General features: G+C 33.9%; 11 protein-coding genes and 1 long non-coding RNA gene across 18 annotated transcripts; 5 read left to right on the plus strand and 7 right to left on the minus strand.

The window, feature by feature from the left end:
• Nucleotides 1–26,036: 26,036 nt before the first annotated feature.
• LOC132303737 (thioredoxin O2, mitochondrial-like) lies at nucleotides 26,037–37,564 on the plus strand. Of its 2 annotated transcripts, none has more exons than XM_059801131.1 (6): nucleotides 26,037–26,346; nucleotides 28,324–28,395; nucleotides 28,505–28,555; nucleotides 28,679–28,758; nucleotides 31,798–31,842; nucleotides 37,103–37,564. In XM_059801131.1, the coding sequence occupies exons 1-6, from the start codon at nucleotides 26,106–26,108 to the stop codon at nucleotides 37,211–37,213; spliced, it is 600 nt and encodes a 199-aa protein (XP_059657114.1). In that variant the 5' UTR covers nucleotides 26,037–26,105; the 3' UTR covers nucleotides 37,214–37,564. The 2 variants fall into 2 exon arrangements, with proteins under 2 accessions (XP_059657114.1, XP_059657121.1); XM_059801138.1 differs by having other exon boundaries at nucleotides 28,330–28,395.
• A 9,790-nt stretch (nucleotides 37,565–47,354) lies between these two features.
• Nucleotides 47,355–50,186, minus strand: LOC132304605 (protein RGF1 INDUCIBLE TRANSCRIPTION FACTOR 1). The gene is made up of 4 exons (XM_059802377.1): nucleotides 49,816–50,186; nucleotides 48,337–48,411; nucleotides 48,116–48,256; nucleotides 47,355–47,763 (listed from the first exon to the last, which is right to left on the minus strand). The coding sequence occupies exons 1-4, from the start codon at nucleotides 50,005–50,007 to the stop codon at nucleotides 47,434–47,436; spliced, it is 738 nt and encodes a 245-aa protein (XP_059658360.1). The 5' UTR covers nucleotides 50,008–50,186; the 3' UTR covers nucleotides 47,355–47,433.
• A 7,897-nt stretch (nucleotides 50,187–58,083) lies between these two features.
• LOC132304694 (uncharacterized) lies at nucleotides 58,084–59,672 on the minus strand. The gene is made up of 3 exons (XR_009481607.1): nucleotides 59,373–59,672; nucleotides 58,424–59,146; nucleotides 58,084–58,329 (listed from the first exon to the last, which is right to left on the minus strand). It is a non-coding gene; the product is annotated as an uncharacterized LOC132304694 (long non-coding RNA).
• Nucleotides 59,673–66,186: 6,514 nt separating this feature from the next.
• On the minus strand, nucleotides 66,187–66,636 carry LOC132276519 (pollen-specific leucine-rich repeat extensin-like protein 4). The gene has a single exon (XM_059777977.1). The coding sequence runs from the start codon at nucleotides 66,634–66,636 to the stop codon at nucleotides 66,187–66,189; it is 450 nt and encodes a 149-aa protein (XP_059633960.1).
• Nucleotides 66,637–68,482: 1,846 nt separating this feature from the next.
• On the plus strand, nucleotides 68,483–72,912 carry LOC132303763 (E3 ubiquitin-protein ligase SPL2-like). Its single transcript, XM_059801173.1, has 6 exons — nucleotides 68,483–68,871; nucleotides 69,265–69,369; nucleotides 71,842–72,009; nucleotides 72,127–72,248; nucleotides 72,399–72,521; nucleotides 72,685–72,912. Exons 1-6 carry the CDS (start codon nucleotides 68,542–68,544, stop codon nucleotides 72,713–72,715), a joined length of 879 nt encoding a protein of 292 aa, XP_059657156.1. The 5' UTR covers nucleotides 68,483–68,541; the 3' UTR covers nucleotides 72,716–72,912.
• A 59-nt stretch (nucleotides 72,913–72,971) lies between these two features.
• Nucleotides 72,972–82,233, minus strand: LOC132303753 (urease accessory protein D). 3 transcript variants are annotated; one of them, XM_059801159.1, is made up of 10 exons: nucleotides 82,051–82,233; nucleotides 81,751–81,880; nucleotides 81,549–81,614; nucleotides 81,373–81,447; nucleotides 81,086–81,130; nucleotides 80,277–80,510; nucleotides 75,494–75,576; nucleotides 75,162–75,330; nucleotides 74,628–74,703; nucleotides 72,972–73,608 (listed from the first exon to the last, which is right to left on the minus strand). In XM_059801159.1, exons 2-10 carry the CDS (start codon nucleotides 81,847–81,849, stop codon nucleotides 73,595–73,597), a joined length of 861 nt encoding a protein of 286 aa, XP_059657142.1. In that variant the 5' UTR covers nucleotides 81,850–81,880; nucleotides 82,051–82,233; the 3' UTR covers nucleotides 72,972–73,594. The 3 variants fall into 3 exon arrangements, 1 of the variants encoding a protein (XP_059657142.1); XR_009481319.1 differs by having other exon boundaries at nucleotides 73,023–73,608; nucleotides 74,538–74,703; nucleotides 82,060–82,232; XR_009481318.1 differs by having other exon boundaries at nucleotides 73,023–73,608; nucleotides 74,538–74,703; nucleotides 82,051–82,232.
• A 10,673-nt stretch (nucleotides 82,234–92,906) lies between these two features.
• LOC132303768 (uncharacterized) lies at nucleotides 92,907–103,301 on the minus strand. Its single transcript, XM_059801185.1, has 12 exons — nucleotides 103,077–103,301; nucleotides 102,815–102,941; nucleotides 101,281–101,356; nucleotides 100,074–100,170; nucleotides 99,412–99,514; nucleotides 98,337–98,470; nucleotides 97,140–97,317; nucleotides 96,530–96,684; nucleotides 95,367–95,576; nucleotides 93,872–94,219; nucleotides 93,644–93,770; nucleotides 92,907–93,341 (listed from the first exon to the last, which is right to left on the minus strand). Exons 1-12 carry the CDS (start codon nucleotides 103,206–103,208, stop codon nucleotides 93,190–93,192), a joined length of 1,839 nt encoding a protein of 612 aa, XP_059657168.1. The 5' UTR covers nucleotides 103,209–103,301; the 3' UTR covers nucleotides 92,907–93,189.
• An 11,812-nt stretch (nucleotides 103,302–115,113) lies between these two features.
• Nucleotides 115,114–115,672, plus strand: LOC132304751 (uncharacterized). The gene has a single exon (XM_059802498.1). It carries the CDS (start codon nucleotides 115,150–115,152, stop codon nucleotides 115,513–115,515), a length of 366 nt encoding a protein of 121 aa, XP_059658481.1. The 5' UTR covers nucleotides 115,114–115,149; the 3' UTR covers nucleotides 115,516–115,672.
• Nucleotides 115,673–120,823: 5,151 nt separating this feature from the next.
• On the minus strand, nucleotides 120,824–148,098 carry LOC132303775 (potassium transporter 11-like). The gene is made up of 8 exons (XM_059801196.1): nucleotides 147,215–148,098; nucleotides 146,340–146,565; nucleotides 140,995–141,240; nucleotides 127,644–127,694; nucleotides 127,241–127,501; nucleotides 126,983–127,150; nucleotides 124,178–124,432; nucleotides 120,824–121,939 (listed from the first exon to the last, which is right to left on the minus strand). Exons 1-8 carry the CDS (start codon nucleotides 147,344–147,346, stop codon nucleotides 120,894–120,896), a joined length of 2,385 nt encoding a protein of 794 aa, XP_059657179.1. The 5' UTR covers nucleotides 147,347–148,098; the 3' UTR covers nucleotides 120,824–120,893.
• Nucleotides 148,099–213,704: 65,606 nt separating this feature from the next.
• On the plus strand, nucleotides 213,705–219,537 carry LOC132303801 (peroxisomal 2,4-dienoyl-CoA reductase [(3E)-enoyl-CoA-producing]-like). Its single transcript, XM_059801225.1, has 5 exons — nucleotides 213,705–213,960; nucleotides 215,517–215,676; nucleotides 217,232–217,401; nucleotides 217,489–217,711; nucleotides 219,202–219,537. The coding sequence occupies exons 1-5, from the start codon at nucleotides 213,775–213,777 to the stop codon at nucleotides 219,354–219,356; spliced, it is 894 nt and encodes a 297-aa protein (XP_059657208.1). The 5' UTR covers nucleotides 213,705–213,774; the 3' UTR covers nucleotides 219,357–219,537.
• Nucleotides 219,538–221,213: 1,676 nt separating this feature from the next.
• Nucleotides 221,214–226,068, minus strand: LOC132303782 (uncharacterized). Of its 3 annotated transcripts, XR_009481331.1 has the most exons (3): nucleotides 224,970–226,068; nucleotides 222,015–222,071; nucleotides 221,214–221,665 (listed from the first exon to the last, which is right to left on the minus strand). XR_009481331.1 is itself a non-coding variant. In XM_059801217.1 (2 exons), the coding sequence occupies exon 1, from the start codon at nucleotides 225,928–225,930 to the stop codon at nucleotides 224,977–224,979; it is 954 nt and encodes a 317-aa protein (XP_059657200.1). In that variant the 5' UTR covers nucleotides 225,931–226,068; the 3' UTR covers nucleotides 221,214–221,616; nucleotides 224,970–224,976. The 3 variants fall into 3 exon arrangements, 2 of the variants coding, with proteins under 2 accessions (XP_059657200.1, XP_059657192.1); XM_059801217.1 differs by lacking the exon at nucleotides 222,015–222,071 and having other exon boundaries at nucleotides 221,214–221,616; XM_059801209.1 differs by lacking the exon at nucleotides 222,015–222,071.
• Nucleotides 226,069–233,643: 7,575 nt separating this feature from the next.
• Nucleotides 233,644–258,792, plus strand: LOC132303809 (ankyrin repeat-containing protein At5g02620-like). Of its 2 annotated transcripts, XM_059801238.1 has the most exons (9): nucleotides 233,644–234,032; nucleotides 234,134–234,187; nucleotides 237,598–238,070; nucleotides 245,502–245,978; nucleotides 246,235–246,384; nucleotides 249,684–249,761; nucleotides 257,099–257,146; nucleotides 257,244–257,686; nucleotides 258,019–258,792. In XM_059801238.1, the coding sequence occupies exons 1-9, from the start codon at nucleotides 233,938–233,940 to the stop codon at nucleotides 258,631–258,633; spliced, it is 2,433 nt and encodes an 810-aa protein (XP_059657221.1). In that variant the 5' UTR covers nucleotides 233,644–233,937; the 3' UTR covers nucleotides 258,634–258,792. The 2 variants fall into 2 exon arrangements, with proteins under 2 accessions (XP_059657221.1, XP_059657226.1); XM_059801243.1 differs by lacking the exon at nucleotides 245,502–245,978 and having other exon boundaries at nucleotides 233,650–234,032.
• Nucleotides 258,793–265,988: the final 7,196 nt, after the last annotated feature.

Here is a 265,988-nt window from a genome sequence, read left to right on the forward strand (position 1 = left end):
CTCCGGATACGAATACGACATGATATGATACGGCGACACAACAAATTTTATAAAAATAGAACACGGCTGAAATACGCCTCTATATATATATATATATATTCAAAATATAATTATTAGAACATTTCACATTCATTTTTTTAATAACAAATACGTATTTATAACTACAAAATTAAAAATAAAACAACTACAGATAATATAACCAATTTCAATAATTTCATCTCTGTTATAAGAAAAACATAAACAAGACAAAATAGAAAGTAAATGAAAAATAAAATTGATTCAAATTCCAAACGAAAATGTGCAGAAAATACATAGTTATAATGGGTTAAATATGTGCATGAATAAACATACATACTTTCAGTCTTTCATAAAGTCTTGTTCATGTAACTTAAAAAAAAAAAAAAATGTTTTGTTCATGTACAGAGATAATTAAAAAGAGGAGAGATTGAGAGAGGAAGTGAGAAAAAATAAGTTTATTGTGCAGTACTCTTGTCCGTAGTTGTTATTTTATTTTTTCAAAATTTTACTTTTAAATTTCTAAAAAATTACATTATGTATTCCATTTATCTTAAAAAAAAATTACAAAATATACCTCGTCGTGTCCGAGCCTTGTCCCCCGCATGTCCGAGCCGTGTCCACCCGTGTTTGAGCCATGTCCACCCCGTGTCTAATAAAAAATAATTTCTGGACACCTAATAGAAGTGTCGGAAACGTGTCCGTGTCTGAAAAGTGTCCGATATCGGTACGAGCGTTCGTGCTTCACAGATCATATCATACAGGTAATAAATTAGGATGTTTTAGGAAATTTAAATTATATGTGTAATCTATGACTAATTGCAGGTATGAGATTTCACATATCAAATGTGTCACCAAATTAGAAACGTTACCATATATATATATATTTTGAAAATGTGTCACCAAATTAGAAACGTTACCATATATATATATATATTGACAAAAAAAACATAGAAAAAAAAAAATTCAAGGATTTCCATCAAGAAAATATTTATGCGTTGGATGCCACGTTTGAATTTAAACGCCCCTGACAAATGACAACATAATGTCCATATCATTATCATATTACTGTTGGCAAATGTGGTGGATAATTATATGTCACCGCCATGACACTAACCCAGAGCATATGATAAAAGAAAAGACAAAGTGTCCTTTTTTTTTTTCTTCTTTTTTTTTTCTTTTTTTAATTCACATTCATTTAGGCTATGTTTGGTATGGAAAAATATAACATTAGTTATGAAGAAAATAGAAAGAAAGAATAATTTTAATTTCATATTGTGTTTGATTGATTAATGAAGGAAAATAAAGGGAAGGATAATAATCATGTTTAGGAAAAGAAAAAGAAAGAAAAGAAAAGAAAGAGAATTATTTTAATAAATTGACTATTATACCTTTATATATATATATATATATATATATATATATATATATTGTCTCCTTTAGCAGGCCCATAGATGATGGGCCACAAGAAAAGAAAAAAAAATTAAGGCAAATCATTTCAGCCTCCCCAATATCGCCTCCATCTCTATTCTCGTTCTCAACTCTGAACTTGCCCTATCTTTCTCTCTTTCTCTCTCTGTTTGCATTATAAGAATCAGAAGTTCAAAACCCATATATTTCAGTTTATCTATCTGTCTGCAAGAATCAAAAGTTCAAAACCCGTATCGGTATATCATTTTAGATTGTTCAGAAAATCAAAACCTATATCTTTTAATTTCCATCGCCGTTGGAACATCTGTCTGCAAGAATCAAAAGTTTAAAACCCGTATCGGTATATCATTTCAGATTGTTCAGAAAATCAAAACCCATATCTTCAATTTGCATCGCCGTTGTTCTAGTTCGGGTTTGTCGTTCGTAAGCTTCAGCTGGCTTACTGTCTTTCACTCTCTCTACAACTGCTAACTTGTATGTATATGTAATCTTGAGGGCAAATTTGGCATCACAAATAATATATCAACCCTCTCATTCACTTTCTTTCCTTTTCTTCCATTTTTTGGGAGGATAAGCAAAATACTGTTCAAGCTTTAACATAACCCTCCAAAACCTTCCCTTTCCTTCCAACAATTTTTACCAAACACAAATTTTTAATCACCCTCCATCACCTTCCCTTCCCTTTCCTCCCTTTTTCATTGCACCAAACTTACCCTTATTTATTAGTGCTTAATTACTTTGATTGTTTCCACAATAATTTTTCAAGAAAGCCCGCGCATTATCATTTATTTGTGAATATAAATATTTGAGTCACACACTCACACTTACTGCTAAAATAGTTAGGGGAAAAATCACAAAACCCCCAATATTATCATTTTCATTCAAAAAAACTTCCATTAAAATTAAACACCCCCTAAACTAACAAAACCCATCAAGTTGCCTCCAAATCGGTATAAAATTACAAAATTGCCCTTATAAGTCATTATTAAATTTAAAATTTATAATATTATTATAAAATTACAAAACTACCCCTAGTCTTAATCCTCAACACACTCACATTGCAAAGCCTTGACCAAAGCTCAGAATTCCATCTGCGATGACACACGTCACCGGCCGCTGTGAATTGGAGCTCAATCAACCGGAAGTCATCAACTTGTTAAACAAAGGCTTGATTACAGCTCTAAAAGATGCAAACAAGTCCATGTAGCAGTCACAGACGTGGGGGTGCTCCGGTCGAAGGCCATCGGAGATTGTTTTAAAACAAAAGCCGAGATAACGATTGAAATGGGATTGAATATTGATGTGACGAAGGAGGCGATAATGGATGTGGTCGGTGGGGAAGAAGGTGATGTGGAGGCTGGCGAGGGAGAAAAGGTCAGCGAGCTTGAGCATGGAGTTTACCGAACCTTGCAAAAGTAAAGGGCAGATTAGGACATAAAGTGGGAGATAGTCCATACACATGAGTTTCTGTTCCAATTGTTTGAAATTTTCAAACAGATTGAGATCGTGGTTGTCCTGTTATCACCCAATATTAATAATTGTATCTCTTCCTTCTCTCTGTTGTTTTCTGTGATTCTATCTCTTCGCTCTTTCTAGTGCACAAGTAGTATAAAGAAATCCTATACCGCGGTGATCATCGAATCGTTGGAAACTTGAACGCTGTCGCGAACATCGTTGACACTTCGCTGAAGAATTGACCTCGAGAGCCATTGATTCAACGCTTGCGAAGTCGACGACTCGTAATTTGTGTGCACCGACGGACTCGAAGATGAATCTGTATGCCCTTGTGGTCCCTTCCGGCACCATCCGACAAAGATTAACCGAGAGAGAATCGTTAAGCTATCAGGTCCCCAACCGAGAGAGCTAAATATGGCTCCAATCACCGATAAGGCCGAGGAGTAGTATCCGATCCACGAGAATTCGGTACGGATGAGTTTGAGCGTGTCGATGGAGAATGCAGGGATAGGTGAGAAGAGGCTAATTGAACTTAGTAGGAATCTGATTATGTCTTCTTTTGTTAGCCAACAGTATTCGAATCCTTTATGGATTGTTGAAGCATTGGATGCTTTTTGCAATAGTTTTCTTCTAGAGTTGTTTATGATCTTGCTCTTGATTGGAACCACTAGGTTCTGAGCACCTTAGAGGATCAAATCAACTGCTTCTAGTAAACAACAAAAAGTGCATTCAATTTTCAGATAATGATAAGGGTAATAGATCTAAAAACAAACCCTAATTAAAGATCAAATTCAAAATACAGAGATATGAGATTCGATTTATGAAGGCCAGAAAATGAGGAGAGAGAGATGTTGAAGGATGAAGACTTAGGGGTAGTTTTGTAATTTTATAATAATATTATAAGTTTTAAATTTAACAATTAATTTATAAGGGCAATTTTATCATTTTATACCTATTTAGGAGCAACTTAATGGTTTTGTTAGTTCAGGGGGGTGTTTAATTTTAGTGGGAATTTTTTAAACGAAAATGATAATATAGGGATGTTTTGTGATTTTTTCCCAAATAGTTATAGAGAAAATGTAAAGATAAAGTCACTGATCTTTAGGTTTTTCATTATACTAAGCTTTATCACTTACGTTTTGTTTGATGTGCATGAATGAAAAGGAATATAAGTGAGAGTGGAATGAGAATATGAATGGAATGAAATGACCATTCTCATTTTATTGTTTGGTTGCAAATATGAAATGTGTTGGAATGAAATGATAATAACCATTCTAGTGTTTAGTTGGATCAATTTAAAATTTAAAATGGAATGAGTTTAAAATAAAATTCTCCAAAATACCCCTCTTATTGATAAATAAATTAAATTAACAAAATAACATTCTTCTATAATTTTTTAAAAATAAATAGTGGTAGTGGTGGATGGCGGTGACAATAGTGGTGGAGGTGGAAAACAATAGTAGTGTAGGTAGTGGTGTTGGAAGGCGACGATGGTGGAAGGCAACAGCGATGGTGGAGGTAACGGTGGTATTGGTGAAAATTGGTGGCGGTGGTGGAAGAAGGTGGCGGGGATGGTAGTGGATGGTGGTGGTGTTAGAAAGCGGTGGTGGTGGTTGGCAGTGATGGTGGTGGAAGGTGGCAGTGGTGACGGTGGTGGTGGTGGTGGCAGAAGGCAGTGGTGAAAGTTAGTTGCGGTGGCAGTGGTAGTGGTGTAATGTGGAAGGTGATGGTGGAAGTTAGTGGGCTGGGGGTAGCCATGCCGCCCAAATTTTTTTGGAAACCTTGTTGTAGTATAGGCTAAAATAAAAAATAGTATATGTAACTAAGGTAAGTTTATACTTGGTGGCCCCCCTTAGAAATTTTTCTTTAATGGCCTTTAACAAAAAATATGTATATGTAGTTATATATATATATATATATATATATATATATATATATAATGTACTCCATATTTATCTACCTACTCCAATACTTTCTCTTATTTAATATCTATTAGTGGAATGTGGAAAGTGATGGTGGAAGTCTGTAAAACCCCTACTTTCAAAAGGATAGTTTCGGTATTTTTTTAAAATTATTTTAATTGCATTTTAATTATTTATTTGATTTCTTGGCTAATTGTTTAGTTGTTTAATTGATTTAGTTATTTATTGAATTATTTTTTTAAATTAAATTGTGTACTGAAACGTGTTTTAGATTTCTAGGTTTAAATTAAATTGTGTAATGATGTGTATTTGTTTAGGAATTTAATTATTTTATTTTTATTTTTATTTTTATATTTATATTTTTAAGGAATTGGATATAGATAATAGTAATGGACCAACCAATTGGGCTCCATAAACTATTTGGATAAGAGATTTAATGAGTATGGATAATTACCCATGGATAGTTGTATATGTATATGTATATAATATATATATATATATATATATATATATATATATATATATATATAAGGAAAGTACTTTAATAATAATCTGATATATATTTATATGTTATATATAAAAAGGAATATACATAGATTATACGTAACATATATTTCAGTTACCTTTTTAATATTTTAATATTTATTATTTTCTTTGATAAGTTGGCTTGAATTGGGAAAATGATTAGGTTATTTTATTTAGTTTATAAATACTTAGCTATATGTTAGGAAAAGAGGTTAGAAAATAATCACGTAATATATTTTAGAGAGAGAAAGAAGGAAGACGAAGTAAGAGAAAAAGGAAGGAGGCTAGAATTTTTTATCAAATTCCTAAAGGCAAGTTTTAATTCTTCTCTTCTCCTTTGATTCGTACTTTATGCATGCTAGATTAATTATAGGTTCTTTAAATAAAATAATTGGATTAAATTTTATGAATTAATTTGAAAATTTTAGTTCATGTTTTAAGAATGGATTTAATTATTCTCTCCTGCTGGGCATTGTTGATGGCCTTAGTTTTAATTTAATTTATTTAGTTTTATATGAATTGTTTTCTAAGCACGCCGAACGAGGAATTCAATGAAAGTTGCTTTATGGGCATTGTTGGTAGTTGGATTCTTTATTATTTTTTTTAAGCATAAAATGCTTAGAATGAACCAGTTTGTGCATATATAAGGGAAATTAGCATTTTTTTTCATAAATTCAGCATGCCGAACGAGGAAGCAAACATCAGTTTGGTAATTTTTTTTTTGTATTCTAGAATTCTACAAATGGAATTGTAAGCAACAATCAATTTGGTTATTTCCTTCATGGATGGTGCACGCCGAATGAGGAAGAGCAAGATATGACTTTAAAATAAATTAGTTTATAATATAATTATAATTGGAATTTGGTTTATTCATAAAGTGTACACGCAAAATGAAATTTGTCTAAAGTATAAGTCAGTTTGATATAACAGTATTGGTGTTGCATTAAATAAATTGTATGTGAATCTGATTAATGCAAGAATATTAGATTAATATTTATTATTTTTGATTGATGGATCTGATTTTAAATATTTATTTAATTTAATTAGATTCATTAAGAATTGGAATGCATAATGTAAGTTTACACGCTAAGTATGAAATTTAATTAATTTTAAAAGGATAAATTAATTAAATACTATTAGATTAAATTATTTTAATCAATTGTTAGATTTAAATTAATTTAATCAGAACTTGGAGATGTACAATTTAGTTGAGATGCATGTTAATGTCTTGTTATGTAAATTAAATACATGCTACTTAGAATTGATATTTTTGTTCAAGTAAATGCAAAGAATGTGTATATGATTTACATCATGTTTATTTATATTATTAGATGTAAATATTATTTACATTATTCTTGAATTGGAAACTTTTATTTGGTTATGATATGGATTAATGCATCATTATGAGATGGGGACATATTATGGATGGATTAACTTAAGAGTTAAGTCCTACCTATTTTGAATAAGGGAACGAATTAACCATAGTGTTAAATCCTACTTATTCATGTCAGGTTAACGAAACAGTTGGATGACATATTATTAAAATAATAATTGGATAGTTTATTTTAATGGTTGAATAGGACGGATTTTACATATGTAATTATACGCCATGAGATGAGCTTGAGTCTCAGGATCAGTGGTTAGGGTGCGTATATTGCCAGGGATGTGTAGCTAGATATAGTATAATTGTGTACCCTAGTAGGTCTAGGTACTCATGGCCACTATATGTGTATTTTGCATATTGCCTACTGAAGATACAAGAAATTCTTTCTCCACTCTCTCTCTAGTATTCCTTTCTCTCAACCCCCAAAAAGATACCCTTTTCTTTACCTTACTCCTCCTATTTATAGAGGTTTACAAATATTGATGGACTGCTGGATCTAGGCCCGTTCCTCCATGAGTCCCGGTCCTCTTTGATGGGCCTATGCGCGTTCGGCCCATATGGTAGTGCCTTTTTATGGGCCTGACCCACCTGTACGGACTCAATGCCGCGTTTGCAAGTCACACCTAGCCCATGTCATATCGGGCCTCCTCAACTGCCCCCATAATTACCCCTTGTTTAATAAGGGGGTAATTATTGAAGGCGTCTCATCATGACGTTGACGGCTCGAGAAAACCACATGGGGGAACGGACGGTCAGATCCAGAATCAATGTTCCGGGGCTCGATGAAGTTTTCACCTTCCTGACGCTTCGGCCCTCGGGCCCCCCTCGCCTTTATAAGGCTCTAGAATGCCATTCCATGCCTTTTTACCGTCTCCATCATCAGTCAAATCTCTCTCCTTTTAGAACAGCGCTAAGCTTTTTCCGGTGAAATCCTTCAAGAATCGTTCTTCAAGCAGTTTTGCAGTGCTCTTTGTTGCTTTCTACCTCAGAGGTTAGTTTCGTTCCTTTTTACTTTCGGCAGGCTTCTTTTTACCCCTTCTAGATCCTTCAAACACCTCCACCATGGTTGTAGATCTGGATGTTCTTCGTATGAGACTTAGACTTCCTAACAACATCGAAGTTAGGGTTTGCCCTAAGGATGTTAACATTATGACCGGTGCCGGCCTCCTGCCCGGCGAAGTCTTATTTACGAACCTTCAATTGAATGTCGTTAGGTTCCCTCTGCACCCTTTCTTTAGTTATGTCTTCAATAGATTGGGGATATCCCCCCTGCAGGTAAACCCCAATTTCTTTAGAATCATATCCGTTATGCTCCTGTTGATGCGTGACAGAAATCTGGACCTTGACCTCATAGATCTTCTTCTGTGTTATAAGGTCAGTAAGATCCGTACTAACGAGCCCTTCTACCACCTCTACCCGTTCGAGAAGATGTCCATATGTAAGGACACAATAAAATCTGAAAAGGGTTGGAGGGATAGCATCGTGGGCATTAGTGGGGCTTGGTCTTCGCCGGCTGCGGAGGGTTACCCAATCCCGAGCGCCTTTGGTGTCTGTTCTGTTTCCTCCTATAAGAAATTCAAATCTCATAAACATGATTGCCCCTGCGAAACATGCGTTCCCCGTTTTTGTACTTTCTTATGCCGTTCCTTAGGAATACCTTGTGATGACTTGAGCTACAGTGTTTGCAGGGATAGGAGTAATTACTTGAAGAAATACGTTCTGAACGATATTCCTTCCTGCTCAGATCTCCTCACTTCAGACAACCTCTTAGCGCTCTCATCACTCGGCTACAACATGAGCAGGCTTCAGATTCCTTCTTTTGGCAGGAAGAAAAATACTCCCCCAGCCACTCCTGTTGCTGGGGCGACCTCCTCTCCAGCATCAGCCTCTTCCTCAGCCACCATCTCTGACACTATCCCGAGCACAGTGGCTATTAACTCTGTTGTCAGCACCCCTACTGCCAACCCGAGCGCGTCTCCCCAAACTACCACAGCTCCTGCTGCCGCGGGGGGCGTTCGGGACAAAGAACGAGGCAAAAGGCCTCATCCTGACAGTGGAATCGATCCTGAGGAGGAACCTCTCATAAGAAGGACCCGGGTCTCCGGGCCGGGTGCTCTCTTGCATCGCCCGATCAGAGCTCCGGCTCCCTCCGGGCCTATTGCAGCTGGTGCCTCTGCTTCTGCTTCAGGCCCCCCTTCTATCCCCACCTTACCGCCATGGGCCCCTCGGTACACCCGAACGGATGGGACGTTCGTGAAACCAAACGAGACCATGCTGAAGGATGGCCAGACATGGCGTACTATAGGAGCATGTGGACTCCGAAAGACCTTGAGGCGGCAAAGGGCCTATCCCAGAAGGATGTGTTCAGCCGCTTTCCCCAATCTGCTATGGAGGTGACTTTTATTTTCCAACTCATGAATTCTCTCATATTATTTGGTCTTGCCTTCGCCCGACCTGACTATTGGCTTAACCGTTATTAATGTACATCTATGCAGACATTGTTCGGAATGATGGCTATGCAGAAGCAGGTGGAGATGGGGAACGCCAGGGCTCGTAAGTTTTCTGATAGCCTGGAGGTGGCTAATAAAGAAAACGACCTTCTCGCCATCAAGAATACCGAAGTACTGGCTCGGCTTGAAAAAATTGAACAGGAGAGAGATGTCCTGAAGAAGGAGAATGACTCTCTTCAGGATGAGAAGGATGCCCTCCAGCTTGAAAAGAGCGTCTGGCAGACTGAGCGTGATTCAATCAGAGACGAAAAGGCAGAGCTCCAGCGCCTTCTGGCTGATGAACAGTCTACTCGGATGGCTTTTGAGAAGAGAGCTCTGGACGAGCGTACCGCTCTGATCGATGCGATCAGCAGAGTGAGCGGTGGGATGCTGGCTCTTCACGCTCGGTTCTCAAGGGTCGGTGCTCTTAGATATGCTCAAGGATTCCGAGAAGGTTTCGCCGACCGAGTTCCGGATGAGGGACAGACCAGCTCCACTCCAGATGAGGTCGACAAGGATTTAGGGATCGAACCTCTGGGGGTCTATGTCGACCCAGAACCCACCGAAGCGGAGCGCATATTCGATGAGTGCCAGGACATTGCTTCCTCAAGGATCATTACAGCTCCTCCTACCGCTCTGCCTCTGACCGCTCCTCAATCGTCAACTGTGGTACCTTCCATAGCCACTGCTAACGTTGAGCCCCAGCCGAACGATTCAGTCATTCATCTTGATTCCCCACCTCGTGAAGGTGAGACGGCTGATGGGACCGAGGAGGCGGGTCGGCACAACCAGGATGCTGTCGGTACTGAGGCAGCTAGCTAGGACTCCTCCGGACTCTTCGATTCCATACCCTTTTTGTAACTATGTGACTTGGATATCTCATTTTTTGTAAACTCAATGCTTATTACGAATGAAATGACAAAACTCTTTTTCCCTTTTTCCTTTGTGCTATGCTCTGTTCAACCTATTTTGAATACATATATGCCTTTTGTCTCTTTTCTTTTATATTAACTTTGCCGTGTGTTTGTTTATGGCAAGTGTCTGGCGTTCGGCTTATGGTGCCGGCTGCCACTCATCATGCTTAAGTGCCTGGCGCTCGGCTAGAATGCCACTTGCCACTTGGCTTTAAATTTTTAGCAAGTGTCTGGCGTTCGGCTTATGGTGCCAGCTGCCACTTATCTTGCTTAAGTGCCTGGCGCTAGGCTAAAATGCCACTTGCCACTTGGCTTTAAATGTTTAGCAAGTGTCTGGCGTTCGACTTATGGTGCCAGCTGCCACTTATCTTGCTTAGGTGCCTGGCGCTCGGCTAGGATGCCACTTGCCACTTGGCTTTAAATTTTTAGCAAGTGTCTGGCGTTCGGCTTATGGTGCCAGCTGCCACTTATCTTGCTTAGGTGCCTGGCGCTCGGCTAGAATGCCACTTGCCACTTGGCTTTAAATGTTTAGCAAGTGTCTGGCGTTCGGCTTATGGTGCCAGCTGCCACTTATCTTGCTTAGGTGCCTGGCGCTCGGCTAGAATGCCACTTGCCACTTGGCTTTAAATTTTTAGCAAGTGTCTGGCGTTCGGCTTATGGTGCCAGCTGCCACTTATCTTGCTTAAGTGCCTGGCGCTCGGCTAGAATGCCACTTACCACTTGGCTTTAAATTTTTAGCAAGCCATTGGAAAGGAAAGTTATTTTTGTAAACTTCAGTAATTTGCACATTCATACGTACTTGATTGACAACAAACAACATCCAATTAAAGCCGAAACTTAGCTTTTATTGGCAGTACCTCTTCAGAGACGTGGCGTTCCAGGGCTTGCTGACCAACCTTCCCGCCATGGTTTCCAACGTATATGCTCCCTTGCCTATGACTTCTGCAATTCTGTATGGGCCTTCCCAGGGTGGCATCATTTTTTTGACCATCCCCACCTTTCTTTTCAGAACCAGATCGCCAGGGGCAAAATCCCTGTGTTTTACTCTTTTGTTGTGACTATTCGCCAATACTTGCTGATACGATGCTAACCTTATGGCTGCAGCGTCCCTCCTTTCGTCTATTATATCGAGGTTCAATCTTAACATCTTGTCGTTCTGATCTCGACTCCATGCTAAGCTTCTGATAGTGGGGACCAAATGCTCAACCGGTATAACTGCCTCGGTACCATATGCCATTGCAAACGGGCTCTCCCCAGTCGGCCGCCTGGGGGTGGTTCTGTAAGCCCATAGGACGTTCGGGAGCTCATCCAACCACTTCCCTTTATGGTCTTCCAGCTTCTTCTTAATGCAGGCGAAAATGGTTCTGTTTGTGATTTCTGCTTGTCCGTTGGCCTGAGGATGGCTTACTGCAGCCAACTTCTGGTTGATTCCATACTCCTCCAGCAGCTCTCTTACTTGCCTGCTGTCGAGGTTCGTGCCATTATCCATGACTATTGATCTTGGAACGCCGAAACGGCAGATAATATTGTTCCAAATAAATCGTCTCACATGAGTCTGAGTCACGCTAGGATATGGTTCTGCTTCCACCCACTTAGTGAAGTAATCCGTGGCCAGTAATACATACTTGTTCTGAGCTCTTGCAGTTGGCAGAGGACCGACCACATCCATCCCCCATTGCGCGAAAGGCCATGGCGAGGCCATTACGTGCAATTCTTCAGGTGGTTGGTGGATCAATGGTCCATATCGTTGGCATTTATCGCACCTTCGAGAGAACTCTTCCGCATCTCTTGACATGTTTGGCCAGAAATACCCTTGTGTCATTGCTTTATGCGCTAACGATCTTCCCCCAGAATGATTGCCACACACACCCTCATGAATAGCTCGCAATACCTGCTGTGACTCCGCGGGGGTGACACACTTCAAGTATGGGCCAGAGTAGGATCTTCTGTACAGCTGGTTATGCACGATTGCGTACTTTGCAGCATTCTTTTTGAGTTTCCTAGCTTCATCCCTTTGCATAGGCAAAACGCCATCTCGAATATAAGTAATGATGGGGTCAATCCAACTCGGTTCGTACGGTATCACGTTGACTTGCCAAGGGTCAGAGTCCAAGGGTTCTTCGAAAATAGATGGCTGGGTCAATATTCCTACTGGAATCACCCTCGCCAATGTTTCACCGGAACTCGAAGCACTACATGCTAACCGGTTCGCATCTGCATTCTGTTCCCTCGGTAACTGTATGAATTCAATCTTTGCAAAGTCCTTGGCTTTATGCAGAACGGCAGAACGATATGCACCCATCGTGTCATCCTTGGTCGCGTACTCACCATTTACCTGCCGAACAATCAACTGCGAGTCACTATACACAGTCAAACTTTTGATCTGTAGCTCTCTGGCCAACTTTAACCCATTTAGCAACGCCTCGTATTCCGCTTCATTATTGGTGGCTCGGAACTCAAGTCTGAGTGCTTGACTCAAGGAAGTACCCTCTGGGGTTTGCAGTTTGATCCCAATTCCAGCCCCCATCTGGTTAGAGGAGCCATCCACAAAAAGTTTCCAAGAGCCGCATCTAAGGTCTTCTTCCGTATCCTCGGAATCACATTCTAGCAGGAAATCGGCCACCGCTTGCCCTTTGACAGCTGTTCTCGGCTCATACGTTATGTCAAATGAACTCAACTCTATAGCCCACTTTGTCATTCTGCCCGAGAGCTCTGGCTTGTGCATAAGCGTTCTGATTGGAAAAGTTGTTAGAACAGCTATGGGGTGGGATTCGAAATAATGCCTCAACTTTCTTTTTGCATTTACAAGTGCAAGTATCACCCGTTCGGCCTTTGAGTATCTTTGTTCTGCCTCTGTCATTGTTTTGCTTACATAAAATACCGGGTATTGCACCCCTTCCTTGCAACGAATCAGAACGGCACTTGTCGCGACACCAGATACTCCAAGATATAGAAATAACTTTTCTTCCGGATCTGGGGCTGACAGGACTGGTGGATTCTGCATATATTCCTTCAAATGAGTCAATGCTTGTCGTTGCTCATCCCCCCAGACCTGCCTTCCATGGCTCCGAATCGTGTCAAAGAACGGCTTGCAGTGATCTGACAATTTTGAAATAAATCGACTTAATGCAGCTATTCGTCCTGTGAGGGCTTGCACCTCTCTGATCGTCTTTGGCTCGGCATTTTTAATCAAAGCCTCTGCTTGAGCGGGGCTAACTTCGATGCCTCTGCGGTTGACCACGTGTCCCAGAAACTGACCGGAACTCACACCGAACGAGCACTTGGTTGGATTGAGCCTCATCCCATATCGCTTCAGTACATCAAATACATCTTGCAGATGCTTCAGATGATCATCCTTCTTCCTACTCTTTACCACCATATCATCAATATAGGCTTCCACAATCTTTCCCATTTGATTCTTAAAAATTTTGCTAACAAGTCTTTGATAAGTTGCTCCCGCATTCTTTAGTCCGAAAGGCATAACTTTGTAGCAGTATGTTCCTCGCTCGGTGACAAAAGAAGTTTTTTCTTCATCTGCAGGGTCCATAGGGATCTGATTATAACCTGAATAAGCGTCCAGAAAGGTTAAACGCTCATACCCGGTGGTGGCATCCACCATTTGATCAATCTTAGGCAGCGGGAAGCTGTCCTTCGGACAAGCTTTGTTCAAATTGGTGAAATCAATGCATACTCGCCATTTCCCATTTTTCTTCTGCACGACAACGACGTTGGACAACCAATCAGGGTAGTGCACTTCTCTGATAAATCTCGCATCAAGCAGCCTATCGACTTCTTCTGCTATGATTTGATTACGTTCTGGAGCAAATCTTTGCTGCTTCTGTTTCACTGGTTTGAAATTGGGATTGACATTCAGGGAATGACAGGATACGGAGGGACTAATTCCAGGCATGTCTAGGTGACTCCATGCAAATACGTCGGCATTGTGGGACAAGAAGTCTACTAGCTCTTGCTGTTCTTCTCTGGTCAGTCTTATTTCCACTCTGGTAGTTCGTTCTGGCCTGGACTGATCAATCTGCACATCCAGAAGGGGCTCTTCGGTCAAGTCAACTGACTCCTCCACCCTGTTCCGCTCGGGCGGAGGTTCCTGTAATTGCTATCTGGGGCTTGCCGAACGGACGGACGCCTTCCCTTTCCCAGCATACTTTAGTGTGACGGAATAACACTCTTTGGCTGCAACCTGATCCCCCCGGATGTCTATCACTTTATCTCCATCGGGTCCGAGGCACCTCATGACCTGATGCAGAGTTGAGGGTACACCTTGGACTCTGTGAATCCATCCTCTTCCCATCAGGAGATTATACGAGGGGTGAATTTCCACAACCACAAAGGTTTCCATAAGAGCTCGTTCTGCAGCTTGAACTTCTACTTCCACCATCCCGACGGGCTCCACCCTCTTGCCATCGAACCCTAACAGGGGATTTCCAGTGGGCTTGAGCCTCTCTGGTTTAATCTCGAGCCGATCAAATGTGTCCCTCAGCATGACATTCGCACTGCTCCCAGGATCGATCAAAACTCTGCGCACCAAGCAGTCCGCCACTGTCAAACTGACTACCAACGGGTCTTCATGGGGCAGTTGAACACGCTGCAGGTCTGTCCAGTCGAACTTTATCTGCATCGATGGGTTCTGCTGGTGTAGAGTATTCACACTGCTGACCCTTTTCTTCATCTGCGCCTGCCGTAGGCGCGCTCGGAGTAGCTCATCTGACTCTTCACTAGGCTCGGGTCGACCATGGATAGCATTGATAATACGAACTGGTTGTGAATTGTGGGTGCTTTGTTTATGACTCCTTTTTATTTGTTCCATCGGTCGATTCTGCTCTATCGCCGAGCCTTGAACATAACTCGCGAACTCCCCTCTAGCTATCAACATCTCCACTTGCCTCCTCAAGTTCCTGCATTCGTTAGTCTGATGACCGAAATCGGAATGGAAAGCACAATGTTTAGTCTGATCCCTCTGCTCGATGGGTTGCCTAATTGGCAGTGGTGGATGAAACTTATCTTTGTTCTCCTGATATAGCCTCGCTAGAGTGACCTTCAGCGGAGTAATCAGCTCTTCCTCCCTGGACCTTTTTTCTGCCTTCCAGGAGGTCTGACGTTGCGGCTGAGCCTGCTTCTGCCTGATCTTTGCCTTGGACTTTTCCTCGGTCGACACGAGCGACGCTGTCCAAGCATTAGCTGCCTCCTCTTCTTCTAGGCGCACAAAGCCATCGGCTCTTTCATTGAGTTCATCCATAGTCGTCGGCGTGTTCACTACCAGACTGGTGTGAAACGGAGTTCCACGTGTCATGGCTAACTTAAAGGCTTGAACCGCTGTAGAAGGGTGGCATTCGATCACCATACTCTTAGTGAGATTGAACCTGGTGAGAAAAGCCTGGAGACGTTCATCTTTGTGCTGCCTCATCGTGAATAGGCTCGAGATGTCCTTCGGCGGACGCTTGTTCCCATAGTACTAGCTTATGAACCGATCGCACAGGTTTCTGAAGCTACCAATGGAGCTCCAAGGCAAGTTTTTAAACCAGCTGAGCGCCGGTCCGGCTAGGCTTGTAGGGAAATATTTGCACATTAAAGAGTCGTTTTCCGTATTCAGGGCCATTTTCAACTGGATATGGTACACATGATCGATCGGATCGGTTGTTCCGTCAAACAGAATAAAGACTGGCATAGCAAACTTCTTTGGATGCGGGGCATTCAAGATCTCGTCGGTGAATGGTGAATCAACCGTCCGAGCTGCGGATCGGAGGGCTTCATTCTCTCTCTGGAGTCCAGCGGTAGCTCTGTGAGTTACGGTTCTGCCCTCCGAACCGCGATGAGTGATAGTAGCCATGGAGGGCCGGTAAGACGGATCGAACGACCGTTCCTCTATGAACTCTCTTTGCCAAGGCGACTCTACTCGACGGCGATCAACCTCTATCACTTCCTCTCGGTCGAACCTTTCCCGATGCGGATCGAAGGTTATGGCTTCATTCCGTCTAATCTGCTCATGTCGCGGATCAACGTGAGTCGATCCTTCGTGATCCTCAACTCGACGAACATTTGGCGGCAAATTGTCCATCATCCTTTCATCACGGTGGTGAGCTGACTGATTGTTCTCGTCCTGCTCGCTTTGACGCGCGATATTAGATTGAACACCTCCTTCACCGACCGGAAGTGGATGCGAAACCGTAGGTATTTGCTGATGTTGCATTCCAGCTTTCAATTCTGCATTCTCTTTTTTGAGAGCTTCAATCAAGTTCATCAACTCCTCAAGCTTTGTTTGCTGGACAGCCTCCATCGGATTGGAGCTTTCACCTATCATTATTCCTGAACGGAGTAAAGGCATTAATCTCAAGTTCGCGAGTAGATCCGAGCTTCGCGAGTGGGAATTTTTCAGATCTGGTTTCGAATTCTCCGAATTATGCTCACCGTTGACGAGATCTGAATTGTGTGAACTCTAAATCCGTCAGATCCTGCCACAATCGAACAACTCGCTGTTGCGTAGATCTGAAGCCATTTTTGCCAAAACTTCAAGAACCGAAATTCCTCCAGAGTAGGTCACAATCGTTCAGATCTGGATCCAACTCCCAAAGATCGAGTCTCGATCAACCGAATTGGTCTGAATCTACTCGATATTCCTCATTGATCAACCAAACTTCCATGCGTTTCCCACAGACGGCGCCAATTGAAGATACAAGAAATTCTTTCTCCACTCTCTCTCTAGTATTCCTTTCTCTCAACCCCCAAAAAGATACCCTTTTCTTTACCTTACTCCTCCTATTTATAGAGGTTTACAAATATTGATGGACTGTTGGATCTAGGCCCGTTCCTCCATGAGTCCCGGTCCTCTTTGATGGGCCTATGCGCGTTCGGCCCATATGGTAGTGCCTTTTTATGGGCCTGACCCACCTGTACGGACTCAATGCCGCGTTTGCAAGTCACACCTAGCCCATGTCATATCGGGCCTCCTCACCTACTATTCAGGTTGAAACAACTCTATAGTCTAATGAGATTCCTTTAGTGTGAATATATCTATATATGGACTATTTAGTTATTGTTGAATTAATTAGAATGTGTACGTGTATCAGGTCTCTGTTTGGGATGTAATAGATTAGAACTTGTTTGTGAGCCTGACCCACCATTATTTTTCAGGTGTTCATCAGTTCCAGTCCTAGAGATTGTTCGTGCCGAGTAGAGACAGTCATTCACTCTTCCGACTCTACGTAGGACTTTTCTTCATGTTTTACTTATTAGTTTTATTTCAGTTCAGTTATTTCAGTTATGATATTATTAGGGGTTCACAATATGGATTTCTGAGTTGTAGTTTAATTAATTATTAGTATCTGAGAATTGGAGGATTTTATTATGGGATTTTTAATTATTATTTATTTAAGGATTTTTTAAAAAATAAGGATTTATTATTTAGTTCCCTTCAATTTATTTATTTATTTATTATTCTTTTTGTATTCAAATGCTTGTTTAAATATTAATTGTTTGATATCCCTTGTATTCTGTGCTTGGACTTAATCACCCGTGACTCTAGAATCGAGGGGTATCACAAAGTCAGTGGCAGTGGCAGCAAGGGTTGAGGAAGGCGGGCGGGGGGTAGCCATGCCTCCCAATTTTTTTGAAAACCTTGTTTTAGTATAGGCTAAAACAAAAAATAGTATAGGTAACTAAGGTAAGTTATATTTGGTGGCCCCCCTTAGAAATTTTTCTTTAATGGCCTTTAACAAAAAAATATGTGTATATATATATATATATATATAATGTACTCCACATCTATCTATCTACTCCAATACTTTCTTTTGTTTAATATCTATTAATATATGTTAATACTCTCACTCCTTTTGTAATACCCCTAACTTTAAAAGGATATTCATGGTATTTAATTTTTATTTTATTTATTATTTAATCACATTTTATTTGATTATGTGTCATTTTATTGGATTAGTTGTTTAATTATTTTCTTTTGTGGTGATTTAATTGACTTAATTGATTTATTTTTAATTTTGTTAATTGGAATTACTTGTTTAAGTGTTTTTAATTATTGAATGAATTTAATTATTTAATTGATTATTTAATTAGAATTAATCGTTTAAGTGTTTTTAATTTATTAGTTGTATTTTACTCTTTTAAACTTAGGTAATTAATTACTATAAGTTACAGTTATAACTTTGGATTAAAATTCACGTATAGGTAAGCCGCCGTATGTTACAACTTAGATGGTTTCATAGGCCGGCTAGGATTGGAATTAGGGCTTAGTCTCTAATTGTACATGGATTAAGGTTACTGTTAATTTATACCTATAAATATACGTAATACAGTGGTGTAGGATTTAGGAAAAATAAACGTAAGTTCTGTAAAAAAACAGAGACGATGAGATACAGAGGGAAAACAGAGAGAGAATCGGAGAGTGAACTTGGGTGATTCACAAAACAGAATCAAGGAGGGAAGTTTGGTGTGGGCTACTGGACTGTAATAGGAGCAGCAAGAGCTGTTTAACATAATCAACGTGGCAGGAGAAGATAGAGGCAACAGTTAGAGATTTTTTTTGTTCAAAGTCTCAAAGGCAAGTTTTTGTTCTATTCTTTCTATGAATCTGCGTTCTGTGCATGTTTAGATGGACTATAGGAGTTTAATAATACTTATACAATCTATATTGCATGCTTGACTGATAATTAGTCTCGTTTAATAAAACTGTTATATAAAATTCTGTAAGTCTCCTTTAGCTTTGTTCTTTCTATTTATGCGTTTTAAGTTTTGCTATTGGAGATTAATGATGCATATGGATGCCTTGTAAGTAGTCTGGAATGTTAATTAGATATTAGAATAGGAATTTAATACAGTGCAGAGGGCTGAAACATCACTGGAGTTGAAGAAAACGAAGCTAGAACAAACGAGGGCTGCTAAGAGGAGGGACAGAAGGCTCCCAAATCTCTTAGAGCTGGCTCCCAAAGGGGAGAGCCGGCTCTTGGTGTCTTGGAGCTGGCTCCAGGTGGAAAAAATGGAGCAGGCACCCATTTTAAGAGCTTGCTCTCTCTCTTGAAAAGCACTGTAACGTGTGTTTTAAGGGCTGTTTGGGTTTTCTGAGTATATGCACTTAGTTTAAATTATTTTAAATGATGTGTAGGACTGTATAAGGCTGGTATTATGGTGGAAAAATATAAATTCATAATTGGATTGAAGATTAGAGCAAGAAAAACCTAAGAGAAAACTGGTAGCCTGCACACAGTTTTGTTAATTTTATCCATTGGAACTTAGCAAGGTTTTTATATATAATCTAATTATATACAATCATATATTTATTCAGTGTTATAAGTATGGTGAATTAATTATATTTAACTATGCTTAGTTTGGATTTAATTGATACTTAAATTGTTATAATTGTATCGGTTTGACGACTGTTTTGGAGGATTTGAACGCTATGGTTTATTTTAGCAGTTTAAATAATTGGAGCTTGATTTTTAGGTTCTGGAGTGAATACCTAATGCCATTATATTTGTATTAAACTATACGGATGCATGTTTCGGAGAACTGTTGATAAATTAATTAAATGTTATTTTTATCAATTATGTGGATTGGAGGACTGTATGCACCGGTATGGGACGGTGGCATACTAGGGATGGATTAGTTCAGATACTAAGTCCTACCTAAAATGGATTAAGGTGTGGAATAACCATAGAGGTTAAGTCCAACTCCTATTAGTGCCATGTCAGTAAATAACTGAATGACATAACTTGATTTTCTGGGATGGATTGTGATACATATATCAAGCCACTACACCAGTGGGATGATATTTTAGGTTGGACACGGACTTTATATACTGATTATATGGTACCGTGGTATGAGCTTGAGTCTCAGGACCAAGGTTAGGATGCGTATATCACCTAGGATGGATAGCTGGACAGAGGTGTTGTTCCCTGGTAGGTCTACGTACATATGACCACGTAATGTGCGATTTGCATGGTATCTCTACTCAGGTTGAGACAGGCCTATTGGACTAGTGAGCGTCCTATAGTGTGTAATATATACATATATGGACTACTTTAGATATTGTTGAGTCTATTTAAGATGTATCTGCATATCGGATTCCTGTTTGAATCGTAGTAGATCAGGACTTGCATGTGGGCCTGACCCACTCTTTTATTTTTCAGGTGCTCGTCAATTCCAGGGTTAGAGCTTGGTCGTGCAGAGCAGATACAGACTTTTATTCCACTGACTACGTAGGACTGCTTACTTTTTAGCTTTGGATTGTACTTCAGTTATTTCATTTTACAGTTGGGATTTTTATTAGGGGTTCATCAGATGGATTCCCGAGTTGTTAAATATTTGGAGGTTTTGGAGTTTGGATTTTAATAATTATATTTTGAGGATTTTTCATTAGAATTCATTTCAGTTGTTTTTATTTACTTCTTATTATTTTATCTTGTATTCTGTGTTCATTAAATATTAATTGTTTGATATTTTCCTTAAGTTTGGGCCTGAGCTTGATCAACCCGTGTCTCGGATTCGAAGGGTATGACACATTTTGAGACCCCCTTGCTTAATATCTATTAATATATGTTAATACCCTCTCTCCTTTTGAGATCACTCTTTCCTTTTTTCAAAAAAAAAAAATAATAATAAATCCCAATTGAGGTTTCTTTCATTTTTTTGTGCTCCCTTTTTTTCTTGTTTGTCTTTGTTTTTTTCTAAAACAAGTTTCTCCCTTCCTTTTGTTCTCTCATTTTGCTTTGGCTTTTACACTAAATAAGATGAGTGAAGCAATTTCTATTATATTGTTTGAATTTGTTGAGATATCTTAAAATATATTTTGTTAGACTTCAATTTTTGTGGGTTCTCTATTTTCATCAGTTCTAAGTCATTTTACCTTTCTTTTGAGACTTCTTTATAGCTAAAATCATGTTTTGATTTCTTCAAATAAATTTTTTTTTTTTCCATTGCCAATAGATTTTTCAGATCCTAATATTTTTGGAATTTTTATTTTGAAAGGTTATTTTCTGAAAATTTGCTTGAGCCTTAGCATATAAGGCCTTCAAATTTGTTTGTTTAATTGAGAGTGCTTTAATTTTTTGCTTAATTTTATTTGTGTTTTGTTAGGGAAATTTCATAAAAAGGTTCTTTAAATTATTATTATTATTTTTAAACAATTTGGTAAAATTTTGGGTAGATATATTTTTGTATGAATATAATCAGTAGTAATTGTTTTTTTTTTTTGGCTTGAAGTAGTCTTATATTTGTTGAATATATTGTAATATATATATATATATATATACACACACACGTGATATATGTGAGATACATAAATAATTGTAAAACAACATTATAGAATGTGTCTATTAAAATTGATTTGAATAATTGCAACTATTCAGATCAATCTTAAAGTGTTATCTGCATAGAGAGTATATCCAAACAACATTACGTTCAAGGTTATAAATCAAGACTTTGTGAAGTTAGATCGATTTGATGGATCTAATTTTACTCATTGGAAGGATAAATTAATGTTCCTACTCACTGTTCTTAAAATCTCATATGTTCTGGAACCAAATCTTCAACCATTATCAAAGCCACAAATCATTCTTCCTTCTTTAATTCCTTGTATTTGCCTCAACAATATTTAATCCCCCCCCCCCCCCCCAACAAAAAAATATATATACAATCTTGGCTCCGCCCCTGGGTGGTGGGGGTGGTAGTGGAAGTTGATGGCGGTGTTAGTGGAGGTGGCAATAGTGGTTGAGGTCAAATCTCACCTAGATGAACATTTTGGCCAAACTAAAACAATATAGTGCTTTTATGGCCAACCCAAAATAATAATAATATTTTAATGTTACGTAAATGTTGAGGTGATTTGATTTTAGCAATATAGTTTTTTCTTTGAGTAAATTACACTAACACCCTTTCAGGTTAGATCAAATCTTACCTAAATGAACATTTTGGTTTTAACTTTCGCTAACATTTGAAAGAGTGGTTCCATATTTCACTTACACCCAAAATATCAATTTTTAGTGGTGTCATAATACTTTTTAGGTTTAAAATGACTATGATACCCTTTTGACTTTTTATTGACTTTATTTCATATATAAAATGACCTAACTACCACCAAGACCTATTTTAAATTACCAAAATATCCTAAACTTTTAACCCTTTTTTCTTATCTCGCTAAATGTGTGTGTATGTATATATAGATAGGGGCAGAATTATTAATGGGCTAACTTGGGCTATAGCCCAAGTCTAATAAAAAAAAAGTACTATTGTTCCTATAAACCCAGTCCATATGTAACCAATTTTTAGTACTACTCTTCCTCTCCTATCAGCCCGATTGTTCTTGTGTTTATCTGTGATACCCCTCGATTCTAAAGTCACAAGTGATCAAGTCTGAGCACAGATCTGAGGTATACCAAATAATTTAGTATATCTATAAGCATTGAGTAGAAAAGAAATAAAGAATAAATAAGCTGAAAGAAATCTAAATAATAATCCTTAAAATTGTAATTAAATAATCCAATATTTCCAAACTTTCAATATTATTACAACTTAGGAATCCATCTAGCGGACCTCTAATAATATCACAACTGGAAATAAAAATTGAACTGAACTGAAATAAAATTCAGAACTAAAACATGAAAAGTCCTACGTAGTCGGAAGAGTGAGTGATTGTTTCTGCTCGGCACGAACAAACTCTAAGTCTGGAACTGTCGAACACTTGAAAAAATAATAGTGGGACAGGCCTACGAACAAGTTCTACTCTACTATGATCCAAACAGAGACCCGATACACAAATACATTCTAGACAACTCAACAATATCTAAATAGTCCATATATATATAAATACACACTATAGGACGCTCATTGGACTATAGGTCTGTCTCAACCTGAATAGAAGGCAACATGCAAATCACACATAAAGTGGGTATGTGTACCTAGAACTACCAGGGCACCCAGATGTCTATTATATCCAGTTATCTATCCTAGGCAATATACGCACCCTAACAATGATCCTGAGACTCAAGCTCATATCATGGTACCATAATCATATATGTAAATCCATCCAAGACTAATGTATGTCGTTCAACTGTCATTACCTTGACACAAATATAAGTAGGACTTAACTTTTATGGTTAATCTTCCAGAATAGGTAGGACTTATCGTTTTGAACTAATCCATCCATAATAGGGCACCGTCCTATACCGGTGTATATAATCCACAAAATCCAGTAATTAATTGAACAAAATAAAGTAGTTCATTAGTTAAAATTCAGAGAATGATATAATGAAGATCAGATAAATAACTGAGCACATTATATTGAAATATTCAAGAGTATATTCATATTAATCCATTTAACTTGCTAGAACAACAAGAAGCAATTAAATCATCCATAATCATTAACAGCATGCAAATCAATATTTAAATTTCATGATGTCCAATATTTTAGCATAATAGCATATATTAATCTTTCTGCAATTTTAACATGCTCATTTAAATCATTTAAAATCCCCATAAAAGTCCAAATTAACATTCCAGCCCCTGAAAACCCAAAAACCATAAAAAATACACCTATAGGTGTACTGCCAGCAGGGGAGCCGCCTCCCCTAAGGAGTGTAATACCCTTAGTTTTCAAAAGGATATAATTAAAATTTAATTTTTTTTTTATTTTATTTCTTGTGCATTTTTAGTTACTTACGTGACTATGTGTTTATATGGCTTCATATTATATATTTAAATGAATTAATTGTTTAATTATAAGGGTGTGCTTAAGTGTTTTTTTTTTTTTTAAATTAATTGTTGTATGAAATTATTTGTTAAAAGATGATGTGTCGGTTTAAATGTAATTTTATTTGCTTGATTAAAAATGTGTTTTATTTTATTTTTAGTTTTAAAATGAGGGATTTGGATAGTAGTAATAGACCAATAGTTAGGTCTCATAGACTTCTTGAATAGGGGTTGCTTTTGGGTATGAATTATTACCCACATATGGTTGGTTGTATATATACTTGAGTATATATGTTTAAGAGGATAGGGTATTATTATTATTAATTATTTATTTTTAATGTTACTAATAGTAATATTATGTTAGTAGGTTAGATATATATATAAATAACTATAAATTATGTATATATATATTTGGTTATCACGTGTAGGACCTTATATGTATATGCAATAATATTTTAATTTTCTTTTCTTTTCTTTTATGATTAGCCGACTTGGTATCGGGTTGGGATTAGGGTTTGTATAAACCTATATATATATTTAAGGTTATATCTGCCAAGGGTTTTAGAACCTTATTCAAGTAACCGTGGAGGCAAAGAGAAAGAATAGAAAGGTTTGAGAGAAAATAGAGAGTGTTTGAGAAAGAAGAAACTAGGTTTTGGCCTAGGACTTAAGGTCAAACCAAGGAGGTAAATTGAGGGCTGTTCGGGGGTTGGAACCAGAGCAGTATGAAGCTTCGACGGCAGCCAAGGATCGCCAGAAAAGCTATGAAGTAGAGGTTAAGGTTTTAATCCGAAACCTAGAGGCAAGTTCTATCTCTAAACTCCTTCCCTTAGACTTGTGTTCTGTGCATGCCTAGATCATCTCCAGGATGTAATTGGATTTTAAAACCGATCTTGTATGCATATTAATTAAGAGTTTAAATTGGATTATGTGTTATAAAGTAAATTTGGTTCATCGTATCAATTGTTCAGTATATGTGTTTTAAATATATGTTAGTAATGCATACTTGGTTTATATGTCTTCTGAATAATTTTGGGACATAAATTGAATCCTAGGAACCTTACTAAACATTACATAGGGTTTTGTAATATTGTCGGAGGTGAAGAAGACGAAGGGTGCCAGTTACGGCTCTCTGGGATAGAGAGAGCCGGCTCTCCAAAGGAGGGTGCCGGCTCCAGGAGAGAGAAAGCCGGCTCTCCCTCATGGAGAGCCGGCTCCACAAGGTGTAAAGCCGGCTCCCCATGGATAAATTATACCAGAGGTGAAGATGAGCAAGAGACTAAGGAGATAGAAAACTAGACAAGGGTTGGGAAGGCTTTTGAAATCATGACGTGGCTAGCCATGCAAGCATCGGTCTAACAAATCTGTTAAAATAATCTGTCCTAATATCATTTTCCTTATTGATAAGGATAGGAAATCTAAAAAGACAATTGTGTCATTTAAAAAGTAATAATCATTTATTTGTAAAGTTAATATTAGAATTATCATTTCATTTAAGATTATAGTGTAAATATAGAAAAGTGGAGTGCGAATATCGTTTCCCTTTATATAATGTATTTCTCTATATAGATAGAGAGAGGAGAGATAAAGTTTATATCTTGATTGATATTTTCTTTCTTTATTTATTACCACAACAATGATTTATATATAATCCTACTCTATGTAGATAAATAGAGAGAGGATAGAGAAAGAAAGACACTAACTAGGGGTATTTTTGTTATTTACATTTATAAATATTTTGTATTATATTGAATTGAAAAAGTAAGAATAAATGAGTCCATTGTTTGAGTCCAAAAAGTAATTTGGTAGTGCAAGTAAAAGTTAAAATTAAAATATTTATTTAGGTAGAAATTTGATCTAACTGAAGCGGTGTTAGTATAATTTACTTTTTCTTTTTGTGGTTTATGTAAGATTTTGTTATTCAATAGCCCAAAAGGCTACAATAGTTGTTGCCCACTGTTCCCATTTTGGCTTTTATTTATTTATTTATTTATTATTTTATTTATTTTACGTTTCAGTTATTCAAAACGCAAAATGTTAGTAGTACTAACTAATAAACAATCTCAAAGAAAATAATAAAAAATAAAAAACGAACCGACGCAGAACGGCAGAAGTATTGTCAAACAGGGCCTTAAGCTAAAGCCCGTTCAATGGTCGGCCCATCTTGGTTTTTAGTCTTTTAAAAACCCAAAAAAAAAAAACCACAGTAGTAGCCGACTGAAGATCGTTTTCTAGACAGAGAAAGTAGAGAGAGAGAGGAAGAATGGGGAGGAGCTCGGTAATTCGTCCGTGGATGCTACGCCATCTCCTTCGCAGCAGGCCAGGTATTACTCCATTATCTTCTCTCAGAGAAACCCCAATTTCATCTGCGAACAAAGTTTCAAACTCTTCTCTAAGTACTTCGAGAGCATTGTTCAATTTCACTATCGCCCCAATAACCACCGCAACATTTCTTCTTCCGGAGCATTTCAACCTTTGCCGAAACTTTTGCTCGTCATCCTCAGGTATCTCTCTATTCCAAAAATAATAGAAAGCTTGTTGTTTTCAAGCTTTAGGGTTTTACTTTTTGGTTTCTTAATTGTTGTTGATATCATGTACTAAATTATGGTGCCTCTGAGCTTTAATTAATTAATTTATTTTGGTGTAGTTTCTTATTGAAATAAAAAAAGTTCACTGCTTAGGAGAATACTTATATTGGTTTTAGAACCTGCTAGGATGAATTTCTCAAAACATTGGTTTAAAAATAAATAGGGGAGTGCAAGAGAACATGCATACGGGACATAATTTCTTTATTGGGTAGATATGTAAACAATTACAAAACGATATGAAAGAAAACAAGTTCATTGAAACATGAAATGTAACAAGACATGAAATCAAATCTGATTGTTGTATTTGGTTTGTCACAATACTGATAAATTTATTTATTATTATTATTTTTAAAAAAAACTTTTAAAGAGTATTTCACTGTCTCACTGAACCCAAAAATTCAATTACTTATGGTGGTTGTTCGGATTTGAAAAAAAGTTCATATCGGGATTTTTGTTTCTAAATTCCTATTGTCAGTCTCCGTAAGGGGTTTTTGCTGTTTACTTTGAAAAGCAATTATCTTAGTTTCTTGCTGGACTTGCACAAGGATTAAGGTTCAAATTACTCGTAAGTGCTGCTGCAACTGTAAGAGTTTGTCGTATATCTTAGAGGAAAAGAAATTTTGGAAATTCTACATAAGAAGCAGAGACAAAACCTCGATGTCTCAAGTTCATTTAGACTGAGATAGACTTGAGCTTTCTGTAGTGTAAAATAAATGATTGGAATTACTTCAGTTGTTTTAAGTGGCGGCTTTGAGATTGGGAGTTATATGGCATAGGGAATGCCTTATGTTGATGCAAGATTCTGTGGTGATCAAGAACGATGTTGTAGAAGCAGAGAAAGAAAGAGTAATCGAAGGGGCACTGGTGTGGTACCGGCCAAAGGGTTTCCAACGATTACTCACGCTTTGGCCGGTACCACACCGGTGCCCTTCGATTATTCTTTTTTATTTTATTTTTTTATATGCAGCTACGATGTCGTTCCTCGTTGCCACAGAATCTTGCATCAACAACTTAAAAGTAAGGATTTTTTTTCCTGACTCACTAATAAAAAAAACGTGAGATTTTTTTTAGGATGTAGCATGAATTTGAATGGTAGAGGATGCTGGTAGAGACAAATCATATGTTGAGGTATTGCCATATTGGTTTGTTACTTTAGTTCATCACAATTTTTGATTTTTGAATTTTTTTTTTTTTGTAGTATTGGTGAGAATTTTATGAGAAGGTTGAAGGTAGAAAATTCTGTTGCAGGTGCATTTCGATGAAAACATTGGGTGTAATTCAGGTCCATAAATAAAATTTCGTGCAAATGAGAGAGTTGACTAACCCCTTAATGCCTTCTTATGATTTGAGTCTCTAGAGTAGCCTTCATTCCAGAATATGGAGAAATTATTACTATCTAATAATTTCTCCTGAATATGGGCAAATAGCATATTTTGATGTATTTGAGTAAGTATATGATCCCAATGACATCAGACTGATATTTTTTTATTCAGTTGCTGATATTTAGCGACTATATATATTTTACATATTCTTACTTATCAGAAACATTTTGGGGCAATATTTATGAATGCTTTTGGGGGTAGAAAAATTTATGTGCCCTTCAATGCAAATATTGGGTGTAATTCATGTCCTTGCATGTATTTCCTAATCACCAGTTTTAATTTTTATCTTGTTTAAATATAGGTATTTGCGGTAGGTATTCATGCATGAATTCCCTAAAGTTCTTATAACTTAGTTTTGGTGCTTCGTTGCTTTTTTTTTTTTTTTCCATCCATTTTGATGAACTGATTCCTTTATTGAAAAGTTGCTATTGTTATTTGTGTAAAAATAATATTAATTTGTTGAAACAATCCAGGTTCATGCTGTTTATAATTTGCTAAATCTTTAAATTAGTTCCAGGTCCATCAAATATGGTGGTGATTGAATCTGAAGAGGAATTCAATAGTTCACTTCGCAAAGTTCAAGGTATATTTTTGTATTTTATTTATTATTTGTTTTCATATGTTAGTATTTGGTTCACCAGTTACAAAGGCTTTGGTGTTGCTTACTTATTTATTAAAACCTATTGTAACAGATGAATCTTTGTCAGCAATATTCTACTACACTGCATCATGGTGTGGGCCGTGTAAGATTCTTATGGGTGATATGGATACATTTATTTTTATATATTAGAAATTAATGTTAACTAGGATGTTTAATGTAAAGGGTTTTGCGTTACCATTTTATTGTATATTCACATCTTGTGCAGGTAGGTTGTTAGCTCCTATCCTTAAAGAGGAGAGTGAGGACTACCCTCATGTCACCACATATAAAGTTGACATTGATAAGGTATGAGGGAAGTTTGATATTAAGTTGTGTTTCTGAGCTGGGTTTCAAAAAAGCATTCCCGAGGATTGCCTCACAACCTAGTATCTTATTAATTTAGCCTTTATTCTTGTTGGTGGTTCACACATTAAATCTCTGAATATTATATCGTGGTGTCCATATGCGCAAGATCGCAATTTTTAAAGGGCAACAGAAAATGATTTGAATTTGTGTTAAGGGAAACAATGTTTGGGTGACTTCTATGGACGTACAATTGTATTAAATATGGGGTTTAGTCCATTTTTATGGAGGGAAGCCAACAGTCATGCTTTGGGAAAACACGATGGCATTGCAAACTACATTTTTTTTCCCCTTAATTTTCTTTTCTCTTTCCTTTTCTTTCTTTTTCTTTTTCTTTTCCTTTTTCTTTTTCTTTTTTATTTATTTTTAAAATCTTTTATTTTTATCAGTATTATTGTTTTCCTTCTCAATGACATGTAAACTATGTAGAGCCATTCTAAGAATATAGATGGAGACGGGGGCGGGGGGGCAAATTGTATTATTTTTCTTCTCTTTTGTGTGTGTGTGTATATGTATAGACTCTTATGGTTTATGTATATATAATTTGCATGATATTTATTCCAAGGCCAGCTTTCGGAAACACAGTGCCAATTAAAGTAGATTAGTGTGATTAATTAGTGCCCTAATTTGCACACATGCACACACACACACACAAGTGACACTTATATATATATATATTGCTGATGTAAATTAATGTATTCTATTATCCAAACTATGGCTTGTTGAACATCTAAATATGAGTAAAGTAGATTATTAGAAACTATACTAGACAATTAAGCCATGGTACCACACTTGCCAAAAAAAAAAAGGTGGCCAGGATAACATACAAGGCTAATAAGTCAGAAGGCTGTGTATACCTTATATAGTGTCAGTATAGGTTGGCAAATGATATCAAGTACTAAAATGTTGTAACAAGTATTACAATAATAATTAACAATTCTTTTTTTTTTTTTTTTTTTTTTTTAAATATATTTGAAGTTTTTAAAAGTAAGTTTAAAATATTCATTTGACTTGGAGGAGTCACAAGTAATTTCCTTTGCAAACCGCCTCTTATTATCATAGATGGGTAACAAAATAAGAATTTGTAAAAAAATATTGGGGAAGGCTAGCTTTAATTTTCCTATACAAATCACCATTAATAGAGGTTTGAGAAATTTTTGCAACCCCCCCATGGAGACATGATTACTGTGAAGGGCGACATGGGAATGACTGCAGAATTTTATTTGATCAAACAATAGTCAAATCATTTTATGATTAAGTTTCTGGGTTGTTTTTTTATTTATAAAAAAAAAAAGTTTCTGGGTTTTTTTTTTTTTTTTTGCATTTATTTGCTACTGAGGACATGTAGGAATCAGTTGCTTTGATTTGGTTTTTATTTGAAATTATTAGACGATAGCTAGTTAGTTTTTTTAGTATTTGGAGGTTGAAGACATTGTTCAAACTTTTAGGAAGACTTGAAGCCATGTTTGGTTATGGCCCCCACCAAGCTTTATTAGTATACCTATCGATATGCATATAATTTTGAAGCATTTTTCCCCAATGTGGTCAGAATATGTCCATTATATGATGGCTTTCCTATCTTATGATCAGATTAAGTGGAAGTAGAACTACAAGGTGCATTCTGCAGGCACATGTTGTTTGTTTTTAAAAATCGTTGAATGTCTTGTAGATCAATTATTTGAGTGGTGCAAAAGAATGACAAAAGGAGCAATACCGTATGTGTGCATTTAGTGATGTGTGGAACAATTTATTTATTTATTATTATTTTTAATGGTGGGGTTTTGGGAATTCTATTTGGTAATAGTCTCGGTAAATTTTGTTATTACTAGCATTTAACTTAACTAAGAACGTCACTAGAACAATCAGAAAAGAATCATGTTAGATACCGTCAAATGCTATGTATGGAAATATGGGCATTTTTAGTTGAACACTGGCATGATTTATTTTGTTTTGACTGAAGGAGTGAGACATGGGCATTTGAAAGGATTTTGTTGAACCATGGCATGCTTCCTATTGTTTGATGAAATGAGTGTTTTAATATGATTGTGATTTTGTTTTCTGCTATTTAGTAGAATATTTATTGGTATGCAGGTTGACTGAATCTACGGCCTTAGTAGGATTCATGTAGCCGACCCCAAGTAATTGGGAAAAGGCTTGGTTGTTGTTGATGTATTTATTTGTATGCAGGATGCCATGATTTTGTGGAATCCAATATTTAAATGTTATACAGGATTGGAAAAATGTATTTTTTTAAGATCATCAAGACAATTGTATGTGGGATGCGCATTAGGATTGGCTAACCCCAAAACTGACCTGATCTGACCACTATGGCTTGGTTCGGTTTTCTTTGGATGTTTGGATCCATTTTGATTATTAAAAAGTGAAGGGATAAAAGTGAAGAATTAATGAGGGCAGTCCGGTTTTGTGTTAGGTGGTCAGGTTACCCAAGCCAACTTGAGAACCAACCTTGTACATATATTCGTAAATGTATGGAATGAGTGCCCATGTATTTCAATGTTATTTTTTGATTGATATATGTCATTATGGCAAGTGTTCTCATACCTTTGGTCTCACACTTATATACACAAGGAGACAAAAGGCCGTCACTGTTAGAAGTGATTGTTTTGGTTCTTGACATGGTTGGTTATGTTCTTTTCTTCTTGAAGAGTTGCTTCCACTGCAGATATTGTTATTGTATTGGGTTTTCCTTTTCTGCATTTTATTATTTTCCTGTTATGCAGACTTCTTTTTGGTTTGTGTTTCACTATCTCTCTTAAATTCTTCGATGGACTCTTTTGGTTAAAAAACAAAAATAAAAAGGATGGAAATTATATTCCTAGTGATGATGAACTTAAATTTATCATGTAAATTCCTTTTTGCTGTTTGATGCTCTAAATTATCCTTATTGGTTCTAAAGAGTATGGCATTCTTACTGCATAATGTAACAGTTCTAGAATTTTTTTTTCCTTGTTAAACTTGCAGGAGGGGCTTCAAAGCATATTGAACAAATTTAGTATTCACTCTGTGGTAAATCAATTCTTTCCTTTCCGGGTGTCTGATTTTATAAATTATGTTAGGCTTATTTATAGCAGCATGCGACAAAATGATTATTTTCATGTATCATGTTCCAAATTTAGATATGCATATATCATCTGTGTGCATAACCTTTGAATACTGCTTTAGGACAGTTTATGGTGCATTAATGATACATATTAATTGTAATTGTTATATGAGTGCATATTTTCTGTGCGCGTAACCTTCGAATACTGCTTTAGGACAATTTATGGTTAATGATGCATCATAACTGTTATATATTACTCATCAAGGAAAATGTTAGATAAGATTTTCGAAGTATTTGAAGTCAGCCTAGTTAATCTGTGGAACCATCCTTACATCTAAAGCACAAGGAGATTCCTATAACAAAGAAAAAATGGTATTATTGTTTGATATTAAGTATGCAATGTAACCGTAGATGCATGCTATATGATAACATATAGCAAATGTGACACATGCCACATAGCAACTTGATTGTATTTGGAAACTGGAAGAAGCATTTTTTTTTTGTTTGAAGAAAAGCAAGCTATAACATTTAGTTATGGAGTTCTTTTGTTTTTATTTATGTTTCATTTGTGGAATATTTGATCACATACTGTAATATTCTGGTCACTTTACTGGAGCACTTGCACAGTGTTGTTGTTCTTGCTAATGTAACAGTCTCATTCTAACCTAGCAGTCATTTTTAGGGCATTTTTCCCTTTCATTATTCATAGTTTGGAGGGCCCATATTAAATATGGTTTATGGATGGGATTTAATGTAATTACGGTTAGTAATGAACTTTGATAAATACTCATAGCCTTCTAGCAAAGGTCGGTTGTGTGACTTGTTCAATTAAAAATTTTGTTCTTTCCTTTTGGAATGATTGGTTTGAGGCTTTCTTGAATGAAAGATTGCTCCTTGAAATGGTGCTTTTTTATTTTTATTTTTTATTATTTTTCTTGTTTTTAGTTTTTATTTCACAGTCTTTGCATTAGTTGTCATAGAATGTTCTGGTTGGATTTGTCATTTTATGCTGCATCAAATACGAAGAGGAGGAGTTGTGTGTGAGAGAGCAGGCACTGAAGTGCTAGCCCCTAACCAACAAGGAGGAGGAGAATTATGAAGGTAAGTTAAAGTCTTAACAGCTTACTCGATTTGAAACTCCATCTCATGATAATGGTGATGGGATATTTAACAACTAAATATTACGATCGTGCTCAGTGTAGAGAGCCTCATAAGTAGGAATATCTAAGATGGTCCACAACTTTGCTTCAGAAGAGTTGTCAAAATTTGGAGAAGTTCAAGCAACAATTGGAGTAGCTAGACTGAAAACTCGACAAATTTATGAATAAAAGTATTGTGAAAGTTTTGCATGGAAATTTTGGAATGCGATCACAGTCTTGAAGATATAGGTTTGGAAAGCTTGAGGAAATTCTTTCATGATGTTTGATTCAGTTTTCGATTCAAAGTTAATGTTGAGTGAAAAGGATTTTTGGACTACTTTATTAGTGTAGAAGATTTGTGTGAAGTACAAGCCAAAGTTAAAAACTTAAAATAGCTAATTTTTAAGGACAGGCATATGTGGAAGATCACTTGGATTGGGATTCACCACCGATATTGGATGACCATCCTGAACATGTTGATGCCTTTGACCTGATAGTTTGGGAACCCCACTAACATTTGATGAATATCCAAGAGAACAGATTTAACCATTATTCATTATCTTATGATGTAATATCGACATTCCCTTGGTTTACTAGGTACTAGATTGTGATGTGCTCAGTAGATACAAAGGGAGAAGTATCCCTAGGGGGTGGATTTGGCGGATACAAAGGGAGAAATGTCCCAGGGGGGTGGAATCATTGGTCAAGAACTAAGCAGAGGTATTGGGTTCTATTTTCATCTTGAGACCATCCTAATAAGGGTTTTTCTTGTGTGGCATTGAGGTTGTGTCTAAAGGGGAATAGTCCCACATGAAAGGTGGGGACCTCTCTAGTAAAAGAAAAAAAGGAGGGATTGAAATTTGATTGTATTAGGGAATATTTCATGGCTTGTCAATCAATTCTGTAAGAAATCAATTGTGCATGGATAGAGTAAAGGGTATATTCTCAAACTTGTGATAGTAATTAAGTTGTGTCCCACAATAATTTGCTTTTATGCTCAATTGAACGAAAACAAGTTACAAAGACATTCTTTGTGCAAGAATTCTCATGAGAGAATTAAGGCTAATGTCCACTGCTTTTGTCATGTAATCTGATGATGACCGGAAAGATGAGAGGACTATTTGGGCATCATCTAGTATAATAGTGGAAAAAAATAAAAGTGGAATTGAAGACGAATTTTTATCCACCTGGGGAATGGCAAGCCGTGTGGCTCTTAATTTATGGAGAACTTCATATTGTAAGTAGGGATCAAAGGAGCAAACTTTGATATTTTGTTTCTGGAGTTTTATTTTATTTAAGTTTATGCGAGTTTTGGTGAACAAGTTGATGTCCCTTGAATGGTAGAATTATTGAGTGACATTTTAAGTAGTTTATTTTCTTTTTGGAATTCTTGAATTATTGCATGTGTTCTTTGGGTATTATAGTTTTTAATGAGAAAAACTGGAAACTTGTAGTTTACTGTTCACCTTGCAATGGGAGGTGAAAGTGTGTTGAATATGTTGCACTGGGTTGATAAAAGATGATGGTTGATTGGGAAAAAGTGGAGGGGGAGAGTGTTCTTGCCGGCATTAATTGGGGTTTTCCTCTCTCTCTCTCTCTCTCTCTCTCTCTCTCTCTCTCTCTCTCTCTCTCATGTACATATCTGCTGGTAAAAAGGTCTTGTTGTGCTTTTCGTTCCCTTTTTTACTCAGTTATACTTAGGTCGTCGAGATTGATACTCAAAGGGTAACAATGTATGAAGATTGGCGATAAAAATAATAATCAATCGTGAAGTAAAAGTTAGAATCTGATAAGATGGACAGTGATGCCATTCAAGGACTTGTTACCCTCAATGATTATAAACAACCTTACCTTTTTCTCTTTAGGTAGCCCCAATGCCCCTTTACGGGCCCTTATAACGCACGCAATCCCTATAGTGGGGTCCGACCGAGCCGTCAACATTGAAAAAGGTTAAGAGACCGATCCAGCAGCAAAGGCCAGAGACGGTTTCAAAACCTCTCTCGTAAAGTCAAATAGCGAAGAACCTGACGACGCGCGGCTTTTCTAAACGAGTGGTAGCAAATTGTGTTGCATGTGTAAGGATGCAGTGCAGGTTGTTGGTCACCTCCCATTTCAGTGTCATTTCTATAGGCCTTTCGATTATGATTCCTTGTTTGTTTGGGGTTCATTGGGTTATGCTGATGTCAATTGGGAGATCTTCAGTTGTTGGCATGGAGTCTGCCAATAGAAGAGGGAGACAAACTCCCTGGGAGGCAGTTTCTCTTTGCCTTATGCGGCGTGTCTTGAGGGCGAGGAACAGACATATATCTGAGGAGGTTGTAATGTGGATATCATATTTGGAACAAATGATGTGAAGCACGTTGCACTGGAGAGTAAGCCTTCGAAAAACTAAGTTTTAACCTGCAAGAATGTCGTGGATATACCGGTTCTATAGTATTGGATTGTTGAAGTGGGCACTCTCTACTACTAGTATAAGACTGTGTCAAGAGCTGCCCCACGCTGGGCAGATAGTCTGTGCTTTGCGCTACACGAGGGCCAACTGTTTTTGAAGACCCATCTACACAGGTAGGAGGGATCCTTCCTTTTAAGTGCCAGCAACTTCTCTTCTCTAGGTGATGTGGGACGTCATAGTCACTCCCGCTTGGGACCCAACGTTATCACTGGCCTGACCCACATGGGCTTGTGCATGCTCTCTCAATATTTCGACTCGGGATTGGCTCTGATACTCTCTGTTAGGACCTGTCCTGTACTGTGCTGTTACGTCCCGCTTTGTGTTATACGATTCCTTATGGTTTTTCAAGACGCCTCTACATATGTAGGAGGCATCCCCCCTTATAACTGCTGACAACTTTTCCCCCTAGGCAATGTGGGATGTGACAGACTGCCTTAGTAGCAAAGTTTGAAGTGGTACACTTTGAGATCCAACTTCGGGATGTCATAGAGAAGGTTAACATTATGGAATGTCAATATCTATCAAAATAAACCTTCCTCTATTGGAAGTACTTTGGCTAGTCTTCGTTCTTTATGTTCCATTTGTCATTTGATATTTGATAATACAAAGATTGGAAAAGGTAATGAAGGATGTCTTATGGAAGGTATTAGGGAGGATTCAAAGAGGGTGTCAGCATCCGAAGGAGGAAATTAGACATTTCGATACATGGTTCTATGAAATTAGACATTGCATTGAACATGGATTTGGGATTTGGGTTAGATTGTCTGAGAGATGCAGTTCATGGAGTTGGGTTCTGCAATGGAAATATGGGTGTGGGAGAGGGGAGTTGTTTTCGGAAAGGCATTCAAACGATTGGGGGTAGGTGTTTCGAAGAGCACCATGCATTGATTAGAAGATATTTGAAAAAGTTTTTTGCTAGCATTCTTAGGTCTCAGATTTCTTTTTATCATGATGTATGTTGGAGGGAGTTGCCTTCGAAACATGTATTTCTAGAAAATGGAAACTTTAGCTATGGATATGTTTAATTGGTGGGTAGCTCATTCAATAGATTCCTTTGTTTGGAGAAGGTTGTGATAGGAGTTATGAGGAAGCGGTTGGCTGACAGTTGTGAGAAATCGAGGATTAAATGATTTTGAAGAATGACAGAGTAAGAACTAAGAATGAGACAGAAGGAGTGGATCATCTTCTAACAACTGCTATTTGTTTGAGGAACTGTGGCCCTTTATTACCCCTTTATTTGAGAGGTTGGATTTTACTAGCTTCAGTTTTTTTTATTAATTTTTTGTATGGCATGTGGTGCGTTTCATAGTGGAACACTTTGGAGTTTAATGTCTGCTTCTCAATGCATTAATTTGGAGTGAGCAGAAATGCAGTCTAATGAACTTTCTAAGATAAACAGCTCTTGCCTACAAGGACCAGGGGAGAGTTGTCATTTGCTACTATGGCCATGTATTATTGAATAGACTACCCCCATCAAACTAAATTTACTAATTTTATGGCTTGCCTTTATGCATGCATACGTATCTTTACACACAGAATTCTATGATTGATGCTTTTGTTACTGCATTAGTTTATTGACTGGTTAGATTATTTATAATTAATCTTTATGATGCTGAGATCAATATTTTGCTGCAGCCTACACTCCACTTTTTCCATGATGGGAAAAAGGCTGATGAAGTAATCGGTGCTGATGTTGAACTCTTGAGACAGAAGATGAAAGAACTCTACCATGAGGATTACGAGTAATCCTCATCCTTGCATGTATGCCTGCAAAATTAGTAATTACAGCACATCCATGGGTTCTTTCTTCAAACGAAGACCATTATATAGAATCAGGTTTTCAATTAGGTTATCATGGATCTGGTATAAATCCAAGCCCTTTCTAAATCCAACCCTTCTTTGTTAGTTCTACAACCGCTAATATATTTGTTTTGATTTCTTTCCTTTCTATACTTTGGGATACATATTTATGGATTTTTTTTGTTTAGTGGTACATTGCACAAAGATTGTGCATCTCTCATATGAAGGCATTGTGGTGATGAGATTCCGATGGTTGCTTGCCTTCATATTGAATACTAAATTGTGTGCTTGTGAGGATCTTGTATTTTTAACACAATAGAGTTAAAGAATTAATATCCTTGAAACCATGTACAGATGGACCTTATCCTAATTATCAAACACAATCAAAATCACTTCATTTGGATCATTGAATATCCCATGTGGCATCCGAATGCTCTTTGTAAGGAATTGGGGAAAGCATAAACGCTCCATACAATTTGTGAGAAATCAGTGAAACCAGTTAGCAGTTAGGTTGGGGGTGCAGGTGGCTGCTGTAGGTTTCCGTGTTCTATTTATTTTGACGTATTTTCTTGGAAATGTAATAGGTTTGATCGATTGGGATTTGTTTTGTGGAAGCCATCTCTCCTTATATGGAGGGTATAAGTTACAGAAGAACAGTACAACATTCAGTGTCAAGGTGGTTTGTCAAAATTTTCATATCTTCTGTGGCCCTTTTTCAGTTTCTTAAGCCGAGTTTGTCACAGAATGAAGTAGGTTGCATATATCATGATAGTCGTCTTTCTTTAAAACTAATACGGTTGATATCTTCTTGTTTTGGTCATGTTGATTATCAACTCTCTCCCTCTCTCTCCCTACAACTTTGTCCAGACAACCTGTACAAGCTATTCTGCAACAATCATCTTAAAATCCTCATTGACAAGGTGTCCTCTAAAATGCAACATGGAAAGCAAGCTTCATTTGCTTTGGCCTTTTCAATAGAGGGGTCAGGTTTTGCAGGATCAAAATTTGCCGACTAATCGAATTCCATCTTCAACTTCTTTGATACACACCTTTTATCCTACAATGTTGTGAGCTCTACTTTTGTATCTCTCCCCTCTTCTCTGAACCAGTCTTCTTTATTAAATTCCTAAACTGAAGAAAAAGAGATGGCATTCTGTGCCAAACACAATCTTTGCTTTTCCTCCATCTTTTGTGATCTTTCCTTGGTTAAGCTACCAAATCTAACAAAACTAATTTCTATTACAAGAATTTGAGAATATACCAACCCTGGTACGGATAGCGTCTTTCCAAACATATCCCTTCAATCATCTATGAGTTTTCTTATAAGAAAAATCATTTAGAGTCCAACAGTCGACTGTTTTGTTCTGAGTGTGAGCTGTTGTAATTGATTGTTGATGTCATAATAACGTCAACCGTCACTCACACCAAATTGTTTAAACCGTAAGACTTCCTATTATAACTTATCTGATATCTGAGGAGTTCGGGAGGAGCAAATTAAGTGCAAATCAAGTACAAACGTAACACTTTTCAAATTATTTTTTACAAGGTGGTTTCCTCTAAAATCTAATACAGTATTTATTTTTATATTTAGTAGCTTGGATTTGTACAGGGCTGTAAAACATAATCTTTCATCTGAGAGTTGGGATCCCTCTCACATGCGAGTGGGATCGGTACAGCATCCCATCACTCACACTGTACTGCAGAGATCCGTGCTCTTCATCTGAAACTTGAATTGAAATAAGTTACGATTCATATAAATTACTTTTTCCTTGAAGACCTAAGGTATAATTTTTTGCTAATAAGTTGCGGAAAGAAATGGAAGCATTAAGTGTTGCAATAAGATGTGCCTTGGTATAGCTACAACAGATTTCCTATTTCTTTACCTTCTTTGTCCAAGGATCGTTTTGTAACATCCAAGAGAAACAGGAGATGAATAAAATAGAGAATTTTTAAGGAAAGAAAGACATAAAAGAAAAGGCAAAAAAAAATGGAGTTTAAGAGTTCGAGTCTTGTAAGGAAAAAAAAATATAGGCGGTGAATATAGCGTTTGTTTCAACGTTCAAAAAAAATAATAAATAAATAAAAGAGGAAGGAAGATAGAAAATTGATTTTCAAATGGTATCATACTTCAGTTGAAGTCTTGTACAAAGAAAAATTTAACAAGTTTAATACTGCATAGTTGCTACACACGCACACACAGAAGGCACACACCCTTGACAGAAAATATAAAAGTAAAAGGAAAAAGGAAATAATTTAAGAAATACAGTGGGTTTAAACCAAAGCTTTACTTGGGGGAGGGGGAACAGAAACTGTGTTTTTGTTGTAAAGTATTTTTTCTAAAAAATTTGAAAATACGTTTAGGAACAATGTTTTATTATGCAAATGTCGGAAACAGAAACATGCAAAATATGGTTCTGGGCCACGAACAGTTATCAAAATAAGAAAAAATATTTTTTTGATATTTTAGCCGATTTTGAACCACTGTTCATAAAATGTTTTAACACTACGTAAAATAAAATAACACTATACCAAACATAATTTTACTATCAAAATTGATACTGCAATAACTCAAAAATAAAAACAGTACAAATAAAAGGCATGGCAAACATGACTCAGTTGGGTTGAGGCAAATATCTTGTGGGTATTCCAAGGGAGTCATTTAATGCTCTCACTGTCCATCAGCTGATCAAGGAAGGAACCAAAGCAGACATGCCAAATTTGCCCCAATGACCTTTTCTGTTATTGAAAGGATGTACGGTGCTTCACATGGAGAGAGAGAGAGAGAGAGAGAGAGTTGTAGAAGTAAAAAAGATACCCACCCTACACAAACCTCTTGAAGAGAAGTAGAGTTATAGGGTCAAAGATTGGATAGGAACAATGGTCAAAGAAACTGGACAATGATAGGTTTGGAATATATGGTGTTTAGTCCATTCACACCCTTCACCTCTCTCTAGACTACATAGAGAGAGAGAGAGAGAGTGACAAAGATTTCCCATCTGTTTCAGATGCATTGTAAATAACTCATCATCTCAGGAGATAAAACAAAAAAACCTGGTGTACCAAACTGACATTTCTCTCTCCCTCTCTACTTTATTACCATCATGTCCATCTATGTTGTTGGTTGAGAGGAGGGATGGCAGTGTACTGTCCCAAGAAAGTTAAATCAATGTGGGATTGTTGATAACAAATTGATTCAAGGAATAGGAGGTTCATGTTAACTGGCTTGTTTGTGTGGTGTGGAGTGTGGTGTGTGGATAAGAAGAGCAAAGGCCATTCCTTGTGTTCCCACTTTCAACATTTGGTACCCTACACTGCATACACAATTCAGTTTTACATGAGGAGAGCTTTTTCTAAACTTTTTGTACAAAAAGTACCTACTTTGTGAATATTAATAATATACATTATTAGGGTTTTGATCCATTAGTACATTTTAATTCACCATAAGTAATTACGGAAGTGGATTTTCTCGTGTCCTCCGCACCATCCGGTGCATCAAAACAACATAGTTTTGATAAACTTTAAAAAAAAAAAATCTCCTTTGAACTTTCGGATTGAACTTTCGAGTAACCATAGTCGGTAATTACCTATCATCACAATTTTAGTTAACTATATCCTTTTTTTGACTACTTTTTGGTCATCATGTCCTTTGATATTATAGGATTTGTTGTTTGGTGTGAATTGCCGTGCACCAAAACGGCCAAGACAGGTTGCACGGAGTCTCAACATGGAGCTCACAACACTGTGTGTCAAAATGACTTCGTTTGGTGCGCAAGACCCTCCAAACATGAGGTCATGATCCAAAACGTTCAAAACAGATTGCACGGCACTCTGTGCCTCTGTATCAAAATGACTTCGTTTGGTGCATAAGACCCTCCAAACATGAGGCGATCCAAAGGTCAAAACTCAACATGGAGCTCACTGCACTCTATGACACCGTGCCAAAATGACTTCGTTTGGTGCACAAGACCCTCCAAACATGAGGTGATCCACTTCCTTGATTAGTGAGTACCAAATTGACGTATCCAGTGGACCATTCCATAGGTCAGAAGGAAATCCACTGCGCGTAGCTTTGGTGCGAGCACAAAATTCCCTATGAACAAGAGGGGTTCCGGGTTCAACCAACCATAATTATAATCTACCATTATCATAATTTCACAAAATTCTTCATACACACTGGCTTTTTAGTCATCAACATAGTCCATTGATATTCCATGCTAGTTTGGTTATAAAGGTAACTTCAATGTCCCTCTACAAAGTTGCCTCCCAAAGCTTCAAACAGTCAAGAGGACTCATAGACTCATATCAAGCCGCCATAACGAGAGAGAGAGAGAGAGAGAGATGTTTGCCAGCTGCTAGTTGCATAAAGGCTGACAAGAGGACAGGGATTGATGAGGTGTGATGACTACTAGTAATATTCAGATGAGACTATGCTCTCTCTACCCTGTGACACCCACATAAATGCACACACAAACAATCATATATGTGTATATATACACACACATATGTCTCCCAAGTCCCACATAATGTATATAATGTATATGTATATGTCTCCCAGGTCCCAACTGGTCCCAACTTGATCAGATTCTGCAGGTTTAATGGGTGTGCTAGCTTTTAGTGCTCTAGCCAACACATCACTCATTGGTAAGTTGAACCTACTGTGAATTTACCAGACCCCCTGAACCAAACAACTCTTTTTCTAGAAAATTTTGTCTATGCACACACAGCTATATACCCAACAAATTGTTTTGCCAAAACAGTTTCCTAAATTAAATGCCATATATATATATATATTTTCTAGTGCCCCTTAATTTGGAAGGTCCCTAATGGTTTGCATTGTTAATGTGCAATTCAAATAGTCAGAGCAGTGTTATCTGATTAGGTTCCCAAGTGTGTATGAAAGAAAAACTTTGAGTTGATTTGTTTTGGTTACTGGTCCTAGTTGGAATGCATAACCTAACCCTTAGCAATTTGATGTTTCACAAGCTACAAGAGAGGAAAGAAGCCTTATCAACTTAGATATTTCACATGCTACAAGAGAGGAATATGGTTAACCGACACTCTTGACGTCGGGTTTTGTAAGAATCAAGATCCTCTTCACTACACCATGCAATACACAATATTAAGAATGCAACACAATAAGCGATTATGTAACACATTTACATTGTTAATGTAATGTTATAACACCATGAAATTGAGAATTATTACACACTTTTATCATTATGGCATCTTCAATTTAATGGTGTTACATTCTCAATTTATTTGAATATAAAAATCCACTCTACAAATGTGCGGTAAAAACATATGGCTTTTGTTTTGCTAACCGGACGTTTGTTGTAAGCCTGCTTAATTAAGAATTTTCTTCTAGAAAAGCAAGTTGAAGCTTACTTCCTCGTAAATTTAGGGCGCTACTATCAAAAAGTTGCAAAATACCCTTCCTCTACTATTTTTTTTTTAAACAATAAATACCCTTAATTTATCAAAAGTTTCAAATTACCCCCTTCTTGCAACTGAATGTTGGAATTTCCGTGTTAAAGTGGTAATGTGCAACGCATGTGATACATAGACTAGTTGTTTAGACAAAAATACCCTTAGGCATGTTCATTCTAATATTTACAATTGATTTTACAAGTCAAAGTTATTGGTGTTAGTTTATGTGTTCCAACATTGGTTGTAAGTGGGGATAATTTAAAATTTTTGGTAAATTAAGAGTGTGTTTAAATAAATAAATAAAAAAAAAAATAGTAAAGATAAGTAGTTTGCAATTTTTTTTTTTCAACTATAGTACAACGGGATTAGTGCAATTTAGCCTCTCATATTCCATCTGTTTCAAAAAAAAAAAAAAAAAAATTTAGGAATGGTAACTCACAAAAGGATATAATTTTTTTTTGGAATAGAGGACTAGTTTAGAAATCATTTTGTACCATGATTTGCATATATGTGTGTGTGTGTGTGTGTGTACATATTTAATGATGAAATGTGAATAGATTATGTTGTTGTTGCCAATTGCATGAGCAATGTAAGAGAGCCAGAACAAGAGGGAAAGGACATCACAAATTGGGGTCCTCAAAGCAATAATGCTCAAGGCGAAAGTGATTCGAGGGTACAACATATAGGACCCATTTTAATGTCAATTATAGGAACCTTTCTGGGTAGGTTTGACTGTAAATTTTAGTGATTGGATTGAGAGAGACAAAACATATCATGCGAGTACTGTGTTGCTTCCCACAGTGCAATCAAATCCACCATTATGAAACCCTAGCGCGCTCTCTCTCTCTATCTTTTCCCTCACCAACATTTCTCAGTCTTGCCTAACCTGATTACTGACCATGATGAATACTGTGATATATAGAAATATATATGGGCCAACTTTAGATTCTTTTGGTATGGTCTCTCAGTTCAAGGTCTCAATGAGTGAGTGAGATGCTTTCAAGACTTATCTCATTACATCCAAGTAATTTTCTCAATGCTTCTCATGATGTTTGAGCAAATTACATACGGGTAGATCATTTAACATTTATTACTTTAAATTGTCAAGACAGTTGGTTTGATTCGATTTTTTAGTGATCCGTTTCAACTCTAGTTTGAAAAAATGAAACCATTTAAAAACGGTTTGGTTTTAGTTTGGAGTTCTACCTGACTAAACTGAACCATTATATTAATTATATGGTCAATTACACTTTCTTTTCCTAAAGTTTGGACAAATCACATGTGTGTAAATTGTTTAACATTTATTACTTTGACTTCTTTTAAATTTTAACACGTTTTTAAATTTTTGCATGTGTGATCAACGACACACTTAGAATTTTCTTTTCAGCAGACCAATTGACTAAATTTTAATAAATGACAATTTAGTCCATCCCATGTATGAAAGGACAATAAGATAAACTACGTGGAGGAGAAAGGAGGTTTGGACAAATTATACGTGCTAACTTTTAACTTTCAAAGTCGTCTTCCAATAAGTAGACTAATGAATAAAAAGAAGTCAAAATAACAAATGTTGAATGGGTCGAGCCACATAAAACATAGCCAGAGGGAGTGTTTGTACTGGACTTCGCGTGGGTGCATCAAATTGGTACTGTAGACATGAGACACTGGAGAGGATGGGTAAGGATCTGCATTGGGTACTTAAGAATTGACAAATTGGACAAGCCCTGTCATATCAGTGGCATTATTAGTTATGGGTTTAGAGTTTCAAAGTGAAAACGTTAAATTTTAAGAAGTCCAAATTCCAAAGAGAACCGAACCGACTGGCTCTGGGTCGGTATGTTGACCTGCAATTAACCAGTGATTCACGAGCCTTTATGCTGATTGGTTATGTATCAGACTCACCTTTTTCTAGGTGATGATGGTCTCATGACCCAAACCACTCATTGAAAACAACCCTAATCAAAAACGTGGATGACAACTAAATTTTAAATTTTATTGATGACATGATAGATTGATTTGCTAGATATTAAAGAAAAATCTATTCAATTGTCCATATTATCACAAAGATGAAAAAAAAAAAGAAGGTGTGTTGAATTCATCATTTCATACTCGCGCTTTTTAATCAATGTGACATAATAGTAGTATTGTTAATTATAAATTTTTGAAAATTAACATTAAACCACTCTTTCCTTAATTAAAACAGTAAAATCTCACGTGTTTGTATTTGTTTAGTTGTAAAATTTTACCATTAATATAAAATTAGCAATGATTAGCTAAAGAAGATTGGAGTTGCTTTTCAAAAGTAAAAAAGTGCATTTTCAACCATTAAAATGATGCAAATCTCACATCACATAAAGGTAACGTCATTTAACAACTCAATACAAACGGTCGTGCTTGCTCTATATCCTTTTTATGTTTTATGAAATATTTTAATCGATTCTATCCCGCGTACTCTCTCTAATTATGGGGTAACGTGGATTATGCCACTTTAATTTATTATGTATTCCGTAATAAAAAATTTAGTCAAATGTGATTAAATTAGACTAATAAATAAACTGACTCAACTTTTAAATTATTAAATAATAAATATTAATATATTAACTAATACTTAAAAAAAAAAGAGTATTAAAAAACATTAAAAATACATTTTATATATATATATATATAAATTTAAAAACATATATAATCGGGCGGGGCGGATTCATCACATAATGTATTCCAAACTATAGTTTGACAGAGTTTTTCCTCTCGAATATCTTTTATATTTTAAACCCTCCATCCCTATTTTCATTTGGTTAAATGGTTGTATGTTTCTAACTTTTTGTAAGTAAAATTTTTATTTTTTTACTTTTTTCATGAAAAACTTACTAACAGAATATATATATATAAAATAAAAAAGAAAATACTAGGATTAGTAGCATAGTTATGAAATTTTAAGGGGAATAATTATCAACAGGCTTGTAGCCCAGCAGTATCAGGTTCTTATTTCTCAAAGAAAAATTAAGAATTTGAGTCTAAGTGAAAATATGCGTAAATATGCGTGTATGGCTATCTCCTATAGAGGAAAAAAAGAAAAAGAAAAAGAAAAAGAAAAAGAAAAAGGGGGAACAATTGAATTTCATTAACAATGCAAAATCATAAACTCAACAGCTATGAAAATATGATTGAGAAATTTGTGAGCACATGCAGGGAATCTTATGACCAACTTGTCTCGATTAGAGTGGCAGCAGTCCTTAGAAAAAGGTCCCAAAAAATGGCATTGCTTTTCCTACTCTCTTTTCTTTTTTTGCCTAAAGCAATCTGCCTTTTTATTTGTTTGTTGTTTCACCAGTAACTATGTATATAATCACAGGTTTCAATATATATATATATATACACACACACATATATATAGGTTTATGGGTGTTTGCCACGTGTCAGTACCCCCCTCATATAGAGACATGCATGGACACAGTTGCCTAGGTTCTTATTAATAGCAATGGTAATAGAAGGCGAATAGAATGTGACAAACCCATGTGAACCCACCTGAGTTCTGCACAACTCTTATATAGCTCTGCTCCTTTGTTCACATGCATTGTCATTGACCACATAGTATCAATAAGCACGGAACACTATTTTTTATCTTATTTAAGGCTTTCCCTGTATCAATAGTCCCGTTATACGGATGAAATTTAAGTCGAAGATTTATCAATAGTCCCGTTATACGGATGAAATTTAAGTCGAAGATTTAGGTAACCAAAAAAATTCCAACTCATACTTGATATATTGAATCCAACTCTTTTGGTTACCGAAAATCCATCCTACTATCTATGTGTAAAACATTAACTGAAAACCAACTGTTATGTAAAAATTTGTCTTCGCAGGGCAGTTCTCTGGGCGAGAAGGTATTCATTTGACCCTGTGTGGTTTGAATGTGATTCATTGGTCGTTGTTCAAGCGGTTGATGATGTTGATCGGGCGCCTATTAAAATTCAAGCTCTTTCCTATGATATTCAAGTTGTGCTTTGGAGCTTTTCATCCTCAGGTCTTAGCCATGTCTATCGGACTGGTAACGAGGTTACGCATGCTCTTGCAAAGTTTTCTCGAAGTCATCTCACTCAGGATACTGCTCTTGTTCATATTCCCATTAGTATCCTTGTTTTAGCGGCTTCGGATTGTCTGTTTTAATCGGTGTTTTGTTTGTGTTTGCCAGGTTAAAAAAAAAAGGGGGTAAAAATTTGTGTAGGAGATATGCGACAAAGAGACCGACCAAAAGTCATCTAAACTAAAAAGAATTCATGTGGTGACTCCACCAACTTGTTTATGTGTATGTAACTATGTATATAATTATATATGTATTATACAAAAATAACATTATTTGGGAAAAAAAAGGGAGAGATGTATGAAACATAAACAAAAACACTTAGGAATATATTAAGATAGATGACCTTAATTATATGTGCAAGTTCCATTACATCCATACAAAATTGGTGGAGTAGAGCTTGTTACCTCCAATTCTCCTTACAACCACCTTGTTTGGTAATGGAACTATTTCTAAGACTCAATTCTTTAATTTAACAATTTTAAGTTTTTTGAGTTAAAAAAAGAAAAGAAATTAATGACACTAATACAAACAGAGACTGTGCCATTGCGTTACATGGAGATAAATATAGAGCTTAACTCAATACAACACTTAGGAATATATATATATATAACTACTATATAATAATAATAATAATAATCTCTTGTCCAAATTTTTCTCAAGAAAGTGGAGACCTTTGGGGAGCACCCTTTCTCCTGTTGCTTAGGGATAGAACAATCCCAGGGAGGAATCCACTTCCTTTCTTCTTCTTTTTCGCCACCTCGGGCTCACGTGAAATTCCAGAAATGCCCATGGAATTGCTGGAGCATGATGTGCCTTTGAATTGCAAAGGGTCCTCAAGGATGGAGTTTGGGGTAATTTGGCCGTCCGCGTCGAGCTCCGACCCGTCCATTCGTAGCTCCTCGAATTGAGAGAACGCGAAATCGGATTCGTTGAACCCGTATAGAATGCAGGATAAATCTTCCCCTTGACACACCATATGATCAATCTGCAATATTGTGTTGTTCTATTAATATGGATAATAATTCCATAACTAAGATTATAAAAAATGTCCAATGTGTGCATAAGTCCATGTTTGGTTGCAATTATACAAGAAGTGACCTATCAGTAAGAAAAAACTACAAAGAAGGCGTTCTCATTGTGAACTCGTACGAACCTGATGCATCAAATATGAAGTGCGCGCGCGTGTGAGAGAGAGAGAGAGAGGGGTGTTTGATTGCAGTTTTAGAAAAGGTAAGTTGATATTATGATCTACCATACTTTTCTAGCCTATGTTATGTACCATTTAACCTACAAATAAATGAGGAGGGAAAAAGAGGGAGGAAAGAAGTGAAATGGACCTTGCATGAAAGAGAACAGAAGTGAAATGGCTCCTGAAGAATCCTGTCACAAGTGAAGCAAATGTTGGCAGAGCCCTTACAAGACCTAGACTGTACCCTCTGATGCAAGAATATCACTTTTGCACTGTTTATGGTATAGGGCTGCCAAACAAGGAATAACATAATTATTATTATATATATATAAGTTATAATTGAATGTTACAGTCAAATTTGAATGTTACCTGAATATAGGAACAGTCAATGAGTTTCTCCAAATCATCCAATCTAACAACATCATGGTAAACATATCTTCTCACCTGTCACACCATGAGATCAAAACTTGAATTGGGTCAAAATTTGCGAAATTCATGCTAACAATTGGCCCACTCACTAATCATGATTCAATTGTCACCATCTGATTGAAATACCCATGTGAGGACTAGGATTAATTATGTTTATAAATGAAATAAGACCCTAAAAAAATTAGGTTAAAATTTAGGCAACTGTCTTAATTATATACATATATACTCATATAAGTTGAAAATGGAAATAAATATGAAATGGGCTAGTTTGAGAATTTAGAATAAATGTGAAATTGAGTGAATAGGTTTATGCATTAAAAAAAAAAAAAAATTAGGTGAAAAGTTAGGCAACTGCCCTTATATATATACTCCCAACCACATACAAATAAGTTGATAATGGAATTAAAAGAAAAACTTTGAAAATAATTAAAATATGAAATAGAATAAAAACAAAACAGAGTAGAGGTGAAGTTTGACAATTGGGTCAAACTTTCACTTTCTTTGAAAGCAACAGCTGAGAGCCTTTGCAGGGACAATGAATAGAAAAAAAAAATCTACTAAATATGGAAAAGAAATCAGAAAGTGGAATCAAAATCCAAAAGAAAAGATCATACACATTATTATTAGGAACACCATAATGAATAGAAACAACAAAATAACAAAAATATTAAACAATTTTATGAAAATAATTGAAAAAGTAAAAGCCTAGCATGTGTTTCCATTAAGAAACAGAGAAAATTCAGGGGAAATCTTAAATAATAAAGTCAAGAAGAAACCAGGAATATACTTAACAGAGAATAAAATCTAATACAACACCTACAAACATAAAAATTGTTAGAAATAATATATATATATATATATATTTGGTAAATTGTGAAAAGGAGCTTGAATTTATCCATTGAAGCCCTGCATGAAGGAATTTATTAAAAATAAAAAAATTGTAAGACAGACAGAATTTAAAAAAACCCTAACTCACCAAAAGAAAGTAGTTATTTGGAAGAACCAGAAGCAACAAAAGTTCATAGCAAATTGACAAAGCTAAAATTCACTTGAGATTGGAGAATTTTATAGAAAATAGTTAAATTTCCAAATTATTAGACCAAATTGAATACGACCTAAATAATTCAGAGAAGTGTTGAAATCTTACCAAATTATTCAAAATTAAAACACAATTTTAATTGCACACTACATAACTAAGCATTAGCTCACCAGGGACTGAACAAAAAGTATCAAAAACTATCTAATAGTATAGAACTAAAAAGCAAGTCAAAAGAATTTGTATAACAAAGATATAAAACCCAAAAATTCTAGATACCCAGTACTGAATTAGTGAAAAATATACAAAGAGAAGATGGTTTGCATGTATATATGAATTATATATATATATATATATATGTATGTGAATGATATATGATATACCTGAAGCAGGGGATGAGAGCGATGAGAAGGAAGGCAGTGAGGGCAAAAGCTCTGACAACACTCCAAGCAGAAGATGTTCTTCTCGTTCTTCCTTCGGTTTTCGTGGACCCCACATGCAGCAAAGAATGTTTCAGCCATTAGACCATCTAGCCATGCAGGCTTCATTTCCACCATTTCATCTCTATCTCTCATAATTCCTCACTTTCTCTCTCTATATCTATCCCAAACTATTACTCACTCAGTACTCCTCTAGTAGTAGTAGTAGAATTTAAACACTGGTGGTCTCTGGTACACACACAAATATATAAAGAGCTTCACATGTTTTGCTTAAACAAAAAGACCCTCCCCTATTTATAGCAGGAGGTTCCAGAATCACTGTCTTTTTTCTCAATTTTTAGAGTAAAACCACAACATATAAAATACCCACATATATATAGATTTATGTCTATTAATTATATACAATTATATATATATATATATATATATATAGATATGGAGAGAGAGAATATATAGAGAGATAAAGAGAGTGGTGCTGCCTGCTGGACGCTTGGGTGTGGTGCGGACTGCGGAGTGGTGTATGGCGGGAAGACAGCCCACCAATCTGTACTTTTTCCTGCAATTTTACAAAAGCCTTTTAACAGTGTTCTGGGCACCCCCACTTTTTCACATTTCGTTCACTCCAAATTTTTCATCGGACCAATTTACCCCTGATGTACATTATAGATTCATCTAGTCACTGGAGATATTAGTCTTCTTACTAGGGGTGCCCAGATTTTTGTTTTTTTATGGACGAAAATTTAAAATTTACAGTAATATTTAACTTTGTAATATTTTGGGGAGGTTTGTCTCTTTCAGACAGAGTAGTGAGTCATCAGCAGCCCAACCTCGGTATCAAAGCTAGTGAAATGACGAGAATATCCTTTGCTTATTTAATATTCTTATTTTTGGGTAAATAAATGTCCTTTATTTTTATTTATTTATATATTTGGTGCTTATTTTATTTTCTTAAATTCATTGAACGACTAAAAACCATTTATATATGCATTGAATGACTCGAAACACCGAATTGTAGTCTGCTGTCGTTTTGATTTTTGAGAAGTGTGTAATAATAAAAAATGACTGAAATGGAATTAGTCCTATCAGTTTAAACAAAATGTAATGCTACTCTGTGATAAATTAGAGATTTTTGTTTTTATTACCAAAATAATAATAATAATTAATGGATTTATATTTTCTAAATGTCAAATAAAAAATATCGCAGTTCTTCAGCTACCAAAATCCTAATTGTCTTTGTTCTCATCTTCACTTTCATGTCTATCTGTTTGTGTGCGATAGATAAATTTGATAATAATGAAATTTATTTAATTCATTTATTTATAATTAACTTTGTGTACAGGCTCAGCCCTAATTAATCGAATGACGCACAAAAAATTTTGAATAAATTATATCAAAGAAATTATTTGTACCTAACAAATACCAATTATGCCTGACGGTACTTTTGCAATGAATATTATAAAGAATTAATTGAAAAATCGGATAAGAGAAAAATGGTGGAAGAATGATATTTTGACTTTATTTATTATTGAGAAAGATATATTGGCATAAATAATAAAATTATCATGCAATGCTTTCAAAATATGAAAACTGGTCAACAAAATTTTAATAATTGTGAGTATTCAATAAAAAAATCAATTTAATGTTCATGTTCTTTTATTTATTACTATAGTTTTAATTTTCTTTTATTCTCATTATTGTTTAAGGCGACCACCCCCTCGTGTGTGGTTCTCTCACCGCTTAAAATAACTTGGTAACATAGTTCGTAATCGTAATGTAACGAATTTTAGTAAATATCAGTGTAAATTGATCGATTCAAGAAAGTGTGTAACGACATCAAACCTTTAAAAAAAAATTACAAATCGAACGATACGATAAACCATGTTCACTAAATATCAACAACCAAATTCACATTCCCGGTGTAAGAACCCCTCTTCAGAGATTAGTACCTTCTCCCCAGGTTTGTGGGTTCAATCCCAGTTGTACCAATACTCTCTGATCCAGTACTTTGTAATATTTTTTTCACCATTTTATTCTTTTTTTCACCCTTCTGCAATTCTTTCTTCCTAACACGGTTAAAAGAAAGCGTGGGATAAACTTTGACTGATTTGTGTGATCTACAATAAATTAATTTAAGTACGAAATTTTAATTATATAATGTTCATATAATTACTTTTCAGACGATTAGATTTGCACATTAATATTTATATATGATCGTAACAAAAAGATAAAGAGCTCGGAAGAAATGGCATAGATAAAATTGAATCAAATGATTGTAAGTAATGTCTTTTTTGCAAATTTAAAATATTGATATGTACGTAAATTTTTATTATCAAAACAGATAATTAATTTTTAAAGAGGCAAAGTAAGTGTGCGTTCTTTTTTTTTTAAAAAAAAAAATATATATAATAAATTAATTATTTGCGAGTTAGGGACAGAATTATTATGGCCACATCATCAGCCCATTCCCTCTGATTTTATTTATTTATTTATATTACATATTTATAATTTTGCTGAAATTTTAATAATACTCCCACCAATTTTTTATTTATAAAACTCCTCCATATATACCAGCAGTAACTATATTTTTGGATCATCTTCATACTTTCTCTCTCTAAGAAATATATATATATATATATATGCGCGCGCGCGCGCAGTTCTTCAGTTACCAAGAATCTTAGTTGTCTTTGTTCTCATCTTATCATGTTTGTGTGTCAAAGATAAATTTGATAGTAATGAAATATTGAAATTCATTTCAATTTTTTTTATAATTAATCTGGGGTGCCCAGGTTTAGTCCAATCCCATCGCTAAGGACATAAGAAGGAGGTCTCCCCATCTTGAGCCGGATAAGTTACGAAGTATGACAACAAAAGTATCACCCAAGGGAAAAAAAATTCCCGATAAAATAACTCAAAAAAATTATTTGCACCTAATGAAAGTTGAACCCAAATAATTTCATTTCTTTAATAAAACAAATACCAATTATGCCTGTCACAGGCTAGAGGCCGTATTTTTGTTTGGAATAATATTATAAAGAATTGATTGGAAATCAGAGAAAAATGGAAGAATAATATTTTGATTTTATTTATCGAAAAAGATGTATTAGCATAGATAATAAAGTTTATGCTTTCAAAATATGAAAACTTGAAAGCAAAAATTTTAATAATTGTTTGTACCCAATGAAAAAATCAATTTAATGTTCAAGTTCTTCTATTTATCACCATAGTTTGAATTTTTTTTTAAATCTTATTTTTGTTTAAGGCCGCCACCTCCTCGTGGGATTCTCTCACAGTTGAAAATAACTTGGTAATATGGTTCGCAATCAAGATATGATATAATGAATTTGGGCGAATATCAGTATAAACCCACCGATTTACGAAATATGGTAAGTAATAAGTATCAACAATTAAATTCACATTCATGGTCTAAGAACCTTCTTCAGAGATTAGTACCTCCTCCACAGGTTTGTGGGTTCAATCCCCAATTGGGACATTTTTGTTTTAGTACACTTACATATATACAAAATAAAAAGGTTTGTACCAATACTTCCTCTGAGCTAGTACTTGTAATATTTATTTTTCACCATCTTATTCTCATTTTCACCATTTTGCTATTCTTTCTTCTTAACTCAGTTAAAAGAAAGAGTGCACAATATATGTCATTTATGGTAAATGAATTTAAGTACAAAATTTTGATTATATAATGTTCATACAATCATCTTTCATACGGTTAAATTTACGCATTAATATTTATATGATCATAACAAAAACATAAATAGCTCGTAAGAAATGGCATAGATAATTTTTTTTTTTCTTCTATTTTTTTGGTAATTACCTTTATTTTTACAACGAGTATGGTATTGGTAATACTAATTTTGAAAATTAAAAATAGGTCAAGCTATTTACCCACCCACCCAATTACCCACTGGACCCCCAACCAACAATGGATATGATAGTTTTTGCCTTCTTATTTTGTGCCAATAGGCTGACCCAAACAACAAGCTGTGTTGGGTTTGCCCAATGGGCTTTGGCCCAGTTTTGTTGACCAGCCTACCTCTGTCCATTTTATACTAACCTATACAACTTGCATGAATTTTTGAGAAAAAAACTCACAACTTGTCAATGCATCAGATTTTGATAGTCTGAATTCAATTCAATAACTCGTTAGGAACCCAATATATATTATAAATATATTGTTTATTGCTATTTACATATTATCAAAGTACTTTTTTAGAATTATTAAAATTTTCAGGCCTAGTCTTTCACAAAGTGAATTCAAATTGAAGAATAATTCCCAACAAACAACACTTCTACTTGAATATGACTATACCATTTAAAACTATTTTTATTTTTATTTTTATTTTTTTATTATTTATAGACGTTGTACTTAATGTTCCTCTCGTGATTATTTATCATATAATTAAATGACATAAAGAGTTTGATACTGTTTTGTTAGGTAAAGAACATCCTAGTAATTGGAGAAAAACATGTCCCATGTCCCAACACTTGGGACTTTATGTGAATTAAATAAGACTCACACAATAAGCCAAGAATTCACAACACAGTAACACACACACACAACCAATCTCATCACCAAACACGATAAATGAACATATACGTAAGCAATGACGTCCGTACAAAAATATCAAGATTCATCAAAATTCACCGAATTGTAAGTTTGCTGTCGTTTTGATTTTTGAGAAGTGTGTGTAATAATATAAAATCACTGAAAATGGAATTAGTCCTATGGGTTTAAAGAAAGTTAATGGCTTTATTTTGTGAATGTCAAATTATACCATAGCATAAAAGTTTATCTATTATCTTCATTTAGTATTAATTACATGAATTTTTTATTTTTTATGCATATAAAGTTTTGAAGCTTGAGAAGATCAAATTGTATTGAATGATAATGTCTTTTGCGCAAATTTAAACCAAGAATCCTTATCTTTGCGCAAAGTTTATCTATGTGTGTGTTTGTGTGTGTGAGGACGACAGATTTGATACTAATGGAATTCATTTCTTTGCTTATAATAGTACAAATATCAATTTATCATGAAGAATTATTGTGCAATCGAATGGGAGAAAAAAATGAAAAAGAATAATTTTATTTTATAGGTTAAGAAAGTTATATTTTTTAGCATTGATAATAAAGTAACTGGATTTGGATCTCTCCAGCAGAATGTCTCTAATGCAATTTAAAATTAAAAACAGTACCATATTGTCACAATCAAACCAGCCTTTGCCTAGCCATTATGTACAAAGCAAGCCCATTCCATTCCATATCAACTACACATTCCACTGCCAAAGCAAATCCATTCCTTTCCATATCAACTACACATACCAATACCAAAGCAAACACATTCCATTCCATATCAACTACACATTCAATACCAAAGCAAACACATTCCAAAACCAAAGCAATTCTAAAACAACCAACTGAACTGCAACAAAACCAGCCACCTCTATGGTCTCAGGTGGGGCTCAAAAAACATGGGTCTTCCAATGAATTTTGAATTTTTGCAACCCTTTAACCATGATGAGGAACTGAGGGATGCAATGAATGGAAGGCCAGCCTTGTTGGATTTTTTATTCAAAAACATTGCCCTTTCATTGCAAAGAAAATGTGGACACACAAAGGTTTAATTGATGTTCTTGGAAATGAACAAAGATTTTATGTGTTTAAATTCAATAGGGAAAGTAAATGCAACAACATCATTGAAGAAGGCCCATGGATGTTTGCAAACAAGCCAATTATGCTCAGGAAATGGCAGCCTAAAATGCAATTTAATAGTAATACTTGCTCCAACATTCCATTAGAGTTTTGGAACAGCAAAGACCTAAGCTACATTGGTAGACCCCTGTTTGCTGATGAATTGACTGAGAATTAGAACAGAATTTCATATGCAAAAGTTTGTGTGGAAGTTGATGCTTTCAAGGAACTGATTTAAAAATTCAAGTTGAAAGTGGGAAAAGAAGAGTAATTAGGGCCGAGTATCAATGGAAACCACATCTATGTCAAATATGTATATGCTTTGGTCACTCTCACAAGAATTGTTAGAAGGCAAAGATGGCTTGGGTGGAGGTCTAAAACAACTGTACAATCTAAGTCCAAGACAAGCAGAAAGACAAAGAATGGATCGCAGCCAAGTCAAAAAATGCAGGTATTAATGCAGTTAAACCTAATGAGACCTTTCCTGCTCAGACTCAAGCTGGGTGGAAACCAAACTCAAAGCTAATCCAGAGACAACAGCCCTTGCTCCCATTTTTGCAACTCCTCTCAAAGGTACCACAAGCAGCCCAATAACCTCCAACCCTACCCAAACCTCTACCCAGCAATGTGATCCATTCATCCAAAGCCATACATGTCTCCACCACCACCATTACTGATATCAACAATTTGAAAGTCAAGGTGGTACTGCCTCCATGCTCCCCTCCCCCAGCAGATAAAGTTCTTGTTCCTCCCAATCAACCAACATATTTCAAGTGTAGTCAGAATTTGATGACTCTGAGGATATTAATGAAGAACTGGTTGCATTAGTGCAAAAACATCCCATAGTCAACATCAGCAAACAAACATTTCACCTAATGACAACAAGAAGCTAGCTCGGGACCATGCTGGTGAAAAACCTCACAGAAGCAGGAGATAATGTCATTAAGAGGGCACGAATCTTAAAAACCAATAGGAAGAGACAAAGGAAGGTGGCCAAAAAAGGCCTAGGATGAAATCACTGCAAGCTTCTTTGCTGATCTCCAAACACCGCCCAACAAATGATGGTGTTTGGTGCCTGGAATGTGGGGGCATGAACAACCCCTCCAAACAAAGAGAAATAAGGAAATTCATGAATGAACAAATATTCGATTTTGTAGCATTATTAAAAACCAAAATTAGAGAGCATAGTGAAAAAGCTGTTCATGAAGCCATTTCTCAATGGCATTTAATCAACAATAAAGAATGCTTTCCTCTTGGAAGAATGTGGGTTCTGTGGAATCCTTCTACTCTCACCATCAACTGTCTAATGAAAACAAGCCAAATGGTTCACTGCTCCGCCTCCTTTTTTGACCCTAATATCCCTCCTCTTGTCATTACTTTCATCTATGGAGCTAACAACCCAGAAGAAAGGAGGGAGCTTTGGGATTCTTTGATCAATATCACCCAGTCCATCACCACTGAGCCTTGAATTCTCCTTGGTGATTTCAATGCAATCAAGTACGTAGGGAAAGATATGGTGAAACTGGCCAATGGCTGCCCCATGTGGAAGATTTTGAAATTGTATGGTGAAACAGGTGCCATGTTCATACTCTCTGGACTAACCTGCTCATTCTTCCTTCAAAAGGTCATTGAGGAGATGAACAAGATACTACAAAAGTTCCTACAGTCTTTAAAAATTGGCTCACATGTGGCCCTATGTACCAGGTGCTTCCTGATAATAGGACTGACTGGAGCATCAACAAATATGAAAGGTACTTCCCAAATCTCTAATGGGCAATAATTATGGCCAAGACATCTCTCTCTCATCGTTTCCCCCTTTTGTAACATTGCAAACCTTCCTAACCCAGTTGTCCACCAAGATGATCTCGTCCAATGGGTGCCTTCTGATATTTTTTTTCTCTCTGAAACTTACATCACCCTACCCTACCCCATCCCATACCCATTGGCACAAACTCTCTAATGCTATCCCCGAAACCTGCAAGTGACAAACTAACTGCTCATTGGATCAACTCTAGAATGCTCAAGACTGATGGTAAGTTTCCACCCGAAGGCAGTAACAGGAAAGCTTACTGGCGTGCACAGAAAGTACTGCAAATCTACACTTGATTATGCTGCAAATTGTGAACCTGCCTAATTTCTTATAAAGACTATAATAACTACGTAAACAATGGACTAAGACCTGCGAATGGTACACTAACTACCCAAAAGATCGGCTCTTAGAATGCTCAAGGCTGATGGTTAGTTTCCACCAGAAGGTAGGTAGCGACAGTAAAGCTTACAAGGTGCACAGAAAGACATTTATATGTGAGCCCGTCTAATTCTGGAAAAGACTCAATGAGAAACAGGGCATGCAAAGTAACTACTAAGTACTAAAGTAATTTCTAAGCTTGTGACAGTGGAAAGATTTTATTAAGGCGTTGTTTAGCCATCCATGGGGCTTACTCTTGATCTGCTGGATGGAGTCATTCGTCAGCACACAAAGTAGCAACATAAATATAGTTCTAATATGAAAATCAAATCTTCTGGAACTTGAATCTATTGTCTGTAGAATACACCCTCAGCTTGTAATTGAACAAGAGTAATTGAATGAGTATTTTCTAAAAACATGTCAATTATACAGCTATATCAAAATGTACATTAAAAGTAACAGTTTTCATGTTCATTGTAAAAAACAGGACGGTGACCTGAAAGGGGGCAGTTCTGCATAGTCACAACTCATCAACCATTCTCCTCAGATTATTCAAAAACACCTGCATATCACAACAGTGGCAAAACTGTTAACCATGAATTAATAAGAGTGCGGAAAAGACATCAATTATTCTACAAATTAAATTATTCAATTACCTTAGATTTCTTTTTCTCCTGCTTCTCTCTCTCTGCTTCCTTCTTCCTTGTCCACATTCTTTGCATTTGTTGTTGGGTTCTCTCTCTCTTCTCTCTCTCTCTTTGCAGCTCTTTCCATCTCTTCTTTCTTTTTCTCTTCTGCTTCCTCTTTTTTTGCATTCTCCCTGTCTTGTTTCACTTTACTGATCTTTGCTCGATCCTCTGCTTGCATTTCGGACCACTCAATAGTAGAGATCCACTTCAGTCCGGCAAACAACTCGGATGAGCTTTCAATCTTGACAGACAGGGGAAACAGTGATGAAGAAGCTGCAAGAGAATATGGAATGGATTCTACAAAACCAGGATTCTCCTGGGCCTTCTTCTGACTTTCTTGAAGCTTTCCTTCTGTGGAACTCTCAGCTTCTCGAGTCTTCCCCTTTTTCCCAGCTTCAGTACTACAACCCTCATTTCCAGATTGAGTTTCACCAGATTTTGGGGATTCACAGATGTCATCTTTCTTTGGAAGCCTATCCGAAAGGTACCTGTGGATGAATCCACTTCTGAAGAAATAAAGAATTCGTAACCTTTATAAGGACAAATCAGAGTATTGTTCCAAGTAAACTTGTTTTTCTTTTCTCCATAAAGAATCTTCTGACCGTAATCCAAGAGATTGGTCAACAAACCACTACCAACTGAGAGTTCCCATAACCGTGATAAAGAAATGCCCATTTGACAACCCAAACCCTAGAAAAGAAATTGTCAGTTTCAAGAACGAATGTTCAATAATAGTAAAAACATAAACAACAAAAACCTATGACACCATGAATGCCTCATCAAACAGTCGAAGAAAATTATTTTCAAAGATCGTAAGCAACGAAACAGAGAAACAAAGAAATCCATTTGAAGAAACCTGTAATTTGATAAAAAGCAATAACTGTAAATCATATTTCACGAATAGAAGAGAAGTTACCTAATCGATATAGAAGAACAACAAAGAAATTCTGGCTGAGATCTTTTTGAGAATTCGAATTCGAATCAAGAACTCTGTGACTGGCACAAGAGAGAGAGATGAAAATGCTGAGAGTAGTACGGAGTATTTATAAACGAAAAGGTTAGCCGAACCGGTTGGTCCGTTAACTTTTGGTCCATGAGCACGAGTTGAAAAGAGTGTGATGAAGGTTATCGTGATCAGAGCGGATACACGGAGTTAGCAGTTGTGAATACAGCTAGGGTTTTGATTTCGGAAACTAGAAGTAGGAGTACTTACTAGCGGGCTCTTTTAAATTTAAATTTAAATTTATCCTTTTTGTGTGTGTGTGTATATATATATAAATTTAAAAGTACAGCTGTAGTCCACTAGGATTATAAATTTAAATTTATCCTTTATATATATATATATATAAATTTAAAAGTACAGCTGTAGTAATTTAAATTTAAATTTAAATTTATATATTTGGAAATTAATACTCAGTATATATTTATATAGATAGACGCACACTTCCTAGCTACACAATACGAATAGAATCTTGGGCATACAAAGGAAGGCGCAAATCCTCTAAAGATTCTCATGCGCTCCGTTGCAATGAGTTTTAAGTTGTCAATATTTTAGTTACGCCTTTCTTCATTTAATAAAGACGATATTTGAATTGATGAGGTTATTACAAAAAAGGTAAAAATCATCTTTACCCTGAAAAAAAATATACATGTAATGCAAACTAACTAATGTTAGATATAAACATAACTCAATTCAATATATTATTTATGTTATTATTTGAAATTAACGTATTTTAAAAACACTTTAATATGTTAATTTAAAAAATTTAAACCAAAATTAAAGTAAATGTATTAACTTTAGACAACAAACAAAACATTTGATGTTTCGAAAAATAATGAAAAGAGTCGCATCTTTTTTTTTTTCTTCCAATTATTAAAAAAAATACACTTAGGTATAAATTATTTAACATATCTTTGAAAAAAATTTGACAAAGTTTAATATTAATTGCCACACTTACCACCTTTACCATCAAAAGAAAAAATTTGGCAAAATTTAATATATGCCACACTTACCACCTTCACCGTCAAAAAAATGTATTCACATAATACTGAAAATTTAATAGTCACACATAAATATAACTCAATTCAACATATTACTTATATATTTTTTTAACTTAAATTTTATCATAAAAAATAGAACATTCAAAAAAAATAGTCATATGTTAATTTAAAGAGGATTTTGAAGGGAATTATGAGGTATTTGGCTGTCAACAACCTTTACTTTTTAAGTGGTTATATTACCCTCTTACAAATGGTGATGTTACTTTTTAGGCTCCTATGATGTTGCTTATAAATGGTGGTGTAATTGCTAAATGCGGTCTCAAGAGCTGTTAAATGAAAAAGGACGTGGCCAAATATAGACCACTTAGGAGCTTACTGCGAGGGACCACATAGGAATCCATTTCAGAGGATTCGCGCCTACAAAGGAAGCGCCTAGTTAGTATTAAATGGAATCAAATCGGAGTTGAACTTAATTGAATCAAATCGGGTCAGAACTCAATTCTTGATTCGGTATCAAGATAAACGTCCACAAAAATATTCGGGTTATTACCATATTTTTTGTAATTATGATGGACGAGTAGGCAAGATGAATGTGAATGAGAATTTGTGGGGGGAAGCTATGCTCGCCACATGTTTCATACTCAATTGAGTAACTGTCCAACTTAATGATAGAACTCTATATGAGTTATTGAAAGGTAGAGTACCTAATCTTCAAATCTTGAAAGTATGGGGTGTCTAGCTAAAGTACACCTACACAAGCCAAAAAGAAATAAAATAGGATCTAAAACCATAGATGCCATCTTTATATGATATGCTTAATGTAGTAGTGCCAATATATTCTTAGTATTTAACTCCAAAGTTAGTGATATAGCAAAAGATTCAATAATAGAATCTAGAGATGCTACCTACTTTGAAGATATATTTCATTATAAGTCTAGAATACTAAGTCAAATAGTTGATAAATCTTGAACCTATTATAGTCATTTAGTATCTTCTACACCATTAATGGAAGATTCTCAACCACAAGAACTTAGAAGAAGTAAAAGACATAGTGTAGAAAAGAATTTTGGAGATGACTTTTTCACATACTTAGTCAAGGGTGATCCAACTACATATAAAGAAGCAATGTCATCTTTAGATACTCCTTTTTTGAAAGGAAGCTATAAATAACGAGTTTCAATCTATATTACAGAATGACACTTGGGTATTAACCGATTTACCTCCTAGAAATAAGGCTATAGGTTGTAAGTGGATTTTTAAAAGGAAGTTAAATTCGGATGGAAGTATAGATAAGTATAAGGCTTGACTAGTAGCTAAAGGTTTCACCCAAAAGAAAGGAATAGATTATTTTGACACATATTCCTCTGTGACTAATATCACAACCATTAGAATACTAATAGCTTTAGCCTCTATCCATAACTTAGTTGTGCATCAAATGGATGTTAAAACCGCATTTTTAAATGGTGTCTTAGATAAATAAATGTATATGGAGCAACTTGAGGGATTTCTAGTAAAAGGACAAGAGAATAAGGTGTGTAAATTAATTAAGTCCTTATATGGTCTTAAGCAAGCTCCTAAATAAAGGCATGAGAAGTTTGATAAAGTAATCTTAGATTATAGATTTAAGATTAATGATAGTGATAAATGTGTATATTGCAAGGAGAATAATGGAGAAAATGATATATTATGTTTATATGTGGATGACATATTAATTTTTAGGACAAACTTAGAAATTGTATGTGATATAAAGTCTTACCTCTCAATGAATTTTGAAATGAAGGATTTAGGAGAGACATCAATGATCTTAGGCATGAAATTGGAAAGAATTTCTCGAGGTATCACCCTTAATCAATCTAGTACCATTGAGAATATGTTAATTAAAGAGATTTAGCTACATTGAGTGTTATAAAGTCTTGACACCATATGATCCGAAAGTACCTTTGAAGAAGAATGAAGGCGAACCTATATCTCAATTAAAATATTCTCAAGCTATAGGCTCTCTTTTATACTTGGCAAATAAAACTAGGCCTGATATTGCCTATGTTGTTGGTAGACTTAATAGATTTACACATAATCCAAGTCAGGATCATTGGATGGCGATAGATAGAGTATTTAAATATCTCAAGACTACCACAGATTATTCCTTGTGCTATAAAGGTTTTCCAAATGTGGTGGAAGGATATAGTGATGCAAATTGGATAACTGATAACCTATAAATAAAATCAACTAGTGGTTATTTATTTCTTCTTGGAGGAACCACTATATCTTGGAGTTCTAAGAAACAAACAATTATCATGAGGAGTACTATGGAATCTGAACTCATAGCCTTAGATACTACATGTAGCGAGGTTGAGTGGATCAAAGGCCTATTACTAGATATACCTTTAGTAGATAAGCCTATGCCTGCGATATCGTTACATTGTGATTGTAAGACGGCTATTGATTTGGTGAATTAATCCCATACAAACAAGAAGTCGAATAGACATATACAATGAGATATAAATCCATGAAATGTCTTTTGAGTAGGCAGGTGATCTCATTAGACTTTGTAAGATCTGAGAAAAATATAGCTGTCTTTTAGGGAATGTGGTCCTAGATATGTCAAGGGGGATGGGCTTAAGCCCTAAGGGAGTCACCTACAGAGGTAACCCAACCTTCTAATTGGTTATTTAATCGCATGAAGAACGGTTTAATAGGTAGAAACAATTTGCAATGCATGATTCATTAACAACACACTGTTATTAGGAGGTTTCTCGAGGAGATTCACTCCTGCTCATCCCTATGGCATCAGTGTTGTGATGTGATGTTAAGGAAAGGCTCTGCCCTGAATGATTATAAGGCGGGCATACTTTCGCAGGGTATAGGTTACATATACCCATGGAGGATTCACGTAAGTAAGAGCCGTCGTGTGGCCGCAACTATGAGAATTGGTCTGTCCTTTAGTAACTCTCATGAGAATTAAGATAGCAGCACATGACCATTAATAGCGTTACCCTATTTGACCAAAGTCTTTCGTCGATATTATGTGTGTAATGTGTTGAAGTTTGATTCAAAGGGCTGAATTCAAGACATAGTTCATTCTGGTTCTTCAAATGGAAACTATTACACTAAGTGAAAGTTTAAGCTCAGAAAGTACCTACACCCATGGCATAGTATCATGTTGCCCATATCAATATTTTTTTATTTTTTATTTTTTTATACACATTTATAATTTTAAAAAAAGTTTTAAAATCTTGGGGGGGATTGTTGAGAATTTTAAAAAATTTTAATATCCTTTATTATTTGAATTTTATATTGTAACTTACATGGAATTAATTTACATGAACTTTAGACTATAACATATAGAATTTATTGAGTTTTATTATAGCAAATAATGGTAATAATGAGTTAACCACTCCAGAGAGAAGATACCCATCTGCTCTACCATATTTGTGTATTATTTTTATTTTTCCTGCAATTATCCTATCGATATCTTTCATACATTTTACCCATATTTCACTATTTTGGGCAACTTGCCATTGAAGACTTGATTTTTCCACCGTGGTTATTAAGATTTGTTAGTTTTAAATGTATTAAGTTTATATTTTTATGGACTCTACAAATATGACTTTTTTAGACAAAAAATATCCTTTTAAATTATCTAACATTTCTTCTTCTCTTCTCTTCTTCTTTTTTAATCGATTCATATGAAAATGTGTGCGTGTGTATATATAATGACTAGTGTTATGTGAATGGATTCTAAAAAGGAAAAAAAGATAGATGGGATAATCCATTTACAAGAGATGGATGGATTTTGAAAAAAACATAAAAGGAAGGAGGAAAAAAAAAAAAAAAAAGCAAGACAAAAATCCAAAATCAATTTTTTTTTTTTTTTAAAAACAAAATTAGTTGTTATACATATATTTCTTCTTACAACTATCCTTGAATGAATGAATTCATTCCTTCTTCTTTTTTTTTTTTTTTTTTTTTTTTTTTTTTAATCCTTTTTTTTGTTTTATATATATATATATATATATTGGAAAAAACAAAAAAAAGGATTAAAAAAGAGAAAAAAAAAGAAGAAGAAGGAATGAATTCATTATATATATTGGAAAAAACAAAAAAAAAGGATTAAAAAAAAGAAGAAGGAATGAATTCATTATATATATATATATATATATATATATATATATATATATATATATATATATATTGGAAAAAACAAAAAAAAGGATTAAAAAAAAGGAAAAAAAAAAAAGAAGAAGGAATGAATTCATTATATATATTGGAAAAAACAAAAAAAAGGATAAATAAAATAAATAAATAAAAAAAGAAGAAGGAATGAATTCATTCATTCAATGATAGTTGTAAGAAGAAATATATATATAACAACTAATTTGGTTTCTTTTTGTTTTTATTTTTTATTTTTACAACTATCCTTGTATAAATGTTTTTTTTTTTTTTTGTTTTTTTTTTAAAAAGGAAAGAATTCATTCACAAGGATAGTTGTAAAAAGAAATATATACTTGTGTGTATATATATAACTAATTTTGTCTTTTTTTTAAAAAAAAAAATCTCATAATCCATCTTGTATATGGATTCTTTTTTCACTCTTATTTATTTATTTTTCTTTGCGGCCTTAGAATTCGTCTCTTGTGAATGAATCATCCTATCTAACATTTTTTTTTTTTCTTTTTTCAAAATCCATTCACATAACATTAGTTATATATATATATATATATATATATATATATATATATATAATATACACGCACACATTCATATATGGATCGATTAAAAAAAGAGAGAAGAAGAAACACTAAGATAATTTAAAAGGATATTTTTTGTATAAAAAAGTCATGTTTTTAGAGTCCATTAAAATAGAAATTCAACTAATTAATGCATTTGAAACTAAGCGATCCTAAAAACGTGAAAGGATAGTCATTTGGGCTACTGCAATTAGCACTTCTCCTATAGATACATATCATGTACATGGGCAATGTGTCCAACAATTGTACCATATCAATTTTTTACAAAAATAGGTGGTTCCTCAACAGTTTAATAAATTGTGATGAATTCAACTATTTTACTAAACTAACCAGTTTTATCGCAGCTTAATAAATTGTGATGAATTCAACTACTAAACTATATATATATATATATATATATATATATATTATTTATTAACTATTCAACTATATACATGGGTAGGGTAACTCTAATTCCCTTTATTAATCCTGATGTGTGAAACCTTCCAAATTAAAACTGAAATTATTACACTGTACTTGGAAGAGCAGGATTTGATCGGAATTGAATTTCGAAAGGGATTTATTTTTGGAACAATGGAATTTTAAAAAGGAATGAATTTGTTAACTAATCAAAATATGTTTTTTTTTTGGTTAATTATAACGGCACTTCTGAGCTTTGTCGGTTTGTCGTATTGATAGAAATATATAGGTTGGCCATTTTTAGAATACTTACACCCCCTGTTAGAAGTTTAAGGCAAACAAGCCCTTAAAATATGTGAAAAGACAAGATTGCCCTTCACTAAAATATTAATTATTAATCTAAAATATTAAAAAAATTATATAACATAATTACCCTTTTAAAATACTTCTCTCTACCCTGCTCCAAAAAAAACCCAAAAAACTTTGCTCTTCACCACCAATCCTCCTCTCCAATCCTCCCGGATTGGTACACAATCGAATCCCGATGAATTGATCAGACTGGTTGGTGTTGCATTTGGGGAACTAAAACCCAAATTCGGCTGGGGCTTCTGCAAATTCGTAATCGATGATGGTGGTGGGTGTGGTGGTACTATGAAGGTAAAATTTGAGTCTTCGAAGTGGTGGTGGGGTTGGGTGTGGTGGGGTTGTGGAGTGGGGATGGTGATGGGTGTGGCGGGGTGGTGATGTGGTGGTGGCAAGGTTGTAAAATGGTGGTTGCAGGGTTGTAAAGTGGTGGCGGGGCCGTGATCTGGTGGTGGCGGCGGGTGTGGCAGGGCTGTGGAGTGGTGGCGGGGCTGGCTGTGATATGGTGGTGGTGGTGGGGCTGTGATATGGTGGGTGTGGGTGTGGCGGCACTGTGAAGCTGAGAGGGTAGAGAGAGGAATTGGTGGAGGTGGTGGTATGATGATGGTGACTATGGTGGTGTGCCGCCAATGGAGGGGCAACCAGCCAACTACCCTCTTCTTCTCCCATTCTCTCTCTAAGGGTGTGTTTGGATAGTATTAGTTATGAGAGAAAAGAAAAGAAAAGAAAAGAAAAGAAAGGATAGTATTTTAGTGAGAAAAGAAAAGAAAAGAAAGGATAGTAATAATTTTTATTTGTGTTTGGATAGACAGGGGAGAAAAGAAAAGAAGTGATAGTTATTTTTGTTTGGATAAGATAGAGAAGAGAAAAGAAAAGAAAGGATAATAGACAAATTACTTTTTTACCCTTTTATAACCATGGGACTTGGATGGAATAATAAATCTGTGTATTGATTTGTGGAGGCTAATTTTGGTATTATCAAAATACCACTAAAATCACTATCCTTTCTCTCACTATCTCTCCCTATCTTCTCAATTTTGAGGAGAAAGCAAATAAGAGATAAGGAGGGATAGCTATCCCTCCCTATCTCTCCTTATCCCTCCCTATCCCTCCACTTAAGTTACCCAAACACAAACTTACACTATCCTCTCTTTTCTTTTCTCTCCCTATCCCTCCAAATCAACCCTACCAAACACACCCTTAAGGATAATGCTTAGCTACTCACTGGTGAGTATGGTAAAGCTACTTACCCTTTATGTGGCCCAATAATAAAATAACATATCACATTTAAAAATAAAATAATCCACACATAAAAACACTATATATGGTTTATTCAATGATTGATCCGAGAAAGTAAAAAAAAAGTGTAAATTATTTTATTATTAAAAGTGATGTGTTAGTTTGTTATTGGATCACATAAGGGTGAGTAGTTTCATCCTATTCACTGGTGAGTAGTTAAGTATTGTCCCTATCTAAATATATATATATATATATATATATAAGAGGAGATGATATATATCTAGGAGTAAATTACCGTATACTATATGTTGAAAAATCATCATCAAAACTTGTGGTTACAACCAATTAAAAAAGGCCGTGAAAAATCATGAACAAAACCTAATTGCTCAAACAATTATGCAATTAAGCAACTAAATTGTACTTTTCTCTCTTTGTTTCTCTGTTCCCTTTTTCTATTTGTTTAGAACTTTAATTTATTTTGTGAGGTTCTGCTTGTTATACTGATGATTTTGTGCAGAGAAAATCAAGAAATTGATTTTAAGCACTCCTACTGTAATTGTACCATTTTGAATAATATTTATAAAACACCCCATGGACGATAATAACTGTGTTTTTCTCTCTAAATGTCTACATTTTACCGTGTGTGTATAATGCTACATGCCATAGCGTCTACGGTATGCCAGAGATGTGTGCAAGAGTATGCTACTCCTTGTAGGTCATACAGACATATATGTATTCGGTGTACAGTTGTAGTGATGTGACAAGTTTGGTTAATTAAAATTAGTGAGAAGGTTAACTTTGTAATTTCAACATTTCAATGATTTAATTAACAAGCCAAAGGATAAATTAGTCATTTTTTTTTTATGTTTCAGGATACAAATAGTGTTAGAGGATGTTTTGTTAACTTTATCAAATTTGAGTGGTTTCCTTGTTCAAAAAATGACTAATTTATATATACTTGTCAATATGATAAATTTCATGGAGTGTTATTGTAATTAATCCTATTTTATTATTATTATTATTTTTTAAAAATTTCCTTCTACAAGTTTTAATTTAATTACAGTCCAATCTATTTTCTAAATTTCAATTTTTATTGCGTTTTAATATTCCTTCAGAGCAAGTGTTTGGTAAACATTAAAACTTAAAAGTGTTTTTATTGGTTAGATAGAAGTTGAATACTTTAAATAATTTTTTTTTAATAAAGTTAAGTACATTCTTTCTTTAATAAAATTACTATTATTAAATACTACGATAACAAATATTATTACCGCAATTGTTTGATCGATCTACATATAAAAGCACGACCCAAACTCTGTATACAATAAGATTAAGAAGATGTCGCCATCAAAGGAATTTGAGAGCGTGGGAAACGGTGCAATCCTGACGGGCTTGGGTCTGGCTTGCGTGGCCTTGCCGTGCTGGTTGAGATCCCGGTATTACAGAGACCGTGTCAGACCCAAATTAATGGACGGAGTCCAATCAGTTGCCATATCTGATCTTCGATCCCTCCTTGACACCAGCCCCACCAATCCTGCAGCCGCCACCACCACCACTGGAAGGCTCATATTCGTTCGCGGTATAATTCAGGCCAAGGTCGCCAAGGACGGCGATCATTTTATTTCCAAGTCCGGCGAGAAAGCCGTAGCCTTGCGTAGAGTTGTGTGGGTATGTGTACTTTTATCTGATTTAAACATTATTGCTTATCAAAATTCTTCATATTTAATGATAATTACTGCTCTCGATCCTATAAAAAGTGTCATGTTCTCCAAACATATAACTCATTGCATTAACACGCATATAGAGTAGGAGGACTCTCTCTTAGTTTGTCAGGAAAGAGTCGAGTTAGTAAAAAATTTCAAATAAGGGACTCCTAAATTTTTTTTAATTTTTTTTTTTTTTTTTTTGGGTATTTCTTTGTCTTTAACAAAGAAAAAAATATTAAAATCTAACCAAAAAATAATAATAATAATATTAATTTACTCATCAAACATGTATTGTTTTTATTAATACATTATACATTTGAATGTTGATTATTGTGCTATTTTGGTCTCCGTATAGAAGTTTTTCTCAAAGGATTGGAGAGACTTATTTCTACCAGTTTCTGATTTGAAAACCCGCATAAGGGAATTTCATGAAGAACGACGTTGGCATCTAATTAATAAGGTATGTTGGTAATTCCACTGTTGAAATCCTCCTGTATTTAGTCATACTTAATCAATCCATTTTGTTTAATTAGTTGTTTAATATAATTCTTGCGGTAATTGTTTGTTAAGTTTTTGATCGTGCTTAATGAAAATAAAAGTATATATGCCGGTCAAGTGCAAAAAACATCCCTATGGTATGCTTACCGTGCATATTGCATCCCTCCCATACAAAAAAACACCCCTAAGACATTAATACAAATAGGTCCTATTTATAAAAATTAAACTAAAATACTCTTAGCAACATATTTTATAATATATATAAAAATATATATATTTTGTGAAATGACTAAAAATGGTTTGGCCGTTCTTCTTCTTCATCATCTTGGGGTTGTCGCGGCAGAGAGGGAAGGGGAGACTGGAGAAGACATCAGCCGTCGCCGTCGCCACCACCACCCACACAATCCGAATCCCAACCCAACACCCATCAGAGGATTGGTTCCTCAACTTGTTGCCGGAATCTGCAACTCTCCACTGCCAAAGCCCTCTGTTTTCTCGGCAAGGAGAAGCTCGGCTGTGAGCTTCTCGGTGGTGAGTTCGGCAAGGATGAACTCGGTTGGTGGAGACGGGCTGGCGTAACGGTGCAGAGAAGTGTGATATGGCCGGCGGATCTAGCGGGTGGTGCAGCTGCGATGATGTATTCTGCTACTGGAATTTGTGTTTGGGTGGTGGGGTATATATATATATATATATATATATATATATATATAATGTGTTGCTAGGAAGAAGGAGACATGTTAGACCAAAAGTGCAGTTTTTTTTTCTTTCTTCTGGGTGATCTCAATTTTCCACGCAGTTATGTTTATCATCCGCCAAACATGATGACATTGGTCAGCCGAACCACTCGCCGGCAAGAAAAGCCCGGTTTTTTGACACTGTTGCTTCACTTTATGCAGCACCAAGTCCACCTGATGATCATTTTTTGTCGATTCTGATGCTTTATATATGGAGTACATAAGAGATTTAATTCAAATTGGTCCAAACCTTCTTCACAGCTAGTAAATTAAGTATACTACTACTTCCTCATGTGGGCTTTGCTATTGTTGATTCTAATGGTCAGTGCTTGAATTCAATTGAAGGGATTCTGCAAGTTCCTTCTGTTATCAGTCCATTTGTTGTTTCTTTTTATTCACCCTAACTTAGAAACAACCGTGACTTAGAATTAATGGTACTTTAGGTGCACAAAATCTCGGACCAACCACCAATGTTTGCCTACTCACAAGGAAAAGATGTGAAGTCAAAAGAAAATTATTCAGAGAGAATTGCTTGCTTTTATTCATATTTATAATGTACAAGAAACCCTATTTCTTTGAACTCTTACCCTTGATTCAAACGTAATTTCTACAATGGGTGTGGGCTTGTTTCAAAAGCCCACTTGAGGGGCATTTTTGAAAGAGTAAAAGGGTAAAATGGGCATTATATTAATTGAGGGATGTTTTTTGTACACCTTTTTAAATAGGAAGTAAAAGTGCTATGAAATGTATACTTCAGGGGTGTTTCTTGCATTTAGCCCTATATATATATATACACACATTAATGGGTTGCTTTCCTAGTGTTTACAGGATCAGATATTGTACTGGATTTTATGTTTCTTTCATAATGCAGCCCTGTTATGCTCTTAACTTTGGTCTCCATATAACCAATGTACAAATTACACCACCAATTTATGTATACATTTTAATTAATACTTACATTGTATGTTAAATAATAATATAATACTTATATATATAGATGCTGCCTTTGATGTCCACAGAGAACTATCATACAAAAGATTGTATTCTTTTCTTTTCTTTTTTTGGTAAGGAAGTCTTTCACATTTATTCCCGTGCATTTTCATGTTTGGAAGAACCTTAAAACCCTATCATACTTTCCGAATGTTTAGAAGTCAATTTGGAAACTTTGGAAGTGTTTTGAAAACCAATTCAGACTAGAAAACTCATTCTTAATCTATCCCAATATGCATGGGCATAAATTAATGAAACGCTACTTTGAAGTCCGAATAAATCCGATTGATTTATATGAGTGGTGAATATCACAATGTCTTTCATATTTCGAGGCATTGATGTACTGTGGGCTTAGTGGGGGCGGATGCCCCCACTAAATTTTTTTGTTATTGCATTTTACGTCCCTAAATTTGTGCATTTTTGCATTTATATCGATAAAATTTTAAAATTGTCCCCACTGAAATTATGAAAAAAACCACTCTATAATTTGCCCCATATGAATTTAATATCAGTCATTATTCACATAAAATTAGGCAAATTTGTCTGACCGTCGGATTCCTATCATTACTCTATAGATATTATTATCTTAGAGACTATTGTGGAAATAGGAAAACAAATTAGTTAATCTAATATTTTAAATCATCACCAAACGTAGTGCCTTCATATATGATTATTTTGTGTACTTGGTTTTGGTTCCAACTTCTGCGCAGGTCCCTTTTATTCTTGTTGAAGGTGGTCAAAAGCCTTCTTCGGATTACATTGTTGTGAACATGGATGTCGACGATCATCTGATACCTCTTCAGACATCATATAGACAGTATGAGCCGATTGATCGTTCCGTTACAGACATCTTGAGACCAAGTGAACATGGGTTCCCCGTACGTTTCAGAAATTTTTCCTTATACTTCTGAACTTGATTGCTTTATATATATATATATATATATATATCTTGTGTTTTCTGCTAATAATCTTACGCGCTCTCTCTGCATTCACAGGTTTGTCAGTTGTTGGAAGAAGCAATTCTACCACTTGGAGGGCGCATCAGTGCGGTCGGCATTTGCTGTTATGAAAATGGAATCCCTGTTATCAGCCATTGTAAAGAGCTTCATTATTTCTTGTAAGGGGTTACTTGCTTCTAGAACGTCTAACGTGAGGTTTAACACTTTAATGTAAACTCCAAAGCGCCAATTTGGTGCTCTCAAACGCAACTTTACCTTAAAAAATTGTTTTCCCGCTCATTCTTGGCGGTATTTACTTGCTTCTGCAGGACTAATTGCGGGAGTAAGGATGAGTTGGTGGAGGAAGTTTTATCACAAAGCAAAACTCTTTCCAAGCTAAGCCTTTTCCTAGTATTGCTGGCGCTAGGATTCTATAGCTTTGGTGTTGTGAGGTATGTGTATTAATTCTGGTACTAATTTTGAATCATCCTGCAACTATGATATGAAACATTTTTTTTTTTTAAATATTTATTTATTTATTGTTCTTATTTTTATTATGGATCTTTCAAGCAATTTAGGCACTAAATTTGCTCAAAATGATTAATTTGTTGTCAGGAAGTGGAGAACATCGAAAGGGCTGAGATAGCAGACACCGGCAGAGCCAACACAATGAATAGATTTTTTTTTTTTTTTCTTCTTCCTTTCTGATAGTTGATTTTCGGGCAAAGGATATATGTTCGTAACTTCGGTCAAACCACATGTTAGGATGTTTTTTTCTCTTCATAATTATATGTTAGGATTTATGTTCAAGTTGGTTTTGTGCTGGCTGACACGTTCATCATATTTGCGTACAATACAAATGCTTTGTACAAATGTATAAAAAAGATTAGAGGGTCTGATATATTTTTCACTGAATGAGTACATATATGAATTATACAAAAATTATGAATAAATTCTCAAGAAAAAAAAATCTCGGATTTAAAGTAAGTAGTTGTTCACATGGTATTAGAGCAGGTTAGACGAGGCCAAACACACTACTTACATCACCCATTCAGCATCTTCTGAATTCGGACGCTCATTCAGCTTGAATTCGAAAGATGTGTCACTACAACTCAGATTGTGCTGGTTATTTTAGGGGCGTGCCGGAATGAAATTAATAGCCAAACTCAGATTGTGTTGGTTACTTTTGTACTACAATGAAGAAAGCAACAGAATATAATATATACACATTGTGGTGAGAAAACGCGAGAGTGAAAACACACACTGTTGTATTAATTTTATTCCAATTTTTCCGTTCTTACTGAGGAAAGCAGTCAATACAGAGGAAACAAGAAGTCCAATTCGCAGATAAACATTTCCGGTGTCTGAAAACAAGACCTGCGAAGATTTCTCCTGTGCTGACCATGCAGATAGGGTTCAGAGGTTGTGCCTCTTCGATCATCCCCTGCACGTATCATAACTTGAATTTGTTCTTCCCTTCTTCACCTTTCTTCTTCAACGATGTCCAATCCACGCCCTAAAACCCCTACGCAGCTTTCCCTGTAGAGATGTAAAAAAAAAAGGTACTGATGGTTAAAAATCCATAGTGCTTGGAGATCCAATATTTATACACTTTCCATATATAAATTCTTTCAATGCATATGTTCCTGCTTTATATTTTATCAACTTATTTCAACCACAATTCTAAAAGCATCAAATTCAAGCTTCTACCAAAAATTTTACTTCATCAAAATCTCTGCCACCAAAAAAAGAACTTTGTTTGTGCCATAAACAGAACTAAAAGTGATTTTAGAAGTACTTTTATCCTGCCGAACTGCAACACCACCCTACTTCCACTTGATACCAAAGCTTAGTTTTGAATACCATTTCGAAGAATATGGCAGGAAAAGAGCTTGCTGGTGTCAAGGATGCATGTATGGGTCACCAGACTCACCACCAGCATACTGAGAAAATCAAAACACGGCATGGCTTAACCGATATGTAACAAGACACCAAACTCTGCTCCAACAATTTAAAATTTTCTCATCTTGCAAACAGCAATACACTATGCCTAGGGGGAAAAAAAAAATCCCTATAGAAGGATCAGTTTTCCATTCTGTTCAAACTTGTGTGTTTTGTTGAGCTTCTTAAATGCATGCTCCTAATACAAATAACAAAATTTTAATATTTATAAATAGGTTAAAGGGGGTTTATATTTCAAGTCTTTTGTCTTAACCTGTACAGCTACCATAGGCAACTGGTACCATATTTTTGTACATTATGCCAAGTGCCAACCCGAAGCATCTGAAGTAATATTATGAGTTTTATGGATGCGAACTCCATAGTTTTATGGCTTCGAACTCTATACATGTAAAAACCTAATATTCTATGTTGAAAGATACAGAAAGCAACATTAATGACGATCACTTACAAATACTAGTAAAAATTATGATTCATTGAATGAATAATGATACTACAATTGTGCTTACAATAATTTCATGGCTTAAGCCACTGTGCAGGAAACACATTCTTTATGCACGTTTAATGATATGGAGACACCCCAATCAATGGCTCCATACCAGCCAATTGATGCTGCAAGAACCTGTAAACTGATTCAGTTGTCGTGGCAGCTATTCGAACAACAACGCCCATACCCTGCCCAAAAAAAAGAAGTGGCTATGTAAGTCAGCTGACCTTTATGACAGAGGCCCATGAGGCATGGTAGACACCTCACTTCCTATGTTTACAACAATGGATAAAACCTATAATTGGATCTTGATAAAAATGAATAACATACTAAACAAAAATTTAAGGCTCAGAAAAAGTAGACATAGAATTTGCATCTTGTCAGAACCCTAAACAGAAGTACTTAGAATTGGTTTGACCAGGAAGTAGTCTACCTGTCCTCCAAAAAATTGCTGTGGCAGGGTTAGCATGTTGACTAGATCGAAATGACTCAATGGTTCGTATTTGCAAGGTTACAAGGATGAGTAACACTTGGTAATTAAATTAGTATTCAAGTTTACAGCTTCCAGTCAAGGTTTGAGAAAATTTGATAACTCAGTTGCAAAGTGACTGAACTACCTTATAGCAGAGAGGTTCGATTAAAATACCTTTGGACCAAACACACTGCAAGAAGCAATAAAGGTTGGCTTAGTCAAGAAATGACCAGAACTTGTTTGTATTTGGCGTCCCAAGGCGGCGGAAGAAATGTGTAATTGCTCAGACATCATCTTTTTTACATCTTCTTGAACTTGGTTTTGAACATGCTTCAACTTTGGCCTACATCCAAACAAGTGATAGCAGTGTTGGTTCAATCAAATTCCATTCATCCATTTTTACACCAATAAACCCAAGGTTCACCATGGAAAATATTCAATCGTCAATATGAAATAACTAGGGTGAAAATTTGATCAAAATATGTCATGTAGAAGCCAACACATACCCCCAAAGTATGACCATTGCAATGACCTGGTATTCTTGCATGCGTTCAGCAATAGTGGTAATGCTTCCATGTTCTAAAAATATCTGTAAAATAGAAAAATTTCAGAAAATGGGAGTGAGGTGAGAAATTAGTTGGTCCTGATGCACAAGTTTAAAACTTCATTTGCTAAATTTTTAAAAATCTTACAAATAGAACCAAGACAGTTTGCCAAAAAGATTCAATAAATAATGAGAAGAATATGTATGTGTTTGTAAATATTTTGTTCATCCATCATACATGTTAACGTAGAGTAGGAAAGAGTTCTAACATTTCACTTCACACTTTTTTTTTTGGGGTAAAGAAGATTAAATTACAAAGATTTCAGTTCACACACATGACAAGAGTAAAAAAAAAAAAGGTGGGGGGGGGGGGGGGGGGGGGGGGATAATTTTGATTTTATTATAATGTTGGCTGGAAAATATTTGAAAAGAAAACATCTTATTTACCAAAAAAAAAAATGTAAAACCCACTGGATCTGATTCCTTCTGTTGCAACCATATCTATATTGTACATCCTCAAATGACACCTCTTCAGACTATTTGAGGCCACCAAAATGCATTCACATTTTACCATTTGAATATCTACAAAATACAATAAACGAAAACAGTGCAGCACACTTCTTAAACAATGGCTTTAAGTAACTACAATTGACTTTAATAAATAACAGAAATAATTTTGAAGCATGATCTTGCTGCTGTTGTAAAGCTATCATAGCATAAACATTTTTTTAATGATTAAATCCACCAGAGGCAGGGGGGATGGACTTTGTCCCATCCATACAGCTTAGGTCTCCAAAAAATGTAAAGAATTTGACGTTCCCAGAAATAAAAAACTGAAACATATCCATCACAATCTCCATATTACGGAGAGACAATTCCGCATACTCAAAAGTGTACCTATCCCATCATATACACAATATGAGACAGAGAGGAGCAACCTACCAGGCCTTGCCACTGGGACAACCTCCCACATCACCCCATGAAGTCCTATATTTGTCCTAGGCATGATTCAATGCACATCAAACAAAGAAAATAATATGCACCACAAGTCAGCCAAAGAATGAAGAAGAAGATGATTAGTGGTTTCATCTGTGCCCTTACACACAAAACAGACTCTGTAAGTTATCAATAGTCAAAGTTGCCTCCACTAACTAACATATAAAAACAGATACTTTACAAGGTATTCTAACCTTCCAAATACCTTTCTAAAGGATCCAGGCCTCACATATCCACAAAGTAAAAGGATCCAGGCCAACACATAAGCACTCTATAGAACAAGCGGACTTTAAAACTACCTTGTCTGCTGGGGATAATCTGAATACTGAATGGTTATGGAGGATTTCCAGAAGAGCATCAATAGAATCAAACTCCCAATCCTGAAAAACTCTATAGAACCGGCTTCCCAAGCTAAGAAGCACAAAAAGGTCTACGGGACACGGATATGAAACGGCTCGAATACGGCGTACGGTAAATCCTAAAAACTTAGGACACAAATACGGAGGGGACACAACAAATAATAAATGTTATATATATATATATATATATATATATATATATGATATTTTACTTTAAGAAATTAAGAGTAATATTATTTTTATCAACCTAAAAATGAAAAAATTTGTGTTTTGCCAGGTAAAAGAAAGAAAGATGATTAAGATAAATTAAAAAAAAAAAAAGAAAAGAAAAAGAATTAGGGCTTAATTAAAAATAAAGGTAATAATTCATAGAAGACAAAAAGTGAATGGAAACAAGGGGGCAAAAGGAAAAAGAGACACAAAAAGAATTTTGTTGTGAAAGGAAAAAAAGAAGTATCTAGGGTTTGTGAAGAAAGAAAAGATGAGGAAGAGGGAGGAGAGAGAGAGAGAGTGACAATCCACCAATAGCGAAGCTTGGTTGGTGGGAGAACAAGAGAGAGCCAAAGTTTATCGGACAAGATTTTGAACCTTTGAACTACAATATAGGCCTAAATATCCGGTTATTCTAATATAAAATTGTTTTATAAAACAACTTTGAAGTAATTATGTAATGACCACCATATTATTGAAAGTTGTTAAACAACTCTTCCTATTGACACTTCAACCCAACTTTCTTTCTAAAACTTTCTTACAAATCCCCAAGAATGTGATACGCATGTCAGACATGTATCCATGACATGTCCGCAGTGTGTCCGAATATTAAAGAATTTTTTTTTAAAAAAAAATCAGAGACATTTTTTGGCGTGTCCAACGCGTGTCGGGGTGTGCCCCGCACGTGTTGATGTCCGATATGGATTCTTTGCCCTTTTAGGCATGTCCGTACTTCCTAGCTCCCACATCACTACATTGTATGAAAACTCAACATAGTCAAACATGCACGCATCTATCCATGGCAATTCTAAGAGATGGAATGTCCTTAATCCAACATCTATGAACCAAAAATTATGCCATACGACAGCCATATTCCCCCACAATAAAACCAATGAACTTAGAGAATTCCTCCCACCCTTTTCTGATGATTTTTAGAAGCCTGATTGTAGGAACATGTAGTATCCTTCATGGAATTCCACACCACAGAATCGTCCCCAAATTATCCCCTTACAACTCTCCTTACATGCAATCAGACACCACCTTGTACCTCCAGAGTCATTTCCCCACCTAAGAAGCATAGCATATTAGTATGTAAATGAGACACAAATAGGACATGATATGACCTGCCATGAGCATATTGACATGGAAATCATTAAAAAGTAGTAGATTAACACATCGAGGACATAGAAATTAAATATATATTTTTATATATAAAAATTATATTATATACAACAAATTTATATTCTATAATTCTAATATGAAATTTCGTAACTCATAAATAATATAATTATAGTCACGCACGTTGCATAAATAAAGACATAATATTTGGATGTGTGTTTTTGCATATGTATGTAGACGCGCCCGCGTGTGTGTGTGTATATATCACATAAATTGATGACTTCATTCTTAATCCAATGCCTGCTCCTTCAACAAGATCTCTTATATTTTTTATTTTTCAGATATTGTTAAACTTTACATAACCTTCCATTTGACTTTTCTTAAAATTATACTTTTTTCCCTATGCTAAAAGAACAAATCTTAGCAGTTAGCACATTTTCAAAAAATGTCAGCCATGTATTTGAAATAAAAAAAATTCTTTTTAATTTACAGACAATTCTAATGTATAGGAGACGTGTTGGGGAGTATCTGAGAAATGTTACCAACCAATTCCTTAAAAGTGTTTAGTGCTACTTAGTCCCAGTTGTGCTTCATTAAACTGCATAAATGACCGCACTCCAAATCCTTTGAGTGCAAGGGAGTGCACTCTCCACCAAGCTGATGATTAAACCCCTCCTTCGTGCCAAGAACACCCGTTGGATCTTCTCCGACCACTCAACTACTAAAGCTGGAAGAGTAATGATAAACAAGAACTGTGGAGGAGATTGAGAAGGTGCTCCTTGTAAGATAAATATTGCATTTTTAAAAATCTCACTGAACCCCATACTGAGTTTGCCTTAAAGATGCACCAAAAGGAAGCCCCAAGTACGAGGCGGGAAGGGATTCCACGTTGCATCCCTGATTGTCAGCAGGGCCATTTAAATCACCACATTCGCCATAGGAATAGTCTCGGATTTGGACAACTTAAAATGTAAAGCAGACGTCACCCCAAAGCACATAAGGATGCATCTAAGATACTGCAGTTGAACCTCCTCCGCCCACAAAAAGATGATACTTTCATCAGCAAAAAGGAGATGGAAAACTGAGATTGCAAATCATCCTGCTCAAGAATTCCATCGCCTAGAAAAAGAAGAGGAGAAATAGAATTGCCTATCCTGAAACTCTATGAAACTCAAGTAAACTCAATAAAGCCTTTTTCAAACTATTTTATATTGATCCTGACCGAAGTTTTACACTGGTTGTTAAGTTCCTATCCTGAAACTCCATGCAACTCGAGTAAACTCAATAAAGCCTTTTTCAAACTATTTTATATTGACCCTGACCGAAGTTTTACACTGGTCTGGTTGTTAATTTAACTAACGTAACTCTCCTCCTTTTTCCGGACTTGAGATCAGTTTGTTTTAGGATAGGGGAAATATGATACGAGCAGAGTCATCCCAAATCTCTGGAAGTTGCAAAGAAGATACAAGGACTCCATTCACCAAAATGGAGAAACAAACAATTCAAATACACCCTCCAAATCCAATTTCTCCATGTAGCTTCAAACATCCGTGCAATCCACAACACGGAGGAAACTTCAACAAACATTATCATTAAAAGGAATTACCCAAATCTGGTCTCGCAACGGCAGGGTCCTGAGAGAAATAAGCTGGTGCATATTAAATTAAATCATTGGGTGATTTAAGTCACAACTCATATAATTTCATGGAACATACAGCTTTTATAAGCAAGAACAGCAGAATAAGAATAAAGTCACCCCTCAACGATGGATTAAAGTTACTAAAGTGATGGCCAATAACCCAATTTGGTATATTAGAATGAAGTGATGATCTACGCAAAACTCAGTATATGCATGCAGCACCCTTACTCAAAAACAAAGTTAACATAAGTAGCAAATTTCATTAGAATCAATGACTGATGAATGAAAAATAAAAAAGAATGTATATGGAAAAAATACCAAACTTTTCAAAGATAAGCCCTCCTTATTGGCATTGATATTGTAATGAACATTGGCAAGTTCATTATGCAACTGACCAGGAAGTGGTGGAACAAGAATATTACCGTGTCAAGAAACAAAGGCTTATCATCTTCTAAAAAGATGTGGTTGGTGCTCTTGTAAAGTTCAAAATCCCACTTTTCTCCACTTTCATGACGTCCACTAGTAATCCAATCAACAATGACCAAGCTTGAGTCTGACACCACTCTGAAGACTTGCTTTTGGGAGTATTTTGCTGTAGAAAAACATGTCACTGGATCTGGAATTACAACCAAAAGAGCATTGCTTCCAATTCTCGCCTACTGCATGGCATAAAATAGCCACCTTTAGTAATAACCTTTAGTAACACAAATGTTAAAATAATAAAATAATAATAATAATAGTAGTAGTAGTAAAAATAATACAGTAATATTTATTCATATTCTGTCCTATATCACAAAAAACTCCTTCCAACTTGTATCATATTTACAAATACATATGGATTTGTAGTAATATGCGTGCCTAATTCAGCCATGATTGACATAACAACAATGAAAGTGTAAAAAGCATCCAAAATTCAACAGTGATCAAATTCTTAAAAAATAGCGTTGCTTGAAATGTTTCATATGTCGCTCAATAAATGCTGTCGTGTGTTTTCATATATGGAATGAAAACACAAAACAAATGCATAAATAGGAACTCCTTCATGAATTACAACCATGTTCTCACTGAATTTCTTGAATTTCAAAAACCAATTCTTTAACAATTATAAAACTGCAATCCTATTAAATCCAAATGCAAATAATCAACAAAACAGTGCAAAGAATATGTCATATGATACTATCATGGTCCCCTCAGAAAACTATTACTTGAAATTATCAGAATTAACTATTACCTCCAAGAATTGTTCAGAGCACTTTGATCCCATGGACTTGTATACCTATATTCAAATTCTAGAAGTTAAAAGAAATATAAGAAATCAAAATATAAATAGAGCTCAGTGAAGTACATAAAATGCAGCTTATGCACTTCCAATAAAAGAAACACAACTTATACAAAATATAACCCATTAATAAAAATATATATAATTAAATATAATGAAATCACAGAAAAACAACTTATACAAAATATAACCCATTAATAAAAATATATAATTAAATTAATAAGATTACAAAAACTGACCTTTGTAGAAGCCTGGGTGGTCAAAACTGTGGTGCAACCATCTCCAATTGTGAAATCACATGATATAGAATCTCCCTATATATACCCAATATAAAGTATTAGTATCAATCAATGAAAAACTGAACATACGCAGTATGTTTTAGTGATAGGAGAGAGAGGGTATAAGAAGTACATACAGAAACAATCCCTCCACCATAGGTGAGGGTGTAAATCCAAACTACATCTGTTTGGGAAGGACCCACCTGAGAAATCCACCATCAAAATCAAATATAAGAATATATGATGTAACACTTTCTCTGATTTTCATGAACTTGTGATTTGATTATTAATCATTGTAGAATGATAATTGAAATTGAGACTGGGGGACTAGTAACTGACCTTTCTGGGGACGATGAATTTGAGAGGATATGTTGAGAAGCATCGGGTGACCGTTGACCTCCCTCCAACTCTCTCCACTACCACCTTCCCCGTTGTCATTTCTCTCTGCTTGTTTCGATCGAATGAGTGCCTGAGAGAGAGAGAGCAAATAGTAATTCTTTTTAGAGGTTTTGGGGGTAATTACAACAAAATGGTATTTTGTTACTCTTTTTACTCTTCACACCAGCAAAATGGATCTGCTAAAAAATATTTCAAAGACATGGAAAATCACTGTTTTGAAAATTTTGAAACCAAGATTACTCTTTTTACTTTTGCCGCGAAATGGCCAATTATCTCCAACCCGCCTGTTCTGCACTTGCACTTTACCAACTTAAAAGTACAGTCTGCTCTCTCACTCACTCCTCACACTCTCTATCTCTCACACACACGCTCGCGGTTTCGTAGAAGGTTAACTTAAGGGCTATTTCCAATTTCTGCATTCAACAAACCCTAAGGTGTGTTTGGATAGTATTAGTTACGAGAGAAAAGAAAAGAAAGGATAGTATTAGTGAGAAAAGAAAAGAAAGGATAATAATAATTTCTATTTGTGTTTGGATAGACAGGGGAGAAAAGAAAAGAAGTGATAGTTATTTTTGTTTGGATAAGATAGAGAAGAGAAAAGAAAAAAAAGGATAATAGACAAATTACTTTTTTACCCTTTCATAACCATGGGACTTGGATGGAATAATAAATCTGTGTATTGATTTGTGGAGGCTAATTTTGGTATTATCAAAATACCACTAAAATCACTATCATTTCTCTCACTATCTCTCCCTATCTTCTCAATTTTGAGGAGAAAGCAAATAAGAGATAAGGAGGGATAGCTATCCCTCCCTATCTCTCCTTATCCCTCCCTATCCCTCCACTTAAGTTACCCAAACACAAACTTACACTATCCTCTCTTTTCTTTTCTCTCCCTATCCCTCCAAATCAACCCTACCAAACACACCCTAAAGGTACTTTGTTTCTCTAGACATGCTGTTGTTATATTCACAGATTACATTAGATACCAATATCTGTTGGCAATACAAGATACCATGATGAGTTTTTGAGTTTCAGTATCTCTCTGATTTGCAATGTAATTGGTCTATATTTTTTTAGTGATAGAATATTTCTTGATTTGGTGACAAATGGCTAGAGATATGTAAAGATTATGGAAGAAATTTTGTGCACTTTCGCCAATACAAATGACAATATATAATCATACTAGATTCTTTTATGCACGTTATTTATCTTTTAATTTGATGAAAAGCCCTATATTTGGTCGGGCTGATGATTTTAGTTGGTGAGTATGATAAGGGCATGAAACCCCCATCCTATATTAGAATTATTTTATCCGGAAATAAAGTTGATAATATTTATAAAACCTCTTGACAAAATAAAAAGGAAAATTTATTAGATTGTTATTGTCCCATAGACCATGTGCTCCCGTCCAATCAAAGTAATCCATTAAAGTCTAATAAGATATTATAAAAAAACCTCAACATAAATTTTGATTGGATTGGACCACTAAGTGACTTATGGTCTTGAACTATCTAACAATTTTTCGAACGGATTATACTTGATATGGTCAGTACCTTGGCAATTTTATAACGAATGTTTTTTGTTTCTTTATATTTATTTAATGTTTATTATTAATTTTAGAATTTTCAGTACACCTTATTACACATGACACAACGCGATTCACGATTTCAAAATAAGTCTGAAGTAATGAAATAATCCGATATTCGTTTCCAAAGTTTCTGATTTCATTTAATTTTGGCTAGCAAGTAGTCATGCGCGTGTAAATGGTTTCTTCCATGAAGCTTTGCATGTTATTCTAATGTGAATTTGAGGTGGCCCTAGAATGTATCTAGTAGATGTTTGTATATATTGACTTCATCAGTTATCCTGGAGATTTTTGTATGATAAGTCTCAATACTACCAGAGACCAAAATATGTTAATGGACAGTTTCTTCTCGTCAGTTTGTTAAGCAATTGTGAGATGAGTTTTGAGTATGAACAAAAATGGGGTTGCTGATGTTACTTGATAATGTGTGTATATGATCTCTTGATTGTTACAGACGCTTGTGAATACATTTACCTGTGCTATCACTGAAATGATTGAGATTCCCTAGAATTGTGAAGTAGAAGTCACCTTTTTTTTTTCTTGTTTCACTTATAAACCAGCTTTATTATTTGTAAGCAATTGGTATATTTTACTGCATATCAATCGGACGGACCTTAACTTTCCTGGGCTAAGTCCTGGTAGTCATATGCATACTTCCCTTGTAGGAAGATATTATTATTAAGGTAAAATGCGAAAACCATCTCTATGCTGTTAGTTTAGCACTTTTAGAAGACTCTTAATGATGCAGTTATGTGTTGGCCCTTGATTGCAAATCTTTGTGTAAGTTCTCGGGTGATTAATTATCAATTGATAGTTGATGCTACAACCGGAGTCAGTTGTCAAAAGTTGATAGTTCAGAGGGTTTTTCGCATATTGCCCTTATTTTCCTCTAGATTGTTTTTCAGATAAGGGATTGTGGGGAATGATAATGAGAAACATTTCAACATGGGGGATGCTCCACTTTCTTAGCTAGCAAATGGAACATTGTTCTTTTAACATTTTCAATTAAAAATATACCAGATATTCCTTCTTCTTTTTTTCTTTTTGTTAATCATCCATATTTGTTTACTTTTTACTGCTTTGGATATCATACTATATAGATTCAGTTAGGGACCAAACCTTTTCTTTAATTGGAAGGTTTGGATGCTTGTTGGTCATTCACCTTAATTCTATGCTTATGTAGTGATGTCATTCCTTTATTTCATCATTTACTTAAATTGTTTCTTTTTCTTCCTTGACGTTTTTAAAATATTGCTCTTTATATCCGAAACATTACTGTATTTTCTTAAACTTAATTTTTTGCATTTTTGCTTTTTATCAATATATTCTATATCGAGAAGCAATCAAAATGAGCCAAGATTAAGCTTCCTCATTAAACTTGCAAAGTTGAGGTCTTAGCCTCAATCCAGCAATCCTTTAAGCTTGTGGAGCTCCAATTATGCTTGGCTGAGTCAACTTATGTCAATCTCATATAGCGTAAGTAGAATGGTCTCATGAGTAATTGGCTTTAGACATAATGAATTTGTGTCACCTGCAAAAAGAATGACGAAGGATAAAAAAAAATGTGTCTGATTATACTTAATGCCATTATTTATTGTGCGTGCAGTGTGCTTAATAAGCCTCGAGCCCTGTAATACAATCAAAGTTTGTTGATATTGAACAGTGGAGCCAAAAAGAGTTGGAGAAATGGATGAGAGAGATGTTGTGTGCTTATTATGCCGCTGGGGTGGAAAAACTGAAAGAAACAGTAACGGGGAAATTAGATACATTGGTGGTGTCACGGAGGGTTTTGTTGTAACAAGCACAATGACATATGAATCATTTGTAGAGGAGTTGCGCCAACGTTCCTCTTTGGACTTGAGTGGTAAAGTCATATATTTTACCATTGGCCACAACAAGCACGAACTTGCCAGGATGCATGATGATTGTGGATTTAGGGCAATGCTTCTTGCGAACAACCGCATAGCAGACATATATGTCGAAGATGCAATGTCTGTTCCTGTACCATGCACAATTACAAGCTGTAATAGCACGAGGTAAGTCATACATATATGAAAAGGTAATAATTTATGTGTGCATTATGTAGAACATGCAACTTATGTTACTTTGTAATCTACATGTAAAGTATTAACTGAAGTTATTGGCAGTGCTTCATCAAACTGTTATGACGCTATTGGGTCCACGTCGCCACCTACTCCAAATATTGTGCATCACAATTCATTCCCACACGTGGAAGATATTACCTGTGAAGGTCAACTATTTGAAAGCCCGGATGATTTTAAAGACGCACTCATGATGTTTGCACTCCATAACCACTTTCGATTCAAGTGCGTGGATAATAGCCGAAATATTAGAGTTTTTTGCGTGGTTAAGGGATGTCAGTGGAAATTAACCGTCGGTTGTGAAGGCAAATGTGATACAGTAAGAATCAAACGATTTATTAATGTTCATACCCACACTGCTCAAGACATTCTTGAATATAAACCTGTTATCAAGTCGAAGGATATAGAGGGTGATTTTTCCATTGGCATGACTTACATGCAAGGGTGGAGGGCTAAGGAACGTGCAAGTCGTGTCATTGAAGGGCGTCCAGAGGATAGCTACATTTTAGTCCCTTGGTTGTGCCGACGACTATCAAAAGTTATTCCCGGGACAATCACATCTTGGGATTGCACAGACAATAAGAGAATCAAACGAGTGTTTGTAGCTTATGGATGCTCTATACGAGGGTTCCTCAGATATTGCAGACCCATCTTATCAATTGAGGCTTGCCACTTGAGTGGCAATTACAAAGGCACAATGCTATGTGCAACAGGTTTGGATGCGAATGAAGGATTGTGGCCTTTGGCGTACGCTATCGTTTCCAGTGAGAATGATGAGGATTGGTTTTGGTTCTTAAGCAAGGTAAGGGACATTCTAGACAATCACACTGTGACAATCTTAACTGACAAGCATCCGAGCTGGATAAGCGCTGTTAGGGAGCTTTTTGGCTCTCATTGCCACTCATGGTGCCTTCGTCATTTGATGGATGAGTTCTCAAGATTCATTGATGGTAGAACAAGTCTAAGATTGAATGGTTCGGGTAAAGAAACGGCAAAACAGATACTTAATAATATTGCATATGCTAGGACTGAATATGAGTACAAGAATGCAATGGCCATGATGGCAGCATTTCGAGTGGAGCTAAGCGATTGGGTTTTGGAGAATTCACCGGAACATTGGGCAAATGCTAAGTTTTCCTCTAGGCGTTGGGATAAATTACTCGTTAACCAAACAGAGTCCTTCAATGCATGGGTGCAAAAGGAGAGAATATTTTCAATCAAATGGCTCATGGAGGAACACATGCGAAGACTCACGGATTTTTTATACAAAAAAAAGGTGGACGTTGAGAAGTGGACAATCCCGGTTGGAAATTGTATTGAGAAGAAAATTAAGGATTGTCAAGGTCATGCACTTGGCTTTAGTTTGATGCGTGTTTCTCATACTGAGTGTACAGTGTTTGAACAAAATGGAAGACCATTCAAGGTGGTTTTGAAGCCTGAACCGTATTGTAGTTGTTTGGGGTGGACCATGATCGGGATCCCTTCTTCGCATGCATGTTTTGCCATTGAAAAGTACTCATTGAATATTTATGACATGGTTGATTCATGTTTCAAGGTTGAAACGCAGCAAAAATTATGTGACCATCTCATGTCTTCTGTCGCCATGCATGATATGCCGGACATTTCACGTGCTGAAGGTGAAGGTACTTCTGCTTTCATACCACCCATGGGAAGACGTTGGACGACCCCGTATGAGACGGATTGGATCACAGCTCCAAAGTAAAAGGCAGGTCCATTGTTCACAATGTGGTGAAACTGGTCATAATCGTCGAAACTGCAAGGCGCCAATACCTTATTAGGATGTGTGTGTCCAAGTTAACCATTTGTTGGCGCTAATTCAGTTTGATATTTTTGTTTTTGTTCTGTTTGTGTTTGTTGGAAACATCTGCTATATTGTCATGTTGTAAAGGGTGGTATTACTTTTTCATTGTATAGAATCTGACTTTTAGAAACGACAGTTTAGATGGAGTGTTTCATGGTCCTCCTTTTTGTGAGAGTGAAGCATTTTTCTCGAAATTGTTTATTAGCCTTAAAAATGCAAGATTAAAGTTCTCAGAAAATGGCATGAGTTATACAATCTAATTTTCTATATATTTACAGAAGAATGTTGATAGAATCATAAATAACTGTTAGTATGGGATTTTAATCTTTGTACTTATGTAACACATTATGTTTGCCTTTGATGTATGCTTTGAGAGGCACTTTTCTCGTAGTCGTACTGACCATATGTCTTCTTGGACTATATATAGGTCACTCTTTTCCAAGGGTATTCCCTTGAGGTTGCAATATATTTTGATAGTATATTGTGTTTTGAAAAAAGATCTCTACTTTTTTTCCACTGGATGCATAATTTAGGTAGAAGTTTGATTGTCTTGGAAATGAATAATGGAAGTGGAACTTGTTCGAGGCATTGTGATCTTTTGATGACTTTAGTGGAATTCTATTGGCTATTCGAAATTTTACAGGCATCTTAATTAAAGGATGGACAGGTTTACAAGTAAGCTCAATCGTATTGAAAAGTAGCTGAGACTAAACTCAACCATCATGAACAACTATTATTTGCAACTTACAATAAATTTTGATGACTTTAGTGGAATTCTATTGACTATTCGAAAATTTCACGAGCATCTTAATTGAAAGATGGACAAGTTTGAAAGTGAGCTCAATCGTATTGAAAAGAAGTTGAAGCTTAGCTCAACTCTTATGAATAACTATTATTTGCAACTTACAATGAATTTTGATGACTTTAGTGGAATCCTATCGACTATTTGGAAATTTCATGAGCATCTTAATTAAATGATGAACAAGTTTAAAAGTAAGCTCGATCATATTAAAAAGTAGTTGAGGCTGAGCTCAATCATCGTGAAAGACAATTATTTGCAACTTACAATGAATTTTGATGACTTTAGTGGAATCCTATTGGCTATTCAGTAATTTCACAAGCATCTTAATTGAAGGATGGACAAGTTTAAAAGTAAGTTCAATCGTATTGAAAACTAGTTGAGGTTAAGTTCAACCGTCATTAACAACTATTATTTGCAACTTACAATGAATTTTGATGACTTTAGTGGAATCTTATTAGCTATTCGGAAATTTCACTGGTATCTTAATTAAAGAATGAACAAGTTTGAAAGTATACTCAACCATATTAAAAAGTAGTTGAGGCTAAGCTCAAAAGTGAATACCTATTATTTGCAACTTATAATGAATTTTGTATACAAGTTAAGTTGTGGTGGCTATTGTTATTAACATTAGGAAGATTTCGTTATGAAAAATCCCCAAAGGTCAAAAGAATTTTTTTTTATAAAAAGGTTGAAGTTAAACTATGATATGTTTCTAACTGAACAACTAAAACTATTTATATTAATTTAGCTAAGAAGAATCAAAGAATTTTTTTTTAAAAAAAAAAAACTTTAAAGTCAAGTCTGCTTAAAACAAAGGATCAAAATTCTCGAGCATTCTGCAATAATTTAGTGACTTTGAAGCATAATTTTATAAATTCCATTCTTAACTTTCTTGCTAGAGCTCAAATTTAAAATGTATCTTCAATTAATTTTTCCGAAGTGTTTCTACTTTTGTTAATTTATCATAGTGTCCATTTACACACACAAATAGATATGTGGTACGGATAATGTTATTTTAATACCATAATTTGTTGTAGGATAATAGTTTATATTATTTTTTTCAATTTTATCTTTAAATAATTTAAAATCTTTTTCTAATTCACATGTACTATTACTATAGTATAATTTGTGCGATGGTACAAAATGTTGGGGAGGTTACCATCATTTCACACATTACTGTTTGGAGGTAACTGCAAATTTAGGAAAGTAGGGGGTGCCAAGAGTTATTACACTCCACATTGCTATTTCATTTCTCTTTCTCTATCTGAGGAAGAAAACTACTTCCTTCTAGGGTTTCTACTCACCTTTCTGGAAAAACGACGGCGAACTCTTCATCAGTTTCCGGCGAACCCAGCTCATCTTTCTATCGGTAATCTCACTAGCTCAACTGTGTACATAAATATATATATATATATATATATATATATGCGAATGCCTTTTACTCGAAAATGAAGATAAACCCGATTGCAATGTTACAAGTATAGACCTTTAAAAATGGTTTTCTCGAAAATTCGAAGATGGGTTTGTTCTTCTTCTTCTTATTCTTGTTTCTGTGTCTGTGTGTGTGAAATCCTGGTAAAGGATGATGAATATTGAAGAGAAGACCTGGGGGCTTAATTTTTTATTTATTTTTTAAATTTTTTTAGTTATTGTAATGAATTTTCTGCGAACAAATGCGATTGATCTATTTAGAACAAAACAAAATATACTCTTTCTCTAATTTCTTTGCAATTTATATCGACTTTGCAAGTGTTAATCTTACAAAGCTTCAGTATTGCCACTGCTATTTTTCAGCCCAATTTGGTATTTTAATTTATGAACATATTTGATTTGTAATATTCTTGTCCAGATAAATTCCAGTTACAGCACACAAATTTGATTGTCACTCCCATTTTTCTGTATCTGGATTTCAGGTAGTAGTTTTTAAGAAATGGGTTGTTTATATATGGGTCATATTGCCAATTGAAGGTGAAAAAGTTATTCTAGAATTCAGGAAATGAGTGTGATCTCAAGCTTAAGGAATCATTTTCTTAATGGGTTATGCAGAAGAGCTGTTCCTTGCTCTGTGATAGCACTGAATGGCTGTAATTATAATGTGGTATCTCGACGACACTTTGCTCAACCTGCAAGGAAAGAGGAAGAAGAGGATTACGAAGAAGTAGAGTTTGATCAAAGGAAGCTTCCAGCTGATTATGATCCGGCAACTTTTGATCCTTCCATGCACCGGAGTCCTCCCACCGATCGAGTTTTTAGGCTTGTGGATGAAATATCTGGGCTTACATTGGTTGAAGTTGCAGAGTTATCATCAATTATGATGAAAAAGTTAGGTATGAAGGAGCCCCCAGTTGTGGGGGTCATGAAAGCAGGAGCTGCTAGAATGGCAATGAAGGCACCATCGGCAGCCAAGGAAGAGGAGAAGAAACCTGAAAAGACTGTATTTGAATTGAAATTGGAGTCGTTTGAGGCAGCTTCGAAAATTAAGATAATCAAGGAGGTCAGGAGTTTTACCGAATTGGGTCTCAAGGAAGCGAAGGATTTAGTGGAGAAGGCACCTGCAGTGTTCAAAAAGGGCGTGTCAAAAGAAGAGGGAGAGCAGATAATTGAGAAGATGAAAGCTCTCGGGGCAAAGGTCATTATGGAATGAAAGTATGATCACGAATATTTTGTTCCTTACAGATTTTATGAATTCTGTTAATGTATCAGCTTTTCAGAAATTGTGGTGTTTGAAATGAACTCTACTTGAGGTCTTATCTTAACTTAGTTTGAGTTGAGTAATTTGCTAGTTGTTGTTACTGTCTGATGATGTTGATCTCTCTTGGCTTAGGAACCTAGAATTTTGATTAGGAATGTTCAAATAATGCCCATTTTTGGAATCTCAAGGCTTTTCTTAGTTGTTTTTTCTTCACAATTATAGAATGATTAAATATCGAACATAAAGGGAGGAAAATTTATATCACTTTATTGGTCTTTTTCCTTTTTTTTTTTCCTTGTTAAATGCTGAGAACATCGTGTTATTCTGGTAATCTGGTTCAAAGAATAAACTCAGTGCCTATTTGGTTTTGTAGTTTAACAAACTAGAAGCATTTCTGATTCTAATTTTTTACTTTTTCTCATGTTTGGTAGCGTAAAATATTTAATTTTTTGTTATAGAGAATTTGATAGCATGAGCTTTTGGTCAAAGTTTACATGCTTTTCGGATTGTGTTTGTGTGTTGAGGCAAAACACACAGAATCTGGGGTTAGATGAGCAGGAAAATAAAGGATGTTCAACATTACAGGGACAAGAATTGCTCATTATTGCAGAATATTGGAGAGGCTAAAGCTGGTCCATGATTGAAGATGACAAAGTAGTGCCATTACTGAGAACTTGGCCAAAGTCTTTACCTATGCCCCAAGTGAAGGATTGGTGGAATGCTTAACTTGCTCGCTTAATAGAAAAAGATACCTGTGGTAACTGAGAACCATATTTCTTTTTCTTCTTTTTCTTTACCCCGGCAAGAAACACACACACTTGCCCCTATGGGGACTTGAACCCTCGACCTTCTGCTTTGGAAGGTGAGGAAGTACTACACAGGTACGGCCTTTAGTGATAACCATATTACTAATGGAGAAACTTTTCAGGCCAAGTTTTGGTGGAAGAGGAAGCTATTGTCATACTCAAAACCCTTGGTATACTAATTCAATGTGAGCCTGAATATGAGAACTGACTGAACAAGGACATATCTTGCTAGATGTATTTATATAAAATCTGATACAGGAATATTATGAACTATAAGCAACATGTATTTAGTTACCAGATCCTTAAACCTTTTTTTACCCCCACCATTGCTTGTCCTGGATAACAATTTACAAATTTTGATATTAATTAAGAGTTTTTTTTTTTTTTTTTTTTTTCCTTTCTTCTTTTGTTCTCTTGAGTTTTTAAAGTTGAGAAGATGTCCCTCGTAGGTGTAGACCATGGTCCAGACGGCACAGGCACATCAGACATGGCTCCAACATCTCCTCCAACAACTTTCTTGAAACCCCAGAACTCCAAACTTTATGCATGACGAGGAATGTGCCCTTCAATAGAGAGTCAGTTGCACCAGATTACAACAGCCCACCTATACACCATAAGCTTGGATTAGAAACACCAACTGCACTATTGTTTCAGTAAAGTGCCCGTTTGCTTTCCTCTTCCACTGGTAAGTAACATCCCAACCCGCATATTGCCACGAGTTATGTCCATCTTCCATCTCCAATGCTCTATAGGCCAACCACACACACACACACACACTACGTATATCTGTAAACACGTGCACAATATTGCCTTCCAAGCCTCACACCTCCTATTGATTATTGCTGATATCAAACACTCCTCCTGGATACCATTGCCACATCTCCTTTCAACACAGGTAGGTCGAGATAGCGAGTTTAACCAGCCCTGTAATGTGCTCAACAGCTGACCACCTCGGTGTCAGCTAAGACGGGCAAAGGCACTCTCACTTGTGTATGTTAGTAGCATTTTTGGGCTCGGGCAACATTTTCTCTGATGGCTCAATTCAAGACTGTCTACTTTGCCCAAAAATAATTGCCATGAGAAGAGAAAAAACCAGCATTGTTCTGATTTCCATGCAAAAACCAACACTGATTGAGCACCAGTGCTTTGTCTGCATCGATTATGGCATTATCTGCAATCCCGATCTTTCTTGTTTCTTACCATTTTCAACACCTTTTGATGAGTGGGTACAAGAAGTTGAGAAATATCGAGAAAAGATCAATTTAAACTGGCTCCAGACACATCAGTAACCATACATAAGAACTAGAATGTTTCTCTTGAGCATAAAATTGAGATGATCAAATGCATTAAAAGACCATGGCACCAAAATAAAAAAATGCACAAACAAGTATTACAGAATGTTACAGCTCATACATTCATCTGATGTAACTTGGGGGTCTCATTCGAAGGGAATTAAAGCTAAAAATCTATTCCATTAACTACCAAAACTTGGAAGCATGATGCTCGTGTGGAAACACAAAGCATATCGAGAAGGGCAGCGAGCAATTTTTATGAAATTGTAACTTTTTTAATGCCTAAAGTGCCTCACGTTGGTGAACAGCAGTGAAACCCCATACTTGTTGCAACAATCTATGGCATCCTTATCTCTGATGCTACCCCCCGGTTCTGCAATAACACCAACCCCGCTTTCACATGCTTCTTCGACCGCATCTTTCCATGCTGTTTATAAAACAACACTCCAGTTAATATAAAATATGACCATCATACTCAGGAATACACACACACACACACACACACACACACACACACACACACACACACACACGATCATCATCAGGTTTCGTTACTTAAAAGGTCATTCAATTGAAGGTTGGCTGTTTATCAATCTGTACTCTTTTCAGTAAAAACTCGTGTATATCCCAACAATTACTGTACTCTCTTCACTTGTTTGCTCCCTCGTTAAGTTTACAGGTAGATCAACAAAATGCTAAATTACAATTGATTAAAACTGTAATAATTACCAAATGGAAAGAAGGCGTCACTGGCCAAAGCTGCTCCTTTGACCTCATCTCCCGCTTTCCTTAAAGCTATCCTCAAACTCTCCAAACGGTTTGGCTGCCCACTCCCCATACCTAGCATACAATTATTCTGTCCCAACAACGACCAGGATCAGAAATGATCTGTGTATTGTGCCAAAGAATTATTTTGCAGCAGTAATTTTATAACATAAAATTTGGAAATATTCTGACCTTTGCAATTACAATGGCATTGCTCTTGACATGCTTCACACATAGCCATGCGAACTCTGCATCACGAAGCTCACTTTCTTGTGGAGCCTTCTCAGAAACAACATTAAATTGGATGTCTTTTGGGGTTAAATCATCTGAATCCTGAGCTAACCAACCCCCACCAACTTGTCTGAGTGAGAGCTTTCCTTTCTCATTCTTGCTCGCCTCAAGAATTCTCAAAGTCTTTGATTTACCGCGGAGGATTTCAAGCCCCTTTTTTGAATACTTGGGTGCAACCACAATCTCGTAAAACATCCGAGTTTCACCATCCGTTGGGCTCCTGAACTCTCGGATGTCCTTTGCAAGGGCCTTGAAATGTGAAAAAGAAAAGTGTAATAAGGATGCATGCAAGGTTCAATTAAGGGCGTACAAAAAAGGCCCTAGTTCTCGAACCCCAGTCCAAGCCCAACACCCTGGTCTGCACCTGGCCCCTTGAAGTCCGGCTGTAGCTCTACCCAAATGGATCCATGTTAGGGCTTTTGAGTTTTGGAGTTGGTATGAAAGGGCCCGGAACTTATTTAAAGTTGGGGGGAGGGGCAAGTAACAGTTATACGACTGTTAGAGGCTAAATGACCAGTTCAGCCCTCTTTTTTATGTTCTTTTACATGCAAATTTTAAAAAATGCCTTGACATAAAATCTATGCATATAGATCAAAAACTAGTTTATTTATTAAAATGAAAACTACAGCTATTTGGAGTCAATAATTCAATATGGTAGAACCGCTACTTTCTTATGGCACTAAAAGAAATCAAAATTCAATATAATTATTGTGCAAATGTCTTAGTGGCTTCTCTATGGATGGAATAGTCACTAAAAGAGATAACGAAATCAGAAAATAAATGCAGATAATTGGATTTGAAACATATCATTAAAAAACAAACTTTCGACCAAGAGCATGTGTGCTAAAGTTGTTGATACCATTTAGTTTCATATAAAAGGCATTTATACAAACTTTATATATATTTACAAACTTAACTAATCTTATACACATAAAAAATGCGTACATATATTAGCATGTGTGTGTGTGTGTGTGTAAAAAATCTATTTTATAAATCATATGGAGCACATTGAAATGAAGTTCCAGGCCTCCCCGACCCGACAAACTGACAAGTTATTAATGGGCCTGGGCAGACGAAAACTTTAGGAAAAGACTGGCCCAATATATACCCCTAGTTACAATTTTTTCATTGCATCAGCTTTTACAAGTTAGTCAGGCAGAGCATTATATATTGTGCAACATCAAAGGACAGGAAGAGCTTTTCTGATTAAAGAAGAAAAGTGATGATTTAATGGAATTCCCCTGCTTTAGGAAATTACAGCACCCCTTGCTTATCTTGTCTGATGCAATGTGATTGATGATATAATTAAAATCTAATACTGAATAAGAGCTTGATTAGAATAAAAGAATTCTGTGCGAGATCTGTGGAGAAAAAAGAAAAACTCAAATCAACATACCTCATCAACCTCTATATTGACGGCTACAATACCACCAAATGCACTCACTGGATCAGCTTTTACAGCTAACCGATAGGCGTTAATGATATCATCACGTGAAGCTACCCCACATGGATTTGTATGCTTTACAATTACACAGGTAGGCCTATTAAAGTCACACACACAGTTCCAAGCTGCATCAGCATCTAAGTAGTTATTATATGACATTTCCTACACCAAGAAGGAAAAAAATGGTTAATATCCTCTTCAATTTCGGCATCATGGACCACCTGTACCCTGTCTGTGATAGAGAACAAATTAGTAATGTACTCATAATGGAATAACAAGTAATCAACAGAAGTAACAAATGAAGAGCTCTATTATGAAAATATTCCAAGAATAAAATACTAAAAGTGATCCTGTTATAATTATGGTACTAAAGTAGCAAATACTTACACATCAACAACATATGCAACCAAACACGAAGAACAAATGTGATTCATTCACTTTTTATCACAGGCACCCTCATCAACAAATCGGCAATTAAGTTATTATTTACAAGCAAAATCAATGTTTCTTTTTATTTTTCTTTTTACTTTTTTCCTTCTTTTGAAAAAGTTGCTGACTTGATGGCTTCTATGCTTCTACACAAGAGAATGAAAAACTTCTGGTAGGACCCTTCAACAGTAAGTAAATCTAATTCCCTTTCAGAAGTTGCTACCCCTCTTCTGCTTCTCTTTACCTGGGACCATTTTACTTCACATCCACCATAATAGTTCCAGCATTAAACAAGAGTAATTGTGGTTTTAACTCAGAAGTGCTCCTAATCAAAAGATTGTGTAACTACATACGCTATAAAAATGCAATGTTCCATATCTTGATAATAATACAAATATCTAAATATTAAAACAAACACAATCAAACCCATTTTGCAGCCTCAGTTTTAATGAATGTTCTCCCTAAATTAAGATATATATAGTCCATAAATAAATAAATAAATATATATATATATATATATATATATATATATACACACATAGCAGACAAGGAAGCCTTCTTGAACAGCATATCCAAGAATGGCACAAAGTGAGCTACACTCAACATATCACTAGTTATACAATTAACTGATGATGTAAAATTGCCCCGGACAATAATCGAGGTCACAGGTACTGTTATTGTCTCACCTTCCCATGGTGTTGAATAGCAGTTGCAATTCCACCAGCATTAACTTCTGAGAGACTCTTGTCAATATAAAATGCAGCCTTTTGATGAGGATTTTCACCATAGCGAAGTGAACTTTTGAGTGCGAGAGGAACTGTCAAGCTGGGAGGAAACTTGTCTTCCAACAAAGAAAAACCCAGTCAATGTATGTCTAAGAGGCATTAGGAACATGAAAATTAGATAAGTGAAATTCGATTTTATAGCAAGCATAACATGTACATGTGTTCTAAAATATAGTGTAAGCTAATTTAATTTTCCTTGATACTTATTTGATATCGAACAATGTCATTTTCAGATATTTATGCTTATATATTAAATTTTAATCATCTCATTGATTTGTAATATGACATCAACTTAACATCATGATCACTTACTAAAACAAATTACATCATGATCATGTGAATGTTGTGAAACCATTTTATTAACATGAGGTTCCCACATCAACTTTTCAAGTGGAAGGTTGAAGGTTCAAGTCCCCCATAAGGGACAATTGTGGGGGTGTGTGCCATGCTCTAAGAAAAAGGAATGTGCCTCGGTAATAATGGGAAATAGAGAGTATATGGAGCAGAGTACCTCCCCCAGTCTGTTTCCACAACCATTCTGAAACTGCAGAATCATAAGAAGCAACATGCTGAAAAGCCTTCCAGGCAAGCTTCCTTCTGAAACCTTGATCATCTTTGTCTCCTCGAAGAAATTCTAGGAGTGCAAGATAGTCTTGTGAATCAACAACAACCAAGACATCCTTGTGATTCTGTTCAATATGTATGTGTTAATCAGGATCTGACATAAGGAAGAAAAAAGAACACTAAGCAATTGTTATGGGCCTATCAAACTAATTGCTATGGACCTATAAAACAGAGACATATTGCCCAAGTATTATAATAAGGTTATGGTTTTAATTGCCCCTGAAGTGCAATTTATGGGCTTCTGGTTACACCAAGCGACTAATCAATGAACGTGAGCATTGATATCTAGAATATGATTATGTCATTACCCCTTTTAGTTCTTTAAATTTAAATGAATCTATGATCACTGATGTCAAGACTATGCCCGATCACCTATAACATTGATCTCTTATTACTATAATTGAGTTCAATCAGTTGAATGATACTTAAATGATGGAATTATTTTACCTTGCTAGTTAGTATGGTTTGTGGATTGACAGTCTGGCTAAAAGTAGTTTTACTCTAATGCATACATATAAATGTATATTGTTTGTTCTGACCTCAAAAGTGTCTGCGCCTGTATTCTAATCATCCTTGCTTCTTAGCACACAACTTATCACAAGGAAGATTTTTTAAAATAAAAAAAAAAATTACAAAAAAAATAAAATAAATAAATAAAAGGAATGCAGCTTTGCTATATTTGGAGACTACAAATTCACCTTTCAAAAAAAAAAAAAAAAAGTTATCAAAAGGAAATTGCTCCTTTCTTGTCAAAGGGAACACATCTGGTCATCTGCCACACCCCCTTACTGCTGCTTATCAATCTAAATGCCATCCAATTTGATGACCTTCACCACCGCCTCAATACCAGCCAATTGAAATAACTTTATAGCTTACCCCATGATTAATGTTTTGGCAGAAAATGAAGTCCATTTATTGGAAATTTTAAGGACTGGGATAATTGAGATTGGTTATTTTTTCAGTCAATTTTTTATCACTAGAAGTATGTATGATCATCATGAACGTATATGCCAAGTGTACAAGAAAACACAGTAGAATAATTGGTACACATACAAAAGTCAATATTTGCATTGAGATAAACAACCTTTGCAGCAGCTCTTATCATGGCAGGGCCACCAATATCAATGTTCTCTATTCCATCCTCAAATGATATTCCACCAGTAGAGGAAACTTTGTCATAAAAGGGGTACAAGTTTACCACCACTAAATCAAAGGTACCTGTAGAAGCACATCTTAGCAACAGCTATATGGTACCATATACAAAGAGATCAAGAGTATAACTTTTGCTGATTGGATAAAAGGACTAGATAAAATATTCATATCTATAAAGCATTTGGCTTCACTAAAAGCTCAACTAGGGTAGGAAAATATACATATGGCTCATATAATTAACATAGCGATTCCTCCAATCAGGTGGATTATTAATATCTCTTGAACTTGTAGTCTTCTACCATTTACATAAAAATGAAGGCTGTCCCACCCATTTGTGGTCTAACATGTCATACATAACTTTTATTCCATCGGAGAACTCAACTCTAATTCAATATAAATATTACTCCATTGTTATATATATATTCCTATTTTACCTTGCTAGCTTATATGTTTTTTACCATACCCTGCCTAAATACACTGATAACATAAAGAAGGTTGCTAGACATCTTCTGGTTTACCATATCATAGAAGTTCTACTCCGTTAATGTTATTGACTACAACTCATGATAACTATGCCATTACAATTATACCATCCCATTTTTACTGTACACTAACTTATATGATTCCTAACACCCACTAGTATATCATTTTCTATTATAATACTCAAGTAAGATATATGTGTCTGAGACATATATATATATATATATATATATATATATATATATATATATATATATATTCTGTTTATTATTATGCCTTCATCCATCTTCTAATCTTCAATTTCCTCTTTTATAAGCCCCATTAAAAAATGAACGTCCACTTAGACAAAGTTAACTTCAAAAAGAAAAATACTACAAAATAATTGAAAAAAAAAAAATTTAATCAATTCATATCCATCATAACCCAACAACACAAAATGGACTAGAAGAACAAAACATAGTAGAATGTAATTGCAAGACAAAACTGCATTTGATCCCATGCTCCTGCAATGGTGTGGTAGAACTCACATATTCCATGCTTGTCTAAAGCTTCCATATGATGTTTTTGGTCTCTTCTAGCAAGAATACCACCATGTATGTTAGGATGTAAAGTTTTTACACGACCATCAAGCTGTAAAAGAATAAAAACACAATAATAATTATACATTGTTAATTAAAGTAGAGGTTTCTTTATTGACCTTGCAAGGTCTTAGAGAGAACAATAATTTTCATAGTATCACAAGAACAACATTAAGTAAAAACATAATTTTACACATATCTATAACAAACTAGAGATAAACAGTTCCCCATCCCTTATTAAGGAGTGGGCTGCCAAGTGTGCATTGGATGCTCAGAGAGAGAGAGAGAGAGCTGTTCTTTTTTAATCTTTTGAAAGAAAGGGATATCATAAAATGAGCACCCCAGAAGTCCTCTTCACTGGAAGGGCAGAATTACTTATTCAGAAATCAGATACAGGATATTCTAGGATTCAATTGGAATGCAAATGAAGTAAGTATAATGCAGATAATTTTGTAGAATAGCCACAAAAACCAAAAGCACAGTGGAAAGTGCAAGACTTTGCATGGAGAAATAAAAGCAAACTAGGAGGGAAATTAAAACAAAGATGCAAAGTCTGAAAACAACGGCAAACCAAACCAATATAGGTCAAGACAGTACAAGAACCAGCTCACCATTTCCGGAAAACAAGTAAGTTGCTCCACTTTGGTTACAGACACCCCAGTATTTTCCAAAGCAGATGCTGTTCCTCCGGTTGAAACAATTGTGTATCTGCAGGTTATGGAATAGGTCATTACATACAACAATTCACATCTCTACAAGAGGCACATGGTAGCTAACTATCTGACAATATCAAACCTGTATGGCAAAATTTTTATTGTTCATTTTAAGATATAAATATATTGTACCATACATACTAAGAACGCAAGTTAGTGTGTCACAACCCACCCCACCCGTGTAGATATTGTCCCTTTGCACACTCTCCTTTCGGTTTCCTCAAAACGCGTCTACACAGTTAGGGGGTGTCCACACATATAAGTCTCAACACCTTCTGTCCCCCAGACGATGTGGGATGTCACAATTACCCACTCTTGGGACCCTCCTGTGTGACCCGCATGGGCTTGTGCTAGCCCCCCCATTTATGGTTAGGAATTGGCTCTAATTCCATTTGTCCGAACCACCTCGCACCGTGTACATATTGTCCACTTTGCACACTCAACTCTCGATGCTCGCGGTTTTCCTCAAAATGCATCTACATAGTTAGGGGGTGTCCACACATATAAGTCTCTCCCCCTCCCCCCCCCCCAACCCACCGCGGGCCGTCACATAGTAGGCCAACATTATTACAAAAAACAAATAATAAATTGAAACAATAACTAATTTCATGTAAATTACCAAATACTTCTTATTATAATTTTATTGAATGTAAATGTATCAGCAGACATGCACTAAAAAGTAATAAGCTACAAGTACCAGATTCAATTTTCTACAAAGGCTCAATTCAGTTTTATTAACAGAAAACAGATCCATTACGATTCAATTAAGTGCAAGAATAAAAGGGCAGAAAAGTTTAGTTAGATCAGTGTGCATGATGCGCACGCCATGTTACCATGGCTGTGATTTATTCAGACATAATTCCTTAAATTTTTAATAAAATATATAAGGAAACAGCAAGGTTGGCCTGAAAGATCCAATGCCCTGATTAACATAAATTAACGCAATGATCCCAACATAATCTGCACTGTAGTGAACATCTTTCAAACAAAATTCTGAACCAATAATTGAAGAAGGAAAAAATATCAGATTGTTGAGATTTATTATGAAGCAATCTCAAGCAAATGCACCAAAGAATAGAGGGCAACAAAATTTCTGAAAATTCACCCTAGCTCTTGAAGTCCATTGCCAAGGAAAGCCAGATCCTTTTTGTCTGACAATGATATAAGTGCATGTTTGTTGCCTGAAATGAAGTGTTGATAATCTAAATCAGAAAAATTGCATTTAAGAACATTACAAAGATATAACTTCAAAAACCCAATGGTCCCACCAAGAAAGAAAAGAGGAGAGGATGAGAGAGGGGAGTGAGGGGGAGAAGGCTGGCTTCAATGCCTGACCTCTTGAACACCCTCTGAGTGCCAACATCCAGATTTTATCACCAGAGCAAGTAATAGGATGAGCTACAAAATGACTCATCTTGAATCCAACACATTTTTAAGTGCATTATCTTATGAAACCATGAAGCTTGCCAAATTTTAACTGAGTCACCAGCCAACCTATTTAGACTTAGAAGAATTACTAAATTGAAAGTAATCCTGCACCCAAGTATTTGAAGGGGCCAAGTTGCATAAATCATTTTGGCTCATACCAAGGAGTAAACTCTCTCATATTATCTAGGGTGGTTATGATTTCAATTCTGCAACTCTCAATCATTAGCCTTTTTACTTCACTTCATTTTGCAGAGAACACAGAAGTCATTTGAATGTATCCATGAATTTTGTGTAGATGAAGAGCTTCAATTTTTAGTGTTTTATTGCAATTGGATTGCTTTGTAGTTTGTGGTTTTTAAAAAGGAAAAGTAATGTTTACTACGTACTTGAACTTGTGATGACTTGAAATTTATTCATCCCTATTTGAAAATCATATTATGGGGTTATTGCTTAATTAGATGTTTCATTCCATTAATTTTCATTTTAGGTTCATGCTTTCTGTAAGTTTTATAAAATTTCATATAATTATTTTTATTTTAGCATTTATTAATTATGGGTATCAATGTAAATGAATATGAAAGTTATAGAATCAATAACATCAATGTATCTAAGTTTCTTATTCTAACTACAGTTTGAAATACATTCATTAATTTTGTCAATGACAATGTAATGTAACCAAGTTTCTTCTTTTTTTCTAAAACCTATAAAACTAAAAGTATATGCTATTTATTATTTGTTAAATGACACTACAGAAGAACAATCCAGGCTCCACACATGAGCTTCGGCAAGATTCATGAGAATATAATAGTTCAATAAAGACTACACAAAATTATAAAAAAACAAAAAAATATTCATGGAATGCCCTCATTCCTCCTCACATTATAGATTTAACAACCGCAAAGATTGCTAACAAGACACTTCTTTCATATGCACATATATTCTCAGTATATATGTGTGTGTCAACTGTGTATATATGTGTTTACTAACCACCAATGCTGTAACAACCAATTTCATGAACTCCAATGTTGAAACAAGACAGCCCAAAACATCTTAAATGTCAAACAAATAACATAACCCTTAACAAGAACATTTTAAGCTTTGATTGAATATAAACTGTATCAGCAGATTATTCATTTTACAATTTGGGATACTGGGTATGCATACACATAATATATATATATATATATATAAAGACAGATAGGTAAGATTACCAGAAGCAGAGGCCTCGGAATTGGCCTTGGGAATTGACATGGTATCTGCCTCAGCCATGGCTATAACTGAAGAAAAGCTAGGGCGAAAAGACGAAGTCGACGAAGAGTGTTGCAATGAAGAAGAAGACTGACAGCAGAAAAAAGGAGACAAATTTAGAGCTCGACATGAAATCGGCGATGAGAATTAAAAGAATTACAAAGAGTACCAAATTGTTCCGACTAAACAAGAACAAGTGTGTATATATATAGAGTATATAATTACCGGCTGGAAGAAACAACTAGTTCTCCGAGAATTGCAGAGTTGAAGAACAACAGCACAAGGAATGTGATTGTGAGCGACGACGGCGGTGGTGGCGGTGGCGGTGGCGGTGGTGGCGGCGGCAAACTTGAGCATGTCTTTGGCTCTGTAAAGGGGGAACTTTTGGTATGGTAGATAGTGTGCGGATGTGTTGCTGGTATGGTTATTTTGGGCTCGTGTGTTGCGACTCTGTAGTTCGCTATTTAGAAAACTTAAATATGAAAATTTATTTGAATGACATTTTTCTAAAATGATTTTATGAATAATCAGTTACTGAGATATTTGTTTTAATTCTTTTAAAAAATTTATTTAAAATTTTAAAATTAATAAGTCAAATATACCCGTTAATTTGTCCAATGACCTGAGAAAATGAGATTCAATGTGAAAAAAATTCATGCACTACCCAATATAGTGTTTTGTGGACCTCACGAAATATTATTGCACTTCATGAGTCACTAAAATTATCTTTGCCAGATCCTATTTTAATTTCTTAAATTCTATTTCATTTCAAATACAAAAATATATTTTAGTTTATAACAAGGTTTTTGGTCCCATGGTATGACCTCTTCATCCAAGAAGAGAAATGAGTTCAAACTTAAACATATACAAAAATACGTGACTACGTACCTTAAATATATATATATATATATATATATATATACAATTTCATTTTATTCAAAATACAAAATACAAATATTTTCAAAAATTAGATTTAATTCTCCAAACATCTATGCAACACATATATTAAGATCAATAATTCAATATTGTTAGAGAATTTTGTCCCACATTAAATTTAGATGAAAGAGGTCTTGCGTTTATGAGAATGGAATTTTTAAATTAGATATATTAAGATCAATAATTCAATATTGTTAGAGAATTTTGTCCCACATTAAATTTAGATGAAAGAGGTCTTGCGTTTATGAGAATGGAATTTTTAAATTAGATGGATTTGACCCGTTATATCAAACCCTTTAGGGAAGAAGATGATATACCAATGTTGTGAACCATTAAATAGTGTATTACTAATTTACTAAGAATTATATGGTAGAAAAGTAATAAAAAAACATTCTCTTGCATGGGTTATCCACATTGGCCAACCCTTTTTCATTAGTGCAAAGCCGCCCCAAATCAGGCCTAGTTTCCCGGTCTGGGGGCCCATTAAAACCCACTCATAAGCAGGCTGAGCCCACAGCATGGACCACCTGTTTTCCATGGGCCTCAACTGGGCTCTCTAACGTTTGACAGTAGCAGACTGAAAGAGTTTTATAATGGTCGTGGTCAATCTCACCCCCTCCATAACCAAATGGACCTTCTAGGTATATATATATATATATAGGGGCGGAGCCCGTGTATGTCCAAAGGGGGCACGTGCCCCCTCTGGCCTGGCCTGGTCCCGCTTACTATAATATATATACTAAATTTATATATTTTACATGTATATATAAAAAAAATTATATAATGTCACTCCTAAAATTTTAATTTTCTAAAATTATCTCTTAAATTTTGTATTTATCTCTTTTATCACTCTTTAAACTCATTTAATTTCCTTTTAAAAAAGTCAAAAATTCTTTTTTGAATCAAACTCTAATTTTTTTCCCTTTCAAAATTTTCTCATTTTTATTTCCTTTTTAAATTTTTTGTCAATTATTTATCTTTCTTAAATTACTCATTAATTGATATATTATTTTGAGTAATTTTTCTTTTTTATTTTTTGATTTACACTATATCCCCCGGGCCAATTTAATTTCTGATTCCGCCCCTGTATGTATATATATATATTTAATATCCTGACAGCACCGCCACATCCAAGGGCTGGGATAACCCTTGGAACTATAACTGAGTATTTAATACTTCCTATAAAAAAATAAAAAATAAATCCCCTTAGGAATGTCAAATCAAAGTGTTCCAAGACCGCTATGTCCATTACTTGAAAAGCCCACCTAAAGGGTATATATAATAATAATAAATTTAAATAAAAAAAAAAAAATTAAGATATACTAGAATGACTTAAATTTAGACCCGTCTTTTTGAGATTTGTCTCTATTGAGACGGATTTAAGATCATCCTAATAACATTAGAGACGAATTTAGAAAGAGTTTAAAATTCATCGTGTTATCATCTCTAATAACTTACGTTGTTAAAAGGTGACATATTAATGAAGTTGACATGTATATACCGTTAATCAATTAAAATCTTACTGCAACATGAACATTAATAAAGTTTATACGTTTATTTAAATGACGACTAATAATTAACTCTGAACTAATTACATATCGAGTCCATATAATAATACCTCGTAACATAAACCTCCTATGCTACTGTATATTATAGTCAAACACCATTAAACAAGATCCACATGAACTCGTATGCTAGTTTCATTTCTTGTATGATTGAGGAGAGCATGTTCTATCACGTGCTAGAGATGGATAGTCCAAAGATTTAACAGAATTTAATTAATTAACCAAATTAGTAGCACATCTACATATATATATATGTATAGTGTCAGAGGGTATAAAAGGCATCTTTGAGTAGTTGTGGTCAGTCAGAGCAATGTTTTTATATAAATCACTCAAATTACCATCACTGGATTCAACTTTGACCATCACTATGATAAAGTGTCAATGAACTTTAATCAATCTTTAAATTAAGAGCACAGTCCCACAAAAATCTTGTACTCTCCTTGGACAGTGTGTGAGTGTGTGTTTTTAGAGAGTTGAATATTGCATCTTACAGGCTGTTTAAAGTATTTTTGTCCTCCTGACATTTTCTACTCACTTTTAATCGTTTGATGTTGAATTCACAAGATCTGTTTCGTTAAATTGATTATTCCATAATTGGTTGAAACTAAGAGTATAAAAGTATAATTGGATTATTCTTCAGAAAGTCTCTCTCTCCCAAACACATACACAGTGAATTAAAGTATTTTATTTCCCAAGATTGATTTGAAAAATTAAATTGCAAAACAAATATATATATATATATATATATATATATATATATATGTGACTCTTTTCAAGTTCGCTACGTAATTCGTATCAATCAGTTTACACTGATTTTATCTAAATTCGTTGCACTACAAACCATGCATTAGTTATAAATTTCATGTGCATGTGTATAATCTTGATAGTAGTGATGCTAACAAAAAGGTTTTTTTTTTTTTAATATATATATATAGAGAGATTTAAATTGTAAGTATTACATAAGATGTATAAGATTTTAAATGTATAGATCCATAATGTTAAATGATATTTTTTTTTTTTTTGACAAGTAGAATGGGAAATGAAAATGTTCCTCTAAAAACATAAATTTGTCCTTGATTAGTTTATTTCTTGGTTTGATTTATAATATTCTATATTCTAGAAAATTTCACACATTTTTTAATTCTTACATGCACGAGTTAATTTGCCTCATCTTCATTTTTTTATCTTCATTCATTTGAACTTTATTTATTTATTTTTAAGTAATCTAACATTTTATGCAAATACAAATTATAAAATGACATTTAATATGAAATATATCCTGAACAATTTTACATATATATATATATAAAAACTATTCAAATATATGATTGATATTGAAACTCCAAATTAATGAAAATTGAGTGTTCATAGGTTCATATATATTTGTTTAATAAACGAGGTGAAATTGACTAAAGTCTCTAACTATAGAATATACTTGACCAAAAGTAGACTCGACTTATATTGGGATGATAAATATATACTAATTTTTTTTTAGTGTGAACTTGACTATTAATTATTAAGTCTATTATTATATGATGTGCTTGACCAAAAGTAGACTAATCTTGTGTTGGGGTGATGAACACATGCATGATATTTGTATTTTTTATTTTACTTTTTAAAAGTTTTCATTTATTGATAGTGACTGTAATAAAAAATAACAAAATGTAAAAAAGTGTAACAATTTAATGTACAAATAAACTACACATGTTTTATCATCTGGATCCAACTGAACTCAATTTTTGAACTTGTATTAAGAATAAATTGATCCCGGATGAACAAACCGAGAGAAAAATAATATTAAGCTCCTTTCTAATCCTAATTAAGGAGAAAATTTTCAATACTCCCTTTAGGGATACCAACTCCGCCCGATCATAACTCTCTATTTACTTTGATAATAGGAAATGAGACTTCCCTAGTGGGAGTAATTATCAATGGCTCCAATACCCAATTGTTACATACATTATATTAAGTCTTGTGACTCGAATTTGATGTATTTGTAGCGTTTTGGAGAAGATGGATCAATCTTAAGTAATTTGGACTAGTCCAACTAGAGAAAGATTGAAAATAAGGAGTTGTCTTATTTGGACCCGTATAAGTTATTTAGAACGGTCCAACTAACAGAAAGTATTAAATACTCCGGATCACGGATGCGATAGTGGGCCCCCATCACATTTAAGGTCTAGGATGATCCAAGTATCATACTCGGGATATTTAATATTTTTTCCTAACTACGATGAAAAGACCGTAGATTTGTGAAGGAATTTATGACACATTAGGTTGCTATTTTAGAGATGTGATTGATATGGTAAGTTCTTATAGGCAAGTGATTGAATTTTTGTCCAATAAGATTATTGGGTTTGAAGATTTTATAAATAGATATAGGCGTGAGTAGGTATGAACGTAGCCCTTGAGTTGGGTGAACTATATAAAAATATTGTATTGTGTATAAATGTGTATACTTGTTATCTCCACACATACTTATGTAATAATGATATTTCCATGGTGTATGATGAATAATAGAATTAACTCTCAACAACATACTGTTAAGTAGGTTAAAGAGTGTTAATTAGGGCTGCAACTCCGGCGGATTGGGCAGGCTTGTCATTCATCTTAGGCTAGGCCCATATAGAAAATCTTCCGCCCGAGCCGAGCTGCCTAAGCCCAACCCATACATAATTTGTCTAGCCCGAGCCTGCACTAAGCCTACCTCAGAAGAATTTGTGTAAAAAATAAATCAATTAATACTACACCACGACTTGAACCTGAAACCTTAAGCATAAAACCTAAGCATACTACCAACTTAGTTACTACACTCTTACGACTTAGGTATAATTATAAATATATATAATATTTTCGGGCTCGGGTTGGACTTCGGGCTTCATCCGTATCAACCCAAGCCCAACTTGAATTAAATTCGGGCTCAAAATATATAGCCTAAGCCCAAACCGAAATTAAAAAAATATTACCCAAGCCCACAAAATTTCGGGCTAGGCTTCGGGTTATTTCAGGTTGGGCCTATCCGAGTTGCAGCCCTCGTGTTAATAATCCTAACAACTAGTATCAGAGTCGATGGTGAATCGAAGCCTGTGGTTGATCTTGAAGATCAAAGTTGAAGATTGGTGTAAAATTTGTCAAAACAGAGGCTGATTGTGGTTGCTATAGAGATTTAATCAGAGTTGATGATGATACGGAGATGGTGAAGATAAGGAAGAAGGTGATAATGTGAGGTCCATGAGGAACAAATCTTGGGATAAATCAGAAGATGTTAATTTTCATAGGAAGCAAAGGCGATGGTTTAAGAAGGTAGTTTGTTGTTTTGAGCCAAAAAAGTAATTGATGAGGATATATGAGTTGATTAATTGATGAGTTGACATGTGTGAGCAGTTAAGCACAATGGGATGTAAGGAAATAATACGGAGGAAGAAGAGTTTTTTTTTCTGTGTTTTTTTGCTCTAGGTAAATAGATTTTAAGTTGAAGTGGAGCTATAGATGAGGACGTGAAGACAAATCTCAAACCAAGGTGGAAATTGTTGGGTTTTATGGCTCGAATTCAATGTGTATGTAGTCTTTTGGAGAAGATGGACCAATCCAAGCTATTTAGACTCGTCCAACTAAAGAAAGATTGAAGATAAGGAGTTGTCCTATTTGGATCCGTCCAACTATGATGAATGATGAAGAGGGTGAAGATTTTGGAAGGAATTTGTGGCATATTAAGGTGTTATTTTAGCATTTTTAACTGATTATTAAAACACTATTTTGTATAAAAATATATATTGTCGCGTATAATGTGTATTTTTTTTATTATTTATCTCCAGCAGTATATTAAGATACAGTGTCACGTCACCAATGTGTAAAATTATCTTGTATTTTACACAACTCCTTTATACAGTCACATCAACATATTTTGTTTCTCCTCATTCTTTCTAATTCATTAACGAATCAACCATATATTGAGTAGGTTTGTAAAAATTATATTGGTCCTGGCATGACGTTAGTTGTTATTATCACATATATTTTTATATAAAAGATATAAAATAATGATCGGAGTTAAAAATAAATAATTTAATTTTTTTTTGTAAAACTATTAAGACACGTTAATTTACACCACATATATATATATATATAACTCGTGCGGAGTAACCATCTATGTAATTATGGTTAAATTGAAAAACGAGTTTGAAGATTTTATGAACAGGAAAAATTGATAGTCCCACTAACATTTTTCAATTTTTTTAAAATCTAGCCTAGCACTGACACAAAGAAGACCAGAGTAGTAGGTTTTCGTTTCATGGTGTTGAATCTGGATATAGACTGACATGAACCACAAACCATGTCCATGTGCTCTCTCTCTGGGCACCACGTGATGGTCTGTAGACCTTCACATCTCACAACATAGGACCCACCCCCTATTGACTTGAGCCCATTCCTGTCTTCTTCTACAAAACACTACAAACTAGTAATTTGTTAATAGAGAGATTCGTGGGGTCCACTGCTGACCACTAAATCCCATTACCCCACCCGAGGCCTACAGTGTACTACTACTGTATTGTTCTGGACGGTTTGGATCAAACTACACAAGAATTAATAATTTGATTTGAACCGTCCACTGTTTACAACTTATTAGTTAATTTGTTTACCAATACTGTTTCAAGTTAAGAAGAGTTTGGAATGTTTAATAAGATCTAATGAAAAAATTAAACAAATAAACGAATAAGTTTGTGGCTTATGCTTGGTTTAATATTTGGAGAATGAATATGTAGTGAGATGAAGAAGAGGTGGGTGGTAATTGGTGTTAGCAGTTATAATCTGAGAACACCGGTTTATTAAACAAATTATATATATTAACATATTTAATGATCTATTTAAGAAAACTAAATATTATATTATTTAAATTATTTATAATACTCAATCAAACAATAAATACAAAAAATATATATATAAGTATCAATCTTACAAAATTACTAAATAATATCTAGTTTAGGAGATGGTAAATTAAAAAACGCAAATTTATTCCAAGAATAAAAGTCTCAAATTGACTTTAATCATTTGAAAAAAAATACTTTCTCTGTCTCAAATAAAATGTCAACTTTTTTATTTTTTGCCGTCTCAAAATAAATGTTCCATTCGAAAGGTTAAAATACTATTTTTGTAACATTACTAATTTAATCTTCATACATTGAACTTAAAAAGTAAACAATCACCCACTATAGTCATATTTGGTAATTAATTCATTCACTACTAATACAATAAAAAAAATATTAAAATTCATCATCTTACAAAGTTATATTCCTGAAAAGGGATATTTAATTTGAGACGGAGTAACAGTTAAGAAGCTAATGTATATTTTTGTTAGGACTTATATTAAAATTACCTCATTGTTCATAGGAATTTATTTTAAAGAGTTACACGCATAAATAAATATAAACGACTAAATTTTTCAATCCTGATACGACATGATTAATTAAATAAGTTAATCATATTAACTTATTTACAATCCAAATCCAATTAAAATCATCTCAAATTTATTTATCTTGTGTCATGATTCATGAATGACGTCCAACTTTGCCACCCAAGAGGTGAAATTAAGTTACATTTGGTCCTTACAATTTGAGAAAACCTAACTGGTGGACCACTTTATGAATATTGAGTTTGAAAATATATAAAAATAAAAAATAAAATGAAGCTGCTATAAAATAGCTCAATTTAGACTTTCTTTTCTTTTCTTTTTTTAAGGGAACTTTGAATACATGTCCCTACTTATGATTTTTATTGTTTTTTTGGTACTTATGTATAAAATACTTTTTAGGCTATAAATACTTTTATATTTAAAAATATATAAAAATCATGACACTATTATAAGGGAAAAAAAAAAATGACACTATTATAAAGAAAATATATATAGTATTTTTATTTAATCTTATTTTAATACAATATTTTTTTTTGGATTGGTAAATTAGTTTTATGTTGTGTTTGGTAGGTAAGAAGGAAGAATGAGGGGTAGAGAGAAAATAAAAATGAATGAATGAATGAACTTTATTTATTCGGTAAATATGATACAAGGAATGAAAGGAAAATAAGAAGCATGACCCATCCTTTATCCTTTATGTATTTTCATTCGTCAAAAAATGCGTGAAACAAAAAAAGACGAAAAACAAGTGGGCTATTATAGAAATTTTAAATTACAGTGTTATCATTTATAAATTATAATATTACAAATATTATTGAATATAATGGTAAAAATAATTAAAACTTTTTATTTCCTCTCCCAAAACGAACATAGTAAATTATGAACTTATTATCTTGTCTTCTATCCAACCGAATAAAAAGAAAAAAATACATAATTTTTTCTATAGGGATGTTTCATCCATCTTTTATTCTCTCCCTTCCATCTAAGGATATCTCATCCATCCCTCCTTCTCTTCTTTTCATCTTATTTTTTTTATTTCTTACTGATAACTTACTTTATATATTATACGGAGTACTTACATAACAAACAGACATATTCCAAGTAACTTTAAGGTAGTAGTAAATTAATTATAATTAATAAAAATTAATCTTTGCATATACGGTAGTACTACCTTTGTTCCTTAATAATAGTCCAATTTTTCATTTCACATTTTTTAAAACAACAACTTTCATTATATTTTATTGGGTTGGCAAAAAATGCATGTCCAAGTTTGCCCTTCCCTAAAAAGTATAATATTGATTTTTTATGGGGTTTACTTATTTTTGAGTTTCAAAAGTAGTAATATAAAAAATGGGGTTCACTTTCTTTTTGGTAAATTAAAAATGTAATAAAAAATAATGTATTAATTTTTAAAATGTGACAACTAAAATGAGACAGTAAAAAAATTAAGATAATGGACTATAAATATGAAAGGAGGGAGTACCATATAAAAAAAAACATTGACGGTTGATAGTTTTTGTAGTGGGTGGGACCTATAAGGATGATAATACTACACCAATTGAGACTGTCAATTCTGGGTATTTTTCTGTCAAATTATTACTGCATACTCTGACAATACCAGAGGAAAACAATGCTATCAATACCACTTGCTTTAATAGTCTATTTTATATTTTCTATTTTCAAATTTATTTATTTAAAATTATTTTTTCATTTGTGGATCGGCTTTTGGTTTCACGGACGTATGATTTATTAATCACGTAAAAGAATCACCCAGAACGTGAAAAATGAAAAAGTCAAATCTGAACAATATCAAGTACTACAGTAAAAAAGAAAAAGAAAAAGTAACTTGGTTTAGTTAGTAGATTAACTATATACATTGGAACAAGCAATAAAATATAATAAAAAATTGGTTTAGTGATGATAACGCAGTGAAAACCGAAAATTTACATAAAATAGTAGTATTAAAAATTAAGCATATCTTTAATAAACGGAACACACAATGAATAATGTAATGTATGTGTAAATTGCTAGGTACCGTTATATGAATCTATAACTAGGGTTGTCAAAGTTCATTTAATATTGCAGTGAAACAGTGAACGTAGCCATTGTGCTCTGACACAAGTCATTGATATCGTTACAATATTGTTATTAAATATATTTCTTTGTTTTTGTCAAAGAAACTTTTACACGAGATCGATTAAACAAAAGTTTGCAGTGTCTTGTATTACTAAATGTAAGGTCTACATGGTTAATTGTAATCCATCCTAATTCGTTAAGCTATTAAATTGGCTAACACCCAATCATGTGAGGTTTATATGGTCAATTGTAATGTACTTTGCGAATTTCATTTGAATTCAATATGTGTTTATTCGGGTGATAGTTTGGGTGAGTCACCAAATTAAGGATTGGGTTTGATTTTGATACCAATTGTAACGGGTGGGTGTTTGCGATATGATCCAAAAGTTTAAATTATTAAGTGGGCCTAACACCCAACTCATTTATACTTAAGAGTGGACAAATAATTCGTAAATTTGAAAACCCAATTCGATCTATACCTACAAATCAGTGATGAATTCAAAAAAATCGAATCCACAGCCATTATTACTCTTACACAAGAGTCATTGATATGGTTACAATATTGTTATTAAATATATTTCTTTGTTTTTGTCAAAGTAACTTTCCCATGAGATCAATTAAACCAAAGTTTGCAGCCTTGTATTACTAAATAGTAAATGTAATGTCTATATGGTTAAGGCTAATTGTAATCCTACTTAATAGGTTAAGTGTAACGGGTAAACACTTACTTATTTATCAAAAAACTCAAGTTGTTGGGTAGTATTGCATATTCACCCATTTATACTCAATCACTCTCCCATCCGAATCTAATGTGAGACAAATGACTCTTGTAACATTCTCCCCCACCTGAACTCACAACGCCTTCGTTGTAGTCGGGCTACCCTGTTTACCCTGGTGAGTCACCCTGACGCCTTCCAGAGCGGGCTCTTGGTGTGACATCGAACCAATGATTGAGTCTGGCTCTTATACCAACTGTAACAAGTTGGCAATTGTCAATTTGTACAACTCAAGCTGTTGGGTAGTGCTGCATACCGATGTAAGACAAATGTAACATTAAGATATTAGGTGGGTTAACACCCAATCATGTAAGGTCTATACGGTAAATTGTAACGATACTTCGTGAATCCTATTCAAATCCAATGTGGGACAAGTCAGCTACCCTGTCTATTCGGATGAGCCACCGGATCAAGTACTGAGTCTAAACCTGATACCAATTGTAACTGGTGGGTACTTTGCAACCTGATCCAAAAGCTTAAGGTATGAGGTGAGGTTAACATCCAACTCATTTATACCAATTTCACTTTTCATTCGAATTCGATGTGAAACAAATTTTCTTTTATAACTTTAATACAGAAGCTCCAAGATTGTCATATTAACTAATTTTTTTAAACCACCGTTAGCAGTTGCATATGGTGCCCAATGCACAATTATATATTAATTTGAACTATTAAATTTAGTGCATTTTTTGGCCATGACCTAAGGTCCAAAAGGTCTTATTAATTAAAGTTGTTTTTTTAAACACTCAGCACACAAGAAGAAGCAAAAAAAAATTAATTTGGATATACTGGTTTGAAAAAGACCGAATAATTTGACCGAATGATACATTTCAATAGGGTATATTTATTGTTCTTGAAGAATTTTCTTACTTTGAAAAGGATGTATTGAGATTTCTTTCGATATTTTCTCCCTCAAATTGTTCAAGAGCTAACAATGTGTAGATTCATGTGAAAGTGTTCCAATGATTGCCTTTTCTTTTTAATTTTAATTTCTTAAATTTATATAACCTTGTAAGAGATAAACGGGTGTGATCAGTTTTTATTTTATCTTATGTGTGAGACATTGATTATAACACTTCAAGAGTCTTTTGTTGAATTCTAATATTAAAGTCTCTAAATTTAATATTATTTTTTGGACCTAATTAAACTAAATATCCTAAATCGTAGTCTTTCAAAAACTTAATTATTCATAAATTTGAGTATAATTTTTTTATAAAAAAAAACTTTTAATTCAAATTTTTTTTTAAAAAAAAACTTTTAATTCAATAATTTTTTACACATTATTTAGAAAGTTATTTTTGAAAATTTCAAAAGAGATAAGCAGCTGAGACAACTTTTTATGTCTATAACAATTGTCACAACCAATTAGGACATTGTCTCACGCGACCTATAGTCGCGTGAGAATAAAACGCCGCCCATTATATATAGATATATACTTGGGACTGTTGGACACAGAAACACCCTCTCTCTCTCTCTCTCTCTCTCTCATAGTTGTAGTTTTACCATAGCTTAATTTCCACAGAGAGAGAAATAGAAATATGACCCAAATGGGACTCCCCTGGTGGCCAAAGAACAGTACTACTACTCCGACCACCAATTGCGGTGGTCCTACTGGTGGCGCCCCCACCACCACCACCTCCACCTCCAACCCATCATGTTGCTGCCTGTCGAAACTGGTGAAAAAGCTGAAGAAACACAGCCGAATGCTGCGCAAAACGACCCGGCAATCGTCGTTTCAATGCCGGTACGACCCGCTCAGCTATTCTCTCAACTTCGACACTAGGAGTGGGTGTGGAAGCTTGTTAGACGATGAAGATTACTACCGGTTCTATGCCTTCACTTCGAGGTTCGTAGCCAACCCAAGAACTGCTACTTGTCCCAGATTGGTGGCCTCTGTTCATTAGATCCATCAAATGTTGTACTAGAAAATTAACTCTACAAATATATAGTTAATGAGATTTTGTTCTTTTTTTTTTAGTTAATTAGATTTGTTCCGCTTAATTATTTTTGTTCAAGTCTATGTTGTCGCTTCAAGTTTAGTAAACTTTAGTTTCATTAATGTCTAATATATACATTATTGATCACATCATAAGTTTTGGAGATTATTTTTAGATCCATATATATAAAGTCCAGTTTCAATTAGATGTGCTGGTTTTACTCAATTTTTTGAAATTATTATATGATCGGGACTATATTATCTCGTGTAGGGTTGTGGACTTGTGAGTAGCTTCACCATATAATAATTTATAATTTAATTTAAATAAATTATTTTCACCTTTACTAAGATAAAGGATAGATTACATACTGATAGAATGTCAACTGTTTTGTTAAAGTTTTTTTTAAAACTTCGTAGGAATTCTAAAGTAAAATTGAGCGAGAAAAAGTCAATAATATTTTTATATTATGATATATTATATTAGGGACAAGAAAATATTCTTAAAGTCTATTGTGCGTAGTATTTTTATTCTTTATTTAAAAAGTGTATAAAAAACACTCTTAATCTTTTTACATTTTACAAAAATACCTTTCAATAAGAAAATATTCAAAGGAAAATATATGCTACTAATCTCCTAACATAATATTGTTATGTACACATTTCATACCAACACTGTTAAACAAAAATATATTAAAAAAAAAAAAAAAAATCTCAATATTAGTGTGCACTGGTTTCGAAGTTTGGAACAGATTTTTACATTTTATTTTTGATTTTTATTTTTATCTTTACTTTTTTTTTATACTTTTATTTTTTTTTATTTTTTATTTTTATTATAGCATGATTTTTAATCATTTTATAAAATAATTCGGTAAGAATAATTTAGTCAATTTAGTGTTTAAATTCTTCAGAGATCTATTTATACAAAATTAAAACTTTAAAAATATTTTTTTACACATGAATAAACATATTTTATAAGTATTTTTTACCCTTAATTTAGTTATTTTATATCATTTTATAAAATTTAGTCATTAAGAAAATGTTAAATATGTTATTGAATACGGCCAAATTTCAGAAAGGTAGAGCTCAGAAGTTATAAATCTTAATGGGTTTACCTAGGTATAATTTGTCAAAAGTATATAGGTGTATATACACACACTCATAGTGTGTGTGTCACTGTGTGAGAGAGAGAGAGAGAGAGAGAGTGAGAGGCACGGGGAGACAGAGATTCTTACGAGAGTGATGGGTATGGGTTAAAATTTACTTTTGGTGATGGTCTGATTTGATGCTTTACTTCAACCCCACTTTTAGTTTCACACAGCGACAGTTGATAGTAAAGCAGAACTACTTTTATACAGTAACATAGGGTACGATTTCAAGTGGATATTATTCTCCAACCCTCCCTCTTTAAATTCCAATATTACCGTCAGATTTTAAGGACTCTACTGAATGGAATGTTATATCGTCTGAGGGCTTTTTAGTAATATCACGTCAATCCATTACACCAGTCACATTCCTAGCTAACAATGGAGGCTCGTGTAATTTTCGGAATACTCAGCCTTTCAAGCCCATTTTGAATAGACAATTCATGGGTAGGGCCCACTAAATTAGACAGCTAACAAGGTTTGTTTTTTTTTTTTTTGACAAGTATAATTGTCATATAATTTACCAAGTTATAATAAACTGATTTATAAATTTCATTAAATTCCACCTCATCCAATTTGAAAACACTATATTTTGAGAATTGTGAAATCCTTCATTTAAATTTTTTTTTTTTTTTTTGTTGTATTCGGCTGTATATGAAATTGAAACTTTGAAATTAGTGAAATTTGGAAAAAATTTGATTTAATTTTTTTAGTTATTTTTATCAAATTTCACAATTTAAAATATTTTAATTTCATGTAACCGAATACATCTTTAATTTGGAACACTATGGAACCAAATTCTTTTGGAATTTAGAATTAGAAATGGAGTAGAAATTGGATTTTAACTAATGGAATTCTATTTGCAGAATAAACATGAATGCATAGAAAGAAATTTGAAAAGAAATAAAGTTTCGGACAGTTCTAGAATGAGTTGTAAAGGTTAATTTTGGTAAGTTAAGTAATTAGTTTCCTAAATGAATAATGATAAGTAGTTTGAAAGTGATACACCTGCTCTTTGATGTGAAGGAAAATGATTTAATCATGATGTCATTAATTATGACAATGTTATTTTTTTATCAATATAAATTTAGTTGGATGTGTCTAACTTTCGGACTCGGTATTATTTTTCTTACTAAATATACCGTCAAATTTTCTCAATTTTTTTTGTTTGATGTGAATAGGAATGATTTCGTCATCAAATATGATTTCGTCATTTCTTACTCCCTTAAAAATTTTTAAGATTTCTCTAACTTATGGTGATGTATCCAACTGTTTTACGCGAATAAAAATGATTTCATCATGATGTCATTAAATATGATGACATTATTTCTTACTCACACAAATTTAATCGGATCCTCAACTTCTGTATCATTACTCTTACTAAATATACGGTCAAATTCCCTCAAAATTTTCAGAGTTTCTCTGCGTTATCATATTTCTTTTGGAATCCCGTTAAATCCCACCCGTTCCAAACATCTGAATTCCCTTTTCAAATCCAATTCCCATGAAATTCTCCACACACACACACACACACACAAAATATAAAAGGCTCTTTATATTGGGTAAAGGAATAAAGTATGAAGTGAATCCAAACAGAACCAATCTCCGGTTTTCATGAAATTATGTATGGGAGAGTAATTTTGGGACACTGAATGAAGACCAAACATGTATCTATACACATGCCATGAGAGATATATATTCCAAAAATATTGGCATGCATGTGAAAGTTCAATGTATACACATCTACAAACAATGTAATGTTTATTACTATGGATGTTTATGCTAATTGCTATGGTTAGGGGACAAAAGTCCGTTATTAATGGTGACAGATTGTTGTTGAAACATGGAATTCCTATTTCCTGTTTTTTTTTTTTTAAAAAATAAATTAAATGTGAATGAGAACTTAAAAATAGAAAAATGTCTCTAGAGTCTCGTATACGGATAATTTATATTACATTTTTGTGTATTTAATTTAATTGTACAATTATATTGAAGATGCAATAGTATTGCATGGATAACACAATTTGAATATAAATGTGTTACATTTTAAAAATAATATTAGTTATTTGCGATTTAACATATTACGTGAATGTTACATTATCAAAGTAAATATCTTATATCGAATACATTTTTGATGTAATGGTGCACAACAAAATACAGTGTGCTAAAATAAAATGGGCAATAGCCCAGCTGACAGGACCGACCTAAAATTAATGTGAGGGGGGATAATAATGATTTTTTAAAAATAATTTTAGGAGGCAATGGTAATATTTCATAAGTATATATATCAAAATGACAAAAATAGTGAGCATAATAGTGAAAAAAAATAAAAAATAAAAAAAATTCAATAGCAGTCTGTGCCTACCAGCTAATATAAGCTCTCCTCCCCGAAAGGAAAGATCCGATGTTCGAGTCTCTTTTAATTTAAAACGCTAATCAATATTTAATACTTAAAGTACGGTTATGTAATACTTTCGTCTTTCCTTTAATTATAAGAGATATAAAATTAGTATTAGAGAAAAGGAGGTAACAGTCCATTAATTACTTGGGTGGTTAAGATTTGACAGCATCATTAAATCTTATCTTTGTATTGAGGAGCGGACAGTTAACTTGTTTTGAACGAGATGACTCCGTTGCTTATGAATAAATTCATAGAAGAGTAAGATGTTTTTGCTAATCATTCCTGAGAAACAAACACTAATCATACTAGAAAATGATTGAAATTTTCGTATGAATAAATTCATGTCAGCGTAAGATGTTTGCTAATGATTCCTGAGAAACAAACACTAATCATACTACAAAATGACTGAAATTTTAGTGACAAATGCTAATGATTCGGGGTATGAGTGAAAGGTAAATAAATTGGTTGGTGACTTTGAGACGGAGTCTATAGTTCATGGTAACCTAATAATTGAGACTTACAAAAATAAAAATCAAGGAAATTTTATTAGAGTTTAATCAGGATATATTCGCCCAAAAGATAATAAGTAGTTCGAGAGTCCAATACATCGGATTTTTTTTTTATTGTGAGTGATGTCATCATCGTCCACTCACATAAATATAGCTCTCCATATAAATATAATCGAATGTGTGGACTTTGGAATTCTGTATCACAACTCATTTCAACCCTATTTGTTAATTTCTACACATGTTCTCAATTATCATTCAATGGTCGTAGTTTGTGAAGCCTTTAACCACCTCACTTGTCGTCATAGAGTCCCTTCTTCACCCTTGTAATGATAAATGTGAAGGAGCTCTCACTTCTTGAACCCTGCTTGCATTCTTTCTCCAGTCTCTCTTCCTTTCCTTTCTCCTCTCTTCATTATCCACTCTCATTCCCAAAATATGTGAAATGTTAGAAAACCGTTCTTAAGAATTCAGATAACCGAAAACGGTTTCAGTTCTTAGACTTTTTATAACTCAGTTTTCAAAAAATTGAACCAAGAAAAGTTTTTTTGTACAATTTTCTATTTTCAATTTTCTGAAAACAAAAACTGTTCTTAGAGTTATAGACCAAGCAGGCCCTAAAATCCTTTTTGTCCATTCTCTCTTCCTATCCTCTCTCTTCTTCATTATCCACACTCATTCCCGGAATCCGGAATCCGTTAATTCATTATCCACTCTCACTCCCGGAATCCATGAAATGTTAGAATCCTTTATGGAGCTCACCGGAAACCATGGAGGAGGTGCAGAATCTAATGACTGCTGGTTGACTATATATATACATGTAGCTTCCAAATAAAACACACACACTAATTTATCACTTGAAAGTGTATTTTGTGAAATTTATGGAGCAAACCTCAAAGATTCAAACTACATCACTTTCTCATCAACATAACACTAGGCAACTCATAGGGTGAAAATTGCTGTGTGTGTGAGTAAAAAATGACATTTTTTCAGTAAAAAAACTTTTACCCTAATGGTTCAAAAAAGATAACTGAGAAGTGTTTCTAAACAATCCCAGTATTTGAGAAGATTTGGTACGCTGACCAGTGGCTACATGAACTATTTTCATTTTACACCAAGGTACAAATTTCATTAGGCCTTCATCAAAATTTCAGTTTTTCCCAAAGTCTTGACTACTAACAAAAATAACAAGCATGTATAAAAAACTGTGAATGAAGACACCAAGGGTATAAAATTAAGGATCAATTGAAGACCACAAACATAATCTATTGATCTTACTGATCAAATTCAAAAAAAATCATACATAGAATACCTGCCCAACGTTCAACAGGCTTTCATGAGGAACATTGAAAATCACACTGTTATCCCTGCATATTTTCCTAAGAAATGCATATATATAATCAACCGCTATCTTCTTATAAATACTCGAATCCCTCCTTGCTCTCACCACTGTGTTTCCTAATATATGCACCACCCCAGCATCTCTACAGTTCGTCAAGAACTCCATCTCATCGACGTCTGTATGGCTGCTTCCTTGCTCCAACGACGATACAGTATTATTAGCCTGGATGGGAGATTTACAAGGCACAATAGTGTCTATTGTCGAAATCGTCTGGTTCACGTTGGAGGAAGATGTGGTGGTGTTGTTATCTTTTAACAGAAGTTCTCTCGACTGCAGAGTTTGCTGACCATATATACTATACTCCTCCGAGTCAGAACACCCTTCCATCATGGATTCAAGCCGGACAAACATGAAGAGGTTATCAAAGAGCTTTGTCTCAAAATCATCATCCTTCTTGTGGATATCTTTGTAACCATATCTTGCAACGCAACGGAACATGTGAAAATTCTTGGGTCCAATCCGTTTTACAAGGAATCTCTCTTCTTCTGGGACGGTGTAAACAGGAAGGTACTTCACACATACAAATACGACGACAGAATGGATAGCTGGTAGGTTTGTGATGAAGTGGGAAAAGATGTGAGGCACCCCTCTTGGTAGCTCAGTGTACACAAGTCCTATACCGGGAACACGAACCAGTCCCAAACTCGGACCGAGCCCAAGAAGCCATGCCATTGATACCTTACTGTGCATCTCAAACTCATAGCGTTTCACTGTACCATAATGCCAGACGGTCATGATGATAAGAAAGGCTGCTGCAATCACAAGAGGAACCCACCCACCCTGGTCAACCTTGAAAAGGACAGCTGAGAAGTAAGTCAACTCCACTAACAGTGATAAGGCAGTGAAGATGAGGACAAGAAACCAATGGCAGCGCCATACTATCGACATGATCAAAATCATGAGGAATGTGGTTGCCAACATGACTATAACAACAGCTGTTCCTGTTGTAACATAAAATTTACTGCTATTACTTGCAATTTTAGCATCAGTAAAGCTGCTAGCATGGTATCATAAATTCATGAGGAAAATAATATATAAAGGTGCGAGCCAAGGAATGTGTCTTGTTATTCTTATAGCATGATTGACCCATGAATCGTGAACGCTTGCTTCTCAGCAGTTACCAGAAACCATCCAGGCCAATAGATTGGTTATCACGAGAGAAACAGAAGTATAAAATAGAGCAAGTCATGTAATAGTGTTATGCATAAGTAGCAATGAGTCTACAGATATTTAGCTATTTACCTCCATAACAAATGCAAGAGAAGCCCTTGAAATGATACATGAACGTAAAAAAATATATAATTACTTGAAAGATGATTCCTTAGCAATATTCTTTTTGCTTCCAAAACGATAAAAATCAAATTAAACCAGCTCAAAGACTTCATGCTAACTTGCACAAAAAAAATAGAAATGGGGAACAGAAATCGATGAAGAGACCTGAAAGATCTTTAAAAAAAAAAAAATTGATATCATGCAATAGATACCCTAAAACTTTTAAGCAACTGAAAAATGAACCCAATGATTACACCAAGCATTCTAAAAGAAACCCAAATTGAGTTATTAAATAATATGCTAGCCCATGCAACCTTAAATAAAAAGGACTGCATGGTTTATTGACTCGTGAATGGGTCTTAGGAGTTACTGGTTTAACCACTGTAAAATATTTTTTATTAGAATCGATGGTTCTTGTGAAGAACAGTTTTGGAGCATTATAAAACTATTCTGGGACCAGGAAAGACATGGACCCCAAAAGTTTTTCCAGTTCTCTCTTCTCATTCTGCTTGCAATATGTAGCCTATAGCCAAAATTGTATGCTGTCCCCCAATTATATAGCTAAATGGGTTGTATTTGTCTTTTGATTCTCAGAAGGGTAGTATTTCACATTTATTGTTTGGCATGTTTAACAGTTAACTAATGAAAGGGGGTCTGACAGTTATATCGCCAAACCACAGGGCAGGTTGACCACATTATTTTTTTCAGAAGTTAAACCTCAGAGTGACTTAAGCAAAACCTCAAGGGGTATGAGAGTAATTTACCCTAAAAAATTATATGTTACCATTCTACCATGGAAACTTAATAAAAAACCAATTTTGACTATCTGTTATTCTTTGATGGCACGTCTTCATTGGGTTCACTTAATTATGTTGCTAATAATATTGGTTTTATCATTTAAACTCTCCAATTAATTTTGATATATTACTACATTACATATTAAATTAGAATAAGTATCATAAACATGCCAAATTATGTAACATTTTATAACCTTTTTTTTCCTTTTTAACAAGGATTTATCAGTGTTCACTTGTAAGTTATAATACCTTATGTATATACAGATATATTTATGTATATATATATTTTAAGTACCTTACACTTGATCTTTTAGGATGCTAAATATATTCAATTTTTGTACCAAATGTTTAAGTGAGAGAGTCCAATCATCAAAGTTTTATTTTTTTTTTATTTTTTTTATTTTTTTTTTTTTAAGGTTATGGGTACCAACCCAAATAGAAAAAGGTTTGAGTTGAGATGAGTCGGGTATGTACATGGCTGATTGTTTTAAAGCATAGGTAAGCCATAGAAATGTTATATGGCCAGCAAAAGAAAAAATTGTGATCCTAAAAACCAAGATAATTTTAATGTGTTTTTCAAGAAGAGTCTCTCTAGAGTCACGGTAGTCACCATGTTGGCAGTTTGGCACCCTAAGGTAAGTCTCTAGATCCAATAATAAAATAAAATAAAAATTCATACACTTCCCACCACACCAGATTTTGTGTGTTTATGTGTTAGAAAGAAATAAGATGAAATAACTAGGAAAAAAAAAGAAAAGAAGATGAATTAAATAAAGTTCACTAAATGCAACAAGGAATGTGCTAAATAAAGTAGACGGAATACTTCTACTAAATTTCTTTCTTGATCCATGTATGTACACAGTTTTGTGTAAATGTGTGTTGTATGTGTGCCCATTATAAAGACAAGACAGGCCTTGTACTTTATATATGCATTGTTTGTAATTTGAACGTTGAGATATAATACATATTTCAACATAGATTGAGATTTTAAAGAAAGCACATCTTATGCTGACATCATATGCTTCCTCACCAGAATTATATTTTCTTAAAATGACAGAAGATGATTTAATGTTACTAAAGTTCACCAAAATCAAAGCAAGATGAACTCACCGTAAGCGTTGCCAATTTGGTTTTGATTTTTGAATCCAGCAGTCACAGCAATACAAAGAATCATAAGGATCCAATTTATATCTGGAATATATATCTGCCCAAGGAATTTCTTTGATGTATGTACAACCTTGACTCTTGGAAAACAGCCAAGTGCAACAGCCTGCTTGATTATTGAAAAGCTAGCAGATATTGTGGCCTGACTTGCGACAATGGCAGCAAAAGTAGCAATTATGAACACTGGCCAGTATATGCTGTCTGCATAATAACGAATTGTCTCCATCAGTCAGATAAAATTATCCACTGCATATTTAGGTCAGCAGGTAGCAAAAAGGTGGGAATGGGGATTAAGGACCATTTTGACCAATAATGTTTAACATGTCGCAAACTAATCCCCTCATTTCAGTTCCCAGAATAAGTGTCCCTTTTTCCATTTTGTGATGTCACAAAATAAATGTCCCTGTAGAAAGGTCAATGTAAAAAATTGTATCATTATTTTATTTTATTTTTTTGATAAGTAAAAATGAATTAGAAAGGGTTCAAAAGGGGAACGCGTCCCTAGAGCTGTACAAGAATCAAAAACAAAAGGAAAAAAAAAAGGGAAGACCTATGGACCCAAAGACCCCAAAAAGTCAATGGTCTCCTCAACCGAAGAACAATCTCTCCCCATACCCCAACTAAAAGAGAGCAAATAATAGAGTCCTTTAAAACCCCAATGGGTAACTCCTCCCCAGCAAAGGATCTTCTATTACGTTCTTTCCAGAGGCACCACCAAACGCAAAGAGGAGTCGCCCTCCAGAAATCGCGAACACGAGCCCCCACCCTCTGCCCCCTCCAAATATCAATAAGACCCCAAGAGTATCATTATTGAATTATTCTTAAATTTTGAAGACTTTCTTAAGTTGAAAATGTACATTTTAAAGTTTTTGGAGGACCATTTTTGCTATCTCTAAGGGACACATGCAATAATTGCTTGTTCACTTAAAAAGTTGGAGTCCTTGCAGGGACCTTTATTTTTGGGTGGGGGGGAATGAAGGGAGTACTCAATAACATTATAAATTGTTTGTTTTATTTTTTAAAATATTCTGATAAATTCCAGTTTTCAAATTTATGCTCATTTTTTCCTCGATTGTATTCATTTTCTCCTCATATTCTCCCCCCCCCCCCCCCCCCTCTCAATCTCATTCAAAATTTTATAGGCATTTACTTTTGCCTGATTAACTACAGACAAATAAATATTCGCAAAGGTATATAAGTACTAAATCTGAATTACTTCAAGCAAAAACGGGGACCATAAATTTTGTCTTCCATAACATCTATAAAAGTTAAATCTTGCCTTTAACAAAAAGATATTACACAAGACAGGTTTTTTAAGCATTATTATTCTCTATAGCCCCCTCCTTCCTGCACTTCTCTCTCTAAAGGGACCACGGTACTTGCTAAATCATTGCTTTTTTAAATTTAATATCTTGGAGCTTACAAGTTAGAAGTGATCTGTCGGCTTCCCAAGAAATATTTTTATGTATATGATGATCTGGCGTCTGCTTTCTGTATTTTAAATGACCTCGTTTTAAACTTTTCATATTAAAGAAATGAAGCCTACAACTTTTTTTCAAGTTTCATAATGAACCTCACATACAGAAATTAAGCCTACAACAACTTTTCAAATTTCATAATGAACCTCACATACAATATATTCTATTTATAAAACAGACTCCACTTCAAACTTCTTATATTTCCAAACTTTACCCACTTCCAACTTCCTATAATTCAGAAATAACCTCTTCTCTCCCAATCTTACATAGTTTGAGAGATTCAGTCCAAGATATACAAACAAAGTTAATAGATCCAGCATCAAACAACACAAATTAGATTTCGATTTAGATTTAGGTGAAATAAAAAATAATAATAATAAATAATGTTGAGTTGAAAGCTTGGAGTGCTTTGGTCCAAGATCTAAAGCCAAAATCTAGTGTGTTTTGAATTTTTATTCAAAGATTAAGGATTTTGGGATTAGTTTCAAGGTTTGAGAAAGCTGATAAGAGAGAGCAAAAGTAAAAAATGGGTAGAAATGGCTACACGGTGTTAAAACAGCTGATTGGACAGTCCAACCGCTATGAGCCATATCAGCCCATCAGCCTGTGTCTGTCCAAGGCCCCACCACTGTACGATTCACTGCCAAGTCACCTGTGTTTCTTATTCCACTGAAATAACACGCTGTAATAAAAACATTTCAGGCCGAGGCTTTACAATGTACAACTCGGGCAAGCCGCCTTACATTAGTAAGATTTTAAATCATCTGTTCAAGTCCAAAGAGGAGCAATTACGTAATTAAAGTTGTTGCTATTTGAGGTCAATGTTATATTCTGTACATTGACTGGGATATAAAATTCCATCACACATATTAAGGGCCTAACAGAAACCTAGTTTACTTCCCCATGAAACCCTATTTAAGATTGCTGAAGGAACTTCAAATTTTAGCAAAACCCAATTAAAAATTTTGTCAAGCGTTTCCATAGTTGAAAATGTTCAAGACACACAACGATTAAAGGCAGACTCTTTTCACATTTGGGTTTTTCATATGCTGTCATAATAATTTACATCTACTTCGACACAACTTGCTATTTTTTACAAACAATTTCCAAAACCTATAAACAAAATTCAATCCCTGTACCATTTTTCCATATTCTTTCTAGGCAGTGCTTTCTTTTACCATTTTTCAAGCAGTTCCACCCCTATTGGTAATTATGGCCAAACGGCCACCAAGTAAAATGGAACAATGCAAAGTATAATAATATCAGAACAAACCTGGGATAGAACGATAGAACGCATCTTTCACGTGGTTTGGATTACTCATTAGGTACGCAGCTTGTCCAGAATAGGCTAAAAGAAGGCAAGGAAACACAACTACTGTGAAAGCAAGCTGGATAGCAGAAACAGGGAAATGAGCCAGGTCAGCAAACAGCGCCTCAGTCCCTGCACTAGTTAGTAAGCATCAGAATCCAATGCCATGCAAGTTTCCATGTTTCAGAAGATTATAGATCAAAAAACTAAATAAATTATTACCTGTAATACTAAGCATGATACCTCCGAGAGAGGTCCAACCGTCTTTCCCACCCCTTTGAAAATACCGATATATATACACAGGTGAAAAAGCTTTAAGAGCACTGCTGTCATATTTCCAAATATTGAATATGCCAATACCTCCTATTAACAGAAACCAAAGCAGCACAATTGGAGCAAAAAGCCACCCAACCTTATCTGTACCATAGTGTTGCATGCTAAACAAACCTACTAATATGCCAACAGCGACAAGCACAACTACATCTATACCACAGAAAATAAATTAATGTTAGACAAAAGGATTTAAATGCAAAAGTGAAAAGGAACTGAAATTAAAGATACATAAGGTGTTGCAAATATAGACAAGCAAATGGAAGAGAATGTTTAATTTCAGAGAAAAATTTACCAGTACTCATCTTGGGGTGGTCTACCTTGATTCCGCCAGCAGCTGAAAGAACTGCTAAAAATTTTTTAGTTAAGTATCTCATAATGTGGATTGCACACTAAGAATATATATATATATATATATATATATATATATATATATATATATAATATAAGAGAGAGACTTCGATGAAATTTTTATTTATTTATTTATTTTTTTGACAAGTAAGAGAGAGACTGATGAAATTATAGAGAAAAACACCCATCATTGGAATACTGAAAAGACTTTAACAATCAACATAACAGGAAATCTTCCAAATACGGTCCTAATAAAATGATAATATTATTTTCAAAAAAGAAGAAAAAAAATCCCACTCTAGCTTTTTCTCAGCTGATGCAAACTAATGCAATTTCTGCCACCTAGGTGAGCATGCCCTGGCTGATGGAAACCTTTCTTTAGGTGATACAAATTACCGTAAGACTAGAAAAAGTGTGAGAACTGGTAACCAACATTTGAATGACTGAAAGAGAGAGTGCTTGATTCACATGCCGAAACTGATCATAAGAACCCACTGACTACCAAAAGAAGCGTAACACCAGCATAGCCATTAACACCAGATGGATGGTCATTCTGTTTGCCACCTTGCCCGTATGTGAACATATCTTATATACCAACAGCTTATTTCTACCACGTCTCCTTGTGATTTTTCCTATGCTTAGTGAGTAAATCTATTACTACACATCCCAAATTAACAATGCACGTCGTGAATAACGAGATTAATAGAAGTTTCATAAATTCTTTCTGTGTCTCTCTGTCCACAAAAATCCTGAAACACAGACAGAGTTTTGAGTATTGGAGTGTTATTTTTCTAATAAATTCTCTTTCTACAGAACTTGTGGAATTACTAATTGCAATCCTCTTCAGGAGCACATGTTTCATGATTGCGGGTTGGAATCAATTGTGTGGTCACATCCGTTGCTGGAAAGGAATACATTGGCTGGCAGTTGGAACCACACAAAAACACACACACAAGGAAAAACAAATCCATTATGATAAGTGATGTGGCACTAAAAGCATCAAGTTAGAAAACTAATTTTTTTTTTTTTTTTTTTTGATAAGTGAAATGTATTAAAAGGCGTTCAAAAGGGGAACGCGTCCCAAGCTATACAAAAATAGAACCTATGATCTCAAGGAACCCAAAAAGTCCACAAGATCCTCAATGGAGGAAAAATCTCTCCCCCATCCCCAACAAAAAAGAGTACAAATAATAGAAAATTTCAACACCCCAATGGAGCCCCCACCCATTGGCCCCTCCAGATATATCCAGCAAGCCTAGAGATGTCCGAGGCATGACCCAATGAATACCAAACAGATCAAAAATGAGACTCCAATAATCATGAGCCACAGGACAATGTAGTAGAAGATGATCCACTGACTCCCCATTCAATTTACAAAGACAACATCGATTAACAATAATATGTCTTCGCTTCCTCAAGTTATCCAAAGTCAAAATCTTACTCCAAGCTGCAGTCCACACAAAAAAAGCCACCCTAAGAGGCGCCTTGGACAACCACACCGTCTTCCACGGGAAGGAAATGCCATGAAAACCAAAGAGGCACACAAAAAAAGACCAGACCTGGAACATCTCCTTAGAGGAAGGCACCCAAATCAGGGAGTCAACACCAATGCCCTCCACCTCCCGTCTGTACAAGAGAGCCAACAAGCCAGTGACATCATCCAACTCCCAATCCTGAAAAGATCACCGGAATCGCACATCCCAAGATAACCTCCCGCTATCAAGACAATAGCAATTGGCAACTATAGCATGTTTGTCAACAGCAATCCTGTACAGCCTTGGAAACAAAAGAGCCAGAGGCCTATCCTCGCACCAGGGATCCTCCTAAAACCGAACAAATCTTCCATCCCGAACTCTAAATGTAACATGTTTGGAAAACTCGTCCCATCCTTTTCCAATGGCCCTCCACACCCCTACTCCGCTAGCATACCTGACTGGCCTAGCTGACCACCCCCCTCTCCTCCCTAAAACGACAAGAAATAACCCTTCTCCATAATCTCTGTCTTTCACTGCCGAATCTTCGAAGCCACTTACCAAGGAGAGCACTATTAAACGGAGCCAATCTCCTAATCCCAAGCCCGCCCAACTAAAATGGCCTGCAGACCTGCTCCCATCTGACAAGATGATACTTAGACTCCTCTCTACAGCCCCCCCAAAGGAAATTATGTTGAAGCATCTCAAGACGTCCAACAACCGAGGCTGGAGCCCGAAAGAGCGAAAGAAAATATGTTGGGATGCTTGACAATATACTTTTCTCTATTGGCTTCGTTGTTTCGTTGTGTCATTGGTCGTGGTCTTGCTCATGAAAACGCTTGATTGTCAAAAGTTGTCTTATTTGGAGGTTGCCTGTCTTCCTCGTCTGGATTTGAAAGGGGAGGTGGAACGATTTTCTTCTTAGAAGGATCATGTGTTTAGGGTGGATAATCTCAGCACTTCCTCTCGCGAACAGGTTCTTAGGGCTTGTCTTGTTGGGCGTTTTAACAAAGAGGTGGGATCCTTGGAGGAGATCGAAGATTGGGCCACGAAGACCTGGTTGATTTCGGGCGGGGTTAGGGTTAACTCCTTGCCGGACGGGTTGTTGCTATTCCGGTTCCCGTCGGTGTTGGGGGCTCATAAGGTCCTTGATTGGGGCAAGAAAGTTTGGGGTGAGGCTTAGCTCTTCATCGATCTCTGGTATTACAGGGTAGGGTGCTCCGGTTTGAGGTTGAGGAATAAGTTCCGGCGAGTCATTTTGTACGGTCTGCCGCCGCATCTTTGGTGCCAGAAGCTTTTTGTTGCCATTGGTGATGTGTGTGGAGGTTTTCGGGAAGTGGAGGCTTTTGAGATGAGTGACACGGAAAGGATTATGATCACTGTGGCTAACGGTGGTGTGATTCCGGCGAGTATTGTGGTGGAGGATGGTTAATGGGCTTTCAGAATCTCGTTATCTGAAGAAATAGCTTCGACCATGGTCCCGCTGACTGGAACTAACTCCGGAAAAGGTGTCTCGGGACCAACGGCGACGTCGGCTACCCTTCGTCCGGTTCGCGGATCCGGTGGTGGAGGTAGATCTAAGCCGAAGCTCCAAAAGGTGGAGGTGCAACACAGTCGGACTCAAGGTTAGGGATGTGGGAGACGCCACGCGTCTCAGGCGCGTGGTAGTGGAAAGGAAACTCCTGTGACACGTGGTTAGAGGAGAAACGATGCCTGTTCTGAGTGGAAGACAGCTGCCTCTTCACGTGACGAGCCACGTGATTTTTGGTGATTTTTGAATTTCAATTCTTTTGGGCCTGATGGGATTGGGCTTTCTCAACATGGGGCTCATTTGGAGGGTTCGAAAGGGACTGGGAGAGATAAGCATGCGTGAAGTGGGCCTATGTCATCTTCTGGGCCGGGGCGGCCCTTAAAGCCCGTTAAGAAGGATGGCTGCCTCAAGCTATCTGGGCCTATTGTTGTTGCTGGAACAGCCCAGGTTAAGCCAAAATTGGCTAAGGAGAGGGTGGTTAAATGGGGCCCTAACAAAAGCCTTTCAATTTCACTTCAAGGTGGGCAGCCCACTTCAGGTTTAAATCACAGACATTCTTTTCATGATCCTCATCAGGACACGTCTCAGAAAAGCTCGGCATCACATTCTTGGTCGAGGAGAGATAAGGCGAACTGGGCGAAGATGAGCTTGAGCATGACGAAGGGGGATGGGGTTTGTCCGAAGACTTTCTGGCATTGATCGTGCCGTCAGAACCGGCTCTCTGGTAATAGATTTGACCTTCTTCAGTCTGGGTTTTTGGGTGATGATGAAAATGGAGACTGTGAGTCCACGAAGAAGGAGGGTCTCTCTTGGAATTCTTTGAAGCAACCCAGAAAGAAATGGACCAGAAAGGACAAACAGAAGTGGGTCGCCCGTAAGGATTCTCATTCGTGTCCAAGTAAGTCCTCTTCTCATGTGCGGAACTCTTTATCAGTTTCTCTTTTTACTTCTACTCCTCCTTGTGAAGTGTTGAGAAGTAAGGGGGAGGAGAATTTTGCTGGGAGGCAGCAGATGCTGTCGCCTGTTCTAGAGGGTGACTCGGTGGATGTGATGAGCTCTGCGGCTGGTTCTGAGTTTGGGGATGTTGGGCCGTCAGAAAGGGATGGGACGGTTTGTTTGTCTGGCGACAGGGATTTCAACCGGTTTTGTGCCGGGGTTGCTGTGACATGCTCGGAGTTTTCTTCCGCGTCTCAGTTTTATGATTCCTCAGGGGAGGAAAGGGGAAGGTCGGCCAAGCGTCTTTTGAGTGGATTGGCAGGGTCTTGTTCTCCTCTGAAAGATGGTCCAGTGACTTGTTTGAAGGATTCTATGCCTGATTTGGTGACTGTTTGTGTGGGCAAAGATATCCGTTTTTCCCTCAGTGATGAATCAGCCTCTCTTTTGGTAAAGGAGCTGCAGAAGCACAGATTTTCGCCTGATGATCAAATTGTTGACTGCAATCCGGACCCTTTCATCCGGGATGGGGTTTTGGATTATGGTGAGGACTGGTCTTCTCATGTTGAAGAGGCAGTGGTGGACAAGGAAGGTGAGGGAGTTGGGAGTAGGTCTCTTGATTTGATGTTGTGGAAGGAGGAGGGTCATGTTAACTTGGGGGTGCTGGACCCATTGGCCATTGTTCTTCCAGAGGACTTGGGCAATAAGGAGTGTAAGCAGGTTGCTGAGGATACTGGAAAAGAATGGGTCAAGGCTAATATTGGGACCACTAGCGAACTTCTGGGTGTCTCTAGCAAGGGCAATCGGGATTAGGCCTTAGCAATCCTTCAGGCCACGGCAAAGGAGAGAGAGGGGGAGATGATTCAATTCTCCAAAAGGAGAAGCCGGAAGAAGAAGATCCTATCTCTGTGGAAAGGGGAAAGGGAGCTTAGGAATCTGTGTTCTAATGTGAATTATGATAGGGTGACTGAGGGGGCGAAGGAGAGGGGGAGTATGAAGGGAGGAGGGAGGCGTAAGGGGGTGAGTGTTTCCTTATGAAGCTACGATTATTATCTTGGAATGTCCGTGGCCTAAATGGTCCGGACAAGCGGAAGGTGGTGAAGATGGCGGTGAGGAAATGGGGGCTGCATTTGGTGTGTCTTCAAGAAACAAAGATTGATTCTATGACTGATCGGGTGGTGAAGAGTTTGTGGGGTAACCGGTTTGTTGAGTGGGAGGCACTGGATTCTGTTGGGACTTCAGGTGGTGTCCTTATTATGTGCGCTAGAAGATGGATGGCTAAGGTGGATGTCTTTAAGGGGATTTTTTCTCTGTCTTATGCCTTTGTGATGGAGGAGGATGGTTTCACTTGGGGCTTTTCTGGGGTGTATGGGCCAGCTGATGATGGTGTGAGGGATGGTTTGTGGGAGGAGTTGAGTGGGGTGAAGGGGAGGTGGTCTCTTCCATGGTGCGTGGCAGGTGATTTTAATGTGGTTAGGTCCCCGACGGAGAGATCTACAGGAGGTCTGTGGACTCAGGCTATGATGCACTTTTCTGATTTTATTGATGGTCATCAGCTTATTGATCTTCCTCTTGAGGGAGCTTCTTTCACTTGGTCCAGTGGAAGGGAAACACCAACTTTCTCTCGTCTTGATAAATTTTTTATTTTCGGTGACTGGGAAGAGAAGTTCCCGGATGTTGTTCAGGTTGTGTTGGCTAGGGTGACTTCGGATCACATTCATTTGGTTTTAGACTGTGGAGGTTTGAGATCTCGTAGCACTCCTTTCAGATTTGAGAATATGTGGCTTCGTGTGGATAACTTCCAGGGACTTGTGCATGCTTGGTGGGAGGAGAACCTGGTGGTGGTACATCGAGTTTCATTCTTGCAGGAAAGCTTCGTATTCTGAAAGATAATCTCAAAAGGTGGAATAAGGAGGTTTTTGGGAGGTTGGAGTGGAGAAAGAATAGGGCTTTGGCTGATATTGCCGAGATTGATCGACTTGAAGGGGAGGGTGTTCTTTCTGAATCTCAACGCAGTAGGAAAGTAGCTTGTCAAGCAGAATGTGTGGAGATTGCTATTTTGGAGGAAATTTCGTGGCGACAGAAATCTCGGGCCTTATAGCTCAAAGAGGGAGACCGGAATACCAAGTTTTTCCATAGAACCGCTAATGCTCATAGGAGGAATAATCACATTGGGCGGATGGGTGTGGATGGTGCGATTTTGGCTACGGAGGAGGAGGTGTGTAGCGGTATTGTCTCTTTCTACCAAAAGCTTTATTCTGAGCCTCTTCGATGGAGGCCACGTCTTGATGATCTTCACTTTGATTCTATCTCTGTCGTGGAAAGAGATGGGTTGGAAAATCCTTTTTTAGATGAAGAGGTGCTGAAGGCTCTTAAGAGCTGTAATGGCGACAAGGCTCCAGGCCCGGACGGATTTACTTTGAGATTTCTGCTGGAGAGCTGGGAGGTGGTCCGATACGAGGTTATGGGCACTTTTTATGAGTTTCATTCCACGGGGAGGTTTGAGAAATCACTGAACGCATCTTTTATTGCCCTAATTCCTAAGAAGGGTGGTGCTTCCGATATAAAGGACTTTCGACCAATCAGTCTGATTCGGTGCATTTATAAGCTCATTGCAAAAGTCCTTGCATTTCGTTTGAGGGAGGTCTTGGATGGCGTTATCTCTGAGTCTCGGAATGCTTTCATTAGGGGTAAACAGATCCTGGATTCTGCTCTTATTGTCAGTGAATGTGTGGATTCTAGATTGAGTAGTAGGTCTCCTGGTGTTATTTGTAAGCTGGATATCGAGAAAGCTTATGATCATGTCTGTTGAAATTTCCTGTTCTATTTATTGGAGAGGATGGGATTTGGTGAGAATTGGAGGAAATGGATTGTTTCATGTGTTTCCACTGTCAGCTTTTCGGTGCTGGTGAATGGGTCTCCTGTGGGGTTTTTCGGCAGTTCTCACGGTCTAAGACAGGGGGACCCTCTCTCCCCATTCCTTTTTATTATTGTTATGGAGGCTCTCAGTAGGTTGATGTTAGAAAACCAATTTTGAGAAAGAGAATACTATTAAATAATGGTATTATGACAAAACCTCAAGTACCCGACATCAATCTCATATGGCTTAACCAAAAAATATAAAAGTAAATGATGTGAATTGATCACGGACAATATAATATGAAACATCTAAATTACCTAATCAGAATAGGAGCTCCAATAAAATGCTATGACTCCAAATTTGTTGGTATTCAATATGCAAATTGGACCTTATCAATTAACAGGTAGGGGATAGAGCAGTGGGCCTGCAAGAACAATATTTAGCTGAACTCTGCCAGGACATACGATGTCAGACAATACACCTTTAAGGTTTATAACATGTAAGAATTCTACAAGGTAATATCAATCAAAAATAATTCTACAGGGTAAAAGTATGGCCTTCCTCTTGTTGCCTTTTCATATCAAACAAAATAATGGAAATCAAAATCATAGTCAGGATCTAGAAACTAACAACAAAGGTTAAGAGTCCACTCTCTTGGCCACAGACTGAACCTTGCAGATCATAAACCACAGTAATTGTGAGGTCAGGTTTGGCTACAATAAACTTGACTGCACAAACAAGTTGATACTCCTAAACTAAACAATGCATGGCAGAAATTGAAATTACCAACTTTAACTATTAAAGTAGTAGATAACGTGTGCAAGGACCAATGGATGAAGCAAATAAAAAAATCTGAATGCCTGGATTCAGGCTTTCTAAATTCGGTTCTATGTACTAACCATTGGTAAATCAGAACAACTTCTTGGGACTACAAGCACAAAGAGATTGCCTAAAACCATGCTTCCATTCATAAATCCTTCATTGAGGCCTCTTTATATGTTCAAGTCAAGCTGAGAACGGGCGGCAAGAATGAGCTTAATTACACCGTCCGCCCCGTACGCTTCACGTGTGATAACTGTTAACATAATTAGATTATATTATATGCTACCATAATTACATTATATTATAGCCGTTGTAATAGTGATTTACTAGCCGTTTGATATTAGCCTATTTATACCTGCTTTGTATCATTATCATATATATCAATTTTATATACATCAATTCAATATATTCTTTCATAATATATCTCTCTCTCTCACCCCTTCTATCTCTGATAATCAACATGGTATCAGAGCCACCGCCGGAGACGTCAGCATAAGCCTCATCTCTGGCGGCGGTCTAAGTCCTCAATACAAACCATGTCGCCTCAACACCTCAATCTTCATGGCTAAGGTTTTGAAAAACCTTTTTGGCCCAACTTTACAAACCTACGTTTCTGCACATCAGATGCCACTGTGAGTAGATCTAACGCGCTAACAAGCACCCCACTCTCCACTCTCCTTCTCATCAGACGCGCCTACCGGCATTCATCGCTGTCAGACTCCATCATTGTCGTGTCCCATCACTTCATCCGACCAAGTCACAGCAGCCATCACCGTGCCCAGTTCCCTGCTCGCCCTCAGCTTTGTTCTCTTGCCATCGCCACCGCCGGTCAAATCACAGTCGGCCATAGCCATTCAAAGCCGAGTCATCCACGGCCGAACTAGCCGCCACTTCACTGCCGAGCTTCTCCACGCTTGCCGAATATACCAATCCGACCGGCTCCATCAAGCCGCCGTCGCCATCGCCGGTCGCAGATCATCCAAAGCCACAGCCTGTTGCCCACCGCTGCCGTCGCTCCATCTCAGTCGACCGCATCGTTCCGAGCGAAGCCGCAATGGCGTCGAGTTATTTGTACCTTTGATTTTGTTTTCTGTATTTCTGTTGGAGCTTTATCCGTCTCTCTGTTAGCTCCCTAGTTTCTCTGTCTTCTCCGAATTGATTCCTCATCTTGGTTAGACCTCTATGTAGATCTTTGTCTCTGTATCTCTGTATCAGTTGACATCTTTGCTGAATTTGTTGTTAAAAAAAAAAAATAAAAAAAATTAAGAACTACAAATCCAACTTCCTCGCCGGTCCACATCGCCATATCACGGCTAAATCAGCCCGTCGCTCACTGCCGATTCAGTCCACCTTGCTCGCCAGTCCATCCGCCGTTCCTCTCACGGCCGAGCCCTCCATCCGAGGTCACCACCGCTGCATCACCGTGCCATGACCTCAAGCCGCATCATCCGAAGCCGAGCACTTCCTTGCGTCGGCTGTACAGACCCGCCTGGGTCAAAACCGTTAAAGCCGGCCGGCCAATTCTTCACCGCCCTTCCACATCATGACGTCTGTGTTCAGTGGCAGTTCTTACTTCTCGCCATTCCGTCCTCTGTATTGTCGCCAAACCGGCGATCTGTTCTTCTCTGTGCGTCAGTTCTTCTCCAGCGACCTGTTCTTCTCTCTGTAGATCTCCTATGTTCTTCTTTGCACCGGCCTTCTCTTCTCCGCCGGTCTGCACCTTCCTTTTTGGTCTTTGGTTTATGTATTTCTCTATATTGGGTCTGCAGAATTTTTTGTCGGCAGTTTATTCTTTGTTGGAGAGAGAGAAAAGATGAAGCGTGTTTATTAAAGGCACTGTGGGACCACTCCATGCCATTCTTCACCGACAGAATTTAAAAAAAATAAAATAAAATAAAATGATTCCTTATTTGGACTATTCCAAACTCAGTTTTGAGTATCAGCCCACTTCAGTTTCAATTTTTTGGCCCAATTTCAACTTTGGCCCAGTTCAGATATTTGGCTTAGTGAAGCCTTGGCCCGGTTAAGCTTTGGCCTAGATCAGTTTTGGCCTTGTTCGTTTTAGCTTCCGGCCCAGTTCAGTATTCAGCTTCGGCTTAGATCAGTATTTGGCCCACTTCATTTCAACGTTGGCCCAATTTCAGATTCAAGTTCTAAGTGCTACTGATATCCCTCTAGAACTTGAGGGGGCGTATTCCGACCAGTTCCAGTTTTCGGAGTACAGCCCGCCTAGTTTCTCCGCATTGATCTGGCCCTCTCATGCGCTTCCAAGCGCCCTGTCATCGACATTTCTATCACGCGCTTCCAAGTGCTCTGTCATGTGCTTCTAAGCACTCTCAACGTGCTCCCAAGCACCTCAAGTGGTTATACCACTCTATCAAGCGGTAATCCCGCTCTGTCATACGCATCTATGCGTCGTGCTCCCAAGCACCTCAAGTGGTAAATCCACTCTACATTTCCATTCTAATATTTGCTTTCAAGAGCTCTCTCAAGGCTACCACACTTGCCGTAAGTGGTCTATCATGTACTTCTAAGCACCTCAACGTATCGGATCTTCACAACTCCGGTACTGTCTTCCGCTCCAGATTTTCTCTCCAAACTTAAGTTGGTTTCTGCTCTACCAACTTGAGTTTGAAGGGGGGTGTTAACATAATTAGATTATATTATATGCTACCATAATTACATTATATTATAGCCGTTGTAATAGTGATTTACTAGCCGTTTGATGTTAGTCTATTTATACCTGCTTTGTATCATTATCATATATATCAATTCTATATACATCAATTCAATATATTCTTCATAATATCTCTCTCTCTCTCTCTCCCCCCTTCTATCTCTGATAAGCAACAATAACCACAACACCCGACATTAGCTTGCCATTAGAACCATAAAAAATGTTTGATGTGATGACGGAATTGCCCTTCCCCAACTCCTCTTGACTGAAAAGGCGTTATAGCCTTTTGAGATTCATAAAATTCCAATTATACCCAAATTCTATGGACCAATTTACACACACCCTCTCTAAAGTTCTTTGCAATCTCTCTCTCATTCTCCACTTCCCAAACCAATCCTCCACAGTAACTCCCTCAAGATCATTATTTTCCTCCTCACCTTCTCTCTCCTCCCACCTCACCATGATTGAGCTGAAGCAAGGAATCCTCACTTCTCTCTCTCAACTTTCGGACAAAGATACCAACCCTCTGAGGACTGCCAACATCTGGTAATACTAGTCGAGATGGCATTGGTTTAATTTGTCAAAAGACCATCTTCATGACGCATGGAAACTCAATGCACTTAATAGATTCCCAATTCTGAATACAAAGAGATGGAACAATGGGCCATATCCCTCCATCCTATCGCAAACCTATAGACAGGAAAATTCTTTTAGGCCATCTTCAGCAAGGCCTTCCATTAATCCTAACACGCAAAATTGAGGTACTAGCATTGTTAGTGTCTTTGGCATTTTGGCTCTCAAGTATTCTATAACCCCATAATGTTGAACCAAACTCAGCCTATGTGCCTTGACATGCCAGGCAATTGTGCCACAGCAGAGAGACAAATCATACCATTCCCAATTGTTGAAAGCAAGGCAATTCTTTTATGTGTATCAATAAGTTCTGATCTAACAGTGATTGCAATCAATTTAAAAAGAATTCACACAATTGATTATGCTACGATTATTCAAAATCTTACCCTGAAAAACCTGCCTGACATTTTTTAGGGTTCCAGATGGAGGCTATGAAGTTCTTGATTGAGAGAGATTGTGTGGTTGACTTTCACAGCATGAATTGGGCACTTTGAAATGAAGGTTTGGGAAGGGAAAAAAGAAGGGTACTCTGAGCATGTGTGGAGTAGCTTTAAGTGACCTGACTAGTCGGATGTTCTCGTAATCTCATCAGCGGCACAACGGAATTTGAGAGATTTTCAAAGGTGGTGATGGTGAAGGGATCGATGGGGATGCTTTGATGGGAAAAAGTTCTTAATATATAAGGCGTAATTTAGCCTACAAGATATTTATATATATATATATATATATATATATATATATATATAAACTATAAAGTCAACGGTACAAATGACATTTTCGCCTGATGGTAGACGTTCGAAGTTAGCTAACATAAAAAAGGGAGGTCAACGTAATTATGGCCATTCTCGAACATCATGGGTAAACCTCAGGAAGTGTGAGTGTAACATACCCTTCTTATTTTAAATGATAAATGGGGTCAAGGAACTTTATAACTCAAAGAAGTTTAAAGCATTGAGCAGCGATAACAAAAAAAACTTTACCTCTTTCTCCACATCAAATGTTGACAACATAAACAAAATTTGCATACTCTCACTCAAAGAACACCATTACTCAATTCTTTATAGTCATTGATGGAATATGACCCAAAAATACAACCATTTCCATATGGCCTGTGTCATTTTTGGTCAGTGCTGGAGGAATTCGACTGCATGATAATTAAGAATCAAGAACTTATTACATTTTGAAGGGTTGTACTCTATAATCATTGTTGGGCTGCGTAGTCAAGATGTAATTTAGACAGACAGTAAGCATTTTTGCTATGTATAAATATGCTCTTCAAGAGGGGTTATTTAGAATATTGGAAAACCACTACTCTTGAGGTTTTAAGAAGCTCGGGGGTGAAAGGGGTGTTCAATATACATAGAGCAAGATATTCAGGAATCAGGATTTACATATAGGAACTACCTTTGAAGAGCAGAAGTGTATCAACTATCCAGCAATCCACTAGTTTTTGCAAAAACTTCAGATTTGTTGTTTGCACCTCTAAAGATAGAGCGTATCATAAAGGATGAATTATCTTCCTAATTACTCAAACTCCGTATTTTCTGTAATAGTGTGTGCAAGCACGCACAACTGTGCATGCTTCTAACCACAAAAAGGAAGAGGGAAGGCGGGTTTATGTCACACTCTTGAATAACATAAAATTTCTTGCTTTTTTGGTGTACGATGTGTCCAGCTTTGTCATTTATTAACATTTTTTCATTCATTTAAATTTAAGTAGTACTGCCTATTCTAATGCATCATTTGATAAAAACTTCATGAGAACTATTCTAAAGCATGGAAAGCGTTAGGATTAAAGCATAGTATTGATAAATTTTGTAACAAAAGCCGAATCTGTCCTTCCAGTCCAAAGGATATGGTTCTTAGGTGTAATCAGAATAGGAAAAAAAAAAATTTTATGATTCTGATTTAGAGAAGTTTCCATCAATGCCATATGGCCTATAAACGAACGAAATATCAAAGGGTCATTCAATCGAGTCCTGACCAGAAGCTTTAAAAAAAAAAGGTAAAGAAGTTATGGTTTACATTATGTAGATGCCATGTGGCCTATAAATGAACAAAATATCAATAAATTACAAATATAAGATACTACTACACAACAGATAAACTAGGTGGATGACCACCCATCAAAAGTGACGATCTCTCCTTTCTTCATATTTATGTTACAGTTCTCTGGAGTCATAATACAATCCTGGTCTCATTCGGTAATATGTATATGCACACAAGCACATTACTTTTAAAAAAAATGTGTAAGCAAGTAGACTATGAGGAAGACAAATCATATATGGATAATGAAAAGGCTTGAATGGTTCAAACATTGAGGAAGATATTATTTTTACGGGCGATGGAAATTGAAGAAAGTTATACCTGAAATAGCTGGAGTGAGAATACCATCTCCAATCACCATGCAAGTGCCAACAAGGACAAGTATAAGAAGACCATTCTTCCTATATGGACGTCTCTCCAACCATCTCTTGGTTTTCGCAGCAAAAGAATTCTCATGGAATGTGCTCCGACTATATGTTGTCAATTCCTCATCAGTTCGATGCTGGTTAGGAATTGTTTTTATTTTTGCATGGCGACACAGCAATGAATAAAGAGCAAAGGTTCCACCTGCATAATGATGAAGATAAGTATGACAGTGCATGCAAAGCATGAAAAAAAAAAAAAAAAAAGGAAATTCATGGGCTACTTGGGACCACCTGTAATCAAGTTCTCAGTTCAACCAAGTGTTATTTTGTGTTAATTTTGGAACGATTACTGGTGTAGTTTATATAGGATTCATAGGATTTAGGTAAAAGGGGTAGTTTGGTCATTTTCAATATTTGATCAACATGGACAGTAATAGTGGTCGTTCGGTCTGATTTCAGAGTTATTTCATTGGGTCACTATATGGAATCCTTAGCAGGTTATGAATAGTTTTAGTTCAAGTTCTCTGTTCTGGAGTTCTCCTACAATAAACATAGGAGAAATCCAGTGGTATTTAAATATTTATTCAATTTACAATTTACTAAAATCATGAGAACTGTTGGGTTTGAGGCTCAAAATTCGTGTGCAGAAAATTATTTTCCATTTTCGTTTTGGAAGGTTGAAATTTGCAGAAGAAATTGTATCCCATTATGTTTCTATTTTAGAGTTTTGATCATTATGGTAACTCCTTGTAGGCAAGTTGGGGAATACTTGTCCAGCAAGGAATTGGGTTTGAAGACTCTATAAATAGATATGGGTATGAGAGGTTTAGAGAGAGAGAGCAAAGATAAAAGATGTAAGGGGTTTAAAGGTAAGTGTTGTGAGGGGAGAAGTGAGTATATGTAATTCCCGTGTATACATGTAGCCTCATAAGAGATGATGAGTAAGTGAGTGGAGTTTTGACATGTGGTTGTATATTCTCTTCCTTGATTCATAATAGTGAAATCTCTCTCCCCCATGGACGTAACCCTAGAGTTGGGTGAACCATGTAAAATATTGTGTTGTGCGTGGATGTGTGTGATTGTTATCTCCATATATGCTTGTGTTGATGTGATGTGATGATGCTTCCGCTGTGTGTGATGAAAGAGTGATTTAACTCTTAACAACAACCGACCGTTGAGTGAGTTGGAAGGAGTTAATTATCCCCAACAACTGGTTCAGAGCCAGTGATTGGTTCTGAAGATCAGTGCAGAAGATTGTTGCGAAGTTTGTCAGTGCAGAAGATGATCGTGAGGTGCTATGGAGATTCAATCAAGAGTTGATGATGACACGAGGTATGTTGATGGTGTGAAGCCCATGAGGAATGAGTCTTGGAACAAGCTAGAGGATGCTCGTTTTCAAGATGGGGCAAAGGTGATAAAGATGAAGCCCACGAGGAACAAGTTTTGGGGACAAGCCAAGAGTGAGTGCTAGTTCTCAAGATGGGGCAAGGGGTGTGAAGAATGAAGGGGTTTGCTCTAAGCCCGATAAAAAGCAAGGGGGGAATATGAAAAGCGAAGAGGAGAGGTTTGTTGCTTTGACAATGCTTTTGCGGGCTTTGCCAAAGAAAAATTTGGAGACCACTGCAACCTCTCTAGAGAACTAAGAATATTGCTAACTCAAAAACTAGAATCCTCTAATTCTTGTTTGACTTCAATTTTAATGCCTTATATTGTTGAAGCAAATAAAAAAGATGAAACATTTAGCATCAAGTAGACAGAAGATTAAATTGTTGTGGTACATCAAGACTCAAGAGACGTGCTTTAGTACCTGCTCGAACAGCTGTTGGGACAATAAGAAGCACCAGTTTGATTTGGGGGAAGAAATAAAAGTATAAATCTAAAATTCAAGGAAGCCAAAGCAAATGATAAGAACACAATTGGATTTTATGATTCTGACCAATCCAAGGATGTCCTCGTTCCGCAAACTATTGAAAACGTGAGAGAATAGATGATCTTCTTAATATTATTTGTTATGATTATGAGTCATGTGTCGGCAAATTCCTACTCAAACTTGTGATGTAGTGCATGTCAAAGTATCATGAATCGTTCATATACAACCACAGAAGAAATTAGAGATCAGCTAAGAACACAAAGCAAATTTCACAGGACTCAGTCACATATCTAATGTAAAAGTGAATGAGACCTTACTTGACTTAGATTTGATCACTGATTGGCTCAAAATAGTGTTTTGAACTTGTTTTTCGAAATTAGGTTTCAAATTAAAATTTCTCAATGACTTTCGAAATTGGGATTTTTCAGAAAACAACCAATGGCCAATCAATTGAGGGAACTTCGGTATGCTTCTGGTTAGGCATTGAGTCTGTTACAATGGGTTAGTTCTAATATTTATCGGATGTTTTAAAGCCGTGACGGAGAACGCAAAGCGACAATATTTTTGACTATGGTGATGGGTCCTAACATGATTGATCGAAAGTGAAAACTTTTTTATTTCCTAGTTGGTACTCAAAACACCCCCCCAACCCCCCCACACACACACACATGGAATTGTTTATTCTACTTACTATACCACATAGGTCTCCTATATTGGCAACAAATATGGGGTTACAGCCTGTCTAGAGAGGGGAATTAAGTCTCTAAGCAATCTAGAGAGAGAATTTATATTTTAAAGAGGGAAAACCTTGTTTCTCAACCTAGGGTTTTTCTATAGTTTGACCATCTTATGTGATTGAGAAATCAAAGCAAAGAGATCATCAGATACATCACACAGAGCAATTCAGCACGATGAAAGTTTGAGGAGGAGGATTGAACAAACCATGGGAAGCAGATTGCCCGAGCTGATCTCAACGGAGAAAACAACCTCAAGACTCAAGCAGAGAGTTTGGTGTGTCAATATCAAGAGGTAACTAGGAGATTCTGGAGTGGGAATCTGGTAACCTGGTTGTAAAACAACTTTCTCATAGTGGATTGTTCATGGTTGGATGAGGTCCTGTGGTTTTTTCGAGGTTAAGCCAAAAAATTTGATTTAGCACATTTTTACACTTATCCTCAATATTTAGTACCTTAGAAAGAGTCATTTTTCACTCTGCTAACAAAACACTCCAATCACAATATGCAACCAAATCATACAGCTTGCAAACTAAGAATAACCCAGCATTTTTTATTTTTATTTTTGGGTATATTTGGGTCCAGCATATTATTTAAATTAAAAATGCTACCTAGTACCAATTCCATTAAATATCTTCCATTAGTTAGCTACTATTTGAGGAATAAAATTAGAATCTTTAAACAGTAAGACAGCGCCTATATTTGGAGGCTTTTTTTTCCCACCATTTTTGGGGCGGGGAGTGGCTTTATATCTTTAACTATAATAGCTTTACTACTTTCTACTCCAACCCATTTGGAGTTTCTCTTTTCTTTACCTTATTATTTTTTATTATTTGACTCCATAGTATGATTCCATCATGCAGTAGCAGTACTTCTATCTAGCAATCAGATCAGAAAATTTCCATTCAGTATAGAATGGGAGACATGATTGAAGAGACATTTCAGCTTCTATTTTCAGTAACATGCAGAATAAGACTAATATTCTTCTGTATGAAACTGTTACTCACTTACCCCTTCTTTTGGTTGCCAACTGCAATTACTTAGTCAGGGTTCCAACCATTGGCAAGATAAGATATCGTGCTGACTATGAAGGTGCCTGTGCATAGGTCAAATTCTATTAACATACCCACCTCTTGCTTCAGAAATATGCGTGGACCTCCCTGTCATCGGTCAATTTTAACTGAATTTTTGTTCCATTGTAAGGCAATCTAGTTATTCCAAGTAACCGCCCCTTGTTTCAGAAACACGCAAGGACTTCTCTGCTGGTAGCAAACATTGACCAAATGCTTATTCCGGTAAACCCACACCAAAATGGGTAAAGTCCATGGATTATTAAAATATAAATGAACACCACCCATGTATTATAGCCACCTCTCTCTCTCATTCATTCAATACGTCCAAAGACGCATCACCATTTTCTGCCACCCACCATACTCCAACAGCCAGTACTTTGTCCAACCCTCCTTCTCTCCCTATCCATTATCTTTGGAACTCGGTAACTTCCATGGCCACCGCCATTGCCACCTAAGCTCGCCATAAGCCACCATTACCGTAAAATCAATCATCTCCACCAGCATGACTACTTTGGAGAATGCCACCACTAATGGAACACTCAAATCCACCTCCATGTTCATTACCCCATCACCACATTCTCTCTCAAATTATTTTCCTCTCTAAATTTGTTTATCTTTTTCTCTATTTTATTTATCCATTAACTTTTTACTAAAATATTGTTTTCTAAAATTATATAGATTCATACACATATACAAACAAATTACTCATGTTTATACATATTCATACATTTATATTTTTTTAGTTGGAGAAGTGAAATGAAATTACTGAATCCATGATTGATTTAAGGTCTAAATTTTTTGAAAGCGGTCATGTTGCTTTAATGATGGACTTGGTGGAGAACGGGTTGATGATGTGAACACACACATATGCATAACCATTACCACCTGATCTGAAACACACATCATCCCCCAAATTAGTAATTTGAAAAATTCGGCAGAAAGGATTGATAAGCTCTGATGATTGGGTTCAAAGTTCAAACAGATGGAAAGACTCGAGTAAGGGGGCAATAGATGATACCTCTATTTTCGATAGTGATTTTACTAAGGGATGGATTGATGATGGTGGTGTTAGTATGGTTGGCCATACTACCAGAGAACTCATAGATGGATGATACTAATTTTTGGAGGTTTTATCTCTTTTTCTTTCTTTTGGTTACTTTTGGATCGAGGCAAGCTCGTGAGTAGCTTAATTGGAGAAGCTACAGTGCAGGTGGACTTCAAAGAAGTTGGTTTGATGGGAAGATATCTCGCTGATATATGCTTTTCAGATTAATTGTGTGCGCCATGTCCACTAAGTCATCATAAACTGTTTTTAAGGTGGCAGATTGGCAGAATGAATATCAGAACAAACAACTTTCTCATAGGCAGCAAGGAATAAAATCCAGTCAGAAATCTACTTCTCCAAAAACAAGGAAAACTTCACTCTTTTATTAATGGGTGAGCCAGATGACATACCATATAAGCAACCACATCTGCAGATATTATTCAAATTATAAAATGTAGAATTGCATCAATCTAAATGTCACATCGAGTGCTCACAGTGCAGTGCTCTATCCATTCACCAATTTATAATTCAACATTCAGACTTTCGAGAAAGCAAGTTTGTATAATGAGATAAGCTTACCTTGACCACTGTCATTTGCCTTGCACACTATAAAAACATATTTGAGGAGCGGGATTAGAGTAAGGGAGTAGATAATCAATGAAAGAGCTCCAATGACATCCTCTTTATCTTCAATTCCATGAGGAAATGTATTGTAGAACACATACAAGGGAGAAGTTCCCAAGTCTCCATAGACCACTCCAAGACTCTGAAATGCAAGTCGCAGAAGCAGTAGCGCGGAGAATTTCTGCAGGATTGATAAGCAAACAGAACAACAACAGAGTCCCGTCAGATACAATATCCCCATAATCTCCTAATAACCGTTAGGCTTAGCTAGGTATCCACGAAAAGTAGATCTTGGATTTATTTATAGAAAACTCAAAATAATATCAAGTTTGCAAAACAAGGAGAATAGTTCTTTGATTGTAATATAAATCGAAAAACGAAGAGTAAAATCCTAAGGAAATAGGCTGATTGTATTCATCTCACTCATGCCATACCATGCAGTCACTTTCAACCATATGACAAACCTATATTTCAATCGTCACTTATATAAACTAGACTTCAATAAATTTCATAACTACTACAAATCCTTAAATCATTCTTGGGTCAAATGATTCAAAGCAACAAAATCAATCTGGTGCAACCATAATTGAACAAATTAGAACCTTGCAGTAAGAATTCAAGCTTAGATTGAAAAGAGTAGCTTTTAAATCACTTCACCCAGCTGCCTATTATAGCCAAGAACATCAGGGAAATAGCTATTTTGTCCCTCAAAAAGGTAAAAGTGTAGAACTAATTTCTAGTATTTATTGAACAATTCCTTTAAAGCAAAAGTAAGAACTGCAGATAAGTTGACTCAGAGAGATGGAGAGAGAGAGAGAGAGGAATCTTACCTTTTCTTTATACATATTTTTAATTCTTCCAGCCTCCTCATCCATGGGCTGATCAAGCTTCTGATCCAAAACCCACATGCTACCTTTGTTTTCAGTTGATTGGTCATCAATTTCCGCCCCAGGAGAAGCCATTCTAAGCTAATTAAATTGATTCTGCCTTTTCACTACCTTTCTCTCTCTAGATTCAAGTCCACAAATTCATACAAAAATGTTAACCAAAATTCTACAAAAATGAATGAAACCCAATTCCCCTTATTGGATCCTCGCAACAATTCCACGCTCAAATTGAACTAAGAATTGAACCCAACAAGATAATTAAATGTGAAAACCACAACTTAATATACAAGCTTGTAATTGATGCATATAAATTGTATTACCCAGAGAGACTATTGAGGACAGGAGAGCTCAAAAATCTCTCATAAATTGGTAAATAGCAAACCTAGATAGAGATTTGACAATATCATCTGCTGTCATGAAAATTGAAGGTGGGGTCAGCTCAAGGAGCCAATCAATACCAGCCACAAAACCCACAAACCCAACTCAAATTTTCACAAACGCATGAAGCAAAACAGCAGATTCTTCAAAGCAGACAAAATTGAGAGAACTCAACAAAACTCAATCCACAGGAAGTGAAAATGAAAGCAGTGACGGAAAAGCAAAAGTCTTTCTGTGCAGTGTTCTGATGTTTTTCTTTTTTCCCCTGCGCAGAAATAAGTCATCAGAATTGGAGCTCTCTCCGGAGCATTAACGACAAAGCTCACCCCTTCTCTCTCTAGCTTTCTGTCATTATAGAGAGAGAGAGCGGAGAGAGAGGAGAGAGAGAGGGGAGAGAAGGTCGACGTCCTTCATTTCCAATTATTTCCACGCGACACGTTTGTTAGAAATGACGGATCTCAGCAGATAAATATAGTAATGAATGTTTCTGTTTTTCTAAAAATAAGAAAAGTAGAGCAATTTTTTTATTTATTTTTATTTTTATTAGTATTACGGTGCCACTTCCACCATAGATTTCTGCTCACATTATTGAAATTACACTCTGTTAGTGCGACAATTTCTTTTTTACTAATGAGTAATGCTACCGGTAATTGTTTTTTTTATCTGTGGATATAGTATGAAAAGACTGCATGTAATCGTTAGTAAATTATGAAGTATTCCGACAAGTCTGACATCATTTTTTTACAAGAAAAGAAAATTAATAAATGTTACCTGTGTTGAGTTTTTTTCTTTTTTTAGTTTTTTTTACTGTTTGAACATATATTATATACTCCTAAAAAGATACATAAGTATTTTTTTGTGCTACATCAACATATACGGTATGATTTAAAATAGATTCTTCCTTTTTAGAGTGTTATTGTCAATAATTTACATATCAATCAATAACAAAAATTCCTAACTTATATCATCTTTCTTAATTAATTGTTTTTTTGTAATTATGAATTAATTATTTGAAGTTTAAAAATAAATATTTTTAGCCATATTTTTAAGTTACCAAAAATTTAAAATAAATTTAAAAAATAATATAAGTTCTGGTTTTTGTTCGAACTGACTTTGCAAAATTCTAAGAGAACAATGTATTAACGAAGAGTTCTTAATGCACACTGTATATTGGAATTGCACATTGTAGCGTTACTGTTTGAAGGTTTGAAGGTTAAAAGTAAATGTTATTAGTTTCAAAAAATTTACAAAGTTAATAACACTTTTTATGCTTTTTAGATTAACTTTTCAAACAAGGCATAAATTAGAAAATATTACAAAATAAAAGAAAAGAATAAAAATTCTAGGACAAGGGGAGTAATCTCACAATTTCTCCAGATATAGTGGATATTAAATGTGAACATGAGAGAGTGAAAAAAAAATTTTGGAAAGGAGTAAAACTTTTCTCCAGTTTTTTTAATGTTAAAAAAAAAAAAAAAAAAAAAAAGTGGGCAATCTATATGAAAATGAAAGTGTATATTCAAGTATGATTAGACTAACTATATTATATGAACGAAATACTGGGTATTAAAAAAATTATGAACAATACATCTATAAAATAAATATTAATAATTAAAAGATTACGAAGAGGATGCCAGAAAATAAGAAAAAGTATACACTTATTATATTCAACAAGAAATGAAGGGATAAGACATGACTTTAAGATTATAAATTTAATATAATATGCGATCCGATGATAAAAATGATGCAAAGTGAAGATTTATTTAAAAAGTAAAATCATGTGACGGATTCATTTGTACAAATTAAAGGTGAGGACGATAAATATATATATATAAATATATTATTAGTTAATTAAAAAATATTAGCATTATTTTTAAAAATTCTGGATATTTTGCAAACTGGTTTAATTTTATTTGCATTATTTAATTGAGATATTTTACGGATTTTAAATAGCAGATCGCCTTTGGACAGAGTGGAAAAAATAGTAGTACTAGTTGATAACTATGTCATCATGAAATACTATTATTTTTATTTTTTATCATGACACAACAAGAAGCAAGTGGAAAACAAAGCGGACATGATTTGATAACTCTGAAATTAAATGTATTTTTTGGCATAATAAGTGAAAAAAAGGGGCCCACAATGCTGATTGGGGCTCCACTAAGTGATTGGGGCTGTCTCATGACCTCGACTTGAGCCTACCATAAAACGTGTGTCCCTCTCTCTCTGGATTGTTTTTGTCCGAGAAGTCTCCTCTCTCAAGATTCTTGTTGCCTTAGTCACATAAAACGGGATGTGAGGTAGTAAAGAGCAAGAGCAAAACGAGAATGAAAATGAAAACTGGGACAAGAGGAAATTTAAGAACGAGAGCGTAAAAGTGACAGGATTAAATTATAAGAAATAAAAATTTGAGTAAAATTACATTTGAAGCACGAAAACAAAAGCGATTAAAATTTATTAAATTACTCTCAAACACTTTCATTAAATAGGTTGTGAAATATTAAATTTGGTCTTATTATTTAATATTAAATTAAAAATTATAATTATTATTTTAAAATTATCAAAATACTCCTTTTTGATAATATTATTTATTGTTAGATGGTTGTTGTTTCACTAGTGATCGATTAACCCATTTCTAGTTCCTGCTATTATTTTTGTAATCCTGATATAATAATTATAACTTTTAATTTAATATAAAATAGTAAGGTCAAATTTGACATTTCACAACTCATTTAACGGGTCGGTCACAGGTTTAGGGGTAACTTGATAAGTTTTATTTGTTATAATTTTTTTATAATTATGTAAGGGGTTTTATGCATGATTTAAAAAGTAAATGGGGTTTTATGATTTTAACCCAATGTTTTATTGTATTGATAATGACTAAATTACTAAATTTATCCATAGTAAATTTGCAGGAATATAATGATTTACTTCTTATAAGTTCAATGTGAAGGTTAAATTGATAATATTACAAAATAAAATTAGTATTTTAACTTTTCAAGTGGGACATTTATTTTGAAACAACTTAAAAAACAAAAGTGGACAAATTTTTTTTTTTATTTTATAAAAAAGGATGGACTATTTAATTAGACTTGGTAATTCAAAAGATTCCACCGTAGCAGAACATGACAAAGAAATTTTATTTTTAAAGTTAAAAGTTAATAAAACAATGCAAAATATAAATAGTTAATAAATAACGATAAGATGATATCACGTGAAACTCGTACAAATATATATATTAGTTACTTTTTTTAAAACCTGTTTGATAATATTTTAATTTTAAGTGCTAAATTTATTAAGATTATTTGTTATATACAAAAACTGAAGTTTAAAAGTTGTACATATTACATTTTTATCCTCAATATCTAATATTCATAAAAATTTCATATTTATAATACAAAAATATTAATAAAACAACCACATTCACTCAATGAAATAATTAAATATGAAAATTAAAAATATATGAATTTTGTATTACATAAAATTTATGTATGGTATCGAAAATGTGTTACAAATATTAAAGAAAGTAAAATTTAAAATATATGAATTTTGGATTGAGTAATATTTAGGTAAGGTATTGAAAAAGGTGTTACAAAGATTAAAGAAAATACTTGAAAAAAAAATTCTTATTTAAGAATAAAATTCTATTATATAAATAATTGATGAAAATTTTAAATCTATGGGTTTTGGATTACATAATATTTGTGTAGGTATGGTGTCACGAAAATTAAAGAAAGTAAAATTTAAAATATATGTGTTTTGGATTACATAATATTTATGTAGGGTATTAAAAAATGTGTTACAAAAATTAAGGAAAGTGAAAAAGAATTCTTATCTAGGAAGATAATTCTATTATGTATTTTCAGGGTTTCATGGAATTAGTCGAGGTGCGCACAAGTTGGCCCGGACACCCACAATTACCAAAAAATAATAATAATTCTATTATATAAATAATTAATAAAAATTTAAAATATATAGGTTTTGGATATCAAAAGAATGTTACAAAAGATTAAAGAAAGTAAAATTTAAAATATATGGGTTTTGGATTACATGATATTGAAAAGAGTACGAAGAAAGTACGTTAGAGACAATTCTTCTTTGATAATAGAATTCTATTATATAAATAATTACATAATATTTAAGTATGGTATAAAAATTGCGTAGGTATAAAAATGGTGTTAAAAATATTAAAGAAAATACGTGAAATTGAATAGAATTCTGTTATATAAATAATTATTTTCTATAGTGAATCAATATAAATGGTAACCAAAAGGCTATATACATGTTTAAAATATATTAGATAGAGAGAGATCCCAAAAGAGATAACACAATTATATGAAGGTAGAGTAGTCATTAAAAAGTTATTTTTTAAACCCACCCACTTACCGTCTCTTATGGTTAGCCCACCCACTTACCGTCTCTTGTGATAAGTGATAAGTAACATTTTTCATACTTAAAATTTTGGCATCTTTTAAAAGGTACTTACCATGTTAAGTGGTATCCTTCAAATAAACTTATTTTAAAAAATTACTTACCATATTCTGTATTCAACCCTCGATTAGAAAATCAAACAGGCCCTAATTGTCGTGTCCAACATAATTTGGAGAGAGATTTGATAACATTTATAACTACGGACATTCTCTAACTGTATACTGTGATTTTGAAAATAAGAACGTGAGCACTGAGTGTGCAAAGCGACCCTTGTTCTCTTTTTTTGAAAAAAATAAGTTCGATGAATTGTATGTATTGACATTTTAGCTTTTTTATATTTTACCAAGTTTTTTTGAATGGAAGATTGATTTAGTTTCTCTACATGGTTTATCATTTCTCTTATTTATATATATACACACATACACAGATGTACCTAAAGTACCAACTCCAAATTTTTAAATAAAAAGAATAAAATACCAACTCCACAATCTCCAAATGTACCTACTCCACCAATATATATAGCCACACATTGATTTCCAAAAACACTTCCATCCCCACAAATATAGACAACATAATTACAGTTTTGTTTCCCAAATTGGTGTTCCCATTTTGCGTCTTGCTATGAATTTTGTTGTTCCATTTATGGTTGGACTCAATTCACTGTCTCGTCGCGTTCATCATAAATTCGAGGCATTTACTATGCAAACCCTTCTTCATCCACCATTTTTTTTCCAGGGCCATCTGATCTTGTATTCAATCTATTAGGTCCTTGTCCTCCACCATTGGTGCAATAAAAAAAAAAACACTATCACGTGGTTTTGAATAGTAATATGATTAACAAAATCAAATTAATAAAAAATACACATAATTACATATATATATATATAGATATAGATGTATAACACATTAGTGCACTTGTACATCCACCAAACCCCAACCTCACTCTTAGTCACCACACAAAAAATGATCTAAAGTTAAATCACTTTGAAAAGATAGTCAACAAACTTGCCAAAAAAGAAAAAATAATTATCAACGCACGTTCTACTTTTTACTTTGTACTGCTTATCTTTAAGGACAAAGTGAAAATTTAATTTCACTTTAAAAAGATGGTCATTAGTCAAAAAAAAAAAAACATTTTACTGTTTTTATTTTTCCCAACAAAAAACACTTTATTTTGTACTTCATATTTTTAAGCACAAATCGAAAATTTTAAAGAATTACTTTTCTTTAAACTTACAAACATGCAATGTTACAAGATGTGTCATAACAAATCATAGCTTAAATAATTCAAGATAATAAGTTATGAAATTTAATCACCAAAAGTTGCATTCAATAATGTTTTCTCACTTTTAAGAATAATGGTTGAGAGTTGAAGTTTACATGAATACCATAACACGTGAAAAATAATAGCAAAATTAATAAAGTTGCTACTTAAAGTGCACAGTTTTCAAAACGAACACCTATTTTAGAAATGAAAAAACACTACTTAAATTAAATAAGTAACAAAAGAATCATACGGGAGGAAACACCGTATAACAAAATGGTACCATTTTAATGCACAAACATGAATTAGAGGAGTTTGGATCATCTCCAGTGCTTCAAATAATTAGAATCATTCGCATATGTGACGGTTTGGCACGTGTGAATGATTCTAAGCATCCCATTGCTACAACATCGTGCTGTAGATCGTAATTAAAATTGAAGTTTCTTGGACGATGCCTATAGTAATTAAAGAGTTAGGAGTTAGAGTAAGAGAAAAGGAAATTCAAACTTAGTAGATAGGGTGGGATAGTTAAAGTTTGAAATTTTATAACTCTGACAATATCGCCACACCTGTTTGAATATATAGATTACTGCATCCTATTTTCTAATTAAAAAAAAAAAATTCTGCCATTATTTTTACAAGAGAGGGTCACATGATCGTCTAAACTTTTGACACATATAAAGGATAAGATATCGTCTCTAGGGACATATCGACGTTAACAGAGATTCAGAAATTAAGTTTTTGAAGTTTCGCTTTTGAATCGTATTACTAATTTAAATAATACCTGTGTTATGAAATTTATGTACGTATTAAAAAAAATAAAGAAAGAAGAAATCATTAAATGGTGGGCTAGTTTTGAGGCTTTTGTGGCCCACCATATGGTGAGCGCGTGTGCAACTATTGCCTATAAATTGGAAAAGAAGTATAAAAGGTGTTGCTATTTTGGCCGAAGATGTCACAATCAAAACGGGTGGGTATGAGATAGTGGTGGGTCTCACACCACCCTACCACCATGGAACTTAGACCCGATTCGGCTGTCAATAAGTTCTGTAAAAATGATAGAATTTCGATTTATAATTAAAAGGGTGGCGGATTTATTTGGCCTAAAAGTTTTTATTCCTTTCCCTTTCACTGTATCAAAGGAATAAAAATTTTAGGCCAGACAAATCTAACTAACAAATGGGTCCAATAATCATTTTTTTAATTAAAATAAATTGAGGCTAAACTAAAAACTTTAACAAAAGAGATTTTATTTCATCGATTACTTCTTTGTTGAATCATTTTTATTGGAGTCATAAAAAAATAATTTGGACATCGTAGCATTACCTAGTTTAAAATAAATTGAGGTTAAACTAAAAACTTTAGCAAAAGAGATTTTATTTCATCGATTACGTCTTTGTTGAATCATTTTTATTAGAGTCATAAAAAAATAATCTAGACATCGTAGCATTACCTAGTTTAAAATAAATTGAGGTTAAACTAAAAACTTTTAACAAAAGAGAATCTATTTCATCTTACGTACTTGTTGAATCATGTTTATTGGAGTCATAAAAAAATAATTTGGATTTTGGACAACGTAGTTGTACCTAGTTTAAAATAAATTGAGGTTAAACTAAAAACTTTAACAAAAGAGATTCTATTTCATCTTACGTCCTTATTGAATCATGTTTATTGAAGTCATAAAAAAATAATTTGGATATCGTAGCTTGACCTAGTTTAAAATAGTGTTTACTATGAAAAATATATATAGTGTTATTAGTGGATTTTTTTTTTTTTTTTATAGTAATTTCTTATAGTTATTGGATTGAGAGACTTAGAGCGTGCTTGGTTTTTAACTCTGAAACAGTTTTCTGTTTTCACAAAAAGTGAAAACAGAAAACAGTACAAAATACTATATGTAAGTCAGAGAACAAATTTCCATTTTCAGATTTACTGTACAAAAAAATTCTGCTTAATTCAGTTTTTTGAAGACTTATTTTCAGATAACTTTTTTTATAATTATTTGAAAAGAATTTTTTATTCTCTAAATTATTAGAAACTAAGCATGCACTTAATTCTTGTAATTTATGTTTACAAAAAGGACACACTCTTTGTGAGCATCGGCTTGGGCCAATTTTGGCGCAAAGAGAAATTTTCAAGAATATATTACTTGTATGTATATAGTTTGGAGCAAGGCTTGGATTAAGAGACTTTATTCATGTAGGCCCGTTGATTCGTATATAATCTGTATATAGTAAAGTATAATTATTTGGATTTAGAAATTTTAGAGTATTTTTATCAGTTTGTTAAAATATTATTTTGCCTAAAATATACACTGTTAGGTATAATGTGTAATTTTTTATTTTTTTTTATTTTTAATCTCTAGTAATCTGTTAATATACGTTATCAATGTGTAAAATTATTGTGTATTTTACATAATCTTTTTACATAGTCATATCAACATATTTCATTTATCCTCCTTCTTTTTCATTCTATTAAAGAATCAATCATGGTTTTGTAAAATTTATATGGAACCTAGCATGACACATGATTGGTTGTTACTGGTGAATATATTTTTACACAAAATGTGTAAAACAACCACTGTAACTAAAAATAAATAATTCAAATTTTTTTAATAAATCTATTATGACACATTAGATTTATACAAAAAAATATATATATACACAACTGGAGATGCTCTAATAACAATTGAAGTTCAACAAGTTAATAAAATTGTTTAGATTGAACCAATTTAAATCATAACCGACGATTATTTGAATAGATTCAAGTTTACTAATTAAGTGTCTCTAAAAATATTAACATGACAACACCTTCAACTTAAATAAAGCTTTATTGAACGTGTTTTTATAAGCTAAATAAAAATTTGGATAAATTATATTCACTTCTTTTGAAGTTTGGATAAATTATATAATAAGTCGCTGAATATTTATTACTTTAACAAATTTTAAGATTTGACATGTATGTTCAATGACACCCTTAACGTTTTCTTTTCAACATACTTGTTAACCAAATTTTATAAATTGTCAACTTTTTCCTTCCCTTATATAAAATACAATATAATATATTATTATAATATATGAAAATCAATGACTTTTCACATTTAGAATGACTTTTTATCTGGAGAAAAAATATAAAAGATGTTAAAATAATAAATGTTAAATGGTCTATTTAGTGTATAATTTGTCCAAACTTTGGGAAAGATCAATATAATTTACTCTAAAAATTTCTATAGTGCTTAATCAAGAATGCATTTATAACTTACAAAATCTTCTAGTAAATTCACAAAAATGTAATGTTCCAAGAACTTGAATATTATTTTGTTAATACGTTTCTATGCATATGACCGAATGAACATATATAACCTTGGTCAGTGTGATGCAAGCCAAATGTAGGCAAAAATAAAAATACCAATCATCCAAATTAAAACAAATTTACATAATAGTAATAAAAATTTAGAGACAATCTAATATTTGTTTTAATTCTGTACAAAGTAATTAGTAATTTCTTATTTACACTCGTTTTTTTGGGCAAGTAAAATGAGAAGAAAAGTTAGTGCAATCGACAGTGTCTAGAAAATTGAATCCATGATCACATTGTTAAAAGTCATGTACTCTACCTGCTGAGATACGACGGCTCGTAATATTTATACTGGTTGTTTAATATAATACATACCATCACACTATTTCATCGGTCACGCTAAGGGGTTACTTACTTTAATTCAACAAATGCATGTAACTGTCTTAAGAATAAAAATATGCAAATTCATATATATATATATATATATATATATATATATATAGTCACGGACTGTACCTGCTGACATAAGACCGTAATACTTACACTGGTTGTTTAATACTTGGTCAATACAATTTTTTACCATACTAAATTGGCAAAATATCTTTGTTAATATAATACATACCATCACACTATTTCATCGGTCACGCCAAGGTGTTACTTTAATTCAACAAATGTAACTGTCTTACCAATAAAAATAAGTAAATCCATATATATATTTGTATATATATTAGTAAAAGAAACGTGCAATACATCTAAGGATGACAATGGGGTGGGGTGGGGCGGGGATTTCATTCCCCATCCCCATTCCGGTCAAATTTTTTATCTCCATCCTCACCCCCATACCTGTTTAAATTTCAACCCCTTCCCCCGTCCCCGCCCCGCCACATTAGCCCCCGTTCCCGCCCTACATAATTTTTTTAAAATTCCAATTCACCTTCAACAAAATCAACACAATTATAATATTTTTCAACCTAATAATTTAATAAAGTTTCAGCACAATTATAACAATTTAAAACATATCATTTCAACTCGATCAAATTTATAGCAAAACCACATATAACATTTTTTGGAATAGTCTGGAAATTTTTCAACATGATTAATCAAAACAAATAACATTCTTCCAACAACGACTATGCTGCGAGTGAATAGATCTAGGGTTTCAGAAGTGAATATATTATATATATAGTTATGTAATTAAGTAATATTTTATAACATGTAAGCGCAGTTTTGTAAAAATGTACTATAAACGGGGCGGGGAGGGGCGGGGTTACCCTCCCTCAGCCTCGCCCTGTTCCCCCGGAGTTTCAAATACAATCCCCATCCTTCCCCATTTACATAAATGGATCCCTAAACTCGCCCTAATAGGGGCGGGGTGGGGTGGGGTGGGGACCCGCTGGGTATAGGGATTTTGCCATCCCAAGATGCACGTGATGAATGTTTTGTAACTTATGAAAATTTTCTTTTTATATATTTTTTAATTATTTTATAAAATTTATTTATATATATACTTCTCTAATTATATTTCTTTTATTAAAAAACTGTAATTTGTGTTAAAGTCTTGAAAAAAATATTTTATTTTTTATATCAATTAATAAATATTTTTTATATTAACAATTCTTGTCTATTTTATAGAAATTATTTGTTTTCTTGAAATATATATATTCTTGTCTAATTAGATTTTCTTTTATTAAAAAACTGTAATTTGGTTAGAGTTTTATAAAAAGTATTTTAATTTTTATATCAATTAATAAATATTTTTTATATTAATAATTATTGTCTAATTATATATTTTTTTAATTAAAAAGCTCATGATAATTAGATAAATCAGTAATTTGTGTTAGAGTTTTATATAAACTCTTTTAAAAATTTATTTTATTTTCTTTAAATATACCATTGTCTAATTAGATTTCCTTTTATTAAAAAACTTATAACAAATATATAAATACCGGTTATATGTGATAGAGCTATAAAGAAAATAAAATAGGTAATTTGTGGTAGAGTTTTATAGATATTATTTTATTTTCAATAAATATATTCATAATAAATAGATAAATACAGGTTATTAGTAATAGAGTTTTATATAAAATAAAATAGCTAATTTATGGTACAGTGTTATATAAATTATTTTATTTTCTTTAAATATATTCTTATCTAATTAGATTTTACTTTATTAAAAAACTCATAATAAATATCTAATGTGAAAGAGTTTTGTAGAAAATAAAACCGCTAATTTGTGGTAGATTTTATAGAAATCATTTTATTTTCTTTAAATATGTTATTGCTTAATTATATTTTCTTTTATTAAAAAAACTCATAATAAATAGATAAATAGATAATATATGTTAGAAGAAATCTTTAAAAAACTTTTTTTATATCAATTAATAAATATATATTTTTTTATTAATATTTCTTGTCTAATTAGATTACCTTTTATTAATAAAATAAAAAAAAACTCAAAATAAAAGATAATTTGTGGTAGAGTTTTAGAATAATTGTTTTATTATTTTATATTAATTAATAAATATTTTTTATGTTAATAATTCTTGTCTAATTAGATTTTCTTTTATTAAAAACTCATAATAAATAAATAAATAGGTAATTTGTGTTAAAATTTTATATAAAAACTCTTTTTAAATCAATTAATAAATACTTTTTTATACTAATAATTCTTATCTAATTAGATTTCCTTTTATTAAAAAAAACTCATAATAAATAGATAAATATGTAAATTCTGTTAGAGTTTTATAGAAACTCTTTTAAAACCTCTTTTTTTATATCAATTAATAAATATTTTTTTCTATTAATAATACTCGTATAATTAGATTTACTTTTATTAAAAAAAATCATAATAAATAGATAATTAGGTAATTTGTGTTAGAGTTTTATAGAAAATTTTTAAATATATCTTTGTCTAATGTGTTAGAGTTTTATTGGAAAAAAAAATAGGTAATTTGTAGTAGAGTTTTATATTTTTTTGTTTAATGTGATAAAGTTTTATTGAAAAAAATAGGCAATTTGTGGCAAAGTTTTGTAGAAATTATTTTATTTTCTTTAAATATATCCTTGTCTAATTAGATTTTTTTTATTAAAAATTATAATAACAGGTAATTTGTGGTAGAATTTTAGAAAAATTATTTTATTTTATATATCAATTAATAATTTTTTTATATTAATAATTATTGTCTAATTAGATTTTCTTTTATTTTAACTCAAAATAATAAATAGATAAATAGGTAATTTGTGTTAGAGTTTTATAGAAACTCTTTAAATATATCCATGTCTAATATGATAGAGTTTTATTGAAAATAAAATGGATAATATGTGGTAGAGTTTTAAATAAATTATTTTATTTTCTTTAAATATATCTTTGTCTAATTAAATTTCCTTTTCTTAAAAAACTCATAATAAAAGATAATTTGTGGCAGAGTTTTAGAGAAATTATTTTATTTTCTATATTAATTAATAAATATTTTTTATATTAATAATTTTTTGTCTAATTAGATTTTCTTTTAATTTGTGTTAGAGTTTTATAAAAACTTTTTAAATATATCTTGTCTAATGTGTTTTATTGAAAACAAAATAGGAAAATTATTTAATTTTCTTTAAATATATCGTTGTCTAATTAAATTCCCTTTTATTAAAAAACTCATAAAGTAATTTGTGTTAAAGTTATTATTTAATTTTACCTATTTAATTTTAATTCGTAATTAATTTGTGTCAAAGTTAACATATTTAAAATTGAATTATTTTGTCAACATCTTGTGAATTTCAAAACTCACTCAATGCGGGAGTTTTCTAACTTCTTCACCTTCAAAATAATCCCCTACCAATAAAACCCACCTGCTTACTTTGTGCCTGCAACAAAATAGAGAACCATGCTAACGGACCCTAGAAGCCATTCCATTAAGTCCAAATATTCATTTAAATATAAATGAAATTATAGATATGAGTTTCTTCCTAGCCCAACCTGAGGCGTGATGTAATGTCTAAGCCACTACCAACCTTATCACGATGATGTAAAAAGTAAATAAAATAAAAAATAAAAAAAATAAAAAAGTATCAGGATAATATGTGGTGAATTAATTATTTATGCACCAATTGATATTTTTTGCACCAATTGATTTATTAAATATTTTATTATGCATTAACACTTTTACAAAGTAAATAATAATTAATTTTTTAATTTATAAAAAATGAGTACAATTCTCTGTAATCTTGATCTCAAACGACACAATTTACGAATCTGGTACGATTTTAGGCTTGGGTGAATCTCTAAATGTCTGCCCTTTGAATTTATAGAATTCTCAATTTTTGTACCCTTCCTCCTTCCTCAATGTCTCTATTTATAGGCTTCTTGAATTAATAGGATAATGACATGTGTCATCTACTGATAAGGACATAATCATAACTGGCCGATGAATGTCGTTATCTTTTAGTATAATAATAGTATAGCTATATATATAGATTTTGTGTTACAGTTTTAAAGAAACTCTTTTAATAATAGTATAAATTTATCAGGGAATTTGTAATTTAAATTTATAGAAACTCTTTTAATAATAGTATATATTTAGAATAAGTAGGTAATTTGAATTTTATTAGTTAATTTTTAGAGTTTTATATTAATTAATAAATATTTTTTATATTAATAAATAAATATTAAAATACTGAAACACTGAAATACTTTGTACATTTAATAATAATATAGATACAAATATAAATATATATATATATGTGTGCGGTTCAAGTAACATGTACTATATATTCGTAGAAGAACTAAAATCTTCAATCTTCTACGTATATATATTGATACTAGTAAAAAGCACGTGCAAATGCACGTAGTGAATGTTTTGTAATTTATAAAACGTTAATAATAAAAAGATAAATAGGTAATATATGTTAGAGTTTTATTGAAAATATTTTAAAAACTCTTTTTATATATTAATAATTATTGTCTAATTAAATTACCTTTTATTAAAAAAAAGCTCTGACGAGGCTGCTCCTACACGCCAAATTGATATAGTGAATGTATGATTCAAGAAAAACCTTTTGGGTCAAGTTTAAATTTATAAAAACCACTACCAACACTACTACTAAAGTAGCAAGAGTGAGCAGGGATCGTCCCAAGGGATTATACGTGTTAGAATTTAACTTTGACTCTAATGTACCAAATGATTACAAAGAGAGAGATTGGTTGATTAAACTATAAAAAAATTAATTAAAATGAAAGTGAAATAAAACTAATTAGAGATAGAGATTTAAAAGATATGAAGAGAGGACTTAGGGTGTTGGAATCACCACTAAACTCGTGTAATTAACCACTTGCTTTCCATTAATGGGGAATACATTGTTGTGAACAAAATGCAACTACCAATTGCAATATTAAGCATGGACCATCTAATTTGTGTATGAATTGTCTACCTAAATTAAGTGTAGCACAACCCACCAATTTTAAGCATGACCCATCTAAGTGGCAACAATTGTAGCACACATCAATCTAGAGAATCATGGATTTGCAATAATAAGCCATGGAATATATAAGCAAGCATAGATTGTCTACCTACCTACAAGCATTAATTAAATTGTAGAACAACCCATCTAACATAAGTATAAATCATCAAATTAATTGACAAACCCATTCAATGAAAACCCATGCTTAGCCATCACTAGATTTTCAATCAACCACACATAGACATACAACTAATATAGAAAAACTAGTGTAGAGATTAATTCTCAAATAATCACACATAAGATAACATGTAATCAAATAGATAATCAATAAAAAGAATTTAATCCATATGAATCATGTAAGAAATAATTCATAATTTAATCACACATAGAAATGTAAATAAACTAGAGAATTACTAGGAAGAATTAAATACAAGGCGAGAATACTAATCACAACAATATATATAAATTCCCAAAAATAGAAATACAAGGGTTTAGATTACACAAGACTTATGGCTCATCCAAGCCCTAAGTGTAGATCTAGCCAATCATGGAGGAGGTAGATGTGGTTATGGAATCAAGCTCCAAATAAGGCTCCATCTTCTTATTCCTCTTCTTATTTTTCTTCTTTGAAGCTCTAGAGATGGAGAGAGAGGGTGGTCTAGAGATGGATCTTGAGATGTGCCTCAACTTCCCTCTTTTCTTCTAACCCTAATCTCTAACTTTATTAAAGAGAGAAATATAAATTATAATGTAAAAATAAAAAGATAAAAAACTTTTTTTACAAATGGGTCACTTCCCTTTATATAGAATGCCCTTTTCTTAGTCACTAAGTCAGGAGTATAGCTCCAAAAATATTTAATCCTGTACTATGTGATAAGTGGACTTTTGGGCGCGCACGGAATAAGACAGCTCGCTGCCAGCAATGTTCGATCAATCCAACTTTGATTTTCGATCGATCCAACTTTTAGCAAAAGTTCGATCGATCCAACTTTGATTTTCGATCAATCTCACTTTTCTGATCGATCTCACGATCGATCTCACTTGGCAGCTTTTCAGGATCAGCCTCTTTTTGCTCAAAATCAGCCTCATTTTGCTCCGAATCCTCTCCAAGCCTTAGTTTGACTCCAAAAAGGCATTAAGAAACCATTTTTAGCCCATTTTAACATTATTGACCTGAAATAGACAAAAACACAAATAAGTACTAAAACGGGTAAATAAGATAGATAAAGGTCATAGAATACTCAAGCTTAAGGGTTTAAAAATGTACTTTTCAGCGCTCATCAAACTCATAATAAAAGGTAATTTATGGTCAAGTTTTATAAAAATTATTTTATTTTTTATATTAATTATTCTTGTCAAATTAGATTTAATTTTATTAAATAACTCATAATAAATAAATAAATAGGTAATTTGTGTTAGAGTTTAATAGAAGTTCTTTTAAAAACTTTTTTTTATATCAATTAATAAATATTTTTTACATTAATAATTCTTATCTAATAATTTGTCTCATAATAAATAGATAAATAGGTAATTTGTGTTAGAGTTTATAGAAACTCTATTAAAATCTCTTTTTATATCAATTAAAAAATAATTTTTTTTATATTAATAATACTTGTCTAATTAGATTTCCTTTTATTAAAAAACTTATAATAAATAATAGATAAATAGGTAATTTGTATTGGAGTTTTATAGAAACTCTTTAAATATATATTTGTCTCATGTGATAGAGTTTTATTGAAAAATAAATAGGTAATTTGTGATAGAATTTCTAAAAATTATTTTATTTTCTTTAAACATATCATTGTCTAATTAGATTTAATTTTATTAAGAAACTCATAATAAAAGCTAATTTGTGGTAGAGTTTTATAAAAATTATTTTATTTTATATAGTAATTAATACATATTTTTTATATTAATAAATTTTGTCTAATTAGATTTTCTTTTATTAAAAAATTCATAATAATAAATAGATAAACAGGTTAATTTGAATTTTATTAGGTAGATTTTGGAGTTTTATATAGTTTTTATTTATTTATTTATAAAAACTCTTTTTATATATTAATAATTCTTGTCTAATTAGAGTACCTTTTATTAACAAAAAAAACTCGTAATAAAATGTAATTTTGGGTAGAGTTTTAGAAAATTATTTTAATTTTTTATATCAATTAAAAAATATTTTTTATATTAATAATTCTTTTCTAATTAGATTTTCTTTTATTAAAAACTCATAATAAATAAATAAATAGGTAATTTGTGTTAGATTGTAATAGAAACTCTTTTAAAAACTCTTTTATATCAATTAATAAATATTTTTTATATTAATAATTATTGTCTAATTATATATCCTGTTATTAAAAAAAAACTCATAATTAATAGATAAATAAGTAATTTGTGTTACAGTTTTGTAGAAACTCTTTTAAAACCTCCTTTTATATCAATTAATAAATAATTTTTTATATTAATAATACTTGTCTAATTAGATTTCCTTTAATTATACAACTCATAATAAATAGATAAATTGGTAATTTGTGTTACAGTTTTATAGAAACTCTTTAAATATATTTTGTTTAATGTGATAGAGTTTTATTGAAAATAAAATAAGTAATTTGTAATAGAGTTTTGTAGAAATTATTTTTATTAGGAGGATTGTTTTTATATTTTATTTTGTGTAGTGCAATCATGATTTAAATTTTTTTAACTCTTTTTATATTTTTTTGGTTTGAATTTTATTAGGTAATGGACTCTTTTATTAGGAGGATTGTTTTTATATTTTATTTTGTGAACTGCAATGGTGATTTTAAAATTTTTAAACTCTTTTTATATTTTGAGCAATGGATTGTGTTTTATATTTTGTGTGCAATCGTGAATTCTTCCCCAAAATGGACTCTTTTAGAGGAGAACCCTTTTTATATTTTGCTAATTTGAATTTTATTAGGTCATTTTGAATTTTTATTAGGTAATTTGGAATTTTATAGAATTTATATGAATTAATAAATAAATTACTGCAATAGTGAATTCTTACGTGAATTTTAATTATTAGGTTTTTAATTATTAGATTTTGAATTTTATTAGGTAATGGACTCTTTTATTAGGAGGATTGTTTTTATATTTTATTTTATTAGGTTTTTAATTATTAGATTTTGAATCCTACTGCAATCATGATTTTAATTATTAGATTTTGAATTTTATTTTATTAGGTAATGGACTCCTTTATTAGGAAAACAAATTACTGCAATTGTGAATTCTTACGTGAATTTTAATTATTAGATTTTTAATTATTAGATTTTGAATTTTATTAGGTAATGGACTCTTTTATTAGGAGGATTGTTTTTATATTTTATTTTATTAGGTTTTTAATTATTAGATTTTGAATTTTATTAGGTTTTGAATTTTATTAGGTAATGGATTCGGATTGTTTTTATATTTTATTTAGGTTTTTAATTATTAGATTTTGAATCCTACTGCAATCATGATTTTAATTATTAGATTTTGAATTTTATTTTATTAGGTAATGGACTCTTTTATTAGGAAAATAAATTGTTGCAATTGTAAATTCTTACGTGAATTTTAATTATTAGGTTTTTAATTATTAGATTTTGAATTTTATTAGGTAATGGACTCTTTTGTTAGGAGGATTGTTTTTATATTTTATTTTATTAGGTTTTTAATTATTAGATTTTGAATTTTATTAGGTAATGGACTCTTTTATTAGGAGGATTGTTTTTATATTTTATTTTGTGTAGTGCAATCGTGATTTTAAATTTTTTAAACTTTTTTTATATTTTGTTGATTTGAATTTTATTAGGTAATTTTGAATTTTATTATTTTATTAGGTAAAATACAAACAAAATACTTTATATATATATATATATATATATATATATATATATATTAAAAGGTGCAACAAAAAATACATACCAAATATTATATATATATATTTATATATACACAAAACAGATCGAAAGCTAATTTGATTATTAGAATGTGTACTCATACCTGTCTCAGCCACCCCTTATCTATATAATTTAAAGAAAAACAAAAATTATATTAAAAAGAGGATCGTTAAAAAAATGCCTTACGAGAGACATATAATATTTTTTTTTTCTTCTTTAAATTAGAGAATATTGTTTTACATTATTAAAGTTTCAGTACCCAATTTTTTTCTTTGAAATCTAATTTGATTATTAGAATCATACCCGTCTCAGCCACCCCTTATCTATATAATTTAAAGAAAAACAAATATTATATTTAAAAGAGGACCATTAAAAAAAATTCTTACGAGAGATATATAATATATATTTCTTCTTCTTTAAATTAGAGAATATTGTTTTTCATTATTAAAGTTTCAGTACCCAACATTTTTAACTTTCTTTTCCTTCCTATTCCTTTAATCTAAATGGAATTTAGGTTTATCTGTATTCAAATTTAATAAATAAAAAAATTTATAATTACAACCCAAACATATATATATATATATATATATATATATATATATATATATAATAATTAGAAGAAGAGAAAGACAATTGATTAGGTTTTTTATTTTTGTATATATTAAATGTAGCAGTATATATAATAAAACAGTGCATGATCAAAACACAAGATTAATAATAATAAGAAGAGAAAGATAATTGATTAGGTTTTTATATTTTTTTATACATTAAATGTAGCAATATATATAATAAAACAATGTATGATCAAAACATAAGATTAGAAAACAGTCCTTCTCATAATTAAATTTATTATATTGAGAGAACAATTACAATATTGAAATTTAATAAAAAAAAAATTATAATTACAACCCAAATATATATATATATATATATATATATATATATATATAATTACAACCCAAAAAAAAAATTAATGAATTACTCTACCAATAGGGGGTGGGGGTGACACATTCCTTGGAAAAAAAGGTTTCGATGTTGGCAAAACTTGGACTAATAAGAAGAAGAAGAGAGACAATTGATTAGGTTTTTTTAATTTTGTATACATTAAATGTAACAATATATATAATAAAAACATAAGATTAATAATAATAATAATTAAGCAGAGAAAGACAATTGATTAGGTTTTTATATTTTTGTTTACATTAAATGTAGCAATATATATAATAAAACAATGCATGATCAAAACATAAGATTAAAAAACAGTCCTCCTCGTAATTAAATTTATTATATTGAGAGAACAATAACAATATTGAAATTTAATTAAATTTTTTTTTATAACTACAACCCAAATATATATATATATATATAATAAAAAATTAATGAATTACTCTATCAATAGGGGGTGGGAGTAACACATATCTTGGAAAAAAACACTTTGATCGTGGCAAAACTTGGACTAATAAGAAGAAGAGAAAAATAATTGATTAGGTTTTTTTAATTTTGTATACATTAAATGTAGCAATATATATAATAAAATAATGCATAATAAAAACATAGGCTTAATAATAATAAGAATAAGAGAAAGACAATTGATTGGGTTGATCAAAACATAAGATTGATAATAATAAGAAGAAGAGAAAGACAATTGATTAGGTTTTTATATTTTTGTATACATTAAATGTAGCAATATATATAATAAAACAATGCATAATAAAGACATAAGATTAATAATAAGAAGAAGAGAAAGACAATTGATTAGGTTTTTTTTTTTATTTTTGTATACATTAAATGTAGCAATATATATAATAAAACAATGTATCAGCAAATAATAAAACATTGCATGATGAAGACATTGATAATGAGTTACTCTACCAATAGGGAGTGGGGGTGACACGTACCTTGGGAAGAAAATTGATGCGATTATATCAAGGCAAAAAAATACTTATATATATAGAAAGAGCAATGGACTGTGTTTTCTATTTTGTGTGCAACCGTGAATTCTTCTCCAAAATGGACTATTTTATGAGGAGAACTCTTTCACGAATTCTTCTCCAAAATGGACTATTTTATGAGGAGAACTCTTTTTATATTTTGTTAATTTGAATTTTATTAGGTAATTTTGAATTTTATAGAATGTATACGAATTAACAAATAAATTGCTGCAATCGTGAATTCGTACGTGAATTTTGATTATTAGATTTTGAATTTTATTAGGTTTTGAATTTTATTAGGTAATGGACTCTTTTATTAGGAGGATTGTTTTTATATTTTATTTTATTAGGTTTTTAATTATTAGATTTTGAATTTTATTAGGTAACAGACTCTTTTATTAGGAGGATTGTTTTTATATTTTATTTTGTCATGAATAATTTATGCATAAAAAAAAAAAAAAAACTTTATATTGTTCACTTTTTTTTTTTTTTTTTTTATTTACTTTATAAATGTCCTAACTTCTTAAAAATGTAGACGTCTAAAATGATTTTTTTTTATTCAATACATATTATTTCAAATAAATTATATTTTGTTATTACTTCTTTTCCTTTTCTTTTTTATTTTTAAATTAAGATACTTAATTCTTTCATCTAAAAAAAATTAAACCAATCTATTTTCCTTAAAAATAAAAAATATGGTACCAGTATAACTTTATACATCTTAAATTATATATCAATTGTTATGCATTTCCCAACATAAAAGAAAATAGGTACCAGTGTAACTTTATGCATACCTTTGTTTTTTTTTTTTTCCCCCTTTGTTTTATTATTATTTTTTTCCCTTTTATGTTGGGGAATACATAATATTTTATATATAATTTAAGATGCATGAAGTTATAGTGATACCATATTTTTTATATTTAAGGAAAAAAGATTGGTTTAATTTTTTGTAGATGAAAGAATTAAGCATCGTAATTTAAAAATAAAAAAGAAAAAGAAAAGAAGTAATAACAAAATATAATTTATTTGAAATATATGTATTGGATCAAAAAATCATTTTAGACGTCTACATTTTTAAGAAGTTGAGACATTTATAAAGTAAATAACAAAAAAATAAAATAAAATAAAATAAAAGTGAACAATATAAAGTTTTTTTTTTTTTTTTGTTACTTTTTTTTTTTTATGCATAAATTGTTCATGAAGGTAGATTGGTCCAATTTATTAAATTATAAAGTTAAAAAAGTCTCCTAAACGGTCAAAGGGTAATTTGGTTAATTTCTCATGTAAAGGAGTGTCTTTGTCCATTTTTGAATTTTCAGGGGGTATCTTTGTCCAAAAACAGTTAAGTTTTATTTGAATGTTCTTTTGCCAAACCTCAGGGGGTGTGAGTGTACTTTACCCTTTTAATTTGAATTTTATTTTATTAGGTTTTGAATTTTATTAGGTAATGGACTCTTTTATTAGGAAAATAAATTGTTGCAATCGTGAATTATTACGTGAATTTTAATTATTAGATTTTAAATTTTATTAGGTTTTGAATTTTATTAGGTAATGGACTCTTTTATTAGGAGGATTATTTTTATATTTTATTTTATTAGGTTTTTAATTATTAGATTTTGAATATTTTTAGGTTTTGAATTTTGTTAGGTAATGGACTCTTTTATTAGGAGGATTGTTTTTATATTTTATTTTGCTGCAATCGTGATTTTAAAATTTTAAACTCTTTTTATATTTTGTTGATTTGAATTTTATTAGGTAATTTTGAATTTTATTATTTTATTAGGTTTTTAATTATTAGATTTTGAATTTTATTAGGTAATGGACTCTTTTATTAGGAAAATTGTTTTTATATTTTATTTAGGTTTTTAATTATTAGATTTTGAATCCCACTGCAATCATGATTTTAATTATTAGATTTTGAATTTTATTTTATTAGGTAATGGACTCTTTTATTAGGAAAATAAATTGCTGTAATCATGAATTCTTATGTGAATTTTAATTATTAGGTTTTTAATTATTAAATTTTGAATTTTATTAGGTAATGGACTCTTTTATTAGTAGGATTGTTTTTATATTTTATTTTGTGTAGTGCAATCGTGATTTTAAATTTTTTAAACTCTTTTTATATTTTGTTAATTTAAATTTTATTAAGTAATTTTAAATTTTATAAAATTTATACCTATTAATAAATAAAAACTAAAACACTGAAACACTTTATATATTTAATAATAATATAAATATGTGCACGCCCATGCGCATTTTTGTACATGTTCTCGAACGTGCGTGGACTTTGTTAAGCCTTTTATAAGTGATGGTGCGTAACTGTAGCTATTTTGTTACTGCATAAATGTCACTGTTTGTCTGAGACAATATCAATATCATATCACAAATCATATTATATAATTATTTTACTTTTTCACTTTTCTCTTTATGTCATTCATTTGTCCTAGGAATTTGAATTTAAAAGCCAAATACATTGCTTAACTTTTGGTGTTATAATTATACTCCTATACAAATATAATATATAGTATATATATATATTCAATGGGTCATGAGATTATTATTTTATTTTTTATTTAGGCAGCCTGCCTATACATATATACATGCCAAGATTCGCGCCAACATCCACAGATATTCTTATAATCTTTATTATGAATTATTAAACTTATGATAAGCTTTCACTTTGTAGCATATATTAATTATGTGTACAGAAAAATCATTCAAATCTCTTATCTGCTGGATCTTATATTGTTGCTATTAAATAACCATATTACTTTAGCGAATAACAAGTCAAATGTTTCCCACCCAATTAGGAAAAAGAAGTGTGGTTGTAGAGACAAGCTAGTCGCCTAGTCGGTACTAAATTATCAATGCCCATTCTTAGATAATTTCACGTCCATGTCTAACCCAGTCTGAATTTTTAAGCTTGTTTGTTTGGATTATATACTTGAATGAAGGCCTGTCAATGGATCGAATTTTTATCCGATTTCGATTCAATTAGTTGGATATAAATTTGAAAAAAAATATGATAATTCGATAATAATCCGAATCTAACATTTCGTTACCTTAACAAATCGAATATGGATTATAAGTAATCCATATGGGACAGACGTAGAAAATATCCCTAAAGTATACTTTGCGTAACACTGAAGATGCACTTACTGCATCCTCAAACACTTTTACCTCCTATTTGAAAAAGTGTGCATAAAGCACCCCTAAACTTTTTACATTGTGCAAAACTATACCTTTATCAGAAATATGACATAAATTAGTGTTGTAATACTAGTTTTGTCATTTTATTCTTCCGAAAATGTCCAATGAGTTATATATGCGACTAATTTTATAATATATGGGTGTTGTGCGTACATTACCTTATATATTATTTTTTTTGAAACTTTTTCCTCTATTTATATATATCTCTAAACTTTTTTTTTAATTTTTTTTTTGAGAATTCGTAGAACAATGATTTGAATTTTTTGAGATTCTAGTTTACTATTTTCTACTTTTTTATTTTCTTAATTTTTATTTTTCATACCAACATAATTAAACAAAAAAAAAAAAGGAAAAAAATTCCAAATATTAGTGTGAAGTGGTTTTCAGAGGTTAGAGCAGATTTGTTTTCTTTAGTTTGCATTTAATTTTTTTTTTTCTATTTTTATTTTTACTTTTCTTTTATATTTATATTTATATTTTTATCTTTACCTGTCCATTACCGACATCTTCCAATAGTGTCATTTTCGATCATTTTATATATTTTATAAAATGGTCTAATAAGGGTAACTTAGTTAACTTAGGATTTACATTTGTCAAAGAAACCTATTTGCACCACATTGAAACTTTAGGAGTATTTTTTGTAAGTGAAGAGTGTTATATGCACTATAAACATATTTTAAGGGTGTTTTCTGCACTTGACCCATATATAATTAAGTATATATATTATTACATTACAAAATACTATATATGAATGTTATATATACTCCATATTAGTTGTCTACTAGTAATAAATTTATATATATTAATTATTTATCAATATATTCAGCTGGTTGCATAGTTATATTATGCAATCTATATTAATAATTTTCCAGTCCTTCTAACATTATAGTTATACATGTCATTTTAGTCTATGTAAAAATAAAATAAAAAATAATCTGAATCTGATTTGATTCAAATCGGAGCTAAATAAGATATGGATTGGAATATTCAATCCGTTAACCCGTTAACGATCTAAATTCGATAATTCGTTTGCTTAACAAATTAAATATGGATTTGATTGATCTGATCCGTTGAGAAGTCTATTTGAATGTAGTAATGGATTCAGAAAATTATATGAGAAGGGACAAATTTAAACAACAATAATATATATATATATATCAACAATAATAATATTTGAGTAGGGGCATATTTAAGATTTTAACAAAAAAATTAGGGTAAAGTACAGTCACACCCCTTGAGGTTTGGCAAAAGGATATTCAAATGAAACTTACCTATTTTTTGGACAAAGATACCATCTGAAGATTCAAAAATGGACAAAGATACTCCTTTACATGAGAAATTGACCAAATTACCCTTTGACCGTTTATGAGACTTTTTTAACTTTATAATTTAATAAATTGCACCAATCTACCATCATGAACAATTTATGCATAAAAAAAAGTAACAAAAAAAAATATATATCGTTCACTTTTATTTTATTTTTTTGTTATTTACTTTATAAATGTCTCAACTTTTTAAAAATGTAGACATCTAAAATGATTTTTTGATCGAATACATATATTTCAAATAAATTATATTTTGTTATTACTTATTTTCTTTTTCTTTTTTATTTTTAAATTACGATGCTTAATTCTTTCATCTAAAAAAATTAAACCAATCTTTTTTCCTTAAATATAAAAAAATATGGTACCACTATAACTTTATGCATCTTAAATTATATATAAAATATTATATATTTCCCAACATAAAAGGGAAAAAAATAATAAAAAAACAAAGGGGAAAAAATAAAAAACAAAGGTATGCATAAAGTTACACTGGTACCTATTTTCTTTTATGTTGGGAAATGCATAACATTTGATATATAATTTAAGATGCATAAAGTTATACTGGTACCATATTTTTTATTTTTAAGGAAAATAGATTGGTTTAATTTTTTTAGATGAAAGAATTAAGTATCTTAATTTAAAAATAAAAAAGAAAAGGAAAAGAAGTAATAACAAAATATAATTTATTTGAAATAATATGTATTGAATAAAAAAATCATTTTAGACATCTACATTTTTAAGAATTTAGGACATTTATAAAGTAAATAAAAAAATAAAAAGAAAAAAGTGAACAATATAAAGTTTTTTTTTTTAACTTTTTTTTTTTTTTTTTTATGCATAAATTATTCATGATGGTAGATTGGTCCAATTTAGTAAATTGTAAAATTAAAAAAGTCTCCTAAACGGTCAAAGGGTAATTTGGTCAATTTTTCATGTAAAGGGGTGTCTTTGTCCATTTTTGAACCTTCAGGGGGTGTCTTTGTCCAAAAAATAGGTAAGTTTTCTCTGAGTATCCTTTTGCCAAATCTCAGAGAATGTGGCTGTACTTTACCCAAAAAATTATAAATAATTTTATAAACAAAAAACCTTTGATGAAAGTGGTTGTCTTCGCTGAGCCCTAAATAAGTCCGTCCTAGCTTGAATGGTAGAAGACTTAGGTTTATAGTTTAAACTTGGGTATAATTTATTTAGACCCTCTATAATTGGTTTGTCTATACATCAATTAAACCCTCTCGGGTTGTAACTTCTCTGTTACGTGAAGTTTAAACCCATTTGGTTAATTGTCAACAAAATTGATAAAAGACAACTATTATTTAATAATCTCATTTATTATTTAATTTTAAATAAATTAAATACATTTGATAATCAGAATTTGAATTAACACGAATAAAAATGGAATAGAGTAAATACTGGGATTAGTAATTAATTAAGTAAATTGGCTAGTAGTGTGAGAAACATGCAAAGCACGAAACACGGGGTAAAATTTGGTTGGTCCACTTTTTTAATTGGAGTTAAAGCAGAGTTTGGATTCCGTGGAGAAAAAAGTCAATTATTTACTTTGACGTTAATTATTTGTTTGTAATATATGAATATTTTCCACTTTTTTAATTGGAGTTAAAGGAGAGTTTGGATTCGGAGGAGAAAAAAAGTCAATTACTTACTTTGACGTTAATTATTTGTTTGTAATATATGAATATTTTTGCTAGTATTGCCGGAAACATGCAAGCATGAAACCCACGGTCAAATTTGGTTTGAGTTTGGATTAAAAGTCAATTATTTACTTTGATGTTAATTATTCCCTCCGGGTCATTTTTGATAATCCTAATTCACATTGTTGTGAGTCACTGTTATCAAGACGACATTAAATATAGAATGAAAAAGTATTTCTTTGTAATATATAAATATTTTTCACTTTTTTAATCGGAGTTAAAGGAGAGTGTGGATTCCGAAGAAAAAAAAGTCAATTATTTACTTAGACGTTAATTATTTGTTTGTAATATATGAATTTTTTTTATAAAAATTGTTCAAGTACGAACAGTATAAAAGTACTGTTATGACACCTTTAAAAAAATGAAATTGAGGGTTTGTTATTATTTCATATATAAAAATATTTTCTCTATTTTAAAATAAGTGTCTTGTTTTTTAGAACTGAATGTGAGTTACAGTTTTTTCAAGGGAAAGCTTAGTTTGAGACGGAAGGAAAAATCAATATCCCTATTATCTCAATAACTAATATTCTTAATATATATATATAAAAGCAAGAAAGAAAAAAAAAATACTATGCCATTTAGTAAAAACAATTTACATAAATTTAGTAATAGCAAGCACACCCATGCTTTTGAATGAAATTAATTTCAAGTGTGTTTTTAATTGTCGGTCATCTCACCAAAATTTAAGTGTTTTTATTTTTATTTTTATTTTTATGGAAATGTTGGAATGATTTTACAAATATAACCCTTTTCTTTTCTTTTATCTTTTAAAATGTTAAAAAAATTTCAAGAAAATTATAATAAAAAACTCAATGCTTAATAATTATTAATTTTGGACCTATTTTATACATATATATACCTTATCTGTCTTTTTTTAGAATGCTTAAACAATTTAAAGATAATTATAGTAAAAAACACTCAATGCTTAGTAATTTGAATCTTTTACTACTATAAGTTAAAAGTTGTGAAGGACGAAAATAAAAATAATTCATATTCAGACTAAATATATATATATATATATATATATATATATATGACCTTTTGAAAAGAAAAAAAAAAAAAAAAAAAAAAAAAAGGAAAAAGAAAAAAAAAAGAGGGAGAATATCCAAAACATATTCCACGCTGGTGTTAGGTTGTATTGGATGTGACAAGTGTCAAAAGTAAGAACAAAGGAATTATAGTTTGACTTGGTCATAAGCAAACTTTGTAGATTATGCACCTGGGTTTCACGTGATAATGAATATACATGGCAATGACAATACACTACTACCCACCATCGTTCGGACTAGGAAGTTGTTGATAATCAAAGTCTCTCTCTCTCTCTCTCTCTCTCTCTCTCTCTCGAATTTGTTGTTGATGAAGAATGATCCATTTTATTTGACTGGTGGGACCAATATTACATTACCAATCACACAATTCACAAGTGCTCCAAAAAATTGGGTCTCCTAAGTTTGGTAACTTTTGTCTGAAATTTGAAGTTGACAGGTCTGTTTCACCGGTGCTTCTACCTCGTATTTTTTATTTTGAATGTAATAAAATAGGTAAAAGAGTAAAATAGTCCCTATATAATACATATGTTGCATAATGTTTTTCTGAACTATTTTTTAAAATAAGTTATTTTTTTTTTAATTATTAAAAGTAAGCAAAATACCTCTTTAAAGGCCACCCGATACTAATTTCTGACCAACAAAAGAGCACATTTGTTAATTTATTCTTACTTATTAATTTATTATAATCAATCAAAATATCTACTATCATGAAATGACCACTTTGCTCTAATCTTCTTTCCCCTTTTATTTTTTTTTCTCTGCATTTTTTTTCATGATGCAGCAGCTGATGCCGATGATGATGATACAAGTTCTGGCTTGTTCCAATTCCAACCACGCACATTGGGATTCTCTATTCTCTTCTAATGGTTCAGGCAGGACCCAAAAATTATCACCAAACAATTTTGGGTTTGATACCTCACCTAAGCTTAATGGGCTGTCATATGGAAAAAGAGAGCACAGAGATGAAAAAAAATGTGGAGATAAAAAACATGAAAGGGGAAAGAAGATAGGGGTAAAGTGATAATTTAATGATACCAAATATTTTGATTTATTAAAATAAATTAATAAGTAATGGTAAATTAGTAATTGTGCCTTTCTGTTGGTCGGAAATTAGCCTACAGAGACCTTTAAGGGGGTATTTTGCTTCAAAAAATAGTTTAGGGGGGTATTTTGCTCTTTTGCCAATAAAATAAGAATGTTTGGTAACGTTTAATATGATTTGAATAATACTCAAATATTCTGTAAAAAAGAAACTTTATTTGGTGCTTTCGGTTGTTATGAATAGTATCATAAAAATAATAATAATAAACTCTAAAATGACCTCTTTAACTATTCATTTTATTTTTTAAACTTACAACACTTTTTTACTAACATTCATGTTTTTGTTTTCAAAAATCTTGTAACAAATATATGTTACCAAATATTCAAACATGTTTCTGAATAATAGTGAACACACTTCAAAGTAGAAATATTAATTTTGCTTCGGACAAAAAAAAAAAGCAACTGAAGTTCCCAAACAAGGTCAGAAAATAAATGGCCATAATATATCGAAGCAGGTGGATGGAAAGGAACCAAAATCCTCTTATGTGTCATTTTTGTCTTCTGTTTGTTTTATGCATTTAATAGCTTTACGTCGTGAATACAATAATTTTAAATTGATAATGCAACAACGACGCAATTGTATAAAATTTCAGTTTAATGGTTTTATAACTTTGATGGATATATTGCATAACTTTTTAAAATTGTTGCATTTAGAGATATAATTGTGTTATATTGTGATGTAATTGTATTGCATCGGCATTTTGTTATATTGTGATGTAATTGTATTGCATCAACATTTTGTGGACTAAAGCAATGCACGAAACTCGATCTACAATTGAAGAGTTTGAAAAATGTCACATGTACACAATTTAACCTTAACATAATTCTAAGCAATGCACGAAACTCGCAATTGAAGAGTTTGAAAAATGTCGCAATTACCTTAACAAAATTATATTGTTGCATAATAGGTGGAGTTAAATTGACCAATATATGTTCAGAATTCGAATATTGTTATAATACAAATATATATTTATTTATATTTTTGTCATTGACAAAAAAAACACACACACACACATCAGTCATATACCCACTTTATTCTTTTGAATATTCGAACCATCATCATCCATTTTGAATGAGACACCACTTGGTAAACAAAACCCTTAGTTATAATACAAATATATATATACACATTTTACTCATGAAATTGGATGATTTTATTTTATTTTTAAATTTTTATTTTTGCAGCAAGTTGGATGATATCATTCATAGGTATATAAAAGTATTGATTTTTGTTTTTTATTTTTTGTTTTTTTGGCAAAAGGAAATTACTATTGAAACCTAAACCATAAAATTAATGGGAGAGAAATACATTTCCATCAACAATGGTAAAAAATACTTAGGGTAAAGTACAACCACACCCCCTGAGATTTGGCAAAAGGACACTCAGAGAAAACTTACCTGTTTTTTGGACAAAGATACCCATGAAGGTTAAAAAATGGACAAAGACATCCCTTTATATGAGAAATTGACCAAATTACCCTTTGACCGTTTATGAAACTTTTTTAACTTTACAATTTAATAAATTGGACCAATCTACCCTCATGAACAATTTATGCATAAAAAAAGTTTTTTTTAAAAAAAAAAAACTTTATATTGTTCACTTTTTTTTTTTTTTTTTTACTTTATAAATGTCCCAACTTCTTAAAAATGTAGATGTCTAAAATGATTTTTTGATCCAATACATATATTTCAAATAAATTATATTTTGTTATTACTTTTTTTCTTTTTCTTTTTTATTTTTAAATTAAGATGCTTAATTCTTTCATCTAAAAAAATTAAATCAATATCTTTTCCTTAAAAATAAAAAAATATGCTACCAATATAACTTTATGCATCTTAAATTATATATCAAATATTATGCATTTCCCAAAATAAAAGAAAATAGGTACCAGTATAACTTTATGCATCTTAACTTTATGCATGCCTTTGTTTTTTTTTTTTTTTTTTTTTTCCTTTGTTTTATTATTATTTTTTGCCCTTTTATGTTGGGAAATGCATAATATTTGATATATAATTTAAGATACATAAAGTTATACTGGTACCATATTTTTTATTTTTAAGGAAAAGAGATTGGTTTAATTTTTTTAGATGAAATAATTAAACATCTTAAGTTAAAAATAAAAAAGAAAAAGAAAAGAAGTAATAACAATATATAATTTATTTAAAATATATGGATTGGATAAAAAAATCATTTTAGACGTCTACATTTTTAAGAAGTTGGGACATTTATAAAGTAAATAACCAAAAAAAAAAAAAAAAAAGTGAACAATATAAAGTTTTTTTTATGCATAAATTGTTCACGAGGGTAGATTGGTCTAATTTATTAAATTGTAAAGTTAATGTGACGACCTTGGATTTTTCAACCCAGTATATTCTGTGATGATCCGAAACGGATCCCAGAATGCGGAAGCAAAACAAAGACATGTTCTTAGAGATGTACGTTATCCTTAGGACACAAGAATGGCCTTTCGAGGAGTTTCGAGACTCAACAGAAACAAAACGAAGACAAGGGCATCAAAACCCTAGGAGGAAGGACTAAGGGTAAAATGGTCATTTCACCCTAGAAGGAAGGAATTTGACTTCCAACAAGTCAAATGAGATAAAAAAAAAAAATATCCAAAAACATCATTTGGTAACTTCACATGAAGTCCCAAGGCCAAATGAATCCTATCCCGGTTCAAACCAAATCTGATACTCTCTCACTAAAATAAGGATATTTCGAGTTAGGAAAAGAATCTGAAATTGAAATTGATACCATTGGAAAACTTACTTATATAACGTCCATGCTAGACCAAAAACTTCATCTTGAACCGGTTCAACATTCTTGAACCGGTTCAATTGCACCAGAAACAGTAAAATGCAGCAGAAATAGTAAAAATGCAGAAAAATGAGTTTAGAATGCGATTTTTGACACCAAGATGATATTTTTTTGAAAAATGCTGTGAAGAAACTCCCCCCGAAATCACATTTTTTATGTGATGGAGTCGAGACTAGAAATTATTTCCTAAAGAAAATCCCCAAAATGCCCTTAAGCTGAATTTTTCAACAAAAATGGGAAATGAGTCAATAGGAGGCTCATTTTACCAACGAAAGAGTTTTTCATGAAAACGATCATGCACATAAACATAATAAGTGATTTTGAGCGCGTGGGAATGGTCCGCGGCTCTCAAAAATGGCCGAGTCAAAATTCGACCCCCCGACGGCCAAAAAGGCGAAATGAACTTGAAATGGAAATTTTGAAATCTAAAATTAACAAATGACTTCAAATGACCATTTGGCCCTTGGCCACACTTCATGCATATAAAATAGGTTCTAGTGGATGTGCCGGAACACACTTTATGCCACCCGATTTGAAAATGAACCCTTAAAGGCTCTAATTTTTACTATTTAGCCTGAAAATGCAATATGTGAAACAAGAATACAAAAGTGGAAGCAAAATGGTGTTTGGCCCTTGGCCACACCTCATACATGGTAAATGAATGGCAAATAATGAATTTCATACGCAATGCACACTCCGGTACAAAAATGACATGTTAGAACCCTAATTTTCATACTTTTCTCATTAAAGGCAAAATTTTACATTTTTCAATATACATGGATTTCAAATGAAGTTTGGTCCTTGTCCACATATCATATACACAAAATAAGCGACAAAAGTGTGTTTAGGCACACATTACAAGTTTGGAATCAAATATACACATTTGACAAAAATGGCTACAAGTGGTATTTCAAACCAACCTTTATAAGAATTAAAACCTTCAAGTCTATAATCATCTAAGCAATGATGAATATCACGAACCAAGTCTTCGTACTTGAACAATCCCCCGGTAACTTTGAGGTGAGTAATATAAAGTTACTCGTAGGAGATGAGCATGCACAGACCTATCATTTACAATATTATCACCTTAAAGTAAAACAATTCAAGAGGGCTCATGCCACCTAATGTCTATGTTAAAGTGAAACTCAAAAATCATCCTAAGCTATCATAGCTTATTTCTAGCATAAATCACATCATTCATGCAATTCAAACAACGTAAAAACATGTTATACGAAGTAACAAGATATAGATTCTGTAATATCCCTAGTTTTCAAAAGGATAAAAAAAAAAGGATTTTCAAAAGGATAAAAAAAAAAGGAATTTAAATTTAATTATGTGACTTATGTGGTTTATTTGCTTAGTTGTTTTAGTGTGAATTTATTTTAAATTAATTGGTTATTTGTTATTATGTATTTAAGTGATTATTTGTGTTTGTTTAATTGATTTAGTTAATATTTGTGTAATTGATTCTATTTGCATTCATTGTTTAAGTTAATTATTTAATTGGTCTATTTTAATTAGTTGTCTTAATTGTTTTAATTTAATGATTTTAATTGAATTAATTTTGTGGGATTTAATACTTTAATTGTTTAAATGACTGGCTTTAGTTACATGGATTTGGTTTGCAACGTGACTGTTATATATATAGCTTTTCATAGGTAGCCGTCATTAATTATCACTTAGGTTTACCTATGGGCTGAGTTGTATATGGATTAGGGTTTAATATCTAAACCTATATATATGTATATTACGGAGGACTTAGGTTTAAGTCATCACAAAATAAAACGTAGGTTTTCTGAAGAACAGAGATACAGTGAGGTATTGAGAGACACAGAGGGAAAAAAACCAGAGAGTGGTCTGGAGAGGAAAACACAGAAGGAGAATCACAGAGTGTCTTGAGAGATTAATTAGGGGGTTGCTTCAGGATGGAATTAAGAAGCAACAATGGAATGAAACTGTGATCAGAGGAGAAACGGTCTTGATGAATTCTGAAATTTAGCAACGGCGTTAAAAGATTTCAAACCAGAATCTTAAGGCAAGTTTCATTCTCTCCTTCCTATAAACTTGTGTTCTGTGCATGCTTAATAGTTTCCAGGAACCTAATTAACTTTTAAAACCGACTTGTATGAATATTAGATTGGGTTGTAATCTGTTTGATGCTTTTAGAACTGAAACTGTGTTTTCTTGCATAAATTGCTTTGAATCGGTTATAGTTTTAAATGAAAATTGAGGAGTTGTTAGGACTGTGAGGGCTTAATTTAATTCTAATTAGTCTAAAAACAAAGGGGACAGAAGGTTGAACCTCGCCGGAAATACAGATGACAGCCAGACGAAGCAGAACAAAGTCTTGGATGCAGAGACGGCTCTCTAGGAGAGGGAGCCGTCTCCTATAAATGTAGAGCTGGCTCTCCCTCATGGAGAGCCGGCTCTGGATAATGAAGAGCCGGCTCCCATGGGGGGGAGCCGGCTCCCTTGAACAGATACCCCTTCGGGGGTATTTTCGGTATTTTTCTGCCTCTAAGGCCCTAAACGAAGTTTCTGGAAAATAAATGGGGTTCTAAATAATTAAAAATTTACCTATTGGAACCTTTAAACAGAGGGTTTATGCTAGGGTTTAATTCAAAGGGGCATCATGAACATAAACATTATTAATGTGTATGCTGTCCGGAAGAAAGGAAGGGAGACGGAAAGGCTAGTTATTGCCGCAAATTCAATGAACTGATATAACGGATATTGTTGGGATTTTATAGCAATGATATCTAGGATATATATGAGTCTCAAGATGGTTGGGTTGTGGTTGTGGTTGACATGTAATTTTAAATATATATAGTTGCATGCTGTGAGGAGTGGAGGAAGTTCTAACTACTGGGTTGTTTTCACCAGTTAAATAGGCTAGTATATTATACCAATGGGGACTTATATGAGGTACAGTTTGACTTCTCTGTGTTATACTATATCAAGCACAGGTTTTAAGTTGGAGGATTAAAAGGACGTCATATGATGCAAACATAAATTTTATGCCATCAGGGGGGTTAAGGAGGTTTACATTACTAGTATTTGTTTTAATGATTTAAATGAACTAGTATGAGGGTATGGTTTGGGTTGAATGGTATATTGTGCTCAGTTCATAAGTCTGATAATCATTATACCCTACTATGGTTGTTAATTGATGAACTGATTTAGTTTCTATTTTGTCAATTGGATGGATGTGGATAATTTAAATTGTTTAATAGTACTGTAACAAATTTAATAGGAGTTTTATGATTATAATCATATACTGGATGCATAATAGGATCTTAATAATACCCGTTTTCTATTATGCTGGTTCATAGATATACTTGATGTTCTAATGAATGTGCATCACTAGTGGATCATTTGCATTATATGTACCGATATGGGACGGTGACATATTAGGGATGGATTAGATCAAATAGCTAAGTCCTACCCCTTCATACATACGGAATGGATTAACTAAAACAGTTAAATCCTACATGGATGCATGTCCTGTCAACTAAAACAGTTGAACGACATAATGGATATTTGTTTTATCTTTCTGCACTAGGAGGGAATTTATATATATATTTATGGTACCGTGATACAAGCTTGAGTCTCCTGATCATGGTTAGGGTGCGTATATTGCAAAGGTTGAGTAGCTGGATATAACTAATGTTCCCTGGTAGGTCTAGGTACTTGGCCTCTGAAAAGCGTGTTTTATAGGTCACCTTCTACCCAGGCTTAACTATGTTATAGGCTAGTGAACATCCTATAGTGTGTATATATATATATATATGGACTATTGTAGATATTGCCGAGCTATCAAGGATGTATCTGCGTATCGGGTTTATGTACGGATTGTAGTAGATTGGAACTTGCATGTGGGCCTGACCCACTTCTATTTTTCAGGTATTTGCCAGTACCAGGCTTAGAATTTGATCGTGTTGATGTAGATACAGACACTCACTCTTCCGATTACATAGGATTTCCTTCCTATTTTGGTTTTGGATTTTATTTCTGTAAATTTATTTAAAGTTTTGGAATTAAGGGTCCACTAGGTGGATTCCCGAGTTGTACGGATTTAAATTATATTAATTTATTATTTAAGGTTCGAGGATTTTCATTTTAGTTTCTTTCAGCGCACTATTATTTTATTCTTAATTCAGTTTTATTCTTGCTTGGTTACATATTAATTGTCTGATATCCCTCGGATCTGTGCTCGGACTTGATCACCCGTGGCTCTAGAATCGAGGGGTATCACAGTTGGTATCAGAGCACTCCAGGTTCTAGTGTCCTTAGGAGTGTCTTTTGTTAGAAGTCTTCCGCGTTGCGTCTCTTAAAAACTTAGAGCCATATTAGGATTCGTTGTACTCTTTTACGGTTCATTAGGAGGAACTCCTGATGTCAATTATATTCTATAATTATGGAATGGTTGACACTAGAAGGATGATGGGGTCTGCGGCGACAACAAATCAGACCGAAGGAGTAGAGGAGTACGTTATCGAGTTCTCTATCAGAAGCAGAACTTGGGATTTAAGGTTTAGTTCCGGTTGGCACTACTTTTAGAAGTATAAGCTAATGAGGGATATAGGAGTGTGTTTTAGGTCGCCGTATAAAGGGACTAACACGATTTTAGTTATTCTCATAAAGGAGATAACCGAGGAATAGGAGTCCAAAGAGGATTCTAGTGGAGGAGATTTCAACAAACCCAAGAAAGAGGGTATTAAATGTTGAAAATCAAGGATCACGTGAAAGTGATCTTGTTCACTAATAGTATAGTGAACGATACTCATAGAGTTGAGGTGGATAGTTAACCTTGTGTATTACCTTTAAATGAGGTAGATAAAGGGAACTCTTCAGGGGTTTGGGAATCGGATGAAGTTCTTCTCAGAACGAAGCAAAGATTATATAGCACGTTCCGGGGAGTATGGGGATTAGGTTTTGACGATCTAAGTTGCTTTATACAGCTACATTAGACGGTTTGTATCCTGTGTATAAGGAGGATGAAGGTTAAGCCTTTGGCATTTGCTGAGGCAAATGGAGTTGGTTTTGAGCTATGTTTCGAGGTTGGGTGATTACCTCCGAAACTGTAGAAAGGAGATTGTGAACCAATCGGGTAAAGTTGATTTCTAAAAGAGATTTTCTTTGCTAGGAGGAACGATGTTTTACGTAGGAGTTTATTGTGTTTTATTGTGTGTGCTTTATGTGTTTCTTTTTCGTTAAGTATCAGTTAATTACCGTTTTGGAGGAATAGCATTAATTACGCTAGGATTGTAGGCATGTGATCATAGGATTTGGTTAGTATATCTAACTTTAGTCAATCAAATGAACCTAGACATGCGTGGTTGTAGTATGTGTTCAGGATGGGATAAGAAAAACCAGCAGTTTTGTGATACCCCCTAATTTTGGAACACGGGTTGATCAAATCCGCGCACAAAATCAGGGAATATCAAAACAATTAGAGTATTTAACAAGCACAGATGACAAAAAGAAAATAGGAATGAATAAATAACTCGCGAAAGGAAAATCTATTAAATAATAAATCCATTAATAACTCTCGAATGGTTACAGCTCGGGAATCCTGTAACTCAAGGACCCCTTAACCAAAATCCACTATCTAGAAGTTCATTATTAAATACTCACATTAAATGAAAATAACAATAATATCCTACGGGAAAAAAAAAAAAAAAAAACGAAAGAATGAATAAGTCCTCCAGCTGCGGATCCTCAACTTTGAGACTTGAACTTCTAATAACCTGAAAAATAAATCGTGGGTTAAACCCTACGAGCAAGTTCACTCTACCAAATCTCTGAAAACCAATAAACAGATCATCTCTGATCAAAATCAAACCTAATGAAGTTTTTAACTTTAATCTAGCATGATATATATATATATATATATATATATATATATATACTACACTAATCACATCCATTAATAGATTTATTAAATTTTTAAAACTATTAAACAATGATATAATAATCATACCTATCCCAATCCACCATTTCTTTTAAAAAGAAATTCATTTAACCTTAATTCCATTCTAGTGAGTTGTTTAATCATTTAAACAATAAATTATAATAAAAGGAAGATTATATTTAACCTAAAACCCGACAATGATTTTAATTATTTAAATCATATATCCAAAATTTATGTTTTGACAAATCATCAGTGTTTACACCAATATTATTTTATTAATATAAAATAATACACTAACCATTAAGTACTAGATTATTCTAATTTAAGAATATCTAATCATAATCCAATCTACACATACAATAATCATAAATGATATTTTAATCATCTAACACGTAGCAATTTAAATACGCTTTGGCAAATCAACCATGCCATGATAAATATTTTCATTTATAAATTGGCAACTCAACCATGCCTCCTTGAATATATTTATTTATATCTTGGCAAATCAACCATGCCTCCTTAAGTATATATTTATTTATACTTTTAATTAGCAACTCATCCATACTTTCCAATTATGTATTTTATTCATACAAATAAGATAAAAGATTTAAGTCTTTGGCAAGTCACCCATGCCTATAATTCAACCATGTACCAAAGCTTAAAAGTTAATTTACCAACCAAACAATTCCTACGTAGGAAAATCAACTTACAAACAAAACAACTCATGCGTAGACATTCCATGCATATCTCATGTATATAATTAATTTAATAATCGGCCTATCCATATATATCAAATATGAATAACAATACAAATAACCTTAATTCACATACATATATATATATATATATATATATATATATATATATATATATATATATTTATATATCCTTCCTTCCATACTAATCATAATTTAATAAAATCAATGTGTACGCATATATATAATTATATACACACACACACACCTATATACACCTTCTTCCATAACAATATAATAATTTATTATATTTACACAATTTAAAACGCCACTAAATCTCGTCATAAATAATTTTTATAAATCCTCCATCTCGGTAAATAATTTTTCAATACTGTCTCACTAAAACATAAATACCTCCTACTATGATGGGAATCTAATAATGAAATTGGTACCATTGGAAAGAGCACAAAAAATCTTTGAATTTGAGCTCAAGAATGACCCAATTTCGATTTAAGATGACTAAGTTATGACCATTTTAATTTTATGTCACAAATAGGCAAAAATAATTGGCTGAGCTTAAACGTTACTGTGAGCGCGCCCACACTGGATTAGCTCACTTGAGCTCACACAAATGCACTCACACCAGATTAATCTTCTGCTGACCAAACCTAATCCATGGTTCAGATTCACATGCGCACCATACTTCAATGTACCGCGATGCACTAGATCAATCCACCTATATCAAACTTTTTCAACAGCCTATATTAGCAATCACACCATCATTCCATGCGTCATCCCACACTAGATCACAACCCTATACTTGCGCCACCTACCGACGTCTCCTCCAGTGTGCATATATGTCTAAATAATATATATATTTTCAATAAATATATAAAGATAAATTCTAATAAATTACCAAAAATACCAGAAAAATATAAGAAAATTCCAGAAAATTTAAGAAAAATTCCAGAAATTTTAAAACACTAATTAACCCGTCTTGGGTTCAAATCCAGCATATCTGTTGATGTAAACAAAATATACAACACATATACAACAATAAAAATCTAAAATTCCAAAAAATAAAATATAATAATTCATATTTTAAATATTCCGTTCTAACCATCCTTTAATCAATAAATTTAATCTTAGATTTTGATACTCAAGGTGAAATTCTTATGAGTTCTAAGAGGAAAGTTAGAGAAGAACTCGCCTGAAGGTTTCAAAACGAAACCGAAGCTTCAAGCCTTGATTGCTTCCTCCAAATCCGACGTACTCTTTCTCTAACCCGGCCTCCTCTTTGTCGGCCTTCTCCTTCTCTCTTTCTCTTATTTTTCTAACGTGTAAATTTTTAATCCTAAACCTTATGTGTATATTTATACATTAAAATCTAAATCCTATTCCAATTAGGACTACCTAATAAGATAATAACCTTTAAATAATATAATATATATAAACATATATTATATTACACCCATATATATATTTATCTTCCATAATTAACCATTAGTTAATTAAATCATATAAACCTATATATATCCATAAATATATATCTCTATATATATATTTTCATAACAATTATTAATTAATTATATTTATATAAAATTATATTTATTTATAATTAATACAAAAATGATCATTTAAATAATTAAATAATCATGGGCCTTTATTAATTAACCCAATAAGGCGTCATACAAGCCCAATACCACATCTTTTGGTCCAACTTTCCTTAATCCCAAATCCAATTAATTTAAATAAATCAAATAATTAAATAGACACTTAAATAATAAAAATTAAAAATTAATTACACTAAGCACATAAACAAAACAATAAATTACAACCAAGTTATACTATACCAATAAAATTAACACGCCAACAATTCAATCAATAATTAAACACACAGACAACAATCATCATATCAATAATTCACGAAATATAAATAAAATAAAATAATTAATCTAAGCACTCAATAAAACAAATCAATTAAAAATTAAAATAAATGCAATTAATTCAAATTAAATCAAATACATCATTTAAAAATAAAATAAAAGTAATTAATTCCAATTAATAAATCATTTAAAATATCGGGGTATTACAAGTTTTGAGTCAAATGATATAGATTCATTGGATAAGCTGTAACGTCATGCTGGTTTATCGAAGGAACTGGCTTGGTTGAATATCTTCTAGGAAAATTTTAAACAGGTGTTCCTAAGTCAGTAAGAGGATTTTGGTACTGGTTTAAGTACTTGTTGGAATGACACCGACTGAGGTTAGTAGACGAATTTACTAGTCATCAGTCAATTCTTAATCAAGAATTTTATTCTCATCAGGGGGTGTCATTAGGAGGAGGTGCTGGCGATGCATATCAAGGAGGAGGCAGAGTCACTTATTTGCGCAAATAATATGGAAATTTTTTTTTTAGGTTACCGTTCGCAACAAGTAGTTGTTGCTCGAAATTTTTGACTATTTGGAGGATGAAAAGATTTCCATATGCGGTTGCAGTTAAACGGGATGTCTAATAGACACTTATTTGTGTTAAAAAAGTAAGATGTCAAAGACTTGAAGATGAGACCGAATATCTAAAATCTGTCTCAAAGTCTAATGTTTGGTAAATAATCTAAATGGACCGTCAGAGATCATTAGATCCTTGCGGCCACTTCTCATGCTAGAGCGGGACTGACAGAGTAGTTTCCACGGATTTAGATGAGAGATTACATTCTACACAAAGGTCAGGATTCTGGTTGGGAGATCATTGACTGATAAAATTAAATCAGTTTCATTTTGTCTATTTTGGGAACTAGTAAGATATCAGTTCCTATGAATAGCACGAATCACGAGACGGCTTAGATGGATCGATGTGGTGATTCACACTTTGCATTAAGTTTCATCTAGTGAAAGTAACAGGGAGGAGGATGATCTTTTTAATTGATATAGAAATTAAACCTTCGGTGGTTATTGCGCGATCCGTTGTGGTTTAGTATGTGGAAATAATACCACTTGCTATTACCAGGGAAATAGAAGTAGTCAACTTAGAATATTTGAGCTGACCCCACAGGAGGTAGTATCTTACTCAGCTGAGTTTAGGGTACTGAAGAAGGACGACAGGTTGGTCTTAATAATGTTCGAAAGGTGGGAGTGATTGAAATGTAAAATTAATAAAATTTTACGGTACAATCAAATGGTGAGGAATTGTAGCACGACATACAAGGTTCGTTTTAGTGAGCCGGTACAGATCGAGACATGTATATCGCTGTCTCCAAGGGTATCACCTATTCGCAACGGTGGATAATTGATACTTGGATCTTATTGGAGGTTGTAGCCACTTCTTATATCATCATGGAAGTAAGACTACATAGGAGTGGATGGTTGGTAGAAAGTACCGACATTGGGTGGAAGTTTACATCTCTCTGGATTAAAAGTCGTGGATATGCAAGTTCGAGGGTGGAAATCACTGTTAGTGGTGTTTGTTTTGGCGTGTTGTGTCAATTCTACATAACACTGATAACGGAGTTATAATATGTGGTTATCTCTTATAGGAGGTAAACACTGCTGTGTCAACGGAGTTTTTGAGGATGTGGGAGCAACAACTGTGTTTCGCATCTCTAGACGGGACATTTGGTTAAAATATAATATTTGATCATGGCAAATATGCTTAGGATATACCTCCTAAGTGGGCATGGGTAATTAAAAGCATTATTTAGCTTTTCCGTTATTATCTGTGCTATTGTTGGCACAAGGAGGTTCGTGCAACAATGTTTGGGATTTTGGATAGTAGGTTGTGCCGATCTCTCACTAGTTGGTTTGGCATGGAAGCGAGGTTATCTGATAAGACCTTGACTTTATGTAAGGATACATCGGAGAAACATACTCTCTTTTGGTAATGAGTGCGCACAGTTTGGAGGTGACAGTCGGATTTTATGGATAATTGAACCCGTACATAGGAGTTCTTTATCAGGAAATGGTTGTTTTGGAGGAAGGTCAGTTTTCTGTATTACACTGCCTTTTCACGGATTTTGTTAATCAAGTTAGGCAGTTGTTTATATTATAGCTTTACCAACTTGTTAAGCGCTCGATGCATAGGGCTTTTATGTGTTTGTTCAATGGAACTTGAAGGAATATGGATTGTTACCCTTCGCTAAATATAGGTATAATTGGATTGTTGATAGATACAACCTAGGAGTTGTACACTTATGCTATATTTCTTTTACATGGAAAATTAGTATATTGTTGGTTATGTTGGGAATTCGGTAGATGCGATACCCCCGAATTTCCGAATGCGGGTTGGCCAGGCCCACGCCCGAATACCCGAGGATATCAAAACAAATTGATAATAAACGAACACAGAGTACAAAAGAATAAAGAAGAATAAATAAAATGCTGACAAGAAACTAAAATGATAATCTAATAATAAACCTCATAATATATTTCCATTAATTAATAAACTCTTCTGATACAACTGATCCTCCAAAATACAACTCGGGAATCCATACTGTGTGGACCCCTAAAAAATCCAAACTAAATAAATGACAGTAATCTAAAACAGGAAACTGAATCATAAAGGAACTCCTATGTAGCATCGGAAGAATGAAGTAGACTGATCCCCGCTCAGCACGAACAACCTCTACTCGTGACGAACACCTGAAAAATAATGGTGGGTCAGGCCCATAAACAAGTTCTACTCTACTACAGTCCAATCAGAGATCTGATACACGTATACATCCTAGTCAATCCAACAGTAACTAGTAGTCCGTATATATATATATATATACACACTAAAGGAACCTCACTAGACTATAGGGTTGTCTCAACCTGCATAGTAGGCAACATGCAAAACACACATATAGTGGGCATGAGTACCTAGACCTACCAGGGTACACAACTACACTATATCTAGCTACACATCCCTGGCGATATATGCGCCCTAACCATTGATCCTGAGACTCAAGCTCATATCATGGCACCATACTTATATATATATAATCTAGTAACCATCCTATCCAGTATAAATTAATCCTCCATAAGTCATTCAACTTGTTCAGCTGACCTGACTTGAATATAAGTAGGACTTAACATTTTAGTTAATCCATTCCCTTATATAATAAATTAATCATCCATAAGTCATTCAACTTGTTCAGCTGACCTGACTTAAATATAAGTAGGACTTAACATTTTAGTTAATCCATTCCCTTATATAAAATAGGTAGGACTTAACTAATAAGTTAATCCATCCCTAGAATGTCACCGTCCCATACCGGTGCATTAAACCACACAATCCAACAATTGATGTAACAATTAAGGAAATACATCAAACATTCCATAAATAACTATGATAAATATGATATCAAGTTATCACATAATAGGAATGACTTATTATTTCTTTAAACTTCCTATATCATATATCCTACACAAACTGAATCTTATACATGATGATATTTTATTATACCGTTAAATAAGGATTCTCCATATCCAATTCATCCTACACATTTAATCTCAATTGCTAAAATATTTTAAAAGATTAAATCCATTCGTTTGTTTAAAACATTCAAATAGCAAGCATCGTTATGATTGAGTCTATTTAAATTTATTAAAACCCAAAACTAATCCCTATTTAATGTTCAGGAATCTTAGGCATGTTTCTACGTTCCATCATTCCACAGATATGAAAAATACATAATTTAAACATGTAAAAATTCACATAAGAAATCAAATCAAAATCAAAATCAAAATCATGCATTTTATCAATTCATAACACAAGAACAGATATGAACCAATTTCATAAAACCTATGTTCTAACCCAATTAATCATGCATAATTATTTAATTTTATGTGTTTAATAAATTCTGGAATTTCCTAGGCATGTACAGAAACACGAATCAAAGGGAAAGAGATAGAAGAAGAACTTGCCTTAAACTTTCGGATCGAAAGTTAAATTTCTTCTTCTTTGATCTTCTCCCTACAAGATTTTTCTCCTCATTCATTCTTTTCCTTCTTCTCTCTCTAACACTATCTCTTTAGAATATATCACATAAATATTTCTAACCCCCTTTTACAACCTATAGCTATATATTTATAGGCTAAATAAAATAACCCTAACCTTTTTTCCAATCCAAGTTAACTAAAATAAATAAATAAATAAATAAAAATATTAAAAAGGTAAGCAAAATATGTTACGTATATAATTTATGTATATCTTTATTAAATAAATATCTATGTATATTTTTATTATTTAAATAAACATATACATCAGATTAAATATTACTACCCAAGTTACCATAAAAGTAATTAATAAATTACTTTCCCTTATATATATATATATTAAAAAAAGTAAGTAAAATATGTTACGTATATAATTTATGTATATGTTTATTAAATAAATAAATTATACACATTCCATTATTTATTAATGGATTATTCAATAATACTTAAGTTACCATAATATTATAAAGTAACTTAAAACATAACACGTATCAAATCTATGTATATTTTTATTATTTAAATATAAAACATATACATCAGATTAAATATTACTACCCAAGTTACCATAAAAGTAATTAATAAATTACTTTTCTTTTTATATATGTATATAATATATATCTATATATATACATACACTATCCATGGGTAATAATCCATACACATCCAACCTCATATCCAAGTAATCCACGGGACCCAATTGGTTGGCCCATTACTACTAACCATAACCATAAAAGAAAAAATAAAATAAAATAATAAAAGAAAAGAAAACATTTAATTTACAATTAATCAAAATACCATTTAAGCACATAATCTAATTAAACAATTAACACATAGACAAATACAAATAATACATAGACACATAATTAAATCATCAAGTAATACCTAATTCAATTAAACACATAAGCAATTAATCAAATAATTAATTAAATAATTAAAAATACAATTAAAACAAATAAATAAATACCGAGACTATCATTTTAAAATTAGGGGTATTACATTCTTCCCCCCTAACAAAAGGAATTCCGTCCTCGGAATTCGCCCTTATTTTCTTCCATTATGTTTGGAAACTGTAAACAAAAAGTATCATCCGATTCCCAAGTAAACTCAACCTCATTATAAGGGCTCCACTTAACTCCAATATACCAAGTGGTATACAGGGTTCCTATATTTTAAGAAACACAATAATCATACGATGCGTAGGTTGTATCAAATAACAACGTAATCCTCCCATGTCGACAAGGGAATGATCTACATACCTCCAAGTGCCATAGAATATACGCACAAACTCCTATGCACCCAGCGCTAATAATTTGGTAATGTTAATTCAGAGGCGATTGCCTCAATTGCGAAACACAATCCTCTAAAAGTCAATGTAATAAGTAAAATTGACCTTTCTCCAAAAATCGCCTTTCTTCCTACATGGAAAACAGAACGAGCAAACTATTTCCTGACAGAAAAACTCTAGTATACGAGTTCAACTATTTACAACATCCCACTGTCGCCTCCCAACCGCGCGCAGTTCAATACAAAGGGAAGTATCTCTTTCTGACATATTTTTAAATGAAGTCAAGGTCTGATTGTACAATCTTTACTTCCATTTCCAACCAACAAATGAGAGGTATGCATTGTGAAAGATACAAAACCTTCAAAGTTGTCACACTAACCTCCTTATGCCAACAATATCACAGACAAAATTCCGACAAGTGAAGTAAACACTTCCAACTGTCCATGAAAGTCTAGGATATACGCCTCAAACATATCATTTATGGTCTAATTTAATCTCTTGATTAATTCCTCCGTCTATAGATATGAAGTAGAGCTGCTGCTCCAAAATCTTCATAAAGCTCATTCGAAATAACACTTTGCATCCACTAATATGGACATCCACATGTTATAATACCACTATTACTCAACTATAGAACTACTATGAAGTTCTAAAATAAGCATCACTCAAATTTATGTCCTCAAGCGATCTTTCTCAATCCACCACTTGGATTCCATATGGAAAATTGAAATTCCAAATCAATCTCGACCCTTCCCACCGACCATCACTTCTATTTAATTCAACTTTCATATTTGTTATAGGAAGTGGCTAAAGATTCTTACGATATCTGATGATCAACTTTCCACCTTTGTAGCAGGTTTTACACTTAGGGCAATTATATATGCATCCTTATCCGTATCTGTTCACCAAAACCGACATTTGATGTCATGATGTACCTTCTAACCGTTTGAGCACACCGAGAAAAATTATAAACTTTTCAGCTCAGTCGCCCGATCGTCATATCACTATTTACAAAAACTACTAAATCCTCTTCGAGTACCTTAAACTCCATCTGAGTAAGGTAATACCGTCTCTAAGGTCAGCTTTAATATTCAAAGTTGACATGCTCAACTATCGTAATAATAACAAGTGTTATTATTACACTTGCTATAAATACATCTGATAACTCAACAACTAACCGAAAGATTTAAATATTCTATCGTTTGTTAAGAGCATCTATTTACATCATTGCGTCCACTAGACGGAACTTGATATAAAGTGTGAATCACCACTGTAATCTATCTAAACCGTCTCGTGATCCATTCTATTCTTATGAACTGAAGTCCTACCAGTTTGAAATAGACAAGAATCAAGCTGACCTAATGTATCAGTGAACCAATATCCTATCCAGAATCCTGACCCTTGTGTAAAATCAGAAATCTCGCAACTAAATCCGTAAAATGCTCTCTCATTTCCACTTTAGTATAGGAAATGGTTGCAAAGGATCTAGTGATCTTTGATACTCCATCTTTACTATCTAATAAATATTAGACGTGGAGATAAATCACTATGTCCCTTCTCCTGCCTATTGTGAAGCATCATGTTTCCACCAGGATGAAGAATTAAAAGTTGTGAAACTCAATCCGTGCATCCTCCATCCAATTTGTCTATAGAAAGTACCGTTAGTCTGGTACCACCAGCTTTCGTCGGTACCCAACGTTTAAATTGGAGTATTTTCAAAAGCGAATTCTGTAACTAAATCTATCCACCACTAATCTGTGATAAACTTGCCGATATTGAAAATCAATCGGTAATTCCATTTATCAATAGTCAACTATGACTTTAACTCAACAAAAGTCAACAAATTACGACATTTCCATACATACCATGCATCTCATCTTTAAATAGGTGTTTGGTCTTACCATCTTATCTTTGACACACACTGATTATTTAAGACTAGTTAATGACAATCTGACTACTTTGTCTAACTTCAAAAGAATATGAAATCTTTCCATCCTCTACATAAGTTATTAATTTCCTAGCAACAGCTAATTGTTGCAAATTGTGATTAAAAATAATTACATATTATTTATGGAAATGAAGAGACTTAGTTTCCTCCTCCATGTGCAACACCAGCAAATTCCTCCTAATGACACACCCTTGTGAATAAATTCTTGATTAAGAATTTACTGATGAATATTTATTCGGTCTCCTATCCTCACTCGGTGTCATTTTAATAAGTACTTAATTCAGTACTAAATCCTCCTTCCGACTTGATAACAACTTCTGAAATTTTCAAGAAGATGTTCAGCAAATCCAGCACCTCTAATAAATCATCAAGGCGTTATAATATGATACGAATCTATACCTAACGTAAAGTATATCAAACTAATCGTTCTAGATTGTTTGACTCGTAGTGATGGTTTAGTTATCCCATTCCATAACACACCATAATGACACATGTCCAGGTCCAATAAATTGGCTAGATTTATGTATATCTACCAAATCCTACGACCGTACACTCACAAATCTAGCGTAAATAGCGTTATTACTCCATGTTATTAAAATAATAGTTAGCTGATCACATACTTATGTCCCCAACTAAACCACATACCATTAACCAGAATAATCAACGAAAATAAAACACGTATGACAAACACACTAGCACAAAGTATACTCCTACTTAGGACATCATTATTTCTAGAAAAGAAAGTCTCATTTGAAATCAATCTTACCAGATTGTTTCACAATTTCCTTTTATAATTTTGTAGGTAATCATCCAACCTCGAAATATATCCTTTAAACATAGCTTAACAGCAACATATGTTTGTCTAAGCAAATACTTAGAGCTTAACCCTCATCCTCCCTATACGCAGAATGTAAACAATCTAACTTGGCTTTATAAAGCGAATTAGAACGTCACAACATAATACCAATACCTTCCTGAATGTGATACAAAATCATACGTTTCGTTCTGATAAGAACTCCATCAAATCCCCAATCTTCTGAAGAGTACTTCTTATATATCTCTTTTAGAGATGATAAAACAGTTTAATTATATATAGATTGATCAATACCAATTCTACAAATAACATTCTCTATACAACCAGCAAATAAGATCACCCTCGCGCGATCATCCATCTTCCATATGTAGTACCCTTTCTCTTGGATACGCTGAAATCTCCTCCATTAGGATCCTCTTTGGACTCCAAATCCCCGCTTGTCTCCATTTTGAGATCAACTGAAGTCGTGTTGGCCCCGATATGCGGTGACCTATCACGTATACCTAAATCCTTCCTTGGCTTATACTTTTAAAGTAACGCCAAACGAACCTAAACCGTCAATCCTTAATTCTGTCTTTGGGCAATGAAATCAATAATGTACTCCTTTACTCCTTTGGGTCTTCATCGCTTTCGCCTTGAACCCATCCATTTCCTAGTGCTAACCATTCTATGACTACAGAATATAATTGACATCAGCTCCTCCTAACAAACCGTAAATAGAGTACAACAAATCCTAATACGGGCTCTAAGTTTTAAGAGACGCAACGCGGAAATCACATAACGAAAGACACTTCTAAGGACACTTGAACCTGTAGTGCTCTGATACCAACTGCGATACTCCCGAATTTTCGAATGCGGGTTGGCCAGGCCCACGCCCGAATACCCGAGGATATCAAAACAAATTGATAATAAACGAACACAGAGTACAAAAGAATAAAGAAGAATAAATAAAATGCTGACAAGAAACTAAAATGATAATCTAATAATAAACCTCATAATATATTTCCATTAATTAATAAACTCTTCTGATACAACTGATCTTCCAAAATACAACTCGGGAATCTATACTGTGTGGACCCCTAGAAAATCCAAACTAAACAAATGACAGTAATCTAAAACAGGAAACTGAATCATAAAGGAACTCCTATGTAGCATCGCAAGAATGAAGTAGACTGATCCCCGCTCAGCACGAACAACCTCTACTCGTGACGAACACCTGAAAAATAATGGTGGGTCAGGCCCACAAACAAGTTCTACTCTACTACAGTCCAAGCAGAGATCCGATACACGTATACATCCTAGTCAATCCAACAGTAACTAGTAGTCCGTATATATATATATATACACACTAAAGGAACCTCACTAGACTATAGGGTTGTCTCAACCCGAATAGTAGGCAACATGCAAAACACGCATATAGTGGGCATGAGTACCTAGACCTACCAGGGTACACAACTACACTATATCTAGCTACACATCCCTGGCGATATACGCGCCCTAACCATTGATCCTGAGACTCAAGCTCATATCATGGCACCATACTTATATATATATAATCTAGTAACCATCCTATCCAGTATAAATTAATCCTCCATAAGTCATTCAACTTGTTCAGCTGACCTGACTTGAATATAAGTAGGACTTAACATTTTAGTTAATCCATTCCCTTATATAATAAATTAATCATCCATAAGTCATTCAACTTGTTCAGCTGACCTGACTTAAATATAAGTAGGACTTAACATTTTAGTTAATCCATTCCCTTATATAAAATAGGTAGGACTTAACTAATAAGTTAATCCATCCCTAGAATGCCACCGTCCCATACCGGTGCATTAAACCACACAATCCAACAATTGATGTAACAATTAAGGAAATACATCAAACATTCCATAAATAACTATGATAAATATGATATCAAGTTATCACATAATAGGAATGACTTATTATTTCTTTAAACTTCCTATATCATATGTCCTACACAAACTGAATCCTATACATGATGATATTTTATTATACCGTTAAATAAGGATTCTCCATATCCAATTCATCCTACACATTTAATCTCAATTGCTAAAATATTTTAAAAGATTAAATCCATTCGTTTGTTTAAAACATTCAAATAGCAAGCATCGCTATGATTGAGTCTATTTAAATTTATTAAAACCCAAACCTAATCCCTATTTAATGTTCAGGAATCTTAGGCATGTTTCTACATTCCATCATTCCACAGATATGAAAAATACATAATTTAAACATGTAAAAATTCACATAAGAAATCAAATCAAAATCATGCATTTTATCAATTCATAACACAAGAACAGATATGAACCAATTTTATAAAACCTATGTTCTAACCCAATTAAACATGCATAATTATTTAATTTTATGTGTTTAATAAATTCTGGAATTTCCTAGGCATGTACAGAAACACGAATCAAAGGGAAATAGATAGAAGAAGAACTTGCCTTAAACTTTCGGATCGAAAGTTAAACTTCTTCTTCTTTGATCTTCTCCCTACAAGATTTTTCTCCTCATTCCTTCTTTTTCCTTCTTCCTTCTCTAACACTATCTCTCTAGAATATATCACATAAATATTTCTAACCCCCTTTTACAACCTATAGCTATATATTTATAGGCTAAATAAAATAACCCTAACCTTTTTCCCAATCCAAGTCAACTAAAATAAATAAATAAATAAATAAAAATATTAAAAAGGTAAGCGAAATATGTTACGTATATAATTTATGTATATCTTTATTAAATAAATATCTTTGTATATTTTTATTATTTAAATAAACATATACATCAGATTAAATATTACTATCCAAGTTACCATAAAAGTAATTAATAAATTACTTTCCCTTATATATATATATATATTAAAAAAAGTAAGTAAAATATGTTACGTATATAATTTATGTATATGTTTATTAAATAAATAAATTATACACATTCCATTATTTATTAATGGATTATTCAATAATACTTAAGTTACCATAATATTATAAAGTAACTTAAAACATAACACGTATCAAATCTATGTATATTTTTATTATTTAAATATAAAACATATACATCAGATTAAATATTACTACCCAAGTTACCATAAAAGTAATTAATAAATTACTTTCCTTTTTATATATGTATATAATATATATCTATATATATACATACACTATCCATGGGTAATAATCCATACACATCCAACCTCATATCCAAGTAATCCATGGGACCCAATTGGTTGGCCCATTACTACTAACCATAACCATAAAAGAAAAAATAAAATAAAATAATAAAAGAAAAGAAAACATTTAATTTACAATTAATCAAAATACCATTTAAGCACATAATCTAATTAAACAATTAACACATAAACAAATACAAATAATACATAGACACATAATTAAATAATCAAGTAATACCTAATTTAATTAAACACATAAGCAATTAGTCAAATAATTAAAAATACAATTAAAACAAATAAATAAATACCGAGACTATCATTTTAAAATTAGGGGTGAGCTTATCTAAAAGAGGCTCTACCACACGAAAACGGAAATAAATTTTTAACAGACATTAATTCAGAGTTTCATGAATTCCGAGGACGGAATTCCTTTTGTTAGGGGAGAAGAATGTAATATCCCTAGTTTTCAAATGGATAAAAAAAAAAAGGATTTTCAAAAGGATAAAAAAAAAAAAGGAATTTAAATTTAATTATGTGACTTATGTGATTTATTTGCTTAGTTGTTTTAGTGTGAATTTATTTTAAATTAATTGGTTATTTGTTATTATGTATTTAAGTGATTATTTGTGTTTGTTTAATTGATTTAGTTAATATTTGTGTAATTGATTCTATTTGCATTCATTGTTTAAGTTAATTATTTAATTGGTCTATTTTAATTAGTTGTCTTAATTGTTTTAGTTTAATGATTTTAATTGAATTAATTTTATGGGATTTAATACTTTAATTGTTTAAATGACTGGCTTTAGTTACATGGATTTGGTTTGCAACGTGACTGTTATATATATAGCTTTTCATAGGTAGCCGTCATTAATTATCACTTAGGTTTACCTATGGGCCGAGTTGTATATGGATTAGGGTTTAATATCTAAACCTATATATATGTATATTACGGAGGACTAAGGTTTAAGTCATCACAAAATAAAACGTAGGTTTTCTGTAGAACAGAGATACAGTGAGGTATTGAGAGACACAGAGGGAAAAAAACCAGAGAGTGGTCTGGTGAGAAAAACACAGAAGGAGAATCACAGAGTGTCTTAAGAGATTAATTAAGGGGTTGCTTCAGGATGGATTTAAGAAGCAACAATGGAATGAAACTGTGATCAGAGGAGAAACGGTCTTGATGAATTCTGAAATTTAGCAACGGCGTTAAAAGATTTCAAACCGGAATCTTAAGGCAAGTTTCATTCTCTCCTTCCTGTAAACTTGTGTTCTGTGCATGCTTAATAGTCTCCAGGAACCTAATTAACTTTTAAAACCGACTTGTATGAATATTAGATTGGGTTGTAATCTGTTTGATGCTTTTAGAACTGAAACTGTGTTTTCTTGCATAAATTGCTTTGAATCAGTTATAGTTTTAAATGAAAATTGAGGAGTTGTTAGGACTGTGAGGGCTTAATTTAATTCTAATTAGTCTAAAAACAAAGGGGACAGAAGGTTGAACCTCGCCGGAAACACAGATGACAGCCAGACGAAGCAGAACGAAGTCTTGGATGCAGAGACGGCTCTCTAGGAGAGGGAGCCGTCTCCTATAAATGTAGAGCCGGCTCTCCATGAGGGAGAGCCGGCTCTGGATAATGAAGAGCCGGCTCCCATGGGGGGGAGCCGGCTCCTTTGAACAGATACCCCTTCGGGGGTATTTTCGGCATTTTTCTGCCTCTAAGGCCCTAAACGAAGTTTCTGGAAAATAAAGGGGGTTCTAAATAATTAAAAATTTACCTATTGGAACCTTTAAACAGAGGGTTTATGCTAGGGTTTAATTCTAAGAGGCATCATGAACATAAACATTATTAATGTGTATGCTGTCCGGAAGAAAGGAAGGGAGACGGAAAGGCTAGTTATTGCCGCAAATTCAATGAACTGATATAACGGATATTGTTGGGATTTTATAGCAATGATATCTAGGATATATATGAGTCTCAAGATGGTTGGGTTGTGGTTGTGGTTGACATGTAATTTTAAATATATATAGTTGCATGCTGTGAGGAGTGGAGGAAGTTCTAACTACTGGGTTGTTTTCACCAGTTAAATAGGCTAGTATATTGTACCATTGGGGACTTATATGAGGTACAGTTTGACTTCTCTGTGTTATACTATATCAAGCACAGGTTTTAAGTTGGAGGATTAAAAGGACGTCATATGATGCAAACATAAATTTTATGCCGTCAGGGGGGTTAAGGAGGTTTACATTACTAGTATTTGTTTTAATGATTTCAATGAACTAGTATGAGGGTATGGTTTGGGTTGAATGGTATATTGTGCTCAGTTCATAAGTCTGATAATCATTATACCCTGCTATGGTTGTTAATTGATGAACTGATTTAGTTTCTATTTTGTCAATTGGATGGATGTGGATAATTTAAATTGTTTAACAGTACTGTAACATATTTAACAGGAGTTTTATGATTATAATCATATACTGGATGCATAATAGGATCTTAATAATACTCGTTTTTTATTATGCTGGTTCATGGATATACTTGATGTTCTAATGAATGTGCATCACTGGTGGATCATTTGCATTATATGTACCAGTATGGGACGGTGACATATCAGGGATGAATTAGATAAAAAAGCTAAGTCCTACCCCTTCATACATACGGAATGGATTAACTAAAACAGTTAAATCCTATATGGAAGCATGTCTTGTCAACCAAAACAGTTGAACGACATAATGGATATTTGTTTTACCTTTCTGCACTAGGAAGGAATTTATATATATATTTATGATACCGTGATACGAGCTTGAGTCTCCTGATCATGGTTAGGGTGCGTATATTGCAAAGGTTGAGTAGCTGGATATAACTAATGTTCCCTGGTAGGTCTAGGTACTTGGCCGCTGAAAAGCGTGTTTTATAGGTCACCTTCTACCCAGGCTGAACTATGTTATAGGCTAGTGAGCATCCTATAGTGTGTATATATATATATATGGACTATTGTAGATATTACCGAGTTATCAAGGATGTATCTGCGTATCGGGGTTTATGTACGGATTGTAGTAGATTGGAACTTGTATGTGGTCCTGACCCACTTCTATTTTTCAGGTATTTGCCAGTACCAGGCTTAGAGTTTGATCGTGTTGATGCAGATACAGACACTCACTCTTCCGGTTACATAGGATTTCCTTCCTATTTTGGTTTTGGATTTTATTTATGTAAATTTATTTAAAGTTTTGGAATTAAGGGTCCACTAGGTGGATTCCCGAGTTGTACGAATTTAAATTATATTAATTTATTATTTAAGATTCGAGGATTTTCATTTTAGTTTCTTTCAGCGCACTATTATTTTATTCTTAATTCAGTTTTATTCTTGCTTGGTTACATATTAATTGTCTGATATCCCTCAGATCTGTGCTCGGACTTGATCACCCGTGGCTCTAGAATCGAGGGGTATCACAGATTCTCAAGGCCATCAACTTGAAATCTAAAATACGAAAACAACTAAGATGGTTCGTGCCACCTAGTATCTATATTCTAAATAAGTCTAAGGAATCGTCCTAGGCTACATTAGAACAACAAAACACAAATGACAATATCGATGCAATTTAACCAACATTGGAACTTCCAATATAACGCATAAGGCATGATTTCTCAAAGTTAACACCTTGAAACTTAAAACGGGAAATCAAATAAGGAACAACAAGTTACAACATCATCTAGTTATCAACTTGAAATGAAATGCGAAATCAAACAAGGTGGATACTTGGACATCACGCTGGATCAGGCCGACACCATAGTTACTTTAGGGTTACTAGCCCACGAGTAACCGCCCTATGTGCGCACTAGACTATAGGAGGACATTCTCCCACACTAGAACCATGTCCTAACCTTAGTCAAATAACGACATTCCCAAGTTTCCAAAATTAACAAGTTGTACAACAACGTATATATCAATATGTATATACAAGATAATCAACTATTTACCACGCACAACCAAATTTGGAAACACATACAATACATGCTCTAAGTCCACAACTACTATGGCATAATGTGACACTCCCGGATTCCCGAATGCGGGTTGGCCAGACCCACGCCCGAATACCCGAGGATATCAAAACAAATTAATAATAAATGAATACAGAGTACAAAAGAATAAAGAAGAATAAATAAAATGCTGACAAAAAACTAAAATGATAATCTAATAATAAACCTCATAATATATTTCCATTAATTAATAAACTCTTCTGATACAACTGATCCTCCAAAATTCAACTCGGGAATCCATACTGTGTGGACCCCTAGAAAATCCAAACTAAACAAATGACAGTAATCTAAAATAGGAAACTGAATCATAAAGGAACTCCTATGTAGTATCGGAAGAATGAAGTAGACTGATCCCCGCTTAGCACGAACAACCTCTACTCGTGACGTACACCTGAAAAATAATGGTGGGTCAGGCCCACAAACAAGTTCTACTCTACTACAGTCCAAGCAGAGATCCGATACACGTATACATCATAGTCAATCCAACAGTAACTAGTAGTCCGTATATATATATATACACACACTAAAGGAACCTCACTAGACTATAGGGTTGTCTCAACCTGAATAATAGGCAACATGCAAAACACACATATAGTGGGCATGAGTACCTAGACCTACCAGGGTACACAACTACACTATATCTAGCTACACATCCCTGGCGATATACGCGCCCTAACCATTGATCCTGACACTCAAGCTCATATCATGGCACCATACTTATATATATAAAATCTAGTAACCATCCTATCCAGTATAAATTAATCCTCCATAAGCCATTCAACTTGTTCAGCTGACCTGACTTGAATATAAGTAGGACTTAACATTTTAGTTAATCAATTCCCTTATATAATAAATTAATCCTCCATAAGTCATTCAACTTGTTCAGCTGACCTGACTTAAATATAAGTAGGACTTAACATTTTAGTTAATCCATTCCCTTATATAAAATAGGTAAGACTTAACTGATAAGTTAATCCATCCCTAGAATGCCACCGTCCCATACCGGTGCATTAAATCACACAATTCAACAATTGATGTTACAATTAAGGAAAAACATCAAACATTCCAGAAATAGCTATGATAAATATGATATCAAGTTATCACATAATAAGAATGACTTATTATTTCTTTAAACTTCCTATATCATATGTCCTACACAAACTGAATCTTATACACGATGATATTTTATTATACCATTAAATAAGGATTCTCTATATCCAATTCATCTTATACATTTAATCTCAATTGGTAAAATATTTTAAAAGATTAAATCCATTCGTTTGTTTAAAACATTCAAATAGCAAGCATCATTATGATTGAGTCTATTTAAGTTTATTAAAACCCAAACCTAGTCCCTATTTAATGTTCAGGAATCCTAGGCATGTTTCTACGTTCCATCATTTCACAGATATGAAAAATACATAATTTAAACATGTAAAAATTCACATAAGAAATCAAATCAAAATCATGCATTTTATCAATTCATAACACAAGAACAGATATAAATCAATTTCATAAAACTTATGTTTTAACCCAATTAAACATGCATAATTATTTAATTTTATGTGTTTAATAAATTCTGGAATTTCCTAGGCATATACAGAAACACGAATCAAAGGGAAAGAGATAGAAGAAGAACTTGCCTTAAACTTTCGGATTGAAAGTTAAACTTCTTCTTCCTTGATCTTCTCTCTAAAGGGTTTTCTCCTCATTCCTTCCTCTTTCTCCTTCTCTTTCTAACTCTCTCTCTTTAGAATATATTACGTTATATATTTTCACTCATTTTTCAACCTATAGTTGTGTATTTATAGGCTAAATAATAACCCTACTCCTTTTCCCAATCCAAGTCAACTTAATAAAGAAAAATAAAAAAAATGAAAATATTAAAAAGATAACTTAAAATATGTTACGTATATAATCTATATATATTCTTATTAATTAAATAAAATATATACATTAGATTATTTATTAATACTAAAGTTACCATAATATTAAAAGGTAACTTAAAACATGTTACATATATAATCTATCTATATCCTCATTAAATAAATAAAATATATACATCAGATTATTTATTTATACTAAAGTTACCATAATATTAAAAAGTAACTTAAAACATGTTACGTATATAATCTATCTGTATCCTCATTAAATAAATAAAATATATACATCAGATTATTTATTTATACTAAAGTTACCATAATATTAAAAAGGTAACTTAAAACATGTTACGTATAAAATATATGTATATTCTTATTATATAAATATATAAAATATATACATCAGATTATTTATTAATACTAAAGTTACTATAATATTAATAAATTACTTTCTTTTTTATATATATGTATATACATATATATCTATATATATATATATACAACTATCCATGGGTAATTATCCATACCCATCCAACCTCCTATCCAAGTAGTCCATAGGACCCAATTAGTTAGCCTATTACCACTAACCATAACCATAAAATAAAATAAAATAAAACATGTAATCATTTAATTTATAATTAATTACAATTAATCAAATACATCATTTAAGCGTACAATCTAATTAAACAAATAATACAAATAACACCTAGACAAAATACAAATAACACATAGATAAGTAGCCAATTAATCAAGTAACACTTAATTCAATTAAATACATAAACAATTAGTCAAATAATCAATTAAACAATTAAAAAATAATAATAAAAATAAATAAATAAATACCGAGACTATCTTTTTAAAATTACCATCCTTTTAAAATTAGGGGTATTACACATAAAAGATGTCAAATACAAGGTGTGCAACTCATTACACAAGGCAACAATATATTCCACAAAGATAACATATTCTCATGAATATAAATATAACAACAATGTTATCCAATACTCAAAACATAACTAAATGAATATACAACAAGTTGAAATTCATGATTTAAACATATAAATAACTTCTAAAACACAATTAGATCCATGGAGCCATTAGGTAGAATTTAATTAAACAAAAATAATTAAATTCTCTAAATTTCAAATCAATTTCAAATAACCTCAAATTAATATATGTTAAACAACATAGTATGCTCATTACATATATCAAATCAAAAGAGTAAAATGAGTAAGACATTATCATGTAGAATTTAATTAATTTAAATTAATTAAATCTCTAATTTTTAAAAGTTGTTCAAATGATCCCAAATTAATATATAATAAGGACTAAATCAAGGTCATGCCATATATCAAGTCAAAAATGGAATACAAGTAAGGTACAATTAAGTAGAATTTAAATCAATTTAAATTCATTAAATCTTTAGATTTGAAAACTCATTCAAATGGTTCCAAAGAATTATATAATAAAGATCAAGTCAAGGCCATGCCATATCAAGTCTAAAGTGAGTTATATGCAAATTACAACTAATCATTAATTTCTCAAATTAATATAAAATATGCATACAACTTGTATTTCACTACAAAACAATTAAAACCACTTGGAAAATAAATTATAACACCCTCTACCTCACTAGAGAAGAGTCTCTTTAGAATCCAAAGCAAATCAGCACAAAATGGCAAACCCTTCAAGGTTTACGTAGAGGAGGATGAGGGGAACAAAAAGTATTCCCAAGGTTAAGCTTGTAAATCAATGAAAGGCTCTAAAAAAATAAGGTCAAAACTTAAGGTTTTAAGCTTCTTCCATGGAGGCTAGGGTTTTCTTTACAAGAGAGGGAGATGATGATATCAAGTGTGATAGAATGTGAGTGAAGGAAATAGAAATTCTCCACTCACTATGTGGTCTTACACCAAGGTTAACACACAAAAGTTCGGTCAATTGTACAAAAATCCTTCTTTAAAACCATAATCCCAAAGTGGCACAAAAATAATTGCAATTAGGTCCCTCCTCTAAATATCTTGCAAACTTAATTACAAAATGGCCCTCAAAATAAAAATAATTACTTTAAGTAATTACGTAAATAACCCCAAAAGAAAGAAAAATTTTAAAGAAGTGTGCATGCTTTTCTACAAAAGTAAAAATAAAATGGCATAAAATTTAAATATCGTGGATGCATGCAAAAACCGGAATCAAATTCGAACATGAAAAGTGAGGTTATGACAACAAAGTGACAACCGAGAAAAAGACGAAAATGAATAGTGTCACAAAAGTGAAAATGTGAAAATGACTCGGTTATCAAAGGAAGTCGTCAATCCAAAAGAAAGAGAATCAGAAACCATTTTTGAGCACTCAAGATGACACTAAGTGACGAGAAACCGAACTCAAAAAGGAAAAGATCAACGGAAAAAAAAAAATAAAAAAATATCCGTAAAATTTTAAGAGAAAATGAAATGAAGGAAAATGACCGGGTCATTACAGTTAAAAAAGTCTCCTAAACAGTCAAAGGGTAATTTGATCAATTTCTCATATAAATGAGTATTTTTGTCTATTTTTAAATTTCAGATGGTGTATTTATTCAAAAAATAGATAAATTTTTTCTAAATATCTTTTTATTAAATCTTAAAAAGTGCGACCGTAATTTAGCTAAATTATTAAAACACACATCAACCTTCAAGAAGATAGAGCCAAAAGATGATTCGCCCCATTACTGATGAGCCACCCAACAAAGCATTGACTAATGGTGAATGAATTTACTAGAAAATGAAAGGGAATCCAAACCAAAGATCGTTCCATGGTGACATGATGAACAATGATGTAATTATTAATTCAAGTGGGACCAATTTTAGATAACACAAACATGGAGGAATCCATTTATAAATCAATGTCTCCTCTACTTTATGTTTCATTCATATATTATTTTATGTTGTAAACTAACGCGTGGGACAAGATCATTCAACTAAAAAAAACTTAAAATTATTAGTTAGAAATAACCCTCAATTCATTTATACTTTAATTTTTATTTAGATTTGACGTGAGGAGACTCTCTTTATAATATATCTCATCTACTTCTAAAGTTAATAGTGAGAGTTTAAATTCTCAAAAGAACAAAAGTAAATATATATTTCTTGCCAATAAAAAAACTATATAAGTTTGTGGATATATGTGTACAAATATATATACTTATATATATACACACACACATGCATGTCCAATACACATGATCGTTCAATGCAAAAAAGAGAGTTTCATTTGCAAATAAATCTGTTAATTTCTTGGTTGGGATGGCTTGTAATTTTATTAATTGGATTCTTTTTTCCAATTCCATAGCTAGAAATCTAAAGAGTTTGTACAAAAATATAGAACGGGACAAGGAATCAAGATCCTCTCTACTACACGGGAGGATGCAATACTCATACAGAACGATTTAAATAATCATGCAACACCACTAAATAAAAAATAAAATATCTTTACATCTTGATTTGATATTATTGTATTATTTATTTAATAACTCGTAAACTTAAAATGAGGAAGCCAGCCCTCTCAACTCGAATATGTCTCTGTCACAGTTCTAAACTAATTAGAAGTTAGAACTAGGAATCTAGACATTAAACAAGTTTCTAATAGTACTATTATCTAAGATATTTTATTAGTCCTTAAGAATAATCAAATCGTTTAATTTAGACTTTCTTAACACTAAATTTCGTTTATGGGTTTGATTTCTATAATAGGGGCGGTTTTGTAAATGTCACTTTGCGGCTACCATGCTCACTTGAGAAGTTGGCAAGTTGCTTTTGTACAACGCCTTGCTAGAAATTGACCATTCAAAGAAGTTAGAACTATAAATCTAGACATTAAACAAGTTTCTAATAGTACTATTATCTAAGATATTTTATTAGTCCTTAAGAATAATCAAATCGTTTAATTTAGACTTTCTTAACACTAAATTTCGTTTAAGGGTTTGATTTCTATAATAGGGGCGGTTTTGTAAATGTCACTTTGCGGCTACCATGCTCACTTGAGAAGTTGGCAAGTTGCTTTTGTACAACGCCTTGCTAGAAATTGACCATTCAAAGAAACTTCTAATAGCAAAGTCAAATTTTAATTGCGGCTCCATATTATTAATTTCTAAAAAGACAATGAACTTCATAGAACAAGAAGGATTGATTCATGACAAATGAGAGAGCAATGAATAATAGAATATTAATTTTCAATAATCATCATAAAAATTTGTCTTTCACTTATGGAGTCGTAATTAGTTTTTAGAAAAATTTAATTATATGAAAACTTGAATAATGTTGAATTTTCTAAAATTCAGTTTCCTGATCTGATTTTACTTCCTTTAAGAAAAATTCAGTTTCCTAATCAGATTTAACTTCTTTATTGATTTTGGATTCTACAAAAGGCAAGTTCTTGTAGGACAAGTTTGGGACCCTATAAATATCAACTCTAATAAGATTTTAGAGGGTGTGAAAATTAGAGGAAAATTTGTGATAAAGCAATTGAGAGAAATTGGGAAAGAATTCTTTATAATTCTTCATTTTTTTCATAGTGAATTTGTTCGATGTGTTCCATAGGCACCCATATATATTTTATGTTCTTGTAACAACGTGCGTTATTATTTAAAATATCTTGTGTTCTTGTAACAACGTGCGTTATTATTTTTGCGTTATTATTTTGTGCGTTTCCACCACAACAATTGGAATCAAATTCGGTTGATTGTGCAGTGCAACTCTAATAATACCAACTCACACACACTTATATACATAAAAAAAAAAAAAAAAAATGAACACTAATAAATCCTACTATAAAATTTAAAATTTAAAAATTAATTATAATAATAAATAGATAAAATTCTTACTATCTTTCTCACGTCTCCAAATTAATATTTCGAGCCCTCGGATCATGCTCAGTGATGCATAAAAAATATTCTAAATATTTTACCCACAATTAGTACTGCATTTGCTTTAGAAAGAGCCCTAAATCCGAAAGCAAGAAAAAAAAAAAAAAAAACTTAGTTATTTTTGTTGTTGTAGATTGAATTTTTATTTTTATTTTTTTAAAAAAACAATATAATGTAAATACTATTTTTCAAAAGTAATAAATATCATATTTTTTACAATCATCCAAACAAATTTTTTTTTTCTTTTGTTTTTAAACATTGTGCAACAATTAGTTGCCAAACATGTTTTTATTTCAGAATAAATTACACTACAACAAAAACATTGAACATACTTAGTTTGTAATTTTGAAAACAGTTTTCAAGATCTCACAAAATATAAAATTGTTCTCAGAGAACCAGAATTTTTTTGAACCCATTATTTTTGCTTTATATAAATCAAAAACCCAAACCAAAACAACAAATGACCCCTAAATGAGTTTTTTTTTAAAAGCAAAATAAAAGATGCTCTAAGGCCCTGTTAGATAAAGGTGTGGTTTTCATTTTTGACTTTTGAAAACGGTAATTTTTGAAAAGTTGTGCTACCATTTTATTTTTGAAAAGTTGTGTTGTTATTTCTGTCAAAACGAAACACGTTTGGTAACATACATCTATTTTTAAAAGTTGAAAAGCGAAAACATGTTTGGAAAAAAAAAAAAAAAAAAACCTCATGATTTTAATTTCATTATTAATTATATCTCTTAAAGAATAATATTTGTCTCTACACATACACATTATGCGTAGCAAGTTTTGTAGAAGAGGACAAAGGGTGCTGCACCTAAGGGTCTATCTATGACGTGCGAGTGCACCAACTAGTATTTGTCATTAACCTTCTCTTCCTTTTGTATTTTTTCGATTAGACAATTGGATGCGAACGTTGAGTAATCGAGAATGGTGAGTGGTATAATTAAAATGAAGTGCCTCTCCTACCAACCCAACCCACTTGTACCATATAGTAGGTATTATTGCCTTTTATAATTGTATGTTGTTGTGACCATGCTCATATAAATCCAATTATTGTTTAAACTTTTACTTTTTAATAATGTATAAAATGTTCATAAACAATGCAATAATACTCCATCCATTTCACTCATTTTCGGCATTACATCTTTAGAGCATTATCTTATTTTAAAATTGTTGAATTATTCTTTAAAGTATATATATAAAGTATAAAATGTTGAAAAGAATGCAATACTACTCCATGCATTCCACTTTATTAGTTCATTTTCGGCATTACATCTTTAGAGTGAGACATGATTTTAATGCATTATTCTTTGAAGATTAATATTTATATAAAATGAAATTCTAAAAGTTTGAAGGGTGTTTATGAAAAGATATGGATTTTCTTTTAAACTTTATTCTTATTATTTGGCTCGAGTTTGGACGGCATATTTTAAATTGGTCTCACTATAAATTGTTATATTGAGTTTCAGCGACTTGAGTCTAACTCGACTTGTCTCTCTTTTTACACTAAGATAGCAAATGAACTAAATTGTTTATAACTAAGACTGCAAATGAACTGAATTGTTTATAAACAGTCTGATATCAATTTGTTTTAAATTCGAACTCAATTTTTAAATTAGCTTAATAGACTAGGTGATCCTAAACATTATTTAGCTCCGCTCGTGTAGGCTCATAGGCACTGAGTTCATCTAGACTTGTGTACATTCATGAGCACATGCTCGTTTAGTATACATCCATTTATAATTTGTCATATCCTCATAAAAAGTATAAAATTAAAATATAATGATTTAAGTGTATTCGTAATTTGTTATTGTAAATATCACCTTACTAAATGAATCAAACGATCTTGAACATTATGAGCTTAAACCTAGTTTGAACTAGAATATTAGATTAAACTCGACTCTTTTTTATTAAACGAGCTGAGTTAAGCTAACAAGCAAATGAACCGAGCTCAAATAGAATGAAGCTTTGTCTGGTAAGGTTCATTTGTAGCCTTACTTTAAACATACACGAGAGAAATGTGTGTATGAGCCCTTGACTCTTGAGTTATCCTTGGCAACTCATATCTTAACACTCTTATATCTGATGTGGAGAAATCATTAGATAATTTAGAACCATATGTTATTTTGTGATTAATCTAATCAAAATAAATGTTCAAATTTCTTTATTAAATAATGAAAATTGTGCTAAGAAATTTCTTTTTTAATCGGAGAATTTTGATTGGGACCACACATAGTCCATGTCAATCTAATATATATTTTATGTAGAGTGATATAACATTATAAGGGTAAATAATTTACGCATGTTACACTATAAATATATATATATATATTAAAAAAAAAAAAAGAAAAAAAAAAGAGATCGTTGACATGTATTGTGGTAAAAGTAAAGCGATATATGCTAGAGCTCGCTTGAACAAAAATAGAAACCAAAGTTTGGTTCCAAAAAAGATCCATATCATGATGTCACTATTGAAGTTGAATTTGTCAACTTAATATAGGTAACTATTATTGACTAATATGAGGAATGGGACTAATAAGATAAGAATATGCCCCTCTTCTCTATCTGTCTCTCTCATGCACGCGCACACACACACACACACAGAGTCATTGAATGACAAGCCCATAACACACCGATGGCAATAATTTGGGCCTTGCAGTTCTATTAAAAAAAGTGACAAACTGCTGGTTCTGTGGTCTCAACTAGAGTTGGTTGCATTTACCTTCCGAAAAAAAAAAACAAACTAGAGTTGGTTGCATGTGACACCATAATTCGAGATAGAAATGGGCCGGGTTCCCGTCAGCATTTTCTGCCTCGTATGGCCTTGTTTTGGGCCAACGACTCGACTAAAAGGGCCCAAGTTGCGACCCTAGTTTTCGTAAGACCTAGTTTGTCCGCGGGTCATATGGCTCATAACTGGAGTTAACTCAGTGATGGTTACCGGTAGCATTTTCTGCCTCGTATGGCCTTGTTTTGGGCCAACGACTCGACTAAAACTGCCCAAGTTGTGACCCTACCTTTCGTAAGACCTAGTTTGTCCGGGTCATATGGTCCCTAACTGGAGTTAACTCAGTGATCTTCACTACATGAAACTTGATCTATAAATCACTCAGTTCTAATCTCTTAAGAATGGTTAGTTGGTGATTAAGCCGAATTATTTCAGTTATATGTATGACTTCTTGCCACCAAGCCCAGTACATATAACAATGATGCTCTCTATCCAACCCAACCCACACTTATTGGGCCGACCGTGGTCCTTACAAGAACTAGGTGTGGTCCACTAGTTCAGCTAAAGTCCAGCCCATTTCACTGTCTTGATTCTTATTGTAAAGCCTTAAAAAAAAAGAAAAAAAAAGGTAGGACCCACAGTAAATATAACCTTCCAATAAAATCAGTCAAATGTAGCTGGCCACAATTCATGAAAATTAATGTATTTTAAATGGCATAGACTCCGACAGCACTTTATTGTAACAGGAAAGACAGTCAAAATCATTCACCACCTGTGAAACTGTCATATGTGTGAATATATATGATTGATTTACATCATTAATATAATTAATGCAATGATAACATCAACAATTATTCATATAAATTAGTCAAATATATTTGATTATCTCTATCGAAACATGAATATATTGTTTCACTATTTATCATTACTTAAGGTGTATATAGTCAATTTTCTCTTATAATAAATGAAGGTTGGAAAATTTGGAAATTTGAATTATTGTTTTCAAGATTGTAAGAAGGTAGTAAATGGGCTTGGTGAAGTTTGTTGTGGTTGTGTTTGGAATGTGAAATATTTTTAAATTAATAAAAGATTTTTTAAAATTTTAGACGTGTGCGTAAAATATGGGACATGTGTCCATAAAGTCCTCACGTTGGTGCTTCTTTGGTAATAACTAATAACTATAATAGCCGGCCATTCACGAAACTGACTATTAGTGTTGTGTAATACTATATATATATACACACACACACACATACAGAGAGAGAGAGGGGGTTATAGTTCAATGGAGTCTCCATTCAAGAGTGATATACTGAAGGGGAAGGTGGCTCTGTTGACTGGTGGGGGTTCAGGAATTGGGTACGAGATATCTGCACAGTTGGGCAAACATGGAGCCTCTATTGCCATCATGGGTCGACGCAAACACGTCGTTGACTCTGCCGTCTCTGCTCTTCGATCTCTGAGCATTCAAGTAATTTCACTTTCCATGTCAATTTCTTTTTGGTTCCTGAGAAAATGCAGGAAAAGAAAAGAAAATCAGAATCTTTTAAGTATTATTATTATTATTATTATTAATTTAATTTTAACAGAGCTTAGTATTTATTTGTTTTCTCATTTTCTTGTCATATTTGTTATCTTCCTTCTTTTTTATTTGGGTGAACTAATAGTGATTGGTTTAGTTTAATTGAATTGAGTTTCTTCCTGAAAATGTCCCAAATTTTATTTTATTATTATTATATTTTATAACTTTTATGTTTTGTTTGGAGCGAATCAGTGTTTTGGAATTGGGTTTGGAGGAACTTTAGTTCAAAATTTGTACTAAAATTTCTCCAATTCTAAATCTAAGGCGCAGATTCGGTGCCGCCAAATATAGCATTTAAGATTCTTGTTCATCTTTGGGCAACCAAAGAGAGAACTAGAGAAAATATAAGGAGCTATTTGGTTTTGTCTGATTTTCTGTGAAAATCAGAAATTTATATAATAAAAAAAATAAAAAATTTGTTTGGTTGACTATTTCTGAAAATTATTTTGATAACTCAGTTAAAAAAAGCTTGTTTTTTTTAGAACTATCCGTTATAGTTCTGTAAAAATAAATTTTTGTTTTGTGAGTTTTTTAGAACAATTTTAGAGAATTGAACCAAGCCGACCCTAAAACCTCACGCATTCATATGGAAAATGTAGAAGATAACGCTTGAACGTAAAGGCTAAGAATACTTCATTACAACTACTAGTGCCTAATAATCTGAAACTAATCAACTTAGAGTTGTGCAATGCAGAAGTAGTTTGAAATTGTCCCAGTTAGAAGGACTTGGAGGATAGTTTGTTCTTTTTGCTTGTTTTTAATTTTATCCAATTTAACTTGGCAATTAACAAGCATGCAAAGTACAAAATAAAGAACACGGAAGACGACACCGGGATTTTTTACATGAAAAACCTCAACGAGAAAAAACCATAGAGACTATACTGTCTTAGGCAAACTGATCCACTATAATGAGACAGAGTATAACGAATTTCAGTATTTTCGAAACTGTTTTCCATGAGTCACCAATGCTAGTGCTTTTGAAATCACCTGGTAATTTCAGAATTACCAGCAGCACTTATCAATACCAATGCAATCACCTCATGATGCTCCGCTTCTCACAATGATCAAATGTCTTTTTCCTTCCACTAGTGATCGCAGAAAACACAAATGATCCTGCTGCTGTGATCGTTCTAGATGATCTCAGAAGTGTAGCGCAATATCCACAATCAGATGACAACACAAAAAACTGTCACTCACATGTAAAAAAATTGTGTATAAACTCAAAAGAAACAAAGTCATTTAGTATCATTAACTTTCATTCAAAAGTATACGGTTTTCTGACTTCAGAATTGCACATTTGGTTTCAAAGTGTGCGATAATTTGACATTTGATTTCTGTTTGAATTTTGCCAAATTGTTTCCTGACATGCTTCCAGTTGTTCAGTGATTGAATTATTATATGGTTTTTTGACTTCCGAATTGCATCTCTTGCTGCCTATGCTGCAGGCTATTGGATTCGAGGGGGATGTTCGCAAAAGAGATGATGCAATTAGAGTTTTAGAATCGACTATTAACCAATTTGGCAAGCTTGACATTCTTGTGAATGCTGCAGCTGGCAATTTCCTTGTTCCAGCAGAGGATTTGTCTCCTAACGGCTTTCGAACAGGTTATATATCAAACAGATTCCTTTGACATTTCATGGAGAAATGATTTGGAAAATTCTTTAAAAGCTTGATTAGATTTTCTATTAGCTAGCAATATAGTGTCTGTGTTTGAGACCTTTGTGTGTCCTAGAAGTTAACTTGAGTTACTTTGAGTTGTTCTGAATCGCTGCTCATCTTAGGTACTAAAGCTATGTTTGGGCAGAAATCGGCTCCTTGGAATTGGAAGAAAGCCTAGATATGCCAAACAAGGATATAGTGAAATTGACGGTCTAGAGACGCCAAAAAGTGAATATTTTCCTTACCTAGGTTGAGTAACACATAAGGGGAAAGATAGAAGATGACTCTACTTATATAACTAAAGCAGGACGAGTGCTTATAATACCGGTATTATTATACGATCAATGTATACCTCAAAATTAAAATGCATTTTTAGGACAAAATGTTGTGCCATTAAGAAACAATTATCATAAGATGAACTTGGTTGAAATGCAGACGTTGAGATGGATCTATGAGTTAGCATATATGATAGACACGATTATGGAATGACTTACCATATTAGCAGAGATTTGATTATGGTATAGAATATGCTTTAGAATATGCTGTGATTTGATTTAGATTTGATTTAGTTTCCTTTCTTGTAATATGAGCATGTGCTATTTTTATCTATAAATACTAGAGCTATGAATGAGTGATTCATCTCATTCAAGCCTTTACACAATTCTCTCATTTTTTTTCTTTTTATATTTCTACTCTATGGTAGTACAAAAATTGATAAAATTAGAATCCATTACATTCATGAAATAGTTGAGGCAACAGTTATTGGAGATAAAATGAGTGAAAACTGACTAAAATGGCTTTTGTATACAACAAAGACCAAAATTTGCACCAATGAGGATTAATACTGTTGTGGCCCATGTTGATGTTAATGATAGGAAAAAGAGAGAGAGAGAAAAAAAAAATATTTAACATTAGCTGAGATAGTATTCTAGGTTGTTGTTTGGCCATGGGTGCACCACCCTCCCCGAGGAAAAAAAAATGACTAAAGTTAAACATGTGGTGCCTCCAAACTCCATAAGGTGGTATTTTCCTCATTTTATTAGGCTGTAATTTACACATATTGGAAAGCAAAAAATTTTACCATTAATTTTTAAAAAATAATTACTTAGTATCCCGCCAAAGTAAAAATTTATGGGTGCTTAATGAAGTCTTTGTGGAAAACGGAGCCATTACACAAACAATGGTAATACCTCTTGACAATTTTCCATGTAAGTAAATCGCTATTGCAGCTTTGTAGTGTTTAATTTAAGCAAGCACAATGGAGTTACTTACATGGGTACTGTCAATTCTTTAGTAAATCAATAAACTCAGCCATAAATACACCTTCAGTTCTAAATGATTCTAGAATGCATCATATATGGTTGATCAGAATGTGGATCGCATCAAGGCAGGAGTCTCCTCTACAACATGAAGCTACTCTTTTAATGTGCTCTCCGTCTCATACGAGGCTCTTAAGAGGCTTTTGACAAAACGTTTCTTTGTTTTGAATGGTCTGTGCAGTGATAGATATAGATTCTGTTGGCACTTTTACAATGTGCCATGAAGCGCTCAAGTATCTTAAGAAAGGAGGACCAGGGAAGAACCCATCTAGTGGTGGAATAATTATAAACATAAGTGCAACTTTGCATTATACAGCAACTTGGTACCAAATCCATGTTTCTGCTGCGAAGGTTTGTCAAAACAAGAAGAAATTTCATAGAATTTTATTTTCCAATCTTTGTTCACTTTTGTTTATTTACGGTTTCCTTTTCTACCAGGCAGCTGTTGATAGCATTACAAGAAGCTTGGCGTTAGAGTGGGGAACAGATTATGATATCAGAGTGAACGGGATTGCACCAGGGCCTATTGAAGGCACTGCTGGTGTTCGAAAACTTGCACCTGAGGAGATAAGTAGCAAAAGGAGAGAGCATGTTCCTTTATTTAAACTTGGGGAGAAATGGGATATTGCTATGGCTGCTCTTTACCTCGCATCTGATGCAGGTTAGTAATCTTGTTTACTTATCCACACTGGCAAGGTACTTTACATGTTCATATTCATAGGATTCGTGTTCACATTGGTGACATAGTTTTACACTGGCTGTCAAGCTACCTAACGCAACCCTCCTTTATCCGAACAAGGTCCTTTACATCTATAACCAAAATAAGATGCTTTAATTATCTGTACACCTTGCTCAGAATTCCTAAAAAATTCCTAGGTGTGGGTGTAACTCCATCATTTACGGCATAGTTCACTTAATGCTCTCTAAGTAAAGGAAGGATTAATTTAGGGAGTTTATAGTGGAGAAAAGGGATATTCCATGAAGGGGATGCAGTTGAATATTTCATTTAAATTTAGGCTGTTTAGCACAACATTTCTTTAGGGTTAGGATTCAAGATGTGTGGTATAGACTATTTCATTGTTAAAATAATAAATAAAAAGAAGAAGAAGAGGAAGTAAGGAGATGATACTTATTGGGGGGCTACTTGTTAGGGCTTTGCTTCATTGGTGGATTATAAGTGTCACTCCTTTCGAAGTGTTTTCTCGACATAGACTTGAATGTGTCCTTTTGCTTAATCTTTTGTGGTGCAATTAGTGAGGGAAAAAGAAGGAGGAAATGATAGCATTGTTTAGGAGAAAAACAAAAACGAAAGGATGGTACTAAGCCATTGATCATGTTTGGAAGAGATAGTGGAGAGAAAGTAAATGAAATGAATCCACTCATCCTCTCCCTCTATTTCCTGTTAATTTTCTTAGTAACACAATATCACTATTTGAGGGGAACAACTCCCTCCCTCTTACTTCTTTTCCCCTCATTTTTCTTTTTATTTTTAACATGATCTAACATTCCCCTCCTTTTCCTTTCCTTTCTTTCCGTTCCAATCCTTCAATATAAAATAACTGTTAACATAAGAAACTGTGAGAACAGAACTCCGATGAATCGATGATGTTTTAGCGCGGGCCAAAAGAACCAAAATCCACAGCATTATATGTTTTTGTTTAGCTCAAATTTCTCCATGGTTCTTTGATATGTTTCAAATTAAAGTGGATGGCTGCTAACTCCATGGTTCCCAAACGGGGAAGTGCTATATGATATACATTGGAGGCAAGAACACCCTAAATATTATTAAAAATGATAGAACAACGAAAACTTTGTAGCAAGAACTTCTAAAAGCCATGTATTTAATGAGAGGATTTGAAAACGGAAACCAGAAAAAAATGAAAGTGATGTAGGTCTTATGATTGTCCTCTACAACTACTTTTTTTTACTGCTGTTAGGTTCTGAAGCAAACCTAGATGGAATAGCTTTTGAAATGTATATCTAATTCAATTTAATCTGTAGCTATGCACATTAAGGGCAGCAAGAAGTATTTGTCATTTGAAAGAAGTTCAGAGTATTCTGATAAATCAGAATTTTCTTTTCACATGATTTGTCTTGGTCTACACTATTGGAACAAAATACAAATTAATCTCATTTTTCTCTTGCTTGAAGGGAAATACATCAATGGAACAACATTGGTCGTTGACGGGGGACTTTGGTTAAGCAGTCCTCGCCACTATTCGAAAGAGGCGGTGAAACAACTTTCTCGAACAGTGGAGAGGAGATCTAGAGATGCGCCTGTGGGGATCCCCAGGAGCAAGCTATAGCAACTCCATTTGATGAAGAATGTGTGAGGTTTTGAATAAGCCACTTGCTCTGGATTACATTTTAAGTATCAAGTAAAAGGGGATTCCATAATCATTTTGAAGAAACATGTGATTGTTGTACAATGTATAAATGCACGTGGAACAGTTGGTGCATGAAATTGATTTGTTTGATCCTTTATAACTGTTCATAAACTAATTGGGGAAGAATGGAAGCTGAGACAACTATTCACAACAACGTGACGGTCCATGAAAATGATGTGTTTAACCCATTATGATATGGTATCCATTTTTTTATTTTTTTTAGAAAATCCCTTAGATCTGAGATTTTAAGAAGGGTGAGTTTAGATTATTTCACAAGACCTTGGTAGAACTAAAAAAGAAATTGGTCATGTTTAATTCGAGGTACGATTGGATTGAAATCTCATTTTTAGGGTTACGCTTCAACATCACTTTCTGTGTCTGTGTTGCCCTGTTTGTGTGTGAAAGAGGTCAATTTATCACCAATTTAATTTGGAGAGAGAGAGAGGTCAATTTATCACCAATTTTAATTTGGTGGACAATGCCTTTGTTAGGTACGGTGATGGAACTATTGGTCTTTGGTAAGAAAAGACCAACTTGGTAACATCATTTTTTTTTTAGGAACAAATAGGAAAGCAGATGACATATATCTGGGAGTTGGTTCCTTGAAAGTTGGAACAAAATTTCCATAATCCGCCTCACGCTGTGCAGATATTGTCTGGGAGTTGGTTCCTTGAAAGTTGGAACTACATTTCCAAAATCTGCCTCACGCTGTGCAGATATTGTCCAATCATGATTTTCGATTACGTGGGTAAGAGACATTCCTTCAAGGGCCACCAACTCCTCCCTCGAATGAAATATCCAAGAATAATATGAATGAAATATCCAAGAATAATATAAACAGAGAGTAGGAGTGATGACAAACACAAATGAAACCATTAACATGACAGTTCTCCACAGGAAGCCAACTGAAACATGGTAGTATAAACAGCTGAGTACCCAAGATACCATACAAACTGTTGGTCTAAATTCACAAATCCCAAATAGCTGAAAACAAAACCAAAAAAAACATGAATGCATTGTGGACATAAATTTTCATTAACTAAGAATCCAAAATAGTTGGGTATCACCTGAATCGAGAACTGAACAAGCAAAGTTCAAGCACAAGTAAAAGATACTAGGAGCCCCAAAAAAAAAAAATTGCAATAGCTACCCTATTTTACGAAAACAAACAAAAGTGAAAAACAAATTCCTCAAGAACCACTTACTTGCCTACCAAAAAAAAAATCCACAAGAACCTCTTAATTGCCCTACCAAAAAAGAAAAAAATTCCACGAGAACCTTTATTACAGAATATACAGCATCCCGACTTAAGTTGCCAAGCTGTCGTGACCTAATTTTTCCTGCAACACTCTTGCATGGAAAATGTTTATGTAGATGATATGAATGAAGATACGATTGGGAAAATAAGAATTTAAATGCAACAAGATATAGACAGGGCCTACCCTAATGCATAGACTATATACATTTCTTTGTAAAAGCAGGAATGTAAATCTTTCCTCTCCTTGAAAGAAGTGATTCAGTTAAACCTGAAAAACTGTGTATAGGCAAAACAAAAAAATAAAAAGGAAGAAAGACAAAATGGAAAAATAATAAACTAAACAAAACACAAAAGCATACAACCTAGTTCTTCAAGTATGGAACAAATGAGAAGTCAGCCAAAAAGAACAAAATGTATGCCAAATGCACAATCTCAGGATTACTACCATGAAATCTCAAGTTTGAAAGCGCACCCCCCTCAACAACACACACAAAGAAGAAGTCATTACACACACATCATAATTAGGTGACGCCCCACCCATTTGAAGTGGGATATCTTTCAAAGGTATTACTTGAAAAGGAATACACTGTTATAAAGGTTATCATTTCACAGAGAACTTGATTCCCTGGTGGTTTTCACACACATTCTGATTTGAACTTTAAGGATGCATTAAAAGAAGATTGATGTTTACTCATTACAGTAACCAAGTGTCCCAAACCTCAATCTAGCATGCACTATCAGCAAACTAACCATCAGATTTAGGTTATTCTTAAATTCTCGAAACTCAAAAAAAATTGGTTCTTGTATCTTCCAAGATTTTGAAGAGACAAAAAATTTGCCTTCAACTTGCTGTAAGCTTCTGTGACAACGTGCAACAACTCCCCGCCGATGTTACTTTATCTCAAGCTACATGGTCAGATCCTATCAAAATTTCCAGATAAGTCTTTTGTTGGTGATGAAATTACAGTTCCTTCAAGTACCAATAAAAGAGGTTGAGAGTTGGACCATAAACTATTACTAAATCAACTAGCATAAATATACTCCATGAAAATTATGAAATAATGTAAACTAACGCAACAATTTACATCATACCACTAGGGGACTTGGTGAAAGGACAGAGTATCATATACCCGATGCTAAGGGAATTTTAATCAAGATGTGGGCATAGCAAAAATATTTGTCTCAAAGTATCACAAGTCAAATTATTTTCCAAAAATGAGTATAGCGATCCAAACAAACCAAAAGATGCAACAAAATGTCTCTTAACTCATAAAATAAATAAAATCATTAACCATAAAGCAGGTAATGATTCAAACCACCTAATGAAAGCAATGCACAGTTGGATTCTGCAGCCCGGCCCGAAAACGAAGTAATATCTGAACAATGAAGGAAACAGCTTAAATTTAAACAAATAATTATTTTTATATATTATTAGAAAGAATAATCAAGCCACGTCAAAAGAAAGGCATCTGAAATGCTGGACCATGACCAAAATCCAAGGTCGTGTTAATGTGCATGCACACGAGTACGAATGAGAACAAACACAAATATAATTCACATATTGGAACATATGAATAAGTAGCTCAAAAGACCAAAAACCTATCATAATGTTAAAAGATGCTATTGAACTGCTTCGAGCCCGCTTGACGGAATCAGGGTGGCCTCCTATCGACCTCAACTACAAAGAAATACAGCCCGTTGAGGTTAAGGTGGTGGAAAGACAACCCAAGTCACCTGATAACTCTCTCCACAAGCACATATATCACACAGCTCCAAAAGGCAGAAGCAGCACAATCAATAATAATGATAGAGGAAGACAAGGGCAACCTCTTCTCCCCCCCCCCCCCCCCCCCAAAAAAAAAAAAACGTCCACCCCTTCTCTCCCTTCCCTTAATTGGGATATAAGAATTGAAGATGGGACATGCATATCATCCCTCCATGATTAATCAGCTAGAACAGCAGTGGGTATCCCCTTGATATAACTACACAAGTATCATTTTAATTAGAATGTTCCCGTGCTAAAAGGTGATCTCTTGCCTTGATGAACAGAAAGATGAATTTCCTCACTCCCCAACCTAGCAGCCCAATTTACGCAACAAGACCTATTCACCCCCCCTCTAGGTCCATATCACAAACCTTGTGCAACTCTACATCAGAACTTAGTGTTCCAGTCCTTTTAATTTATCAATATGCCTTAAAAACGAGAAAACTATGTGATCACAAGCCACTCTTTACACAAAGAAATGCAGAGAGATGAATAAATCAATAACCCCCCTTAAAATAAAATGAATTGAAGGTCATAAAAGATCAACATTACAAGAAGTGCATGTGGTATGCTTATTTCCACAACATGATCATGTAAATAGACTTGTATTGCATATGTTTAGATTGATATTTAAGAAGGCAGAATACGATACTTCATATTTTTTTAGCAAAACTAGCTTTGTGGTTATTTGAAATATGACATGCAAAAAAATATGTTCAAATAATGCACTAGTCTTTTACTGCTTTAATGAAGCATTAATATTTTAATAAATTTTTATTCGGGGGTGAGGAAGGTTTTTGAGCTGGCAAAATTAAATTCAAAGCGAGCTAACATTGTATCACGTGATCCATAACATGAATTGAGTGGGTAATTGTAAAAATGGGGGGCAGTAAAAAATGAGCAGGTTTAATATCAGAGGAATCAATGTGTAAATTACTAACTATATCCCTTCATAACACATGCCTCCCATCTCTACGCTTAGATCTTAGAAAGACAGACAGCTTTCCATCAAATAAGCAATTTATTCAAGTGTTATGTGTAACCTTTAGTGAATTATTTTAATACATATGAAATGTGTGGAAGAAAGAAAAACTTGAAGGAAAATTTTATTCAGTCTATGGAGGAAGGTTCCACAAAGAATTGCTACAAAACAACAAAGAGGTAGCATTTATAAAACTGAACATCTTACTTAAATGATATTAGTGTGCTTTGCTTATATGGGCTTGAATGCATGCATCAGGTTCGGTAGAAGTCTAGGACTAAGTTCTATAATTTTGTAATCCAGGATTTGCAAACTAAGCTTAAAAGGTACATGCTTGCCAAAAGTGGAACCTGGACAGTTTAGTTGCGTGTGCTAAAGACAGAACTTAACTATAACTTGATACAGCAATAAACTTAAAGTAGAATATAAAATACCAAACAATATGAAACTGCAAGCAAGCAATGAAGGTGAATCTCACTATAACATGATAATGCAATAAACTTAACATAGAATATAAATAAATAATAAAAACTTGTAAACCTAGATTACTTATCAAAAAAAAAAAAAAAAAGTAAACCAAGATTGTTCACTGTCACAAACTCGTAAATTTATTTCAAGTTATTGATGAATCTCAAACCATTGGTTTACTATTCTGTATATACAGGGACGTTGATTTTTTAGGAGCAATCTCAGAAGTTAAACCCTATCTTAACCTTGGCTTTGGCAATAGAGTAGGTTCAAATTTCACCACAGTAGCACTTGATACAGCCACTGGGATTGAGGCTGCTGATCATCTAAATGGACTGAGGAGGATGGTTGCAGTGTTAAGACTGTTGGTTCAGAAGGTAAGGTGTCAGCTCCAAAATGACATTAGACCCAACGGTTTTCTGTGTGGTCCAATTTAATTTGGGGACCAAAAATGATGCATCTAGGGATATCTGGGCAATCAAAAGAGTAGATTCGGAACTGGACAGCCATTGTTATCAATTGATTATAGTGGTTACTGCAGTTTCTTGCTTTGTTATTTATTTCACTTGAGACAAAATTGAATATGAAGCCCAATAAAACATATGTTCAAGTGCCACAAAAAACACATAGAAACATTCAAATGTCATGAACTGGGATCAGAACATGTTTGCCACTGAATTTTGAGTGGTTTACTAGTGATTAAACAACATTCACACTCGGATGACTCAAAAATAAACTCAATTAATAGCAATAATAAAACCATGAATGATCAATTAAGTGTGATTGAACAGAAAAAATCCTTCAAATGACAATTTGTTTTACATTACTACCATCAATCAACGGATTTCAGCAGTCACTCTAACATGATTACTACAACTGAGCAATTCCAACAATTAGAAACAAGGAGTTCCTCGATTTATTAATGTGACAATTGGCAAACAAATATAAATACCCAACCAAGAAAATACTCACGCACCTATTTCAAAGTTTTTTTTTTTTTTTTTTCTTGTTATACAACATTTCATTTGGTACAATAAGAGTTGCACATAATTCTCTCACCATGGTCTCAGACGTCCAAGTTTTCCATCTGAATGCTGCTTTTGAGAGGCACATACTCTCCAAGATAGCCACCAAGATGATCATACAGAGCACTCTTGTCAATCCCTTGATGATGAAAGCTCTTGCAAACATAGTAAAAAACACTCTGCACTAGCAAACCCACCAAATTCACAATCACCAACACTCCAACCAAGAACCCACCAACAGTAATTCTCGCAAACACCCCATAAAAAAGCCCACCATGAACCACCACCGATCCGAAAACTCCATTAATCACCCCGCAAATCGCCATATACCCGAAAACTAGCACAAACGCCATCCCAATCTTCCCCTTCAACAACTCATAGCTCTTCTTCATCGCGGCAAACCCGTAAACGGGTTCGAGCACCGACACGACGCTAGCCAAATGCCACAACGCAGTGATGTACACATGCACAACCAAGAAAAGAATGAAGATCACAATCAAGGCGAATACGAACAGAAACGTGTTCTGGGTATCCACGGCGATGACGAGGAGGAGCAGAAAACAGACAAACACAATGTTGTAAGCAATCATGGTGATGGAAACCCATAAGAAGGTGATCAAGAGGCGCTTGAAGACGCTGGGAATGGCGGAGATGGTGGAGGAGAAAGAGACGGGCTTGGAGGTGTAGAGAGAGGCGACAGTGAAGACGACAGCAGCTGTGGAGAGGAGAGAGAAAGCGAAGAGGAAGATGAGATAGCAGAATTGGAAGAGGAGGAGCTTGGTCCACTGGTGGGTGTGAGAGCCGGAGCGGTACTCGATTTGGGAGAAGAGTGGGTGGGTGAAGAGGGAGTGGGCGAGGATGGCGAAGGAGAGAGGGAAGATTAGGGTTAGGGTTATGAGGTAGAAGGTTTTGGGCGATTGTTTAGGGATTGAGATTGATTCTTTGAAGATGTCTGATATGGTGAGGAATTGGAGGTCTTCGGGTGGAAGATCCATGGTGGAGAGAGCTGTGATCTATATCTCTTAGGAAGTAATGGCGATATGATGCAATTGGGATTTGGATCTAAACGAGGAAAGTAAGAGAGAGAATATATACTCCCATAAATATCGAGTAGTTTTTTTTTTTTCTCATAAATATCGAGTGTTGAAGCAATATGAGGGAACATCAACATGACATTTTATTGTATTTTTTCTTGGTCAAAAAAAAAAAACTGTACTGAGTACTATAATCATAGTTTATATGAGTAGTAATTTATACTAAGTTTGTCATTTATAGAAATTTATATTAAGTTTGTCATTTATAGAAATTTATATTAAGTTTGTCTGAACCTATTATATTGCAACTGATATAATAACAGTGACGTAACTATACTTTCTACTTAAACGCGTTCCCGTAAGGACCTTCAAATCTTCAAAAACCACAGTATTCTTAATTCACCACTTGCCTTCAGCTCCTGTCTGACCGTCCCCTTCAAGTTTAAACATTTAGGCTTAGTTTGGTAGAGGGGGTTTGAAGGGAAAGGAAAAAGGAAAGGAAGGTAATGGAGGGTTATAAAAAATTTGTGTTTGGATAAGGTGAGTGGAGGGAAAGGGAAGGAGAGGGAAGGGTTTGGAGGAGTTCTTCATAACAATGTATAGTAATTTCTTTAACTTTTCAAAAATAGGGTGATAAGGAAGGAAAAAGAAGGCAATGGTTCATATAATATTTGTCATGCTACTTTTACCCTCAAAATTGCACTTGATATTGGGTATGTATTCAGCGCGGGAAGCTTGCGAACGGCGGACAGCGAACCCGAACTGGAACAGCGATGGAAACTGAAAGATGTGGGTTTTGATTTGAGAGAGAGAGAGGAGGAGGAGGAGGAGAGGGCAAGTTCAGATTTGAGAACGAGATTAGAGATGGAGGTGCTTTGAGAATGAGATTAGAGATGGATGTTGAAATGATTTGCCCTAATCTTCTTCTCTTTTTTTTTTTTTTCTTTTTTTTTTTTTTAGCAAAATGTAAGAGAATATATATATATATATATATATCTTTTAAAATATAATAAGGGTATAATAATAAATTTATTATTATCCTTCCATTTCCTTTCTTTTCCCAAACATAATTATTATACTTCTATTTCTTTTTCTTCGTTAACCAATCAAACACAACGGAGAATTAAAGTTATCCTTCCTTCCCTTTTCCTCATAACTAATATTATCCTTCCTCTTCAAACTCACCATACCAAACATAACCTTAGGGTGTGTTTGGTAGGAATGATTTGGAGGGATATGGAGAGAAAAGAAAAGAGAGGATAGTGTGTCGGTGTGTTTGGGTAGGTTAAGTGGAGAGATAGGGAGAGAAAGTATAGTGATTTTAGTGGTATTTTAATAATACCAAAATTAGCATCCATAAATCAATATACAGATTTATTATTCGTCCCATTTTTTTTTTTTTTTTTTTTTTTTGGGAATTACATGCGATGTTTGTGTTTGATCCGCACTCACCGGTAGCAATTTTTCACTCTCTCTTTCCTGGACTCCAATTGAAGAATAAAATCTGAGATTCATATTTTTTTTTATTTTATTTATTTATTTTTTTGTAATTCAATTTATTTTATCACAAAAGAAAGAAAGAAACAAATGCTACCTACAACAGGCAAGCCAAGAAAAAAAACTGCAACAAACATGTTCCCAAAAAAACAAATTAGCAAATCCAGTAAATGGTTTCTAAATAAGCCATCCAAAGAAAACCGATCTAAAGAACAAATTTGTTGAAAATATGAATAGAAAAAAAAGGAAATAAAAGAAAATTACTCACTAATTTGAATTAAGTTCGGGTTTCTCAAGAATAATATGTGAAGCGGTTATGAAAGGATAAAAAAATAATTTGTCCACTATCATTTCTTTTCTTTTCTCCCCTATCTATCCAAACACAAATAAAAATTATTACTATCCTTCTTTTTTTTTTCTTTCTTATAACTAATAATATCTATTCTTTTATTTTCTCCCCTATCTATCCAAATGCACCCTTACTTTTTCATTTATCTCACGAAATTAGTTTTTGTGTTAACAATTTATTTTTATTTTTTTTGTTTGCGTCAAAACGTGATTAATCGAAATATATTTTTATATTTATTTTTCTGAATTTGATTCCAAAGGCACTGTAGTCGGACGGGCGGAGCGTCCTAGGTAAAGTAATGACAGGTTATTCCGAAGGCATTGAATACTCATTTTACTGGTTTCAGTAAAAAAACTCTTCACGGTTTTTCTTCCTGCGATTTTTTCAGGTAAAAAGTATAGTGTCTAGAGCTGTGAACAGCTTCGTCGAGGCCTATTTGAGTTCGGCTATCAAACCTCTTGTGTGTGTGTGTGTATAGTAATTTACAGACAGATATCTACACATTCAAAATGGAGGATATCATCACTTCAATTTCGAGCCAAGCTTGGAAATTTTACCTTTTTAAGGAAATTAAAGAAATTTAAAGAGAGAAAAAATAAGAAAAAATTAAAGAGAAATTTAGAAACTTAAATAGTTTAGAGGGGGATTATATACCATTTTTCATATATATGTAAAGAAATTATAAAAAAATAAAATAAATAACCATTTATGATATAATGGGCGGATGTGCCCCTCTAGGGGGTGGGCATATTTGGCTCCTCCCTAGTAGCATGATATCAAAGGAGAAAAGAAGTGTGTGAGAGAGACGAAGGTGTGTATATATATTAAATGAGTTCTCACTTTAGGATATATATTAATGTATGTGTATCAAAATTTTTGTATAAGCTCTGTTCATTTATTAAACAAATGAATACGAACCAACATTGATTCATTTGTAACTCTATCAATGTCAATAATTGCTTCTTTTGTTTTTTGTGTATATTTATTACTCGCGTGTGATTGATTTATTGCACTTCAATTTGTTAAAGTAAAAATTAATCTAAAAACAATTAAACAAGCAAATTATACTTGTTCACCAAGTAACTCACAGCCGAGAGGATCCAGTCTAGGAGCGTCTTTTTGATGGTTATGCCTCCTCTCCCTGTAGCAGCTTCTCAGAGTTTGTGTTTCCTTGTTGTGTTTTGGGGTGTTTTCCCTATTCTCTCCGGTCTGTTTTCTCTGTGGATGGTTGGCCAGGATGGTTTGCTGTTGCCGGCGGGGTATTGGTTCGCGTGGGTTGACCGGCCAACAGAACGGCCATGTTAAATCGATTTTCCCTCTGATCCAGGTATAGTGATGGTTTTTTTATCTTTCTGTTTTCGTTCTAACTTTCTATTTGTGTTGTGTGGGTTTTTCTCTAGTAGCGTTGTTGTCTCGGACTTCCGACGCTCCATCCGTGGTCAGCACGGTGGTTCCACTGGTGGTGGTCCTGGCCTATGGGGTTAGGTTGGGTGGGGTTGTTTTTCTTCCTCTCGTGGATTCGGGCTTGTTGCGTAGGATTCTTGGCTGTTTCCGCCTCCGATGACTTTTCACAATCGACGACCTCCAGTGTTGGGTTGTACTGTTTTGCGTCAGACGAGGTCAGAGTCCACCCTAGGGTTTGGTGCTTGTGACGTTGCCGTCACGCTAAGAAGCTTCCATTGTGGACTATGTTTTTTACCTTCTGTGGTTGTGGATGCAGAATGGGTTTGTCTCTATTGGGCCCCATGCCTTCTTGCTGACTCATGTATTTAATGAACGGGGTTTTCATGTTGCGGACAGGGTTATTCCACGGGCAGCCCATGCTCGTCTTGCTGGGCTGTTTCTTCCACGGGTAGCCCATCCTTTTCTTGTTGGGCTGTTAGTTGTTGTTTCTCTGGGGACTAGGTCTCCATTAAAATCTACTGTTTGTATGTTTGTGGTTGTCGGTTTTGTTGTTTTTGTTGGGGTGCTTCGGCTTGGCACTGGTTTGTTTTGGCTGTATTTGTGGTCGTGTCTCATGTCGATGCCGTAGGCTTCTTGCCTTTACCAATGAATAAATAAATAAATAAATAAATACTCACAGCTGGTCAAGAGCTTCAAGCCCTCTCTTAGCACCAATGCCTCCATTATTTTCTCGAGAACCAACCACTTACATTAAAGAATAAGGATTGTCTGATGTTATAGCACCGTGCAGGTATTTACTGTTAAAATATATAAAATTTGTTACTCAAGTATAATAACTTTAACACTCCCCTTAAAACATGTATGAAAATAACGTTCAGTGAGATATACGTAAATGAACATAGGTTCTGCAACAGTGAATAACATGATTATGAGCACTTCATCAGAAATTCAGCATATAACCAACAATATGCATTTAAGCATATAAAAAATAACTCTACAGCGATAACAAGATGAAAATATATGATGATATTTAGTGTAGAAGAAGTGCACGAAATGATGCGATGTGTAAAATGATGGCAAAAAATTAACAGTTTTTGCCTAACAATTTGATAATGGTAATGGAGAGAAAATTAATTAAGATTAATTGTGCGGAAGAATGATCTAGAGTAGGGTACAATAAACCTGCCCTGATACCATGTTAAAATATATAAAAAAAAATTGAAGAGAGGGACAACATGCAAATATAGCGTGGTTGCTTACATCCACGACACACAAAGTCGAAAGTGTTACATCACTTTTTATTACGTATTATGAAATATCTTAATCGTGTTTACAAATACCAATCTTTATTTATAGGTGAGTTAGAAAAGAGTTGTAAACAAATAATAGGAAAGAGTTGTTTAACATTGACTTACAGTTGAATATTATTTATTTAAGATTCATATTCAAGAGTATAATTTGGATTATATTTGGATACGAGAGGATAAATTTGGTCAAGTATAATTAATTGAACAATATTTAGGGATGTGGACCACTAAAAAATGGACACATTATATTTTAATTATCAAATCATAAATGGTAATCAAATCACCATTTTTGATTTGGTAGGTGGATATCTATCCCACTGTATTGAATTTAGTAATTAAAGATGAAATATTCATTTATTATTGGTCCATATTAGCAGTAATGGTGTAAATCATCTTTAATGAAGATCTAAGTATTATTTTTATTACGTTTAAATTCAAATTGTGAGATTTTGAATTTAAAACATAAGAAAGTTGCAACTCTAGATGAAATTACTACCAACTAACCAAGAAGTATATAAATATCGCTCAAGAAACCCACTTTAAGGGCCCACCACCAACACCAGAATTTATTAATAGTCTTCCCTTTTAATTATACCTTTTGCATAGAAGTAGTGTTAGTGTTAGAATCAAATTCTTGTACTTACACCAATTGTAATAGAAATATACTTATGAAATAAAGTGGAAGATTTCAGTGTCTCCTCCATTGTTATTTTATAAGTTTTTGTGAACTGAATGGATGTTTTTGACAGTTCCGATTATCTGCTTCATTTGTTTCAAATCCTTATTTAACAACTCCTTCATTGAGGCATTGAGGAAGGGAGTTGTTATTGCATTCTAATAGTCATATGATTCATAAAAGACTGATTTATTGATTCGGTCAACATTAAGAATACAACACTTTGAGTCGAAAAACTCTAATACATCCAAAATAAATTAAGAGCCAAACACACCCTAACAGGCATACCAAGATGATTCCTTAACTTCTCCTAATATCAAAATCTGCATCAAATTAACGATTTGAATTTGCTCTAGGAGCTGTCAAACCAGAACATGGTCATTACAAAAGGGCTCCTACCTAGGTAAGTGTTAAGATATGTCTCAAATTCGTGAGCGACGTGAGAAGAAGAGAAAATGTGCACAAAAATATTATTATTCAGGGAAAATTACTATTAAGCCCTACTTTTTAGCCGAAAGACAAATAAGTTCTATAAAATTTTTAAAAAGACAAAGAAGTCCTATTTTGTAAAACATTTCCAAATAAGTTCAGATTCTGCAAATTGTAAATTTTGTTCCATTATTGCCCTTCCAACGCCAAACCCACGACGTCTGAAACCATTCCGGCGAGGAGAGACGACGGTGGCAAAAGGATTTACCGGTGAGGCCCTCGACCCAGAAAGGGCGCCGACGTCCTTATTGAGGCCCTCCCGGAGTCAGACACAGGCATTTTTGAAGCTGAGCTGCCACCTGAAGCAGTCGGGCCATTGCTGGCGGCTGAGATTGCCAGTGTAGTGTTTGAAAGATTTAGCTAGTCCGGTACGAAGGGCTGCTACTAAAGCCGATAGGGGGAGGAAGTGCCGTGACATCAGGTCAGTAATTGGGTTTGATTCCCTTGTTGGGTAACACCTAGGATTACAGAGCAGCGTGGATTAAAAAAGATATGATGCATCTCGAACCAGGTCTCCAACCGGCGCGCATTATTCTAGCTAAGAGAACTTGCTGAGATGATCTTCTTCAGACAGCCGCTTTGGATAGGTCCGGTAAGTCGAAAGGAAAGGAAAAGCTACTGATATTTGTCAGTTTTAGAGAGTTCTGTTCAATCAATTCAGGCAGCAGTACTACATATTAGACTACGCACAACACCTTGCCAATCACCATGAATTTTGATTGACTAGGGGACTTGCCTATTTCAGTGAATTATTTTCCCAAATTATGATGAGAAAGCAGAAGGGAATGAGGCTAGATTTCTCAGTTTTCTAACTCCTTTCAAAGCGCGGTGGGTTTGGGTTGGAAGGGCAATAATGAAATAAAAAGAAGGGAAAATTACATATAAATGGAGTCAAAGTTTCATATTTACTTAGAGGCTGAGTCAAAGTTCCATATTTCTCTAAAATAGATTGCTGAGGTGGCACATGGTTTTTTATTATTTAGAAATTGTGGTGCCTAAAATACTCTTCCGCGAAGGTACTACTTTTTCTTCGAAGGTGCTACTTTTTTGAACCGAAGGTACTACTTTTTGGCGTCCAGGTACCATGTTTTTTAAACATCCGCGAAGGTACTACCTTTTCTCCGAAGGTACTACTTTTTTGAACCGAAGGTACTACTTTTTTGCACTGAAGGTACTACTTTTTTGTTAGGGAAGGGCATTTTAGGCACCACAATTTTCTAAACAGTAAAAAACCATGTGCCACCTCAGCAATCCATTTTAGAGAAATATGGAACTTTGACTCAGTCTCTAAGTAAATATAGAACTTTGACTCCATTTATATGTAATTTTCCCTAAAAAGAATCTGAACTTACCTGGAAATATTTTACAAAATAGGACTTTTTTGTCTTTTTAAAAAATTTGTAGAACCCATTTGTCTTTGGACCTAAAAAGAAATTTTCCCCAAAATATTGTGCTGTGATTGAAATGTTGTCTTGGGGTGAACCCGTTAAACACACACCATTCATGCTTTTGGATACTTGCCAAGCAATGAGAGCATAGACACCTCTGAGCGAAAAGTCTTTGCCAAAAAGAGAGACTCACAATATAGTTGAAATCCCAACTCAATTGACTCATTGCAAGGGGCAATCACGAATGAAGTGGAGGGTAGTTTCTCCATCAAAGCCAAGAACTTTACATTTTCATAATAAATATATATATAAACTTTATATATTTTCTTTACATATAAATATATATATGTAAAGTTCGTGGCTTTGATGGAGAAACTACCCTCCACTTCATTCGTGATTGCCCCTTGCAATGAGTCAATTGAGTTGGGATTATATATATATTTCTATAGACTATCTTTTTGCACTTAAGACAATTAATTACTAACTTGTATTAAACAGATTAATTGTACTTAATTACTCATATGACGCGATGAACAAAGATTGGCTATTTTGTTTATTTTCTTTAATAATATCATTTTATTTGATAATAAGAAATAATAATAGATTGCTAGTAACAGGCACTTCATGAATAAATATTTGCTTTTATAAAAAAATAAATAAATACATTAAAAACAATAGTAATAAAAATAAAATAAATACAATGGCGGAGACTCGGAGTACTGCGAAGGTTTCAAACACAACCGGTCCCCTCTCTCACATTCACAAACTCACACTCTCTCGCATCCTCTGATAGAGTCACCGACGTCGCTATCTTTCCTGTTGGAAAAATGGTTGAAGCTCTAACGAGTCCAAGCAAGCATGACGCGGAGGGCGTCTCAGAATTTTCTTGCCCTCAATGTCCACCAAAGACTCACTTTCTCCCTCTCACGAAGTTCCTCTGCAATTCCCTCAATGTACTAAAATCCACACACACACACACGCATATATTATTTCATTCTCTCTTTCAAGTTCTGAAACTATCTCCTCATTGCCTTTGTTTGTCTCTGTTTCGCAGTTCCTCCGACCGAGAGCCGCCAACCCACATTATATTCGCAATGTCTTGCACCAGGTATTTCATGAAATTCCTAAATTTTCTAGCGGATTTCTTTGTTGTTTTTGTTGTTGTTGTTGAAGGGAATGAAACTCAAACCTCTGTTTGGTTGCCTAGAAACTTTATATAGGAAATAAAAAGGATGGGAAATTGAAATCTTTACTGATGTTTAGTTCAATTCTTAGGCCAAATTTCACTAAACCCCTAAACAATCAAAAAGTTTCAAAATACCCTCTATTATTTCATTTTGCAGCAAACACCTCCATTTACCAAAAGTTTCAAATTACCCATATGACAGCCGGAAGTTGGAATTCTGGTGTTAAATTGTTCACATGCAGCGCGGGTGACACATGAACTTATTATTTTGACAAAAATGCCTTTACGGAGGCTTAGGAAGCACATATGCGGATACGGGATACGGTATAAATTTTATTTTTTTATAAATATTAATTTTTGGTCAATTTTTTTAAAAAATTATGAATCTAAATGCAATCATTAATAATACATAAACGATCGTTTCACAACACATAAAACAAGCATCCTGGTCATCAATTAGTAAAATTAGAACTTTTCTTAACAATTATACTATGTTATTATTGTTAGAAAAGTTGCATTTTAATGTTCAAACTTGTTAAAAATGTGTTATGAAGTCTGTGAGAAGTGTTGGATATGCAGTCGAAATACCTAAGAAGTATCGGATACTATTAAATATTTAAAAATATATTTTAAAGTTATGGATATGTTTAACAAGTATCGGACATGCATCCGCGAGTATTTGTGGAGTATCGGTATCCGACACGTACCCGATACGGGTACGTTGCTCTCCTAGAAGTATCCGTGCTTCCTAGACGGAGGCTCTTTTAACCTTTTACAATTGATTTTATATATGACAAGTTGGGGGTGTTTGTTATACAAATAAGGGTACTTTCATCAAAACAATCAGATTATGTGTCACGTGCAACACACATGATCACTTTGACACCAGAATTTCAACTTCCAGCTGCCCGAGGGGTGTAATTTGCAACTTTTTGGTAAACTGAGGGTTTTTGGTAAATAGTAGAAGGGATATTTTGCAATTTTTGGATACTACAGGGGGGTTTAGTGCAATTTGGCCTCAATACTTCACCTCTTAAAAAAAAAAAAACAGAGAAAAATTTGACTTGGTTGAGTTGTTGGTCCAATGTCAACTTTCCCTCAATTTCCCAGCAACCAAAAAGAGCATGAGTGAATTTAATAAGTAATAACTTTTAAATTCTTTACCTTTTCAATTATAATGTGCCTATTATTGTTCAAATCCGGCTTTGATAATGATTTTACTGAAGTTTGGATTGCAAGATAAGAATAAAATCATGTTGCACTCAATTAACTCACATTTTGGAAGATTGGAGCTTGTTGCTTGCTCTCACCCCTGGAATTTTTTTTATCTTTAATAGTAAGAAGGGTGTATCTCAGTACCACATTAAGCTTCTCCTTATCTTTGTAATGTTTTACTTTAGATATTTTCGAGCAGCTGCATACTATAGGTTTGTTTGTTTGTTTGGTTCCACCACCACCCCCCGCATTAAATTCTATTAACATAATTTATAAATATGATACACAGCATTGAGTTAAGACTTAAGCCGCATGAATAAATGTATAAATAAAATATAAAATTTTATGTGGTTTTTCTTGCTAATGACTTCTTCCACAGACAAAACTATTATTTCAGTTTTCACTATCAAAATTCTGTGATGCACATTTGGTACCCTATAAATCTACATTTCAAGAATTATACGATTACTAAACATAATTGTGGTCAAAATTCAAATTCTCTAGAATCCCGATACTGGGCATAGCCATAATCTACTTTTGATAATTTTGGGCACGGATAACCATTCTCTTAAAAACTTCTATGTTTTCAAAAAGATCTATGCTAGGCCTCAAACTGTAAACTGCATCTTTTTTGTTCTATCCAAGTTGAGGTTGAGGCACTTGCATCATATTATGTCTTACTCGGGCACCATGCAAAGCCAAGGAAACCAAGGGCTAGTGATGGAGCCACATAGGGCCCAGTGGGGGCAGCTGGCTCCACTCAATTTTTTGCAATTTTAAGTTTTTTATGTTCATGTTTTCTTTGTCAAGGTAAAATGTCCCTCTCAAATTTTTTCTAACAAAAAAATAAATAAATAAAGAAATAAAAATCCTTTAACCTCACTATTCCAGCACTTCACATTTTGTATAGCATGACAAAACGTGAAGTGCTTGTGCTTCTTGTTCTGGAGTAAAAGGAAAATCGAATGCTACAAGTGAGAGAGATCTAGAAGGGAAGTGGATAGGAATTTACAAGAGAAAACTAGGGCAGCAGCGGCTTCTAGGAAGCCAAAGAATGGTGCCATTTCATCGCCGCTGAAGTTTGAAGAAGAAGACTGTTACTCAGATCTGAAAGAGCTAGTAGTGTTTGGCTCTTTGATTATTCTCTCATTGAGATGATGAGAGAGAAAATGATTTATCAAATTAGGTGGAGGTTGTGCTGTTGATGAATGACGACTATATAACCAAAGTTGAGTTGGAATTTGCTAAAACATGACTCAATAACCAAATATCAAAGAAAATCATATGGAAGAGGACATATAAATTGTTTTGCTGAAATAATCTACTTAATTTTTATGGGCTCTAATTTTTTTCCCTTTTGTTGTTTTCTGGAAAGATTTTGTACTTTCTATATCTGCGACTTTATTGGTGATGGGAAAATTTCCTGCTAAAATCACTTTGTGCACCGACATTCTCAAAAGCTAAAACAGACGTTCCAAATTTTTTAGCGTTGATGCCCTCGTTTATGTCAACTCAAAGAATTTAGGAAAATGCATTTTCTAATAGCAATTAGTTTGCAATCATTGAGTAATTTTGGGAAAGGAGCGAAGAACCTTGATTTTGTGTGGTAACTAGTAACTAGTGTAGGTTATGGCGCATCCACTTGTGGAGAGGGTGTGTGAACACTGACCAAGCACCTAGAACAGGTTGTTCCCTTCACATGCTCTTTCTTTTTAATGTGGCTAAATAATCCCACCTGTCATGCCTGCAAATCAAAATATGTTGAGCACAATAAGCAGGCATGCAAAAATTATGCATTTACTTGATTCGTTTGCTGGTTCCATATCTGAAATTTAGGCTTACAATGTAACTGTTGAAAGTAAATATTGGTGACCAAGGGCCTTGTGGTCCAGTGGTATCTCCTCTACCTCCCAAAGTGGATGGTGAGGGTTTGATTCTCCAAAGGAGCAAAGTGGGTGTGTGTGAGTTTCTTGCCAATGACCAAAAAAAAAAAAAAAAAAAAAAAGAAGTAAATATTGGTGACCATCACTTATTTCTATGTCAAATGCTCTATCTATATTTGAAAACTTCTTAATTTTTTTTTTTTTTTTTTTTTTCCTGTCTTCTTACTGTTGAAGTATGAGTCTGTTATCAAAAAAGTCTGCTAAACCACGGGTTGAAAGGAGTCCCTCTATTGAATCATGCTTCCCAGCAAGGAGTTCCGCAGAGACTTCCGGTTGCAAGTCTCCTGAGGACAACGATATAAGCATAAACATGGAACACTCTCATGAGGACATATATCATGAAGATAGTACCTGCCTTGACAAATTTGACAATGGGATTTCACCAGCTTCTTATAGTGTTAAATACCCCATTGCATCTGCAGTACCACCAGAAATAAGCATCCCATGTCCATCAATCTCTGACTTTCAGAACTCTCCTCAACAGCTTCAAAATGTCATGAACTTGACCACTATTGTGGAAATGACAGGAAGCGATGCTCAAAGCATTCCTAGTTCGTCGAGGAGGCTAGATAGTCCTGGTTATCCCTTAATGAGTCAAAGTGCAAGTTTTCCACTAGCAACAGTTGCTTTTTCAGGTGCAATTTCTGGTAAGTTCTTCCTTAAGTGATTATTTGGGCTTCTGGATAACATAATGAATTTCCTTTTTACAAAACTAATATTAGAAAAAATTACTTTAACATGGTTTTATGTGCCACTGGGGTCAAATAAAACTGCATGGAAAAAGAAACATGATAACCTAATTTAATGTTGTGATGATATGAGTCATATGACAGCACATGGAAGATTGACTTTGATCACACACGCTCGTACATGTAGCTATATCTATAATATACATACACACAGGTAGACTCAGAAATACATATCTATTTGTGCATATGTATTGAGAGAGATACACAGACACTCATGAATGTAATGTTATGTATTGTGATTTTATTGTCTCGTGTGCCACCATTGTTGTCATGCATTTTTTTAATTATTGTACTGTTTTCAAGATCGTTATAGGAATAGTGTTTTTCATTTTCTGACAGATAGCACTTTATAGACTTGAGCATCATAAACATTAGGTCCATGTTTGGCACCAAATTGTCATCTGCGAGGTGTCAAGGGTGATATGTTAAATTCATGCAGTTGATCTTAAACTATTGCTTGTGGTTTTGGTTGAAGTAGATTACATGAATATATTGGTAGTATTTAGGAAACTAAGAAGGAAAATTAGCATCAATAGGATACATATTTCCTTCTGAAAGTCTCCAGGTCGTCTGTCTGCTTGTGTACATTTGCTCCTAATGAACTTGCTTCTCTAGTGGTTGCTCACTTTTGTCTGCTCAGATTTTGCTTTGTTGAATAGGATTAGACTGATAATCTGCACCTTGAAGAGTACTTAATCACACATAGATGGTCTTTTTGAAAACAGAGATTGAATAACCAAAGTCTCTCTCTGGGACTCTCACTCCTAAAGAATGTTTAGAGATGCTTATCACCTCACATGGATTGGCCATAACCCCATATTTATACCCAATATAGGAGTCCCATACATTTTAGGTAATTGATACCTTATAAAATTGTATTTGAGAGAGTTTCAAAAACATAGGTCAGACAGGTTGCATCGATCGAGCGAACTATTTTGATTGATTGATGCTTTCCGGTATTGAAAAGAATTTTACCTGGAACACATTCGATCAATCGACCAATCGATCTATGCTCTCTTGATAAGATTCAATCAATCGACCAATCAATTGAAGCATACTCTTTTCAAACTTGATGTCCAATTTCGAAAACATTTGAAACTTAAGTTTTGAAAAGCCAATGTTCAAAAACAGTTCAAAACATTTTTATTAGCCCAACCAAGATCAGAATAAGTCAAACTAAGGTCTTTCTAAAGTCAATTTCCCTGTTACCTAAATGTGTGATTGAGGATGGCAGGATGCCAACATTCTGTCGTAATCTTTGCAATTTAGTGTCTACCATGCCTTCAATCGATATTCCATAAGTGACTCAAGACACTGACACATTACAACACAGGTTTTGTTTAGGAATATTCTAAATTTCTTACACTTGACTCATGATCCTAACAATTACTATTCCTTTTTATTGTTAATTCACCGTCTAATAAACTTAATTATTATAATTACAATTCACCAACTTACCCATTTACTCTAAATTCACAGTAAGTGTAATAAATTAGTGAGTAGACAGTTTCCAAAGAAATATATAAGGAATCACACAAATGATCCAGGCAGCATGGAAGATTTATGTATAATTCTAAGTAATAACATAACATTTATGTAAAGAATCACGATGCTTGGCACTTCACTGAATCTCAAATCCAACAATTCATATAGCACTCGATCACGTCCTGGAGCTTACACTGGTGGAATATAAAGATGTTATTTCATAAATTAACCCACTCCTGCTGCCAAAACCAACCTGATACCATCACTGGTGAGTTAGTACTAGAATAGTATTCTCAATCTATAGCTGTCATTTCAATAGCCCCCATACCATATCCGCAGAGTATCTGTATTCCCCTGAAGCTTACACTGGCAGGATATGTGCTGGTAGGACAATTCAGTATCAAATTGTTTCAGACAAACCATATAATCACCCATATCGACCCTAAAGCTGTCATCTGCATGGAATATACCGTATTTGTACAACTATATCTATCTTTTATCAATTCAACAAAACGTACATGCAATTTCTCGTACATACAATAAACTGCCAATAGAGTTATCCAAGACAAGACATCAATACTTCTATAGCTACTTCCATTATTAGATTGTGTTAAAATGCTAGCTACTGGTAAGTTATCAATAAATTTCTTTAGTAACATGATAATTACAAACTATAATCTTTCAGTCCAGACTCTTGCAACTTTCAAGGTCACTGACAATGGACTCAAGTATTAGTATTATATTTTGTGAGCTAGTACCAAAAATTCAACTACAGTAATAATAGCAGATAACAAAAAAGAAAATGAAACTAAGACAAGTCAGGTACTAAAATTCATGCTACCACCGGTTTTTCAATTTTCTGTCACCTTTTCCAAAAAGCTCCATCATTTCTGTAAACTCTTTTCTCCACTCAAATGACATATATATGTGCTATATAGGAATATATATTTTCATCTAGACACCAACAGTACAAGAGTGGTTTGCCACAAGTTTGAACCATGAAATATTATTTAGATGTACCCTAAACAAGGTTTTTCAAAAAAAATTGGGGGGCCATGGCCCCTTCCCCCCCGGCTCCGCCCCTGCTGTTAGGGATATTAACTCCCTCCAACCCACTAAACGGTCGGCTGTTGAGAATTAAATCCTCCTTCATCATAAATAGCGAAACCATCATCATCACACATGCATATATGGAGATAACAATCATACACATCCATGCACAACACAATATTTTACATGGTTCACCCAACTCTAGGCCTACGTCAATGGAGAGAGAGAGATTTATACTATTATGAACCAATGAAGAGAATATACAACTAGATCTTAAAACCCCACTCACTTTCACTCATCGCATTCTTGAGGCTACATCTTTACGCTCGGGAACCCCTCTCGTTACAACACTCACCCTTAAACCCCTTTCATCTTTTTCCCTCTCAACTCTTTAGCCAACTCCACCTTTATTTATAGAGTTTTCAAACCCAAATCCTACCACTTACCTACCAAGGAGTTACCATATCTATCAGAACTCTAAAATAATAGCCTAATATGCCACAACTTCCTTCCAAATCTCCAGCCTTGCTCCACAAGTCTTCGGACTTTCAAAACGGAATAGGAAACTGTCTTTTGCACATGTTAGGAAAGTGTGACTGGTCTGAAATAGTGCGACTAGTCGCACTTCTCAGAACTCTCACCTGAGAAAGTGTGACCAGCCCGACTTCTTCACAACAACAATCTTCAAGAATTTGATCCAGAAATCCAATAATCTCCACCTTGACTCAAATTCCGTCTTCATATGCTCCTCCATAGCTTCACCTTGATTGAAGATCTCTCCACCTTGAACAAAAAACTCCTCCCGTCCTTCCTTCCATCCCATTGGTGCATAATTGCTCACGCATGGCAACCCACCAAAACTACTTTAATTCACTACTTTTTTGGTTTAAAGCAGCAAAACCTTCACACCATACTTGCCCCATCTTGAGAACTAGCACCCACTCTTTGGCTTGTCCCCAAGACTTATTCCTCATGGACTTCACACTATCACCTTCTTCCTTATCTTCACCATCTTCGTGTCATCATCAACTCTGATTGAATCTCCGTAGCACCTCATGATCAACCTTCTGCTCTGACAAACCTCATACCAACCTTCCGCTATAATCTTCAAGACCAACCACAAGCTCTGACCCACCATCGGCTTTGATACCAATTGTTAGAGATATTAACTCCCTCCAACCCACTCAACAGTCGACTGTTGTTGAGAATTAAATTCCTCGTTCATCACACATAACGGAAGCATCATCACATCACATTAACACAAGCATATATGGAGATAACTTACACATCCACACACAACACAATATTTTACATGGTTCACCCAACTCTAGGGCTATGTCCATGGAGAGAGAGATTTCCACTATTATGAATCAAGGAAGAGAATATACAACTAGATGTTAAAACCCCACTTACTCTCATTCATCACACTCTTTAGGCTACATCTTTACACTCAGAAATTACATATACTCTCCCTTCTCCTTACAATACTCATCGTTAAACCCCTTACATCTTTCCCGTCTCTCTAACTCTTCAGCCAGCTCCACCTTTTTAGAGTCTTCAAACCCAAGTCCAAGTTGGACAAGAATTCCACCGCTTGCCTACCAAGGATTTACCATATCCATTACAACTCTAAAATAACAACTTAATATGCCACAACTTCCTTCCAAATCTTTATCCTTGCTCCACAAGTCTACGGGCTTCCAAAACGGAATAGGAAACTGTCTTTTGCACGAAATTTTACTCTAGATTAAGAATAAATATATCTACTTACCTTAACTATTGTAGAATCTTAGTTGTTTTAGTCTCCTCTTTATTCTTCTTCTTCCCTTCTCTCTGAACAGAAGTTTCTGCCCTCTTTAAAAATACAATTTTCTTTTTTTTTTTTTTTTTTTTTTGCTTTAAAGAGTTTCCAACAACCAAATACAGATATATGTGTTTGTGTTAGCCGATACATGTTAGCCTAGAATCGTGGGATTTGAGGGCGTAATTAGTGAGATTTGACCACGTAATTATTGTCATAGTTAGTGAGCATAATTATTGTAAATTATATTTCTGACTAATATAAATAAATTGGTGTAGAGTGTTTGAAAAACAACCCCTTCTTCAATATTATTCAAGCCTTTACATATTTCTCTTCTTTTCCTTCTATCTTATATTTCTTTTTGGTATCAGAGCCAGGGTGGTTCGACTGTAACGAGGGCGTTACGAGTTCGGCACCACCCATTCGGGAATAATCTGAGGAGATATTGTTGGTGATTTGTGGTCTGAAGAGACATTGTTGATGGTTTGTGGTCTGAGGAGACATTGGTCATTCTTCCATTTACATATTTTTAAACATGTGTATGAAGGGAAATGGTTTGAGGAGACATTGTTAATTCTTTTATATATATATATTAAACATGTGTATGAAGGAGAATGGTGTGGGGAGACATTGTTGATTCTTCCATGTACATATTTTAAACACGTGTATGGAGGGAAATGGTCTGAGGAGACATTGTTGGTTATTTATGGTTTGAGCAGACATTATTGGTTATTTATGGTGGAGACATTGTTGATTGTTTATGGTTTGAGGAGACACATTGATTGGTTGATTGGCACTTCATTCGAGAGAGAATCATCTCCGGTCAAATTTTGCACTCCTCAGACATTCTGACGAATGGTGTTAGTAAGACCATGTTTGAGGATGTATTGTCCAAGTTGGGCGTTTCAAATATCCACGCACCAACTCGAGGGGGAATGTTAGCAGGGATATGTTAGCCTAGAATCGTGGGATTTGAGGGCATAATTAGTGGGATTTGACCACGTAATTATTGTCATAATTTGTGAGATTTGACCACGTAATTATTGTCATAATTACTGGGATTTGACCACATAATTATTGTAAATTATATTTGTGACTAATATAAATACATAGTGTAGAGATGTCAGAAAACAACCCATTCTTCAATATTATTAAAGCCTTTACATATTTCTCTTCTTTTCCTTCTATCTTGTATTTCTTCTATTTGTGTGTATGCATTTATTTATATGAATATATATGTTATGACAAACGCAACGGACCCAAGATAAAATCAAGAATCACGGCAAAAAATTAAACACACCACATAAAAAACACAAAGATTTATACGTAGTTCGGCAACAGTCTACGTCTACGATTGAGATTTGGCGAAAGTTTTCACTATGTGTAAAATCGGAAATTACAAGTTTTCAGCTCCTCATTCTATTTTTTGTACCAATTTTAGAGTCTCTCTCTTATACCACTCCAAATCCTAAGTGCCCTTATATATGGGGCTACAAGAGACTAATTAGGGTCCACGACCCATGAGTAAAAAACGGGTCAAAAATTTTCCTCGGGGCCAAGCCCCTGAACCACCAAAGCTTTGGTGGGCTTGGTCATAAGTGAGTCGCAACGCGACCCTTCACCAAATTCAGGCCACAACATCACTATATATATATTCGTTAAACGATAAGCTTAAATCCCTAATTTATTTTGGATAGGTATTTACAATTTGTTTGAAATATCAAATTCTTGGTTTTGACAATCATAAATTATTTTTATCATTTTCTTCATTATTTAGTGTGTGCGACTATGGTAGTAACTTGTGTACACAAATCAAAATGCTTTATTTAAATGTGAAAATTTGGGGTTATTACAGTATGAAAGAATTTGATGGCAACATTTTGTCACATTTTATTTTATTTTTTATTTTTATTTTTTTTCTTTCTTAGTTGGTACTCACATACACATGCCACCACTGAGGCTTGAACCTCTGACCTCCCTTTAGAAAGTAAAGGCCTGATACCGCTAGGCCACTGGCCGTTGGTACATTTTGTCACTTAGCTTAGTGGTCTTATCAGCTTATCTTAATGAAGTTTGGGAGACACCATAAGCATGGAGAAATAGGTGTAAGCATGTAGATTGGAATGATGAGTCAATGACATGAGTGGAATAAGTCAAAACATGTTGCACTAGTGGAAACTTGGTACCTGTATAATTTAGGGGAAATTTTGATAGATTATTATGCCTTAGCATCCTTTCTTGAACTTAACTCAATTAATCATTCACTCGTTTTTTCAACTAGTTGTTTCCTTTTCAATACGATGAGAGAGTTTTTTGTGTTCTTTGTTGAGGATTTAAAACATAATCACCTGATTTGTTAATTGATCTGGTTTAAATATAATTTTGAATCTAACTTATGAATAGAAGAATACATAAAAAGTATTTACCATTTCATTTCTAAAGGTGTAGAACTCAATGATTTTGCAAGACGCTTACTAAATCTTTTTTGCTTGTGTTTTTTATTTTCCTTTTTGGCCTACTCTTGTTATATGCTCCCTCCATCCCAATTTAATTGTCCCTCTTTCCATTTTTGGATCCTAATTTAGTTGTCACATGTGAAAAGTCAAAGTGATATGATTTGCTTCTTTCCAAAAATATCCAAGTTTTGATTTTTTTTTTTTTAAAACTGGACAATATACACACACACATATATTTATATGTATTATATAACCTTCAAAGGTAACATGGAAATTTTCAAAGGGGATAATGCATTTATGTCCCTTCAAAAGTTGGAATCCCGAATATATAAAACAAGAGTATCATTTATGTAATAGGTAGGAACTAACTACTAAACTACTGGAGAATGAAAACATTCAAATCTGAATGCATATAATGTTGGGTACTCAAGCCCTTCAGAGCCAAGTGCTAGGTGTGTCTGCCTTGTGTTCCAGAGTCCTAACATTCAATTTTGAGCCCGAGAGTGAACATGGGTTTTGATGCTCAAACATTTGCAGGAGAGGTAAGAGCCAATGGCCTCAGAGCATATGTTATCCTGTTTCTCGCTGCCCTTAAAGGTGATTGGCAAAAGGCTAAAGATTTTCTCCTGTCACATCCGCAAGCAGTGTCTGCTAGGATCACAAGGGGTTCAGAAACTGCTCTTCATATTGCAGCTGGGGCAAGACATACAGGGTTTGTAGAGGAGTTAGTGAATTTGATGACATCAGATGACTTGGCATTGCAGAACAAGGTTGGAAACACAGCCCTTTGTTTTGCTGCTGCATCTGGAGTCACAAGGATTGCTGAAGTGATGGTGAATAAGAATGAAAAGTTGCCACTGATTAGAGGTAGTAAAGGAGCACTGCCACTGTATGTTGCTGCTTTATTAGGCCACAGAGACATGGTTTGGTATCTTTACTCTATAACTAAAGAAGATCTAACAGACGAAGATCTCATTGGGCTGCTTATTGCTGCCATCACCGCCAATTTATTTGGTTAGAAACCTTTCAATTATGCATGTCTTAGAGATTTTTAGTTGCTGAGCAAAATTATCCATGTTACTATTTGCCTTAAAATATACGACTCACTTTATCCAGCACATGTTGTTTTCCTTATGTAGGTTTGTCTTTTGAAAATGATAGCTACCACATCTGCGCATTACCAACTTAAAATAATCATATTGCACTCAGCAACTAAACATCTTTAAAAAGGAATTATTGGAAATATTGACAATATTCTTTTGATTACTAGATGTAGCCTTGGACATGATTCAACGCTACCCTGGTTTAGCTATATCACGGGATGGAAATGGGGACACAGCACTTCACGTTTTGTCTAGAAAGCCGGCAGCATTTTTCAGTGGAAGTCAGCTTGGACTCTGGCAGAGGTGCATCTACTCATGTTAGTAACTGATTTCTCGACTATTGTTTACTATTTTGAAACTTGTTATGGTGGGTGAGTTCTGGTATTCTTAACCTTCAATTCTCAATATTTTATTACTAATACGGTCTTCATAGTTTAAGGTCAAGATAAATAAGCTGGGGATTGGACTAATAGGCTACAACTACACAAGAATAGAAGAATTTTAACTGTCACCTTGAGGAGAACAATTTATAAAGTTCTCCATATTAGTACTGTTATTTATTTATTTATTTTTATGTCAAAAATCTGTAAACCTGAAATGATGATAGGTTGAATGCAATATTTATGAAACTAGGGTTGGAGAGAGAGAGAGAGAGAGAGAGAGAGAGTATGAAGAAGCGTTGGGCCATAATCTTCTCTGCAACCACTTGTATCTCTAATGGAGATCAATGGCAGAAATCTGTAAAGGTGTATAAAAGGCACCAAAAGGAGGATTATAAGATTCGAGCTGGCATAGGCTAGATAATATGGGTCCACATGGAGTTTTGAATAATTGGGAGATTTGGTCAACTTTTAGTTACTTTAATTATGCTATTAGGTAAGTATTGATTACCTCAATTATGGGGTAATCATAAAGTCAAATATTGATTACCCCAATTATGGGATGATTACTTTTATTATGCCATAGAGTCAACTTTTGATTACCTCAATCATGGGGTAATCTCAGGGTCATAAGTTGCTATAAGAAGAGTATGATGTAAACTTGGTGAGGTAGTCAATGAATGAATAAAAAAAAATATCTTTTGAGATTTCTTTGTGAGTGATTCACAAATTCTGAGGGTGTGAGGCTTCTCTAGGTGTGATGCCTAGGCCCTGTTGGAGTGATTCCAATAGGTTATTGTTTTCTGTTGGTGTGATGCCAATAGGCTTTTTCTTATTTTCAAATCATTTCTCTCTCTTGAACCATAATCTGTTTCTCTGACCGTGTTGGTGTGATGCCAAGAGGCAGCTCTTATTCTATTCTCCTTGATTTCCTACATTTCTACTATCAAACCTCCAAATTTCAGCCCTAGTTGTTAGAACTTTCAGACTCTGAATTCTTTGAGTTCTTAGCTATTTCAGGTTGCTCTCTTGTCCCACATCAATCTCTCCAACATTTCCTGAATATTCTAACACTACCCTTCAAGTTGGTGCACAGATTTCCCCCATACCTATCTTGGATTCTAAGGGATGAGACAACTTGCTGCTAAGTCCTTTAGCTAATACAATAGCTAATTGTTCCCCTGACTTCACAAAGTGCAAACAAATAACATAATTCCCAAGTCTTCCATCAAAGTTTGGAGCCAATTAAGCTCACACACTATGAGCCATGGCTCTATATTCAGCTTCCGCACTGAATCTAGGCCACAATTTTATTGCTTTTTTCTTCACTGTATGTCTAAATTTCCTCCTACGAAGGTGCAATAACTAGAAGTAGATCATCTATCATCAATCAAACCTGCCCAATCAACATCGGTGATGGCTTCTAGTTTAAGATGACCATACTTGGCAAACAGTTTAATTGCCTTTGCTTGGAGCAGACTTCAGATATCCCGAAAGGCGTAGACACCTTTTAGATTAGTGCTAGGAGGATCATGCATAAATTGACTTGCAACTCCTACTGCATATGTTATGTTTTGAAGAGTGTGGGCAAATATATAAGTTTACCCACCAATCCCTGATATCCCCACCTTATCTACTTGATTGCCTTTTCCACTTTAAGGCCATGATTATCTTCAATAGGTGAGTCTACTGGTCTGCATCCTAACATATTTGTCTCTTTCGACAGACTATAAAATGTACGTCCATTGAGAAATAAAGATGCCCTTTTTTTTATCTAACATCTTCAATTCTAAGGAAGTAGCATACATTTTTCGAGTACTTAATTTATAATTTCCTAGCTAAGCGGACTTTTAATCTAGAAACTTCCTCAGTGTCTTCTCTTGTTACCACTATGCCATCCACATATATAACGATTATTATGGTCTCACCTTCCGTTCAGTTGTCAAACTGACCAGTCGAGGCTCTAGAGAGGAAGAATCTAAATCGATCACGATGCGGGCAACAAGTGAAGGGTATATCCAATCATAACACTTGAGAGATGATCCCTGCTTGAAAAGGTGAAGTCAATATACCTCTCACCTTTTTATTAAATAAAGTAAAATCTAAAAATAAAAAAGAAACAACTAATATGGTAATCACGCAATGGGATTCAAGAAGGTTACCTACTCACACTTGATCTCATGAATCAAACTTTTTGTGTTTTTGCGACTGAATGCATAATAGAGTTTGAAATCACTGCAAAAAAATATATATATATTTTTATGTTTTTATATGAGTTCAATATTATTTTTGATACATATGGATGTCATTTTGTGAAAAAGAGGCACAAGAAAAAAAAGAGGGTGGATTTTGGTAGATTTATCTTTTGAAATAGAAAAGTGGAGAATAAGAAACTGGGCTTTGTGATTAAAAAAAGAAAATAGAGGGGTGAGTGAAATTTACTTGAGGTGGATCTACGGTATTCGGAGATTTCCTTCAGCGACTGAACTCACCAATTGCTAAGATGCGGGTGTCCCCTTCTTCATTGGCGAATAAAGAAAGCTCAAGTTTTTCTGTTGCTTTGGCTTTCTGTAAAAGACAAAACTAATAATATTACATCTATATTATATATTATAATCTCTGTTGGCTTAAGAAACTAAAACTGAGGGTTAAACAGAAATTTCAAGATTTAACAAAGGCTGTAAAGGTAATTATGTCCATATATTATATATAATGTCTGTATCATTGATTTTTAGTTTTTCTAGGTAAACCTCAAAGGTTTATGTAAAGAGTAAAGACCCTATACTTCCAGAAAACAACACCAAGCATAATTGAGCGTCATTCACATTGCAAGGCAAACTTAAGTGCATCCTACCATTCTAATTGCTTGAATTTTGTTTTTTTCATTCATCATCACACGATGTAGATGGTTAGTGTTTTTTGGGTGTTGATCACACAATCCTGGAGCTACAAGGAATTCATCCTGTTGGTCACACAATTGACAATCCCCCGTCCTACATCATTGGTTTTGACTTATATTAGTTAATTATAACATTATATTGAGAAACAGGATGATTTTTTTATTTTTATTTTTTTTTCAGTTAATGGTTGCTTCCTTATTCTTAATTTGTTAATTTTTTGAGCTTATAACAATTCTCTTTCCTAGATGAGCCTTCTTTATCTCACACTATACTTTGATGTTCCATGGTCAATTTAAAAGAATTTAGATGATATTTGATTTATTCTCACCTATGCAGGTCTCCATGTGGATGTGCCAAGCAATTATCTCTCCTCTTACAAAAGGCACAGAAAACTAACATATCCACTCTCACACGGTGCTCTCTCTCTCTCTCTGATCCATTTTTCCAATGATTACTGAATAGTGAAATGTTATGTGATTGCCAAGTTGTCACTTATTCAACATTGATGTTTACATCTATTATTTATGAGCTAGGACATTCCAATTGGGACTCGGTGTGGCTATAGAAATTCTATAAAATCTAGATGGTAGAAGATGGGCATCAATGTGTACTAATGTCACCTATTTTCCATTTCTATACTTGGAAGGACTGTAAATTGTAAGAAAATGATGGGAGTAAGAACATATAATCAATTTAATGACAAATGGGTGCAACAGACTTGCTCTTTTTGACATTTTTGAATAAATAGCGATGAAAAGTATTGGACAGAGGTGGACAATGATGCCATGATAAATAGTGTCTGCACATCTATCTTATCATCTATCCGATAAAAAGGGTCCATCACATCTATCATAGATAAGACGGCAGTGGCCTTGACCTTCAAATCTTAGATTCACATCAATCCATAAAATTTTCATATTAAGCTGATAATTGGCAGGCTTTCAAACTGCAAAAGTGGTATCATAAATTTAATCTCAAACTGACGGCCAAGATAGCTCTTAACCTCATTAATTCCAGTAGTATCATCGCCGGTAAGAATAATATCATCGACATACACAATGAGAGCAACTGTTTTACCGCCTGAATGACGTAAAAACAAGGTATGATCAGCTGCACTTTGATGGAAACCAAACTTGAGCATAGCAGTGCCAAAGCGATCAGACCAAGCTCGAGGAGACTGCTTGAGGCCATATAGAGAACGACGAAGATGACAAAAAATACCAGAATGAGCAGGAGAACGAAAGCCCGGAGGAGGAACCATGTACACCTCCTCCTGCAAATCACCATTAAGAAAGACATTCTTGACATCTAACTGAAATAGAGGCCAAGATCGAATTGCAGCAACGGAAAATAATACATGGATGGTATTCATCTTGGCAACAGGGGCAAAAGTCTCTTGATAATCTATGCCATAAGTCTGAGCATAACCCTTGGCAACCAATCGGGCCTTGTAACGAGCAACTGACCCATCTGGATTATGCTTGACTGTAAACACCCAACTACAACCCACCGCCTTTTGTCCAATAGGAAGCGGAACCATGTCCAAGTCTGATTTTTCTCAAGTGCTTGTAGTTCTTCTGTCATAGCATCACGCCATTGAGGTTGTGCTAGCGCATCTGCAACACTGGAAGGAACAGGAACCAAGGCAACAGAAACAAGAAAACTCCGATAGGAGGGTGAGAGAGCATAATCAGAAACAAAATTAGAAATAGAGAAAGTACAAGAACGTTTATCCTTTCGAAGAGCAATGGGGCGATCATCAAGCGAAACAATAGCTTGAGAAGGTGGAGCTGGTGCCGAAGGAACAGGGTAGTCGATCGTGGGAGTAGAAGCTTGCACCTGTTGTCTCCGATTATAAACCTGTGAAAAAGGAACAATTCCCCCTGCTGGAGGGGTATCACGAGGAGGAATTATAGAAGAAGAAACAGGTAATGGGAGAGGAGTTGAAGACGGAAGAAGGTGATCATCCATTATATTCAATGGGAACCATTCACTCTGAGAACCAACTGAACCACTATAGTATGGTGTATGCTCAAAGAAAGAAACATCCATGGATATAAACCGCCGATGATTGGGAGGATGGTAACACTTATAACCTTTTTGAGAGTATGAATAGCCCAAAAACACACACTTCAAAGCCTTAGGGTCAAGCTTTGTACGAGTTTGCCCCAACTGCTGAACAAAGCACACACACCCGAAGACTCGTGGAGGAATCAAAAATAGAGATGAATTGGGATGTAAGATTGAGAGTAGGGCTGCAAAGTTAAGAATCCTAGAAGGAGTCCTATTAATGATGTAAACAGCGGTAAGAACTGCATCTCCCCAAAATGACTGGGGAACATTCATGCCAATACAGATTGCTTTGGCTAAGTCAAGGATGTGGCGATTCTTTCTCTCAGAACGACCCTTCTGTTGAGGAGTTTTAACATTAGCCAGCTGATGCGCAATCCCAAATTCTGTACATAACCGTTGTACCTCCCCATAAGTGTACTCTGTACCCTGGTCAGATCGGAATTTTTTAATGGTACGACCAAATTGAGTCTGAACCATTGTCATAAAATTTTTGAAAATGGTGTATACCTCATTTTTGGTTTTCATAAGATAAACCCAAGTAACACGACTATGATCATCAATGAACAACACGAAATATCGAAATCCAAGACTAGAAGTAACTGGGCAAGGACCCCACACATCTGAATGAACAAGATCAAAAGGTGTTAAAACAGATTTATTACTACTAGCAGGATAATTGGAACGAACATGTTGAGCCATATGACATGTTTCACAAGATAAATCTGACACTGCCACGTTATAAAATAAGGAAGGAAATAAATGTTTCAAATAACCAAAAGAAATATGTCCTAAACGCATGTGCCAACGCATAAGCTGGGCTTTATTAGATGAAACAATATTAGAAAATGAAGCTGAATGTGCTTGCGGTGACAAAGGAGCATCCAACAGGTATAAACCGTCCACTTCACGCCCACTGCCAGTCGTCCGTTTCAACACCAGATCCTGAAAAATACAATGAGAGGGAAAGAACGTTACACTACAATTTAATTGTTTGGTAACGCTACTAACAGAAATAAGATTTGTAGTCAACTTTGGAACATGAAGTGTATTTGACAAAGTTAATGAAGGAGTAACTGATATGTGACCCTTCCCAACAATGGAAGATGGAGAGCCATCCGCAAGGCGGGCCTTGCGTTGGCCAGAGCAGATACTATAAGATTGGAAGAGTGAGGACATACCAGTCATATTGTCTGAAGCACCAGAATCAATGATCCATGGTGTTGAAGATGTAGATACGCTATGTGTAGACGCAATAGTACCTAAGTGGGCATAAATGGAGGTTGGCTGAGATGATGCCTCCATTTGGTTGAAGAATTGCTTGAACTTGTCCAAATCAGCTTGAGTCAAGGTAACTGTGGCAGAAGATGTAGAGGCAGGGTTGTCAGGAGTTGACAACGAGACTGGTTGTGTAACAGAATGTGTAGAGGATCGAGGCTGTTGTTTCTGTTGCGGTGGACGTCCATGTAGAGCATAACAACGAGATTTGATGTGAACAATTTTTCCGCAATGGTCACACCGTCCACGTTGTCGTCCCAGAGGAGGACCAATGGTAGTGCTCTGAACTGACTGGGATGGTGAAGTTCCTGAAAGGTTGGGAATCCGAACTGCCATAGCAGAACGATCAACAGAAGCAACACCTAATGGATGAGTCCGGCGGCTCTCATCTGATAACACATAGGAATATGCATCCTCAAGAGTAGGGAATGAAGATAAGCCCAATAAATGAACACGAGCATACTCAAACTCGTCGTTCAACCCGGCAAGAAACTGAAACACTCGATTCTTCTCCACAATTCCTGCATATACAAATGCATCATCTGGATCCTTCCAAGAGTGGAAGGAATCATAATATGACATCTCCTCCTAAATAGCACGAAGCTTGGCGATGTAACCTGAAACTGTCAAGTCACCCTGAGAAATCCTGGTGATATCTCGCCCCAGCTGGAAAATTCGTGCATTATTCTGCCTCTGAGAATAAGTGCGTTGAACTGAATCCCAAATCTGCTTAGCAGTCTTCATAAATATATAGCCAACAGCTATGTTTGGTTGCATCGAATTGACTAGCCAAGACATAACCATAGCGTTATCTGCGAACCACTGTGGATATGCCTTCACTGACTCAGCTGGCTCTTTCTCAGAACCAGTAATATAGCCAATCTTGCCTTTGCCACCAATGAACATCTTGGCAGACTGTGCCCAAATCAAATAGTTGGAACCATCCAACTTCACTGTGGTGATTTGAAGTCTTGGATTTTCTGATGAGTTGGTGGGAAAAATGGCACCACCACCCACAGAACGTGAGCCAAGAGAATTAACAGTGGAGGACCCTGAATTTGCCATAATCTGTCACACGACAATAAAAAGAACTCCAAAAACACCACAAATTCTGTTAATAAATCAAAGGGTCTCCTCAGACCATAAACAATGTCTCCTCAGACCATTCCCAAAAAATCCAGATACATACCTTTTTTAAGGAGCGCTGCCCGCTTACATATAGCCAGACAGCCTCCTTAATATTCGGAACCTCTTTGTAAATTAATTTTTTTTTTTTTACCCAAGCCCTTCTAGGTGTTGGAAACCAACTATCCCAAATTACCCAACCCTAGAAGAGTGAAAAAGAAATTGTAAAACTTAAAAATACCTTTTTTCGATCACAAAACAGCAACACAGAAAAACATGTGTAGGCAACGTCACACGATGTCACAAACAGCCTAAGGTAGCTGTCGCACAAGTAGCAAGGCTGCTGAAAGGTGTGGAAAGGTGTTGGCTCTGATACCAAGTCGAAATATAAAAAGAAGAGAAAAGAGAGAATTGCGTAAAGGCTTGAATGAGATAAATTACCCATTCACAGCTCTAGTATTTATAGATAAAATGAGCACATGCTCATATTACAAGAAAGGAAACAAAATCAAATCATTGCATATTCTATGCCTAGACATATGCGTAAATAAAGTCAAATACATGATTAGTGGCTATCATATCTCACAGATAATATGGTAAATCACATCCCATGATTTGGGCCTATCATATCTCGGCTATTATGGTAAGTTATACCATAAATCGTGGTATCATAAATGCTAACAAAAAGTGTTAACTGCTTCTATGTAAAAGAAGAGTTTGATCCTTTATCCTTCATATTTTCTTTAGTTTTCTTGTTATTCCTATTAAAATCCTAGAATTTTGGGTAAGACCAATTCTTGCTTGTATATATGTATGTATGTATGTATGTTCCCAGTGGAAAGTATCAACAATAGTAAAATTTTCTTTTCCAAGGTATTAAAAGAAAATAATTGGAGTAAATTAATAGAACAAAAAAAATGGTCTTTTTTATTATTATTTTTATCTGTAGGCAAGTATACTCATACACACATCCCCCACTGTGGCTTGAACCATTATCTGCTTTTCTCTACTTCGTCTCGGAACCTTCTGAGTTCTGATAATAGTGTCTTGCTAACTTGACCCTGCTAAATTGTTTGAAATATAGTCCAAGTCGGAGGTAGCCCCAGATTCATACTCATTACGAAAGTTCAAAATCCCTCAACTGTTCTAGCTATGATTGCTGCCAATGCTGTCATATATCTCCCTCTTTATCCTTCCTTTTCCATTGATTCAATCTTTGAATCCTCTCCCCATATATCTTTTATTTTTGATCAGGTAAGTACTCACGCACACATTGCCCACGCTGGGGCTCGAACCCCTCCCATCCTCTTTGAGGGTAGGGATGTTATACCATTGGGCTATTGGCCCATTGGTCCTATATATCTCCTTCTTTACCCTTCCTTTTACATTGATGCAATCTTTGATTCCACTCTCCCTAGATATAATAACGGTGGTTGTTAGTGCTAGTTTCCTTATGCTTGAATAGGATTGGCTGCCCTCAGATTGTCAAAAGACCATTCCATTTCATGCCTCATGCCAAACAGTATCAACAGGCCACATTGCTGCAGAAAATACTTCTGGGCACTTGATGCAAATGGACAAGGAAAGAAGAGATGTTTGCTGCTCTCAATTTGCTGGTAAATAGTAATTGTTCTGTAGAAACATTAACTCATCATTCCACAAGTTGATCCCTGGTGGATATGTGATTTTTACCGAGGATCCAAAATAAATGAGAGTTTAGGCACTGCTTTTCAAAAGCAGTCTATATGGTGCCAATTAACATGGGGGATGTTACGTAAAAATATTCCATACTGAAGCTGAGTTGTATTCCTATCAGCACTTAATGTCCTGATAGTTATGTCATTGCTGTTCCCGTTCAGTAGAAAGTCATCTGGTGTGAGCCTTTTTATTTCTATTAACACCATGACAATTTCATTGGCAGTGCCACGGTACCGGGTTTGAGTAGAGCATCTTCTACTGTGTGTGTATATTCGTACGTCTATGGATAATTTCCTTTTCTAAGTTTTATATCTATGCCACACTCTTTATTTTATTTTTTAAAGTATACTCAAACTATCAGAGGAGGTGATCTACATACCAAAATTAGATGATTTGATGAGTTGTAAGATAACTTATAATTAGGGATTTCATTCCAATTTAGATGATTTACAGATTGTTTGTAGTTAGGAATATTATTTGTGGATACCAAATCTTGGGATATGATTGTGGTAAGCATTCCTTATATAGTAAATATTATTATATAAAGAAAGTCTCCCGAAGGGAAAGGGATAGAAGTTTTCTCCAGAAATCTCTTTGTTCTCTTCGTATTGTCAAATGAAATCCCTAATTATAAGTTATCTTACAACTCATCAAATCATCTAATTTTGGTATGTAGATCACCTCCTCTGATACAAACACATGCTTCCACTAGGCCTTAACCCTCAACCTCCCCTTTGAGGAATTGGAAGACATTCTACTCAAGTCAAGGCTTTGGTCGTCTACCTCTATCCTTTAGTCAAAATACCCGCGTGTAAGATATATATATATATATATATATATTTTTTTTTTTTTTCAGTAAGATTTAGTCATCATCCACCAAAAGAAACAATATATATATATATATATATATATATATATTTATTTATTTATATATGTATATGATCATTTTTATTCTTAATTGTACAGGGACTATAATAGATCTCAACATACCCACATAAACAAAATTTAAAAATATTTTGTTTTTCAAAGTAACAAAAAGGAATTACTTAAAATTCCAAATCCAAATACGCTAGCATAATTGATAGCAAACCACTATTATCAAATTTTATTTTTATGAAATATACTCTATCCAATTCAGGAAAAAATACTCTATCGAAAATATTAGTATCTAATAAGGAGAGGGATGTTACAGTGATGGTCCTCTCTTCAACACAAATGAACTTTCTAGCCACGGTTTGCTGGCCAACCAACAAATGTCTTTGAACAATCCTTTATCTTCAGCTTTAGGGGTAGATCTTGTCATATAATTTTATGGTAACAATGATTGATCATACTCAATGTGTTCTGGATTCAATCAATGTCTGGTTACCTTTTTTTTTTCTTCTTCTTTTTTTTTTTGGGGGTAACAATGTCCAGTTTCTTGTTGCCTTGGCTGTGATGGTATTTGCCCTAATTAGCTTTAGTTTTACATTTGAACAAGTCATTCTATGAAACATCCAAAAAAAATAAAAGAAAGTTTTCTTATTTTCTTTTACTTGGCTACATCTTGTTTCTTATTGTCTCTTAGTTCTTTTTTGCAGTGGTTCCTTTCTTGAAAGTGCTACTTTGGAAAGTCCTGAGTTTCTTAGGTATGCAACACGAACACTATTTCCTCATCAACTAGGAAAAAAAAAACACTATTTCCTCATGCTTCACAGACTTGGTTTGACTCAACACTGCATGCAGTTCCAGGATTGAAAGTAATTTATGACAAAAAGTTGATGCAAATACAAGCATTGGAATTGGTGAAGCGACTATGGAGTCAGGTTCTGTTACTGAACGACTCAAAGATTGGAGAGTTGATAAGGACTCCTTCTCGATTACTGTTTACTGCTGCAGAGCTAGGAATTGTGGAGTTTGTAGTCGTGCTTATTCAATCATATCCTGATCTTATTTGGAAAGTTGATGATAAAAGTCAAAGCATATTTCACATTGCAGTGGCACATCGCCAGGAAAATATTTTTAATCTCATATATGAGATAGGAGCTCATAAGGATTTGATAGCAGCTTATAAAGATGAAAACAATAACAACATGTTGCATTTGGCTGGAAAGCTAGCACCTCCGAATAGGCTGAAAACTGATTCTGGTGCTGCTTTGCAATTGCGACGGGAGTTGCACTGGTTCAAGGTTTATTTCACCTCAACATACTGCATTGTTCATTTTTTTCTTTCAAACAAGAAAAAGAAAGAAAATTCTTATATATAACTTTACTGATTTTTTATTTTTTATTTTTAAATGCCTTCTTTACATATATCTGTGTGTATTAAATTATCCTCAAATTAAAAATATTTTGGATCTGAAATATTATTTTTCTATTGCACCAACTTTTCAAAGGGAGCAGAAAATAACTAGAGATTTAAATAAGCTTGTTTCAAGTTTATAAACATAGTTGTGTTCTTCTTGCCAAGAAGTTGTTAGGTTCCTTACTTCCAAACTCTAACGCCTCCTAACGATTGCAGGAGGTAGAAAAGATTGTCCAACCTCTATATACAGAAATGAGAGACTCTGAGGGGAGGACACCTCAGTTTCTCTTTACGGAGGGGCACAAAGGTTTAGTGTATGAAGGGGAGAAGTGGATGAAGGATACTGCATCTTCATGCATGGTTGTTGCGACGCTCATTGCCACCGTGATGTTTGCTGCTGCCTTCAGTGTACCAGGTGGCAATAATGATAATACAGGAAGGCCAATTTTTATATCAAAGAAGCCCTTCATGGTTTTCGCCATTTCAGATGCATTAGCATTATTCTCATCTGCCACTTCAATATTGATGTTCCTGTCTATTCTGACCTCACGCTATGCTGAAGAAGATTTTCTCGACTCGTTACCTAACAGGTTAATAATGGGACTGGCAACCCTCTTCATCTCAATTGCCACCATGATGATATCTTTTTGTGCCACCTTTTTTATTGTTCTTAGCCAGGGATTGGAATGGATTGGTGTTCCAATGGCTTTAGTTGCATGTGTCCCTGTAATCTTGTTTGCTTTGTTACAATTTCCCCTTTTTGTTGATGTGATCAGTCATACATATAGGTCTAGCACCATCTTTGGTCCAAGAAATTATTTATTGTGTTAGATAGAGCAGAAGACTATTGAATGTGGATGAACTTTGAAAAATTCAGATAGACCTTAACATTTTAGGTGTAATATTTTTGTTTTGGTGGATTGAGCACTTCCAATGTAACTCATGTAATTTTTATTTCTTTTTTATTGAAATTGATTTTTATTCAAGTCTTGTTCTAGTTTTCTGAATTGTACCTTCCTGCAACTTTTTTTATGTTAATACCAGTCATGTCGTTGTATCAACTGTTCACGTCACGATCAAAGTTTTCCATGTTTAATATTATAACGACTTGCCCAATTTCTTCTTTTTCCTCTTTTTTTTTTTTTTTTTTTAATAATTTTTTACTTTCTATTTATGTATGTATTATGTTACATTTGGCACAAAAACTGGGATGTTTTTTATTCTCCAGTATGTGCTCCACATTCATCAAGCTCGGCGGATTGAGTGCATTTGCTTCTTGTAACCAGAATGATGTTCCTAAATCATAAGCGAAAGGGATCTAGAAAATGCAACGTATGGAAACATGAATATAGCTTCAATATAAAATTCTGAGAGACCAATATACTTTTAGAATTAAACATATATGTTTTTCCCTGCTAAATTGTATATGTTAACGCATTTTGGGCATGGAAGGGACTTTAAGCTTATAGTTAATTATCAGACAAATCTCTGTTTATTCAATTGGTCCTAAATTCGTGTGTTAAAAATACTTTTCTTTTTCTTTTGGGACTTTCCAAAGGGCCTTGATTTGTGAAAGACATTATTTTTCATTAGGATGCTTCTATTTTAGAATTGGAGATTGATATGGTAACGTAGGCAAGTTGTGGAAAGAATTGGGTTTGAACTTTGAAGACTATAAAAAGATATGGGTTTGGTAGAGAGAAGAGAGAAGAGGAAAGAGGAATATGTAAGGGGTTTAATGGAGAGTGTTGTGAGGAGACAGAAGAGTATGTAATTTTTTTTTTTTGATAACCCAGAACTCCCCAAGACACAACCCTTACGGACCCCACCCTGAAGCAACAAACTGGGGATACGGCAGCCTGCCCCATAGCTGCAATACCGGGTAAATAGACGAAACTAGAGTCTTGGTAGAGGACTCGAACCCTGGCATCCTGTGTGGCAGTCCTAAGCCCCACCATCACTGCTAGCCCGCCGGGGGCGAGAGTGTATGTAATTCCTAGAGATGTAGCCTCAAAAGAGATGATGAGTGAGTTAGGATTTTTACATTTAGTTGTATATTATCCTCCTTAATATAAAATACTGTGTGTTATGCATGGATGTGTATGATTGTTATCTTCATATGCGGTTGTATTAAGACGATGTGATGTGATGATGTTTTCGCTATGTGTGATGAATGAGTGATTTAATTCTCAATAACAACTGTGATATCCCTCGGATCCGAGACATGGGTTGATCAGGCCCAGGCCCAAACCCGAGGGAATATCAGACAATTAATATTTAAAAAATGAACACAGATGACAAAATGAAATAAGAATAAATATTACAAACTGGAAGAAACTAAAATAAAATCCTTTAAAGATAAATAATTAAATCCCAATAATCCAAAACCTCCAATAGATTAAACAACTCGGGAATCCATCTCTAGTGGACCCCTAATAATAATCCAAACTGAATTAAAACAACTGAAAGAACATCCTGAGATAAGCCATGGAGAGAGTCCTACGTCATCGGTAGAGTGAGTAGAAATCTTTGCTCAGCACGATCAAGTGTAAGTCTGGAACTGTCGTGTACCTGAAAAATAGAAGTGGGTCAGGCTCACGCGCAAGTTCTAACCTACTACAATCCAAGCAAAGACTCGATACGCATGTACATCATAAACAATTCAACAATAACTAATAGTCCGTAAGTATATATATAATCACACTAAAGGACTCTCACTGGACTACAGGTCGGTCTCAACCTGAATAGAGGTAACATACTAAAACGCACACGAAGTGGGCATGTGTACCTAAGTCTAAATAGGGTGCACCTCCAACCATCGTAGCCAGCTATGCATCCCGATGCATATACGCTCCTTAACCATCGATCCTGAGGCTCAAGCTCATATCGATGTACCATAACAATATATATAAAATCCATCCATAATCCCTAGTAGTGCCGCTCAACTAGTCGTTGCCATGACACTACAAATCAATAGGACTTAACTTTTAGTTAATCCCATTCTTTAATTTCCAGAGTAGGTAGGACTTAGCGATTTTTGAGCTAATCCCACTAGTATGTCACCGTCCCATACCGGTGCATACAATCCGTCCATTCAGCAATGATAATACAGAACATGCATGTAAATATCATCCAAATCCATAAATCCAACAATTGAGAATAATAACATTAACTTTAAACATCAATTGTTCCATAAGTGAGCATATTAATTAACATCTTTTAACATGCTGAGTATACACTACCCAACAAACAATCTTGCAATTAATAATACAACAGTATATGCAGGTATTAACTTATCCCCGGATTCCATATAATTGAGAGAACATGATTAAAAGTCTACATCAATTAACTCCACAATAAGCATAATAAACCTTGACCAATTATTATACTCAAAATTCCAGTCCAACAATTGATGCGATAAATAAGACAATTTAAACACCAATTATTCCATAGCAAGCTTAGGAAAAATATATAGATTTTAACATGCTTAGTTTATACCACAAATACATGATTAGTATTTGATAATTATTCCCAGAAAGTTTCTAGAATAACTTAAGAAATTTAAACCACTCACTTCCACGAATAGTTTGCATAACTTGCTAGAAACTGGTTGATGTTTAACCTATCAACCCTAAATGATTTATTATTCATTCCCACATCCTCGGGAGCTCTAATACAACCATAGAACTCCTCTAAATCCCCATGTACAGTCCTTGAATATCCTAGAAAGTTCAAAAACTCAACCCAGAAGCAAAACTTCGCCCAGATAGCATCAAAAGGGGGTGGAGCTGCCTCCCCCTTGTGTGGAGCCGCCTCAACCTGCATTGGAGCCGGCTCCACCCTTGTGGGAGCGGCCTCCTTGCTCCGTTTGCCCCGTTCACTTGTTTTCCTTCCACGGTTTGATCTCCGGCGGTTTCCATCACTTCCGTCCTCCGTTGACAAGGTTTCTACTGATTTAAAATTAGGTTCTAGTGTTTCAAAGAGTTTTAAATTCATTCCTCAGTAATTAACTTCAACTAACCCAAGAAGGATGCAAAGAAGAATTAACACAAAAAAATAACAGTTCATATAAACATACAGTTTAGAACAATTCAAACATGCAAACCAGTTTACTTTCAACATTTATTTACCCCTGGAATTGTATAAGAGATGTAAAGAACACCAGTCTAAGGGATAGAGTTAGGAATAGAACTTGCCTTACATCGACGTCGTCCTAAAGTCTCCGGGCAACTCTCTGTTTTCTTCCCAGCCGTCTTCAAAACTTCTCTCAACTTTACTATGTCATAGTATTGTTCTAAAACCCTAGGTAGACATCCTAGGTGAATATTTATAGGCCACATTAATCCTAGGCTCAACTAAACCCTAATCTGATTTACTCGGCCCATAGAACAACCTAGGTTATATTCCAACGTCGGCTGAACTGAAAACCTAATATAACTATATGTGTGCCACCTTCCATACAGTTACATTGAAAACATAATTAAATTTAAACAATTAAATTAAAACAAGTAAACCATTAAATTAAAGTAAATTAATTCAATCAAAACAATTCGAGTAAAAAAAATAATTAAACAAGTAAATTCAATTACAGCAATTAAATCAAGTAAATAAACATATATTTACTGAAACAATAAAAATTGAAATTTAAACAATAAAGAAAAGATTTAAACAATAAAGAAAATACCAAAAAAAATGCCAGGACTATCCTTTTTGAAATTAGAGGTATTACAACAACCGACCATGGAATGGGTTAGAGGGAGTTAATATCTCTAACAACTCGTAGTAGAGCCGATAGTTGGCCAAAACATGTGGTTAGTCCTATGGATCAAAGCAAAAGATTGGTGTAAAGTTTGTTAGATCAGAAGATAAAGAAAGAAGATGAAAATGTGAAGCCCAGGAGAAATAAGTCTTGGGACAAGCGAGAGGATGCTCGTTTCCAAGATGGGGGTGAATGCGATGAAATGAAGAAGTGAGGTTTGTTACTTTAAACCAGAAAAGCAATTGATGGGGATTAGTTGATTGACTGTTGGGTTGCTATGCATGAGCAATTATCGCATCAGTGGTGAGAAAAGGAAGGAAGAAAATGTTTTTTTCGAGGTGGAGAGATATTTAGTTGAGGTAGAGCTATAGAGAAGTGCATGAAGACATAATTCGAGCCATGGTGGAGATTGTTGGATTTGTGACTCTAAATTCATGTGAGAAAATTAGTTTTTTTTTTTTATTTTTTTTATTTTTATAATAATTATTATTTGTTTCTATTTCTCCCTTGCCACGCTCTGTTGATGACTGTACAAAAAAAGTTTCTTTTACCTTTGACTTCTTGAATGTTTGGCCTTAACCAAATCCAATAATTGTACTCTAAAACCTAACAACATTTTAGTATTAGCGATCAGAGAGTTCTCCGCCATAAAAGTTATGAGCCTGCTAGTAACTGTTACCCAATAAATAACTTTAGAGGGGATGAGTTAGTACTAGTAATAAGAGAGTTCTTTGGCAAACAATGATTAATTTCTCGAATTTAAAAAATATGCAAGTCTTAAACAATTATTTTTATAAAGTGTGCAAGAAGATATAACAATTTAAGCAAGTTAAGTACAATTAAATAAGAGATAAGGAAAGAGAAATTGAAAATTAAAACACTGTGATTTAGCGAGATTCGGAACTCCTACTCCATGATATCCCTTTTGAGATTTTTCAAAATCCACTATGGGTTCTCATTTCGAGTGAAGACCAAACATTTTACAAGAAACAAAACCTTCCTTCTCCTTTATTCTTACTAAGAGAACAACATTCTCTTAGACTTTCTTTTGTTCAAACCAACCATTTTGATAAGTTGAAAGGAAATTGAAGTACAATATAGAATCTCTCAAACATAATCAAATTTAAGCTCGCAAGACTATAGTATAATGAATCAAGTTGAAGCTAAGTCTATGTAGACTTGAATGAGATAATGAAAATTGTAATGAATGCTCTAGCTCTTAAATGCTGATAAATGTTTCTAAGCATTTATGAGCTTAGACAATCAAATCTAAGCTCATAAATGCTTGGCCATTATAGAGAAATCTGGGCAGGAAAATGGCTGTTGAGTGTAGTTGAGAGTGCATTTAATGCTATCATAGCCATTAGATTCAAATTCTAACAAGAATCAGTCGGCTGGTTTGAGTATCAGTTAATTGGTACTTTGAACCAGTCGGCTAATAGCTTTCATCAGTTGATACAACAATTCCTTCAAATCTAAACTCTGTGGAAGACTCAGCACTCTCAACATTAGTTAATTGGTAGAGATCTGAAATTGTTTTCAGACACTTTTGAAGATGTCTTTGGCCTTGGAGTTCCATTAGGTCATTATATGTTACTCAATGAAGTATGACCTAAGGTTGCTTGAGGATCAAAAGTGCATATGCATGACCTATTTCAAGGTTGCATCATTTGCATTTCATGGTATTTTTGTCATTTGATTTCAAAATATAATGTTATTGAGGTCTTTTAATGCAAGGAATGGGCAACTTAGTCATTTTTTTTTTAATTTTCATTAACGGCGTATTGTCATTGACCATACTGGGTAAAAAATTTACGTTATGTTTTTGGTAAATATTATCAAAACCACCGTTTTGTTCTAGGAGTATTTTGAGGAGAAATGAAAATCATGTTTAACAAAATTTTTTTTGAAAATTAATATCAATCAAAAAAATAATATCTTAGACATTTTCCAAACAGGCCTCTGCTTACTTGTTAAAATAACACAATAATGGTTAATAGTAAAATGGTTAAATGACACAGTAATTGTTAAAGTAACACAATAATTGTTAAAGTAACACAATAATTGGCTTTAAGCAAAGGTCGTCAAAGGTACTCTTCAAAAAGTTTAAAAGACACCACTCTCTCTCTCTCTCTCTCTCTCTCATCCCCAGACCGAGAGAGTCACTGACGTCGCTATCGTTCCAGCAGGAAAAATGTTCCAAACTCAGAGTCGGCTAATCAACAATCAAGCGGAAGGAATCTCAGAATCTTCTGACGATGGATCCACGAAACACTCATTCAATGTCCTTTTTCACTCACTCACTCACTCACTCTCTCTTTTTTACACTACACAAACACATATATGTATAGTTTCATTCGCTCTGTCAAGTTCTGCAACTAACTCCTCATCGCCTTTGTCTGTCTCTGTTTCACACTTCCTTCAACCGATACCGTCGAAGCGACCAGTTATTCGCAATGTCTTGGGCCAGTTATTTCTTGAAATTCCTAAATTTTCTGGCGGATTTCTTTGTTTAATTTCGTTGTTGAAGGGAATGAGGCTCGAACCTCGGTTTGGTTGCCTAGAAATTTTATTTAGGGGATAAAAAGGGAAGGGAAATTGAAGTCTTTCTTTACTGATGTTTTAGTTAAATACTCAACACCTCAAAAAAAAAAAAAAAAAAAATTAATAATATTAATGTGGACTTGTTGGCCCAATGTCGACTTTTCCTTTTGTCTTATTTCCCTGCAGTTTCCCAGCAACCAAAAAGAGAATGTATGAATTTAATAATTATTATGTGCCTATTTATTGCCCTAATCCGGCTCTGATAATGGTTTTACTGAAGTTGTGATTTCTAGATTAGAATAAAATTATGTCGAGGACAAGCACTCAATTAACTCACCTTTTTGAAGTTATGAATTGTACCATATATATATATATATATTTTTTTTTTTTGGTTTTTGTTTTATTGTTTTAGAAATATGGTACACATTACACAACACAGGCTTAGGACGTATGAATAAATGTATAAAATTAGTATAAAAAGTTTGTGTTTTTTCTTGCTAATGACTTCTTCCATAGACAAAACAATACTTCAATTTTCACTATCAAAATTATGTGCTGCTTATTTGGTACCCTATAAATCTACATTTCCAGAATTCTACGATGACTAGTTTATAAGACTTTCTTATAATAAAACACGTGTTATGTATAATATATTGAATATTAGCTATTTTAATCTTCTTATAAAACTTCCAATAAGATATTATATTGAGGTTGAATTTTATGGTATTTATACAAATCTTTGTTTTATAAAATTAAATATAAATCCTTTTACTTATGCAAAATATATTTTTCAATGATTTTGAGTCTTATAGTGAATTCGGAGGAGATCAAACACTAATTCTTATGAAATTGATTATTGTTAAGTACTTTCTAATAAAAGTTC

Source organism: Cornus florida, unplaced genomic scaffold (genome assembly GCF_030987335.1).
Source record: "Cornus florida cultivar Cherokee Brave unplaced genomic scaffold, ASM3098733v1 CherokeeBrave_3.0.0_Hap2_Chr01, whole genome shotgun sequence".
Lineage (NCBI taxonomy): Eukaryota > Viridiplantae > Streptophyta > Magnoliopsida > Cornales > Cornaceae > Cornus > Cornus florida.

Bases quoted from the DNA above. Each gene is read 5' to 3' on its own strand.
- LOC132303737 (XM_059801131.1), top strand. From the start codon at position 26,106: ATGGGGAGGAGCTCGGTAATTCGTCCGTGGATGCTACGCCATCTCCTT. The intron at 28,396-28,504 runs GTATATTTTTGT...CTATTGTAACAG, and splicing joins TTCACTTCGCAAAGTTCAAG to ATGAATCTTTGTCAGCAATA. The intron at 28,759-31,797 runs GTATGAGGGAAG...TTAAACTTGCAG, and splicing joins ATAAAGTTGACATTGATAAG to GAGGGGCTTCAAAGCATATT.
- LOC132304605 (XM_059802377.1), bottom strand. From the start codon at position 50,007: ATGAGAGATAGAGATGAAATGGTGGAAATGAAGCCTGCATGGCTAGAT. The intron at 48,412-49,815 runs GTATATCATATA...ATGGTGTGACAG, and splicing joins GCTCTCATCCCCTGCTTCAG to GTGAGAAGATATGTTTACCA. The intron at 47,764-48,115 runs GTCCATTTCACT...ACAATATTGCAG, and splicing joins TCTGTTCTCTTTCATGCAAG to ATTGATCATATGGTGTGTCA.
- LOC132276519 (XM_059777977.1), bottom strand. From the start codon at position 66,636: ATGGGAGAAGAAGAGGGTAGTTGGCTGGTTGCCCCTCCATTGGCGGCA.
- LOC132303763 (XM_059801173.1), top strand. From the start codon at position 68,542: ATGTCGCCATCAAAGGAATTTGAGAGCGTGGGAAACGGTGCAATCCTG. The intron at 72,010-72,126 runs GTACGTTTCAGA...CTGCATTCACAG, and splicing joins CAAGTGAACATGGGTTCCCC to GTTTGTCAGTTGTTGGAAGA. The intron at 72,522-72,684 runs GTATGTGTATTA...ATTTGTTGTCAG, and splicing joins TATAGCTTTGGTGTTGTGAG to GAAGTGGAGAACATCGAAAG.
- LOC132303753 (XM_059801159.1), bottom strand. From the start codon at position 81,849: ATGACAACGGGGAAGGTGGTAGTGGAGAGAGTTGGAGGGAGGTCAACG. The intron at 81,615-81,750 runs GTCAGTTACTAG...TGGATTTCTCAG, and splicing joins AATTCATCGTCCCCAGAAAG to GTGGGTCCTTCCCAAACAGA. The intron at 80,511-81,085 runs GTAATAGTTAAT...GCCATGCAGTAG, and splicing joins GCTCTGAACAATTCTTGGAG to GCGAGAATTGGAAGCAATGC.
- LOC132303768 (XM_059801185.1), bottom strand. From the start codon at position 103,208: ATGCTCAAGTTTGCCGCCGCCACCACCGCCACCGCCACCGCCACCACC. The intron at 102,942-103,076 runs GTAATTATATAC...TTCTGCTGTCAG, and splicing joins CTAGTTGTTTCTTCCAGCCG to TCTTCTTCTTCATTGCAACA. The intron at 98,471-99,411 runs GTGAGTTCTACC...GTGCTTCTACAG, and splicing joins TTTAGACAAGCATGGAATAT to GTACCTTTGATTTAGTGGTG.
- LOC132304751 (XM_059802498.1), top strand. From the start codon at position 115,150: ATGACCCAAATGGGACTCCCCTGGTGGCCAAAGAACAGTACTACTACT.
- LOC132303775 (XM_059801196.1), bottom strand. From the start codon at position 147,346: ATGGCTTCTCCTGGGGCGGAAATTGATGACCAATCAACTGAAAACAAA. The intron at 127,502-127,643 runs GTAAATTTTTCT...TCTGTGGTATAG, and splicing joins CCACCCCAAGATGAGTACTG to ATGTAGTTGTGCTTGTCGCT. The intron at 121,940-124,177 runs GTGAGTTCATCT...ATGTTACAACAG, and splicing joins CCAAATTGGCAACGCTTACG to GAACAGCTGTTGTTATAGTC.
- LOC132303801 (XM_059801225.1), top strand. From the start codon at position 213,775: ATGGAGTCTCCATTCAAGAGTGATATACTGAAGGGGAAGGTGGCTCTG. The intron at 213,961-215,516 runs GTAATTTCACTT...CCTATGCTGCAG, and splicing joins TTCGATCTCTGAGCATTCAA to GCTATTGGATTCGAGGGGGA. The intron at 217,712-219,201 runs GTTAGTAATCTT...TCTTGCTTGAAG, and splicing joins TTACCTCGCATCTGATGCAG to GGAAATACATCAATGGAACA.
- LOC132303782 (XM_059801217.1), bottom strand. From the start codon at position 225,930: ATGGATCTTCCACCCGAAGACCTCCAATTCCTCACCATATCAGACATC.
- LOC132303809 (XM_059801238.1), top strand. From the start codon at position 233,938: ATGACGCGGAGGGCGTCTCAGAATTTTCTTGCCCTCAATGTCCACCAA. The intron at 234,188-237,597 runs GTATTTCATGAA...TTACTGTTGAAG, and splicing joins TTCGCAATGTCTTGCACCAG to TATGAGTCTGTTATCAAAAA. The intron at 246,385-249,683 runs GTTAGTAACTGA...TCACCTATGCAG, and splicing joins GCAGAGGTGCATCTACTCAT to GTCTCCATGTGGATGTGCCA.